Consider the following 288,358-nt stretch of genomic DNA (forward strand, 5'->3'; position numbering starts at 1 on the left):
GTTAACATGTGTCCTGGAACTAAAAGGCAGGAGAACAGGCATGTAAAAAAAAAAAAAAAGAAACAGAAAAACACCAAAACCCAAACATAAAATAAACAAAACCAAAACCAACAACAACAAAACCAACCAACCAACCAAACAAAAAACGCACCAAAAAAAAATCTAAAAAAACCCATACCAAAACAAAAAAATAAAACAGGAGCAAGAGAATGTCTAAATATGAGGGAATTTCAGGGAAGTGGTCTGAGTGGTAACTTCTGCACCAAGAGTGTGAGGTATATGCTGGCCTCACTCCACATCAGAGGCAGATTTGTTTTAAAAATTAAAATTTATCTTTTTAGCCCCCTAATGTTAAGCTCCCATCCATAGTGAAAGAGGATTATTGGCTGTTGGAGGAAAAGGAAGGGAAGATTTACAACAAACCTCTTGGAGCCCAGCAGCTCTCTGCAGAAGGGATTTTAGAGATCTCTGGAAAAATGCTTTCTGTGGGATCTGAACAGCTCACCTGGCTGTAGGATGAGGCCTCATCTGCACCCCTGTGAAGGGGACAGGGTTTGGTAATCTCAGTGCCAGCCCTAAAAAACAACCTCTGCACTAAAAATGCTCAGCTCAACCCTCATTTTCTGAAGTTCAAACTTAAAGCTCCACCATTGACAGAATCAAAGAATTGTTTAGATTGGAGAAGCCCTCTAAGATCACCAATTCCAACCATTAACCCAGCACTGCCAAGTCCACCACTGAACCATGTCCCCAAGTGCCAAACTTACACAATTTCTCAACATTTCCAGGGCTGCTGATTCCATCACTTCCCTGTTCCAATCCTTGACCACCCTTTCAGTAAAGAAGATTTTTCCTAATAATTAATCTGGACCTCTCCTGGCACAACTTGAGGCCATTTCCTCTTGTCTTCCACTCCATTCTTTTAAAAAACACTGGAATGCAGCTAATTAGACAAACTTCAATACTGAGGCTAAAATCTGCTTTAAAAAACACATCTCCACTTAGAGGTTGAGAAGATTTATTAAGTACAAGCAGCTTGGTGATTAGCCAATGTTCTATGATCTAGAAGCAAATTTCAATAAAAAAGATGTAAGACTGCAAGTAAACATGCAAATTAAGGAAGGAGGAATGCACAGCTGATTTTAGTGCTTGCAAAGTGAAGCTGAAAAACAGGAATCTCCCATAATAATATATATCTGTATGCACAGACATCTACTTAATGCACAGCTATCCCATATATTTTAAACTTGAAGTGGTGAATGTAACTCAGAATAGTAAAGGAGATGCTAATTTGACTGTCTAAGAGAGAGAGAAAGGCAAAATAGAGGAGTGTAAAGTACAGGCTTTGTGCTTTCATGGAGAAAAGCAACTCACCTTAGTCTGGTGTCCATCTGCAGCTCAATGAATGTGCACATTTTGCCAACATCTGCAATATATCTGCAGATATATTATGATTTCTCTGTGGTTTTATTGCATCTACAGCAGAAAAAGCCCTGCTATTTCCTAGATTGTTCCTTTCCCTGCTTCATGACTTCTCCCAGGCTTCATCCTCAGGTTTTGTGTGTCAGCAGTTGAAGGAGACAAACCTCATGAATTATGGAGCTTTAGGACAGGTTTTAATTAAACTCAGTGGTCCAACAAAAGTGAAAGGGTGCAGTGTTGTGGTGGGGGAGGTTGATGTGCTCTCCTGTGAGTGGTGTCAGCTCTCACTGTCAAGCCAAGGTCTTTCAAACCTGGCTGAGACACTTCCCTAGAACCCACAAATGTAATAATACTGGGAATTTAATGAGTACACAGCTCATGCAGACCCTCTTGGCAATCCTAAACTCAGAGCACCTGTGGTCCCATGGAAAATGAACAGCACTCACATTTCCCTCTGAAGAAGCAGCAGCACAAATATCACATCCAAAACCCTCCTGTGTTGCAAGGAAAACCCAAAATTACTTTTTCTTCCTGACCTGTGTTACATCATCCCCAAAGGAGATGAATGACCCAAGGAAAATGGTTTGAGTTATTCAAGCTGAGGACAATATCTGCACCCTCTAGGCCACCAGTCTGCAGCTTTCACTGGTGTAGAAATCACATTTTGTGCCCTACAGAAGTTTCTTCTGAGGGTGATGATGGTCCCATGTGGGGCTGAGATGCAGTGAGAGATGCCTCCCATCTCACAGGGCTGTGATGGTGGCCAGCAGCCCTGATAAGGGCGAGCTGATAAAGGAAAGCTGAGAGATCTGCCAAGCCCTCACAGAAAGTCAGCAGTGGAGGCACAGGCTGAGCCCAGATGGGTTTCAGTGATGGTCTGGTGTTACTGCTATATTTCCCCCAAAATACCACAGTCTGGTACTTTTTAGAAGGAAAAAATTCCAACCACGTTTGCATTAGTCTGGCACGGGGTCGACAGCACAGTGGAGGAGAGAAGTGCAGAGAGGAGGCAAATCAAAGGCAATGGGGATCAGCAAACTGCAAAATAAAAACACTAAATCCTGGCCATTTGCATCCTCTGGAGTTAGAGACATTTGGGGTTTGGTTGCATTTGATGGGCAGTGTAGCAATCAGGTGAAAAAAGGTTCAAAAGCTTAAGCAGATGCACCAAAAGTCCTACCAGTCAGTCCATTTTTATTTATTACTCCCCTTGATAGAAAGACAACCCAGGATTTACACCCAAGTTCATCTCTTTGGTAGCTGGGGGGACTGTGGAGCTGTGGGTAACCAGCATGAGGAAAGGTTTTATATCACTCCAAACCACCTGAGATGCCTTATTTCAATTATCAATTTAAAAATAGAGTTGGTTTTTGTTCCCTGATCCACTGATTCCTGCTTGGGTGATGTAAGAATCTCATTGAGGCCCAGGGGCAGCAAGCATTTAATGAGGATTTAGCTAAATGGGTGATTATTTGGCTGTGTCTCTTTTCTTCATGAAAGGCTACACGTTATCCTACACTGGCTGAACTTTTAAAATACGTCACCAGGTTCCAGTCTGCAGGTCAAAATTTTCAAAAATTGTAAAGAACCCACAGTTATAACAGACAAAAGTACTTAAAACATGGTTAGATGTTACTCTACCCAAAGCTAGTACTCAGTCCCAAATCCTGCTGGAGATTTTTTCAAGTTTTGGGGTATTTTTTGTGTTGGGTTGGGGTTTTTTTGTTTTTGTTTGTTTGTTTCTTTTTTTTTGTTTGTTGGTTTTTTGTTTTGGTTTGGTTTTGCTTTGTTTTTTTGGGTTTTTTTTGGTTTGGATTTTATTTTCCCAAAGAAGATATTTTTATTTTGTTAGAAGATCTACAGCATTTCAGGAAGAAAGAGTCAAAGATTTCCTTGGACATTGGACCTCAGTTGTGACCTAAGCCCCCTGTCATGGCCATCCCCAGCCACTTTTCTGCACGTGGCCTCAGTCCCCCACTTATTTGCTTGTGCCACAGCCTGATTCCACCAGAGAGGACTGTAGGCAGCAACAACACCATCTTGATTTCTGTGTGAGATGTGGGATGTGAGATTAATCATACATTCCCCAGTTTCTTCCCACTGGCAGCAGCATGTGCAAGAACAAGTGGGCATTTAGGGCCAAGGGGGATGAGAGTTTGGGGCTGCTGAAATCTAAAAAGGTTTCCTAAAAAGGAATCACTGTGATGACAAGCAGGGAATGTCTGTTTCTCCAGGGAGAGACTGGGGGGGGATTTCTGATGCATGAGAAAGGCAAGTCAATAAATAAGCATTTGCTGAAGAATAAAATAAATTACAGCCTCATCAGGAAAGCATGGATGGCAACATGAAGGAATTGAACACCTGTGTGGTGCTTGTCTGCAGACCAAGGAGAATATATAAAAAATAATAATGTTTCTGAGTGCAGGAGGTCTGGGGTGCTGGGTAGTTGGGTTTTTAAGGGGGTGGTTTTGGTTTTTGAAGCAGCTTTCAGGCAATCTGCCCAGAGAAGCCTGCAATACAGATATCTCAAAGATCTAAGTCCTCTTGTGAAATTGAACTGGGCTTAATGTGTGTTTCTCTGGCAGTCAATAAGATGGGAGGGAGAGACACAGAGAGATTTCATTGCTGGAAAAAACCCCACAGATCTGAAGAGCCAGGAGTGTCATTTGAAGCAACTGAGGGCAAATAGGGACACCACGGATTTCAAGGAGACTTTTTAGGACTTGGGTTAAAGGCTTTTACCCTGCACACACAGGAGCACAGAGAAACATTGCAGGGGGGTGACAGACCCCAAAAACCTACAGAGGAGCAATCCCAGGACCCTGCTGGTCTCAGGGCTCCCAGGAGAGCCTCAACCCCACCTGTCAGGTGACAGAGATGATGGAGACAAGAGGCTCCTTGCAGCATGTTAGGGAGAGCAGTTAGAGGGAAAAGGGAGCATTTTGGCTGGTAGGGGAGGAACAAGCATGGGAAAACAGTGGGATGAAGGGGCTGGTCAGGGAGATAAGAGACCTGGAAGCCAGATGTTGGGATGGACAAAAGTCTGGGCTGGATATGGGAAGATGCAAGACTGCTGAGTTGGCTGCTGGAGGGACAAAGGGCTCCAAGCCAGGGAGACCATGAGGTCTGGGGGTCTGCTGAGAGACCTCTTTGCTTCCTTAGGTGTCAATTCTTTATCTTCTTTTTCTGTCTTGCTCAGGGTGGGGATGGAAAGTGCTCAAGATGGTGTTTCTTGTTGGGACTCAGGTGTTTATGAGTTCTTATCTCTGTCACACTCTCACAAACCCTGAGTTCTGCAGCACTTCACTCTAAAATACTACAAAATGGCCCTATATCTATCTCTACAAGGTCTTTTAAGGATAAACTGTCCATTTAAGAAATGACACCCAAATTATTTTTACTTTTAACCCAATAACCAACCACCCGTGCCTGCAATGGGGACTTTTTATCCAATGACACAAAACCACCCAAACCCATGGAGGAGAAGGAGAAGGAGAAGAACCAGCCTCTGGCTCAAAACCCCCATCTGGCTTTATATCCATTACTGTATTCTAAACCCTTAAACTCTGAGTTTCCCACCCTGTGATATCACACACTCCTATCCCAACTCCACACCCACAATCCCAGTTCTGTCATTCCATTTTGGAAGCTTCTCCAGGGCCTCAGGTCAATGCAGTGTTCTCTTGGGGGTCAGTGCCTGGCAGCACAGAAATCTGAAATTCTCAGCAGCCAGGGCTCCTCCACTTGTGTCTGTGCATGAGGCAACTGGAGAGGAGAGGATCCAAGATCAGCTTCTGGGTGGGCAGGCTCCAAGGCCACTTCCTGAAGGGATCTATATTTATTTATAGCTGTAGGAATCATCTTGCTCTTGAAATTCCATTTCACACACCAGACTGATTGCTCTTTGTAGGAAATAGTAAAGGTAAGAAGGTTTTTAGAAAGATTTCTAGATTTTTTTCCTGCTTTGCTTTTCCACTGTCACATTCTCCAGTTGTCATCACCCAAGGTTGTCCTTTTGGATTAAAATCAACTCTCAGCTCCCTAGAACCATCTCAACAACACTGCCTTGTCTCCAGCTGCTGGTCCCCACCCTGCAGGGACAGTCTACTCAGCAATGTCACACAAGTGATCCAGCTATCACTGGATTATTTCCTGATCCTCCAAAAAATGTTTGCCACTGCTTGCTTGATCCAGAGGAATTTCTAAACAATAATGTGACATAACTCCCCACCACCTGAGGCAAAAATTACTTTTTCTGAACCCTGAAAATGCATCTGCAATTTTTCAGGGTCATTTCGAGATCTGGAGTCAGACATGGCTCAGGAAGGAATTATACAGGCAGATATTTATCTGGCTGTCTCTGCCTAATTTCATTCCTGAAAACTAATGCTCTTTGCTGGGAATGGGTCTTTTAAATGAAGCATTTATTATCACTATGGTTTGCTTTCTTTTCCACTATTTTTTATGAAGCAAATCCATTTATAATTTCACACCACATCACTGAGATTTTCTGTCATATTTTTCAAGTTCTTATCATAAAATAAGCTTAGACTGGTGGGTAAGTCCAAATTCCACACAATGAGGCAGGATCCATTTCTTTATTCCACAAGTGTAGGCAGACTATTTTATCTATTATTTCAGGTTACTGTTTCTGATTAAACACAGGTTTTAAGCTCTTCTTTAAGTGCCTTAAAATTTGTTGTATTTAGCATTGTTAGAGGTCTTTTATATGGGAAATGCTGTCTGGAGACTGGGACAGCAGCCTGAGAGTCAAAAATATTAAATGGGATTTCTGAGGTTATGGGCAGCTTCTGGTAGATTATTTTTTTTCTTCTGATTCCTGCTATGGAAACAGGGAAGGAAACAGAAATTCTTTCCAAGGAGAGCCATGGCTGGTTAGACAGCAATCTAACAGTGGGTCCAAATTTTCCATGAAAACTGGATGATAATTATATTGCAGTGAATTCCCAGAATGACCAGGTAGGAAGAGACCTTCAAGATCATCCAGTCCAACCCAGCCCCAACACCTCAACTCAACCTTGGCACCCAGTGCCACATCCAGCCTTTGTTAAACACACCCAGGGATGGGGACTCCACCATCTCCCTGGGCAGCCAAAAAACTTTTCCCTGCTATCTAACCTGTATTTCCCTTGGTGCAGCTGGAGGCTGTGTGCTCTGGTTGTGTCAGTGCTGCTGGAGACAGAGCCCAGCCCCAGCTGAGCACAGGCACCTTTCAGGAGCTGTGAGAGTGATGGGGGCACCCCTGAGTCTCCTTTTCTCCAGGCTGAACTACCTGGAGAAATCTGTGTTTACAGCCTGCATATTAGTGGAGTGTTTGGAGACCTTTAGAGAAGAAAATGTAAGAGAAGCTCAATAACCTTCAGGGCTGTGAACTGGTCCAGCTCTGAGACCAAGGCTGGTCCACACCTGAGTGCCCAAAGTTTCTGTTGCCTGGGTCAAACACAGCATTGATAAATCCCTGCCTTGGAAATCAGGAGTGTCAGGCACCTGCTGGGAGGAAAAGGAGCCAGCTGGAAATGAAACAGGAAAATCACCATCCTTGAGATACTCAGAACTCAGCTGGGAAATGTTTTGGGCAATCTCCCCTAACTTTGAACCCAACCTGGTTTCAGTGAGAGCTTGCACTGAAGGATCAAAGGTTCACTTTCAATCTAAATTATTATAAATCATTATGAGTCCCTGGTCAATTTATATTCTATATTTTATTACATTTTATGACATTTCTGATCTTTTTATGAAGGCTCATAATAAAATCTGGGGAAGTTTATAACTTTATTAATCCATTAAACTGGAATACACACAATATTGATCTGTGTATGTGATAGCTAACTCCATCCCAGTCTGACCCAACACATTTGGAAATGGGGGACACATTTCCCTTAATTTATTTTATCTTCTCCTCCTCATTTTCTTGTCTTCCTTCACAAAGTACTGTTTTCTGAAGCTATTTAATTCATTGATTTAATGCACAAGGAAGTGTCAGTCACTGAGGAATATCCTGTCACTTCACACAGTTTTTCCCAGGTTTCCCAATGGAAATGTGGATGGATGCTTCAAAATGATCTCTATAACTAGAATTTGGCAAAAATAAAAAGTCCTATATATATATGTATATATGGAAATGTACATAATCACAAACCAAAACTAGCAAAACATTTTATTTAAAAAAATGCTACAACAGGAGGTTTCCACAGTGTTAAAGCACCTTTTCTTCCCTGTATTCTTCTGGGGAAAAAAAAAAAAAAAGAAGAAAATTTTGATAAATCAATCTAGCATCTTGGGATGTTTCAGTTTTTTTCTATTGGTGTATTTTCATAGAACCCTCATTAATTAAAACAATATTTGCTCTGCTGATGGTGCCTTTCTGAGTGTGACAGGCCCAGCTGTCTTCCACAACAAAGAGGGCAGATTAAGTTGTTCCTATGCCACAAACCTTTGTGATCTTGGCACCAGGAGAGAAAGAAGCTGTTCCTGCTCTCAGGGAGATGTAACCTGTAGCTGCTGCTGGAGATCCCCAGCTACAAGCACAGCCTGTGCTGTTAAAATTCTATCAAAATGGGTGAGCAAGCACACACCTCTGCAGGGATGATTGCTTTTCTCTTCCCTCTACAAATATCTGCCTTTGCCTGAAGATAAACACAAAATCACTGAAAATGAGAAGAGGGCCATGGGTCCATGTGAAGTGGTGGTGCTGGAGGAAAACTGCAGGAATTCAAGAGACTCAGATTCAAGCACAGGAGCAGAATAAAATCTCTTACTCACTTAGGAACATTTCCTTACCCCTTCCATGCTTGTTTTGGCTGTCTTGGGTCAGAGCTGCCAGCACATGCTAGCCCTCTGCAAGATGCATGCAGTGCTCTTGAGAAAGGCTCCAGTGCCTCCTTAGAGCCCTTCAGCCCTCCTGGAGGAGGAATAGCAATGAGGGAAGAAATGCCAGACTCCAGGAAGAAAGTCTTGACTGTAATGCCCCTCTTTATCCTCGGGTTTTGTTTGTAATGCTGTGGATTTAAAGGTTTGAGGGGATTTTGTTTAAAGACTACAGAGAGGTATTTAAGGGCTTGGGCCAGGTAATACTTAAGCAAACTTGTAATTGGTGAGCTCTGGGGTGGACTCCACCTTGTGACAGTGGTAGGGATGCTTGTTGTGTGTGCTGGTGATGCTTTTTTGAGGGTTAAAAATGGACCAGGTTTCCTGTCTCATTGTTTTACCTGCTAGAAGAAAATATCCATGAAGCCTCTGAAGCCCAGTGAAGATGCAAAAAAGCAACAGCAGATTTGTACTCTTTGTTCTTTCCTCCTATTCCTTTAATTGATATTAGTGTGTTTTTCAGTCACAAGCAAAGATCTGAGATTTTCTTCCTTCACTGAACTTCAGTGCTGAGTTTATTTTGCAGATGGTCTCATTAGGCAGTAAAACCAAGAGTAAAAAGATTCTGCCTTCCTAATTTTTCCAGTCAGTGCTTCAAATGGGTGCTCAAGTGAGCTCTAACCATCACCATTAAACTGCACATGAGACTGGAGGTGTTCAGCACTCAGAACTCTCCTTTTCTCATGTGGGCAGTGGCAGAAAGGACTTTTGCCCAGAGATCTGTTTGTTCTTAGAGGGGAAATTTTCCACCCAGCAGCATTTGTGTGACACAGACACCAGGAGCTCCCAGCTGACTCTCCTGTCTTCACCAGCATCTGTTCAATGCTCAGCTCCAGAGAACATCTGGCTCCTCTTGGTTATTCCTGGAGCACCTGCTGAGGGCAGGGGCTTCCTCTCCAGCCCTGCATCACACCAGGGTGTTGTGTTATCAGTTTGCCCTGATTTGGGCCATTCAGTGGATCTGAAATACTCTGGTGTGCATCAAAGGTGACTGGCCAGCTGGTTTTAGCAAGGTGTGGGAATCAGAACAGCAGGGAAAGGGACTTGGCAAAGTTCTTCATTGAGAGACTGCCTGGTGCTCCTAGAGGATGAAGCTGAGTGACCTGGGAAAGACTGGTGGAACAACCTACAGAGGAGAAAAATTCCTTTGGGACAGCAACCTTAAGGAACAATAATCATTTTGCTTGCACAGAGAGAGTACTTGGTTTTCTCCCCCAGCTCCCAGGCAGCATTCCTGTCCCTGGAGATGGTTAATCAGGACCAAACATCAATTTCTTGTTCACCCACAGCCACTCCAGACCCTGAGGTGGACAGGGAAGCTGGAGCCACACAGGCTGGTGTTGGCTGCAGGGCTCAGGGGAGTGCAATGTGGATAACTCCAAGGAAACCCTGTCAAAGCCAACAGCTGTCTCTGGTCATCCTTCCCCACCCATGGGTCTTAGGAAATACATGGATTATTCCTAAGCAGGGAAGTTGTCATTCTTGGCTTGGTGGAGTCCACTTTGCACGGAAATGTCTTTGTGGAAGCTTGTGGGAGTGGGCTCTGTTTTCCACTCCTGAGAGTGCTGTTGAAAAATTAATCACTTCTGGGTTGAAAATCTGTTTTTTCAGGAAGGTTTCCATGAGATCATATTGGCATAACAGGGTAAAAAAGAAAAACAAACCAACAAAGAACTGACTCCAGAAAAATCCATTATCGAGTGTCCACATGGCTTTTAATTTTTGGTGGAAATTTCAGTTGGTAATTACTGAGTAACCTGTTATATCAGCAGAGGGCATTTTGTGAATCTAATGGCATCTCACCTCCTTGTTCCTGGCAGGTGTTCCTGTCTTAAAAAGAAATTAAGTGATAAGAAGCAGAGAGGGACATAAATCCTGCAAAGTAGAACAGCAGGGACTCCAGTGAGGTGGATGTGATCAGCACATGAAATCCCATTTTCTTTGGACCCATTAGGCTTTAATAGAGTAAATCTGGAGAGAAGGATGCACAACTGGAGGGAGGCTCCATCAGGAGACTGAAAAATATTGTGGGAGTGAGCCCAGGACTTGCAGACAAAGATGATTTTTTGTTGATGGGATGTAGAGTACACATGGTGCAACTCCAAGGACATTTAAGTCATAGTTGGGATATTCCTGAAAGAACAGAGTAGGATCTGGATACTGAATGACATCAGCTCTCACAATCTGAGGTGACCTTTGGTAAAGGTTACTTAAAATTGCAAGAATAAGGAGAAAAATAGCGCTGACATAGTTTTTTTTAAAGGTCTGGCATTTAAATTAATTAATAGTTTTCTTCTCAAAACTTTAAATAGGGAACTTGACCTGGCCTCTCGCTGAAGGGTTATTCCAGCTCCTGCACAGCAAGTCCAAATCATCCTCCCATTGCACTTTCTTAGATCAACAGAGCTTTGTCCAACTGACTGACAACTTAATAATTTTCAATTGTTTATAAATATCAATTTTAATATTCTGTATTTACGATTTGTTAATAATCCACATTAGATTTTCTGTTGGCACAGGATCACTCCCCTCAGCAGAATCACATCCTCCAGATATCCCTGGTGGAGGAGTGTGGAAGGAACTTGAGATGTTGTGGCTGGCAGCAAAAACGAAATTAGGAGGAAAGCTCTGACACTGAAAATGAGATATGAGAGTCAAATTCTTCCCACTACTGGCAATGGAGACAACAAAGGGCAACAACCACAAGCTGCAGCTTAGGAAGCTCAGGCTGGACATGGAATGTGACATTTCCATCATGTCTTGGTTTGAACAGACAGGTGTCTGCTAAGGAAGGCAGGAGCCTCCCCTGAAATGGAAAATTTAAACACTCTACCTTCAAATTATTCTAATTTTGAAATTAAGGGGCTCTCAGGCAAAGATATGGGAGTAGGAATAACAGCGCTTTAACAGGGAAGAAAAAAAAAAAAAAAAATGCAGTGATACAAAACACCACTGGCAGAATCAGAGCATGCCCTGGCCCCTGTGTGTCAGGGTGGTGGCACAGTCCCATCCCAGGGGGCTCAGGGTGGTGGCACAGTCCCATCCCAGGGGGGCTCAGGGTGGTGGCACAGTCCCATCCCAGGGGGGCTCAGGGTGGTGGCACAGCCCCATCCCAGGGGGGCTCAGGGTGGTGGCACAGTCCCATCCCAGGGGGCTCAGGGTGGTGGCACAGTCCCATCCCAGGGGGGCTCAGCCCTCCTGCAGTGCCAGCTGTGCTTCTGCTGGAGCAGGGATCCTGCACAAGGGGGGAGTTTTCCTCTGGAGCTCCAGGGCTGCTGGAGATGGGCCTGCTCTCCCTCTGGGAATGCAGGGCAGGAGAAAGCTGCTCCTCTGGGAATGCAGTGGGCAAAGGCTGCTGGGCTGTTCCCAGGGCAGATTGGATCCAGGTAGGAATGCTTGGCTCCTCCCCTGGGCGGAGCATCTCCCCATGGGATGGTGGAATTTGATCAGCCCTGCAGGGACACTCAGTGGCCATGGACAGCAGAGATCTCCTGGAGGGAGGATGGGCTGTGGGAGAGATAAAGAAAACTGCCCCATGAACAGGGGATACCTGCCCCAGCTCTGACAGATGGGGATAGAACACACAGCCTTATTTCTAACTTAAGGCACAGAGAATGTGTCAGGTTTCTATCCCTGGCCCAGCATCCAAGACTCAGCACACCTGAATCAATCCAATGTTTGTGGGTTTGCTTGCTCCAAGCAGGGGGTCAGGCTGGAGGCATAGAGAGGCTCCTTCCAGGCAGGGAGGAGAGAATTAAAGTAGGAGAAGTTAATGCCATTTTATAAACCTGTCTTCCACTCAACAATCTTTGCAAAATTCACTGAATCTTTCCTCCCCTTTGTTTATTGCTTAAATTTTAGTTTGCACACTACACGTGGCGAGATATTCCTAGGAAAATGATGTTCAGAAACATCAAGAAATTAGTGGGAAACCTCACAAATGTATTTTCCTGACAGCCTGGAGGTCAGAACAGAATCATTACCTGACTCCTCACTTCCTCCTGTCCAACAAACACCTTTTGTGAAGGACCCCAGCCCTTAGCTCACACAGCACATTTACAGCCCACTGAGCTGTTGCTATAACTGCTTTCTATCTCCAGTACACATTAACAAATCTCCTTAGTCAGGATTTATCAGGAGAGGATGTTGTTATTTTCTGGAGAAAGGCCAAATATGTTTTTCAGTTGGTGTGTGATTTGGGGCAAGGAATAACAGCTGCAAAAGTGTTCTTTTATCTTGCTGGCTGACACTGTACTTTTGTTCCCCACAGCTCAGACAGCCTTGTTGAACAGAATACAGAACACAAGACCTTTCCTCATATTCCCTTCTTATGACTGCCCTGAGGGTTTAAAAATGCCATCAAGTTGTTGAGGCTTAATAGGTTATCAGAGTCATCTGAGATGTCTGTGCATTTGTTCTTATCCCAGGGCAAATGGCAGGGGATACAAATTATTCCAGACTCCCTTCATTGACAGCCACACACCAAAATAAATGAGTCCTCCAGCCCAGGGGCTGTAAGCACACACTGTAACCACCCAGCTAAAATGGGCAAGGCTGTGGATATCCGCAGCTGAGAACATTACCTGGTGCTTCATCTGTCATTGCAGAGAAATGGGAGTTCTTAGGGCACCAGGCACCTGTCAGGTTTGAAAAGTCTATTTAGGGCAAGATGAATAGTGCCCAGCAAGCAGCTCTTCCTGCCCATTATCTCTGCAGAGAAACCAGGCAAAAAGCTCAAATGGCACTGTGGTCATCTGGCCTGATGAATCTCACCCACTGTCACTTTTTAAATCATCTTAATTGAGTGTCTGACATTTAGACTTGCAAACAAAGAGGAGAAAAAGAGGTGTCACACCCTGCCTGTGCTAAGAGTTAATACACCAGCAAGGACTGGGGAGACAATGTCGATGGTTTCCCTGTCAGGTTACTGTTTCAGGTTTGGTTTATAAATACAGCCATGTGGTATAATCAACAGATTTCAGGGCCCTAAGTGGATTCTAAGTGACATTCTGATTGGAAAAAAGTACCTAAGGAACACATAGCACAAATGAAGAACAGGTTAAATGTCAGAACTTGGAACTGTCAGTAAAGGATTGCTATTATGTGGGATATTTGTGAAGTTTTTCAGGAACTGGTGTTGGTCCTGGTGCTGTTGAAGATATCCTGCCACTTTTTGGGTATAGATAAAATGATGTGTGACAGTGAGGACAGATGAAGGCAGGACAGCAGCACCCAGACTTTTCCTTTTGAAAATCATCTTCCTTTCCATGCCCAGGCCTGTGGTCTACACATTAACCACATTCCACATCTGAGTTGAGGACATGGAGAGGATATTTGGCTCATTTCCGTCAGTTTTTCCCAATAGTGGATGCCAGGAATGCAGTCCAAGCTCTTACTAAAGTGGCACAGAATGCAGGCTGATTCCCAGATGGGAACAGCCAATATCTGGTTGAGCAGTGCTGGTTTCTTTTGTAACAAGAGACAATTTTGCATCATGGACAGAAAATATATTTGGGGCCTTCTCCTCCACTATTCCTCTCAAGGAAAGAAGGTGGTCAATTTAGTGTCCCATTAAACTGTTTTGTGGCATTCACATTTTCTGAAAAAATCCCTTCATTTTTCTTCTGGGAAGCTGAGAAGCCTCAGAGAAAAAGGAAAACAATTCTGATCTCATTTGCTTCTCCTGTGTTGTGCTCCTGTGGAATGTGTTTGGAGATTGTTCACCCACAGGTGATTGTTCCATTGCATTCTGCTGGGAGTTGTTTTCACTCTTTGGCCAATCAGGGCCAGGCTGTGTCAGGGCTCTGGAAAGAGTCAGTTTTCATTATTAGCTTTTTAGCCTTCTGTAAGTATCCTTTCTGTATTCTTTAGTGTAGTTTAGTATAGCATTCTTTAATATAATATAGTATAATGAAGTAATAAATTAGCCTTCTGATAAGATGGAGTCAGATGCATCATTCCTGCCTTCATGGGGGCATTCTCTGCAAACACAATACTGATTTTTGGTGATAAGTGTTAATTAAATTTTAGCACCCAAACTATGCTGTCCTCTGAGGAACTCTCTTACCTTGTCCATCCTATTGCCTGGTGTTCACAAACCTTAGAAAATGATGAGATTTAGGTCAGTTTTTCAAAACTTGTCTCTATGCCTGACCTAGTGCCCCCTTGGGAATTTGAAATCTTCCAAAGGATCTTGCTGGTCCTTCTGGCCAAGAGTAGAGAATTCTCCCAATGCCTTTGGGCAGGCAGCTTTTGAAATTCAGTCTACTTGTAGCTGGTTTTGCCAGATGGAGCTGATTTAAATATCCAGTTTGCCATAGTGGCAGTGCTGTGCAGAGGGCAAGAGAAGCTGTGATTAAATCTGGTTTGAAGCACAGAGTGCCTGGCGAGCAGGAGATCCAGCTTGAAGTTTGTGGCAATTTTTCTTTGTGGGATAAATTGCAATTTGATTGATATGAACAGTCTGAATGACTAACCTGGAATATTTTTTATAGTGTTTTCCATGTTCTATAGTCTCTGTCTGTGTCAGATGCCATGTAATGAACCATTTCTTGTTTCTATAACTGTCTGCTGCGAGGAGGTGGTGAGGTAACATAGAGTAGCTGTGAAAAAGGAGGGGCTAATTGGACAGTCCAATGTCAAAGGGAAAAATAAAATCATCTGCTGTGCTTGTGGGAACAAAACAATTTGGGTTAGTGCTCAAGTGTGTTTGCAGAGAGCATATTTCAAATGTGTAAACAGAATTATTCCCTGAGGAAAAGACATGCTAAAAGCTCTGTTCCCTGTGCAAGGAACCAAAATGCAGAGCAGCTCCCCAAGACACCCCAAACTCTGATGCCTGTGCTCAAACCTATGGAAAAAAAATGCTTGTGCAGAAAGTGCAGACTGAGAATCTCTCACAGATGTGGTCTGACAAATATATTCATTCTCTGGACTGTTTGCACAAAGCAAACATGGCAGGAATATCAGGATAAACCAGGGTTTATTTAAAACCAGGAGTAAATATTTGCTGAACATCTCCTGCATTTTCGTAGATAAAAGGATCAAAAATAAAAACCATATGTACTCAATCTGCCCTGCTGTTTAAAGATTCTCCTTATTAATAAGTCTACTTATTTTTAGTATTGCTAAAAATCTGATTTCCATGTTCTCTGTGCACCCTGAATTAAAATGTTCTAACCTTTAGCTTATGCATCATTCCTGCAGGGGAATAAAGGTTTTTCTCAGCATAACAATCTCAACTTTTTCACCATTCCTGAAGCACTTCACAATTTAGGCTTGTCAACTGTTGACACTGAGGCAGCAAAATGCTACTGTTGTGGGTGGGTGTGGAATCTGAGCCAGCTGTCTCCCACATCCACTTTTTAAAGTCAGGAATAGGGAGGAAAACAACCCTTTGAACGCTGCAGCTCAGTGGCACAGGGTCCCCCGGATTTCAGGATGTTCTCTCAGGCCACCACAGGCCATGGATGCACACACAGAAGTTGCAGGAACTCCAACTTCTCCCCCATTAGGTTTTTTTTAGTATTTAGTATTTTTTAGTATTTAGATTTTATTTAGATTTTTTTTTAGTGTGGACTCTGGTGTATTTCTGTTTGGGTGAGTAAAAGCCTTTGGGTTTGTTGGCAGGGATCACCCCACACACACCAGGATGGTGCTGTCCCAGAAACCATCAGCCTCATGAATTGTGGAGTCATTTGGGTGGAAAAGGCCTCTAAGATCACCAAGTCCAACCTTTAACCACGTTCACCACTAAACCATATCTTCATGGGCCACATCCACACCTCTTTTGAACACTCCCAGTGCTGGTGACTCCATCACTTCCCTGGGCAGCCTCTTCCAGTTGGTGACAACCCTTTTTGTGAAGAAATTTTTCCTTAGATCCAACCTAAACCTCTCATGGCACAACTTGAGGCTGGTTCCTCTCATCCTTTCACTGATTATCTGGGAGAAGACATCTCCTGTCAAGGAGTTTTAGAGAACTACAAGGTCTCTCCTGAGCCTCCTTTTCTCCAGGATGAGCCCTCCCAGATCCCTCAGCTGCTCCTTATCAGATTTGTGCTCCTTTGACCACTTTAAAAGCTGTTTTATTTCACTGCCTTCTGTCTGGACTCCATGGTGTCCCAGAAGTTTTGTTAACCTGTCAGAAGTTCAATGAGGAGAGGGTGATGAATTGTCACTTATTACCTCTCAGCTGCAGGAAAGAAGCCATTTCAGGTACATTTACATATCTATTTGCAGGGCTCTGGGTTGTGCTGCAGCTTTGATAATATTTATATACAAGAAATCATATCAGAACCCTTCTTATTTGGTAAATAACACCAGAAAATAAATTAGATTGAGAAATAGCTATGGAGGTGATTGCTCTGAAAGAGACTAATGTGATCCTAAGCAGGTTTGAAAATAAAAATTTCCTGGCAATTTAATTTTTCCCTTCAAAACTATCAGTGTTTTGTGGAAATGAGCACAGCATTTCCACAGGGCTGTAATGTCTGGTCAAGTAAGGGTCTGACTGAAGGAGCAATAGTTCACTGTTCATCCCAGCAGCTTTGGGACTGCAATTCAAATCACTCTCCTGTCAGATTTAGCCAGGGACTTGTACTCACACTCCTGTGTTACCAAGGAATGATGGTGCTGATTTATCCTTTAATCAGTAAACACCATCTAAGAACACTTTAGTAAAATAATTCTTTTTTCTGCCATCAACTCACTGCCCTACAGACTCTCTCTGCTTTAGTTTTCTGCTTATTTTCAGCCACACAGTTTTCATGTTAGCTGAATAACAATAATAAAACAATTATCACAGATAAAAGAACAGTTGTACCACTGCCCAGGAGAGAGGATTGTGTGGGGATGAACAGGCAGCAGAAATAGAGAAATGACAGCTCTTCTCCCAGTCAGTCACAGCTCTTGGAAATGTAAAGACTCAATACCCAGGAAACAACATCCTGGTTTCATAAACACATTCACAACAGGGAAAAAGCTCTCTGGGAGGAGGCAAAATGAGGCTGCCATAGGCACTCACACATGGACTGGCTGCTGTTGTTGGTATTATCACTGCAGGACCCTGCCAGCACCCTGGGGGGAAATTTGTCAGGAGATCTGCTGCAATAATCCTGCACCAGGCTCAGGTTTGATTAGCAGCCACTCTGGCCTGTCCAACGAGGCCAAGAACTGCCAACTCTTTAAAATGTACAACATTCCTGCCTTTCTGAGAGCAGGGAAACCACAGCAGGATGGGAGCTGGGAACTGCGCCTCCTCTGGGACTGCTGTGAGCATTTACCCTCCACAAAAGTGTGTGGGGCAGGACAAGGAGTGGCTACAGCAGAGCAAAATCTCCTGTCTGGGATCAGCTTGGGGTCACTGCTGGTCCAAATTCTTCACCCAGTGCTGGTCAGAAACCATGGGGCCCTCTGGATGCTGCAGTGTCTAGTTTTGAACAGACAGGTGACTGCTAAGGAAGGCAGGAGCCTCCCCTGAAATGGAAAATGTAAACCCCCTCCATCTGAATTATTAGAATTTTGAAATTAAGGGTATCTCAGGCGAAGATATGGGAATAGGAATAACAGTTCTTTACTAGAAAAATTAAAAATACATATGCAATAGTACAAAAAAAAAAAAAAAGTCTGCCAGAGTCAGAGCATGCCCTGCCCCCCTGTGTGTCAGGGTGGTGGCACAGTCCCATCCCAGGGGGGCTCAGGGTGGGGGCACAGTCCCATCCCAGGGGGGCTCAGGGTGGTGGCACAGTCCCATCCCAGGGGGGCTCAGGGTGGTGGCACAGTCCCATCCCAGGGGGGCTCAGGGTGGTGGCACAGTCCCATCCCAGGGGGGCTCAGGGTGGTGGCACAGTCCCATCCCAGGGGGGCTCAGGGTGGTGGCACAGTCCCATCCCAGGGGGGCTCAGGGTGGTGGCACAGTCCCATCCCAGGGGGGCTCAGGGTGGTGGCACAGTCCCATCCCAGGGGGGCTCAGGGTGGTGGCACAGTCCCATCCCAGGGGGGCTCAGCCCTCCTGCAGTGCCAGCTGTGCTTCTGCTGGAGCAGGGATCCTGCACAAGGGGGGAGTTTTCCTCTGCAGCTCCAGGGCTGCTGGAGATGGGCCTGCTCTCCCTCTGGGAATGCAGGGCAGGAGAAAGCTGCTCCTCTGGGAATGCAGTGGGCAAAGGCTGCTGGGCTGTTCCCAGGGCAGATTGGATCCAGGTAGGAATGCTTGGCTCCTCCCCTGGGCGGAGCATCTCCCCATGGGATGGTGGAATTTGATCAGCCCTGCAGGGACACTCAGTGGCCATGGACAGCAGAGATCTCCTGGAGGGAGGATTGGCTGTGGGAGAGATAAAGAAAACTGCCCCATGAACAGGGGATACCTGCCCCACCTCTGACAGAATACAAATAGAATATACACCCCAGCCACATCTTGCAGCCTAAGACATACAGCAAGTGTGGAGGCCACCACAGCCACAGCACTCTGCTGATGGAACCCAGTGCTGTGGGGGATTATCTGCAGGTATAGAACAGGGGATTATCTACAGGTGCCTGAGCAGGGCTATTGTTTTCCCTCTCTGATGCCCAGAGCAGTGTCAATAACTAAGAACGTGTTGGACAACTCATGTTTAATGAATATTGCAAAACAACCCTGACCAAAAAAAAAAAAGAACTGCCCAGAGCAGGAAAATCAGGAACTGCCTGATCTTTTAGGTCCCTTCCAACCTGAAGCATTCTGTGATTCTAGAATTAGTAAGGGCCAAGTAAACCCAGCACCTCCCACAATAAGTGACAGAAAGCATCATACACAAGAACACCACCCTCTCCAGCAGGCTCTGGTGGCTTGGAGCAGAAAACAACTCCTTTTTCCTCAATTAAGCCTGGTTCTTAGGAGCATAAAAGCTCCTTACTCAGAAAAGACTATTTACTGCTAATTGCTCCTTTCAGCTCATAAACATGGCTCTTTGCAATCCAAGGATAACTCATCTGAAGAGTCATTCTCTTCCAAGGGGGACACAGAAACCTGCCACAGCCTCTCAGAGCAGGCAGGTTCCTCCATGTCATACATTACATTCTGGCACAAACTGCTGGGCTGCAGGTCGAAGGCTGGGCGGTACTTTCTGAAGCGTTTTGATTGGAATTTCGGGGAGGTGGAAAGGGGACAAGAGAAATGAGAAATAACCGGGCAATTTACAAAGAGAAAGTGGAGAATAAATCACTCATCTAAGGGTATTTGTTCACTGTTGATGAATGTGTTACAATTCCCTTCATGCTCTCTTTCCCCGTATCGCCCTGATCAAGTTATGCTTGACCTTCTTTGTCTTTTTCAACACGACATTGACTGTTTCTATTTTTATTGATCCACATAATCCCTTCATGGACTTGGTGACATTAATATCCTCAGGGGTCTGTCTGGGTTCCAAGTCACTGAGCTGTTTTGCTTTCCCTTTCCCATCTGTGCAGGGCAATGGCATTGCTCCTGACAATTAATTCAATAATCCACTGGATTGAGGAACGCCTTTCCAAGAATCTTGTGTGAAGTGTCTTGTAAAAACATCAGGCTTGATTAGACTTTCAAACTGAGCATTCTGAGCTGACAGTGAGCTTTGTGGTTTAGCAAGTACAAACAAATATCTTGATTTGATCTGCCTAATTTAGAGCTGAAGGACTGTTATAAAACTATGAAAGAAACTAGAAAGATATCACACATTTTTTAATCCCTAGGACTGGGAAGATTGTTGAGGTTAAAAGATCAGCCTACTGGTACAGGACATAATTTAGTGATAAAGGGACAGATCCAGGGTTGGGATAAGTGTTGGGACATAGAGATTATTCAAACCTGGCACCATTTTCTGACCAGTAGGAAATGGTAAAGAGAAGAACACAGCAGAAACATTTTCTCCTCTCGATTCAAGCCCTTTTGGGTAGTAGTTAAATATTGCCTCAAAAATAGGGTTCAGAGCCCAGAGGATCCCTGGGGGTGGATGTCTGAATCTCACAAGGCAAGGGGAGGCAGCAAAATATTCCCCTTGGCTTGTTTCTAGAATTTACATTAAATATCCAGGAGGGGAAAAACTTCCCCTGACTTCAAGGTCTATTAAGGTTTCCACTTCAAGCTTTGCTCAGTGCTTGTCTTGTAAGGTAATTGGAGCAACATCTGGGGCACAGCTGTGTGCTTGAACCATCCTGACTGTTCTCTGCTTTGCTTCAGCTCCTCAGAGAGCTCATTCCTTGTGGGGGCTCTCTCCTGATGCTCAGCTGAAAACAGCCTGACTTTACTCCTGGTAAAACCAATGCAAAAGGTGTCATTTTTATTTTGACAATTTTATTTTGTGCTACTGTCACCACAGTGGTGAAACATCCTCTGCACAAAATCAGCAGGAAAAGCAATATCTGACTCTGACTCGAGCTGGGGAGGAGCTGAGATGCCTGGACCTGCTGCTGCACACACTGGTTTAGTATCTTCAGCTTCCTTTACTTCGCAGAATTTACCTCGAGCTGCTCCTGGGCAAAGGAGGACAAATTTAGATAGTTTAAAGCTGCCTTTCTAAAAATAACCCGACTAAAGCTCTCACCATGAGGGTCCTGCAGCTGCTGGGATTTCAAGGAAGAATTTGAAAGTTTGGCTCCACCTTCAGGGTCAAAAAGCCTCGTGCTGACACAATGGGAAACGCAGTGGTGAGGAAGGATCCTGTGGCAGGGACAGGCAGGCAGTGTTCCCAAACACACACTGCTATTTTTAAAGGAGAGCTGTCTTATGAAACAGATGACTTAGTGCTGCAGTCTCAAACAGGAAGTGTGAATGTGTGTTCTGCTAGCTGGGCAAGCAGGAAGATTATATTAATCATTATTTTTGAAGTGGAGAGACACTGGGCACAGGACACCAGGCTGGAGAGGGTTGTTAGGATAAAAGAGCAGCATCAAGTCAAGGCATGAATATCCTGGATGAAAAAACCCCAGAAAACAATCCCTAAATCTCCTCAAATTTTCATGGCTATTATATTTCCACTACCAACTCTGAAAACCTGATCAAATAAGCTTTCTGCTTCTCCCTGGCTGGCACACTGCAGGAAACCATCAGTGGCTCATAATTTATTACTGAAATTCTCTGGTAACTCTGTCCTACCCACCCCTGTGGAAGAGGGGCATGAATTCAGACATGAATTTCATGCCACACCACAATTCAGTACTGTCAACTTACACCCTGCACTATGAGTACCCAACTACTTCACACTTCACTTGTTTCTCCAGATTCTGTAACAAAACCACTGGAAAGAAAATTAGTGAAGAAACCCCTCAGAGCCCTCCTTTTTTTTTTTTTTTTTTTTTTTACTCTGATTAGTTATGGAAAGACTTCTGAACACTTGGTGAAAGAAAAACAGAAATTCCCTATAAATACATGGAGAAAGTTGTAAGTAAGCATCTTCTAACCCTGCCATTTGGAAGACTTTTCATGATTTTGAAAAATTTAACACTGGCAAGACCAATTTTAAAAAACCCATGTAATCTTCTGGGTATTTACCAGAAACTGCCCAAGAAACAGTGTTAAAGCACAGGGCTGGTTTAGCTTGCTGTGCCCAACAACAATTATAATAAAAATAGTTCTTGGATAACTTCTCATTAGATCTTAATAATTAGAGTCAAGATTAGCTTAGCCTGATGAATGAGACTTGGCAGTGGAGGGGTTTTTTTTAATTTGGTTTTGGTTTGCTTTTTGGGTTTTTTTTTTTTTTTTGGGTTCTTTCTATTTGGGTTTTTATTTGTTTGTTAAAGTCTTTTACAAAGCCTTTTAAAGGCTCTCCAGCAATGAATACAAAGCCTGATTTATGATGCACAATGGAAGAAGGAAGAAAAACAAAACAATCTACCTTTTTCTTTTCTTTTTTTTTTTTTTTTTTTTGAGTTGTTTCCTTACCTGCTGGGTCCTCAGTAACCCTCGTTGTGATCAGTATTTCAGAGGTGTGACAGTTTCACCTGAGCAAAGTCCTGGTTCCATATGGCATTTTCTACAGCAGCAAGGATGCTTTGTGCTCCCTCACTTTTCCCTTCTTCATATCAGTTCAGGTGCACCCTCATGGAGCTGTTACAACTCAACAAACTCAACAAACCAGATCCCTAAATCAGCTGGGGTGGGAAAAAACAACCAACACAGGTAAACATTTTTTCTGCCTGTTTCTGCCACTTCACATGTCCAAAATATCTCCTAAAAGCTCCTCAGGTGCACTGCTTTCAGGAGGCTGATGTAAATGGATTTTTTGACCATAGACTTGAAATGTTTTGGGATTTAATCTGGAAAATACTACTTGCTGCCATGGTTCAGGCTGATTTGGCAAATATTCTTTGGCCTTATCATCAGCTTGGCATTTAAAGGAAAAAAAAAAAAAACAATCAGAGACCATAATCTCTTCTTCCAGTAAGTGCCAAGAAATTCAAGTTTCATTCATCTCATTACAGACCTAAACAACTGTTTCTTGGAATAAAGGAATTATGGTCCCCTCTCAAACTGACTTCTTGCAATTGCTGCCTGTATAAGGATACCCAAATGTGATCAGCCTGAGTTTGTTCAGGTAATGTCTCCTGGCTGAAGCAAGGGAGGGAGGAAAATACCTGTTAATAGTAGCTATGTGTTTAACTCCTAATTTAACCTACTGATAGACTAATGCTTGGCTTAGAGATCAAAAGTTTAACAGTGAAATTTATAAAAGTACTTCAGAGGGGAAGTTCTAATCAGTCTTTGAATATAGTCTCCTCTCCAAACTGTTCCACAATTTTGTCATCACTGCTACCCAGTAGCACAAGATAGTTTTTATTTCCATCATTTATTACAAGTGGCTCTCTCTCCCCACAGATGAGGTTTTGGCTGGTGGGATTGCTCGCCTCAGGGATTTGGAGCTATGAGATGCTATTTAAGCCAGATCCCAAGTAATGAAAAATTGCTCCCCATTTTGGGGGGAGGTTGGCAGTTTTTGTGATTTTCCTAGCCTGATGCAGTTGCAGGTTGTAGCAGACAGCTCTGAAATGCCCATGGCAGGAAGCAGCTGCTTCCCAAGGCAGAGGGAGCCAGAAGCTGAGGATGATAAACCAGACAGCAGCCCCAGGAGCTCCTGGCCCTGATCCTGCCCTGCAGCACCCCAAAAAGAACCTTTAGCCACAGCTTTCTTCATAGAGAGCAGCAGGCACCACTTCCCAAGGATATTTCCTGGGAATCACAGCGAGGAACCTCAGAAAAAGTGAAGACAATTCTTATCTCTATTCTCTGCTCCTGTTGTTTTTGCACATGTGGAATGTGTTAGGAAGATTGTTTACCTGAAGGGAGTTCTTAATTGGATTCTGGTGATGGTTGTTTATATTAATTGGCCTGTTAGGTCCAAGCTGTGTTGACTGTTGGGGACAGTCACAGGTTTTTCTTTAGTATTCTTTTACTATCTCTTTATTATAGTAGTAATATATCATATCATATCATATCAATAAAGCAATGGTTCAGCATTCTGAATCAATGGAGTCAGATACCAATCATTCCCAGGGGTTGGGGGCACCCTGAATTCAATAGGAGGCCAGCCCAGGGATGGCACTGAGCTTCAGCCAAAAGTCCAAAATCCTCAGGCAAGCTGATGGTGATGAGGCAGGTGCAAGGTTAAGGCAGGAAGCCAAGGCTGGATGAGGTCTGGATAATCCTGTCCCTGCCATGCTGGCCCGTGGTGACAAGGCAGGTCCCAGGTGAAGCTGGGAGGTGTCTGAGTCCAGACCAGTGGTGTCCCTGTCCAAACACAGCTGGCACTGGCAAAAGGCAGATATTCATCCAGCATGACTCAGGCTGAGGCTGGAGGACCAGGACTGGACACAAAAAGCAGGTGGTGTCCACAGGTGGGGTTGGTAAAGGCCCTCAGTGCCCTCAGGACTCTGTTTCTGTCCCTTTTCCTATAAAGGGAACAGATGTTAAAGTTCAGGAACACATAATCACAGAATGATTATATTCAGGAGCTTTTATTGAGAGCTCTGGGTGTCAGGGGTAGACAAACCCAAATCTGACTCCGACATGGGGTTGGGATGAACATGTTTTTATATTCTATCATTATATAACTGACATATTAATTATGAAACTTACTTTGTTTTATTGTATACATTGATTTCATCCAAGCATGGTTTTCTCGTAATCCCCCTCAAACCCCTAACACAGTTTCTCATGATTCTTTAAGCAATAATTCTATCTAATTATATCTAACAATTATATCATTTATCATATACTGATTTCACAGGAGCAGTTTCACATGATCTAGCAAATACAAGTCTAACATTTCCCAGGGCCTACCTTTAACATTTTCCCAGGGCCTACTAAGCCTAACTGTCTTTCTAGCTCCCCAAATTTTGTGATTTTCAAATCTTTTACTATCACAGAGACAAGCTCAGACACTTGCAGCTCATCAGATGCATCTCCCATCAAATCTAACACCCATGTTTTCCTGGATCTGCCTTGGTTCAGAGAAATGAAACTCTGCTTCAAAGAAAAGCTTTCACCCCAGTTAGAAGCAGGGCACTTTTGAAAACTGGAATGCCAGTCATTCATTACTATTTCATTTCCATAGGAGGGATATACACTGCTTTCACAGAAGAGAATAATTGAATTAGACAATCCCTCCTCAGGATCTTTCAAGATCTGTCTGCTCTTGTGTGCAGGGCAGGCAGCAGGTTGAGGTCAGTGAAATCCAACCTGATGCTGCTGAAATGCAGTAACCAAATAGGCAAACTAGAATTTGTATCTCTGAAAAGCATAACAGGCATTATTTAGGAAGGTGGCATGAAGTCTTCATGAATAGTTTGACTCCTACATCTTGGAAAATCCAGATTTTCTTTTTGTGTACTGCATCTTTTCTGATGATTGCCATCTTCTTCTCCTGCTAAACCTCAGGAATCCATGCATTTGTCTCCTTCAGGCTGTGCTATGGTGACTCTCACAGTCACCTGGACAGCAGCTATAAAGAACATGATTATTTGTGTCTCCAGGTCTCTGTCAATTCAGTGTTTCCCAAACAAAGCTATATCAAATTCCAGGACAGATTCCTGTGTGCCACCCATCTCTTTCTGTTGGACAATCTGCTCAAGAAGTTCCAGCAGCTCCATTCCCTGGTTTTCTTACTGAAAGATTCCAGCCCCTCAATCTTGGAGGAGATCTCTTCCATTTTGAATTTCTCCCACACTTTCTCTCACCGCCACAAAACAAAATAACTGAGCCAAAAAAGCAGTGTAGCCTTAAATACACTCTGAATCTGGGCAGGAGAAATGCCAGAGAATCTGTGGAATACTGCTGTTGCTCCTGATCCTATATGGAAAGCAATAACATATTTTTGTGATAGCTGACAGCAGATAGATTATGGATCTGTCTCCTGGGAAATATCTACGTTCTGCCAAGGCTGAGATATTCAGTCTAGTCTCAACTAAGCTAATTCTAGACATTGAAACAATACAGTTGTGTTAGTAGGATGTTCCACTCAGATTAATTAGCCCTTGCAGCTGACCCATCCCTGCTCCCATCGAGAGGGACGTGGCCTGGGACATGATGAGTTTCCATGACAGTCATCCACAGCTTCCCACAGAAAGGAGGGCTCACACCAGGAGACAAGGATGGGTAAAGCAAACCAGTCTCAGATGTAAAATACGCCAAATTACACGAGGATTAAATCTTGTGTTGTTGCTTCATTGCTAAAATCAACCTGATTTTATGCTGGTTATCCCACTGGAGTAGCCCTGGTAGCAGCCCATGTCTGGTAAAGTGAAGGTGTTTGTGTCCATGGAGATTTTTGTGCAGTCACCCAGAATCCCAAGCTCAGCTGGTATTTACATGTCTTTGCATCTTAAAAGCCTTCACATTTTTTTTTCTTCTAAGAATTTGCCCTTGCTAGTGCAATACTTACTCTGATTTTCCTTATTAAATCTAAATATTTCTGTGTTTTCTACATTTTCCTTTCTCTTTCTGAGAGTGCCTAATTATGGTGAAAAATACACTTTTTTTTCTGTACTCCCCAGCTTAACGGTGAAGGAAAATTTGAATCATCTTCCCCTTTTCTTAAATTAGGATATCTTGCCACAGCTACACACTGAGTCCTCAGCACCTCCCACCACACACTTTAACCATTCCACTTCTGATTTGGGAAATACATGTTTTAATTAAAACCTGAGAGGGAAATAGATTTTCTTTTTCCCTTGAAATTCTGAACGGGGGAAGAAAAACAAGATTTTTCAATGGGTACTGGAGAAAAAAAATTCCCCATACAATTAAATCAACAACTGCATTGGATGTTATTTTTTGGGGGGATATTCGAAATGTTTAATTATGATTGCCCCATCCCTGGAAGTGTTCAAGTCCATGCTGGATGTGGCTCTGAGTAACCTGAGATAGTGAAAGGTATCCCTCCCTGTCTTTAAGGTCCCTTTCAACCCAAGCCATCCCAAAATTCCATGATCTATGATTCTATGATTTCTGCTCTCTTTTTCTTTTCATGGGAAATAAAGTAAAAATAAAAGCTAGTTTAAAATGGAAATCACACCCTGCTGCCCCTGAAACACTGTCAGGAGAATATTTCTATGGAAGTGTACTATTCTGATTTTTCAACACAGTGTTTTATCAACTTGACATATTTCCATGATACAATTTTTTTTTGACAGGTTGACATTTCCTCGTGGGAAATTCCATAGGAATGTTTCTGATGGGTTCTTTCAGATGATCTGCAGTTCTAAAAGTGAAGGCACAACTTGTGGGACGCTGAAAAGAGTTATAATAATTCTGGAGGGGAGTTGGGAGCAGACTGATCACTGCATTTTGTGTTCTGCCTTAATGAATGCATAAACAAATTACAGGGCTTAAAGGAGCTGCTGACCTGGTGCCTCTTTATCATGAGAGCACAGATGCTGTACAAAATCCTTAATGTGACACTTAATGCCTTGGCTCTTGATGAGCATTCCCTCATTAATTGCTTAAGTCTCCAGATTTAAGCTCAGACATTGAGAAGGCAGAATTTACTATCAGTGTAAAATACACTGACTGAGAGGCATTTATTCCTTGAAAACAAATGAGCAGGATTGGGACTCAGCTTTTAAGGAGAGCTTCCCCACTGAGGCTGATGAGAATTCCTGCCTTTTTTGCATGCAGTGAGGGCCAGGTCTGGCTCAGTAGTTTGAGTTTCATAGCCATATTCTCACTGGCTATGAAAGCAGAATAATTCCAGCAAAACTGGCTTGCTTCAGCAATAGCACATTATCTCTCTTCTGCTTTAGATGATGTTCACACAAAGGCCTGCATTTTTGTCATTATTTAAAATATTAAAAAAAAACCCTAACTTGTGTGCTTTTATGTCCTCTACAAAATGACTGTTGGTGCTATTGCTTGTACTCACAACCAGTCTTTAGCCATTGAACTTTCAACTCAGATGCATGAACCTGGAAGTCATTATGTCCTCAATTCTGAGACAACCAGAATGATTGATCTTGGACCTTGAACTATCAGAGAAGGACAGGACAGTCTGTTAGCCAGTGGACTAAAAAAGGGCATGACAAATATAAAACCAAGGGGATATTTGCTAGGTTACCCTATTTTCATTTCACAGTTCTATTCTGTGGTTTTAAAATGGACTATATTGCAAACACAGTGGTGTCTGAAAGACTTGGAGCCTGAAGGATTTGGAGAAGGTGGTCAGGGAACAGTTGTGTACTGTTTTCTTGCCTTGAAGAACTAAGAATTGTAAAACAAAACTACCAAGGGTCACTGCCTTGAGCTGTGAAACTGCTGTGCTCACACAGACCTGTCAGGAATCAGTGACATCTGCATTTTGTGTTCATTGCAGACAATTTGGTTTCATAACCATTTATTTCTTCCAGCTGAGCAGCCAGGTACATAATTTCAGATTTCAGGGAGGATGTTTGCCAGGGTGGGTTTGTGCTGCTGAGATGAGCAGAGCAGATCTGCTCAAAGGATGACTCTGAGATACAAACCTTTACTAAACACATCCACCCTGATCGATTTTCCATGGCTGTGTTTCCTCAAGCTCCTGGAAAGTTTATCAGCATGTTTGTCATTGAAGTTTCCACTAACTTAAACCACCACTGCCTGTTGCTACAAGAAATTAATCCAGACCTATTCACCTGACTGCAGACCTATTAATAACATTCTTTGCATGCTTCAGTAATCACAGACAAGCCATACATCTAAAAAGTGCTTTGGAACTACTGTCAAGCTCCTTTTTAAACCTCATTAAGATTGGATTACTTGGTTACATTAATCCTGGTGGCCTTATGCCAGTGGTCCTGACTCACAGTGGTTATTGTAACACATTGGCTGTAAGAGTAGGAAATAGCACATTCAAAGGTGAGACTGAAAGAAAAAGAATCACAGAATAGTTTGGGTTGGAAGTGACTTTTAAAAGGTCATCTGGTAGAACCCCCTGCAATAAGAAGGGGGATCTTCAACCACATCAAGCTGCTCAGTGCCCAGTCAAACCTGACATTGAATAATTCTATGGATGGATCATTTGTGCCACTGTTTTGCCACTCTCATACAATAGTTCTTTCTTATATCTAATATAAATCAACCCTTCTTCAGTTTAAAGCTGTTACCCCTTGCCATGTCACTCCATACCATTGTAAAAACTCCTTCTCCAGCTCTCTTACAGCCTTTTTAGGTAGAAGTACTCTCACATCTATCTGGAGCTGTCTGTCCTCCACGCTGAAAGAAAAGCAAGAATTGGTCCCCACGGCCCTTTTAGTGTCACAGTGCTGTCCACAGGTCAGATGAAGTGAGGAGCCAGCCTCCTGTGCTTTCAGGATGCAATTATTGTGTAGCTGAGGCACACAGAGATGCCTTTAGTTCACCTCCAATAAAGTCAGTACCTGGTGCTCCCACCATGCAGTGGAAGGGAGCTTCCTGCCTGCCATCCAAGCACAAAAATATTGCTTGTGGGTATAAACACCACAGGTTCCATGCTTTGCAAACTGATGCTGAATTTCATGGTAAAAACAGAAGCATTTTGGCTCTTTCCAACTTTATCAGTAGGGAAAGCAAAGAAGAGAGACTTAGCTTAAAACACAACATGTCAGCAGTGGAATGTGTGAGATTTGAATTTCTGGCTCTCATAGCCCTTGACATTAAACCAAGCTGGTCTTCCCTTCATTTTATGTTTTGGGTTTTTGGTTTTTTCTCTGAATCCAAGAATCAAGATACCTGCTACTTTGTTTGTTTCTGATAGGTATAGGTACCTATATAGGTACTGCATGTTCTAGAAAGTCTCATAATGAAACAGACTCATTTTATGGAAGGAGAGAGGTGAGGGGAGGATCAGTGGGTTTCCTGCACAGAGAGACTGACATAGTGTGAAAATGCAGAGTAGTATATCCTAATCTCTGGTAAAATTGATATAATCTACCATTTGCATTTTGAAAATCACCCATCAGAATCACAGAATCATTTAAATGAGAAAAGACCTCTAAGAACATTGAGTCCAACCACTAATCCAGCACTGCCAAGTCATAGGCTTATGAACAAAGGGAGGAGAAATGGGCATTCCTAAATATTCCTCCAAGTTCCCTTTCAGGTGAGGAGAAATTCTGTCAAAAATGAGCCCTTTCCAAAGCCAGCACCAGAGGGGTCGAGGCACTGCTGGGAGGGCTGCTCTCCTGCACTCACCACCACAGGGGCTGATGTCAGGTGTATCTAAATTTGCCTTTTCTTGGCTTTAAGCTTTACTTGTGTATCCTACAGTCTTGTTCTGTAAAGGGTTTCCCCACTGGGCTCACAAGGATAAAGCCTGCTGCCTGCTTTAATCCTGATTGCTGCTTGGAGTAGGAGAACATGATTCCCCTGGACAGAGAGGTCAAGGGATCAGTTGGTTTTTGTTTGTAGAAGTAGTTAGAAGGCAGGTGTGGTTCCATGCCAGAAAAGGGGATGAATTCTCTAAAGCAGGCAGTGTTCTCTGGAGACTCAGCTCTGGGAAAGCCCCTGTGCCATAAATGCCTTTTCCTTTCTTTCAGTACAAGTATTTTTGTCTGTGTTTCCCTCTGTGAGCTCTGTTTGTCTTCTCCCTAGTTTTAATCAGGTAAAATTCACTCTGCTTTCCTTGGCTCTATTTGATTGACACCATCCTGGGGAGAGAGGTGTGTGGAAAGCAAATCCAGGTGTTTGGGGAAGCAGGATATCAAGCCCATCTATGCTACACCTGGCTCCTGGTGTAAATCACACAGGTAGAGCATTACCTGACAAGGACCACAATCTACTGATGATAATCGCACTTCACTTTTTGCCCCTTCAGGATTTCTACAAAGACTTTTCCCAAAGGAAAAATGTAAAATAAATTGCAATGAAATATGAAATCATAGATAAACCTGGATTGGAAGAAACCTCTGGAGAGGTCGACTCTCACTGCTGCTCAAAGCAGGGCTGACTTCCCAGTCAGGCTCAGGGATTTTTCCAATGAGGTACAGAAAATCCCCAAACTTAGTTTTTAAATACATTAGTTCCCTGTGGCACTGTTAAAATTCTTTGAATCTCTTTTCCTTAAATAATGTAGAATACATTGGAGCTCTTCCCAACTTGGATCAGAAGAGATGTGCAAGCCTGGTAAGAGACAATGTTGTTTTCATTCATTACTGCTGGTTCTTTCTGCCTCCATGTAGGGGAATTTCAAGATGTATACCTTTTATGAAATACTGAAAGACATGGAATTCTTGTGGAGCACCTGCACAAATTTTAATTCAAGAAATATGCAAATATCCAAATTTTAATTCAAGCCCCATAAGGGTGATGTGGCTTTGCAGCCCAGCTGGATTTTGTGCTCACACCTATCAGAGATTCCCAGGCTGATGTGCAGGAGCCACTGTTCTCAGGACATGAGGTGTATCTGTACATCTCAGCAGCATCCTGAAAGGCTGGACAGAAAGATCTGTGGGGTCTGTCTGCCCTTCAGCCACTAATACTGACAGCTGCAGCTATTTGGGGAATATTATTCTGTCCATCCTCATGTGCTTTACCCAGCAGTTTTAAAGATTTCAAATGACACTGAATCAAGCCTTTGTTAAGTCTGTCAAATACCTTCTGTACCTGTTCTTGGGGCCAAAAGGAAGTTGAACTATTTTAGACATAAAATTTCAGTCTTAAACAGACTAGAACTTGTTTTGTTGTGGTTTGGTTTTTTTCTGGGATGAAACTCAAGATTCAGTCAAGTACTCCTATCACCTTATCTGGAAAGAGTGTCTGGCTTGCTTTCCACCTAAAAAAAGAACACAAGACAGAAATTACACACCCTGAAGCATTTCAACTGCAGGTGTCTTTGTGTCTCTAGCTTAATATCTCTGCCTCTGTTTTCATTAGAGGGTAAATTGCCTCAGCACTGACAATCTCTTCCTTTCCTTTTCATGCTTCAGGATGTAAAGCAGCATTTATTGACAAACAAGCAATGCCCAGAAAACTCCATTTCTGAGCAAAAGGAAATTCTTTATTACCATATCTCTGATAAATAAACATGAAATGATTCATCCTCTTCCTGCTACCATAACTCACAAAAATGCTGCTTGCAAAGGGTGCTGACACAGCAGCTCAGTACAGACTGGACCAGAAAAAAAGGAGAGTAGATGGATGAAAAGATGGTTTAGAAATGCAAAGTGGTGAGCAACCAGCATAAAAATCTTTTCCTAAAGTGCTGGAAGGAAATTTCTCTAAGTGCTTGGGTAGCTCTAGCTCTGCTAAGATGAATAAGTGGTGGAATTTTAGAGGAGTGTCTTTATATTTTTATGAGATGTTTTCCTGGTTACTCCACAGGCTGAGTCCACCCACTTTGCCACCTTCTCTGCAGTGTCCATGGAAACATTGAGGTAAAGCTAGAAATTAATTTTGTGTGGCCAAACAGCCAAATTGTTTTTATTGGCAGTGGGGGATCTCCTGCTAACTTCATCTAACCCTTCAGGTGAGAGGTTCCAATCCTTACACAGGATTCAGGTAAAATTCAGCCTGGAAAAGGCTGAGCCATCCTAATCTAAGGCAGTGTGAGCAAGGCCATTATTTCTGCCTAAAAGAAATGGTGAGCTAAAGAAATCTGATGCAGAGAGCAGCTCTGAAAAGGGATTTTGACTGATAGTCAGCCCGGCCAGAGGAAATAAGACAAGCAGTCCTGGCTGAGCCACAGCAGGCCCACCAGCATCTGTTTTAATTAGGTACTGCCTGAGTGAAGTATTATTCTGTAAAATTTCAGACCCTTTGAAACTGCTGAGGCTGATTGCTGCAATATTTAGAGGAGTATTAACATGAGTGACTAACAGGTCCTCCAGCTCTCCTGCCTGGAAGAGCTCTCATGTACAACAAGGCAGCACAAACAGTTTTGATTCACACTCTGGGAGCCAGATGTTCATCACAGGGAAGTGCTGCCAAAGGTGGCACTAATTAATTGCTGTGAACAAGACAGGCTTCAGAAATCAAATGCTCTCATGCCTGAAGCTGGTGTCTCTCAGTGAGGATTTAAAGGTGTGGGGCCAGAGCATCAGTCACTGTGAACTCTCCTAATCCTGTGGCAATGAGGAACAGCAAAGTGTATGGCAAGTTGTAACATTTGCAGGGTGATTTCTTCTGCAGCTAAAGATTGGGTGGATCCGTGGGATTCACCTAATTTCAGTTATCTCCAATTCCCATCTGAACTCACTGTTTTCAGCTGCTTTCACAGACCAGGGAAGAAGCAGACCAAAGTGGGATGTGAGTGCTCAGATGGGCCAGAGATACTGAGTTTGGGGTGTTGTGGAGTGAAGCTGGACTGCTCTGACTGTATTGCTCAAATCTCCACTGACTTCAAAGGGGGAATGGAGAAACCCAATCAATGGAAGACACCCTATAAATAATGTCTTTTTTCAGCCTTGTCCTACCTATGATGGTAATTTGTTAAGCCATAAGATGTCTTAAGAACTGACATCTCATTTCTTATGTCCTTGTTAAAAGTTTAGGGTCCCATACTGGACATCTTGTGAACATCTTATGCAGAGACTGAAGTGCTAACAGGAACCTCTGCTTAGTATTCAGTCTGTATGCTTGCATTTATTTCTATTTATCAACATCATTTCCAGACCCACTGTTTACCACGTGGAGCTTTGTGCTGCTGCTGGCTCCAGTGACTGGCAACACTGAGACAGCTGAAGGGCAAGAAGTAAAAAGAAAAAAAAAATCATGATGTGCAAATCCCTTGTTTCTCCTTTCTGCCAGAAGATAAATAAGTTATTTGTTTATTTATCAGTGTCTTGGCAGCAAGATTTTTGCAAGCAGTTGATATACCAATGGAAAATTATAAAAGCAGACTCTATGGTCACATTCAGGATAAGTATTATATCTGTGTCCAACCTGAGAGTCCTAACTCACAGGGATACCTAATTCTCAATTTTTTTAGAATGTGTTGCACTGCCACAGGTTGCCCAGAGGAGCTGCTCCACCTCTGGAAGTGTCCAAGGCCAGGTTGGATGGACTGGATTAGTGGAAGCTGTCCCAGCCCATGGCATGGGGTGGAATGAGATGAGCTTTAAGGTCCCTTCAAACTCAAACCATTCTGGGATTCTGTGATATTTAGTTTTAAGTCTGAAGTAACACAAATGCATTTTCCTCCATGCTTTGAGTAATTTCAGCCACTCAGAATAGAAAAAAACCTGCAATAGAAGAAAAACCAGCAAGCACGATCCAAAATAGAAGGCAGCTATTCCTGGGAAGAGTGATGCTTTTCTTCAGGGATGACACAGCACCATTAGGCTAGAGATAAAGAGAGATAAATTATGTTGACAGCTGAATTCTAGACAAGTGGATGTAGAAAATCCCCATTTCGTGCATTCTTCCACTTGCTAAGCCTGGTTCTTCTCCTGTCTGTACCTCCAGTGTGGATTCACTGAAACTCACATGGCTACAGAGTGTAAAATTGGATTATTATTGCTGTGACTGACAAAGGGGTATTTGTAAAACTGCTTCTGATTCATTCACCTGCCAACTGCTGAGTCAAATTTCCAGTCCAATCCACTAACACTGACAGTGTCAGGCAAGAATGGGGAGAAATATCATGAACTATTTTGTTTGGTTTTCTGGTTTATGATATTTCTTGCCATTCTTGCCCTGTGCTGTGAGCTTCCAGAGAGCCTGCAAACTGGGGGGAAAAAAAGAGAAAAAGAAGTGATTTTCAAACCTTCCACTAGAAAAGGTAAATGAGCAGCATTGCCAGGTGATGGCAAGAAATAAAACAAACATTGCACTGGCAAAAAAAAAAAAGTTTTTCCAAGGAAATTCCTGACAGGCTGAGTGATAAGCCCAGACAAGGAAATCCTAAAGAGACTTGGCAGATCTGGGGACAGAAATTGTTGATAGCTGAGATGCTAAAATAATTGACACCTCAAGGAATTCAGAGCAACCTGTCAAGGGAAGGATCCTCCCAAAATTTTGTCTGGTGAAGCTGCACTTCAACAGGGAAGTTTCTTAAGCAATGATAAAAATTGTCAGAAATGAGAGTGAGCCCCAAGAAACATCTTTATTTGGCAGAAAAGTACTTTTTTTGTTTCATTGGGCTCCATAGATCTCCACTGATTACAATATGGGGTCAGCATTAAAATATTGAGGCACCTACAGTTATTTATCTCAGTTCACAAGAGAAATCCTGAGCATAGCAACATTTAAATTGCAGGATTAGATTGGATGTCTGAGCCTCAAGACAGAATGAAAGCTACTCTAGCATGTAAGGGGACATGGCAAGCTGAAAATTAATAACTTATTGAAGGCCAAAAATCCAGACATAATATTGACCAAGAAAGATCCAAATAGGAAGGGAAATGGAAGAGGAGAAGAATAATACTGCTTTGCAAGGCAGTAAATCTTCCAGTTTTGCTTTATGTTCCCAAAAGTATTGGAATAAATGTTCTTTTTGCTGAGGCCTCAACACTAAGTTATAAATGATTTCAAGCAAAAAGGACTGGGGGTTTGGCCCTTAAGTTGTGTCATTTATTTTCAGACTGCTGATATAAAAAAATCACCCCTTGAAGAGTGAGCACTGTATGAAGACATTGACTGTCAAGGGGGAAAACAAATACAAAATTTGGGAAAGAGTCCTAAAAACTGCATCCTGAAGAAAGAACTTCAGCAGAAAATACATGAGTCAGATTTTAATGTAATCACAGTGGATTAAAGCTGGATGCAGGAACTGTCTCGGTTTTCATTTGATTGTTTAGTGCCAGATCTCCTTCAGTGCAGTAAAATACAGGTGAAAACTAAATGCAAAATGCAGAAGACATTTCTGATAAAAGAGTGAAAGAGAGAGGCTGAATCACACATTTCTCTCTGTTATTTGGAAATTCAAGATTGATTTCCACAGAAGTAACTTGAAATTTATTTGGAAATAATCAAGTTGTACCAAGAATCCACCAAAATGTCGTATCTGCTTAGAGGTGTGCCTCTACTTACTCAGTGTGGCTTGAAATTCTGAACCCAAATTAGGTGATTCCTCTCATGACACATTTCCCCCCTCCCCCATTTTTAAGGTAAAACATCTCTTGATAATACTTTTCACCAGATTTTTAAATTTTATCTCTGAAACTGCTTTGCCAGGGAACTTTGAACAGTGTCCATGTTGCCAGCTGTCCTTTTCAGCCTGGAGCAAAGCACCTGAAAGCCCCAAGTACCCAATCAGCATCCCCAGATGTGGCAGCTTTGCTGTCCCACAGCTGGCTGGGCAAAGGGGAACACCTGGCAGGACCTGCAGCCACCAGAAGAATTCTCCCAGCCCATTTGGGCTCGGTGCTCCCTGAGGTTTGTGGTGCCCTTGGGAAGTGAAGAGCCAATTGCATCTCCTTGGCAATAGGATGTGCCAAACACTGAGCACCAGGAAAAGCCCTGTGCTGTTCCATGAGAATACAGTGGCCACATGAGTTCCACAGTAAAGAAAGCCAGAAAATCTATTTTATGCTGAAGGGGTGATGCTATCAGTTAATTTTCCTTCTTTCTCCCCACTCCCAAGGTTTATACTACACCCCAGAGACTTCACTATTAGGAACCATTTCAGACAATGGAACTTTCTTTAAATATCACCATTTTTTCCTCCATCCTACTTACATCCCTCCTTCCAGTGCCATTGCAAGTACTGACCTACTGAAGAGGAAGAAGCTCTGTGCCTTTGCTTTGTCAGAGTTTTCCTGTTTTCCTGAGCCATGCTTGCTACCAACTCTGACCCACCATTATTTCAGAGAACCATCACATTCATAATTAATAAGAACCCTCCAGCTAACTTTCCTCCCTTGCAGAAATTATCTGGTTTCAAATGTCATCGTGGCATTCACTCATTCTGCAAGAATCAGGGGGATCTCCTCCCATTCCTTCTCCCAGCTTGGCCTTTTCCAGGTCTGGCACATCCAGATCAATTCCCCAGAGCTGAGATGCAGTCAGGAGAGAACAGGGCAGCGCAACACTTCAGAGTATTGTAGCTGTTCTGAGCTGTCACATCTCTGAAAGGGCTCTAACTTTATTCCTTTAGGGGATGAATAAAACATCTGATACATAGTTAAAATTGGATTTACTCACATCCTGCACAAGAGGCCTAAAACCTCTTGTTTCAGGCCTCTTGTGCAGGATGTGAATAAATCCAATTTAAGTGATGTGAGTAAATCCATTCAAGTTCCAAATGGGGACCCAATTTGTTCCCAAGTGGGGACACATAGAAGAGGGCACTGGAACTCACCTGGAGGGATGTACTTGGTATTTTCTGATGTTTCCTTTTAACTGAAAGACATCTCATCCTCCTGAGAGGTCCTCCAGTGTTTCAGAGAGACAAAGCTGGCACCTGATTCAGCCCCCTTTCACCCTTTAAGTACTGATGTCTTGTGTGATGCTTGTGATTATTATTAAAATTGCTTTTCAAGTTATTTCATTTTATTGTAGAAATTCCTCAGGGTTATGGACACAGCAAGGACCTTGCTGTGTTAGATGTGACACCAAGAGCTGGCCATGCCCTTCCTCCAGTGAGGATTATTTCTGTAGAGTTTCACTACTGACAGCAGTGGGGATACTTTAGACTTGAAGTTCTTTCAGGAGCTTTAAAGAGGAATAAAAATCACCACCAACAAGCAAAAGGGGGTTATCCTTGTATGGGCATGACTGCAAGCCATGTCTGAAAGTCATCTGGGCAAGGACTGAGCAACTGGATCCTTGCCATGATCCCATGTGGAGATTCACTCCATCTCTGAGTATTGATCTCAGGGGTCCTGGTGTTCCCTGGAAGAACAAGGTGTACATTTCTCATGCCATATCCACACGTGGCTGTGAGGGCAGGGAGTGATAACTCTGCTAGACACAGGAACTGGGCTCCAACAAGGTCAGGCATCCAAATCTGTAAGATTCCAATTCCCTGATCATCAAATCCACTCCAGAGCAACCAGAGGGCCAGAAGGCCCTTGGGCAAGTCAGCAGGAAGATGAGGGGTGACCGTGCTCTGCCTTTCCTTGCACAGAGGTCTAGCCTGGCAAATATCTGTAGTTATGAGCAGGACAAAAGTCTTTTTTGTTTCAGAAACCATGGCTGTGTGGATATCAGTGTCTGTACGTCTCTGTTTCCACGTTAACCTTGACCAAGCTCCCCCTTAAATCCAGCCAGTAGAATTCATGATCCTACAAGTTTTAGAAAAGGACATGACTGGGAGAAGAGTCCCCAGAATGAAGGAAAAGCTGCAACATGAGCTCTACCCTAAAAAAACATCCAAAGGGGAGTGACCTTATAAGCAACCCAGACAACAAAAACCTTTGGTAGGACTTTGCAACCCAGCTGCAAGGGGAAGAGCCTCGGGCACAAGACTATGGGAATGGCTTGTTTAGTCCTTAGATAGTCACAGTTTTGGGGTTGTTTTGCTTTATTTCAATACAACTTTTAAGATTACGAGGCTCTGGACAGCGCAATAAACACAGATAAATCAAAAGAGAAAGTCATGGGAAACCTTCCAGGTTCCAGGGCACTTGATGTCTGTGCACAGGCAGCTCCAGGCCTCTTTTACCCATTCCCATGAGTTCATGGAATCCTGTCACGTGTGAGTTTCCAGTCCTGGAGGTGGATGTTTAAATGCAATAAAAAATTGGGCTGGATTTATTCCTCCCTTTTGCATTTTCATGAACGAACTCATCTTAATTGGAAGCATGCAACTTTGGAATATGGCTTTGTTTTCTTTTAATAAGGAAAGGAAACAAATGCTGGTGTGCAACAGGCAGAAAAGGGAAAGCTAGGCAAGCTTAAATATTTACATGTATTCAAACTGTGGAATAACCAGAGGAAAAGGGAAAATGCTGCTTTGTGAGAACTTTTGCCAGTCTCTTAGAAGGATTCCAAGTTTTCTAGTGTATATAAGTGCCCAACTCCTTGCTGTGATGTTCATGTTGTCCTAAATGGGATTCCTAGAGGAAATTAGGAATGTAAGTGTTGTTGTAAGTGTTTTAGAGAGGGTCAGAGGCTGTCTTATGCCTTTCTGAGCAAATGACAAAAAGAAAAATAATTCAGCAAGGCCTTAAAAAAAGATGTTCAGGTATCTCTGCATCTGAGTAGGACTTGCTAAGCTTCTGCAAACCCTGAGAATTTGCTGGAACTCTTTCCTCTGTGCCACTATGACCTTTATGCCAAATTGATTTTGATTTAAAAAACCCCAACAAACAACAAGGAGGGTTGTGGAAAGGCACTGTCTTGAGGGAAAAGGAAGAAAAGGCTCCATCTGCCTGAAGGAAACAGCTGGCAAAAGGTGACTACACAGGCAGGCTATGGCACTGCTTCCTGAGGAAATCCAGCTGGGCTGGGAGGGAGCTGCTCCTGTCTGCTCCTGCCCCAAAACTGAGACTGAGAGCTGTGTGCCTCAGGACACAGCTGGGCTTTTGGGGACAGTCCCAGCTGCAGCTGGGGGAAGGTTCTGACTGTGATTCACACACAGCTGGCTGTCCTCTGGGCAGATGGGGTGGAACAGAGGGGAAAATAATCTTATTAGGCTCATGGCTGGCACTGGGAAGCCCAGGGCTTGGCCTGATGCCCACACCTAACAATGCCACAGACACTTCCATTGTGTATGGAGAGCCCAACTGGACATGGAGGGCAGGGAGTGATAACTCTGCCAGACACAGGAACAGGGTCAGGCATCCAAATCTGTAAGACTCCAATTCCCTGATCATCATCATCCACCCCAGAGCAACCAGAGGGCCAGAAGCCCCTTGGGCAAGTCAGCAGGATATGAGGGGTGACCTTGCTCTCCCTTTCCTGGCACAGGGGTCTAGCCTGTCAAATATCTGTAGTTAAGAGCAGGACAAAAGTCTTTTGTTTCAGAACCCAGGTGCACAAGGCTCAGCCAACAGGCAGGTTTGGGTTTGCCTGGATAGAAGAGCATACATGCATAGGGGAGTCCTAAAGGGCTTGGTGCTGGGGAATAAAGGGCTTCTCATGGCAGCTGGGAATAGCAGAGGAGGTGCCCTGCAGCCTTTGGGAAAGGCATGCTGATGAATTTGGTGACCAATAAGCCAGAACCTTTTTGCCCTGGAGTACAGAGGGAGATGGGAGATTTGCTTCTCATTGTCTTTGAGGTGGAGATCCTCATCACATCTGCTAATGTTGCATGGTGGGCTTGAGGGATGTCCTGTTACTCTTGAAGGACAGGCAGGTGGTTCAGAGTGCACAAGGTCAAGGAGGACTTTTCCTTTCCTTCCCAGGCTTGTAGGCTGCCATAGAATCCTAGAAAGACTTGGGTTGGAAGGGACCTTAAAGATCATCCTGTTTCAACCATCCTGCAAAGGGCAGGGATACCTTCCACTGTCCCAGGTTGTTCCAAGCCCCATCCAACCTGGCCTTGGACACTTCCAGGGAAGGGGCAGCCACAGCTTCTCTACCTGTGCCTTTCCTCACAGGGAAGGATTTCTTCCTAGCATCTAATCCAAACTTTTAGCTGAAAAAGCATCCTACTGCTATGTGCTCAAGCAAAGAGTTGCTCTCCCTCTTTTTATAAAACACCTCTGCACACTGTGCATACAATGCAGTTTGTACCTGGGCACTGGGGGAAGCCTGTTGCTCCTGAAAGTTTTCAGGCAGTGGAGTTAACATTTTACCTAATTCCTGGCAGAATGGGGGGTGCTGAAGGGATTAATAATGTTCCTGGGGGGCTGTAGGGGGTGTATCCATTGCACCTAATTTTGGAAAATGATCCCCGCTGCACCCAGAGCCTGGGCAGGGAGAATCCTCTTGCTCCTGGACACTTGGGAGGCAGTGGCATTTCCAGCGTACGGGAGGGCGGAGGAGGATCCCCGTTATTTCTGGAAGCTGGTGTGGAAGGCGTCCCCATCGCTCGGGGAAGAGGGATCTCCATCACCCAGCGCTCGGCGAGGGGGCTCCCCACTGCTGCCGGCAGAGTGCGGCCCCGCTTCCAGCCAGCGCCCCACGGAGGGGGGAGCCCCTGTGGCGCTCGGGGCCGGGGCACAGCACGGTCCCCCCGCCTGCTGGAGCCTGTGAGGGTCGCGCTCCCCCGGGGGCCCCCCGCCGCCTCCATCCCCGAGGAATCCTGGGCGGAGGGCGGGCTCGGCTCCCCCTTCTCCCTCCCTCCCTGCCGGGGGTTTGCTCTGGGACGCGGCGGCAGCGCCGGGCTCGGCTCCGGGACGGCGGGCAGGGGTCAAGGGCAGCAGGCGGGGGGCGATGCCGGCGCCGGGGCAGCGCCGAGGGTCCGGCTGAGCCCCGGGCACCCCCCGAGCCCTCATGGCGGGGCGAGCGCCTCAGCGCAGCCTCCCCGCGGCAGCGGCCGCCGCGCTCCTGCTCCTGCCCGTAAGTGCCGGGGACGGGAACGGGAACGGGGCGGGGGGTGCGGGACCGGGATCGGGACCGGGACCGGGACCGGGAGGGGAGGGGAGGGGAGGGGAGGACGCCGCATGGCCGCGGGGAACGCAGCGGGGCAACCCCGGGCGCTCGGGGCTCCGTGCGGGGACCTTGCTCCGCGCCCTCGCAGGTGCGTCCCCGGCTCTGGGGCACCCCGGGCGGGCACTGCTCCCTGCCAGGTGCTGCCCGGGGATCCGTCCGTCCCCGTGGCCATTTTTGCTCCATCACAGGTGCTCTCAGAGACACCCTCTGCTCGCTCACCTCTGGAGCGAGTCCCTGGGCCCTTTTTAGTGCCCCCTGCCCTGTGACACAGCCACCTTTGCTCGACCTCGCTGGAAGAGGTCCCAGCACAGGGACTCTGCTGGGGTGGCAGCTCCTTGTCCCAGCGGGAAGGGGCTTTCCCGGCCATCTCCTCGTTCCCTGGCGGTGCCCGGTGTCCCCGGCCTCTGTCCCGGTGCCTGTCCTGGCACCATGTGCTCCGGCAGCCATCGGCAGGCAGGGGTGGCGATGGGCAGGGCTCAGCCCACGCACCCCGCCGAGCACTTGCTCCGAGTTTCTCCGGAGTGAAACCCGCAGGAAGCTTTAACGCGTGGTCCTTCTCCATCAGCGGCATCCCCCTGGGAGATGCTGGGATAAGGTGGAGATCAGGTTGGCCTCTGTCGGGCTGGACTTGAAAAGCTTTCCCGGTGCTTTTTGGTGGCTTGTTTGTTTTAAGCGACTGTTTTAAGTGTGGTTAAGCCAGACTTGAAAAGAAAATGTGAGAGGTTAAGCAGCTTTGAACCTGTAAAGGCTGTTCCCACAGCTTTAAAAAAGTGGCACTGACCCTTCTGAACTGCACTGTAATTGGTCTATCTTTAACATTTCCTTAGATAAAGAAAGAAAGAAAGAAAAACTGCTCTGTTTCCCTAAGTTCTGTCTATTTTGTTTTGGTTTGGGTTTTGTTTGTTTGTGGGGTTTTGTTTGTTTATTTTGGGGTTTGTTTGGTTTTTTCTCCCCTCTCCAATTTAGAAAGAAAAAGAAAAGCCAGGTCAACAGCAGGCTTCAGAGACAAGCAACAATTTAATTTCATTTTATTTTTCACAGTAGCTTTCTTAGAAGTGAGAGAATACTTTCTCACCTCCGCCAGTGTTGGTTTTTTTTTATCCCCAAGAGAAGGAAGAGATCAGTGCACTTGGGATCACAGTGGCATGGGTCTACACACTTGCTGTTTTCAACCCAAAATCACTTCTTCCTGATCTTTGTTTCTTAGTCTCTTTTTTTCTCCCAGTGTGTGTTTTCTCTTATTGATTTATCTTGGTCCATAAAAAAACCTCAGTTTGTCTTTAGAGTGTGGGACTTGTTGGTGAGGTTATCAAAAGTACTCAGGTACTGAGTATTTAGCCAGACTAACCCATTTGCAGTGAATCAAGAAATGTTATGTGTTTCCTCTGCGGATACAATCTATGGATTTTCCAGGTTTCCAGTTCTGCTGCAACTTTGCATTTGAATTATTTCTGCAAATTTTGGTAGTTGTGTCGCTGCTTTGAAAACAAAACTGCCTCAAAAGAAAGGGAGAAGGAAAAGTAGATTAAGGATCAAAAAGTGAAGTTTTCATAGAATGTGTTTAGTCCAAGAAATGTGAACTCTGAGTGTATTCTCTGTGTTTTTACAGAGGAGCTTGTTTGGGTGGAACATGCTGGTGTCTGACAGGGGCTCGTGTATACCTGTGTGGGAAATACCATTTTGAATCTTCACCTTCAAAACAGCTGTGGTTGCTCCAACTGTAGCAGAAGGTTTTGCTGCTCCTTTGGGGAGTGTTTTAATCCCTGAATGTTGTCAGTAAATCTGGATCTCTGCTTTCCAGCTGGAGGGAACTTTGCACCAAGAAGCTTAAGAGCAGTGTTTTAAAACTTTGGCTCCAAGCCAAAGCTCCTAAGTTCTTGTTTAACTTGAAAACACTTGAAAGTGGACTTGAAGTCAGTGACTTTATCCACATTTGTGGATTTGAGGAAAATAGCTGCTTGTGAGAGCGGGCCCTTACCCAATTAAGGGAGTTTAAGTTTTCACAGCAGCCGAGCAATTGTGTTTTATGGGAGCTGCAGGTTTGCAACGCCCACGAGATGAGGCAACTTTCTGGTACAGAATTAGATCTGCCACATGAAAATGCTGGTGCAAATGACCTGACAGATTTCACAGGGCTGGTCAGCAAAAGGGTGAAGACTTGAACTGAGATTTATGTTCTCTTAAAGGAGTTCTGGACTTATGATGCACTTGAAAACACATTTAACTGAATGTGGGAAACAAAAAAACCCCATAAAACGAAAGCAAATGAGTCTTATGACATTTTTATATAAAGCCCTTGCTAAGTTCACGTAATTTGGAGAGGGGGAATTATTCATCAAAACCAAAAGCAAAGCTTGCTATCATTTGTTCCCCTGGAGCTGTTAAAAGAGCTGGGGCAGTGTGAGTGTATCAGCCAGTGCTGACAAGTTAAATGGTATTCCTGGTCTGAGGCTGCCAAAATTCAGCCCTATTGTGAATTAATGCAGCATAAACATCTCATCAGGAGAAGCCTTTCCTGGGGCAGTACTTTGTCAGGGTTTAGTTTGTAACCATCCCATGGCAATGACTGGATGTTGGAGGGAGGTGGCTGTGTGCTGGTGTTGGCTGGCTGTAGTTTTGCCGTAAAACATTTCAGTGATGATGTTCATCCCTGCCCTTAGCCAGCAAGAAAGCAGCTTTAGCTTTTGTGCATATAAGGCATCTGCTTACATATTATTATCCTGTCAAGAGCAGAGGAAAAGTCATTATCAAGTCCTCTAAACTCTGTGACCTTCATATTCCAAACCAGAGCGTGGTTGTGGAGGAAGAGAGAGCTGGGATCTCTTTGCAGCCTCTGCATTATCAGGTGCAGAATTTTAATTTCAGCCTCACAGGTTCTAACTCCACTGACACATCAATATCTCCAGGAAAGCTCTCCAGCCTTCAGAAAAAAATGCCAGGGAGTGAGTTATGCTCATGTGATAGAGCTCCTTCAGCATGTAAACCAGGGAGATGGTGCATGGTGGTCCATGGTGCTCCCAGATCACTGCCAGGAATTGTGTGAGATCCCACCAGATTCCTTGGGGCAGCAGTGTGGCCAGGAGCCATTCTAAAAATTGAACAGTCAAAGTGATTGAGGACTTAGAACAGAGCTTTGCACTGCTGGATTTTTTTGGTTTAGATGGAGAGTGCTGTGCTGCCATCGCTCTGGGCTCGCCCCAGGGAGGGGTTTTCCTCTAAGGCCAACTTTTCATTCCTTTGAATTTGGTGATCAGCTCTCTTTGTGTCAGGGATTCCTGTGAGTTCCTGCTGCTGATGTGCTGAACTGAGAGATCCACCCTGAGAAAAACAGGGTAGTGGATGCTACAAACTTATTAAGGATGCGTTTTCCTGTTTTCTTTTTATTTTCATTTTGCCCTATATATTAGTAAACCAAATATTTTAAAAATGTTGTATTAGAACAAACATTTGCACATTTCTAGATTCTTTTAATAGTTCTGCAGATCTTATTTTTTGGGGAGAGGGGGAGGTGAGGAAATGTGGGTGGTAACAACAAGCTGCACATGCTGCTGAATCTGTTCCTTTGTAGTTTATATCACTTTCAGGTTTTGCAGCACTGCAAATGCAAGAAGGAGATTTAGGGAAAAGCTGATTTACTCTAGATTAAAAGTTTATCCAGCAGATGACTTTTTTGCAGGAATTTTCTTTTCCACGCCGTGCCTATAAATTGCAACAGATCGTATCCATGTCCTTATTTCTTGGATTTTACACCACTTTTAATCCCAGATGTAGTCTGCTCTTCCTTAAAGTGCAAACATTAATTATTGGATATAAAGCTGGAGCTGTCCAGCGAGCCCCTCTCACCTCCCTTGCCTCATGTGGATGCTCAATGGCCTGTGTTAAAGCATTGCATAAACATTGTCTTTATCTCCCTATCTTTCTGTTCATGACAACTAAACTCTTTCTGATGCTTTGCTTTTTCAAACTATTTCTTTAATAATGCTTTCTTTTGCTGCTAATAATTCTTTTAATCTTAACAGCTTTGAAGGTAGCTGTATTTGATTTAAGTGTTGGGTAGAGTATTTTAATTTTCTTCTCTGAGAAGTTGTAGAAATTTGGCTGCGGTCCTTGCTACAAGAGAAGACAAATAGAAGGTAGATCAGTCAACAGACAGAGCTCTCCTTCAGGTGACTGTCTGCTTGAATCTCGTCAGTCACATCCAAATACGTGAAAATTTCATTTCCAGTTCGTGGTGCCACCATGGGGGTGTTTGTGGGATGCTCCCTGCAATGCTCTTTGACAAGGAGCACGTTCTGTGGTAAGCCCTGGGCTCATCTGCACTGGCTTTCACAAGCAGATGTTCTGCTGGATCTTCTTAAGGGCTGGTCCATCTGTGGAAGGGAGAGGGAAAAGCATCTCACAGAGGCAAATTCCAGGTCCTGTCCTGACCTCTGACTCCCAAATCCCTCCTTGCTGTGCAGAGGAGGCAACGTTGAGAGCCAGGTGCTGGGAGTGTGCTGCTCCTTCCCAGCCCTGGTGTGGAGCTCAGTGGGTGGAGAACTTGGAATCTTCCTCTCCAAACATCCCTTAAGCCTCACGTGCCTGCACAGAAACTCAGCATGTTTTCACTAAATAAGAAAGAAAATCCATTTGATAATTCAAGAGCTGAAAAGCACTACTTCCACACAGCTGTAAGAAAATGAAGCTAATTAAACAAAGCCAATTAAAGCCCTATAAACTTTTGCATAATGCTGGCTAAGTAACTGTCCACCCTGGGCTGGGTATGTCGGGAAAGTAAATAGTGAGTAATGCAGATGGAGATTAAAATACATTAGCTGTCCTCACTGCAATGCTAAACCCTTGCCCTGGTAATAGTAGCTGAAGTGCCAGAGGGCTGCAGAGGAGCTGCTGCTTCCTGGGGCTGGGGGATAATCCCTGCTGCTGTTCCCCAGGTCCCTGGGAGGCAGGAGAGCTGCTCAGTGCTGTTATCTCTGCACTGCCATGGTTTGGGAAGTGCTGTGCCCTGGCAGGGGTGGCTTTTCCAGCACAAAGGAAGGAGGGAAGGAGGCAAAAAGGAAGGGAAGGAAGTGTGCTGACAGGCCTGAACAGGTTTCCTGTGGGGCTGCCAGCCAGGCTCTGCTCGCTGAGGTATCGATTCCCTTTGAGTGGCAGGAGCAGATCCCAGGCCTGGGCATGGCTTGGGTTTCAGGGGGCTCAGGCCAGCAGAGGCTCCTGAGCCATGCTAGGGCTGTGCTGGGCACTGTGGCCATCCCAGCTCTTCCCTTGCTGCTTGCTTGTTTTGTGAGCAGACATCCTTGCCAGGGACCAGGCTGCTCCTTCTGCTATCTACTGGCTCTTTCAAAGCAGAGAGGAAGCCCAGGGTGTCCCTTGGCTGCTGAGAATGATCTCTCAGAGCTCAGGAAAGTATTTTGACCAGGTGTGCTTCCAGTCAGAGGCACTGAGGATCTTTCCTCATCCTGCCTCAAAACTCACCTGCTGGGACATCAGCTGTTCAGTCTAGCTTGAACTTGACACACCTTCCAAAGTGTAAGAATCCCCTACTTTATCAAAAGAAGTATCTTCATGAGGATTTTGAAGTCTTGTCAGACTTGTGGTATTTCTTTCCTTCAGAAAGAAAAAAAACAAGGATTAAAAGAAAATTTTATCTTTAAATACAGTAATAACTTTAAAATGTCTTTTCATAGTATTTGGAATAATATTTCAATTATAATTATGTGAACACAGTAAAAAAAATCTTAGAAACATGAGTGAGAAAAACCTCTAAGCCTCTGGATTGCTGATTACTGTTCAAGATACAGTCTGTAAACTGTTTACTGCATTGCCCATTGAAAGGTTTGGGGAGTAATTGTTATCTGTGATTCTTTTCACTGTGGGGACTATAAATCATATAGAATCAAGGAATGAAAAAATAATTTGTGCTGGAAGGGATTTCCAGAAGGCAGGGCTAATTCCAAAACCAAATCATTCTCGTCCACAGTTCGGCTGTGAAAATCTGCAAAGATGGAGCTCTCACAACATCTCTGAAATGTCTTTTTACAGCATCTCTTTTCTGCTGCTGTCGTTGTCATGGTGCATAATTTTTTCTTTATGTTCTATGAGATTTTCCCTCACTTCAGTTTGTGAATGATGCCTGTCTTGATGCTGTGCTGTCAGCTCCTGAGAGGAATCTGACTCCTCGGAGAAGAGTCTGTGATTCCCCTTCAGGTAGTGAAAGATAATTCCAGACCTGGAGTTAAATTTCACTGTGATACTTGATTTTCAAATCTAAGAGTGGGCTCCAGCCCAAGAATTAGCAGTTTAAGGAAGGATGGAGAGAAAGTTCACTGCTGATACCCAGTGCCACCTCACTGGCTCATTTTTAAATCCCTGTCAGGAAATCTTGGGTCAGAGGAACATTTTGTGGAGGATACAGAGGTACCACTTTTGGCATTCCATGGGAGGCTGAGCAGATATCTTCAGCTGATAAAATCTTGATCCAGATGGGTTTTTTATCTTTTTCAGATGGCAGAGACATGAAGAACAAAGATTAGGAGCTCAGACTTGTTGAGCTGGGAAAGCCAGTGAGGGGTGGCTTTGGAAAGGTAGTGGCAGTGGTGACAATGGATGGGTGAATGATCCTTGCAGAGGCTCTGCATGAAGATAAAGCTTAGATGAGGGAAGTATTGGCATTCACTTGGGTAAATATGACTTCTAAACTTGAGCTGCTCTGGATTCCCTGAGTGTTTTGTCTCCAGTGCATGATTATCTCACCCTGGAGTCCATGTTTAAAGCACAGGTGATGGATTGGTCCTTGACAGTGGTTCCTTTTTCCTCTGAGCATTGGGGAGCCTGAAGCAAAGGCTGCTAGAATAGGGGGGTGAGGTGAGTCACATTGGAGCTGCTGAGAGGATTCACAAGAATGGGAATTGGGTGGGAAAAAATTACTCACAGACCAAAGGAGAGGGCAGACATGAAGGCAGGAGTGCCCTGAGAGGCTTGCTCCCCTTCCAGGCTCTGAATATGGTACCCACAGGTGTGGGCAATGACCAACAAAACTCTTCAAGGATGTGAAATTGAAAACTCTTTCCATTAAACAGTTTTATTTCAGGAGAGCTGCAGCTTGTGATTCAAATGCAGTTATGCTCATTTTTAACATCTCAGGTTGCTTTGGAAGGGCTTGGAGACCTGGTTGGACAAGTCCAGCCTGTGGGTGGCCTTAACCAGGTTTGGTTTGTATCTCATGATTCAGAAAATGCCTCAGCACCTGCATGGCTTTCAGTGGATGAAGAACCTCCCCTCTAAAAGCTGCTTCAGCTGAGCATGTAGGCAGTGCTCACTGAAGGCACATCTCCAAGTTTTAAAGACAACAGTCAAGTTCAGCAGTGGGTTCAGTGTAGCAGGTGCTCAAGGGTTTTTTTTTAATTTATTTTTGCATAAAGATTGATTTAATTTCATGCCTTAAAACCGAGCATGTGTTCAGTTGCTTTATTGAGCTGGGGTCCTAATTCCCATTCCATGCAGACTTTTGGTCTCTTTTTCCAGACTTCCTGGAAGAGCTGCAGAACACATCTGGCCTCTAACATCGTGGAGCAGTGTCTCCTGGAGCATTCACTGTTCTCTAGCAAGTAGCAATGTTTTATGTGGCCCTTGGATTAACTCAGAGGGAGTCTAAAGAGCTGAAGGATGATTTGAAAATGAGCCTATTTTTCTTGAACTGTGCTCAGAGTCTTTCCCTTTACTGTAACCTTGGCTGGCTCAGGTTTCAGGTTGCAGGCTCCTGTGAAAACTTGTATTTAGACTTTCTATCCCAAATGGAAATTATTTTTCTGGTGAAGCCAAGCCAAACAATTGGACACTGCCAAGTGCTGCTGCACGAGCGATTTTAAGTCACTGTGTTGAGAAAGGCCAAAAACATCTTCATGCAGAGGGCTGACCTTTATAGTTCTCCATAAAACAAAGTATTTCCAACACAATGACCCTCTGACTACTGTTCTTTGATAAGCATCTCCTTCAGATGCATCTTGTGGATGAAGTAACCACATGGCAGCAGATATAAATCCATCCTGGCCACTGTGAGGATGACTTTCCTCTCCTTTCCAGTGCTCATCTCTGGTTTTGTCCTGAAGTAGCAGCTTTCACTCTTCTGATTGTGCCTATTCCTTCAGGTGATTAGAAGTCAGCAAATATTCCATCTCCTCATTCTCTCCCATGTGTTGCCCTCTCTTAGAAGGAAAGAGCTGCTCTGATGAACACTGGCATTTTTTATAAGAGCATTCCAATGAATTTCTGGTGTTTTTTCCCAAAGCATCTGTTTCCCCACACCAGTGATGTAGAACTTGCCAGATGCCCACCTGCCCTGGAAACTGTTCAAACAGAGGATGGATTTTGTCAAGGAAGTTTGATTTTGCTGAGTGGAGCTCTTTCACTAATTGCATTTTCATTGTGAAGTTACATGCCTGTATTTCCCTAAAATGAGCTTCTCTGGACACAAACTAAATTTTTGCTTTTAATTGGGCCACTGTTCTGAGCATGCCCATCCCAGAGGCTGGGGTGAGAATTCAGTTTCATGGTGGAGATGGAGTGAATTTACTTGCTTTTCTTGCCTAATTGAAGGTTTCTGCAGGTTTCCCTTTTCTCTCACACTTTTTTTTTTTCTTTTTTTTTCCCTGAGTTCTGAGGCAAAGCTACTAAGCAGCAGCTTTTCTGTGTGCTGAAGACAGTTTTGCTGCAATTTTGATGTTGAAACGAGGTGGCATTTGCAGCCTCAGATAGTTTAAAAAAACACGTGGGAAAAGCTGGAGTCTTAAGAGCAGTGGAGGTTCCCAGAGTTGGAGGGTAGGAAGAAGCATCCTCCTGACCTGATCCATGCCACTGCCAGTGGTGGTTTCTCAGGAGTGGAAAATGCTTTGGCTTTATAGAGAGCACAGTGAATAGTGCAGGGTGAGACTTTGTGTGGCAAAGAAGACATGAGATGGACCCTTCTCTTGTCAGCTGTGGACTGAGCATATTTTGTGTTGATAGCTCCCACATTTTTCCAAGTTGGAAGGTCACTTCATCTTGCTCAGTAAAAGAAAGAGCACAGATTACTAAATAAGATGATGATGTGCTCGTGTCTTCTGCAGCCATCATCTCTAGGAATGTTTTGACCTCTCCTTTTGTATGCATTGTCTAAAGAAAATTTAGGAAGGATGCATCTGAGTGACTGTCCCTATAGTGCAGAAGACCCATTCAGTGGAGTTCATTCCAATTAAAAGATTTCACATACTGCAGATGAACTGCATCTGGAAAATTCCTGCTTCTCTCCCTGAATTCCAAAGGAATCCCTGTGTGATCAGCTCAACTGCTGCTCTCTGTTTAGAAGTCTAAGCTATTCAATACAAATCCCACTGCTTTTCTGGGAGTGGCTTTCTGCTGAAATGCTCTTGTACTTCCATGGGATGGATTTCTCTGGGACCTCGGGAGTACTAGAAACTACTTTTTTTTTTTTTAAAGAGTTTTTGCTCTGTTGCTTTGAGGCTGGGTCAGATGTCAGCACCTCTCAGCATGCCACCAGCAGATGTTTGACAGGGAGGCCTAACAACTGGCTTTTATTAGAGCACTGCAGTATGGCATCTGGGAATTCTTGTGGGAGGATGGGAAAGGGGAGTGTGTGCCTCTGTCCGTGTGTGGCAGCATCCACTGCCTCCAAACTCACCTGCATCTTGGCAAGGGGTGTTCCACTGTTGTGGGTCATCCTTTTCCTCTTCAGTCCTTCCCTTCAGCTTGCATTCCTGCTGACTTCACCCCCTCTGCTGCTATCTACTGTGAGATATTTAAATTTAGCAGATGCTCCGTTGTGTCTTGTGGTGTTTGTGAGAATCCCCAGACGAGGTAAAAGATGAGAATCTGACTCCATGTTCTCAGAAGGCTGATTTATTATTTTATGATATTATATAATATTAAAAGAAATTCTATACTAAAACTATACTAAACTATAGAGAAAGGATACATCAGAAGGCTTCACAAAAAAGAATAATAAAAACCTGTGACAGATTCCTCAGAGTCCCACACAGCTGGCCATGATTGGCCATTAATTAAAAACAATTCACATGGAACCAACCAATCATTCACCTGTAGGTAAACAATGTCCAAGCCACATTCCAAAGCAGCAAACACAGGAGCAGCAATCAGATAATTCTTGTTTTCATTCCTCTCTGAGCTTCTCAGCTTCCCAGGAGAAAATCCTGGGCAAAGAGGATTTTTCAGAAAATATCTTGGTGACAGTGTCTCTGTGGTAGCCCCATGCTTGTGTTGACATTTTTGGATTGAATCCATAGCTTTGGGGGCTGGTTTATATTCCAAAGCCATTCCTTTATATTCCTGTAGCCATTTCTTCCATGTTTGAGAGGAAAAAACAACCTCTCCCGTGCAGGTGAATTTTACAGCACCGGTGTTCATTTGCTTTTACATTTCTATATTGCTCCTTAGTGGAACTCAGTATTTCAAACCAGGACTCTTTCTTAATTCTTCTTAAAATGAAGTTACAAATCCTCTCTAAGCTGGATGAAATAACCACGAATGCTAGATGGAAACTGTGAGTAGGCTACTCTTGTGTCTCATAGTTGATGTTCTCTGACAGAGATAAAGATCTTTCATGAATTAATGAAATGCAGTGACCATGTCCAAGGGGAAAGGCCCAATAAAATGTCCATTAGAGAGGCAGACAGTGACACCAGAGCAATTCATCCTTTTCCCAAAGTCCTCTCAGATTTAAATGGGAAGTTGACCAAAGGCAGTGTTTTTTTTTTGTTTTTTTTTTTTTTTTTTGTTTTTGTTTTGTTTTTTTTTTTTTTTTTTTTGGTTTTTTTTTTTTTTTTTAAGATTAAGAGCTGGCCTGCTCTTAGTTGGTGTCCCTGCTTTGGAAAGTAAAAGGTTGATTTCCACCTCAATCTTTGGCTCAGCACATTAGTTTTATTTGTTCATAAATGTTCACAATGGCTCAGAGGAATTAAGTTGGACATTTCTGTGCATGATTTAGGTACATTTTCAGGACAAAAAAGAACTGATTTGGCGGGCAGAGGTTATGGAATAGCTGTTTTAAGAGAAATACAGTTTGAGTAAAGTCATGCATTAGTGACCCAAAGCCATTATTTCAGTACTTCAAAATACAATTTCTGTGCAGACGTGGGCCCAATTATTTATCTTTACAATTTTACATTGCTGAAATATTTCTTTCTTTGTTTGTTTTGCTGTTTTTTATTATTGTGAGAGGGGTTTTTCAAGGCTGAGCTAGAACAGAGCTAAAGAATAAAGTGGGATTTATTAAAAGGCCTCAATGGATGCACCTTGGGCAGCACCAGAGCCCAGCCAGGGCTGCACCCAAGATGACCCAAAATGGCCCCAAAATGCACGAGCGCTCCCGGGGTCTCTCCCTGGGATCAGCTCTGCTCCATTGGCACCTTGCAGTTCATTGTCCCAGCCCAGCTTTAGCCCAGGCACTCCCACCCTGCTTGTTTTTCTCTCTCCAGCCCACAGGGTTTGTGCTCCTGGGCTGAGATTTGGCTCATTTGTCCTTGGTGCCCAGCTGGAGCAGGAATTGTTTTGTCTCCCTGCTCTGTGCATAGAGCTCACCATGCCCTGATGTGAAGCTCAGACCCACACACTAAAGCAGCACAGAACCTGAAAAATATAAAAGCTAAAACCTGAGGCATTGTTTGGGTTTGTCTGCTTTAGATACAGTATTTTTAAAATAAAAGTTTCACGCACAGCAAGGCTGTTGACTGTGGTTAGCAGAGAGAAAATGAAACCAAAAGTAACATAATATGTGGAAGGCACTTTTCCCCCCAGCCAGATTAACCTGAGCTGACCTTAAGGCAAATGTGACATTTAACCTTTCCTGTTCCTGCCCAGGCTCTGCTCAGCTTGACCTCTGTCTGTCTTTTCCATCGTCCTGGGGAGGTATTTACAGTACATGGGGATGGCTTGAGTTTCTTCTTTGAAGTGAGGCAGTGCTTTTGGCCTGGGAGGAGGCAGAGGGGTGAGGGATGGAGGGCAAGAAATGCCTCTGCTGTGTCAACTCACGTGCCTGGGTCTGAAATGAGACGTGGCCACTGCAAAGTCTGGGTTTTGGGAGCTGTGTGCCTTGGGAGGTGGAATCTGTACCTGGCTTTATATCCCTGACCTGACTGTGCATGGAGGGTTTGCTATGGGAGGCAGGAGTTTAGAGCCTCCCTGGATGCTGGAATTTGAAATGCAGGGAACTCTCAGAACTTTGGGCCTGTAAGGCAAAGTTTAGCATTAAACACAAGATTTAATCTGAGACTTTGGAAAAGGCTTCCAAATGTAGGTAATAGAAATGAGAATGTAGACTTGTAGTTTAAAGCAGAGATCTGTTAAGTAGGAGTTTAAAGTTGTAGAGTACAGTACTCTGAGTTTATGTGTTATAACATGATTAATTAAAAAAGCTTACACTGTGGTATGACTCTATAAAAAAAAATATTTAAGAATTAGTTCAAAAATATAAATATCTTTGTTAGTAGTGTTGTATTAGTTAATAAATCTTTAAAAGGTCTTGTAACTAGAAGGCGTGGGACTTTTTATGTGGTGAAGATGTGAGCTGAGCTCACCTTTCCTACCTATGTAAAAGACAAGAAAAATAAATCACATTATCTAAAACAACTTACAAGTCCCATCTCTAACTCATTCAAAATTCTTGGCAAATCCTCACACCTGGAGGAGAAACAGCCCCTTCATGGAGTTTGTATGAAAAGAATGAAGTCTGGGAAAGGTTTTCTGTTTGTACTTCAACACTTCCTATTTTATAAAATAACAGCAAAGTGAGAAATAGGTAGAAAAAGGTGCTGTACAAAGAAGAGTTGTTCTTTAGACACCAACATTGCTGATGGATTCTATTGTCATGAGCATTTACCCTTCTTTTTATTAAGTGACAGAGAATTCAGTGACATAAAATGGGTTCCTCAATCACTTAACACGCCTTAGAGCCCTGAAATACAATATCAACCTTCAAGGAGTATGGTTGTTTCCCTGAGTAAAAGCTGCTGAATTGTGTTGGAGTCATTCTGTGTAAACAGAAAAGCAAAGGCATTTTGTGTGTTACCATGGCTTTATATCCCCCTCAGAAAGATTTTGTTTCATAGATTGAAGATGGAATTTTCTGTCATTGATTTGTTACTCCTAAATTTTCCTGCCACGTTTTGTTTTGTGTTTCTTAAAGGACTTTCCAAGAGCTTCTCTTGCTCCAAGCAGGATCCCAACTTGGCTCTGTGTTTTGGTGTGGGCTTCTCTCCTCTGTCTGCACTGGGTGCTTCATTTTGAGTGTGAAGATTAAAATATCCCCATTGATTTTCAACTCTATTTCCTAAAATTTTCTTGGGGTTGTACATTACTGCTCTTTCTCACTTGCCCTCAATAGAAGGCTCAGCCCTGAATGCTGAGGGTCAGAAACTTGTGTGTCTTCCACTGACTAAAAAGAGCCACAGGACACCTTACAGGGATGCCCAGTTATCCTATATATTCCATGGAAACACCTTCTTCAGGCCCTCTGAACTGCCCTTTGCCAATTGCTGTATCTCTTGAATGTGCAGGGATCTTTGGCACCCACATACCAATTAAAAGTTCACTGAAAAAACTCAACACATGATCATTAATGGGATGTGATTCAGCTCTGCTATTTCAGGTGTCTCCTTTTAGGTGAGACAGAGTGGATCCTGAGCTTTGTTAAAGGCATTGAGCTGCTCCCACAAGAAGAGATCCAGATTAGGTGGTTAATTTGCAGTTTCCTGCATTAGTCAGGTGAATTCCATGTGAAGCCCTGGAGCTGAGCAAGTACAACCAAAAACCTTCTATGTCAGGGGGTGACTGTACCTGAGTAAATCATGAATGGGAACTGCTCTGAGACTGCTGGGGACTTGATGTACTCATGAATGAGAAAATCTGTTCTAGGCTGCTGCTTTACCTGCTTGGTTTCTTTCTGTTTATCCAGATAGTTCTCCACTGTGAATCCTCTGTGAACCTGCCCTTGTCTGTGCTGCTGGAAAAGTACTGCGAAGCTTTGTCAGCCCGCACCAATGTCACAGGTATTTATTCCTCCATTTCTTGGTGGCTTCTTGTTACTGGAGGATCCATTTCCAAAGTGTCCTTGCTCCAGGGAACATCTTTTCCTGCTGAGATAAACATACTGTCTCCAGCCTTGGCTTTTCCTTGGTGACAATGTGCAGTGGTGTGACAAGGAAGGAGAACTTGGAATTTTACACACCTGGAGAGTTCTACACACTTGGAGTAGTTCCCTTCAGGGGAACTACTGACAGCTCTTTCTCATAGTTTAATCTGTTGAATTAGCTGTAGTTACTGACTGATGTGATAGTTGAAAATTAGTATATTTGAAGTGTCTTCTCCATTTATCCAGACCAGTTTTTAGAAGCAGGGCAGAGCAGTTGTCTCTTGGCTAAAATATACCAGCACAGAAATGATGCTGTAAGAGATGTGAAGCTGGATCCAACTTTGTTTCAGAAGTGGGAGAAGCACACTCAGAGCCACTCCTCTGCAGCATGACTTGGGGATGTGTGCTGCAAGGAATGGTGCTTCTGGGGGAAAAACTACATTTGTTCCCTTCCTCTTCACTTTCTTTCTCCCCCTGGTGAATATTTGTGGAGGGAGGAGCTTAAAATATAATGTAGGTATTACAATTCAGCCAGTTCTCCATCCCTGGAGAAATAGCAAAGGAAATGAGGTTCAGGGAATTAAAAACCTTTCTATAAAATATGTTGGATCAGTAGTGTTTGATTCTGACCTAATCTATTCCTTAAGGACAATAAGCTGATCTAGATATCAGACTGAAGTGTGAAAGTTGTGGTGCCTTAACTGCCTCTCAATTTGCATATAAATGGGTGTGTTGACCTGTATTATGAACCTGCCCCAAGCTCTGCCCCTTGGTGCCATTGTGTTCCAGGGAGCAGCTCTGCCTCAGGTACCAGGTTTGTTTATACCAGTTTAATGACCATCTATTCCATTCCTTAGCTGGAAACAAAGGGAAGATAAATGAGGTTCTATATTTGAACCTTTCTTTTAGGTGTTCTTTGCCTTTTGAATGTGTTTGTAAATATTATTGTAAAACTTGCCATTTATTCATGAAGTGTTTTTCCTTGTGCAGAGCTTCTGTTTCAGAAAAAAACCACAAATTTTCACGCCAGGCTGTCTTAGAAGTGAGCAAACAATTTATTTTTCAGTTGTTGACAAAATATAATTTTCTGGGCTGTTTATGTGATGCATGAACACACAGCATATTCTCCAGTGGAGTGTGGCTACTGGAACAGAATTTTAATGGGAAAAGGGAAGGGAGAAGCTACAGAAGCTTCTCTTCTCTTCCACTGTCTTTGTGAGGTATCACTGATCAGAGGTAAAGCAATGCTCTGAAATTAATGGAAGTTGATTTTTATAGTCAGTGCAACCTGCAGCTTTTTCAGAACAGACTTTCCCATGATGCTTCAAAATCCTGAGAACCTGTACTGTGCTTTGAGAGTGGGTTTATACCCATAATAAACTCCAAATATAGTAAAATATAATAACCCCCAAATTTGCTCCATGGTCAGCCTCAGGTTCAGGCATGAGGTGAACTTTGGGACAAAAATTCACTTTTTTGCTTAGCATGGACCAATGATCTTTTCTCAGTGTGGAGGCTCAACAACAAGAACATGGTGGTTCCCATGACATGTTGGTTTTGTGCTCCATGAAAACTAGATCTTCCAAACAGTCTGGGCTATTCAGCTATGAGCCTTCTCATTATAAATGGAGATCTGCAATATAATCACCACCTCTTCATGGTCAGTAGAGCTCTATTGATACAGTTAAAGACCAAAGCACCATTTAATCCTAAATTAAAACCTAAAATGGAGCAGAAATTAAATCCTTTTTCTTTATTGGGGTCCAAGCATAATGAGCTTCTGGAATTAAATCTGCTGTAATATTTTAATGTCCAAAATGATGTGAGCTGTGTTGCAGCCCTCATTTTGAACCTGATAATGACAAGGATGTGTCACATGGGAACATTGAGTTCCATTCAGCAGCGTGGATGGAGAGAACCAGACCACAGAGCCTGCAGAGTCTGAGTCTTTTCTCTGGCTCCTGTTCTTTGACATAGTGCAGATATATTCTAGAAGGGAAAAAAAAAAAATCAAGAAAAGAAACCCAAGGAGAGCCATATTGAACAATCTTTATTTAGCTGGGAGAACAGTAAACATTAAGCTTTATAATTCGTTATCTTCCCTGTTTCTTTTCCAGAAGATGCTGTTAATTAGTCCAATATGTTAATTTCCTCCTCTTATAATTACTAATTTCACCCCCAAATATGTTCACACTAAGTATCCCAAACAGATGGCATGAAATGCTTTTGAGAATGTAATGCATGGGTAATTTCACAGAATGGCTGAGAGAATGACATTGTAAATTCATTCTGAAACAATTTAAACCAAGAAATACTTTTTCAGAGTTGGAAAGTAACATAACTCATTTTCTCTTTTGGGCATTTTTTCCTTGAAAAATCCCTAGATGGCACCTTCAGGATTGCTTGGATTCAGTTCCTGAGTGTGATGGTGCTGTCAATGAGTAGTTTAGGTCGTTACAGAATCACCATCAAAGCCATTAGCAGAAGTATGTTTAGCATGAATTTGTAAAAGTGTGAGTTAGCAAAGTTCAGTGTCAAGGTCCACTCTATCACTTTTTACATGGATGAATCACACTGAGGAAAATCAAGTTAGAATTGAGATAAAATGATTTACACAGAGATGAAAAATGCAAAAGGGTAAAAGGAACTCTTCTATTGAGTCATGAGGGTCAGAGTAGACCTCCCTTGCTTGTTAAACTCCTTACAGATCTTAGGTGCAGCTCAGTCCAGTCTTAATCCCAGATCTGGTCAATGTTTATATCTAAAGGATTACACATGTCATTAATTACCATCACCTAAAGCACCAGCAGCAAATGTATCCCAGCAAAAGGTGATCTTAATAGGATGTTGTAAAAACACCAATTCACCACAGATAGAATTTTTACACAGCTTCTGAACCAGCAGCAGTCTGAGGTTTGTTCACAATTTTTAGGTGCATTGTTGGAACCCTGGGTGCTGAGAATTTCAGATTTCTGTGCTACCAGGCACTGACCCCCAAGAGAACACTGCACTGACCTGAGGCCGTGGAGAAGCTTCCAGAATGGAATGACAGAACTGGGATTGTGGGTGTGGAGTTGGGATAGAAGTGTGTGATATCACAGGGTGGGAAACTTAGAGTGTAAGGGTTTAGAATATAGTAATATATGTGAAGCAAGATGGAAGTTTTAAGGCAGTAGCTGGTCCTACTTCTTCACCTTCTTCTCCATGGGTTTGGGTGGTTTTGTGTAATTAGACAGAAAAGTCTTATGTGTTGCAGGACGTGAGTGGTTAGTTATTAGGGTAAAAGTAAAAATAATTTAAGTGTCATTTCTTAATTAGATAGTTTAGCCTTAAAAGAACTCCTTAGGAAAAATAGTTAGCCATTTTCTAACTCCTTAGTGAAATAATACAAAACTCATGCCTTGTAAGACTGTAATATAGATAAGAAATAATCAACATCTAAGTCTAAACACAAAATATCGTCTCAAGAGCGTCAATCCCAACCTTTACAGAGGCAGAAAAGAAAACAAAAACCAACAGTGGATTACAAGATTTTTAGCAGTTCCTAATCACTGGCTAATTTAACATTTGCAGAGGCTGTCAGTAGAATTTATTACAACTACAACAGTCAATCACAGAGCTAAGATGGCAACTTTCTATAGGTATCTAAACTTTGATCCTGGCCACAATCTGGGTAAGTAAGTACTGGAATTTTAAAAATTCCAGTAACAATGGAAGGTAAGGAATGTTCCAAGGCTGTCAGGGAAAGACTGAATATTCCCATTGTCACTCCTGACCCAACATGGTCTCTGCTGGACACACAAAATTCCTTGGTAGGGGGTCAAAGGACACTTCACCATCAAACTCGTTTCACAAAGACCATGGGATTCCTGGGATCATAGAACAATCTAGAAGATATCTGGGTCATGGGGGAGATGCACCACATCAGATGGGAAGTGTCTTTGTGTTTGTGAACCTGAAGAAAAAAAATAGTTATTATTTATAAAAATAGTTATTAGTTAATAATTATTACTTTGCTTTAATATATACGAGGAGTAGGTTGAAATGGCAGAATTTATTTTTTTTAGAAGACTCAGCTTAAGATGTTTCTGCTGTTGTAATTTCCTGGTCTGGTTTGACTTGAACTACAGTGATATCCAGGATGAGCAGGTGGCTATAATTCCCTATATCTGTGTGATACAGGCACTGAGTTACAACTTGAATTTTCGTAGGAACTTAGAGGACAGAGGTCCTCAGTTCACACTGATATTCCATGCATTGTGGAATATTTTTGCATTATTCCCTTCACATCCCTTGCCTTTCCCATCTAACGTGTTTCCACAGGAGACTGCAAGTCTCAGCTTGCATCTGATCCTGCTTAATTTTGATCTGCACAGAAATCTTTTGATCCCCCTATTTGTGTGGGCAAATGTGTCAATGGAACAATCTTTAAGACCTTGTTGTCACAGACATATTTTTTGAAAAATCCTTTTGCTAGGATTTTTTTCTCCTGAGAAGCTGAGAGGCCTCAGAAACTAAATGTTAACAATAATTATCTGCTGCTGTGGAATGCAACAGGTGCATCTTTGATTGGTCTCATGTGGTTGTTTTTAATTAATGGCAAATCACAGTCCAGCTGTCTCAGACTCTCTGGTCAGTCACAAGATTTTATTATCATTCCATCCCATTTTTTTTCTATTCCTTGCCAGCCTTCTGATGAAATCCTTTCTTTTAGCATAGTTTTAATATATCATTTTCTTTTAATATAATATATACCATAAAATAATAAATCAGCCTTCTGAAACATGGAGTCAAGATTCTCATCTCTTCCCTCATCCTGGGACCCCTGAAAACATCACCACACCTTGTCAAAAGAGAATTCATCTGAAAACACGAATTTTGTCCAAAAAAATAATAAATCAGTATGTGGTTGGCCAATGCTACTGTGCCTTATCAGTATACAAAGTATATTCTCTGTTTTTCTTCTCTTTCTTCCCTTTCAGTCAGCTTGAAGGTTGCAGTTTGCATTTATGGTGTTTCAGTGTGTTCAGACAACCCAGTAAAGGAGAGACAGTAAATCAGATGTCATGCATTTCATTTCAAGAATTCCTGGGATGCAGTGAAAGGAAAAATGATTTGTTCCTCCTGGTGACTGGATCCTCTTGAGGTGGGGGCTGGTTCCTTGCCCTCACTCTGGTCACTTTGTAGTGAAAGGCTCTTGTCTCCCAGAAATGGTGGAAACATCCTGATTCTGAGTGGTGCAGGATTCCACCTGTACAAATCCAGGCTTACACCACTCCTGTGTTGTTCCCTGTGTTTTCCAAGTCTCTGGGGAAGCTGTGGTTTAATGAAAGTGTTGGGGGATGTGGGAGGAGTGTATCCAGGATGGATCCACAACTCATCAAAGATGCTCAACAAGTCTCCAGCTAACCTGACATCACTTGGAGCTTGCTGTCATTTTCCCAGTTGCTGGGACAGTGTTTTATTCTAGAGGCTCCTGACAGAACTGGGAATGTATGAATAGTGTTGTTCTTGGCTGGCTTGTTAGTTTTAAATAATCAATTTCAGTCATCCTTGAATCAATGATCCTTTTAGTGGATGAAAGTTTTATGACACACAAGCATATTTGATAATTTACTTTCCATCCCCAACTGTGAAGGTGAGCCCCTCTCTGCTCCAGGGGTTATTTATTTCTGTACATCATACCACTCTGTTTCCTGGAAACAGAAGATTTGGCATCATTACACCCCTAAATATCCCTCTAGAGTAATGGTATGGCAGCAATTCTCACTGCTTCCCTCCTGATTTTCCCAGCAGGCCACATCAATGAGCAGTCCCCTTTAGAGCGAGCCTTGGATGGGCGATTTATTTTCACAGATGCTTTCACTCCCTTGGCGTCAGCCTGCTGGCTGCAGCTCCCCACGCTGCTCCTGCAGCTGCCTGGGGGACAGGGCCACATCCACAGCACCCAGTCACTGCTCCCAGGCTGAAAGATAACCTCAGACTTCAGTGTTTGCACCATCATCACTCCAGCTGGGCACCAGCAACCTTCCCAGGGCTTATAGAGGTGATGATGCTGGTTTACTTTCCCACTGCCCCAAATGACATACCAGGCAGTCTAGCTCTGCTTGCTTGTGCTTCCCAAAATAAAGTTGACAGTGTTGGTGTGGTTGAACAATTTGTATTACTGCCCTTATAATTTAAAAAAGTTGCTTTTTTTTTTTTTTGAGTCTGGTGCCATTCCAAACTGAAGGTATGGAAATCCCGTGTGTGTTAGGAAAGTGTAAACAGTCCAACAAGTTTTGTGGTCCACTAGAAAGGATTACTTAGAGTAATAGAAAAATTTAATGATGCCAAGATTGTGGGTTTGATCCCTGTATGGCCCATTCTCTTAACAGTTGGACTTGATAATCCTTGTGAGTCCCTTCCAAATCAAATTATTCTGTGATTTAGGTTGGAAAAGGCCCTTAGGATCATCCAGTCCAACCATTAATACAACACTGCCAGGTCCACCTCCAAACCATGTCCTTAAGCACCACATCTAATTTCTACATTTGCTGTAGAAACAAAATATTTATGAGGGGTTTGGGGTTTTATTTTTTGGGTAAATGATTTATGGATGAGATAGGTAAACACATCTAAAGGTTCCCACTTTTACCCTAGGTGTCCAGAGGCCGATGAGTTCTTCCAAATCTACACCAACAAATCTCTGAGCTGTGTAAAGGAGCCTGTAAAATCTCAACATGAAACATTTTTCAGTAAGAAGTTGCCCCAGTGTCTTGACCTACTGGAAAAGTGTTTTTGCAGAACCTCAGTAAAGCACCAAAGGAAGTAATCTGCCCTCTGATTTTACATTACACAGGAATGTAAAGACTCCAGGAGCAGACACTGAGTTTTTTTTCATATTTCAGAAGAGTGGCACACCTCAGTCCTGCCTCTGTCACGTCTGTCTGGTGCATTCCCAGCAGCCCCTCTGTAGTGACTGTTACAATGCCCCACTCCATCAAATATACCAAATACTTGAATTTATACAGTTGGTACAATAAACACCATTTGCTGAAAGTGGTTTCTAAATTAGATACCAATTTTTGCACACCTGATAGATGATAATAATACACTGTAGAACCTCTTATTTTGTTGAGTTCCACAGAACAGGTCAAGTGCCTTTTCTGTTCACACAGAATCATCTCAGTGTGTCTGCTCCTAAATGAAAACATTCCCTGTCCTTCAAATCAGCATGTTGCTCTGGGTCTGGGGGCTGATGAGCCTTTCAAGGGTTAAAATAACAACGTGGCCAATCTAAGAGTAAACCCACCAGAGTGGTACTACAGAGGGCACTGTTTTGAAGGATGGGTGGTTCAGAGGATGTCCAACTTCTGCAGAGTTACAGGATCACTCTTATTAGGAAATGGGAGAGATGGGGTGGAATAGGCAATTCTTTGGTTGTTGTTTCTAATTTCAGTTTAGTGACCAAATGTGGGAAATGGATTTATAGAAAATTCTCAAAGCCTCACAGAAGGCTCACACAGTGTGTGCATCTGTAAGCAAACCTTGAGATAAGAAATGCTGGCTTAGAAATGCCATGGAATAGCACAGACATTGTTAAGAGAGAAATTGAACTAGAAACAATTTTCAAAGGGTGGCCTTGCAAATAAGACTGGATACTTCGGAGAAATAGAACTATGGAAGATGCATTGTAGTGGGACCCATGAGGGGTAATTTTAGATGACTGGCTTTAAAGCATTTACAACATGATGTGGCAAAAGCTGATAAGCCAAGAAACACAGTGTATTGTAGTTAGGAAATAGTTAGCTTCTGATGTGATTGTGATGTTCTGGGTCAGAAAAGAGCTTAGTCCAGCACCCATGGACCCATGACTGAGTTGACTCTCCAGGTTAGCAGTGAGCCTCTAGATGTGTTCTTGCTGACACACATTTGTGGTCTCACCTTTCTCTCCCTGCTTTGGACAAAGCCAATGTTTCCATGCTTCTTTTGGAGGGGTGTCCTGACCACACTCAGAGCCAGATTCACCACAAAGCCAGACCTAAATCACAAGGTGAGGCTGAGCTCCATCCATTTCCCTGTGAGGGTAAACTCTGTGTGTATAAAATCATGCCTGCCAGTGCTGCCTTCCTTCAGTACCAACTACTGACAGCCAAAAAAGAGGGTGACCTTCAACCCTCTGTTCTTGGTGTCTTCAAGATGTGCCCAAAGCTGTTTAAGGATCCAGCAGTGACTGCTTTGAGGAAGAGGAAGGAAAAGGATGCTTCATACTTGCAGGAGCTGTTCTGGCTTACCCTGGACTAGAATGTGAACACAGAAAATGCATCAGAGATTCAGCTTGAAGAAATCACCTGCTGTAAAGTTTCAGCTGGCAGCTTCTTGTGTAACTCTGAGTTGCATCACTTGGTTGAACTTTGATGTATAAACTCTGTTATGCAGGGAATTAATTGGCCTTTACCAACCCTGAGATAAGAACATCTTATTGTATAGTCATAGAACCACAGAACAGCAGAATTGTCTGAGACCTTTAAAATCACTGAGTCCAGCCCTTAACCCAGCAGTGCCCAGTCCACCACTAAGCCCTGTCCCCAAGTGCCACAACTACACCTTTTAAATACCTCCAGGCTGGTGACTCAGCCACTTCCCTGGGCAGCCCACTGTCCCATGTACACAAAAATAATAGTTAAGCACTAAAGCTTGTCAAAGTGCAAAGCAACCTGTAAAGCTCCAGCTCTACATTGCTCAGCTTTCTTATTCCATTACCAAATAAGAACTAGAAGGGTTATTTTTTTTCCCCTCCAGGCATTCATCTTACTCGTTAAACTGTCAGAGGGTGGACACTGGCTGTATAAGAAAGAGATAATGGAAAATGTTAACATGGTTTATGTAAGCCACTTGGACTTGAACTGCTCAACACTTCACGCCCTGTGCATCTTTTTTTGTAGCAGATTCATTCTCTTTGTCGTGCTCCTGCTGTGCATAAATGGTCAGACAAAAGGGTTGTTTATGGATGCAGATATTTCAAGTTGCTCATACCAGTAGCTAAGAGGTGACACAAATGAGAAACAGATTGCTGAGGGTATGAAATGCTGGGTGGTCTCAGCTCCACTGATGTAGAACAGGAGTCTGATTTCAAGGCTCCCTGCTCACCCTCTGACTCTCCACCTTGTGCAGATATCCCTGGTACATCAGGCCAAGCATTTAGAAGCTGATCTCTTGCCTACTGTCACTATGAAATACACAGGGAGTTATTACCATGCCAGAGAAACCTGGTCCTGTAGCAGGAAATCCTCTGGGATGATCATGGGAGCTGGGAGAGTGTTCATTTATCTCCTGTCTCTGTGTTGTTCCCTAAATATCCACTGCTGGAGACTGGAAGATGTAGTAGGTAGACCCTCAGGCAGAATCAAAAGGGCTGCCCTGGTATTTTTGAACAAGCCTGGGTTTTGGTTTTTTTTTTATTTATTGAGTTTAAAGGCAGCCTGAGGCCTGCTCAGCTGTAGATGCCTAATTTGCAATATCCAGAGTTACAGGAAATTAATCATTCCCCTAAGCACCTGCTCTTTCTTTCAAAGTATCCCTGAGGTAATTCCACTGCAGGTGGGAGACTGTTACTCACTGCCCCTGTGTAAATAAAGGGGAAAGAGTTAATATCAGAAGTGAGATGCATTTGCAATTTTGCTGTTAATCTGTTCAAGGAGAGTGCTGGTGAGTTCATCCCTGTGGACGTTGGGTGTGAGATCTTCAGATGAATCCTCAGTGTGGAGCCATACCTCAGTGGGCATCAGCTCTTTAAAATTTGTGTGAGCTAAACACAAGATTTCTGACTAAGATGGGGAACTTCTTATCTGAGAAATTCATTGTGATTTATTAAACATACCTCTACCTATATATGCATTAAAATATACACATATAAGTATGTATCAATATCTGGTTATTTTAGAAATCAAAAGTATCATTATGCTGAAACTCTCCTTCCAGTAACCACTGGGTAAACTCAGTCTAGGATTTAGGAGTATGATCAGTATTTTTTACTGTCTTCTCTCCAGAAAAATGTATCTATCCTCTTGTTTGAGTTAATTTTAAACTTTGCGCAGATCTCCATTTTCTTCACGGATAAATAAACTCAATTTACACATTTATTTATGCAGGATGCTCACCATTTTTTTTTTCTCCTGTTACTCCTAGAGGTTTTAAAAGTCTTGATTTTCAGAGGAGGGAAATGCTATTTCAATGCCACTGTTGCCACCTAAAGTGCTTGTCACTTCTGCTTGGGTGAGTGCCCAGTTCACTCAGATGTGGCTGCTGTTCTCTCACATTGTTTTGATGGATTACTGGTCTTCTTTTATTTAATTTCTTATGAAACCTTCTCAGATCCAAATGTAAAATTCTTTTTAGCAGAAAAAAAATACAGGTTTTTTTAGGTTGCTGTAAAATAGCTTGTTGTGCTACAAATCTCTGATATAAGTAATACAGAAATTCACCCAGTAGATCTACTTTTTAAAGAAGGAATTATTTTTTACACAATGACAGTGAAAATTAATGTAGCCATCCATGTTATTAAATTTTTGGCTATTATTTCCCCTACCTGGAGGATAAAATTTTATGACCATTTTCAACAGGGAGACAGAGAGCTCAGGGGCAGCAGTTGAAACAGGCACAGTAAAAATTGTTATGTCTTCTATTTTTCTGTTAAAATCATCAGAATTTTATCAACATCCACAAGACAATGAAATAAACGTGTCTCTTTGATTGGGGAAGACACACAGTAAAGGAAAAATCCATGCAGCATTACATGGTATCTGTAACCTTGTTTTTCTGCAGTCCCATAGTCCACAGATAGAACAAGCAAAGAATACTTGATTTTTGATCTGCATTGCAGATTTCAGAGCACTTTGTCACTCTTTATCTCATTCCAGGAGGCCTGACTGTGGTGTATTATGTGAAGTCCACAATTTTGCAGTTACTTCTTCCTTCCAGTGTTACAATAAACAGAAATACTTTGTTCTGGTTAACTTTGTGTAGATTAAAACTTAAAAAACTCGTAGCAAAAGCAGAATCCGTGAAAGATGAGGGGTGGATATTTTTACCTCTGGTTTATGTATGGTGAAAGATGAAAAATGAAATTATTTGCCAAGAATTCAAAGGCAATCACCAGAGGAATATCAGAACTTGAGGCATTCTCACTCTGCCTGCAGTACTTGGTTGGGTCTGAACCCAGAGCAATTAAAAGCAAGCAGCTGACATTTTTGCATTGCAAAAGTTTTAAATATTCTGTGGTAGCCTGGCAAGCCCACACACAACCTGAGAGCTTTCTAATTGATTGGTACAACTGCTCTTGCTTTTGGCTGAGTCTCTCAAGTGTTGATATCTTCATTTAAACTAACTCAGAGGTGAAGCTCATAGTTACAATCCATGCTACAAGAATGGATTCCGTGTGAATTTTTGTGGCTGTTGGGAAGTTCCAGGGAACAGAAGTAATGACTCTGGAGAAGGGAGTGCTGAGGTGATCACAATGAATAAAAGCTCAAGTAAGGGCAGTGGAGATAACTTGTCCAACACCTCAGCATTAGCTGGAGCTGGGTTTGAAATTCATCTCTGCCCCATGCTCTAACAACCACTCTCCTTCTGTATGAAATGTGCCACTGAACTTATTTTGATGTGGAGAAAATAGGATCTAAATGTTAAGACACTGACAGTGGTTGATGTGTTTTGTGCTGCAGAAACACCTTTATGCCCTACAAAAGGTGGTATTTGAAAGGTTTTATGGAGCATGGGGAAGGTGATCAGCACTTGAAGAACATCTGTCCTCTTTATCTGTGCCATGGATACAGCTGGTTATTGATATAGAAATGTTCATGGGGGATGCTGTGGGTGTGTTTATGGGATAAATATATTTGCTTAATTAATTTATAGGCAAGGCTGTCATGGGAGAGGATAAGGATGCGGGCAAGGCAAAATCCTTACCTGATCATGTCCAGCCTTTGTGTGATCTGAGCAGTAGCTGGAAAGTCTCAAACATGTGATCAAAGCTGACAAGGAAACTGAAGCACACAGTTCAAGTGAGTTAAAGAAAGCTCTTGAGTCACTTTGGTCCTGGCAGACTTACTGAATATTGCAGAATACTCTGGCACAAAGCCTAGGAGGGGTCAGCTGTGGGATTTATCTCAAAGAGAATTTGCCCAAACACCTCAGCACACGCAGTTACAGAGTTTAAGGTGTGACAGAAGAGCTGCTAACCTTGTTACCATCACAGCCTTTGGTCTATCCAGCACTTCTCTTCCTGGAATCTCTCAGGCTGTCCATGAATAAGCAGCAGAAGTGCTGCATTCTGAAGCTCTTTTTTTATTTCTCTTCATGTCAGTGCTGTCTGAGTCAGTGTTTTCCTTCACCTTCTATACCCTGTTCCTGAGACAGTAAAGATTCAGTGCTTATTTGGGAATTTCACTGGCTGGGGAGGGGCTGAGCAGCTGGGGCACAGCTGAGTGTGTGTCTTTCCCCTCTTCAGACTTTTCCTGTACTCTCTTCCCTCTTCCTTCCTGCTCCTTCCCAAATTCCTGAGATGTAAGACATCCAGCTCTCACTCCATCTTCCTCTTTGGACCCTCAGGTCCTACTCTACACCTTGTTGCAGATTTCTGGGTGGGTGTCCCCACCAGTCCTTAATCATCTCACAGAGCCTGTTGGGCTGTTGGGAAGATGGAGGTGTTGGAGATGAGGTGGAGCAGAATCTAGAGCTGGACTTTCCTCTGAAAATCAGAGTACCTGGGACTTTTTAGGGTTTTCTTCTCCTGCTGCCATTTCTGCACAAGCTCAGGGGTTTAAGACTTAATGGAGAAGCAGCTGCCACGGCATATTCCAAGAAAATTTTTCTTTCAGTTCCCCTGATGTACTGAGGGATTCCCAAGGAGAAGATCCAATTACAGCCAGAGTGTTTGCTGTTCATTTCTGGTTAGGAATTTCCAACATGATGACAATGATAATATAAAATTTCCCATAGGTAAAAACAAACTTTAAAACATTTGCTTAAAAACTTAATACTTCTGGTTGCTAGTCATTGCCTAAGTGAGAGTAATCTCAATTTTACCTTTAGGAAACTCCAAATCATGCAGATTTAGGAATGTGTTTCATTTTCAACAATTACTGCTAGAGATTTAAAAAAATCTTGATTTCTGTAAAAAATATTTTCCTTTAACAAGGGAAAAATTTTTACAAGCTTGGAAAATCCATTTATTTAAAAAAAAATCATATTAAATCCATAAAGGAAAAAATATTCTTAAAATCAATTTCTACCCCTTATATCTAATCAGAAAATTATTAGAAAATTATTAGAAAGTTAGAGGCTTGTCAGAGTAAATGCAGAGATTTCCACACTTTAAAATAATGAAGATAAAACTCACTCTCTACTGTGGATGCCTAAAATTAGGAGAGAATAATTCTGCCCCTCATTTTTATCCTCCTATTCTCTGCTTACATTCATTTTAGTGCAATTAAGGTATCATCAACATTTTTCAGCCCTTGGCATGCATTTTTTCTGTGTTTCTTCAATAAACTGAATAGTAAATATCCAAGGAAATTGCTGTTCTGAACAGCAGGGGTTCAATTAGGGAAAGCAGCAAGTTCATTTTGAAGAATGATCCTAGAATTACTGGAATCATTTGTGTGGAAAAGACCTTTACAATCATCAAGCCTGGCTGTAAATCCAGCACTGCCAAGCCCAGCACTCAGCAATGTCCCCAAGTGCCACATCTACACAGTGACTCCACCCTTCCCTGGGCAGCCTGGCTCAATGCTTGCAACCCCTTTGATGAGGAAGTTTTTTTTCCTACTATCCAATTTAAACCTCCCCTGGTGCAGCTGGAGGCCATTTCCTCTTGTCCTATCACTTGCTGTTTGCCATTTAACATTTATTTTCCATTGCTGTGGGCTTCTGCTTCCACAGTTTGTGTGCCACTGAAGCCCAGTTTTGGTGATTCATAATGAAGGAATCCACTTTAATGCTGAAATAACCTCATTTTTTGTCTCATCAGCACACTTTGCTGTAGATGATGTAGTTCAGAAATGTAAAATAAGGGGCTATTCAGGCTTCTGGCTGCTTAGAACTGGAGTGGTTGTTAAAGTGCAGGCAGAATTATTAGAAAACTTTTCAAAAACCTTTTGTCAGTAGTGAGACAGTTTGAGTCAGGTGATAAAGCCAAGGAGGGCTGGTTGTGTTGCTGCAGCTGGGGGAGGAGGACACATCATGTCCAAAGGCAAGGGAACAAGGATAAAAAAGATGCAGAGTCTGTTTCTGGCCTGTTCATGCTTCAACCTCAATATTTTGTCTTCCTGCAGAGGGCCAGGTCACCCAGGTGTCTGCCTGCCTCTGAACCAGCCACTGGTCTTGGCTGATTTACAGTCAGTGTACACAAAGAGGCCTCTCCAGAGGGATGGCTCCTGCTAGGAGCAAATCACAGGATAAAATAAATTGATTCATGAAGGCATTTGTATTCCTTGCTGGAAGGTTACCAGCTCTTGTTGGAAAACTTCATTTTCTATACCTGGTTCTTTGCAAATCCATGTAAACTCTACACTCATAGATTGCCAGCTGCTTTCTATTTTAATAGTTTTTCCTTTGTTTTTACTGTTTCAGCCCATTAATGAAAGCTTTTAGGAGACCAATGAGTTCTCATTTTCTGGGGCACTTCTAATCTCAGAGATGGAAACTCCAAATCTGTCTTGTGGTTATAAATCATACTTTTACTGTTAGGATTCATTTTCTCATTAGGATAGGATCTAGAAGCTTAACCAGATCAGTATGTCTCTTGGGATAAACACTGCAGATCTCAACATAATCAGAATGGAGGAGAATTTTATCCTTTAAACAGTAAGAGTTTATAGTTGCTTGTTTGTCTCCTTTCTTCCCTTTGTGCTTATTCTGGAAAGAATGTGCTTCAATGAGATTTTTCTTCTCTTAACTGCTGCTCTTAAAATTACATCAGTCCCAAACTGATGTACTGTATTAAAAGTACAAGTGTAAATGCTGAGAAATTAAAATTTCTTGGTTATGCAAATGGAAGATACTCAGCAGAAAATCCCCCAAATCAGCACTTTGCAGTAGCTGGGTATTTTTTAAGTGCTTTGCAGGAACCTGGCAATGTTGAGTTCTTGGTCCTGAGCAGTTCAACACCTACTGGGTCCAGAAAATGGGGCAAAATGAGTTGGTTTAGTGCTGTTGCTTAGCTGGTTGTTTGTTACAGCCTCCCCCATGCTTCACCACACACTATGGATTTGTGAAGTCAGCAGGTGCAGTTACAGGATACAGCTCATTATTTCTAATTATTTCTTCACTTTCCTCTTAGTTGGTGCTATTGGTTGGTAAAAACAAATTGTAGAGTCATAGAATGGTTTGGGTTGGAAGGGACCTTAAAGACAATTTACTTCTCCCCCTGCCATGGGCAGAGACACCTTCCACTATCCCAGCTTGCTCCAAGTCCTGTCTAGCCTGGCCTTGGACACTTCCAGGGATCCAGGGGCAGCCACAGCTGCTCTGGGCACCAGGTTCCCACCCTCACAGGGAACATTTTTTTTTTCCCCAATATCCAATCTAAAGCTCCTCTCTGGAGGTGGGAAGCCATTCCCCCTTGTCTTGCTACTCCAGCTCTTCTAAAGAGTCTCTCCCCATCTTTCTTGTTGGCTCCTTCAGGCCAGCAAATGGGCCTTCAAATGCCTGAAGGAGCCTTCACCCCAAAGCTTCTCCTCTCTAGGCTGAACCAACACAATTCTCCCAGCCTTTCCTCCCAGCAGAGCTGCTCTCTCCCTCTGATCACCCAGGTGCTTCCTCTGCTCTCACTCCAACAGCTCCTTGTCCTTCCTGTGCTGGGGAACCCCAAGGTGGACACAGGACATCACGGTTAGGAACAGGATTCCTACATAGCCAAAATGAAATCATCACAGAAAATTGTACAAAAACAAAGCCAAAGCAAAGCCTCAGTGGAAGCATTCAACACTGCACAAAGTGAGGCTGTTTTTGCAGGAAAGATCTTCCAGGCCTGATTTCAGATGGAATTCCTGTCCCTCAGTCTGGACATTTATAGCACAGTCATGTCCCAGGGAGCAGGTCAGCCCAGGTTGTTCTGTTTTTATTGCTAATTGAGAAAGAGACACTTTTAGAAGACAATTTATCTGATCCAATTGAAGTGTCTCCTTTATGGTGACAGAAATCATCCCAGAGAATCCACTGACTGCACAGAGTGGATCCCTCTTGACTTTTAAGGGGACCTGGAGACTTCTCTGCCCCGACAGCTCCTCTGCAGACCATAAACTGAGACAAATGATCCCAGCCACATCAGCTGCAGCTCACAGGAGTGCTGGCATGAGCAGTGCCTATCCATCAGTTTTTTATGGACTGCTTAGTTTATATTTTCTGCAGGTTTTGCCTCCAGCAAAGACTTTTAGGGAACATAATCCATAAAATGCAATATAATTCTGCTGAAGAGGGGTGCTGTGTTCTTCTAAAAACCATAAATTGCTTATTCTTATATAAGAAGTTTCTTATAAGGAGATTTTTTTTTTTTTTAAATCTGAAGAGGGTAAATTGGGCTGTTCTTTTGTCTCCATAAAGCAATCAATTATTTTGAATCCATGGCTTTCTTGGTGTGGGGAACACTCAGCTATTGATTTCTGTGGAGAGTGGGATTTTAATGTTAAACTCACAGGACTGTGTTGGAGAAATGACTTTTGCTTCTAATCATAGAATAGGTTGCAAGGGACTTTAAAGTTCATTTAGTTCCAATGCCATAATAATAGTAATAATAGTAATAGTAATAGTAGTAGTAGTAGTAGTAGCAGTAGTAATAATAATAATAGTAATGCTGCATGTAAATAAATCAAAATATCTAAAAAAATAGAGATGGAGAAAGCTTTAAGAAGTTTAATATACATAATGCAGACAACCACAGTTAAGTCAGACACCTCAGACTTCAGTTCTGGAAAATTTCAAGTGTTGGAACAGGTCTCCAACAGGTCCAACCTGGCCTTAAACACTTATCAACATCTAAAATTTAAAGATCCAACCCATTTATTTCCTTTGGGAAGCTGCAGATTTCAAAAAAAATCTAGGAAACTGATGTAAATTCCTGCTCAAAATCTTACACCTTTGTTCTTCTCTCTACATTTTCTGTCACCTGGCTAGCTAAAAATCCAGTACAATTCAGACTAAATAATTAAGGTGTAATTTAAATGACCCCTAGGATGTTTCAGCCCAACTCTAGCTAATTTTATATTCAAAGACAGAAGCAAAGGCCAAGAAAATCCATTTGTCCATTATAACTGGCATTTTTTTCTATCTGTGTTAGACTGTCTCAAAGGATTTGGGATAAAATGACCACAGCCAGGGCTCTTTATTCAAAGCTATTTCTAATTCATGGAAAATAAAGTATTTTCTGCCATGCCTCATGGGCTGGCTGGCTTGTGTCTCAGTTAGAATTAAAAACATTCAAGCTAACTCAGAGAAGTCGTACCAGGACAATGTTAAAATCCACATCCCTCCCTGGCTGGTGGGGACAAAATTGATTTTGATTCAGAATATACCCAAGAGTTTGGGTGAGCAGTGAGAGATGTAGAGCAAAGTTCATCCCAAATTATTATTCTGGGGTGATCAAAGCTACTTATCTTTTATTCTGGTACTCAATATGGCCTTAAGAAAAGATAGAAAAGATTGCTCTGTTTCCACAAAACAATTTAGATTTAAATAACTCAGTCCTTTTGGTCCAAAAGAAGCAGGGGGAAAAGAAACAATCAGAAATTTCCATTGGGCAGTGGTCTGATGTTTGATGATTGATCCATCAAGAGCAAAATGAACCAGCCTGGGAAATTGGTATTGGGGTGGGAAATAAGTTAGAAATGAGCTGGCAGAAGGCTGAAATCACACTTAGCTGGAAAAGGAATTGAGCTGTGATTTCAGAGTGAAATGATGCAGCGTGGGGAGGAATGGGTGATGAAGGCAAGCACCTTAAACCCATAATCTCTTGTGCAGTTCATAAACTTGGGTGGAAAAGGAAATTTTCTCTTCAGGGAAGTTCATCTCTTACTGTAACAACACTTTCTGCTGCCAAAGGCAGGACAGTAAAATACATCTTTTTCCACATGTGGATCTCTGGATGAAGCAGTGAACTCTCCCTGTTTACACAGCTGCTGATTTTGCATTCAGGTAACTCCAAGCAGGTTTTCTTTTGCAGGGTTTCTGTCCTCAATCAGACGTTTCCTTTGCAGTAATGAAGAATTAGGAGAGCCCTCCAGTGGCTGAGGGAAAGGGATGAGCTCTGGCAGAGAGCCAGACCAGCCTGGAAACCAGGGGCAGAAATATCTGCAGCATATTTCTGAGGTGGGAATGGGATGGCTTATACCCTGTTTACATTAGTCCTTTGATCCAGAGGAATCCCACAGCACCTGAAAAACACTGTGAGTGAAATAATATGTGGGTATTCCTTCATTATTTCTGAAAAAGGGCTATTTGTGTGAAGGGGATAAACTTTAGGGATAAACTGATAGCTTTTATACTTAATAACTTTACGGGAATTGAAAATGAAAATAATTTGGTCCTCACAAAGGTAATTCTTAGTATCCAGAATGCAATAACTGGCAAAAAAAATCTCTTCAAAAGAAAATTATTAATTATTATTACTTCATTTTGTAGTCCCCAAAGGTAAAGCTGTGATGAGCAGGTCCTTGTTGCCCGAAACATTGCTGTAAGTGATGATTCAGATGATCTTATTAACTGGGGAAGGGAAGAAATGCTGAAAAATAATTTTTCCAGGCATCAATCACAGATGTTGACATCTGCTTCTAGTAACTGGCAGTTAGCAACATCATGGATAGGCACTCTGGGGGTGGTGGGACATTTTGGAAGGTTAACAGGGAGATTTGGTGAGTTCAGAAGAGAAGCATCACTTGCTTAGCAATAAGATGTTGTTATCTTGCCTTTGCAATTGAGTGTGAGAGCATGTGAGTGACAAAATGTTTAATCAGAATGTTACATGTTTTCCCCAAACTCATTCTTTAATATTCATTGGGGTGAGACGTGCAGTTTTCCAAATAAAAACCACATTAACACATCCTGGGGAAAGAAACCCAGCTGTGCTTTCAAGCAGATTGGGAGTGCCACACTTCCCAGGATTAATTTGTTGCTGCACCTGTTATTAAAATCTCTATCCCACTATCAGCTACTTGATGACATTTACCCATGTTTTACATCTGTGCTGAAATAAATCTGTTTCAATGTTGGTGCTTATTTCAGTTTTCAGCTGTTTTGCTTTGAATTCTTGTGGATTGATCATGGCTTTTGTAAAAATCCACTATAACCAATGCTGATGGAATCAGTTATAGATTGAGATCTGCATATCCAATGTCTTGATAAGAACAGAAGAAACTTGGGTTTTGAGGCTTTAAACTGTTTTCCAAGGTTTATACTTATTCTGAAAGTTCTCAGCCATAAAATGGGCACAGACAATTTACAGGTGGCTCAAAATGTGTGATTTAAAATAACAGGATTCCAACAGTTTTATACAAGATTGTTACAATTCAAATAAAAACACAGCATTTTAACAAATATGTGTGCATTTCAAAGCAGCATGGAGTCCTAGCTTTCAATTTCTGTCTGACATGTAAGTAAAACTCCAATGCCCATCTCAGATATGTGATGTGTTGGCAGGTGACAGCTCTTTCCAAAGTACAAATATGTCCTGGGGTGAAAAACATCCTACTAGTAGAGTATCTAAGAGTTGTAAATTTGAAGAAGATATTTGTCTCCAAATTAAATGAATCATTTCATTCTCTGAAAGTGTCCATTTCCCTGGAGACCGTTAGAGAACCTGATTTAGTCTAGACACCCAAATTTTAGGTGGCTGGAATTAGGTGAGATGAATCCTTCTGCCTCCATGAACCTCTCAAATACCCTAAATCATGCAAGACCTGAAGTACCTGAGCTGCAGAATCAGAAATCTGGCCCTGGTGGTCAAAACATCAAGGGGTAGTGAGCCAAGCTGGGGAGGAGATCTGGAGAGGGATTTTTTTATCCCAGAAGGTATCCAGAATTATGTGAGGTCAGTGACTCCAGACACAGGCACAAGCTATTGCAACAGAATTAATGTTCTGACATCCTCCCTGTTCTTCTGGGGCTGCAAACGAGTGCAGCAGCAGTTTAAAAATCACAGATCAGGCAATTACTATATTCTTCTTCCTCAGTTATCATGGCCATAGTAATATTATGATAATCCATTTTCATGCCTAATCATTCCAGCTGGGGTCTGGTGTGACTGGATCCTCCTCACTGTCTGGTGAGAATGATGTGTTTGAGAACCTGTCTGAATTCTCAAAGTCAGTATTCTGCTCATGATTCCTGCCCCTGCATTGCCAGGCTTTTTCTCTGGTGTTTGCTGAGTGGTGGCTGCAAGAGAGATGCAAATCTATTACACAGTGTTTGTGTTGTATTGATTTCCTCTGGTAAATAATTCCGTTAAATCTAAGACATGGAATCTCTGATCATAATGCTGCTGGCATTGAGATAGTCCTGTCCTAGCAGGACATTTTTCTTATCATATTTATTCCTGATGTGTTTAATTTCATACAGTTTTGCTTGCTCTCCTATGAAATAATATGCCCAAAGTTATGGGATTACAGCTGCCAAACCCTCCAGGGAGACAAGGTGGGCCAGTGGGGGGAAACTCAGCAAACAATTTGATCTTTGTTCAGGGCATCTGGAATAGGATTAATCTGATTAATAAAGACATTTACATCAATCCAGGCTGGTTCCTCTTACAGACAGCAAAGATCTATTCAGGGTAATGGTTCAAGCTGAGGACAAAATCAATCTCATCAGGTGAATCTCATTGCAAAAGTTCTTATTTTTTTCTGTTGGTTGCACACCTCAGTTTACTGGAATCTCTGGAAATATTTGCACTGGGGACACTGTAAAAGGTGTGCAAAATTTGTTTCCTCTCTGAGATGTGTTGTAAACATAACAGTTCAACCATGGGGATAAAATTGCCAGGAAAACTTTAGTTGCTCTACATGGCTTGTGCTACTCTTTGTGTTTTGAGAGGTTTCTCACATTTATGAATTATTTAAATTAACTCAAGGAATAAAAATCTACTACATAGAGTAAAGCCTCTGTAATGATAGTGAAAGCCTCCCTGTGACATGCTGCTGATGGGATTCTTCCTCTTTATGACAGGCCCAGGTTTTGCCCAGTCTGATATCTCCAGGTGTCCCAGAACACTTGAGATGCCTGAGGACAAAATGTTTGCCCTGTGGCTGCTGTTTCAGAAGGGATGGATCTTCCCAGGGTCCTCAGTTTCTCTGCCAGCCTCATGTGGCTGTTCCAGACATGCTGGAGTACCTCAGATCTTGCAGGGCACACCCTTCTGGGCAGTGGAATCAGAATCTAGATCCTTCTTGACTATAGATGGCAGCTTTGATAACTCATGGAAAGCAGAGGGTCAGAGCAATCTTGAGAGCTGGCAACTCTGCAGTGTTCCAATCTGTTACAAGTCCTCGATTTTCCACTTGGTTTGGGCCCAAAGGAGTACAGAAGCCACTAGCCCAGGGTCCCAAACCAGACTGATGCTGCTCCTCAAAGAAAACCCAAGCAAATATGAGTTGGATGGTTTAAAACTGCAAGTCACGACATTGTAGCTACGATGTATGCTAGGCCATGAAGGCAGGGCCCAGACCCCAAAGGGTTAATTCTCTTACTTCTTCTGTTAAAGCTGCTTAGGAAGCCCTTTTGTTTAGATCATAGCAATTTGGAACAGGCTGGTTTTGTTGGTTTGTCTTGGTTTGAAAAGAAAGGTGTCTGCTACGGAAAGCAGGAGCTTCTCTTGAAATGGAAAGTGTAAACCCCCTCCCTCAAATTATTATAATTTTGAAATTAAGGGGCTCTCAGGCAAAGATATGGGAATAGGAATAACAATTTTTTTAATAGAAAAAATAAACAGTGCAGTAATACAGAACACCACTGCCAGAGTGAGACCATGCCCTGAGCCCCTGTGTGTCAGGGTGGTGGCACAGTCCCATCCCAGGGGGGCTCAGGGTGGTGGCACAGTCCCATCCCAGGGGGGCTCAGGCTGGTGGCACAGTCCCATCCCAGGGGGGCTCAGGCTGGTGGCACAGTCCCATCCCAGGGGGGCTCAGGGTGGTGGCACAGTCCCATCCCAGGGGGGCTCAGCCCTCCTGCAGTGCCAGCTGTGGTTCTGCTGGAGCAGGGATCCTGCACAAGGGGGGAGTTTTCCTCTGCAGCTCCAGGGCTGCTGGAGATGGGCCTGCTCTCCCTCTGGGAATGCAGGGCAGGAGAAAGCTGCTCCTCTGGGAATGCAGTGGGCAAAGGCTGCTGGGCTGCTCCCAGGGCAGATTGGATCCAGGTAGGAATGCTTGGCTCCTCCCCTGGGCGGAGCATCTCCCCATGGGATGGTGGAATTTGATCAGCCCTGCAGGGACACTCAGTGGCCATGGACAGCAGAGATCTCCTGGAGGGAGGATGGGCTGTGGGAGAGATAAAGAAAATTGCCCCATGAGCAGGGGATAACTGCCCCAGCTCTGACAGATGGTGATAGAACACACACCCCCTGCCACATCTTGCATTTGCAGCCTAAGACATGGTGGCATCTGATTTGGGTCATTTTTAGAGCTGGGATACTGAGCAGCATGATCATGTATTATTTGTCTCTCTTTGTGCTTTCTGAGCTACCTGATGTTTCAAAATCAGGCACCGTGCAGTGCCTGTGAGTTTCCAGAGGAAATGAGGGATTGACTTCTGAACATTTTGGTGTCTTTTATTCCTGTACATCCTCCCAGCTTATGATGCATGGGAAGACTACTCAGATCTTCCCAGCGTGCACTGACAGGTAGCACAAAGCACAGTGGGAGGCAAGGAGAGCAAAAGTTTGGCATATCCTGAATTAAGCCACAAGGAATTTTGTGGCTGATGTGTGCTGAGGAGGAGAACAGGACAAGACCCCGGAATCTTTGCATCCTTTGTGGCAGTGGTCCCATTGTACATAATAGAAAGAGTGGGACTAATGACACACATCCTCATGGTCACCATTGGTTCAGATGGAACCTAACCATCTTTATTTTTGCTATCTTTTGTGCTTATGCTGTAAACAGAGCACCAGGCCATTGCCAGGCATAGATAAATATATCAGATGGGTTCCTTTGTGTCTTTGTGTGTCTGTGAAGCGGTGACTCTGAATTTGACCCTGTGTAAATTCAGAGTTATTCTGGAATGCTGCTGTGCTCTTATGCAGTAGATGATGTTCTGTACATTCGTCTAAAGCAGCTCACTTCAAGAAAAATAGCTCTGGCAGTTCATTAGTGTGTCAAGGTTGGTTCTTTTGTGTGTTTTGTGTTCTTGTAATCTCCCTGCAGTGTCTCATCGTTTGTCTCATGTAACATGATTCACTCACACAGGTTTTATAGCTGTAGAGAATGACAAGTGTATTAATGTGCCAAAAGAAATATATTGATATTGTATTGAAATGGCTACAAGCCATTTATTATTTACACTGTTGGATCTTTTTATACCCCCAGTAGATATTTTCTAGCATCAATGAAGCTGCAAAGATTCATCACCACAGACCTGCATTTATTAATTTTATCTTTGCTCAGTGGAGTCATACTTCATTTCTGACAATAAAGAATGTCTCCTCTTTCTAACAACTGAGTCTATCAGCTGAAACAAAGATCTCTGTGTATCTGTGTCTAATCTTCCTCTCCACGTACAACAATTTTCAACTCTGAACTTTCAGTGTAGGTCTCAAGTAGATGCAGAAAGGACCAGATTTTGATTAAAAGTGTAGCTCTCAGTTTGAGAAGGGGTTTTCTTTAGCGGTCTTCTCCTGCAGCAGAGTGGAATTCATTGTGAGGAGCCAGGATGTGGTGTGCAGAGAAGTCAGCCACATGTGACATATCCATGGCAGTTCTGGAGCTGTCTGTGGAGATCTGTAAGCTCTCCTCAATCTCTTGCTGTTTTGATTACCTTGCTCCCTATGGTCTGAATGTGGTCCCACTCTGAAAATTGAATTTACACACCTGGAATGGGAAGATAAATATTCTACCAGCTCATGGCCATTTTGTCACTGCATTTGAGAAGTGCAGTGAGAGCAGTTTTACAGTGCAGCCTGAGAAGGAGGGCCTTGAGTTTTGTGTCCCAGAAGCCACTTTGGTAAATTTGTACCTTCCTCCAAGTCTTGCATTCCTTACCAAGCTGAAAAGTCCCAGTAACTTGAAAGTTTGATGCTGGAAGGTCATTGCAATAACACAGGATTACTGGGGGACACTTTTCAGAGAGGAAAAGGAGATGAGAAAAAATTGATTGTACCATGTGAAACCCTCCAGCCTCATACAGAAGTGACAGCTCCATGAGTGAGTTAACAGAGCAGTTTGTACATGAGATGAAGAGTCTGGATGTGGATGTACATACCTGGGTTGGGGGAAGAGAGCTGAAGAGCCAACACTGGGACTGTGACTTGGTGTGATACTTCCACACTGCTGAGGTAAAATTCCTGACAGCCAAATGGCACTGAGGTGCAGAGGACATTGGTGTCACCAGATGGACAGATGATGTGCATTTCCTACCCTGAGCCTTGTAACAAAGCAGAGCAGAGGGTGACTGCTGTGCCTGGAGAGCAGGAGCTCTTCACATTGACAGACAGAGAGCATGAGTGATGAAACTGTCACTGTGGTGGGAGGCTGAAAACAGTAGCTTTTCTTTCTCTGAAGAAGGGAAATGAGGAGAGAACTTGTGTTCTGGTTTTTCATCTCTTTGGTTTTTTGGGGTTTTTTTCCCCTCCTCTCAATTATCATCCTGGGTCTTGAAATACACCAAGGAGTTTCTTGGTTTGGTGTAGATTGAGTGTCTGAGAAGAAGTCAGGTGGTTCTGGAGCTCCTTCCACCCTCTCCAAACACTTCCAGTGACTGCCTGAGCCTGCACAGAGCTGAGTTTTGATGTTGCTGGATAATCACAGCTCATCCTTGCTACTCAGTGTTAGTGGGGCAAACGAAAAGCTGTGCTCTGGCTAATTCCATTATCTGTGGCTTGGAGTGGGTTGTAGATGAAGAAAGCAGCTGTGTAGCAGTGGTGTGAGGGCTGACATACAGAGCTTTCCATTGCCATTTATGAGCAGAGCTCGTTTCTTTCCCAGAAGAACTGCAGGTGACCTTTTAACAAGTCCTCTTTAAAGGGTCTTACTGAGCTCTGTGTGTGTGTGCAGGTTTATTTGTCTGTCCTGTTCTCTTCCAGAGCCTTGCACATGCACCCAAACCAACCAGTGAATAGCAGCACGCAGGAACGAGCCCACTTGGAAGCTGGCAAAGTTTTTCTGCCTGCCAAGAGCCAAATCCCAGCTTTCTTAGGATGCTGAAGAATTTCTAAGGCAGATTTCTGCTGCCTGGCAAGGTCTGATTTGTGTCACGTGCACCATGGCATCGGCAGAGAAGCAGAAGTGTCAGCAGCTGCAGGATTTCTGTCAATCTTTCATGTAGTTGAATTTGCTTCTTGCATAAAGAAGAACATTTTCACATCAAATGAGTCCAACTGACAGAGTCAGGATTTCACTCGATCCAGTCAGAGAGAAACTTTGGTGAAGTGGTTAATTGTACCCAGGGATAGCTGCAAAAGTAGTTTTTTCATCAACAGGTTACAGTAGAACTGGGATTATTAAAGAATGGTGCTGATTTGTGCACTGAGGAACACTAAATTATTTTCTTCCTTTGGACTTAATCCTCAACATTCATCCCCTCTATATTTATTTTTGCAGTGGGTTTTTTAATTATTATTAAATATATGGAACTCAACAGGATTGTACGATGCATAATGCTTCTAAGATTTTCTAAAATTTGAACTGAAAAGATGAAAATCAGTTTAGACTGAAGATTTTCTAGCTCTTCTCACTTAAATGAAGAAATCATTCTACTGATCCTGAAAAAATATTTAGTTTAATTCAGGGCTATTGTTTCAGGTGTTAGCCACTATAAAGAACAGAATTGAAATGAAATCCAGCTTAGTGTTCAACTCTGTAATATTTGAACCATTTAAAAAATCTTCAAGAGTTTATTCTGGAAAACACAGGGCAGAATTAGGAACATGAAACATTTACCAAATTTAAAAGCAGTTACTTTTTTTTAAACTGTCATTCTTTTTTTTGTAATTTATTGTGTGATGCATTCCTCAAAAAATTCAGGAAACTCCAGTGCCCAAAGCCTCTGAGCAGGATTTTGATTCCAGTGTGCTGAACAAACAGCATGAAAAAATAGAAAGGGCAGACAGTAGGTGAGAAATGAAGGCTTTTGGCCAGGCTTGTGTGATTTTTCTCCTGCAGAGAGGCAGCAGAAGCAGGAAAAAAAAATAATCTTACAACATCCTGGACCAGTGTCCTTCTGACTGCTCAGTCCTGCCTTTGTGAGAGCAGCCACTGGGCTTGGTGGTACCCCTGGGCACATTCAGGAGCTGTCCTGTGAGAAGGTCTCAAAGCCACCCCTGAGGACAAAAAGAAATTTTATGAGCTCAACTGAACTGTCAGGAAGGAGAAGGTGAGGGTTTAGAACACCCTTTATTCCTCACTCTTGGAAGGGTTTTTTCCTTGAAGCAGGAGAAAACTGTTCAAAGCCAGCCAGTGGGTTGGTCATGGTTGTGTTACATGACTGATGCTAAAAAAATTTTCTCACCTGCTTTTTGGGGTTGGAGGTGCATGGGACAAAGAGATCTGTTGGTGTTGAGAAGGGGTAATTTGTTGCAATTGAGATTTCTCCAGAAGGGCTGCACTTTTGGGAACATTCACTTGGGAAGGAGATTGGGGCTCCAGAGAGAGGAGCAGAGAGATGCATTCACTTCCTCAGAATACCACAGTGTCTAGAGAGTTAGTACACTTGTTATTTTCATGGGGTTTTACATATTTCAAATAAAAATACTTATCCCAAAACCACAGTGGCACTCCTCCCCTCTGCCACTGCAGTCTGAAAATGTTAAAAAATCTCCAGATTCCCAGATGGCAAAATAACACCCTGGCTAGTTCTCTTCTCAGTGCATGTTGTTAATTTATTTGTTGTTCTAACCCAGTTTTTTTTTTTTCTTTTTCCTCTGTCTGGATGCCACAATTCTTTTGGTCCTTCAAAAGTGGAGAATAAAGCCCTTCAATCTTAAATATGAATAAAAGGAAAGTCCAGGCCTTTGCAGGGTGGGTGGTAAATATTATAGGAAGTCCTGTACCACTGCTTTGAGCTCAGTGTAAGCACCTTGTCCTATCCAAACCTGTGAACAGACTGGAAATGTTTCATTTTGCTGTCTTTGCCTTTTTTTTCTGCATTCCTCTTTGCCATTTCCATATCTACTGATCTTGGTCTGCTCCCTTACAAGTCAGTTTTTTGTTTGCTTCCCAAAATCCTTCTGAATCTGATCATAAATGATCCTTAGCAACACTTTTTTTTTTTTAAGGATTTCCTCATAGCCTGGTATAGCAAGTCAGAAAGGCTGGTCAGGTCTGAGCTGCTCTCCAGCATGTCCCAGAGTGCAGCCCTTCACCCAGTTCCCACTTTGCTGATTTTTGATTTCCCAAATACTGCCAGCCTTGTGGGCAGCTTCTCCTCCTTCCCCTTCACCAGACCCTTCTCCTCCTGTCCCACACTGACCTCAGTTTGTCAAGCCCTTTGCTCTTCCCTCTCTCCCCACGCCAGGATTTTCTGGTGTTGAGGCTCCTCCTCTTGCTCGTGGTCAGTGTGGGTGCTCATCCTTTCTGAAAACCTTGCCCTCCCCTACCACTGGAAAATGAGAGGGGCATTTCTTTTCTTCCCCTGAATGATCCCTCCTTTGCTTCAGAGCTCTCTGTGCCTTGCCCTGCTCTACTGTCCAGCCCATCCCATCCGTGTGAGGGGCTGAAAGATGTGTTCCCTTGGTGCCTACACCCCCTCTCCCCACTCTGCCTCTGCTGTGGGTCTTTATTCCAGATTTCTTTATTCCAGACCAGGCTGGATGGGGCTTGAAGTGACCTGGTCTTTTGGAAGGTATTGGAATATATGATGACCTTTAACATCTCTTCCAACCCCAGCCTTCTGTGATTCTGTGATTACTCCAGATTCCTTTATCCCAACACCTCTCTTCTGTCAGATCATCTCCTTCATCCCTGCTTTTATTATTTCTCTTCTTTCTCGAGGCCTGCACAGCAGCTCCTGGACTGGGTCCCTCCTTCCCCCCGTCCCAGCATCCCTGCTCATCCTCAGTTCCACCAGCAAAGGCAGGAATTGCTTCGCTCCACACAAAAACCGAGGAGTTCTCCTCCTCTGATGGCTTTTCCTGTTCTCCCTGGCTTTAATTTGCAGCGAGTATTTTTTTTTTTTTTTTTTTTGCAAAAGCTCTCATCCCTGGAGCTAACAATAAAACTGTGCCTCAGTGTGTCAGAGGGAGGGAGGGAGAGGCAGAAAGGAGAGGGAGGGAGGGGGATGCAGCAGCGCAGCGCTCTGGCACAGTGAGGCGGCATCTGCGAGCCCAGGGACACCGAGCAGAGCAGAGCCCCTCACTCCGGGCTCAGCCCGATGCCATTGGCTCCCGAGCCGCTGGATTTAAAGGGAAGAGGAGCTCGGAGGGCTGAGCTGCACAGGCAGGCGCAGGCTCAGCCAAGTTGTCAGCACGCTGCGAGCAGGAGAGGCTCGAACGCACCAGACTGCGGGGTGCCCGCGCCTTGATGCTCCTGTGGCTCCAGAAAGGGGAAAAAAGAAGAGCGGACCAAAAAAAAAGCAGCCAGAAAGGGGTGAAGGAGCCTGATCTAGTCCAGCAGTCCCAGAGGGAATAATGGATGTGACCATCTCTCAGTTCATCTTAGAAGAATTTGATGTGAACTGCAGCCTCCTGGATCGTTTACACGAGACTTTTTTAGAGAGTTCCTCTCTGTCTTTCCTGGGCTTTGATGGTAGGAACTGTTACCTGGTGCAGAGCTCGGGAAAAGCTATAGAAGTGCTGAGATTCGGTTTGTTTTGTGATGCAAAGTGCGTGGCTTTTGTGCTTTCTCAACTGCTTCTTTTTGCCTTTCTGTCCCGTTTTTCTACCCCCAGGTCCGTACTGCAATGCCACCACGGACCAGATCGGGACCTGCTGGCCCAGAACCTCTGCGGGGGAACTCGTGGAGAGACCCTGCCCCGAGTTCTTCAATGGGATCAAGTACAACACCACGAGTAAGTACAAACTCCTTTCTTCTCCCGCAGATCTCGTGTTCAGAAGCCGCCTGGGGACACCCAAAATATATTTTCATTAGAGAAAAAAAAAAAACAATAAAAAAAAAAGTTTGCTTGAGAATCAACACTTCCTCCACATTCCAGCCTGTATATTCAAAATTTTTGCCTGGAATGATGCAGATTTCTCAAAAGCGCAGACTTGTGGACACTCTTTCCTCTTTGCTGGAGTACATTTAGGGAGATCCAGGCAGAAAATATCCTCTGCAGTCTGAGGAGGGTCTGTTGTGCTTTGTGTGTCTGTGCATGTGTAGCTGCCTACAGCTCCGTGTGTTTGTAGCAGTGCTTCACCCACCTGGATAATTAGGCAACCTTTAGCTCATGGAATACTTAGTCCTGCCAGCTAAACTGTATTTTGAAAGGACAGTCAGTCCCTTTTCCTGGCTGGCTGTGTGAGCAGGGTTCAAACCCTGCTGGGAGCTGGATGTATCAGACAGAAAGAAGGCTGAGGGCTGCAATCTGCTTTAGCAACTTCATCAGGGACTGGCTGCTGAGGCTGGAGCTGCATCAGCTCTGCACGGGAGACAGGAGAGGAAATTAGGAGGCAAATAATATTCAAAGCAAGGGAGCATGGGGGCTCCTTAGAAATCTCCTGGATGCTTTATTCTTAGAGGTAAACAATCATGATGACTCACTACAAATTTATAATTCAGGCTGTGGGAAAGAGGCACTCATTTCCTTTTGCTTATCTGTCAATACCCTTTGGACCTTTCATTGAGAGTTTTTAAACATATTAATTCCAAATATGTGCAGCCACTTGTTTGTCACTCACTTTTTCAGTGTGGTTTTGATAGGGATAATTTCATTCCATGTAGGGATCATTTCATTCCGTGTTTCACTCTGAACTTTTGCTTGGATGTTGGTGATCTCATTTGCAGGTAGTGTTAATTTTCTGGGGCCAGCATCCCATAAAAGAGTGACTCTGACATTTTAGATCTTATTTTTAAACTTGTAGAAAGTGAATTTATTGCTTCCCCAGCTGTCGATATCATGGTCAGGTAACTGCCCAGAAGTTTGGTATGTTGGGCTCTGTGAAACAAAGTCCCCTGCCAGGTTTGTTCTCAGGGACAGGCTTTGAGCAGAGTAAAAATTGCCTCAGAGAACTGAAAACCATCCTAAAGCCCTCTAATCTCAGGCTGGGTCTTTGCAATAAAACAGGAGGGAACCTGGAATGGGCTGGGTGGTGCTGGCTTTGATTACAGCAGGTACTGCACTGCTTGGACAAGTCCCAGTTGAAACCAGAAGAAAATTTCTGAGAATTAAGGGCAGTGCAGAACGCAGTGGAAAGAACTTAAAGGTTTTTGCTGTATATGAAAGAAGAGAAAAATGTTGACTACCCCAGTTTGGTTTTTATAAACTCTGTTGATGCTTTCACTAGTTCATCAATGACCTGATTTAAAGTTCTTCCCTGCTCTTCTCCTTCTCAGTGGTGGCTGATGCTTGTATTGCAGTGCTAATAAGTTTTCTTAAATTCTTTGCTCTTAAAACAATGGCATGTTAATTAAATTAAAGACTAATGGAAATATGTTACTGAAATGCTGAAGCATTATTTTCTGAGGAAGTGGATATTTTTCTCCTTCAACATAAAATATGAGTAGCTACCTCCAGTTCATCTTACACACTTCCATATGTGTAGTTCCCCCAAGCTGTAGTACAGAAAACAGAGGGAAGGATTATATCAAAATTTGTTCAAATTTTGGAATCAGTAGCTCCTTGGAAAATAGCAGTTAAGTGATAAAAGCTTGGGAAAGCAGTAGGACAGCAGGTTAAGGTTTGAATACACAGGTGAAATCTCTTTTGGCATTTGAAAAACAAAATTACTGCATGCAGAACACGTCCAGAATTTGGGAAAACCAAATAGTAACACATTCTGACCACTTGCATGATTTCACCAAGTTGGTTTGTGGGCTGCCTCATTTGTGATGAGGCTGATTGTGCTGAAAACCTCAGTTGTGTTCCCCATGCAGATGATAAAATGAGCACAGGCAACTGATTAAAGAATGGGAAATGGATCTTGCAAATCTCAGAGGTGAATAATACAGCTCAAAATGAGGGTCTGATAGCAGAAGGCTTGAATCAACATAAGATTTCTGCCTAGGACATGTAGTTTTGTTCTATTTTGTTTTGCATTTTGATGAGGCAGAAGGAGAAATGATGGTTTGTTATATTATACTGATTTTTTTTTTTTTTTTGAGAGCAAAATCAGACCAATTTAGAAAAATCACCTTGCATTGCTTTTCTTCTACTAAGAGCTTATCCAGCTCTAGGTTGTAACTCAGCATTTATTATACTACCAGGTATCCCATGTTCATGAGCTGCCACCTTTTAGGAACTACAGCTTTTTTTTTGGCATTGATTTTGTATATCTGTGAGTATATTTTGTATATCTGTGAGTATATTTTGGATATCTGTCAGCATATTTCTCATTTGAAAGCCTGTAAGAATTTTGGATCTGTTTCAGTGATTTCTTTTTCAGTTTTAGAAATCAGGCTCTCAAAGATTCCAATTTCCCACCAATTTCCTAAAAGCAGCTCATCAGCTGAGGGAGGGAATGAGCCCAGCAGCATTCCCTGTCAAGGAGAGCTCTTGCATTGTAGACTCTGGCAAATGCAGACTGGGAAGTGCCCAAACTGTGTGAAAAGCTTTTGAAAAACTCCAAGAAGCACAAACCACTGATCCATGGCCAAGTTTTGGTACTCATGGGGCTGTTTCTGCCCCTCACTGTAGCCTCTGTGCATGTAGGGGATGGAGTTCAAGACCAAAACTGACAGGTAGGTTCCTGCACAGATCAGCTCATCAGAGGCTGTGGATGCAGCTCCCCTGCTTTGTGTCCATCCTGTCACCTCTCAGGCTTGCTGCTCACTCTACTCAGATAGGGAATGCTATCAAATGCTATCAAATCCTAAATTCAATGAAAAAGCTTTTTAAAAAACTCCTGAAGAAAAAGAATTTGTGCATAAAAACCTCCCCTCCTGTTTGCCACGCTAGAATAAACTGTTTGTGTAAAATATTTCCATCCCAACTGCAAGAAATTCCCGTGGTGATTCTGTGCCTGGGTCTGTGTTTCTCTGTGTCTCCTGGGAGCTGCTGAGTGACTCAGATAAGTTTGAGCTGTATTCGTAAAACAAAGTCTGTCAGTCTGTGAGGATTTTTTATCCCTGACATTTTGTTATTTTGGTGATGTGTTGGGGGTTTTCTCCTCCCTCTTTATTTGGGAAATAAAGTCATGTTGACAGATCACACTCTGGTTACCCTGCAGTGTGAATATGGGCAAAATTCTCTTTGACCAAGGATCTGAAAATTATGCCATCCACTTACAACTTTACAATTTTTATGTATTATTCTCAAAGAGGAAAAAATTAAAAGAAACAGGGAAAAAAAAAGTCTGTGTTGGTGCAGTGTGTGATTGTGCACTTGTCTCTGCTCAAGTTCTATATTTAGTGGAAAATGACAATATCATTGCTGCCCTCTAGATGTGTTTATGCTTTGACAGTGTGAAGCTTTTAGTCTTGTTTTAGGAAACAGATTAATTCACTTATTAGGATATCCTGAAGCTTGATTAATTCAGCAAATGGCCCATAATGAGTGTGGTTTTGCTGCTTGCTAAAAAGCAGCTGTTCAAGCACAGACTTAGAGCGTGTTACAGGCTAAAGTATGCCTCCATTAACACTTCCCCTACAGATTTCCCTGTGCAAAGGGGAAAAAGCCAGGGTTAAATGTCCATCTGATGGACAAAAAGTGTTGACTTTTGTAGCCTCAACTGAAGTGAATTTGTCTCAAATACCTGGTGTGGCAGGGGGGTGTTATGTGGTGACACCCATCCATCATGGGCTCCTCACTTTGCTCTGGGCTGCAGGCAGGAGCTGCAGGCATTCAGAAGGTTTTTCAGATTAAAACCCACAAAGCTAGGTATTTCCAAGTAGTATCAACAGCTAATTTAAGTATTTAAGCTCTAATACAAGTCAGAGCTCTAACTGACAGAAGGAGTGAAGCCTAGGGAGTTCCTGAGCTCAGCCTAAATGAGCAGCTCAGCTCAGTTCACCTCAGCTCAGCAGCCCCTGCAGAAGTGACAGTGCTGTTACATATGCCATGGGGTATTTTGGTGCTGTTTCAGCCTTGTTGTAGGTTTGTGTTTCATCTCCCAGGCCACACAGGTGTTGCAGATGCTCCGTGACAAATGATCCAATGGCCGTGTTCAGGCAGCTGAATTCATCCCTGGCTGTGTTGTGCTGAAGTGATCCCACACCTGGGGATTGATCAAACTGCTTTTGTGATCCACAGGAACAAAAGGTCTCTGTAGCTCCAGCTCCCTGCCTGCAAATCCCCCTGTCTCTCTCTCTCAGTGTAGGGAAGCTCTTGGACTGAAACAGCCACTTCACAGGAGTGTTTTGGCTATCACACAAAGCATCCTCCTCACCTTCTCCAGGGACTGTGCAGCTGAGAACAGGCACATAACCACTGCTAACCCCCTGGTGGGGACTTGATTCCTCCTTGTCCTGAGGGGGTGTGCACCACCTTTTCCTTGCCCTACAGCCAGCTGAGAAAGCTTTGGAGAGGGTTGGTGACTTAGCAGCTGTTGTTCCCATGGATGGGCATGGGGGAAGGAGCCCCTGGCACAGGGATCACGCCTGTACCTGTTAGCAAGGCTTGCTCCACACTGAGAGGGGAATTCCTGCAGTTCATGGGTGTCTCATCTTGATCACAGAGGAATAATCTTTTGTGTGCTGAGGAAAGGGTGAAGAAGTGAATTAATAGCTCTTCTAGTATCCATTTCTCCTCTTTGGAAAAGGTTTAAAGGGATGAGTCAATTTTTTAAAAATGCTAATTTTCGTAGGTTAAAACCCTGTTCTTTTATGGAGATCTAACCTTTGCTGCTTCTCCTTCTGATTAATTATTGTTCAGAGTTCTGGAAATGTGGCTCCAGCCTGCATATAAAACATGAGCCTTGCTAGAAAATCAAATCTCAGGGTCTTGTTCATATTTTGTGGGCAAGCCCTGTCCTGATAATTACAGAAATGTGCACTTTTCTAAGTGGCTGGCCCAGAGGCTCAATTAACATTTTCATTTATGTTTTATCTCATGTATTTTACTGTGTTGACCACTTCTGTTGATCACATTCACATGACTTACTTGTTCCCCAGAGGTTTTTCTGGCTCGATTTCTAAAGGCTGTGTTTTTGAAAGCAAAGTCCTGCTGTCAATGACAGAGAGCCCTGAAGTTCTGATGGCTTTTCATCATTATTGGAGAGAAATAAAATGCTCATCATGGGCATGCATGTGTGTTTCCACATTCCAAAAAATTACTATGAAACCCTAAAACTACTCTCACCTCATCTGTCTTCTGTAACCTTGTTAGATATCCAGAAGGCTTTTATCCCACTGTTTAATGACAGGGGATTTGGGATTAAAATAAATGTTTTGTAGTGAATTCTAGTTATGGAGACACTAGGAAAAGACTTTTTTTTGGTTAAAAAAGTCTGCAGCCTTGCAGCAGCCATGTATCAGCAATCCTAGGGGGTAAAACACAATATTTTCAGCTAGGAAGTCAAGAGTACATGAAAGTTAAAGGAAGGAGACTGATGAGAAATGCAACAAACTCGACAGTGGAAAAAAAGAAGTCCAGAATTGGAATTCTGGGGGAGGAAATAAAACATCATTTTTAAGCTCGTAAAGGTTCTCTCTGAGGAGATCAAATCTGAAGCTGATTAGATCAGCTTGTCTCCAATAGCTCTGAGTCCAGATTAAGATTTCAACCATTTTTGTTCATTTTCTCTTGCTGTTTTTGCAGAGGAACACAAATACACACATCTTCCACAAATACAGTGGGAGGCTCTGGATTTCAGTCATGCACAGATGGGAGAGGCTTCACTTGCTCCCTCCCAAATTCTTCTTCTTTTTTTCCTTTCCTTTGTGAACCATAATTTGTGGTATGAGATGGCTCTGATTTTGCAGTCTGGAAGAAAAGTGTTGGAAAAAATATTTACGAGGAGGAATGAAAAGAATCCATTTTTCTTGCTCCCACTACTATCATCACATAAAACATGTGATTTCTTCATTGAGCCCAGGACACAAGTTAATTGCTGTAGTAAAATAAGGAGATTGTTAATGTTACTTCAGTCAACATTCAAGGACCTTTTCTCCAGCCAATTAAACGTGGATTTGTACTTTTGTTCTTTGCTAATAACTTGAGATGGCTTTGCTGTGGTCCTGTTGCACCCGATTTGGGTTCTCTTCAGTTTAGGCTTGGTTTTGGGGCAAAATTCACCCAGACTTCACCAAAACTGGAACTGTGGCTGCCATTGTACATCAAAGTCAGTCAGACTGAGCAGTGGCACATCTTGGAGAGGGCTTTAAACCCTGGGCCATCGAAAGGGTCAGCCAACAAAGGGTTGCCCACGTTATTTTGGAGGCTTCTTCATGATTCCTTCTTTCCCTAATGCAGCTGCCCCATCCATCTCTCTGGAGCATGCTGTTGTCTAAGCTGGCAGTGACTTCCAGCTGGCAAACAGATGGACTGAAGTCCATTTCTTTCCACAAGTTTGGAATTAGATGATACTTGCAAAAACGTGTGCTTCTAAAGCACGAGGAGGAAGAGGGAATGGCTCAGGAGCAGATGGAGATGGGAAAGAATTAAATATATCAGAAATCTTTATCTCACCATATCAAAATGAAAGGAAAAGCTGCATGCAGTGTGGACACTCCCTTGTGGATTGGGATTTCTTGTTTTCTGGTGCTTTATCACCCATTTTCCACCCAGACAAACAGTGGGAGGCTGAGGTGGATCCATGAAGGTGGAATGGGGCTGTTCTCGCCAGGAGCTGAACACCTGAGACACTCTGGGGCTCACCTGAGACATTCTGGGGCTCACCTGAGACTCTCTGTGACTCGGGGGGTTGCAGCCTGTGTTTGCTGTCACAAAAGCTGGGGGACAGTGTCACTGGGGCCATGGTCGCCCGCCATTCTGCCTGCCAGCCACAGGGTGTCACTTAGAGTGCAGGTAAAGCCAGTGTCCCCTGCGGGGTGGATGGGTGCAGGGTGACCCTGCTCTGGGACAGAGCTGCTCCCCATCCTGCTGCACAGCTGAAGAGCCTCACTGAGGTGGAGCAGGGACAAGGACACCGTGGGAAGGACGTTCTGGGAGGGATCCTGTGTCTCCTCTTCTGTGGGGTGTTGCCTCGTTCAGCAGGGCTGCTCTGAAAAGCTGTGGGAAGGGCAGTGCTAAGCTTTGTTCCCGGGTGTGTGTTGGGGTGGAGGATGTGGAGCTGGAAACAAAGCTATCAGAGGAGCCTGAGCTGGCAGCAAGAACTGCCCATGGATGATGCAGGGATTGCTGATGGCTGGACACGCTCTTTTCACCATGCACTGCTGCCCTCTGCATCCATCTGATGTCTCAATGCTGGCAGCAGCTGTTGGATGTTCCCTCAGTACCTGGCAGATGCTCCAGGTGCTCCCAGTGAACAGCAATAACTCACAGGTGTGTTACCAGTGGGGCACCACCACCTCAGCTCTCACCTGCCTGCTGCTGTGTTCTGCAGAACACTTAAATCAATAAATTAGGCAGATTCAGGTTCTTTAGGTTTCCCTCTGTGCTCTGCTGTGATATAAAAGTATCTTTGCTGTTCCTATAATGGTGAATCTTTGCCATTTCTGTGGCTTGGAAGAACAGAACTTCAAGCTGCATCCTTGTCCAAATAAAATTCTCAGGCTCTGACAGTCATTCAAGGCTTTGCCCAAGGTTTGCTGTCCTGGGAAAGGGAACCTCCTACTCAGTTTTGGACCCCAACATCCAGACTTGACACCCAGATTAGAACAGCCATTCATAGCAGCTTGAGAAGTTGATGAGAAATAAGGTTTCCCATGGAAATTGAAGGGGAATGGATTTTTAGTAGATATTTTCTTTGGGTTTTTTTTTTTTTTTTCAGTGTGGTTTTCATTCCCCTCAGATGTTATTCTTGGAGTTCATAATTGGTAGCTCTTGGGACAAATTCATAAAATCAATAAAACTAGGATTGCTTTATGCTGACTTCTTTCTCTGCAGTGCTGGGAATAACAGAGGAGCAGACACTGCTCCATATGAGACTTGTGCTGGGAGAAGCAATACTTTGAAACAAATTATAGGAACAGAAACTCAGTACTTTTTTAAAGAAAGAAAATACTCTGAAGTCTCATGAAGAGTTTTCCCTGGGAAAACAGAAGAAGGAAGAACCTTTCCCAGTTTGGTTTTATTGTCCCAAACCCCTGGTGGTTGGAATGCCCTGACCATGCTGTGAGAGAAGAATTAATGGAGAGGAGCTGCATCCTCCTCAGTCAGCCAGGGAGTAAACAGAGCTTTGGAAAATAGAAAATATGGTATGGAAATGAGGGAAAGACAGAAAATAGGAAATTAGTTTGCTAGTGTATCATCACCATTTTAACTAAACGTAGATGTGACTTCCTAGGGATTCTTTTTCTCATTTCTAAGAATTTTTATCTAACTTAGGAATTGCTGAATTAGACCAGTAATCCCTGAAACATCAGCATTTGTGTATTTCAAAGTACATCATGAGCAGTCAGGACTTGCTGCAGGATCTCCAGGCTCCACACTGATTCCTGCTCTGCAGCTGATGCAGAGTTTGGAAGGAGGATTTCAAAGATTGTTTTGGGGCTGATCTTAACACACTTGAACAACTGAAAACTCCCATCTCTCTGTGAAAACCAGTGTGGAAAATGGGAATTTGGGTGCTCTAAATGGATTTCTAGGATTCACAAGGGGGACACACCCTATTCCTTTGCAGGACAGCAGAGCAAAAGGCTGGGGATGATGGGGAAAGAGAGAAGCAGGGCCCTTCAGAGTGATTCCCCAGTGCTGGCCTTCCACAGGGAAAGCTCCTCACAGATTCCTTCCTAGGGGGAATTTTTCCTGTTCCAGGAGCTCTGGGGGGGACAGAGAGACCCCTGACTTGAAAAGCCCTTTTGAGAAGTCCTTTTCATCAAGGGCTTATTTTTCTTTTCAGGATGAGGATGGTGGTGTCTTGGGTGGGACTGCAGGGATTTGGACAGGGCTGCACCCTAACAAGGCCTTTGGAGAGAGACCCCCTTTCATTCTTCATGGGGAGCACTTTGTGTTGAAGAAACACAGGATCCCTGCCAGAGGTTCACATTTTGGTTAATTTTGGCCATCTAATCCAAACTTCTGAATTTCCCACTCTACATAACTATCCTGTATAAACTCACCCACTTGCCCCTATGTTATTAATTACCAAATTAATGTCTGGAAATGCACATTTCCACCAGAGCTGCCTGTGACTCAGGAAGTCTCCTTAGCAGCCCAAAAATCAGAAGGCTTTTGTTGGGTGTGAAAGTGAGGGAACAAATTCCCACTTTCTGCTTTCTCTTTCCAAGCCTGTCTCAGAAGGGACAGGGATAAATCCAAGTGCAGTTGTGGTGGTTCACTGCATCACCCAGTCCCAGGGAGTGGCTGTAGCAGTGGGAATTCTGGGGTTTGCTGCTTCTTACTCCTTTTTGGGGAGAGCTGAAGGATCCCCACTAAGATCTTTTCACACAGTTAAGTCATCCTTGTCCACCTACAAACCCATTCTCAGTCTGGATTTTTTTTTTTTTTGGCCTTAATCTGTTTTTAATCCCTTCATCTCTCCTGCATTCACAGCATGTTTCTTCTGGGGAAAAAAAACTCAGCAACAGTAATAACAGCAGTTTTATTTTCCATGAGCACTTTACTTTATTCCTTCAGTGAATGCTGAGGGGGATAGAAGGATCTCTGAGCTGACCCAGTGAGGTGAGTGTGTCAGAAGAGTACAGACATCAGAGCAGTGTGATTCAGTTTATCCTGGGAACATTTAAAAAGCTCTCCTGAAACTAGAAATGTGCTAATCAGTAGTTGGATTTTTCAGCAAACAGGGGCAAAGTCTTTCCTGGGGATTCCTATTTTACTGATTCTCTGTTAGATCTCAGCTGCAAATCTGTGGCTGAGTTCCTGAGATTACAAGTGACCACAGTCACTGCAATTACAGGGCTTTGAGAGAATCTGGGAGGTTATTTTTTCATCATTTCTTTGAGTGGTCAGATACCTGCCTGTCTCCTGGCTGACTTCAGTGCATTATCCCTCCTGGGCTCTTTATCCAGCCCCATTCTCATTTTCCCAGGCCCTGAGCAGGCACAGGGAGACATGAATGGGGTAGATGTGAATGAGTCACTGGTGCTCTGGGACCAGCTGAAAATCAACTGTGTGTGTGCACTCAGCTCCTGGTGCACCTGAGCTAAAATTCACTTCCTGAAACCTCAGGGAAGGGAATTGATTTCTCAGTGGTAGGTCACTTATGTGTGTGTGAGGCTTTAGGTTCATGAGTAGCTTTGAAAACTTCACTGGGATTTTATTTCATTCCCTTCACGAAATGAAGCATTTCTGTGAATCTTGAGCATGGAGCTGAAGAAGCTCTGGCTTTGCTTGGTGAAAATAAGCCTGGTGTGGCAATAGGGTATTGCAGGTTGGATCAGATGAACTCTGCAGGCAATTCTGTGGTTCTGTGATGTCCCTGTAGATCTCAGATGGATCCTTTAGTGGCCTCTATCACCAACTGTTTGTTTTTCACGGACACCTGTGACTTGGAGATGGTGTTTTTTCTATGAAGAACTTGTGTTACCAGCTGTGCATCAAAGTGAGAGTGATCTCAAGCTCTTGCTTTGATTCCATTTACCTATTGATGCATAATATGTGATTTTCCTGCACCATTAAAATGGTTTAGTTCAGCCTTTGCTTGCTTTTAGGGAATTGAGTGATACTCATGGGGCACTGACCTTTGTCTAGTTGCCATGTTACCTCAGTGAAAATCAGCTGGAAAAGGCAGGGCTAATTGCTTTGATTTAATCCTGAAATGTCAATGACTCAGTGATGGCTCATTCATGGAAGTTATCTGCTCGAGGTGGAAGGACTGGATAAAAATAACTTCCTTGGGATGAACTTTAAGTGCTGGAAGTTTCAAATCATAGCATCAGAGAATGGTTTGAGTTGAAAGGGGCCTTAAAAATGACCTAGATTGGACACCTCTGCCATGAGAAGGGACAAAGGGATGGGGCAAACCTATGGGAAGCATGCAGAAAGCATTTCTGGGGAAGAACTGCAGTGCCTCACTGCCAGCTGTGGCACAGCAGGCAAAAATCTGAGTTGCCATCCCAAAGAACAGCAGGTGAGAGAAGGGAATTGAGGGTTAAATACCAGATGTCAACAGTAAGGTGATACTGTCCCACATCCAAGGCATTACAGACACAATTCCTGACTGCAGGGCCCCCAGAGCCTCTGAGCAAACTAAAATTCAGCAGAAGAAAATGTCAGACCCAAAGAATTTGTCTTGTAAATGAAAAGGGGACATGCAGCTTGATTTTCAGTATGTTTGCCCTAAGTACCTCCTCCCTTCCCTTTTCTCAATAGGAAAGAGATGTCCTTAAATTGGTTTTCTTCATTATTTTTCTTTCTGTCTCTCAGAGGATGTTCCTGTCCCCTGATTTGGTGGGCAGGCACATGACAGGACCACAGCCTCCCAAATAGAAGTGCTCTGGTTCTGGCTGTGTTGCCTTCAGAGTGAATTCCAGGACTTCCCTGGCTCTGGCTGGCAGGGATCCATCTGGGTGGGGTTGTCCTGGAGACCTGCTGCAGCCCAGAGGCAGCATTGTGTCCAGCTCTGGGCCCTCAGCTTGGGAAGGATGTTGAGATGCTTGAGTGCATCTAGAGGAGGCAACGAGGCTGGAGAGGGGCTGGGAACACAAACCCTGTGAGGAATGTTTGAAGGAGCTGGGGCTGTTTAGCCTGGAGAAGAGGAGGCTCAGACCTTTTTGCTCCCTACAACTCCCTGAAGGGAGGCTGTAGACAGGTGGGGTTGGTCTCTTCCACCAGGCAGCACTGACAGAACCAGAGAACACAGTCTCCAGCTACGTCAGGGAAGGTACAGGTTGGATATTAGGAAAAGATTTTTCACCAAAATAATAATAAAGTACTGGAATGCTCTTCCCAGGGAGGTGGTAGAATCACCATGTCTGGATGTGTTTAAAAAAAGCCTGGCCATGGCACTTGGTGCTGTAGTCTGGTTGAGGTGTTGGGGCACAGGTTGGACTCGATCATCTTGGAGGTCTCTTCCAACCTCATTATTCTGTGATTCTGTGGTTTCTGGTTTGTGGCTGTGCCAGTGTGAAGGGAAGGGATGGGGGCAGGTTCCAGCTTGTTTCTGTCAGAACAGGCAGCAAATGGGACTTGTTCATACCCTGCATCTGGTCCCTGCTAAGGCTCCTGTCCTTCAGCCCTGCCCTTTGTAAATTAACTCCAATATTTCAGGCACTCTGAAGCTTTCCAGCTCTGGAAAGACTTCTCTCCTCCTTCTTTTTTTGGTTTAGAGTGCAAGAAGTTCCCTGCTAACATGTCACCTTTATTCCTCAGTGTCATTAATTTCTTTGGGGCTGAGCCAGGAGAGTTTTGAGGAGAGAATCTGTAAATTGCAGTGGTTTTTAAGAGTTTCCATACAAAGACTTTTGGATGTAAAAAGTGCTAAGCAGGCAGCTGGGTTTCAGTGTCTTGCTAGTTTTCTCTCCAGGTCTCTTTTTCAGTAGTAAAATTCTTTTCAATATGGAGATGTAAACTGAATGGAAAACATCCCTTTGTGTGGTCTGGGAAAACCAGAGATGCTTTCATTAATACCTTCAGAACTGCAGAAATATCCATGAGCTTGGATATTTAATTTAATGTACCCAGCAATGTAAGTGCTGGGTACAGTCACCAATGTATTTGTGAGTTTAGCCATAAGATTTCACATCTCTGTAGCATTCACATTCTCTGAAAAAATCCCTTCACCCTGTTTTTTGCTCCTGGGAAGCTGAGAAGCCTCAGAGAAAAGGAAAACAATTCTTATTTCATTTGTTTCTCCTGTGTTGTGCTCATGTGGAATGTGTTTGGAGATTGTTCACCCACAGGTGATTGTTTCATTGCATTCTGCTGGGAGTTGTTTCACTCTTTGGCCAATCAGGGCCAAGCTGTGTCAGGGCTCTGGAAAGAGTCAGGAGTTTTCATTATTATCTTTTTAGCATTCAGTAAGTATCCTTTCTGTATTCTTGAGTATAGTTTAGTATGGCATTCTTCAATATAATATAGTATTATAAAATAATAAATTAGCCTTCTGAGAACATGGAGTCAGATTGATCATTCCTGCCTGCCACGGGGGTCCCAGCAAATACAATGCAGGTCTGTATCTCTGTTTTCTTGCCTTGCTGTCTTGGTGCAGGCCTGCTGGTCTGTAGCACCTGCAGGTTTTCTGTGTGCCAGATGAAGTGCTCAGTTATCACAATCACATTTATGCAGCTATTTGCTGCTCTTCTCTGCAATGCAGAGTTGTTTCCTAGGCTACATTTCCTGGTATAATACATATCCTGTTGTCAGATCCCTTCCAGTGGATTTGGCTTCATTCCTTGATCCAATGAAGATAAATTAGTGAACTGTCCTGCTTTATCAGTGGAGATGGGCTTTGTTTTCCATAAGGTGAGTTTCATTTTTTCCATTACATTTTCTTTTTTTCCTGAAAACACACTTCAAATACATCAGGCAACTTTGTACCATGGATGAAGAGGAATTTCAGACTCTCAGGCAAAATGATGTGAGACAAGGAGAGGAGGAAGCAGCCTTTGATCAGGGTCTGCATTGCCTTTTTCTAAAGTGCTAAAACCTAAATAAAATTCAAAAACCTAAATAAAAATGTATTTATTCCCTGAAGTCGCCCCTTGGATGCAGGGGACACTTTGGGCATGATGAGCAGTGCAGGGTTTGGCAGGGTCAGCAGCCCACAAGTGCAAGAAATGGAGCAATAGTGAAACCAGCAGCTCAATTCTGGGTCCAAAATGTGGGAAGTGGATTTACAGAAAATTCTCAAAGCCTGACAGAAGGCTCACACAGTGTGTGCATCTGTATGCAAACCTTGAGGTAAGAAATGCTGACTTAGAAATGCCATGGAATAGCACAGACATTGTTAAGAGAGAGAAATGGAACCAGAAACAAGCTTCAAAGGATGGCCTTACAAATAAGACTGGATACTTTGGAGAAATAAAACTGTGAAAGATGCATTGCAATAGGACCCATGAGGGGTAATTTTAGATAATTAGCTATAAGGCATTTACAACATGGTGTGGCAAAAAGCTGATAGACCAAAAAATGCTTATAGGGTATTGTAATTAAGAAATAGTTGGGTTCTGATTGTGATAGGGTAAATTCTAACATCTGTATTGACTGAAAATGAAATAAAAGGTTTTAAAACACCTCTTAGTGGCCCCATCTGTGGGTCAGAAAAGGACTTAATCTGACATAAAAAAGTGCAGAATCAGGGTTTGTATTTAATAAGCAATAGAAGGAGAAACAGAGCTACTGTCAGGACAAGGAAGGAAAGAAAACTAAATAGGAAAGTGTGGGGGTCCCTGTTGTGGGTTTCCCTGGGTCTGGGTTGAAGGCACTTGAGACAGTAATTTCATGTTCACACTCAGGTGTTTATTATTTCTTATCAGTAAAACAGTCTCACTGCTGGGAGTTCCTGTAGTGAGATTGTTGGCACAAAACAATCTCTTGTTCCAAGGGCTTTTAAGACTAAACTATCCAATGAAGAGCTGACACCTGGATTATTTTCCCTTTTAACCCAATAACTGATCCCAGAGCCCCCAGTGCAGACTTTTCTGCCCAATTACAAAATGCCACCCAAACCCAAGAAAAAGAAGGAAGAAGAAGCATGAGGAAGAAGCCCAGGGTGACACCCTGTGCCCTCCATCTTGCTTCCACCCACAACATCCTAAAAATCCCAAACCCTCAATTTCTCACCCAGTGACACACCTGCACTGCTCTCTATCATCTATTTCACACTTGTGTGGGTTCCAGTCTATCTTGAAGTCTGGGGAACTTTCTCCATGAGTGAGGGTCAGAGTCAGTGCTGCCCTGGGGGTCAGGGCACCCCAGAGCAGGCACAGAAATATTCCCAGTGCCCTGGGTTTCTGCAGAAAGGAGAGGGCTCAGCTTTTCCTGTGCACTGTGGGGTTTGATGTCAGTGAGTCTGACAGGCTGACTCTGGAGCTGAGCTTTCTGTGTCTGCTCAGCCCAGCTCTCACACACCCACCTGAAGGAGCCACAGCAGCACTTGCAATAAATCAGCATTTTTTGAGTGCCCCAGGCAGTGCTGATCCCAGCTGTGCTCTGGGGCAGGCAGAGGGCTGGGGGCAGGCAGTTTTCCAGGTGCAATCCTTATTCCTGAATGGGTGTCATTAGCTCTCCCCTCTGCCCAACCTTCACAGCTGCTTTCACTTCCAGCAGTCGCTGAGATGAGCTAATTACACAGATTATGCAATTTTGCTGCACATAATACATGTAATTTTGTAATGAAGGAGTGGTGCTATGTAATAACAGTTCACACAAACCTGCCTTTGACACGAGGCTCTGGCAGGAAGCTCAGCAGGAGAAACTTTGCATAAAAAAGTTAAATAAGACCATCAGATCATTGATAGGGAAAAAGATCTCCAGACATTTCTGTGTTCTTTTGGAATTGCTAATATATCCACAGAGATTTATTTTTTAATAAGTAGATTTCAGCTGCAGTAATAGCAGTGTCCTGAATACTCAGATGAATTTCATGAATACAAGCAAATAAATGATTCACAGAAGACTTGATTTCATCTTTTATTTGCATGATCAAGCAAAAGATTATTTTTGCTTGTTGCAACACTGTGGCTTGTTGCTGTGATGGTGTTTGTTGCAGTCTTCTCTTCATAAAATAATAGGATAATTAAGGTTGAAAAAGACCTCTGAGATCATCAAGTCCAAGCATTAAACCAGCACTTCCTGTTTGCTTCTTTCTGTGTGGACAAGATTATTGATTATTGATGGTAAAATTAGCTTCATTTTGCTGGCACTGCTGTGGGGCTTAAGGATCAGATTTATTTTATTTTAATAAGCTCTAAACAAACTCTGAAAAATATTTTCCCCAGGCAACTACTGGGAGGCCAGAGAGGAAAGAGAAGAGCTGTAGTAGGTTAACGTGGCAAAGGTTTGGTAGCAGAGGAATGCAGGAGTAGTTTTTCTGAGAAGAGGTGGTCAGGGGCTGTGCCCGCATTTGACAGAGCCAAATTAATTAGCTAAACTGTTAATTACTCACTAAGCTGTCTTTTTCTCATGCTACAAGTTTTCCATCTTATTTTATCCCCCTATCCTGATAAGGAGAGCAAGAGGTCTGGTGGGTACCTAGCAGTCAGCCAGGGCCATCCCACCCCAGGGGGATATCAAATTCATGCAGGAAAATTCATCCTGACATATTTTTTTCAAAGTTCTTCAAGCTTGGGAATACAGTTAGGAGGGCTGAGTGCTGCAGAGTACAGCTGCTGTCCCAGGGAGAGGCTTCCAGAAGGCAAACTGGGGCATTTGAATAGAATTTTAAATTGGAATATTTATTCAGTCTCATCTCTAACTGTGTTTTACACCAGGTGGAAATGCTTTAAATCCAGCCTGTGGTTTATAGCTAAATGCACTCCCTGGTTTCAGTCTCAGAGCACAGTCAGGATTCAGAGTGCTGACTCAGAGACATTTTTATCTCTCTGTGAAGTCATGAAGAAATTCTCTCTGCCTGTAGCAGATATCCTTTCCCAAAACAGACACACCAGACTAAAGTGATGTTATTTTTACATGAAATTCCAGCTCAGTTGTCTCACTTCAAAGAATATCAAAATTAGTCATTTTTCATTGAAACAAAAGCTCTGATCTGTGGTATCGCCATTCCCTAGAAACATTTTTAAACTTCCCTGAAGTTTCTGATGTCATTTGTCATGACATATCCTGTTTGGCATGATCCTTTAAATCCCACAGTAATGAGAGTTTCTGCCTTAGCTGAGGATCACAGGTTCCAGTCTGGTGCCATCAGCTGATTGTTGAGGAGCTGTACCATGACACCTCCAGGCTCTCCTCTGCTGAATGCTCTCCCTTCAACTTCAGGAACTTCAGTTTCTGCCATTTCAGTAGCATTTGTGAATCAAATTCCCTCTCAGTTATCATAAGGAGGGTTGGCTGTTAAACTGCTGCTCTCTGGCTCCCCAAACCCTCCTACAGATGTGTTCTGTGTAACTCAGTGCTTCAGTTCTGAGGCCAGTCACTTCAACAGATCATAAACAGCACTATTTCAGGGTGGGGAAAAGTGTAAGTGGAAAGAAAGTGGTAAAAAAACCAAGGGAGAAAGTAGATGTAGAGTTTGTAAACTGGCTGTGGTCACTTGTAATCAAGCAGCATTTCCTGCAGTCTGAAGCATCCTGTGAGTGGTTTTCATAAATTATTTCAGTACAAAGGTAACAGAGGCCTTTGGAGTTATTGGCAAATGCATTTTGCTGTAAATCTGTTTAGAGAGATAATGAGCTGTATTGTTCTCTCAGAATGAACTAAATCCTAAATACTTCTCTGAAGTTAAATGTTTCTTCCTGACATATTTGTGATGTGCAGTCATGTAACAGCTAATTACAGTGATTAACTGCATTTCACAGAATATGACCAGAAGAAACTATTACATGAGGTACATTGCATCTCCTTTGTGTTTCAAAAATAACAAGAGCTAATTTTAATTACCTTTGTACTGTCATTAGCATAATCTGCTAGCCTTCTTCTATTGATTAATCCAAAGATAAATTCTTGTGCACAGGAAAGGAAGAGACATTTTCTTCTAAACACTTCATGTGTAATTACTTAAAGAATCTTCCATCTATAGAAAGATTTCGATTCTATTTTAAGAGGAGAAGAGTTTGAGGGTGGTGCATCAAATGATCTCATTTCACATGATATAATTAAGATCAGACAGCTGAGAAGGAAAAAAAAAATCTTGTTAATCATTTAATTTTAAAAGCCATTATTGGGAACTACTCCAACTACTCCAGGATGTTGTAGCTGCGTGACAGTAAAGTCATCTTTTACTCACTAACATTTCATTTGGGAACTGTTATAGGGGAAATCTCTCTTTGTGAGGCACAGCAGGGGAAATGAAAGTTCAGCTGTGAACTCCCTAACCACAGAATCAGAGAATGGTTTGGATTGGAAGGGACCTTAAAGATCATCCAGTGCCACCCCACTCTGCCACGGGCAGGGACACTTCCACTGGACCAGGTTGCTAAGAGCCCCATCCAGCCTGGCCTGAAACACTCCCAGGGATCCAGGGGAATCTCTGGTTTTGTTATGGATAGGATTTACAGAATCATGAATCAGAGAACATCCTGAGCTGCAAGGGACCCACAAAGATCATCATGTCTAACCTCTGGCCCTGCACAGACACCCCAACATCCCCACCCTGTGCATCCCTGGGAGTGTTGTCCAAATCCTCCTGGAGCTCGGGCAGCCTCGGGGCTGTGCCTGTTTCCTGAGGAGCCTGGGCAGTGCCCAGCACCCTCTGGGGAAGAACCTTTGCCTGATCTGCAACCTAAACTCCCCTGACTCAGCTTCAAGCCATTCCCTCAGGGCTTATCACCAGAGAGAAGAGATCCATGTCTGCCTCTCCACTGCCTCTCAGGAGGGAGTTGAAGACCACAGTGAGGTCTCCCCTCAGTCTCCTCCAGCTGAACAAGCCAAGTGCCCTCAGCCTCTCCTCATATGATTTCCCCTCCAGACCCTTCACCATCTTCACTGCCCTACTTTATATGAGTCAGGAGTGTCAAGTCTTAAATTCTTTTTGCCAAGGTCAGGATTAAATGTGTGAGACAGAATTTCTTGTTGGGACTCAGATGTTTATCAGTTCTTATCTCTGTCACAGTCTCACAAACCCTGAGTTCTTCAGCACTTCACTCCTACAAACTAAAAATGGAGCCCCATCTCTCTCTCTCCAAGGCGTTTGAAGGATCAACTGTCCAATTAAGAAATGACACCTCAATTATTTTCACTTTTAACCCAATAACCAACCATCTGTGCGTGCAATGGGGACTTTTTATCCAATTACACAAAACCACCCAAACCCATGGAGAAGGAGGTAAAGAAGAAGGAGCAGCCTCCACCCCAAAACCTCCATCTTGCTTTATATCCATCACTGTATTCTAAACCCTTAAACTCTGAGTTTCCCACCCTGTGATATCACACACTTCTATCCCAACTCCACACTCACAATCCCAGTTTTGTCATTCCATTTTGGAAGCTTCTCCACAGCCTCAGGTCAATGCAGTGTTCTCTTGGGGGTCAGTGCCTGGCAGCACAGAAATCTGAAATTCTCAGCAGCCAGGGTTCCAACAAGAAGCACTTATGTAGAAGCCATCCTTGCTGTGCTTGTTGTGGCCCTCACTGTTTTGAGCTGTGATTTTTGACTGGGGTTTTTTGTTGTGCACTTTGAAGTCTCCTCACTGCCTGGCTTGGATCCTGCACCCAGCCTCCAATTTCTTGTTCTTACACTGCTCTTTCCTAGCCTTGGCTCAGAGGAATTGTGGAAAGGTGCTGTTTTCAATGACAGCACCACCAGGGTCTGGGTCTCTGCCTGAGGCTTCTGCTGCTGGAAGTGAAGCCAGCACTGTGCAAAACCTCCACATGCCACTCCAGCAGAAAGACTCCAATTCCTAAGACTCAGAGTGCTCTTGTGGGTATTAATCCATCACTACACCTGCTAAAACCATGGAGGGATCAAAGTCCAGACTCAGGAAGTGTTACCATCTCTTCAGGCTGTGCCTTTCTGCATGGTCTGTGTGCACCTCAGGTAACCCTGCCACACCAACCCGCCCTGAGAGAATGTACAATTTCATTCAGATTTTATTACTGTAGAATTCTTCTAAGCCTACTGCTAGAAAACTGTAGCACTGAACCTCAAGATCCAAAATAAGGGGGGTTTTGTTCATATGAGGTGGGCTTTATCACACTGAACTTGAACCATCTCTGAATGATGACCCCTCAAAGCCTTCTCAACTCCACTTCTGGTCAGCAGAGAAAGGAGAAGGTACCAAATCACCCTCTGAACATGTCCATCTTTAGCAATAATCCCAGAGGTTTCCACATCTGAACTGTTTCTGTGACTAAAAAAAAGTGAGGAAAGCCTTTTATCTCATCTTGAAGATGGATGGGCTCCTCAGATGGACTTGGAGAGGCACCTCTGCAATGCAAGCAAAAGAGGAAGCTTGCAGAATTATGCAGGTGTATTTTGTGAACTGATAGTTAGAATGTAGCACTATGGACCTTTGTATCATTATTTTTAAAAAGCTTTTCCCCCCTTTACTTTATTCTTCTCCTCCTATCTTGTCTAGAGATAAGATCTCACCCACCTCTGGAATTTCATTCCTTCAGGGGTGGCAAATGCATTCCTGAAGGAAGAGCTGCAGGTATTCCAGAAGGTCTTTGCCATTTGGCTTTGCTCTGGGAATAGGAGGTGACAGAGCAGTTGGACACAGGCTGGGTTTCCCTATTTCACTGTTTTAAAATAAAATTCATAGGGTAAAAAAGGGATCAAACAGAGCTTAATAGAACAGCACTTACTCCATCCCTTGAGGCACTGGTCCAAAATGAGCATTTCCAGTGGAACTGGTAAGTAATTGCTTGTTTTTCTTAGAGAGGAGGCTTGAGGATTTGGATGCACATTTGTGCAGAGGTTTTATGTTGCACTGCAGATTTTTTCATGTTCACATTAAACTGAAAATAGGTCTAAACTTTCAAGCTAGCATATTTTCCAAAAATATTATGTAGCTTTTCTGTACCCCGTTCATGATGTGCACAGGAGGCTTTTCTTGCCATAAAACATAATTCACTGCTCTTCAGATGCAATCAATATTTCACTCTACCTTTTAAAAAAATGAAGTTACCTTTTAATTTGTCTATCAAAGAAAACAGCTCTAGTATCACCATATCACCTTTCCCACGTTTGATATACAAGCCAGTAGCTCATTATTACTTGGCAGAGGAAGTCTAAAGCTGAATTAATTTGAAAAGTGTTAACATTTCAGACACTTTTTCATGCATTTTGGATTCTTTGAAGTCCAAAGCAGTTCATCTGCCCATTCAAGCATCTTTTTATCGTGTTGTTTGTAGGGGGTTTCTTTTTTCTTTTTTTTTTTTTTTTTTTTTTTTGTATTCTACATCACAGTTGTTCGTGGCAAGCTTGGGATTTAAGGTTTTATGGTTTAGTACCAAGGAGAATATCAATTAAGCAGTCCTCCCTTGACTACCCAGTGGTTAAATATTGCTCACTCAATTTGTTCTTGGGGAGCTCGTTTTGTAGTTGAAAAGCAAATGGCACTGAGGATAAATCTGCCTCAGTGTAAGAGATGGAATGCACGAGTTTTCAGTAGTTTTTCTTGTCATAAGAGAAGATCTGAGAAAATCTGTTGCCAAAGTCAGTAAATGTCTAAATGGCAGAGTCTCAGCTAAGTGGAAGTGAATTATGAGCACTAAACATTTCTCTGAGGTGAATGAGCACTTCCAAACATATTTTACCTGATCTAATTGCTCTCTTTGTTGAAGGAGATGGTAAATCTTCTTTAAGAGACCTTTTTTCCCATCTAGTTTCTAAAACTCTTCCTGCATTGTCACTGTAAACAGCCACTCTCAGTGCCCATCTTCCACATCAGCATGACAAGAAACCAGCAGGTATTTAAGGAGCAAGAAAATCCAGCTCTGAATGACAGGAGCTTTCTGCAGCATCCTCCCTGCTAGACCTTCCTGCAGTTACCTATATTAAATTGAATCTGGGGAATGCTGAAGCATCACCAACTCTTTTATCCTCTTTGGAACACCTGGAACATTCCCTGCACCTCCAGATCTTGGCTTATGTCCTTGCTGGATGCAGCATTTCTTCAGGGATGGTGTTGGCATAAGAAGACTGCCCTGCTTCCCTCTTTCATTGTTTAATTTCAGTCCAGGTCATATTTATTGTGCCATTTCCAAACCCCTGGAGGCAGTGTTTATGTCAGGACAATGTCCCAGGAAGGTGGTACATAAATCTGTGGCATGGTTAAACCAGAAAATTTGAGGTTTGGAAACTTCTAGATTTGAAGAGAAGATCATCATATCAGCTTTAGAAAAAAAGGGAAAAAGCAAAGTATAGGGAAAGAATGTTGAGGAAAATATTGAGCTGAGCTGAAACAGTGACAGGTGTCATTTTAGTGCTCTGAGAGGGGTCTAGAATATTTATGGGGTGGGGAGAGAGCTGTTCTGTCCTTTTTTGTACTGTGAGATTTATATGACAAGCTTAAGATTAATGCCCTGCATGTAAAGCTGTGCGAGGTGTGCAGTGTTCAGTGCCAGCATGAGATGATTTATCCTTTCCATCCACATCCTTACCATCATGGAACTGCATGGAGAGTGAATCCCCCTGTTTCCTGCAGTTCCCAGAGCTGTTTGAGTGGTACAGACAGCACTGAGATCACAGACATGTGGGTCTTTAAAAGAAGTGTGTGATGGTGTTGGAGCTGCCACACCGTGCTTGCCAGGCTGCAGGGAACCCAAAACCACAGAGGGTGGTTCAGAGGTGGCCCACTTATCATTCCTGCTTGAAATAATCTCAGGATCTTGAGATTCATCAGGGAGTTTAGCCAAGAAATGAAGCTGGTGAAATGCTTTTCTTAGACTGTCACAGCATGTGCTGACAGCATTTTATGTGCTATAAAATTAGAAGAGATTTTAAAATTCCCTTTCTCTCCCTCCCATGCCATTTCAAACCCCCAAAGAGACAATAATTACCAGGTGACAAGAAAGCACCTTCCCACATAACAGCAGGTTTCCCAAATGAGAGATGCATTCTATTAGTCAGGTTATGGCAGGGGAGCAGCCTCTTCACCTCTTTTCCAGCTGCCTTCTGCAGAAGATTATTCAAAGTCTTCCTGGCCAACAAGTGATCACTCAGCTCCCTGTGCATGGAGGAATCTCTTGTGGAGCATCATTAGTGTTGGGACTGAGAGATGTCTTGGGAAGCTGGGCTGAAGCAGAGAACCCAGGAGCAGTGCAGACAGTCCCATCTCACCCTCAGAGAGCCAGAGGCATATCTCTGATCTGCATTTGCTGGTTGATAAGGTGCTGTGGGCATGAAAACAGCCCTTACAGAACAATATGGTCCTTCACAGTTCCCTCTCAAAATTAATCTTGTACTTCTTCACTTCCTTTTTGATATCACTTGCAAACCAAATTTCCTGGTGTCTGTACAGCACTAGCAAACATTGTATGAAATATTATTTCTCTTGGGTTTCTGATCTCACCTAAAGTTTCAATAAATGCTGTCCTGGAGGGAAGAACTGGCACATGATTCATATTCTTTGCTGTATTTTGGGAAAGTGTAGAAATGCACCAATGGAAGCAGCAATATGAAGTATGGAGAGGGGACCCTGGGGGGATTAAGCAGTTGGTGAACTTTTAAATCCAAGTATCATGATCAGCCAATTGCTTATCTACAAACTCAGCTCTCTCCTGCTGCCATTCTTACCAAATAAAGCATCTCTGGACACTGAGTTCCCCACAGCAGTACTGTGCTGGGTGATTAATTCAAAAAGCTTTCTAGCACCGTTTTCAAGGATGGGAACAGAAAAACAGAGGGAGGCAAAACTGGAGCTGAAAAGCCCAGTGCTCCTTATTGTAATTTCTTTAATGATAGTTTCCTGTTCCTCATTGTGGCTGTGTAAGAAAGATATGAGTAGGTGTTCCTTTTCTCCTGGAAAGAGCTGTTTTTAAACTTTATTCTTCACCCAGTGGGAGAAGGAATTTATGTGGAGGGACAGCCCACAGAAAATGTAACACTATTAGTGTCTGTAAAAGGTTTTTGAGACTTGGAATTATTGTATTTCCCTGTATCTGCAGGGACTTTACTTTCTCATCTCAAACAAACCTAATCTGTGGTGGCCTAAAGATGCTATTTATAACTTCCACATCTGCAATCTCCACAATCAAAATTCAGCCTCGTGATGTTTCTGAATATTTTGCTCATCCTGTAAAACTCTATGGTTAGGGAAAGGGTTTTATTCAGACAACTTAGGTTCACTTCACAGACATCGGGAGAACTTGCCCATTCTCATCCCCATTTTAAACTTACATTATTAGAAGGGGAAATGTGGTTCAGCAAAATGGGCTCATATCTGCCAAGAAACATCTGGAATTTCTTATGTTCCTATATTAGGCTTCGCTATGAAAGCTGGCAGGGGCTGCTTTGGCAAATGGTCACTGGTCTGATGTTTGCAGGGTTTTTTTTGTCTTGCAGACAGTCTGTTTCTTGCCTGCCTTCTCCTGATGAATATTTAGGCTTGAGGAGGACACAGGAGCTTCCTGGCAAGCACAGACAGCACGAGCTGACAGCAGTGAATGTTGTGTTTTTGTCCTGACGTCCCAAGACGTGCAAGTGTGATAGGACCTGTCTGAATCATCCTGTAGGGCTGGGGTTTTTAAAAGGCAAGGATTCTTATAAAATGGTGGATGTATGACCTGGACAGTGGTTTGAAATAGAAAAAAAAAAAAAAACAACCAACCCAAAACCAGCTAGCAAAGAAAATCCCTGTAAGGCCAAGCAACTGTTGGGGTTCCTGGTGTAGGCAAACCCCCAGTGCTGACTCAGGGATAATAATCAGGTTTTGCTGATCCTCCTGGCCTTTTTGCCTAACTCATTCCCTGTGTTCTGTGTGTTACTTTCTCTCACCTCTTATTTTCTCTGTCTCCTGTGTGCTGCTTCCCTTTCACAGCCTCTGCTGCTGGACCAGAGGTTTCATGTGAATTCCTTGTCAAAAGGTATTTGAACCTTACCAGGCAAATACCACATGAATGGGTGCATTTTGGAACCTGCTCTCATCCTTCTTTTTCTCAGCTCCCTTTCTCATTATATTTGCAGACTTCTGAGAGCAGGTCAGGATTATTCCCAGTGAACACTGACTCTCTGCTCCATCACAAGAGCCATTCCTACAGCTGCTGGACTTTGCTTTTGTGACTGCAGCTCATAAATTCCTGAACACATTCCAAGCAGTGAGAGCTCTGTGAGAAGAGAAGAGTGTTGCTTCCCCCATTCCCACTTTGCTAAGGCAAGAACTAAAGTAGAGGGAGACTGCACACACTCCTGCCCTTCAAGGGGTTGTGCAAATTGTCTTCTCCAGCCATCTGTCCTAAACTCCAGCCTCCAGCTCCTTTCCTCTCCCTCCTGTGTTAATCAGATCTTAGTGCTTCTCAGTCCCACAGTGCTTTACTACAGGTAATAAGGTACAGTTACACCTCTCATTATCATTGCCATCTCTCTGTGCATTCAGTAATTACGCCAGGTGACTAATTGAATTTTGAATTTCAGCTAAGAAGCAATTACCATAAAGATGAAACATCATTACCAGCCTGTGCCCTGCCAGCCTTCTAGAAGGGGGTTAGGGAGGGTTTCATGGCTCTGTGCTCTCCTGGTCTGACAAACTCAGAAACAAATGGTGCTGCAGCCCTGGGTGATGCCTTTCCTCCTCCTGGTGCCCTGCAGGAATTCGCTGCCACTGCACAACAAAGGGAGAATTAATGACCTCTTGGACTAACCAGCAGGAAGAACATTTTCTTAGACTACACCTTTCTGGTTTTTAGGGAGCTGTGTAGGTGGAAGTTCCCTCTCCATACAGGTGGAAGTGTTCTGGGCTAGGGAATCTTTCCTAGTAATTTGTGCATGATCCATGCAAACACAAGTTGGATGGTAGCCTCTTCCTTAAAACAATTGCATTACCCAGAGTCAAATGAGGGAAGTCTTTAAAATAAACAGAAAGTGACTGTTCCACATCAAATTACAGATCCATCCAGGCCAGTGTTTTGTTTACCCCAGGCACCTAAAGTTAGGAGAGAAGTTGATTCTACTTGCTGTAGGTGATGAAATCCCTCCTGCTGTCAGTGGAAGAACAACTCTGCTCCATAAAGTAAATGGCCGTGGATCAGCTGCATCTGTCTCAGCTGTGCTGGCTGCAATCTGGGCATCAATTAATTAGCTGAAATTTGGGAATTTAGTACAGTTCAATGGCCTGGATTGAGTAGATACCATGGACATAACAGGTGACCTCAAATAGTGCTGGATGTCTCTGTTGGAGCGTGGACATGGTAACCTTCACTCACACATCAGCATCTGCATCAGGACATCAGAGTTTAAATGTCTTCATCTTGGGCTCATCTGTAGAGAGCAATGTAAGACTAGGACAGTTAGGAACCCATCACAATTAAAAACCAGCTATTTCCTAATTACAATACATTATAAATGTTTCTTAACCTATCAACTTTTACCACATCATATTGAAAATACTCAAAAACCAATCATCTAAAATTACCCCATAACTCCTACAATACATCTTCCATATTTCTATTTCTCAAAAATATCTAATCTTATTTAGAAAACCATCCTTTAAAACTTATTTCTCATTCCATTTCTCTCTCAACAATATCTATCCTATTCCAGAACATTTCTAAGTCAACATTTCTTATCTCAAAGTTTACATGCAAATACATAAACCTTCTGTCACACTTTAAAAATTTTCCATAAATCCATTTCCCACAGACCCTCCTGGGTGTTCTTGTGGTTTCCAGCAATCCAAGTGTCAGTGACTTGCTGAAGTACAAGTGATGGCTGTGCATCTTCTTTTGTGTGACACCTGGCCTTTCAGGAGAGATTAATTTGAGCAACTGGGTGTGGAAATAAGCCCAGCATGAATGCCAGAATTTTATTTTCAACAGGGTTTTGGGGAGTTACACTATTTCTGATTTCTGTTCAGCTAGAAGTGAAGAGGTTTGGGTTGGGAGTTTGGTTTGACTTTTATATTTTGTTGGTCTTTTTTTTCTGCTGTTTTTTTTTTTTTCTTGTACTGAAAACCAGGTGAAGGGAAAAGATGCCAACCTAAGGAATAACCTGTGCTTTGTAATCTCCCTCTTTTATCTTTCTTCTAAAAGATACGTGGAAGTCTGAGCTGGAAACCTTTGGGTTCTGTGTGTGCTCACACCTGGGGTTGTGCTGTTTCAGGGATTTACCTGCAGACTGCAGGAAGCCTTGGGAGGCTGCAGGCAGGATTAACCAAGCATTTGTCAAGTGCTGCTGAGCCTCTGCACTGGGTTTTCTCTCTCTTCTTCTGGGTGTTCCTCAGCTGTTTCTGTAACAGCCCAGCCCTGACATTTCAGAACAAGAGTTTCCTCAATCACAAGCCATGAAATAATTTCTTAAGGAAATTATTGTTATATAGGGATAATAATTATATAATTAAATACTAATTGTTTTGTTTTTCAGTTATTAATAGGAGGGTTATCACAGGAGCTGTAAGCAATTTGGGATGAGGAAGGCAGCTTCCAGGATGATTCCTAAATCATCCTTCTAAGGAGTGATTGTCTTGGGAAAGGGCAAGTTTGGGAATTGCCTGTCAGTGCCCACACCCTAGTCCTGAAACAATTCAAAATGAAGCTGTGAACAAGCAGAGTATTTGCTATAAAAATTGTATTTTATGGAACAGTTTTTGCTAACCCTGAAGGCACGAGGAGTGAAAAATATTGCAAGAAATTTTGTTTCCTGAGGTGAACCATGTAGGGATCAGAAAGTCAACCAGAATGTGTGGGATTTTTTGGGAGAAGTTTTACATCAGCAGGTATTTCACTGAACAAGGTTGAAAAGAGCCACTTCTCTGCCAGTTCTGCACAATTCAGTTTATGGGATGTTTCTAATGCCACTGTTTGCTGCCAGGAGCCCCAGCCTGGGCCAGGGAGGGTCCAAGGCCAGGCTGGACAGGGCTTGGAGCACCCTGGTCTGGTGGAAGGTGTCCCTGCCATGGCAGGGAGTGGAACTGGATCATTTTAAAGTCTTTTCCAACCCAGAATATTCTGTGATCCTCTGTACAAACAGAACTGAGTACCTCAGGTGCCCTCAATCTCTGTAAGCCCAACAGAGGGTGCCTTGGGCTACAAACCCACAGAATGTTTTTCTAAACTCTGAAGGAGCCTGGAGCACTTCTGAATTTCTGAAAGGTTCTGTTCCTGCCTTTGCTTTTGACCTGCTCTGTGACCTGGGTGAGCCACTTGAGCTCTTCAGCTGATGGGAAATCAATGCAGCAAGTGAGCATAATTAGGCTGCTCGAGGTTCTTGCAAACCTTTTTAGGATTTCTTGGCAAAGGAAAACAATAGAAAACCCATCAATATTTCTAATGTGCCTCAAAGCCTGGGGACACATCGAGCTGAGCCAGACAGGGCTGAGTTTAGAAATATTTTCTAGGGGAACATGTCTTGCCTAAATTATGATTTATCTGCCTTCCAAGACTCTCCTATAAGTGCATTATATTTCTGTACAAATTTAAAAAAAAACCCAGCTGTGGCAACCAGAGAAAACCTCTTGGCTTTCAAGCTGATGTTGGCTGATGTACAAAGCAATGAGCATCAGTTGGATAACAGTTCTTGCCTCTCCTTATTTTTGTCAGAATATCCCTCATTCACAAATAAAATATGTGGAGAGAGATTATTTTTAATTTTTTCTTCCAGTCTCCGGGATGTCACAATTATATGCTGCTGTCACTTACAATTTCTAGAAATAGTAAGCAATTGTCCTGATGCTTTGTGAATCCTACCTAGCTCAAGCTTGTCACTGCAACAATCAGAAAAAAATAAAGCACCAAAGAGGAGTGTGGCACATGAATAAATAATTTATAGCCCCATGATTCAGCCCCTATTTTTAGAAGCTTGCTGTTTTTCTGAGACTTTGAAAAGGGGCTGAGAATAGTCTATACATGAAGTGATGTGTGCCTTATGCAACACAGGTTTTTTTCTGTCTCTTTTGATCAGACTCCTGTGAAATCTGGGCAGCCAATCTGAGGAATTTGAATCATGCAGTTCCTGTTGGATTTACTGGGGTTCATGATGGATAAGTACCCAGGAGAAATTTTTTTTTTGCCTAATGCCAAGCAAAATGCCTTATTTTGAACATTATATTAATAAAAATTGTTTGGAGGAGACACTGGGAGAATCTTGTAATGTCCCAGTGATTAGAACCCCCTGAAAAAAAAAGGAATCCTTTAAACTGGGTTTGAATTCCTCATGAAATCCAACATTGGAAGAGACCAGAGTTGAGCTCCACGTTGTGAGCAACTCCTGGGCTACAATATCGGGACTGGGATATTTTGGGTTGTTTTACTCCTGTGTTCTTTGAATGTATCTAAAATTTTTCTTCAGGGGGTAAAACCTGGGTCAAACTTATCTTTACCAAACCTGTATAGTGGTTGTTGCTGCCCCAAAACTGTGCATTTCAAAATCCATTTATTCAGCTCAGAAGATGGCATCCAGCTTTAATCTTGTCACTGAGACAAAGCAGGATTTCTCCACTGTTTCATCTGATTTTACAGACCAGCATATCACAGAAACTATTTTAATTTATATCTAAGGGATGATCTCACATTCTTGGGCTTCTTTCCCATTGGAAAATTTGGCATAAACACTTTCATGCTGGGGGCACCATGGGCTGCTGGGCTGTGCCCTGAAGCCAGAGCAGGAAGGGATTGGTGAGATGTGGACAAGACTGGCTGCAGTCTGATATTCTAAAATTACAAGATTGAACTCCACCTGTGGCAAATATGCAGAACTTACCTAGCCTGAAAAGGATGGCAAATTGCTCAGCTAGGTCAGAGGCAAAACCAGTTCAATAGTTGTCTTAAAAAGTGAGAAAAAAATGTAGATATAGAATGTCAATGAAAAAGAATCACAGTGGGGAGATTTACCAGACTGTCTGTAAAAGTTTTACAAAATAATTACTGAACATTCCTGGGGCTTCCACTTCTTATCTGACTGAAGAAGCCCTGTGGGTAGGGAGGTGGATGATGTGACCCACTGTGCTCTTGCCAGGTGTTCACTGCATGTGTGAGTCTGTGCCACAGTCACCCCTAACCCCACTTCCCAGAACCCTGTGTGTTCAGGGGGTCTCTGGTTTTCTGATGGATGCACCCTTCATTTCAGCTCAGCTGACAGCTGACAAGGATCAGCAAGCTGCCAAAGCAGCCACAGACCCTCAGCTCAGGGATTAACAGCCAGTCTTATTTGTTTATTCATTTTTCTGTTTATTCCCTTCACTCCACTAGCTGATGAACTTGGCTCAAGAGTCCATGGCCACTCTATAGAATCCAGGAGAGGAAAGGCAGAAATACCAGATGAGAGGCAGAAATACCTGATGAGAGGCATAAATACCCAGAGAAAGGCATAAATATCCAGAGAAGTCAGATTTCCATTTTAATGATAACTGGAAATGTAACCCTTCTCAAAAAGTCATCTACATGAAACATGGCAAGACAAGTAAAATCTCTTTCAAAACCAGCTCAGTTCCAATAGTCAGGGACAAGATCCCATGGTGGCAGTGCCTGCAGTGTCTGGAATTGTCTTTCCCTCACTAATGGCTGGAAGTCAGGGAGAATTGGGTATTCCAACTGTATTCCTGCCAAGGCTTTCCTGTTGAGAATGACATCCTCTTACCTTCACCCAGTGCTCCTGTCTCCTGTTTGTGTCGTGCCTTTAATGGACTTTTACTGACTAAACACCAGCCTGCCACCAGGCCAATCCATACATATTGAGTTACCACTACCTGAAAGGCTTTGTGCTCTTCAACAGGGTTAATAAAAAAAGAAAAATACAAAAATACCACTCATCAAACACTTCCCTTTACATACCCCACTCGGAAATGCAACATCATCTGCAGTTAGAAATGAAATTAAGGGCTAGGTTTTACCCCCTAAACTGATGTAGAACATTGTGCCTGAGCTGTGTTTTAAGGCTGTTCCAGAGGATAATTTTATGCAGTTAATCACAGAACCACAGGATGGCTGAGATCCACCTGCAGCCAGTTGCCCATGAGCACATCTTAAAAAGGTTTTAAATATCTTCAAAAAGGGAGACTCCACAACCTCCCTGGGCAGCCTGTTCCAGTGTTCTGTCACCCTTACAGCAAAAATATGTCAGTGGATTCTATGGAGTGGGCAAATCACAGCTGGGATGACAAATATTGGATGTTGCTGCTCCATTTTCTGTTTAGACACACCCTGAGGGCTCTTCAGAAGAGTCTCTGGCAATGTTGTTAATAAAGTGTAATAAATCGGAGTAGAATTCACTTTACATGAGTTTAGATGTGTAAAAAACACATTTCTGTTTGGGATAAAGGTCCTTGAGTTATTGGTGAAAAATTGCTTTCATCCATGCAATTTTCCCCAGAATTAATGTGGTAATGGTGGTGCTGAGTTGCAGGGATGCTTAGGAGAGTTATGGGAAAACTGGAGACAGAGTTTGGATATCTCCCCCCTTTACCAAACACCAGAGTGTGAGGAGTCCTTCAAATGAGTAAATAAAAGTCTGAATTTCTCTCATGTTCTTCCATTCCAGATGAAAATCACTTTCCATTATTATTGATGTATGGGCTCAAATCTGGGTTGATCAGCTTTTTTCTTTTTGTTCTTTTTATTGAAACAACAAGTATGCTGGAGTTCCTTCAAAGTCCTGTTTGCCCTGCAAACAGACAGAGTTGTGATTATCACAGTCTGGTTTTTTTGATAAATGCAATGTTTCTATTTAAAAGTATTTTTATAATTACAATGTTTCTGTTTGGGTTTCTAGTATAAGACTTGATTAATGTGGTAATTACGATTTTTTCTCTGTTTGACTTTTATAATAGGTATTGTGGGTCTGTTAAAATTTTGGTGTAGTCATAAGGTACTAGATCATAATTGTAGAAAGTGTTCTTTAATAGTTATTTGAAGTAGGGAGAGTTTAGGTTGCTCTCTTTTATTGTTTGTTTTAAGTTTTTTATTGTGTCATGTGTCAATGGTATTTTTTTGGGGATTTGTATCTTGTGTGTTATAACAGACAATAAAATACTATAAACCTCGCAACTTAAAAAACTATAATATAAATAAGAAATAATAAACATCTAAATCTAAACACAAAATATCATCTCAAACACTTCAACCCAACCTTAACAGAAACAAAACAAAACAAAACAAAAAAAAACCCAACAATGCAACACTAATTTTCTTCTGTATTCAAGGAACTTTTGCTCTCCACCTTGAATTTCTCACTTGCTCTTAAATGGTTCTACTCCACTAAGAATCAAGTTCAGGCTCTCTATAGTGTGGGTGTGTGTGTATAAATACATAACAGTGAGACATTCCTGTGGGTGTTAGATTGTTTATTTGGATATATTCTGTAAAGAACTATAAAATAATAGACTGAGCTGGACTTTGCCAAGAGCTGGAGTCAGGGAGAATTGGGTATTCCAACTGTATTCCTGCCAAGGCTTTGATGTAGCCATGCTGAGATTTTTTTATCTGCCTTTTCATGGTGTGGAATGAGGTTTTTCAGGGGTGGAGACCCCTTTTACATCACCTCAGAGTCCAGGAGAGCTGGGAATGTTGGTGCTGCTGCTGTCGTGTATTGTCACTGTCATATTTTCTGCAAAAATCCCTTCTCCAGGATTTCTTCTCCTGGGAAGCTGAGAAGCCTCAGAGAAGAATGAAAACAATAATTATCTGATTGCTTCTCCCTGCTTTGCTGCTTTGGAGTGTGGTCTGGAGATTGTTTATCCAACAGGTGGTTGATTGGTTTCATGGAAATTGTTTTGACTTAATGGCCAATCACAGCCAGCTGTGTTGGGACTCAAAGCAGTCACAAGTTTTCATGATCATTCTTTGTTACCTTCTGTCAGTATCCTTTCTCTATTCTTTAGCATAGTTTTAATATAGCATTCTGTAATATATTATAAGTACATAAAATAATAAATTAGCCTTCTAAGAACATGGAGTCAGATTCTCAATTCCTCCTTCGTCCTGGAGACCCCAAAAATACCACAGTGTGTCTGGGCTCTGCCTGCTGTCCTTGGCTTTCCTGGTGGAATGTGACTGTGATCAGCACCCCTGAGTCAGCCCTTGGGGAAAGAGGATGATGCATTTGCAGCCTGGAGGGGTTGAAATCCATTCTGTAGAAGCTGGACACCCTGAGCACTCCGGGATATTCCTTTCTGCCCAGGCAGTTCCCTTTTACCTCCCTGCCTCTCTCCTGCACTGATGATTAAGCAGAAGAAACCAAGAGCCACAAATCCACAACAAAAGGAAATCAACATTTTTAAAGTAGAAGAAGAGACCGTTAACTGAGGCCCAGGAGTGAATATTGAATGATGTGTCAAGAGCTCTGTTCATGAAGGCTGAGTGCTGCCTGTGCCATCCTGACTCATCTACTGCTCATTATTCATTTGCATGAACATTCACTCTCCTTGTCCAGTTATGTAATACAATAACAATATATTATTGTGTAATACAATAACTGTATATTATTATGTTATACAATAATAATGCATTATTATATAATAAACAAGTGCAAGTGCACACAGAGCACAAATAACCCCATGTTGTAACCACCAAATCTCTATTTGGTGTATTCCTTCTTGAGAATAAAGTCAGGAAGGAAGGGAAATTATAAGAGAAAGTATGCTGAGTTCTTCAGTATGTCATTTGTCTAGGAAAATGAGATTTTACACAATTATTTTTCAGCTAAGATAAAAATAGTGCTAATAGCTACATTTCTTTATTATTAGCTCTTATTGCCCTAGAAAGATCATGTAAGTGTTCTTTTCTTCTTGGGTGTTCATTGTTTGTTTCTACAGTGGAGTTCTCCGTCATGATCCTTCCATTTTTTTTCCTTGTTTTTTGTGACAGTCACTAAGAAAAACTGAACTTAATCCAGTGTCTTTCTGCACACAGTGCATGAACAAGAGCTGCTGCCTCCAGGTGCCTCCAGTGAGACTCTTACCTCACCCAATAAATGAGATGTTTCTCCTTTAAAGCACTGGATAAAAGAGCTGCATTTTGTCATTAAAAAAGAGAGAGGGAGGGAAAAAGGGAGAGAGAGAGAAGGAGAGAGAGGAAGGAAGGAGAAGAGAAGAGGAGAGGAGAGGAGAGGAGAGGAGAGGAGAGGAGAGGAGAGGAGAGGAGAGGAGAGGAGAGGAGAGGAGAGGAGAGGAGAGGGGCGGGGAGGGGAGGGGAGGGGAGGGGAGGGGAGGGGAGGGGAGGGAAGGGAAGGGAAGGGAAGGGAAGGGAAGGGAAGGGAAGGGAAGGGAAGGGAAGGGAAGGGAAGGGAAGGGAAGGGAAGGGAAAGGGAAAGGGAAAGGGAAAAGGAAAAGGAAAAGGAAAAGGAAAAGGAAAGGAAAAGGAAAGGAAAGGAAAAGGAAAAGGAAAGGAAAAGGAAAAGGAAAAGGAAAGGAAAAGGAAAGGAAAGGAAAAAGGAAAGACCTTTACTGTGGGGTATGAATTAACAATGACTACTGGAGTTTGGAGTTAGAGGTTCCCAGAAGCCAGATCTGCTTGCTGCTGGTGTTGAGAAATGACTGATACTGGAGGAGATCCTGGACAAGAGAAATTGAGAGTTTGATTTTCCCCCCTCCTGTTCATGCCCTCACCGTGTGGGAGATGTGCTGTGACAGCTCAGAGAGCTGCACTGATGTGGGTTGTGCATCCCCAGTGCCTCTCAGGGTGGAATTGAGTTTGTGCTCTCCACAGCTGAGCTGGAGGGATACAACCAGGGAAAATGAAGAGTCAGAATGAGTAAAACAAGGGTTTGAAGGAATAAAATGAGGGTTTCATATGAGCAGTACCCTGGAAGTGGGACTCAGCATCCAACTAAGCATCAGCTCATTTGGAGAGTCAGGAGTTTGCTACAGAGGCTCAAAGTCAGCAACAATTCTGCACAGGGAGATTCAGCACTGGCCAAAGGAGGGGGCAAATGTAGGGGCTTTTAGGGATGTAAATCAGAAATATCACCTGAACACCACTCAGACTGTTTTGTTTAGTTTGTCCTTATCACTCCTAAAAGAAACAGTGGAAAAGTGCAACTAGACACCAGCAATATGAAATTCAGTGATTTGTGTGGGTACAGTGTCATCTGGAGCATCTGCAGGGACTGTTATTTCTTGACTTCCCTTCTCAGTAAGAAAAAGGACCTTTTCAAAAGTCTTTTTACCTTTTTCAAAAGCACCTTTTCAGAAGTCTCTTGACCTTTTTCAAAGGCTGGTGTCAGCAGCACATTTAGGACCATTTGATTTTCCTGCACTAAATGACTGTGGCAAAGGCCCAAAAAGAAATTGGGTAAAGGGCAGCAACAACATCATGAAGAGTCCATCAGGAAGTTGCCTGTATTGGTCCTTTGGGGATCTTTCTGGATTTCCTGTTTTATTTTAATTCTCTTGTTTCTAAGAAACAGTTCAAAATAAGAATGGAAAAAAACCAAGAACCCCTTGCTTGGGATTGGATGTGCCTTTGAGGAGTGGAGGAAGGTTTGTACAGGAAAACTGCAGTTTTCTCTCAGAATTCCTTGGGATGAAGAGAGTGCTTGCCAGAAATTGAACTCCCCTCTTTTCCCCAGTATTGCCACATGGAGTTCCCAGAGCCCTGCAGGGTGATGTTGAATTTGGACATTAAATTTCTGCTTTGTTAATTCACAATTTTCACTTACAATCTGTGAGAACTGGCACCTAGGGAAAACACCAGGAATGGTTTCACTTGCAGTGTTCTCATACCTTTGCTGTCTTCTCTAAGAAAAAACTATTAATAAATACCTTTAAATACTCATGGTCTGTAGATGTGTTTGTTATTTATTTCTCCTCTTCTGAGTGGGTTGCTCCAGTCATCACAGAGGTGGGATAAGTTGATTTGCCTTGTAAATAATCTGTTCTGTCAGTCATGTCTTGAACCTGTGAAATGTCTAGGCTGTTCTAAGTCCAGCACAGAGTGTTCATCTCTCTTTTATTTTGGTCTGTACCAGGAAATGCCTACAGAGAATGCCTGGGCAATGGGACATGGGCTTCCAAGATAAACTACTCTCAGTGTGAGCCTATTCTGGATGACAAGGTCTGTATTTTTCCCTTCATTCTTCTCAATGACATTTCTCAGCATAAATGAATACAAAACTAAACTTAAGGTTAACGTGCTAATTTGGGACCTCTGAGAGCGATTCCATTTCTGTCTCTGCAACAAAACCTCCCTGTGAATTGAGGCAAATCACTTATCCTCTGTCCATATCCCCTGCTCACATGGTTTTTTAAAAAGGATGCTTTATCTCACTCTGTCCCTGATGATGTGTGTTTATGCAGATTTTTCCTAGCTCTGTTCAGAGCCTACAGCTGCTACAGTAAATGTTAGCAGTAATAACTATAAGACCTAAAGCCTCTTTGGCACTAAAAAATAAGTTCAACCAGCTGATTCTACCCTATATCTGCCCATTCTGAGGTCTCATCAACAGCTGACCTTTACAGATCTCAGTGTCATTTCTCCTTAAGCAAATATGTAAAGGGGCAGCAACAGAAAAAATACATAAAAAGTAGACTCAGGACCCAGCTGTCTTTAAGAAATTGAAGCAGTCTTGCATGATATAAGAGTTATCAGATTTAAATTAGCATATGGGATTAAGTTCCTTCAGAAGGGCTGTGAGGAATTATGCAAAGCCCTTTTCAGATGTCTCAGAGACATCACTGACATTCACCTTCACACAGTTTAAGCCTTCAAGCCCTTCATACTCTTCCTCTTCCTGCTGTGTTGAGTGCTTTGGTGGGACACAACCCCACAAAGGCTTTGTGCTCTCTCTTCCAGCAGTGGCTTTTCCCTCTGGAAACCAGGGTGGAGCCCAGCAGCTCAGACTGGTTTGTTTTGGTGATGCCTTGAGAAGGCTGACCTGGAAAAGAGGCTAGATGGGCCTAAAGAATAAAAGTAAGGATTTAGTAGAAGGTCTCCATGGATGCACTTTGGGCAGCACCAGAGCCCAGCCAGGGCTGCACCCAAGATGACCCAAAATGGCCCCAAAATGCACGAGCGCTCCCGGGGTCTCTCCCTGGGATCAGCTCTGCTCCATTTGCACCTTGCAGTTCATTGTCCCAGCCCAGCTTTAGCCCAGGCACTCCCACCCTGCTTGTTTTTCTCTCTCCAGCCCACGGGGTTTGTGCTCCTGGGCTGAGATTTGGCTCATTTGTCCTTGGTGCCCAGCTGGAGCAGGAATTGTTTTGTCTCCCTGCTCTGTGCACAGAGCTCACCATCCCCTGATATGAAGTTCAGACCCACACACTAAAGCAGCACAGAATCTGAAAATATAAAAGCTGAAACCTGAGGCATCATTGGGATTCATTCAACTCATTGTGTCCTTGTGCCATGCCAGGGACAGAGAGGAGGAAGATGAGATCCCACATTTAGAACTCAGGGGCTCTCGGTGGTGGTGCTGCACCCCAAAGAGCCAGGATGTGCTCTGGCTGTGGTGCAGCATCCATCCTGTAAGATCCAGTGCTTGGTCAGTCTGGGTTTCCTCCAGTGAATCACAAAACAAATAACAACACACCAGCTGCTGAGGAGGAACCTGTTCCTACCCCCTGGCTAATTTAATCTCCCCTCCTTTTCCTAGAGGCTTCTAGGAATTAAGAAAAGTTGTGCCAGTACCTGACTGCCACCCAGAGGGACATTCAAGGTGTTCTAGCACAGTGGAGAGGCTCCCAAGGCAATTTAGGCCACCCTAAGCAGGGACCAGCCCAGTACAGCCCCTCATTCCCATTTAAAATGGAAAGCTAACTTGCTGCTGGGTCATTTTTTTGGATGAATCAGGTCCCTAAGGCATCTCAGTGCATTGTTACAGGAGTGCTGGGGCCAGCACAAGCTGGGGGGCTGGGAGGGACAGACTGACCATGTCTTAAAAGTGAGCAAGAGAGGGGATGTGGAGCAGCCAGTGCTGATTTGGAGAATGGGGAGCAGAGCTGGGCCAAGACTGGATATCTGTGGTGGGGTTTAGGTGCTACAGGAAACCTGAGCTGGGAGCAGTGAGCTGCACCCACTCAGGGAAAGGCTGCTGCATTTCAATAACAATCATTACGTGTTTGCATGTCTCCCAACAGTGGCTGGCTGTGCACAAGCAAATACAGAGGGGTTTTATTTGAAAAGGCTGGAGAAGTGTTGTGGCTAGAGGACAGGATTATTCCCCTTACTCTGTTTTTGCTTTTAAAAATTTTGCAGCTATGGTGATAGCTTAAAACTCCTTAAATAGCATGTTTCTTGAGTAGATGAAAGTGCAGATGTTCCCCCACCCTTGCTTACAGAGGCTTAAAAACTCATTTATTAGATCTTTAAAGATTTGTGACAAGCTTTGCAAATATTAATATTTGTGAATATTTTTGAAATCTCTCATAATGCTCAGTGTTACAGATGAATACTTTGTGATCTCAAAAAAAAAATACAGAAACAAGGAACAATCCCCACAGATATGCTCCATTTTGATTAAAGGTGAGATTCAGGCACACAAGTGGGTCTATTGTTATTTACTGAGTTTAGCAGATGCTAAACATCAGCTGGGGGGTGATGCCCTGTGACTTGTGTTTATTTTTAATCCAAAAAAACCAACACTGCTTTTAAGCTTGACGACTCACAGTCAGAGTGCTAAAGAATCCCATGGTTTTAATTCAGTGATTGATAACAGGGGACAGGAACAGGACTTTTCAACACCAATCCCATGCTTTATGACAGAGTTTTGGTAATGTAGCAATGGAAATTTTAGGGTTTTTTCAGCTGAGGGTCAGTCTTGAGGGGCATCAGCTCAGTAACACCCATTCACTGGGTTATATTAATGCATCATTGCTCTGCTTGTGGCTGAGACTTGTGGCAGCAGCTGCTAAAACTCTGCTCTGGGACTGATTTGCTGCTAGATTCCCACTCTGACTAAACCCTAGTTCCTTAAATGTAGTTGTGTGGTGTAGTTTAAAATGTCCCAGTGTCTCCAGACTGTCCTTTGGAATGCCTGTGTCCTTCGTGTCCAGAGAAGGGAACAGAGCTGGGGAAGGCTCTGGAGCACCAGGAGTGGCTGAGGGAGCTGGGAAAGGGGCTCAGCCTGGAGAAAAAGAGGCTCTGGGGGGACCTTGTGGCTCTGCACAACTCCTGACAGGAGGGGACAGCCAGGGGGATCAGGCTCTGCTCCCAGGGAACAGGGACAGGACCAGAGGGACCAGCCTCAGGTTGTGTCAGGGGAGGTTTAGACTGGGTATTAGTGAAAATTTCTTCTCTGAAAGGATTTTCAGACATTAGAACAGGCTGTCCAGGACAGTGGTGGAGTCACCATCCCTGAAAGTGTTCAGAAAACTTGTGGATGTGGCACCTGGGGACAGGGTTTAGTGGTGACCAGGGTGGTGCTGAGGGAATGGTTCGAGTCAGTGATCTTAGAGGTCTTTTCCAACCTTAAAAATTCTGATTCAGCAGCAGCCATGGAGGTCCCACCAGGACCAGCTGGGAATCACAGGTGTGCCCAGTGCACCTCAGGGGACACAAGGTGTCAGTGTGTGCACACCTACTCCTAACCCATGCCCTGGGTGGGTACCTGAGTGTTGCTGTCCTCCTGTCAGACTGAGTCTCGCCCTCTGAACAAATAGTTGGCTCCTCCTCCAGGCTCAGAAACAAGACAGAGAAATAATTTTGATCCACCTGGCTGCTTGGTGGCACAATGTGTGACAAATGGAAGGATTCTACTCGGCCTACAAGCTCCTGTGTTGAAAGGGCCTTCACTGCATCTGACACAAATCTCTGCTCTTCTTAGAAGAAAAGTGAGCGTCTCAGGCAGCACAAGAGACATCTTAGCCTCCAAAAAGAGCTATAAATCAGGAACTTTGGTGTTGTGGTCTGTGGCAGCTGTATGTGAATTTGCTTCTGCTGATGTTTTGAGGTGGCTTCAAGCTGAGGAGCTGAGTTAGCACCACGCTGGGTTCAGGCTAATGTATCCTGCATAGGAGCACGGTCACTGCAGCCACAGCAGCTCCCAGCTGGCTCAGGACGGGAAAGCAGTGAGCTCAGAGTCATCTGGCATAACCAAGATACTTCCCAGTTGCTTCTGGAAGTCTTTGGAGAGGTGTCCTTAAGCTGTGCTGGTGCTGAGGTCATCCTGGCACCAGGAGGAAATTGGAAGTGACTGACTGGCAGTGGCGTGTGCAGCCTCCCAGGGAGACATGAGCTGGAAACGCTGGCAGGACCTGTCAGTAAGTTCTGTTAGAGGAAGCCAGACCCTTGTCAGATGGTCTGAGAGTGCTGTTATTAGGTGGTTATTGATTCAAATCACTCCCTGAATTGTTTAGGGCAGGTTAAGCAGTCACATTGCAGCTGAAGCAAGGGGGAAAGTGCCCTAGACAGAATGAGTCTGTCATTAGCCTGGAGGGGAGCCCAGCACGCCTTAGATGTGCAAAGCCAGTGCAGGTAAAGACATTGTGCTGTCATTCCTCCATGTAGAAGCTCTGGAGACACCTCCTCCCTGCCTGGTGGAACATGATTGTCATGTCTAATGTCATGGAATGGGATTGCAGTGGTGTGGCCAGGGGGTAAAACCATCTCTGGATCCCCCATCTCTGGATCCCCCATCTCTGGATTCCCCATCCCTGGATTCCTCATCCATGGAAGTGTTCCAGGTCAGGTTGGACCAGGTCAGGGGCTCTAGTAGCTGGCACTCCTGACCATGGCAGAAATCATCATTAAGGTTCCTTCTGACCCAAACCTTTCCAGGATTCTATGATCTCCTTCTCTAGCTCATTTCTAATCTAGCAACCCTCCTCCTAAGCCTGACTAGAATTTAAATCTTTGTTTTAGTGAAGTGAATCTTCCTGAAAGCAGAAGGGTATTGGGTAACAGGAGAAGGTTGTTGACATTTTAAATGCATTGGTGTCCAAGAGGGCGAGCCAGAAAAGAGCTGTGCAAGTGTTTTACATGAGCTGAGCTTTGGGGAGCAAACACACAATTTTCTGGGCACGTGCTTTTCAGCCCTGAAGATGTTGCCTTCCATTCCAGCAGAGATGCAGATTGCATGTAGGCTGGTGGAAAGTGATCTTGCCACCCTGTCAGTTTAGTTTTCCCTAAGCACCAAGGCAGTTCTTGTTTGTGTTTTGTTTGAATTTGCCTTCAGGAAACCTTGTTAGCATCAGAAGCAGAAAATATGAAAGTCGTGCCTGTTTTTCCTTCAGCATCAGTGCATCAAACAGGAGCTTCATAAGTTATTTTTTCAATTAATTTTCTCATGTTTTAAACCACACCTTCTTAAAACTTGAGTGAAGTTCAGATAGTGTTCAGGAGCCAAAGGAGGGTCAGACTTATAGAGCAAGAACCTCGTGCTGGAAAAACACAAGGAGATTTCTTGACCTAAATGAGCAATTCTGAAAACAGTTCTTAGTCAGATGGGTTTGGGTTTTGATAGTGCTGTGAGAAGCAGAGGATTCAGTGATCCTTTTGGATCCCTTGAGATGTTCTGTGATCCTCTGGCACTGTCAATTGAGCAGGAGAGTCAATGAGCCCTGCAGTTTGCCAGGGCATTGTTAAATAAAACAGCATTGCACAGGTAGGCACAGCAGGTCAAGAGATTTTTCTTTCCCTTCAGGTGTCCCCTCGACTGAAGGATAAATAAAACACAGTGTGGAATTTGAATTCTGTAGCTTCATTTTGTTGCTTTTTTTTTTTTCTTTTCACCTCCAGGCAATTCAGAAAATGGGCCCGTGGAGGGGGAAGTTTATTTTAGGGGATTTTATAATAGACTTAAAAATACTGTGCGTGGTTGAGTTGTGTCCAGAAACAGCACATTACTCTGTGAGCTGAAGATGCAGGCAGGTTTCATCACAAAAATGATTCCAAGAGAGCTCCCTGGCTCTCTGGCAAAGTGCTGGAAGATGCTTATCTTCAGAGAACAATGGAATAGATGAGCTACAGCTGCTGGTTGTAGTTTCAGCCAAACATTCATTCACTGATAAATTCCTTTCACTGGAGTAAAATGTTAAGGGAAATTGTTAGGGAAAAACTTTAAAAAAAGAAATTCAACCAATTTTTTTAAAAATTATGCCATTTGTAGGATTTTGCTTTCATATTTTTATCACAAGGGAGGAAATGTGGGTGGTTGGTTTTTAAAAACCTTGTTCTTCTGAAGGAGGGCAACACCCCAATGTGGGGAAAGATCTGCTTAACTTGAAAAGAAATAAATGTCAAAACTAATAATAAATATATTTTTTTCATAGGCATTTAGTCTTCCAGTAGCAAACCTCTTTATTTATCTGAATAGTGTCTTTCTACTTCTTCCTGGCCAGGCAAAGAGAGGAGATGCTTCTCCTTTCTCCAAAGCCAACAGCAGCCCACCAATAAAGATGTTTCTGCAAGGCCAAATTTTGGTCACTAAATCCCTGAATTCACTGATTTAGATGGGAGCACTTCTGTACTTAATTTTTTGTTTACAGGATCAAGAACTTGCCAACAATCTCCCCCACATGCAAGGAAATAGACACTAATAGAGAAAATTTCACCACATATTTGGGTTGCTGCTAAAAACAACAGGATCCCTGGTTTATCAGAACTGAAGGGACACCACTGGGTTCCAGCTTTTAGTCTGCTTTGGTTTGAAGGATAAAGATCACAGCCTGCAAGGAATGTCCCTCAGAGGAAAATCTGCCTGTATGGGAAGAGCTTGTTATTTATTCTTACTGACATTTTTGTGTGAAACCAAGCCATTTGAGTTGGAAAATGGCATAACCTGGCTCATTAAGACCGTGTTGTTTCCTAAGAAAATGATGTTTTATAACTTTTGAAACTCTAAGAAGATGTGTCTTTCGTAGGCTTGTTGCCTAAAATGACAAAGGTTTAAAATAAAGAACTCTGAGGAAATGGAAAAAAAAAATTCAAAAAGGGAAAAGTGGGGACAAAATCTTTTATTTTTTTGCAGATATTTGTAAGAAACTGAAATGACACCAAGCCTGCATGCCTGGACAATATATTTGCCTTACCCAGAGGCATCAGCCCTGGTACTATTATATCATTATAAAGTTGAGAAAAGTAAAAGTAATGACTGTTTTCTGAAGTGCTGAACTGTTCCTGGATGCCAGTGCTTGGAGACTGATGCTGATTTAATGCTGTTATCTCTTTACCTCCAGAGGAAGTATGCGCTCCATTACAAGATTGCTCTCATCATAAACTACCTGGGCCACTGTATTTCAGTAGGGGCCCTCATAGTTGCCTTTATGCTTTTCTTGTGCTTGAGGTGAGTAATGTGTTTGCATGTTTCTAACTCACTTGGGTGATGCTTTCTGGGTTGCTCCAGCCCTCTCCTGACTCTGTCCAGCTCGTGGATGGTCTTGAAAGTGGTCATGGCTTTGATGTTCTTGAGCAGATCTGTGGTTTTGCTGGCTAATGTGCTGGATGAGCTCCTCCTCAGCGTAGGAGCTAAAGCCTCTTTGGGTCAGGGAAAGAACTGAACATGATTTAGTGATGCAGCAGAAAAAAAATCAGTGAGCACAGTGTGTGTTCTTCATTGAGGGACACCAGGATCTCAGTGTGTCAAGTTGCAAGTTTTGAGGGCAAGTTTTGTTTTCTCACCAGGCAGAGCATGGTAATGTCTTGCATTCCCTGACAGCTAAAACCCAGATCTAAACCAAAGGAGACAGAATGAAATCTTTCCATTTTGCTTTGGGTTAATTTTCTTTTTTCTTTCATTAAAGGGCTTAGAAGCTTTCTTAAATAAAAAAGAGGAACATCATTAGTGGAGCTTAATCCCCAGCAGTGCTCATGAAATGCAAATCAAGGGGACTGCAGAGAAACCCTTCCCTGATCTGGTCCAGGGTGCTGAAGGGAGTTTGGCAAATGGAGATGTCAGAGAAAGCAGAGTTAAGGCTGCAGGGAAGAGAAAGGACAGGAGGAAAGGCAAATTGGTGGGAAACAAGTAGATATGGATCAGTCATCACATGTATGCCCACAGCCTGAATCACAGGATTGTATTTTCAGAGGAGTGGCCTGATGGGTTAATTCTGTTTTATTTCTTGGATTTCTTGCCTGGCATTTCTGTATAATTTGTGCTGTGTTGTCCAGGAGAGTTCAACCTGAACTTAAACCCAGCTCCAGTGAGTGCTGTGCAATGATAATCCTTAAGAAAAACCCTGTTCTAAAAGCAGAGGATAAACTGTGGGTGGAGAACATCCTCCCCCTGGCCAGGAGCACAACAGGATGATTGACAGTGACCTCAGTGCAAGAATGACTGTTTTCCTGGAGCAGAGCATCCCCAAAGTCTTAGCTAAGTCTTCTGAGCATTCCTAACAAGGCCTTTTCTAATAACAATAAGAATCTTCTCACACTCCAGCATTTATAAACAGAATAATCTATGCTAATGGAAACAAAAAAAGCACCTTAAAACATTAAATGGGAACTTTTATGATGCATCAGTTCAAACTTCCATTTCAAGCCCTCTACAGTGCATATAAAGCTAATTCCCACAGTGCTTGGAGACCTGAATTAATTTGCACTGAATAAAGAATGCAAATTACTCATTGCAGTAGCTATATTCCCTGCTTTTATGCTCAGTCTTTTATAAATGCTTGAGTAAATAACCCAAAAACAATTAGGTAGGATGATATAAATGTTATCCAGCTTCAAACACGGAGGTGGCTCACCTGAATTCTTCTAAATTGTTCTTCTATTATTTAAACTTTAAGGTTTAAATTTTGCAGTCAGCTTCAACATTAGAAACAACAACTGAGTAGTAGCAATTAAGGATTTCCTATACATGCTGTGAAATAAGATAGTCCATGTCTTCAAATTCACATTGTGTGGTGCAAAACGTGTCCAGTGTGCAGCCAGAGTTAACCAGCATGAGATTCCTCAGGGTCTCTCAATATGCATCCATTTTCCTAAGTTCTAGAGATGTTCCAGGGAAGGCAACCCAAATTCATGTTTCATTACAGGTGGTCCCTTCCCAAATTTTGGGCTATGGACATCATCACATTTATCTCTATAAAGTGCCCCAAGAACAAATCAGTTTTGATAATCAATTTCTGTTATTTGGGGCTTTTTTTAATGCTGTTTTATTTTGGAAGAAGGTATGATGGAATCAGGTGAAAGGAGAGAATTTAGGTAGTTCCTGGCCAAAAAATACAGTCTCACCTAAAGCAGGAATCTGCCAGTTCTTTATTCCTGCCCCACTCCATCCATCTACCTCACACCATGAGTCCCTGCTGAGGGTGAAAATAGAGGAGACCTCCAGAAAGATTCAAGTTTTACATCTGCTCCCAATTTTTGTGCTTCATCCCCAGGACATGCTCAATTTTCCTTTCCTCTGTCAGTGTAGGTGGATCCCAAAGGCAGCTCTGTCTCAAGGGGGAGGCTGGAGCACACCTGCTCTTTGGAACAGAACTGCTGGAAAGCCTTTGGGATCTCTCACTCTGGGGGTTTTAGGAGCAGGTGGAATATTTGACTGGCATGGCAAAACGTGTTGCTGTTTTGTATCCAATAAAGGATTTGTTCAGCTGGTCAGGAGGGTGTTCTGCTTTTGGAAATGAGCTTCACCATCACTGGTGCTGTCCCAGCCCAGTGGGGCTTAGTCCTCAGTTGTGCTGAACTGGGAAGGGGGAAGGAACTGGATCTCAACCCTATTTTTCCAAATTTATCCTATCTCCTTGTACCCAGCTTCATTCTTCCTCAATCACTTAAGCAACTTCATCCTTTGTTCCCAGCCCACCCTACATTTAGCAGAAAAGTCCTGCTGCCCTAAACACTGGGGAATCACAGTGGTTTAAGGGTCAGGAACCTCAGGTGTAGCAGCAGGTGATGAAATCATCTGCCATTCATGTCCATGAGACCCCAGCATGACTGGGAGGGGGAGGAGAGCTCAGCCAGGGCCCCCTTTTCCTGTGAAGACCCATTTTAGCCTTGTTTTCTCCAGTTCTGTCCCATCTGAACCTATGCAATGACAACCAAGCCAGTAAACATTTCATTTAGCACCTAAATAAGCAAAAGTGAAGGAGAGGCCTTGATTGTTGCTGGCACACTGGCTGAATGCCAGTGAGTCACTGTGGCAGCAAGTCAATATCTGTTTCTCAAGGTCTAAATGTTGGTGATCTTAAAATTTTGAGAGTTTTTCTGTCTGTACCCTGCAAAACCAAACAAACTCAGCAACAGAAAGGAATACAGCAAGAAGGAAAAGCAAAGGGTTTGTGCACAAAGTGTGCTGTGGAAGTGGATTTGATCTTCAGTACAGGCCTTGGAGAGATTTGCTCAGGGCACTTCACTTGGCACTGTTGAATGGATCTGCACTGCTGGGATTCTCAGTCTGTTTGTTCTCATTAATAGTCAAGGTTTGCTCCCTCCCTCCTTCCACTGACTCAGCCTCATTGTCCCACAGAATCACAATCTCACACTGCTGAAGCAGAAATTTTCCATAGGAGGAATTCTCTATCAGTAATAACAATCAGGCTGAAGAAAAAGAAAATCAGTTTTAAAAATCCAAAGGATTAAAATACTTATTTTGAATCCCATTTTTCCATTGCTGTTGCTGATAATGCAGAAACCCAAATTGCTTTGTCCTGGATTTTCCTTTGTCACTGTGCTGTTAGAGCATCCTCTGAAGTAGAATAAGATACCTTTGTAAAACTCCTGACTTGTTATTAAACAATGTGCTGGCAGTGGCCAGCAGTGACCTGAGTGGATTCCATCAGAAGAAGTTTTATTTGTGCAGTGGTTATCAGAGAAGTAGGGGAAGAAAGGTATTTGTTCTGGGAGGCATCCACGTCCCTGCTGAGTTTTGAATCCAATAAAGGACAGTGCTGACAGGAAGACAGGCTGGAGATTAAAAATGATATGTCCTTGCTGGATAAAGGCAGCTCTAAAAACAACCAAACCTACAAACATTGTCATAACATCTTCTGTCACTACTGTGGTGGCAGTGAAAGCAAATTGAGGTTTTGAGGGAAATTCTGCTTTCTTGTAGCCCTTAAATTTAGCTCTTTCTATTTTCCAGTAAAGCATCTGATATGTTTTTTTTTCTCACAGGCCTGAAGCAGCATCCCCATTCTTTTATATGATTACACACAGATTTCCTAAATCCCACATATTATTTCTCCCCAAAAGACTGGAACATTTTTTTTCCTCAAACAATGTAATCACTTCTTTTTTTCTTTTTCTCCCCCCAACCATCTCCTGTCTACTTTCCTTTATCCTCTCCTCTTCCAAGCTCCTTTGAACTACCCTGTTGCTCTTCAGTCTGCTGCAGGCTTGGCAGGATTGCTGCTGCAGGCCTCTCTTTGTAAGAAAGGAAGGGTTTGATGAAATAATTTGTAGAAACCTGTCAGGAGAAATGCAGATTATCAATACAGAGCAGGTTTCATAGGGCAAAGTGAAGTGACACCTCTCAGAACCTGCAGGGTATCTCAAGTGGGGAGGAGAGCTGCACAATTAATTCTGGTTTGCATTTAAAAGGATGAGGTTTCTGATGTGATCAGAGCAGAGCAGGCTCCAAATCTTAAGCCACAATCCTTTCTTGCTGTGGAGCAAGAGGAAGGAGCAAGTCCCAGCTCAGGACATGACCTGACAGAGTTCCTGTCAGTGCTCCCTCACCTCCAGCCTTCCCACCCAGCCCTGCTCTGTCTGTTCCATCTGCCACTTCAGCAGCAGAGCCTTCATTCATGATTCAACACGTGGCAATTTTAAACTTCCCCATGAATCCTGGGCTGGGCTGGGTGCAGTGTGGGTTTGAACACAGCTCTGTGCCACCCTGTAACAGTCCACAGTGAAGACCACAGAGAAAGGCAGGTATCACTGCTGAAAATGAAGGGATGGGACTGTTTTCAGGCTAAGAATGATTTATTGCTCAGATAAACATCAGTCTGAGAGGCTGTGAGATTTTAGAGGAGCAGGCAGTCAGCCATAGCTCAAGAGTAGTCACAAGTTTCTTCATTACAAGGTAGTATAGAACTTTCTAACTTAATAAACAGTTGCTATAGGGTTTATTTTGCTTTTCTAACCTATCACTTTTACTCACTTCTGCTGCACTGTGGATACTTTTGTTCAATAGGCTTCTCTCTCACATGCACAAATATGCTTCTACTATAACTTCTAAACTCAGCTTATTCTATACAACTACACTCTCATATTATAAACCTTTCACTGTCTTATTAATACAATTTTTCACTTAAGGCATAATCTTACTTTCAGCTGTAGAAACATAAGTTTATGATTTTTCTGCCTAATGTCTGTGTACTGTATTTTTACATCAATCTAAGCTTCTTCTAAGGTTGCAGATCAAATCTTTCATTGTCTGTGGAAGGTTTTGTTTTTCCAATTCCCACAGGCAGGAAAGAAAATTATGGAGCTCTGTAAAGAAGAACAAACCCAGTGAGGGGGGCATCTTCAAATACAAAACATCTGAAGTGCCTGTACTGCCTGAATCTCTGTGAAGAGTCTCATCTGATGAACTCAGATGAAGGCCAGGAACACTTTTCCTATTGATTAACCCCAGGCCATTGCCTTTGCTTTCCACTGCCTTTAGTCACCTCCTCTTCATCTCACATCTGCAGGACTTGTTCTTTACACTCTTTGTGTAGAGCCTACCCCTCACAAAGTAAAATCCCAGATAGCATGGCCCTCATGAGCTCCTGGAACAATAGCAGTAATTAAAAGTGTGCCCAGAGAGCTCTGGTCTTAAAATGTGAAAGGTTTCACAAGCTGCATCTGAAATTGTGGTATTGTAACCTAGCACAATGAAAGCCACTGAGGAGTGTTGTTGCTGCCTATAAATACATCACCATGGGATAAACACTGGAAACTGAAGAGCTGCTTATGATCAAGGACAGTGTCAGTGCAAGGAAAAATGGGTATAGGTACTCTACAGACAGATTTGTGAGTGGATATGAAAAGATGATTTCCAGACTACAGAGCACAGGGGTCCCAGAGCAGTGTGGTAGAGGAAAAAAAATTTGAGTCAAACTAGAGTAGCAGGAATTTATGAAATGCTTTTGCTCAGTTCCTTTCTTGACCTGAGGTTTGGAGGCCACTTTCTGTCCTGTGCTAGAAGTATGTTACTGCTGGTGCGTTTCTGTTGCTGCCGAGATTTTGGCTGTGAGTTTTTGGAGATGGACATGAACTTGTTTGAATTCTGATTATAGAACTGCTCTAGATCTATGTTGACTGTCAAGCTAAAACTTGTCTGTGTTCTACTTCTGGTGATGATGGAGTGGTTATGGGAACAGTGGAGAAAACATTGCAACTTTTCCAAGATTTCAAAGAAAGGGGGAAAGCAAAGTTGGGTCTTTTCATTTTATATATGAATCATGCCCAGGAGTGCAATTTTATTTTAAAAAAACACATTCTGAGTCATCTCTGGGAAGGAAAATCAGAAAATATGTTTTCAAGATGATGTTTGGAGTTGTGAACTGCAGATGCACCTGCAGCTGTTCAAGTGCTAAGTGGTTCAATTTCAGTTTTCACCCATGGAATTGCACATGTAGGTCCCTCACTAACTCTGCTGTAGTTGTTCAGCACTCAGGAACCTTCTCTTCTGCCTAATCTAAAAGATAATTTACATGCTGGAGGGTGTCCAGAGAAGGGGACGGGGCTGGGGAAGGCTCTGGAGCCCCAGGAGGGGCTGAGGGAGCTGGGAAGGGGCTCAGCCTGGATAAAAGGAGGCTCAGGGGGGACCTTGTGGCTCTGCACAACTCCTGACAGGAGGGGACAGCCAGGGGGGTCAGGCACTGCTCCCAGGGAACAGGGAGAGGAAAAAGGGAAATGGCCTCAAGCTGTGCCTGGGAAGGTTTAGGTTGGATATTAGGGAAAATTTCTTCACTGAAAGAGTGGTCAGGCATTGGAACAGGCTGCCCAGGGCAGTGGTGGAGTCACCATCCCTGTAAATGCTAAAAAAACATGTGGATGTGGCACCTGGCAACAGAGTTTAGGGGTGCTGGGTCAATGGTTGGATTTGATGATCTTGGAGGTTTTTTCCAACCTAAACAATTGCATGGTTCTGTGAATTCTGCTGCTTCACATTGCTCTGTCAGCTAAAACATGAGAGAGGGGAGAGGTGGAGCTTTCTGTCACCCCTGAATGGGCCATGGACACCCCTGGCAGCTCTGGGGTGCCTCTGCCTGTTATGGGAACAGCATCTTTCCCTGGGGATGTGCCCAGGCTGAGCCACTGGACACATTTCCTAGTGCCCAGTGAGCACCATGAGAATGAGGAATTTAGACCAAGCACAGGAATGGTTATCTGGGAGGTTGCCAATCTTTCCTCAACTCCTGGCCAAGTGCTCCAAAATAATTAAATATCTCAGACCATGTCTTGGTGTAAATGAGGCCAAGGAGAGTGTGAACAGCAGCATCAGCAGTTCAGACTTTCCTCCTTGGTTTATCACCACAGTATCTGCAAATGTGGATAATTTAATAAACTTTACTAATTTTGTAATTTTATTAAAAGTTAAAAAAAAACCTCATAACCTTTGAATTCTCTAGCTGGTCATTTAAATTAATTTTGTTTCAAATTTTACTTTTTTTTGTATAATCCCATAAGGGGATTATGAATGAGGACACGCTGTGCACTGTATTTCCCAAACAGCAGCTGTAAGCCAAATCAGCTACTCTGAGCTCTCCCTCTCTGGCTTCTGAAGTCCTGTCTCTGAATTGTCTCACTGCAGTGGTCACTCTCCGTGGAAAACATTCACCTTTCCACATGTGGACTGATAACTACAACCTGTGTCAGAAAACCTGAGCTGCAAGGTGTTTCCTGCTCAAAAAGATACTTTGCAGCCCTGTTTTCTCTTTGTTCATAAATTACTGGAATCTGACCACCATTTAGCAGAGCAAATTAGAGCAGAGTCCTAAATCTTTTTCTCCAGCCACAATCACAAGCTGCACTAAATGAAGTCATCTGTATTTGTATCATTCTTGTGAAAATTGGGAATTTTCTGCAATGGATGTCTTGATGGCCCAGTCAAGGTTGGAGTTCTGTTTGTGGAGTTTGCAGGGGCTGGGTTTCCCTTATTTAAGGGAAATTAAGTTATCCCTTATTTAAGCAATGAGCACGGCCAGTCTGGGGCTGCCCTGCCTGTTGTGTGTTGTGTTGGCTGCATCCTTCCCACCCCTGGAACATCAGGGCTGGAAGCCCTTGTGTCTAAAGCAGGCAGGATGCCCCATGTCCTGTGATTAAAAACTGGCTTGAAGGCAGGAGAGTGAAGCTTTGGAAAAGACAAACACACAGATGCTTCCTCAGCAGGTTTATTTTTAGGGTCTCTGCACATCCTAAATGCTCATGGAAGCTGCTGCTTCTCCTCCCCACCTGAGCATTTCACTCCTGTCCTCCTGATAAAGCTGTCACCTCCTTCCAGGCTTCCATTCTTCCCTTGCTTTTCCTGTGGGAATATTTGCATTCCCCCAGGCCACTGCCACCAAGAAGCTGATTTTCCCTGCCAGCCTCTCCAGCTGCTGTTCCCATCTGGAAGCATTAGCAGTTCCAGAATATGTGCCCTGACTGAGCACACAGGGGAAAGAAACCATGGGGACCTCAGGGGAGGATTCCATGTGGGTGAAAGCAAATAGGCCCTGACAGGCACAGAGCCTGGGAAATAACTTGCTGTGAGGTATTCTTCCCACTCTGTGCCATTTATGGGTTGTGCATGTGCTTTGCCTGCCCTAGACAAGACTAAAGAGGGGAAATAATTTTTTAAGTATTGTCCATGATTCTCCTTCTGGTGTGTTCCAGTCGTGGGATGGGAAGGGCTCCAGCAAAGTGCACTCCTATTTCTCCTATCAGCTGTTTCCAGAGAGACTTTGGGACAGCAGTCTTAATTGAACATCATTATTAATGGAATACTACATGAATTAATAGAAGGTTTCCAAGCTTCCTTAATAAAGTTTTCATTTGCAATTATTTCTATGCAGATGATTCAACTGATTCAGCGAGCTTTCAACCACACTGGCACATTATTATGATTGTTAATGTTAATTGTTTGTCTCATGCTTTGAATCAGAAAATAGTGGCTCTGTGCATCCCAGAGGAAAAATACCACTGTATGGATAGAGTGAGAAAAAACCCAATAAATCAACAGAAAGCTACTGTGAGTTTTACCAGGGCTATTTATAGATGTCCATTTCTGAATCAGGCCACCTTTACAGAAAGGATTGATGTGATTTTCTTTCTGCCTTTCCAGATCTCACAATTTTGCAAGTAAAAGGAATGGGATTTCTATCTCTCTGCTTTCTCTGTCGAATCACACAATTAAGGTCATTTGGTGGAACTAATAAGCAGCACATCCTCTCTCTACCAACAATCAGAAGCTCTTCCTGCCCACCTCTGACCCAGGCTGCAGTCAGCTGCTGGAGAATTTTGCTTTTTTTTCCCTTTGCTGCTGTTTTCCTTCATGGAAGCCCAGCTCTGACACCTGCACACGAGGCATTTCAGGATGTTGGTGGCTGGAAACCGAGTCAGGGAACAACATGGTCTGTTCTTAGATAAAGGGGTTCTTGTGTGCAAGTTCTCACAGTACACCTGGCTCTTGGTTTACTAATTAGGAAAGCCAAGGAGAAGCATGTTGGCTTTCACTTAATTGCTTCTTCATGTCCAGCCTGCTGCAGAGCTGAGCTGAGTGCTCTGTGTGTGTGTGGTGAGAGGGAGGCTCATCCCAGATCCCAGATAATCTCATCTGGTTTGGCCAGCACAGCCAGAGACAGGCTCTGGCACTCTGGATTCACTGGAATACACACACCTTCCTACAGACCACAGAGATTCACTGAGCTTGGAGTAGACCTCTAAGATCATGGCCTCCAACCATTACCCCAGCACTTCCAGGTCCAACACTAAACTCTGTCCCCAAGTGCCACATCTGCATGTTTTTTTTGAACAATTCCCGGGATGGTGACTCCACCACTGCTCTGGGCAGGCTGTTCCAATGCCTGACCACTCTTTCAGCAAGAAATTTTTCCTAATACCCAAACTAAACCTTCCCTGGTGCAACTTGAGGCCATTTCCTCTGGTCCTGTCCCCTGGGAGCAGAGCCTGACCCCCACCCAGCTGCATCCTCCTGTCAGGGAGTTCTAGAGAGTGAGAAGGTCTCCCCTGAGCCCCCTTTTCTGCAGACTAAACACCCCCAGCTCCTCAGCTGCTCCTCATCAAACTTATGCTCCAGATTCTTCCCTGTCTTTGTTTTCCTTCTCTGCACAAGCTCCACTAGAGCTGTCCCCAGATTCCTGCAAATATAAAACAAGGCACTTCATAACTCAGCCTCCCATGAGAGTGTGCTGCACTCCTCTACCCAAAACCTCACATCATCAGCCTTTGAAACAGGTTTGGTGTTGTGTAGACTGACCCATGATGAAAAACCCCAAAATTCTCCTGGTGACACCATGCTCAGAGCCAGGTATTGATGATCTGCTGGTTCTTCCTCTTCCTTCCTTCATCATTCCCTCCAAATGGAAGGATTAGAGTTATCCCTTAACCAGTTGTCTGGGTAATGAAGACATGAAAACACGAGGAGATGAAGACATGAAAACATGCTGGCTCTTCCCTGAAGAGTCCAACCAAAGCTTTGAGCAGTGATTTTTGCTTGAAAAGAATTAGAGTAGGAAGAAAATAATTAACTCCTCCTCAGTGGAAGCCTGTAGCCTCAGTCTGTGGTGTCTTGTGATGTGCCAGCCTTCAGGATCTCTGGGGTGGTGATTTGTGCTGCTGTTCTTGCTCCATTCACCACACATCAAGCCTTGTAAAACAAGTGGAAATGGCATAAGTGATGTTACCTGACATGAAGAGGAATAGGAAACCTTCCATCATTAGATCCTTTGGGCTGTGGAACTCTGAATGTCTCTGTAAGTCACAATTCCTTGCCAGCAGTGCTGAAATTGTGTGTGAAGCAACAGTTCAGCTCCCAGTCCCCATTTCTCTTCTCTCCCATTTGATTCTTTCCCTCTTGAGAAGGAGCTCTCTGCTCTCTGTGCTCTCATTTCCTTCATGTTGCCACTGCCACCACCCCCAGATTGGGATATCCCCCTCCTGAGGTAAGAACAAGCTCCAATTTCTTAGCTTCTGGATTTTGGGGGAATTCATTCATGCCAATCCCAGTGCCTCCAGAAAAGCTCAGTTCACCAACTTATAACACAGCTTAATGTGTTCTAAATTCCACCTCCTGCCAGTTGCAGAGTTATAGGAATTTTTTTTTTTTTTCTGTGCTTCCTGTGAGGGCAGTTATTGCTGCTCCTGGAGCACAGGTTTGGTTACTTTTCCACTGCACAGAGCAAAGCCAATAATTAATGAAGGAGAAAGGAACTGTGGGGCTCATTGTCACAGAAGACTGATAGGAGTGTTTAAGTTTTCAAAATGGGACAGGTCATTTTCAGGAATAGCAGGGGTATTTACATTTAAATTAAGGCTCATAAATTTAAGCTACCTCCTATCTACAAAGAGCCAGGAAAAGACCTATGGAGGATAAATGACTCCTATGAGTATTCTGAGTTTTTATTCCTCAGGTTTTGAGATGAATGAGTATGACAAGGTCAGCTTTGTCCTTTCAGCAAACATGAGCTGTGCTGCAGGTCTCCTGTTGTTCAGCACTTTTGTTGCCCAGTTTGGGAAATGTCCTTCATTCAGTGCCCACCTCAGACTCCAGCCTGGCTGCAGAGGTGAATTCTGTGCTCAGGGTGAGCTCCTGAGCCCAGCAGAAGAGTCTCACCTAAAAAAAGCCTGGAATGAGGGGAGACCCTTTCCTCAGCACCCCTCCAGATGCTTTACACCTCCTAAATTACAATAACTCCACCCACCAGCAGTGCCTGAAAATGAGAGCAGCTTTCTCAGGTGCCTGCCAAGAGACTGTTCCCCTGTTCTATGGACTGCAGCTCTGCTGTGCCCTGCACACTTTATTATCCTGCAGATTCTCCCTCCCCACTGCAAGCCTGACACAGTTATTTCTCAAGCTTTCCCTGCCCTTGGCTGTGAATTGCATTATTGCCACTGATTTCTGTGCTGGTGGTAGTTACGAGAAAGAACAATGGGCTCTGGGCTCTTTGTGAGCAATAAAAAACTTTCAGTGTCCAGCTGGGACTCTTATTAAAAGAAAATAAAAGGGGAAAAAAATTAGGGAAAAGTTAAAACCATTCTGTGCCTGGGGTCACATCACTGCCTGAGTTATTTGAGAAAGTCTGTGACACTTTCAGGCATCTCTCAGGTTATCTTTCATGGCTCTGCTAGCCCCAAAGACAGGAAATTTTTTAGTAGGTAAAAGGAGCTATTTACCATCCAAGCCACACACCCAGTGTCTCCAGAAGGGAATGGGGCAGTGGTGTGAGGTTACTCATACCCAAAACATTGCTTTTACTCAAGGCAGTGGGACAGGAGAGCCAGCTGTCCCTGTTCCATGTCCAAAGGCAAAACTTCAGGCTTCATTTTGGTCAATTCCAGGTGCTGGCCACATTTATATTCTTCATTTTACACCAGGAGCACACCTTCCCTCAGCAAACTGGGCTTTTTGAAAAGGAGTGTTTTGTGATTATCTGTTAAGACTAAGGGATTTCCAACACAGACCAGACCCTCTTGCTCTGGGTCCTGCACAGACATCGCTCAAAGTCTGAAGGATGTGTGGGGAGATAAACTATAAGAAAATAAAGATAGTGTAGAAAGTAGTCTTAGCCCTAAGGAGTTACAGCTGGGCCAATTATCAGAGATTAGGAACAGGCCACAGTTGTAACCAGTGAGAAGAGTGCTATAAAAGAGTGGGGTGGGCCCTTGAGAAGGGAGCTGGAGTCAATTGGCTGCTTTGTGAAGAAGAAGGAGTTGGTGCTCTGAGGAGCTGCCCATGAGAAACACCAAGAAGGTGTGAAACTTCTGTGATAAGGAGACAACAGTATGGAACCCCTGCAGTAAGATGACAGCAAGGATGCAGAATGATGGGCAAAGAATAAAAACCAGTAGGAACCAAGAAGCAGTAAGGAGCACAGAGATTATGTAGGCACTAGGTAAAAACACAGAACCATAGAATTGCTAAGGTTGGAAAAGAATAGATCATGAAGCCCCCTGAGTTTGTCAAAGAAGACAATGTGGTTTTGATGACTGGGGGAAAATCTCTTTTTTATGATCCAAAAATCTACAGCTCTTTATTTGATCCTGTTTGCCTGTGTGTCCAGTCCAATGTCCTGCTGTAAATCTTGTGGCAATAAGATTTCCCTAGCCAGACTGTGATGTTCCAGCTTATGGGATGATTAAACTGAAAAATATCTAAATATATCTATATCTAAATGGATGCCTGGAGCAAGGACTTTTTTTTCCCCCCACTCCTTTATCTTACCCTTGCCAAGGAATACATTCAGGTGGTAAGTGTGCCAGATCTGTTTTGTTGTTAAAGCTTTCAAAAGCAACTCATTTCATCTCGATAACTCACAGTTTGACCTGAATTTCCTTAGTTTTAGTCCCCTGCCTCCTTCTCTCCCTAGAAGCAAGGTTTCAAACTCATCCTTTTATTTGCTAATCCCTGACCTGGAGGCAGTGAATGAAACACGTAGGTGAAGGGGAGTTGCAGGATATTTATGGGCAGGGTGATGCACAGAGGACAGCCCTGAGCTGGATGTCTCAGAGCCAGGTGCTCTCCTGGGGCCAGCTTGGTTGCCTCACTTCTTTGAAAGCCAAACCCTGAACCTCAGCCTTTTGTTAAAAGTGAAATTCTCAGAGTGAGGTGAGTCTGTCATGTCTGAGAGCAGCATTTTGAAGTTTGTAGCTTAAATAAAAGAGAGAGGGTCTGAGCAGCTGGAGATTTGTTCTCCGCATTAACTCATCATGAGTCACTGAGGCTCTCAAACCAAATACCAGTTTCATTCTGGCAGCCTGACTTGTTAAACTCAGGTTTTAACATTGGCTTAGCAGGGTTATACCTCTGAGTTTCTCTCTGTAAGTATCTCATATGTGGGAGGTCTGTTGTTTTGGGGTTTTTTCTGAATTGCTTGGAATCTCTGAGAGATTTGTGAGGCTGAAGGACATCACAGAATTGCTTCTGGCCCTAAGACTGACTCATTTAGTCCTAAGAACAGTACAATGAGTGTTTTATGGCAGGAAAATGGTGTTTGTTGCTAAGAAGAATGACTTGTTTGCCTTGCAAAAGACCTGAGGCAACAAAAAGTTGGTTTCTGCATTGTGCCTCTCTTTTTGTTGTCCCTGGGGTGAGATCAGTCCCTTCCAGCTGAGCAGCTTTGAGCCACTTTCTGTGTTTGTCCCACATTATCTGGCAGCTTCCCTGGCAAGCAGGGAGCCTGATATGGCCACTGTCAAATCAGGAAGTGTTCTGGCTGTTTGAACCCCCGTGGAAGTGATTTTCATAAATGGAGGGGTATTGTATTTGGGGGGTGCCCCCTGGCAGGGAAGGAATGATGAATCTGACTCCATGTTCTCAGAAGGCTAATTTATTATTTTATGATACTGTATTAAAGAATACTAAACTAAATAATACTATGCTAAAGAATACAGATATTTACAGAAGGCTAAAAAAATAATAATGAAACTCATGACTCTCTCCAGAGTCTTGACACAGCTTGGCCCTGATTGGCCAATGAGTCAAACCAATTCACATGAAACCAATTAAACAATCACAATAAAAAATGTCTAAACACATTCCAAAGCAGCAAAATACAGGAGAAGCAAATTAGATAATTATTGTTTTCCTTTTTCTCTGAGGCTTCTCAGCTTCCCAGGAGAAGAATCCTGGGCAAAGGGATTTTTCCTGAAAATATGAATGACACAGAGGGGTTTACTTTGAGCTGAGGAAAGATCATTTTATAGAAGATTCTGTAACTGCAACACTGCAGCATGGCACTTGCCATCCTTTACCAGTTCACAAAGAATCAGGAGAGAAATGTTCTGGTCTTAAATGACTGAACCTGTCATGAGTGACTCTGTCTTGCTTCAGAGGTGCTTTTCTAGCAGTAGCATCATGCCCTGGCTGCCCCCTGGAGCCATTTCCAGCAAGTATATTTCAGGTGTGCCCTCTTTTGTTTTATGGCACTGTGTCCCAGCTTACTGTAGCTCATCTTTTACACTGTGCTCATAATTTACATTGCACCTGAATGGGGGCTGGGGAGGGACTAAAACCAGACACAAATATTTCCTGATGAATGAGGATGTGCAGCTCTGCCTCGTTTAAGGTACAAGTTTTAGCCAGCTAAGCCCAGGATTAAAAAAAACAGGCAGTTCTTCCTCTCCTGTTGAATTAATTCAAACCCACACAGGTGAGCCTGTTCAAGAATTAGGCAAATCTAAACTATTCCAGCTTTGCCACTCCTGCACAAATATCTGTCACTAAATCTCCTCCTGTGAGCAACTCTGCAGCCTCAAGGGAAGCCTGGTTGTTCAGAGGTTTTCCTGTCAATTCAAGTTGTTCTAGAGATGGAGGGAAGGGGAGCAACACTAATAACCAAGGATGAAATAACAGTTTGAATGTTTGATTTTTTTTTTCCAGTAGATCCAAGCAGTTTCATTTGCTTGAATTGATTCAATTGTGTTGTCAAGACAAATTATTGTCTGTGGCTTTGCAAAAACACAAACCTCCTTTTTCACAGAGTAACAGAGGGATTGCAGGGGGATAAACTGTGCAATGAACAGAATTTACCCATTTGTTCTGTGTGGTTCTTGATGTGTGGGTGGATACATTCATTATATATGTTCACTTCAGTGTGTTTCCCTGCTCAGGAGTATCAGATGCCTGAGGAATATTATCCACTGGAACTTGATCACCACGTTCATCCTGAGGAATGTGATGTGGTTTCTGCTTCAAATGATTGATCACAACATCCATGAGAGCAATGAGGTGAGTGCAGGGAGGTGGCAGGGCCCTGCCCTGGAGCTCAGGGTGCTGAGTTTCTTTGTAGGGATATTTCTAGGGACACTTATCCATGTGCTCAGAGAGGTTTCCATGCTTCCCTCATTTCAGTGTCAGCTGGGCACTCATCATCCTTGATTAGCTCTTCAAATGTAAGATTTGACATCTGAACTACAGTCCCATGCTTTGGGAAAACAAATAGAAATCATTAGTGCCCACATAAAGAAGATGTCTGTGCATAAATCTTTATTATTACTCATCCAGACGCTCCTTTGAGAAAATGTAAATTCTGTTAATTCAGTGTTTGCTCTGTCTGTGCTTCTGGCAGTCTCACACTCCAGAAGATGGAGTTTAGGAGCTTTATGGTCAACAGTTTCATGCTGTGTGACTTGCCCTCATGTTAATGCTGCAAATCTTTATTGAGATTTTCAGAGTTATTTAGGAAAAAAATCTTTGGAGACAGGACTCAAATACCTGTTAAAATGTGAGCACAAGGTGACAATGAAAATATAAACCTGCAAATATAAGGATGGATCATCACATGCCCTAGTTTTCATTAACTCATCTTTTCTCTGCAGCCTTTTTGGGAAAGGTGCTTTATACAAGCTTGGTGATAACTTTGTTATGTGATTGTGGGATAAGTCAGTCAAAATAACACCACCAAAATGAATGGGAACATCACTTATTCTAGCTATTGATGTGATCTCTCCGTGCTGATCAGTGGAGATTAAATAACAGATACAGAAGCATCAATGTGGAAATATTCTGCATTAGGTATATAATGCTTGCTACAAAAATCAAGAAGGAATTGGTGAAGTTATCTGGAACCTAATGGTGGGTCCATGTGGTGGTCAAGAATCCTCAGTCAAATAAACCAAAAGGTGTGAACTAACGAGCTCTGCAATTTTATTCAATTCTATTCCATTTTAGTAATCCACAAAGGACTTGCTCAGAATTCATTTCATCCTGGTCTCCTATGAAAGGCATGCAGGGGGAGATCTCACCACCATTATTTGTATTTGTTTGTCCCAGAATCTTCCCAATCCACCAGCCAGTTCCTCTTAGTTCTGACAGAGGAAAAATTGACTTGGATGTAATTCTTTTTGTAAAATTCCTGTAAAGAAAGGGAAAGAAGAAAGGAAAGGAAAAAGGAAATTTATTTTTAATGAACATTTGAAAACAAAATGTGTAAGCTTCTGGGTCGTTTTGGGCTTAAATCCTATTTTAAGGGTGAAGCCAAACTAATTTTCAAATATTAATGAAATAATACAGAAATGAAAGTGTTTAGATATCCAAAAGATTTCTTTTTATTTCCATTCAATACACAGAAGTGATCACAACTTGTAGATGGGCTGTCATTTTGTGACTGTGCTTCTTGCCCAGTAAATTCTTAAACCTCAGAATTTTACTGGGCTTGGTGGTGCATCTGTTGCTCTGTTGGCTGCCTGTAGACCATCAGTATCTCCTGCATATGAAGGCTAAAATAAAATTAACTGAGGGTCAAAGTTGGAAATACTTCACTAGAGTTGATTAAAAGGCTGGAGAATGGTGAGACCAAAATGACCAAAATTAGTGATAGCAGAGAACCCAGGTAATGGGAGTTGGGCTTCAGGGAATGCACTCAGTGTCTGCTTGGGAAGAAAGAAGTTTTCCCAGACTTAGGTGAGCAGCACTGTGGAAATTGCCTTCACTTCCTTGTGATTTATTGCTGGGATGTTCCCATCTGGAGCTAATTGTGCCTCTCACAACTGTGCTCTCACTGCACAGCCATTCTGGGGAGAAAAAAACACATTTTCTCACATTTACAAAACATTCCTGTTGAGGTTGTGGCAAAATTCAGAGGTGACATGATGTAACTTACAGAATGAAGCACCAGTGGCAGGAACAGAGGGGTTAAATTGGCTGATAAAAATATGCCTTTAAAATATTTTTTGCTTTAGATATCAGTTGTGCTCCTTCCCCTCAGTGGAAACAAAGCAAGACCATGACATTGACACAGCTCAGCTGTGGTGACATGACCTGCTCCTCTTGGAGGCTTGTTCTGGAGCCTGAATTTTGCAGACAGGTTTAGATACAGCAGATCCTGCCTGTTATGGTCAAAGCAAGCCTCAGCAGAAGGTCACAGATGGATCTGTGAGTTCCAGTCAGCACCTAAAATATTGTGATTCCAATACACAGGACAAATCTGCATCCCATGAGTGAATTCTACCATAGATTTTTTTTAAGGGAATAACAACATACAGAATCTTTGAAATGTTCTCACCATGATTTTAAAATATTCTTTTCTGTTCCCTTTCCAGCCCTGGTGTCGATGTATTACCACTGTCTACAATTACTTTGTGGTGACCAACTTCTTCTGGATGTTTGTGGAAGGCTGCTACTTACACACTGCTATAGTGATGACCTACTCCACTGACAAGCTGAGGAAATGGGTCTTTCTCTTCATAGGATGGTGTAAGTGACCTTTGTGGTTAAAATGGTGTTCTGTGGTACCTGGCATTAAAGTGATAAAGACAAAGAGAGGCAAGAATAAATATTATCAATCCCCCTGGGGTGAAATCTGGACCAGTCAGTCTGAGCAGACACTTCTAAGTGAGGAGCTGACTTGAAAAAGAGCTGCTGAGGGATTTGTTCCTAGAAAAACAGCCTTTAGCAAAGACTCACCCATCATCTTTGGACTGTCCTTGGGGCTACTCAAAGACTCAGCTGTGCCAAAGCTGCCTTTGGCATGCTGTGGTCAGTTATGGTTCCTGAGGTCACAAAGGGATGTGTAAAAAACTGGGGAGATTCTCCAGCTGAAAACATGGTCAGGGATCTAAGGGACTCGAGCTGTGATGTGAGGCTGGAGGAGCTGAGCTGCTTTAGTCTGGCAAAGAGGAAGATGAGGAGGGATCTCTTTGGTACCAGGAATGAGCTGAAAGATAATTACAAAGATGATGGAGCCAAATTCTGCTTGGTAATAGCAGATGTTATAAAAAGGGACAATATCCATAAACTGCAGACTGGGAGGTTCCAGCTGGATGTTAAGGAAACAGAAAATGTACCAGGAGATGGTGGAACACTGAAACATGTGACCTAAAAGCTGTGAAACCTCTGACCTTGAGATTATTAAAAATTCAGCCAGGCTGAGCCCTGGCTGAGGTGGGTGAGTATTGATGGTTCTGGTCAGGGCAGGAAATTGGAGCAAACACCTTCAGAGATCCTTCCCAACCAACTTCTCCATGTTTTGAACTCTGCCAGGAGATGTTTGGCAGGACAAGCCCCATGCAGGCAGTTTGTTCATTTGCATGAAAATCTAAGGTCAAACAGAACTAGTGAATCTAGCAGTTCTTTTCTGTTGAAGGAAGAAAGGTGGAAAAAAGTCACCAATATTTTCTTTTGTGAAAGCAGAATGACATTTTGTTCAAAAGTGCCTCTCCCTCTCTGCAGAAGTAATTGCATTGCTGCAGAAACAGCCTTTGAAACAAAATATGTCATTCAATCCAAAATCAAATGGGAGGAAGGAGGAGTTCTAGTAGAAAGAAAATGTTTATCTGGGGAGTTGATTCAATTTTTCCCCCAATAGTTTTCAATTCTCTCAGCAAACTGGAAAATCAGCTGCTTACACAGCTCTCACACACCCACAGACTGGTTTGATCCCTGGTGTTTTCACTCCCTACCTCTGTCAGAATCCTCTGGGTCTCTCATTACTAATGTAGGAGTGCTGTGAGCTGAATAAACCTTTCCAGCCACCTTGTGGGTGCATTCTGGCTCTGCTCTGCCTCCTCATACATGTTTTTTACCAGTCTTACTCTCAAATTCTTCACTTAACAAGGAAAAGTAAAATGTTTTCCTTCAGGAGAGAGGACATGGCTCCATTTTCTCTATCCATTCCTCCAAGAAGATGGGAAAATGAGTGCACCAGAGCTTTTGAGTGTGTGTGAACAGGATGAAACAAAACACAATTATCTGAAGGGCACAGGAGCCACCAGGGATGATGGGGCAGGAGATGAGAGCTTCTGAGGTTCAAGATGACCCCTCAGCAACTCAGCCCCATCCCCTCTGTGTCGTGGTTCTCTCTCCATCTCTTCAAAGCTTCCATTGCCCACAGAAGGAGCAGCAAGTGGGAGATGAAAAGAGACAAATTTGTGTCAGAGACAAATGCACCTCTGCTCCTCCATGGGGGTCAGAGTCACTGGGGCTCTGTCCATGCACTCACCTCAGTGATTTCAGTGGTTTCAGAGACATCAGCCTGCACTTCAGAGTGGGGGATGGAGCTGGTGAGGCTGAACTTGTTTGGGTTTTCCTGAGGTGAGAAGTTGAAGGGGGAATGGAGAGGGAAAAATCTCCCCCTTGAATTTTGACATCCCCTTGCCTGAGTGTGAGTCAGGAGGCCACTTCCATGTACTCTTCCTCCCTTCCAGGTGCCTCCTCCAGCAAATCCCCTTCAAACCAGCTGGTTTGGAAGGCCTAACACAACATTAGGGAGTGCAGTGATGTCTGTAAAGTTAAAAGTAGCTGGATCCTTCAGAAAGAGAAAAAAAAACTGAAGAATTCTGATATTGCAATATATCAAGCTATTCTTTCTCACAATCCTGTTTCATAAGGAACAATGAACTCAAATAAAATGTGGAAGGTTTTGAAATTGTGCTTCATCTAAAGATCCCAGTATGTTTACAAGCTTCTTGGAGCCTGGGAAATAAAAACCTGAACACTCACTTCCAAGTACTGTCTTTAGAGATTCTGCTGTATCAGCTGCAGGAAAATGAAAAGGGACCAAAACTGCCTTTAAGTCAGCCAGAATTCTTCTGGGCACTTCTGTGGAGAAATAGGTATTTATGTATGTGTTTGTTGATATTTTTATTAACTTTCCTTCCTGGTACTAAAGTTTTGCTGAGATGATCTTTTTTCATTTTTAAATTAAAGATCTTAGCAGTTGTGATGTCTCAAGCAGACCAAGATAGGACCACTATTGTTTAGAGTCTCCCATTCATTAACTCAGACTCTCCTCACACAGATCTGAATTTATTTTGGTACCATGGACACATCCATCCATCCATGATTAACTCCTAATTTTTTTTTCTCCTGCAGGTATTCCCTGCCCAATCATCATTGCCTGGGCCATTGGCAAGCTGTATTATGAAAATGAGCAGTAAGTGATGTTAATATTTGTGTTTGTGTGGCTCTCTAAACAAATTAGGAAATGAATACACATCCAAACCATATCCCAGGTCACATATTCCTGCTTCCTCTGGCTGTGCATTTCCTTTTTCCTCAGTTTGAGGAGCTGCTCCTTGCTCAGCCATTCCCAATCCCTTCCTGTCCTCCCTGATTTCTTACATGTGGCATTGGAGAGCTCTTGTTCCCCTAGAAAAATGTCCCTAAAGAGCTGCCAGGTCTGATCAGTTCCTCTGTCCCTAAAGACAGGTTCCCAGGGGGATCTCATCCACTGATTCTCCAGACAGCTGGAAGTTCCTCTTCTAAAATGCAGGGTCCTGACTTTGCTCCTTGCCAGAGCTTTTGTCTGTTTGTCCTGAGCACTGGGGGAGTTGTGCTGCTCCCAGGAGGGCACACCCAGCCAGATGGACACAGGTAGCAAACATGGACTTGCCTGCAGCTTCCTGTGGAAACCCAGGGCACTGGGAATATTTCTCTGTCTGCCCTGGGGTACCCTGACCCCCAGGGCAGCACTGACTCTGACCCTCACTCATGGAGAAAGTTTCCCAGACTCCAGGATAGACTGGAACCCACAAAAGTGTGAAATAGATGATAGAGAGCAGTGCAGGTGTGTCACTGGGTGAGAAATTGAGGGTTTGGGGTTTTTAGGATGTTGTGGATGGAAGCAAGATGGAGGGCACAGGGTGTCATCCTGGGTTTCTTCTTCATGCTTCTTCTTCCTCCTTCTCCATGGGTTTGGGTGGCATTTTGTAGTTGGGCAGACAAGTCTGCACTGGGGGCTCTGTGGGATCAGTTATGGGGTTAAAAGGGAAATAATCCAGGTGTCAGCTCTTCATTGGATAGTTTAGTCTTAAAAGCCCTTGGACAAGAGATTGTGGCCATTTTGTGCCTTCTAATGAAAAGCTGCCAAACTCCCAGTAGTGAGACTGTTTTACTGATAAGAAATAATAAACACCTGAGTCCAAACAAATTACTATCTCAAGTGCCTTCCATCCAAACCCAAAGAAACCAAAAACTGGTACCCCCACACTTACAAGACTGTTTGAGACTGCCCAAAATCCAGGTAAAATGGGTATTTCCTCTTTCTCTGTCTGAATATCCATTTAAGTTGTGTGGAGGTTGAGCTGGGGTTCAGGTTAGGTAGCTCATCATAGTTTAAAAGCTTAAAATAGAACGAATGTTAAGAAAATGCTTCAAGCAAATTTCTGATTTTCTGATCTTTGTATTTAATAGCAATCTTTAATATTAGAGATTTTTAATATCTATTAATATTAATTTAATAGAGATCTTTGCATTTAATAGAGAACATTTGCTGCACAGTGAGGCAACTATAATTTGTACTGTGACAAATATCCTGCCTGGGGTTTACCATTTCTGTAGCAAAATGTGGCAACTCTGGGAAAAAAAAAGTGCTGTTAAATCTCAATTTAAAAAATCACCAACAAATCCTTAAGAGCTTTTGCAGTAATTTCATTGATGGGCATTTGTTAAAGGGAAGAACATTAGTGAGATCTAATTAACTAGTGATAAAACCAGTGGTGGGTTTGGTTATATGAAGAACTCTCAGAGAACCCTGAAGAATATTAAGTAGTGCTATTCAGCAGAAATGTGTTTTAGATCTCTGAGTCTTACCACAACTGTCTTCCTGAATTGTCCTCTTCAATTTTTAAGTGCTGTTTATCTTTCCAGAGGTAAAAAAAAAGAATAAAAAGTGGTTAAGTGGCTTTTATTTCACACAGATGTACCAAATAATTGTCAGTGATTTGGTTTCCTATTTTGCTTTCAAATAAATTATTTTATTGCAGGAACAATGGCTTGTGTTGGATTTAAAGTAAGAGTTCAGATGATTGGCAGAACAGTTTGCGATATCTTAGCTAAAAGTCCTACTTGGAACAGTTAAGACTCTAAATATGAAATATTGCTAATCAATTGCAGACATTTATAATGTTTCTAGCAAATAACTGTCTCCTCTCGGCATTACTCACTCAAATTAATTAGAAATATTTAGATTACAGTGTAACAGATCTGCTTTATAACCTTATGAGATGAACACAAACCTAAAAAAGCTGTTGGATTTTTTTTTTTCTCCACCACCTACAAAAGGAGCCTTGGAGCAGCAGCACCCCTGGAGACTCCTGTGTTGCTGAGTCCATCCTTGGCCACAACCTTGTTTCCTCACTGTGGAAATAAATCCACATTAATTCTTCACTCAGCACAACCTTGGTCTAATACTGGACTTCAGATAATAAATTTCAGCATTTTGGTCTTCAAACTAAGCAATATTTAAATTCCAGAGAGCAACAAGAGCAGCCTTTGCCCTGGAACCTCATTTGTGCTCTACCAGCTCAGTTCCAAATTCTTTGCTGACTTTTTCTGCCACATGCCTCAGTCTGCTTCATATTAGTCCCACTGCTAGGGCAGCCTGCTTCCCAAGAACTCTTTGCTTCTCTTAGTTCTCTGAGTTTCAGGCAATAAAAAATAGTTCTCCCAAAATACCCTTCAAAATCTGCTCTCGAATGCAGATCTTGCAAGTTCTGGAGAAATTTGTTTCCTGCCCTTGGCATATCTTGTAATTTTTTTTTTTTTTTTCATGTCTTTCCAACTACATTAAAAAAAAATAAAATTCAAAACCACAGTTTCATTCATTTAAGGCTGCCCTGGGGATTCTTCTTGGATGATAACTTGGCTGGAGGAAGTACCTTATTCCAAGGGTTGCTCTCATGCCTGAATTTTGGAGGATGGGTTGCAAAATTATCAATTCACGCTCAGTGCACCAGGGAATAGCAGGCATCTTTGACATTTCTAAAACATTCAAAGCTCCCTCATTCATTTGGAACTTAAAGGATGTGGGAATTGAGACAAGAAAAGGCAAATAATTGTGAGGTACTGAACTGTTCTGATTCCAGCTGTGTACCTCAGCACTCCTGTCCAGTCAGAGCATCTTGCAATGGGCAAGCAGCTCCTCCTGTTTTAGCAAACACCCCATTTTGGAGAGGGGCTTTGAGGGTGTGGTGTGATCCACAAGGATCCCATCTGAGGCAGAGCTTTCCTGATCCCAGTTCATTTCCCCTGGTCTCGTGAGGTCGTGTCTTACCTCCTCAACCTCTTTGAGGCAACCCATTACATCTTGCTGCTTGTAAAAGTGCAAATGTGGCTCTGTGGTCTCCATGGCTCAGGAATTACCCTTGTTTCCATGGTTCCAGTGGCACTAAATTATCTGTTTCACAAAGAAAGCATGAGGAAGGCACAACTTTTGCTGTATAGATTTGTTATGGGGTATCCATGACAGGGAAGAAAACTCTCAGACCCTTGAACTCCAAAATCTACTTCCTAAGGGATCTGGAGCTCCAATGATCTCAACCTTAAGGAATTGTGAATGCAAAGCTGTCTTAGCTTGATGGAATCCTGGATGCAGACCCTGTGGCTGTATCTGTGAAACTGAATTAGCTGGGCCTGGATTAATTCCTAGGGCTCTACTTCCAAGTAACATGCAGTAATTCACATCCCTATCATTAAATTTTCTTGGCCTCCAAAATCAGGGGAGCTGCAGTTTGTGGACTACTGGGAATGTCCTCTGGCTCCTGCTAGCTCCAGATTTGTTCCCAGGAATAGTTTTGGCCTTGGTTAGTTTTTGGCCTGGACCAAAACTACCCCAAGGAAAAGGGAATGGTGTGAGTTTAGACCTGAGCCCAGTCTCTCATTCATGTACCACCATAAACAGAGCAGATTTATTATTCTCAGGGAAGAGGATGAAGTGAGTGTCAGTGTGGGTCACTGTGAAATCATGGGGTTCTTTTGTTGTGTAACACATCAGGGAGAAAAACACTTGGAATTAGTGGAAGTCAGGCCAGTGCTGGGTCACATGTGACACATCCAGGCTCTCCTCTGCTCTGGGGCCACTCAGCTCACCTGTGAATTCTCTTCACCTGAGTCCATTGCCCAGCCTGTTTTGGGTTGTCCCAGACAATTTGGAAAGGAATGTTGGAGCAGGAATTTGGTGGCTTCAGATGATGGCTCTGCTCTGTCTGCTGGCTTTGGTGGCCATGGAATCATTAGGGCTGGAAAAGGCCACTCACCAACACTGCCAGGTCCTCCACTAAACCCTGTCCCCAAGTGCCACATCTAAATGGGTTTTGAGCACTTCCAGAGTCCCCAGTGATCCCCAGATTCGTTCAAAGCCAATGGGATGACTCCTTATCCAGTCAGTGTTTCATTTAGACAGCATTTCCATGCAACTGGAGACATTGCTTTAATTAACAGTCCTTACTTGGTGAATGTGTCTCTGGGCACTGCAATGCATAACAGGGTTTTTTTCTCTTACACAAAATACTTCTTTAATCCCTTTCTCAGACATTTCCTTCATCCTTCTTCCATCAGGTTCTCATATTTCTTATAAATATTGACATAGGCAATGGCCAAAACCATAGAGAGAACGTGAATGTTCTAATGGAAGGGGAAAGTGGGGCTCAAATCTGTGTCCAACAGCAGGTGATGTGCAGCAGAAAATTCCATTACTTGCTGATTATTTACATATAATCAGTGCAGTGAGCAAAGGAACACCTCTCTATAGTGTCCTTCATATTGCAGTCTAAAAGAAGTGAATTTACCTTTACAAATTGCTTTCTTATTTGTTTTTTTTTTTTTACAGGTGCTGGTTTGGAAAAGAGCCAGGGAAATATATTGACTACATCTACCAAGGGCCCGTGATTCTTGTTCTCCTGGTAAGTGTTTATGTGGGTGGAAGGACACTGCCATCTCCCACTGAGAGAAGATTTGATCTGTCATGTTCCACATCTGCTTTTATGGAAAATAAGACACAAACAAGGCCAAAGATTTTCAGATGTTCTCTGAAGTGGCCACAGCAGATAACACTGCAAGAATTGAAGTGATTTGGTTTTGGCTGTTCCTTTGGGTTTGGGCAGTTCTTTCCTCCTCCCTCTGCAGTGCTGTTTGCCTTTGTACAAAGTTTTGAGAGGTAGAAAGGAAAAATGTTCAAAGCCAGGGGTGCATTACAATATCTGCTCATCCACCTGGGGCTCATGACAACTACAGCAATTCTGTCACACACATTATTTAGAAAAACGTAATAATCATGGTCAGGAACTGCATCTTGCACAATCAGCTCCATTTTCTCCATCACCAGTACTGCTGTGTGTTTGTTTCCAGATTTCCTGTTGTGAAGTTTCCTTCCCTGTGCTACCCACACTTACCAGGCTGTTTATCTGTTTACCCAACACTCCTTCTCTTGTGCCAACCAAAAGTAGGCAGAGGGAGAAGGAAGCTCATTCATAACCCTTTTTGAGCCTTCAGCTGAAGCACAGTGGTGCTTCCCCAGAAAAAAAACCAAACCTGAATGTGGATGGAAAGTATTAGTTAGCTGTTAGTAAGGACAAAGCTGAAAAAAAGGATTCTGCTCTTACGGGCAGATGAACCAACAGTGAATTCCCAGGGCTCAGTGGGTTCCCCCTCTTAGGGAACCAAGGTGTCTTGGTTTGAAAGGACAGGTGACTGCTAAGGAAGGCAGGAGCCTCCCCTGAAATAGAAAATGTAAACCCCCTCCCTCTGAATTATTATAATTTTGAAATTAAAAGGCTCTCGGGCAAAAATATGGGAGCAAGAATAACAGTTCTTTATTAGGAAAACTAAAAATACAAATGCAATAGTGCAAAAAAGAAAATAAACCACTGTCAGAGTCAGACCATGCCCTGCCCCCCTGTGTGTCAGGGTGGTGGCACAGTCCCATCCCAGGGGGGCTCAGGGTGGTGGCACAGTCCCATCCCAGGGGGGCTCAGGCTGGTGGCACAGTCCCATCCCAGGGGGGCTCAGGCTGGTGGCACAGTCCCATCCCAGGGGGGCTCAGGGTGGTGGCACAGTCCCATTCCAGGGGGGCTCAGCCCTCCTGCAGTGCCAGCTGTGCTTCTGCTGGAGCAGGGATCCTGCACAAGGGGGGAGTTTTCCTCTGCAGCTCCAGGGCTGCTGGAGATGGGCCTGCTCTCCCTCTGGGAATGCAGGGCAGGAGAAAGCTGCTCCTCTGGGAATGCAGTGGGCAAAGGCTGCTGGGCTGTTCCCAGGGCAGATTGGATCCAGGTAGGAATGCTTGGCTCCTCCCCTGGGCGGAGCATCTCCCTATGGGATGGTGGAATTTGATCAGCCCTGCAGGGACACTCCCTGGCCATGGACAGATACCATAGAGTCATGAAATGGCTTTTTTCTCCCCAGAACAGTGCTGTAAATATTTAAAGACCCCAGGGAGATCCAGAAGATGGAGGTATGGTTGGGAGCTGCCATTTTCTATAGGGATCATTATATCTGCCTCTAATTTGGAACAGCCTTGAGACCCCTCTAAACTGGGCCAGTGACTGAAGAGCCCAGAGCTGACACTGAACTGAACCTTCCTACCTTGGCCTGCCTGCACTTGAGCCCTAATTAAAACACTAATGAGGTAACAGCAGTAATTGCACTGTGGGGTGGAAAGGAGCTGCTACAATTTAAGGGCAAGCCCTTCCTCCCCTCACTTTAGGGTTATTCCCCTCAGAGAGCACTGCTGGGGGAGCACTGTTTCCCTCTGCAAACAAAATCTAAATCTGAAAGCTCCTGTTACAGCACACTCCTGATTCCCAAAATCTGCTCCCCCACTTTTTTTTATTTTTTATTTGAACTTCCAGTTCATTTTTGGAGTGTTTCTAATTAAAACCCACAACCCCACGGTGTCTTAAAGCCACTTGACATGCTCACTTGTTTGATCCTTATGTGAATAAATTAAAACTGGAGATAATGACTGAAGCATCACTTGCTGTTATTTGAGTCAGTGACCCTTTCAAGGGTGCTGTGACAAGTGCTGGATGAAGAGCACTGAAATTTGACATGTGCCATGGACCCAGTCAGACATCACTGCCCTCAGTGGGATTATGTCTCTGCCTTAGCACAAGTGCTGCCTTCCTCTTCCCTCCAGTGAACAGTGGCCACCACAAGTGGAAAACCCAGGGATTTCAAAAAGAGGACAGCTCTGTGACATCTTCCAGTCACTGCTCACGAGCTGGAGTTGAGCTAAAGAGAAACTGAAGTGGAGCTGCAGCTGTGTTCTGTGAAAGAACAAACAGGGCAGGGCACAGGCCTGATGGGACAAGGGGGAATGGCTTGGAGAAGATGGAGAGGAGATTGAGATGGGATATTAGGAAGAAATTCTCTCCTGTGAGGGTGGGGAGGCCCTGGCACAGGGTGCCCAGAGCAGCTGTGGCTGCCCCTGGATCTCTGGAAGTGCCCAAGGCCAGGCTGGATGGGGCTTGGATCACCCTGGGATGGTGGAAGGTGTCCCTGCCATGGCAGGGGTGGAACTGGATGGGCTTTAAGGTCCTTTCCAACCCAAACCATTCTGTGGCAACTCTCTGAGACAGCTATCCCGGGCCTCTGCTGGAAAAATAAAGGGACACAAATGTTACAAGAAGAAATTAGTGTTATTTCCAAAAGAGGACTAACACTAAAAGCTGGAATTCTAAACACTCCATGAAATTACAGATCCTGTGCACCTGGGGCAGTTAAAATTGCCTTCACCCACCTGAGTGAAGAGCCAAGAGCTCCTTGTCCAGCTCAGGTGAGCTTTGGTTACCCCTTGGACACATCTTGGTGTACTCCAGAAGCATCATTGCACCAACCACTGGAGTGCTGAATATTCTTAGAGGGATAAAACTTGCTTCTAAAGATGCAATTCTGTTGAAATATTATTTTTAAAGATTTTTTTTCCTGTCAACAATTATTTCCACTGGTTTTGATTTCTCATTTTCTCACCTCTGTGCATTGAGCTGTTGCAGCACAGGATGGTGTGACACAAGGAACAGGTCATGCAGGAGCTCTAAGCCTCACTGGGAAATAAAGATTGGCCCCAAAAAGGCCTTTGATCATGGCAGAAGCCCTAAAGTCCATTTCTAGATCACAATATTGTGTTGTGTCTTGGGTACAAAACCTTGAATGAGGCAGTGGAGTTGTTGGATGGATGGATGGATGGATTGATTGATTGATTGATTGATTGATTGATTTTCTACTTGTCTGTGTAGAAGGAGCTCAGAGATTGATTTGAGCTGAAAACAGGGTAACTATTTTAGAGAAAATTGCAGGAAAAAAAGGACACTGAATATAAGTGCTGATTCTGTATATTGGGCAAGAAACCTGTATTTTTATTGACAAAACATCTGAGGGACAAAATTTAGGTAATGATCTTTTTTGTTGTTGTTCTTTCATTCCTGAATGGATTTTGTCTTTTACGTATCCCACCAGAGAATTAATAATTGAGCACACTGGATGCTTTGAAATTTAACTTCTCATAGCACTGGAAAGACACACTCTATTAGATATTTTCTCTTCAGTTGAGCACATTGGGGTTTTTAATTCTTTTCTCACAGTCACATAACCGAGTTTTAATCACCAAAGCTAAAGAAGAGGCAGAGGGTTGGGAAAAAAGCCAGGGAAGTGAATTCCTTAATAAAATCAGTGAATCCTCCTGATTTTATTAAGGAAAACACATTTCTTGTGTTCACTTTGAGATGGAAAACTGCCAAAGAACTGGTGAACCTTGAAAACAGAGCAGGGTCAGAGGAGAAGTCTCAGAGAAGAGGCACCAGAGAACCAGAGGCAGTTATCTGAGCTGTTTTTTCCCCTCAGTGACTTCTGCTGTGAGCTCACCCCAGCTATGAACTGCTCTGCAATATTTCTCAGAGTTAAGACTGTATAAATCTGTAATTTTTCAAGCAGGCAGATCAATTTTTTCCCCCCAAAACCTTTCATTCAACTTTAATAGATTTTTTTTTTTTTCCCACTTGTGCTTGAGAATTTGAAGAGTTTTGCAGCCTCTGGGGTTTTTTGTGTCTGGTTGAAAATAATTCAGTACAGTGAATTCACCAGTTAGCTGCTGCAGTGAGTGGGTGTATGAGGTGGGGGAGGCCCTGGATTCACTTCTGCCTCTGCCTTCAGCATTTATTTAATTTTGAATAAGTTAGATCGCTGCTCAAAGCTCAGTTTCCCCAGCTATAAAGCCACTTTAATGATTATCTATTTTTAAATTATCTATTTAAAAATTATCCTCCCTTGCTTTGAGATTCCTGGATGACAAGTAGAGGAGTTAAGGGTCCTTATTTCAGTGTGAGATTTTGCTCTGCAGAGAAAACCACAGATAGCCAAGAGGTCTCTATGATGTGCTGCTCATTAAAGATGCAGCATTTTTGTGGTTGCAAGCTCAAACCTAACCCCAGTAATCAAGGTGTGACCACACAAATGGATTTTTACATCTGCATCCCCTTGCCTGAGTTTTTCTTTCTCAGTAATTCCAGGTGGGTTTTTTAGTTTCCTTTCTTCTGCTGGGAACTGAGATGAGATTTTCAGGGAGCCAGTGAGTGTAATTCCAACATTTATTTTGTGAATGAAAACTCCCAAAGCTCTTAACTCTCCCTGTAAAGCTGAGATTGTTTTGTGTCCCCCGTGGTGTTACCTTCCCATCAGGTGACTTCTTGTGCCAGGTTATTGCCTGATCACTCAGTCCCTGCACAGCTCTTTGCAATCAGTCTTGATTTTTGCTGCTCTGAGCAGTTTGATGCCACTAAAAATCTGCCAGGCTGTTCTTCAATCCCTTTTACAGATCCCTGAGATTGGTGTGAAACAGCACAGATCTGCTGCTAGCCTCTTTCCACTGAGAAATCAGAATAATATATGTGTATATATACATATATATATATGTATTCCTGCCCTTTTCCCTTGTGTTCTCTTCCCTTCAAGCCTGCAACAGCCAAATTTCTCTGGGAACCTCTGGAGTGTGGAATTTGAATTCCTTTCAGAGGATTGTCCTTTCAGAGTTTGGAATTTGAATTCCTTTCAGAGGATTGTCCACTGGATCTCCCTTGTTGTCTAATTGACTTTTTCAGAGGACTTCACAAACCACATCACTCTTCCTTCACACCTTGTTTCTCTTCTTTACAAAGATTTTTGTCCAGACCAGCTTCAGCTTATGGGAAATATCAGTACCTCATTGTAGCAGCCACTGGCTGATGCTCTGGAAGGCCTTGACAGGAAAAAAAAATCAGAAAATACCTGAGTTAGTTCAGTTTTTCAAAGCCAAGGCTGTGGAAAGACAGGGTGTTTTAAAGTTTGTCACATCAGAGAGTGGAGGTGCTTACGCTTATGAACAAAATCAGCTGATTTATTGACAAAAAGGAATTTTTCATAAGTGAGAGTTATCCTTCCACCATCCCAGGCTGCTCCAAGCCCTGTCCAGCCTGGCCTTGGGCACTTCCAGGGATCCAGGAGCAGCCACAGCTTCTCTGGGCACCCTGTGCCAGGTTCCCATCCTCCCAGGGAACAATTTCCTCCTAATATCCCATCTAAACCAACTCTGTTTTGGTTTGAAGCAGCCCTTCCCCCTTGCCCTGTCACTGCCTTCACTTATTTTGATCTGTCCTGCTCCATTTCACCACATTGCTGAAGTTCTTCTGTTCTTCTAAAGAAATCAGAGTTTTCTCACTCACTATTTTATGTAAAGAAGTATCTCCCCTGTGTATGTAGCTGTATGCATTTCATTTATGGGTTGTTTTGCTGAAAAGCATTCCCTAGTCCTGTGTAAGCATCCTCCTTGCTGATACAATTGCTTCTCTGAATATTTTCTTGGTTTCTACTGACTCTCTTCACACTTCTGTTTTTCCACTTCTGCATTGCTCTGTTCAGAGACTGAGATATTATTATTATTATTATTATTATTATTATTATTATTATTATTATTATTGATATATTTTTTCATTTCCCCTTCTCCTTCCTATCTGAATGGCTTATGTTTTTTCTCCAACACTGATCAAATTAGTTTTCCTATTGGTTTTTTTAAATCTCTTTTTCTGTAAAGATGAGCAGTGCCTCCACTGCTGCAGCTTCACAGTTCATGACCTGTTGACATCCCTGAGTTCTTCTTGCAGGACTTTTAACATAATTTCTGCTGTTTTGCATGCATGTACTAGCTGCACAGAGCACAAAGATAATGTGCTGGTTTGATTACAGTCCATCCAGAATTTATCTCCAATTTTGCCACCATTGCTATTATTGACTTTTTGCTATTCATATTTTGTAGCTGTGGAGTCAATAAGTGCCCAGCAAGGTGTCCAGTACCACAAACACTCTACAAATTTTCTGAAATTTCTACTTCTGTTCATTCTTCTTAATCACATAAGGATTTCTTAATCAAATAAGGATTTCAGGAATCCTTACTCCTGATTGTACATAAAAGTGTTTTCCAGCCCTTTGCCCAAAGGACTCATTGTGGTGCCTGTGACCTTTGAAAAAGAAAGTTTCATGATAAAAAGCTCTATCTGAGGATCAGGTCAGGCCAGCATGGTAGAACAATTAAAACAAAGCATTAATTTACTGGCAGAGTGCTCATCTGAGGTCAGGGTGGCAGCATCCAGAGCTCTCACTCTAAGGACTGCTCTGATCCCAATTTGGGTTACTTAACCCTGAAGTGATTTTACAGCACTGCATAAAAAATATGAAATCTAAATAGAATAATTTTTATGGTTCCTGGGAGTGAGGAGGAACAAACATTCTAGGAAGCAGAGGAGCACAGGCTTTCTGTGAAGCGTGAAATACAAAACCCAGCAGAAAATGAGCACAATAAAAGGCAGTTGTCCATTAAATTCTCAAAAGAAAGAGCAGAGCTTAATGACCTCCCTTTTAAACTCCTGGGCTGGGGAAAACTGCAGAGAAGCCCCCAGAGTCAGCATTGCCTGTTTTGTGCACTTTGGCTATTTCATCTTGATAAGGGAGATAAATTTCCTCTCAAGTGCAATTTGCTTTTTAGGAGAAAAAAATTTTACCACCAAAATCATTTACTGAAAAGTTTCTTTTGCTTCAGAAGAGTTTCTGGGCTCGTGTTTTCAGGTTATGGTAGAACAGTGCCAAAACAGATGGCTCAAATACTTTCTGGATCACTGGCTTGTAACTCCATTTTGGGGGTCTGAATTTTCATCCCAATTTAGAAATGGAAAGACTAAACTTCTGGCAAGAAATGAAAACTTTTTTTTTCCCCATCTGTACTTGGAGAGGGTCTTATTCCAGCAATAATGATATTCTTAGCATGGCATAAATAAAGGAGAAGAAAAAATAAGCCATTTTATTCTATCTTCAAGACTTTGCCTTTGGATTCATTTTATCTACCAGTAAATGTCAAGGTAAAAATCTTTAGTTATGTTTTCCATTAGGAAGCAGAAAACATGGATAAACAGAAATGAATGAAAATAGAAAATGAGCCTAAAGAAAAATAAAAAGGATGCACTGCCTTTCATCATTACCTCTCTTAAATGACCTTTTCCTGGGTCTCCTTTGATGGAACTGATGTGTGGGTTTTGTTAGAGCTGCCAAGCCCTGAGGAATTAATCTGTTGACACAGAGCTTCCATAATAACAAAGAAGTCCTTGACAAATAATTGTGTGCTTTGGTTAATACAGCACTTAGGCTCTTTCCTAGGAAAACTCACTTTGCAGTGGAGTGAGATCCTTCTCCTTGTGAGACACCGTGATCTAGCTGAGGAACAAAGAGCACAGCCTTCATCTGCTCTGCTGTAAATCAGGCTCAGTCTGGTAGCCACTAGCACTGGATGGATTCTCTCCGGCTGAGAAGACAGCTCCATTTTCATCTCCAAGCCTTTAGCTCTTGCAGGCTGTGTGCAGCAGCCTGTTCCCTGCTTGAGCATGTCCCCTCTCCTGAGCAAACTGCCCCCATCATCCCCACGAGCTTGGTCTCAGGCCCAGCAAGAACAAACAGACAATTAAAACCCCATCTGATTATGCACTGAAAATTGATCTTCAGATCCATTCAGAAATAGTTAAAATAGTTTCTTCAGACCTCTCTGAGTGCTGCTAAAAGACCCTACTGAGCCAGTTTATTTTTGAAATAGAGTTCAGAGTGCTTTTGTGAAAAGGCATCAGAGTGAGGTGTTGTTTTTTTGGTTTTTTGAAGAAATTATTAAAAGTGAACACACTGAAATGTTCTTCAAGAAGGAAAAACCAAAAATAAGTATTTTGCTGTGACCACATTTTCATCTTTTCCCTTGGATTTTTTGCTTGCTAAGATCTGCATTGTAGGGATGACCCTATCCAAGTCTTAGAGAACTCTCAGAGAAAACTTAATAGAGACAAAATGTTGGTGCCTCCAAACATTTTTAAGCTCCCATGGACTGCAGTGTCAGAGAACCTCATTGACACAGCCCCATTCACTCTGTTGAAGCTCACCTGAAGATCTGTGGAAGATTTGTGTGGGCAAATGGTTCAAGTCCAAGCCCTATTAGTCCAAAACCACTCATTTAAAATAGGTCAAATGAACCACTGTTGAAAAGTTTCCATTCCTTTGCAGTGAATATAAACAGATCTTGGGATAACCAACTGCTTAATCTGACAAGAAATGATGCCAGCCCAACTCAGTTCTTTATGCTCTTGCTCTCCTAATCCTCACTCTGGGATGGAATTGATTTATAGCCAAGGCCAAGTCACTTGGCTTTTCTCTCTTAGCCACAAAATCCAGAATGGGGAAGAATCAGTTATTCCTTTTCCTGGAGAAACTGTGGGATGAATCCAGCAGCAGGAGCTGTGTGTGGAACAGGGCTGCACCCATGTCCTGTCCTGCTGCAGCAACAGCTGGCCAGAGAAACCTAGGAGAAAATGGAAAACCAAGCCTTGGAGGAGCTTCACACGTTCTAAAGGAGGTTCTAAAGGCAGAAGGAGCTGTGAATTATTTTTCTAAGCTCCCTTTATGCACTGAAAAGGCCTGAGGATTCTCCTGACTCAGTGGTCCCCTGCATCCAAGCCATCACCTCTTGGGCACACACACAAGACCCATTTTTCCAGCACCTTCCCTCCATCTCAGGATGCTCTCCTTCCACCTGTCCCATTCACCAGCCTTTAAAAAAAAATAATTCTCTGGTTTGCAGGTAAAGGCAGACTGGTAAAAGACTACAGCAATGATGGAAGGAGCAGAGTCAAAGTCACTCTGAAGTTCAGACTGAGGTTCCTCAGGAGGAGGATTCAGTTTGAGTGGCCTTTGCTGTTACCTTCTCCTAGAGAATGGACTTAGAAATCATGTCCTGGCAGGGTTGCTTAGGCACCTGGGCAGTTTTTTAAGTCAGCACTGAGGAGTCTGCCTTCCTGGAGCTCCTGGAGAGAGGTGAGGTCTCTGACCAGCTTTGTGTCACATGTGCCAGTGCCACTCACAGACTTCAGGGACTCAGGGGTGCCTCAGGTGCTGCTCTGCTCTGGGTTTGGGCAGCTGAACTGGGAGAATTAAACCAGACTTTGATAGAATGAGAGTGTTTCTGGTGAAAGAACTCCCAGAATTTTCAGCTAGCAATTCTTCTGGACTGATGAGTCACGCCTCTGCAAATGAATTTCACAAAAGGCCAGAGTCCCTCATTTTCTAATGCAGGCTGTGGCAATTTGAATTTCCAGTTCAGATGGCAGGATGCTGTCACATTGAAGCAGGACTCATGAAACTTGAAATGCCTTCCTCAGCCCAGTTCATCACTATAGTGATCAGTCCCACTGATATTTGGAATTTGCTCTTACCTTGGAGTCTGTAATTCAGTCTGGCACTTTTCATTACAATCACAAAACATTTTGGATTGGTGCCTTTTTTGCATCCTTGGTAGAAATAACCCAAGCATGGCTCTGAGCTGATGGAGAACCTCAAGATTCAGCAGCAGAATTGCAGAGAGGGTGGGTGAAGGTCTCCTCCATTCACCTCCTGCTGGGCAGAGTCTGCCTGAACACCTCTCTTTGTGTTACTGAAGGGCAGTCACCAGTGTGAGGAGTTTAAGATCCAACTCAAACCACAGATAAGGAGCTGCTTTTGTCTCTGATAAATAAAGCATGAACCAGTATCAAGCTCTTAATATGACAAAAAACAAATCTGAGAAGAACAAACACACCGGCTGCAGTGCTTTGTTTACTTCTTGTACTCCCCAGGGCCCTGCTCTGCTGAGGAATTAATTTCCAAAAACGCCGTGTTAACTCCTAGAACAGCATTTCTGTATCTCACATAGGGTGTTTACACCATTCCCAGTGCTGCCAGTCTCCCAGAGTCTGCTCAGGTGTTTTATTGCTCCATTTGTTCTGAGCCATGGAGCAGGAGCCACAGGGAATGCTGTGATGGAGGCCAAGATATGTAAACATTGAAATACACCCCATAGCACGGGGGAAAATGAGCATATTTTGAGAACACCTTTCAGTTGGAAGCTCTGCTGAGGTGTTTGTAAATATTCAGATGTCAATCACAGAATTGTTCCATTCAGGGGCTGAAAAATGCCAGGAGCCCCTGGGATTGTGTGTGAGGTAAATATTTTCTCCCAAGCTGTGCTGGGACCTCAGCAGTTGTGTAGTTCTGACAACTTTGGGACAGACCCATTTCTTGTAAGCTGCCCTGCTTTATGCTCTGAAAGCAGCTCCAAACTTGCCCCTGAGAGCCAAATCCTTCCACTGATCACAGCCTAAAAATGAATCTTCTTTTCAGTTTGTTGGGGTTTTTTAATCTCCTGTTTGCACTGTGCAAGAAAGTTGCCCGCAGATGCTGCAACAGTAATTAGAGCAAATACCAAATCTCAGTGGTGAGGCTGCAGCACAAATAACAATTAGCCAGCTCAGCAGATTGAAAAGGGAAGTGGCAAATCCATCAATCCCACCTTTAGTTCCTCATTGCACCCAGAAAAGGAGAAAAGGCAGTAAAAATAAGCTCCTTTTTTGGGTAATAATGAGGTACTCCATTTTCACTGCTGTTTTGGAAGCATTAAGAGCTGCTGGATGTTTGCTGTGCAATCTGGTATTTCTAGTAAACTTCTGAGTCTGTTGCAATCAGTGGTAAAGCCAAAAGGCTGTTTTCAGTCAGACTGAAACTATAAAATGTGCTTTTTAAGGTGAATCACATCCTGTAAGCCATTCTTTTACTGACTGGTTGCATTTTTTTCCCTCTCTCTCCCTTCTTTTCCAGATCAATTTTGTATTTCTATTTAACATAGTTAGGATTTTAATGACAAAGCTGAGAGCTTCAACCACTTCAGAAACAATCCAGTACAGGTAAGCCAGCTTGTGATTTCTGCTGCTAACAAAGCTCTGCCTTGATTGTCCTGTCCTTGTCCCATCTTTGTCTTTCCAGGTGCCACTGTTGGTGGAGCTCATAAATTAGGCCCACAGGATTTATCTGTGCAGGCTCTCCAGAAAAGCCTGCCTGCATTTTTTCTGTTCACTCCATTTCACTTCAGGCCCCAACACACACAGAATCCCCTCCTTTCCATGAAATCTGAGGGATTTGGTCTCATGTGAGGACAGGTTTCTCCATTTCTGTATGTACCCAAGTGTTCATGGAGTAAGTGCTGCAGCCAGCTCTGGGCTCCCCAGCACAGGAAGGACCTGGAGCTGCTGGAGCCAGTCCAGAGGAGGCACAAGGATCATCCCAGGGATGGAGCAGTGAGGAGAGGATGGTTGGGATTGCTCAGCCTGGAAAAGGCTCTGGGGTGACAGAATTTTGGCCTGAAGGGAGCCTGCAAGAGGGTGGAGAGAGACCATTGACAAGGGTCTGGAGTGACAGGACACAGGGAATGGCTTCAAACTGATAGAGAGCAGGTTTGGATGGATGTTGGGAAGAAATTCTCTCCTGTGAGGGTGGGAATCTGGCACAGGCTGCCCAGAGAAGCTGTGGCTGCCCCTGGATCCCTGGAAGTGTCCAAGGCCAGGCTGGACAGGGCTTGGATCACCCTGGGATGGTGGAAGGTGTCCCTGCCATGGCAGGGGGTGGCACTGGATGATCCTTTAACCTTCCAGCCCAAACCATCCTGGGATTCTGTGACTGATGTGTGCATACAGGTATTTAATGCTCCATTTCAAATGTAGGGGAGGGGAATGAGGGCTGATTGTGCCCCTTCCTTTCAGCTGGTGCCAGAATTAGTGTAACCACTCAGTGGCTTGCATCACAGAACTGATCCTCAGCTAATCAATGCCTTCATTTGGGTTTGGCTTCTCAGGGAAATCAGTTCCCATACCCAGCAGAGCCCCACAAGCACTGGGATGGCAGGAAGGAAAAGCCAGGAGGGAAGGTGCCTTGGCCCCTTCAGACTCCAGTGTGGGCTTAGATCAGCCTTAAGAGCCTAAAAGCAAATTCTCAGACACCAGGAGATGCTGAGTGCCCTCCTCTTGTCATCTGCAGTATCTTGGGAGGTATTTGGGGGACTTGGGGACTAACAGGTCCTTGCAGTAGGAAATGGCACAGGTTTTGTGGAGTGAGATCAGTCACTCCAACTCATTTCTGGATGAAATCTCAGCATCTCAAGCTGAGTTGCATCTTGATGTCCTCAAATCAGGCTGCACTTTGGAGGCAGTTTTGCTGCAGTATTGGGCTTTGTTGTTTTGCCTGATTCCTTCCTTTTGCTCCTGTCAGGGTTTTGTTAGTGGAGTTCATGCAGTGGTCTGAAGTTCAGACCCTTCTCTGCACATTTCCTGAGAAATGAAGGGAAAAACACCCCTTTTTCTTGCTCAAACCTCATGCCATAAAACTGAAACTGGCCTGAAAAAGCCCTGATTCACACCCCAGTACATTTTTATCCCTTCTGCAGCTTGCAGGGAGGCATTAGAGACTTCAGAGTGAGTCAATCTACAGCAGCTGCCATTGTTCTTGAACAGATGACAATGATCTTATCCTTGCAGCCTCTCTGAGGGAATTGTCTTTTCCACAGCCTAAATGGAAACCTTTAGAATTCCAGCAAAGCCTTGATGCTCTACAGCAGAGCAGAGCAACCCTTTGCTAGGCAGATATTAAATTGTGTGGCAGTGGTTTTCCTTAAGGCTGTCACTTCATCCTGACACTGGTTTTGTGCTCCCCTGCCTGTCTTTATCTACCTATTATGGTATTAATCAGGGATTTATACAGACTTAGCCAAATTTCAGCCTTTCTGTTCATACAATGACATGCTGCTCTCAGCTGACACCCCAAGATGCTGTTACAGCACCAATAATAAGGATTAGCCCCTAATAATTCTGTTAATCACTCTTTCACCACCTGCTTTGTGATTTGTGGTTCCTAAGACAGCCCTGAGCACTCAAGTTGGGTGTTGCAGAAAGTGCTTACACTGCAGACAACATCAAATGATGGGCACAGAGCAGGTCTCAGCTGAGCCTCACTGATCACATCACCCTGAGGTGTCAGAAATCACTCAGCAAACCTGCAGAGAATCCCAAGGCTTCAAGCCTCACTGGTAGGAGAGAAAAGGAAGAAGAGAGGGATAAAAATAAGGTTCCCATTCACCCCCTGGAGTTCAGAGTGTGGGGGAGCAGCAGATTCAAAGGCTGTCCTGGGACACTTCCCCAGGTGGACAGGACTGCTCAGCCAGGGAGGGTGGCACTCCTTCCATGCTCCTCCTTTCCATGGTTGTTCTTCCCTGTGTTCATGTGGTATTTTCGGGGTCCCTGTCATGGGGAGAAATGATGAATCTGACTCCATGTTCTTAGAAGGCTAATTTATTAATATTTATAATGTTATTAATTTATTAATATTATTGTACTATTATATTATATTAAAGAATGCTATACTAAACTACACTAAAGAATAGAGAAAGGATACTGACAGAAGGCTAAAAAGATAATAATGAAAACTTGTGACTGCTTCCAGAGTCCTGACACAGCCTGGCCCTGATTGGTCATTAACTTAAAACAATTCACATGAATCCAATGAAACAACCACCTGTTGGAGAAACAAGCTCCAAACCACATCCCAAAGCAGCAAAACACAGGAGAAGCAAATGAGATCATATTGTTTTCCTTTTTCTCTGAGGCTTCTCAGCTTCCCAGGAGAAGAATCCTGGGCAAGGGGATTTTTCAGGAAATCTGACAGTGACAGTTCATTTGTTTTCTGTTCCCTGCCCACAGGAAGGCAGTCAAGGCCACGTTGGTTCTCCTGCCCCTGCTTGGCATCACCTACATGCTTTTCTTTGTCAACCCTGGCGAGGATGACATTTCCCAGATTGTTTTCATCTATTTCAATTCCTTCCTTCAGTCTTTTCAGGTAAGAGAGCAGGCTTACAGCTCTATCAGCTGAAAGCTCTATCCTCTATACAGCTCTGTCCTCGCTGCTTTTCAGCCATGAAACTTCAGGCAATGAAGTCTGTGATAGAAATTATAGTTGCAAATTGTTGGGAAGGATGAAAGTTTGACAAGAAAGTCTCACAGATATGTGTGCTTGGCAGAAAGATTTTTGAATGTAGAATCTGAAGAAGGAATAGAGATGGAAGCAAGTTTAGATAAAGAAGAAAAGAATTCCTGAGCCAGTCTTACTGGATAACCAAGGAAGCAAAGGGTGTGTTAGTTAGAAGGGGTTTTTATGGCTTAGAGCAAAGGATAAACCCATCTCAAACAAGAAGATGTTTTTACCAAGCAGAAAGATTCCACAGGCAAACAAATCAACAGAGGTTGCAAGTAGGAAAAAATCTCAGAATTTTCCACTGCAAGAAAACTGAAAAACACCTTCTAGCTTGAACTGTAATGTACTGACTTTAGTGATTGGAGAACAGTAACATGAATATGGTAATTACAGTAGTGATGATAGGCTATAGGTAACAGTTAAGGTATAGATTGGTTCTCCTGTATTAAGGTGCTCAGCAAAGAAAAGTACATAATGCATTGTAACCAAAACCAAAGGGTCTCCAGGCCTGCCTGCAGCTGGAGCTGACAGCTGTGGGCACAGCTCTGTCACCCACGGCCCTGGACTGCTGTGACATCTGGGATGGAATAAACTGCATTTGGAAGAGCTGCCTGGAGTCCCACATCTCCCAGCAAATAGCTCAGCTTAGCTCACACATGAATAAAACATGTACAAGAGTGTCATGTGGGGTGGGAAATCTTCTCAGGTGTGGACTGGAGGGATTCATCTCCCTTAACTCAGCACTGGCTTCACCTCCTCATATAAAATCAATAGAGAGAGAGAAGATGTTTCATTCCACCTGCCTGAGAGAGGATGAGGGGTCCCCCTCCCGAGGTGCCTCTGTCCTCCCAGAGCACACACTGGGCTGAGACTTGGACTCAGTGTTGCTAAACCAAAGGGAAACAGCTCCTGCCTGTTGGACTTGCTGCTCTATTTGGGTTGTAAGAGTCTCCAGACAAGTTTTTGTTTATTTAATCCATTAGTCTCACCTTTAGTTCCTCATTGCACCCAGAAAAGGAGAAAAGGGAGTAAAAAGAAGCTCCTTGTTAAGGCAATAATGATGTGCTGTTCTGTGCAGCCAACAGCCCAACATTTAATTAATATTAAATGAAGTTATTTAATGTGGTGATTTTTTAAGGCATGTTAGGAATTTATTTTAACTATTTTCTCTGATTCAGAAAAAAAAGATATGGTGAGTGTAAGTTTAGAACCAGATGGTTAAAAAGAAAGGAAGACAACAAGACATTAACCAGCTGCTTTCAGAGAAATTCCTAATATTTTGCCTTCAAAGATCATTCATGTTTCAAGGGATGGATCACTGAACAAACTTTTGGTGGGAATTTCACTGGGAGGAAAGGGACAGTGTTTCAGACACACTTGAGCTGTGTTGCCCAGCCTGTTTTGAGCCATCAGCCCCATCTCCTCCCTCCCCTGGATTAACTGGAGCTCTGGCAAGATGGAAAAGGCAGTGGAATGTGAGCAATTGCCCCAGCTCTGTGAATCTGACACAAACCCAAAAGCAACTGAACACCCTGAAGGCTCTTTGGCCACTCCTTTCTGCCCAGGTGTGTCCTGCAGCTTTACCTGCTGAACCAGGGTAGGAATTCATTTGACATTGGTGTTTTTACCTCCTGTGTGCAGGAACAAGTGCTCTGACACCCAGGATATCAATACAAACATGCAGCTGGCAAGCCAAATCTAGGGTTGGGTTACTGTTCTTACTGATTGCATCCCACCAGGAATTACGGCTGAGTATCCAAAATAAAAAAAAATGTCCCCCTTAACCTGACAAGGAAGGAAGCTTAGCCTTTACCTGTAAAGTAATTCCACACTTTTCTTTTCCTAAAATTGACTGTATTTTTTACCTGCTGTTGCTCAGTGTCTCAAAGAAAAGCTGCATTGCTCTTTAGTTCTATGAAGATGTGTGTAAGAAAGAAAGCACAGGGAGTCTCTGGTGACTGCTAAATGGCTCTGGTGGTTAATGGTGATAATAATTACAGCCCTGAAACCGAGATGGACAGAATTCCACACTCAGGAGTTCCAACTTTGCAGTCATTTCAGGGGTTTAGGCACTGCTGTCAGCAGACTGCCCAGAGCCTTTGAGCTCAGGTGAATTTAAGCAATCTGGTGATGCACTTGCCCTCCTGGGACCATCTAAAGCCATTTAACACCCCCTGTGAGTGCCTGGGGTGTCCCCCCCAGAGCTGTCCCATCCTCTGGGGGGGGACTGGGTGCTGTAGAGATGTTTTAGCCCAGCTGCAGGGACAATCCCCTCTCAGTGACAGTGTTCAAATGTTCACCTGATAATTGCCTGCTTTCTCTTCTTTCCAGGGTTTCTTTGTGTCAGTATTTTACTGCTTCTTGAATGGTGAGGTAAGTAATTCACCCCTGGCAGGTGGAATTTGTTTGGGTGCCTGATGACAGAGACCTGAGATGTTTTTACAGGGGGTCCCAGTCCCATCAGTCTCGTGTAGAAGGCTCCTAATGTGCACCTGAATTTCCCAGCCTTTGTCCTCAAAACTTTATCAATTTCAGACTATTACCTGTGAGATCAGGGCAGAGGCAAAGAAGTTTTGTCAGATTATAAATTTTCTGTTCTTCATCTTAAGACTTCTTTGAAGTTTCTCATTAATTAAAAATATGATTTCTGGGCATAGCTAATTACTTCTGAGCTGGACTGTGGTTAAGGATATGCTGCAGGTGACCCATTTTTGTAGTGCCATGCTGAGCTGAGGGAGTTTGTCCATGTGGGTCACTAACTCTGAGTGATCAGTGCCTGTTGCATTCAGAAAAGAGGGTTGAAAACAGATTAAATCAGAATTAATATGAGCTACGCTACTCAAGCAAGAAATGCTTCACTAATATCCCTCAGTGTTTGACTTCCACCCCAAAGTGTGAGAGATTTAAATCTTTCCCCTGCTTATATTGTCAGGGACTCATTTACCTGCATTAAAATGTGTCATCTTTGTCCAGCTGAAATTTTAGTCTCTGCAGAAATCAATTCCATACTTCATTATTCCTGCTGTGTTGGTATAAACTTTGTGCTGCTTCTTAATTTCATTGTGGGCTATGAGAAAGAATGGGTATGGCTTTAAAGCAGCAGTATCTTATTTTAAATATTTTAACTTTACAAATTTATTTTATTTTTATTATATTTCTTTTGTTTTATTTTACATTAGTATCTTTCCCTCTTCCTCATTAGTTCTGAGGTGATGCTAACAAGAAGCAGCTCAGTTTCCAGAGTTAAGCACATCCCACTTTTATATCCTGGCAGCAGATTTCTCTGTTCTCTTTCCAACTTTCCTTCCATAAATTGTCACCATTCCATTTGCCTCTTAAAAAACAGGGAGTTTAAATCTTCCTCCAAAACACAGGTGCCTGTAGAACTGCATTTACCTCAGGCTGTGTCAGGGGAGGTTTGGCTTGGGTATCAGGGAAAGGCACTGCCCAGGCTCCCCAGGGAATGGGAACATTCCCAAGGCTGCCAGAGCTCCAGGAGTGTTTGGACAACACTCCCAGGGATGCACAGAATTCCCAGAATGACCAGGTTGGAAGAGACCTTCAAGATCATCCAGTCCAACCCAGCCCCAACACCTCAACTCAACCCTGGCACCCAGTGCCACATACAGGCTTTGGTAAACACACCCAGGGATGGGGACTCCACCACCTCCCCAGGCAGCCATTCCAGAACTTTATCACTCTTTCTGGAAAAAACTTTTCCCTGTTATCCAACCTGTATTTCCCTTGGTGCACCTCCAGGCTGTGTGCTCTGGTTGTGTCAGTGCTGCTGGAGAAAGAGCCCAGCCCCAGCTGAGCACAGGCACCTTTCAGGAGCTGTGAGAGTGATGAGGGCACCCCTGAGTCTCCTTTTCTCCAGGCTGAGCCCCCCCAGCTCCCTCAGGGCTTCCTCTCAGGGTTTGTGTTCCCAGCCCCTCTCCAGCCTCGCTGCCCCCTCTGGATGTGCTCAGGCTGGGGTTGTTGGGGTGTCTGTGGGGAAGTTGGACTCAATGATTCTTGTGGGTCCCTTCCAACTTGGGATATTCTGTGATCTACTTATCATATTCATCAGGTCTGCACTGTTCAAGCAGAAGGAGAATCTTCCTGCACATACCAGGCTTTTTTAAAGCCTTTTTTCCTTTTTCCCCTGGTGTCCAAGTGACCATCAGGGGCTGGAACACAGGCCATCTGATCTCACAGCCAGTCAGGATTTTCTGTCACCCCACTTCCATTTTGTGGCACTCCGACTTGGAGCTGTTGGCTGTTCTCAGCAGGTTTTCACTCTTCTGGCTGTTCTGGCAATCTTTCAGCTCTTTTTACTGGGAGAAATATCCAAACTTCCCCTTCCCTATAATACCACTCTGGAGCTGTCTGTCCAAAGCCATGAGCCAACATCCCATCTCCTGTAGCTTTGATGAGTTCAGACATAATTGAGCCTGTCAAAGGAGGGTGATTCACCTCATGCCCTTCTAGGCCTTGAGAGCAATCTACTGGGAAATCTGGACTGGTTCCAGACCTGATTTTCCAGCTCTATCCCCCTGGGAGTAGGCATTTCTGAGGGAGTCAGTCCAAGGTTCAGACACCCAGCTTAGGATGTTGATTCATTTCCCTAAACTCAGATATCTGGTGCTGCTGGGGAGGCTGCAGAGGATCTGAGGCATCCCTGTGGCTCTTACCAGCTGATCCAGGATCTGGAGAAGATTCTCATCTATTCTATTTGCAGAGACCCCTGTGGCAGAGAGGAATGATGAATCTGACTCCATGTTCTCGGAAGGCTAATTTATTATTTTATGGTACTATATTATATTAAAGAATACTAAACTAAACTATACTAAAGAATACAGAAAGGATACTTACAAAAGGCTTAAAAAGATAATAATGAAAACTCCTGACTCTCTCCAGAGTCCTGACACAGCTTGGCCTTGATTGGCCAAAGAGTGAAAACAACTCCCAGCAGAATGCAATGGAACAATCACCCGTGGGTAAACAATCTCCAAACACATTCCACAGGAGCAAAACCCAGGAGAATCAAATGAGATCAGAATTGTTTTCCTTTTCTCTGAGGCTTCTCAGCTTCCCAGGAGCAAAATCCTGGGTGAAGGGATTTTTTTCAGAGAATGTGAATGCCACACTCATCTGACTGGGAAGTGGGAAAGCCAGGTGGGATCCAATGGGGCTTCTCAATGGGGCTTCTCTCTTGTCAGTAATTCAAGCCAGCCAATACAACCTTTTTGCTTTTTAAGCTTTTCATCAGCTTGGTTTACAACAGGCACCTCCATCTGCTCACCTGAGCAGCTCCAGCCTGGGCTGGCTCTCCACTGCCTGCCCAGACACCCTGCTGCCATGTGGGCACCCACAGAAACTGAATTTGGGAGGGAAATCTTCCCTGTAGCATTTTTTTGTCATATAATGTGCAACTTCCACTTGACTGACTAAACCATGGCAACTCTCTGACTGCTTCTTTGAGGTGAACCACGAGTCCAAACCTCCCAAATATTAAATATTGTCTATTTCAAAACTGTGAAAAAAATTTGGGCTTGTCTTAATGTACTGTGAGAATGGGTTTTTTTTTTTGGACTATCATAAAGCTTTTACAGGATAAAAATCTCCTGTTCTAGCCTCAGTTGTTTTGCACAGCACTGAGGGAGGCAGCAAACTCAGAGAATTTTCAGAGATTTCTGGGTGTGTAATCACATTGTCCAGAACACAAATTTGCATTTCACAGTAAGCTATTTTAAAAGCTGAGCTGCTCCCAGCCAGGCATCCCTACTAGAAGTGGTGATGAAGGCATTGCCACTCAATCCCCATGAGGTACCAGATTTTGCTAAAAAAGGGGAAAAATAACCTGTGAGGAGCAGCCTTTCAGGAGCCTGAAAGCTTCATGGAAATCACTGAAGCCTTGTTAGTATCTCCTCAGTGAGATGTCTCTTCAGTGTTCCTGTGTCTGTGGTGGATGGGTTGATAACTTGCTGTCTCAGAAGGTTTTAAATACTTCAGGTTTTCCAGTTACAGCAGAGCTGGGTTCTTTAAATGCATGTAAAGGTCTTTATCAGCTTGCTCATCCCCCCCAGTGCCAGGCTTGCTCTGAATGATGACACAAGCAAAAAGCCTGGAAAATCCATCAATTTAGGCTTTAATAATGCTGAGATCTCAGCTCCATCCATCCCATCCTGTGTTTGATACACATCCTGCTGGGTACTTACAAACTGCCAGTAGCTGTCTGTAGTAGAGCTCAAAAATTATGGATACCCCTCAACAAACCCCAAAAGTCCCTTCATAAGATCTTCAATGAGTGCTTCATGTCTGGGAGACTTATCCCTTCACAATTTATGTGTTTCCTTTTGCTATTGGACTAAAAGCTGCTGCATTTAGTGGAAGAGAGAGGAAACACCATTGTGGGTTCCTCAGGTGAGAAAGAATGGCTGTAGGGATGTTCTACTCCCTAGGAAACCACATTAAAAACCCTGATTTGGGTTTTTTCCTGAGGCTCAGTGTGTGATTTCACTGAGTTTTCTCATCAGGAAGTATTTTTGAGGAAGAAGGAGAATAATAGGAACTAAAGGAACAGAGGTGATCTTGTTTTCAGCAGCCACTGAGGGACCCCTGCAAAATTCCTTCCCTGTCAGGGCTGGAATTGGATGCAGCCTTTGCACAGTTGTGCTGGATTTTAATGTTCTCAGAATAAAGAAAGGCTACAATTAACCCCAGTCCCTTATGAGGAGAGGAAATTGTGCAATGAATTTACTGCTTTAAGTGCACACAGAGATTTTGCAGTGAGATTTAGTAAACGTTGGGACTATTTCTCAATCTGATGTGAAAATCACTTGGTTTGGGTGCAGAGAAAGCATTAATAGCAGTTCCTGGAATCTGAGCAAAAGGCAGAAATATTACTTAAGGCTGCATTTTGATAGAGTCACAGAAAAGGGAACCATGTGTCCTGACAAACCTGCATGAACTGAAAAATAAAGAGGAAAACTCTACTGGCTCTGGTACCTTTATGCTGTACCCCTCAGTCCAGTTCCCACAATATCTGAGCAGTGTAGTCTGTGGAGCTTCACAACCTCTGTACAACTAAAGCTGGGTTTAAAAATCAAAATCAGCATCTTAAAAACTCTCAGGATGTGAGAGGCTGCTCCAAAGAAGAGTTTGCCTACAGAGTTGGCAAGGGTTGGACTGGATGATCCTTATGGATCCCTTCCAAGCTGAGATATCTTGGGATTCTGGGATTCTATTCTGTTAAGTTTCTGTCCCTTTGTCAGAGTTCTGTCTGTGAAGTTTGGAAAATGAAACAGCTGAGAGTTTTTCCTCTGTAACTTCTATTGATTTAAAGAAACATACCTCGAGATCTAACCAAAAATGACACCTTGGTAACCCCTGATACCACCATAAAATGTCCAGATTTTCAGTGATTTGGTCTCACAAATGTGGCAGCACTGGAGGGAAAAAGTGAAGCTTTAAAATTCAGTCCATGCAAAGACTTTCAAACAAGATGAGTTTATTTCCTTCATTTTTGAGTGGACATTTGACCTGGGCATGCAGCCACCTTCCCTGCCCTCATTTCCACAGAACACAGTGCTTCACACAGCTCCTGGACTGGCTTTGTTGGCTGTGGTGAGAGAGGCTGTCAGGCCCCTCAGCTGAAGATAAAAAAATCAGTAAATCACAGAACCAGTCTGAGATAATTGAGTCAACCATTCACCACACACTGCCAAGCCCCCACCAGGCCATGTCCCCATCCACAGCTTTTGAACACTTCCAGGGATGGGGACCCCACCACTTTGTCTGCCAGCCCCTTTCAATGCCTGACCACCCTTTCAGTGAAGAAATTCTTCCAGATATCCAATCTAAACCTCCCCTGCTGCAATTTGAGGCCATTTCCTCTTGTCCTGTCACTTCTGACTTGGGAGCAGAGCCCAATCCCCCCCTGACTCCTGTCAGGAGTTGTGCAGAGCCACGAGGTCCCTCCTGATCCCCCTTTTCTCCAGGCTGAGACCCTTTCCCAGCTCCCTCAGCTGCTCCTCATCAGATTTGTGCTCCAGACCCTTCCCCAGCTCTGTTCCCTCCCTCTTTCCAAGCCTTGCAGACAAATTATTGCAGTGAATCCATGGAGGAGAAGCAGTTTAGAATAGAAAGTTGCAGCTTTTTATGATTTATTGCTTCTGAAAAGGTCTGAAGCTGTTTTGAATGAAGTGTGTGTGCCATGGGTGGGCACAAGGGGCCCTTGGCACTTGACTCATTAATTTGTTTAGAGATTTTATGGAAAAAAATTACATTTTTTTGGACAAAGAGAAACACTAGAGGGCAAAATATGCAAATTGCATTTAATCCAAGTAGAAAAGAGCATCTCTGGACTTCCAAGAAAATTGACAATGAGAGGTTTCTGAGAAATTGAGGTGTTAGGAAAATTGGCATAATGAAAAATCTGTATGCATTTATGTTGAATGCCACTTCAGAAGAGTGACTGCAGCTTGTGAACTTCTGTTTCAATGACTGCATAAAAAAAACAAGATGCTCCTCAAAATTTTTTCAGTCAACTCACAGATCACAAGGCTGAATTTAATTTCAGATAACACAGGATTTTAAAAAAAAGGGTTTAGGATGGAGATTTTTGGAGCAAAGATAGATAGACTTTACAACAGCATGTTGTGACAGGGCAAGGGGAAATGGCTTCAAACTGAAAGAGGGCAGGTTTAGATTGGGTATTAGGAGGAAATTCTCTCCTGTGAGGGTGGTAAGACCCTGGCACAGGGTGCCCAGAGCAGCTGTGGCTGCCCCTGGATCCCTGGCAGTGCCCAAGGCCAGGGTGGACAGGGCTTGGATCACCCTGGGACAGTGGAAGGTGTCCCTGCCCATGGCTGGGGTAGGATTGGATGAGGTTTAATGTTCCTTCCAAGCCAGGCCATGCAGTGACTCTGTGAATGGTGTGAAACTGGGCTGGAGGAATGAATTCCCACACAGATCCTGCTGGACCCTTTTGACTGCAGGTCAGATTTTCCTTTCAGTTCTTTAGTGAGCACCTTCTGCTCAGGGGCATGTCACCTTTGAGTCAGGAAAAGGAAGAAAGGTGACACTTGACTCCAAACATTCCCAGAGGCCAAAGGCTCCTTCATTACAATCTCACAATATTTATAACCAGCATCATTCACCCAGAACCTGAGTGGTTCTTAACACCCCTCACATGACTGGTTAATTAAGGAAACACCCTTTGGTGAACATCTTGTGAGAAAACAACTGTCCAAAACACCAGCTCCAAGATTGTTTTAATTCTTTCTCTCAGCCTTCTTAAAACTCCCCAGAACAATTCCTGGGAAAGTTTTTCTGTTTCTGTCTCTGACCAAACTGTCAGTATCCACAGGGGAGGGTGGGCACAGCACTCCCAGCATTTCTCTTCTACTCATCCCAGAGTAAGTTTTGACTTACTCATTTCAGACAAAGTTTTGACTCATCCCAGACAAAGTTTTTTAAAGGAAGAGGGATCCTCCATCCAGTTCCCTTACTGGTGGTGTGTCTACCTTTCAGCCAGACCTTCTTGACAGTGATGGTTTTCTCCTGAGACAAACTAAAGTATTGCAGAGAGAGGCAAAGAGTGCATTTAAAATGTTTCATATTCCAGAGAGGGCTGGCTCCACTCCTGCTACCTCAGCAGTGATGATGGAAACCAGAGGATAACAGAGGAGTAAGAATCCCTGCTCCAGAGATCACTTATCCTTGGTACTGGGAGTTTCATGCAATTTCCAATTGCCACCAGATCCCTCAGAGAGTTCAGTGATTCTTGCAAACCTTTCCAGCCATGCTGGGAGATCCCAGCACAGCCATCCCAGAGCAGGAGCTTGGGAATGGAGCTGACAGTGTTTGAGAACAACCCACATCTACAAAGGGATGGTGCTTGATGAGGGGCTGCTCGGGGAAGAGCAAGCTCCACTCTGAAGCTGAATGAAGGGAGCAAGGCAAAATTAAACAGGGAAGGAAAAAATATAAGAGTAAGGATGTTTAAGCACTGGAACAGAGGCTCAAAGGTGTTTTAAGATCCCTGTCCTTTTTTGTGCTCAAAATGACTTGATAAAACCCTGACATCATTCCAAAACTGGATAAAGCCACTGTGCTGGATGGGCTCTGATCATGGCACAGGACCAGAGGCCTTCTGATGTCCCTTCCTACCTTAATTATTCTATAATTCATGAGTTCTGTGTCCATAATAAGGTGCCTGTCCTTCATTTCTATCCATCTCCTGGATGGATACATAACCAACCAGACCTGAGTCTGAAAACATCCTTTTAGAGCCTGAATTCTTAGCTCAGGACTCAGACTCAGTACTCTCTGACCAATATCTATACTCATCCATGAATTGACATTTAAAATGCACTTAGCTGGCTTGGAGAGAAAACATCATCAGAGAAGAATAGATCAGATGCCACTGTAAATTATTCTCACAACAAGGTGCAAGGCAAAGATAAATATGTTTAATTTTTTTTTTCTGTTGACCCTTTAGCCAAGCATCATCTGTCTCTCAAAATCTGTTAAGCTCAAAGTGGCTTCCTTTGATCTGATCATCCTGGGAGGCTGTTTGTTAGAAGTGCCAGCTCTGAGTCAGCCCTGCAATGGTTACTCACCCCCTGTCCACCAGCCCAGGCAGGCTCCACATTATTCATCCCAAGCCCAAAGAATGTGAATTAAGCATTCCTTAAAATCTGTCAATAAATAAATACCAATATGGAGGTGGGCTAGAGGGCTAAAGTTTAATTCTCTTTGCCCTGAGGGTCCTTCCCCATTCCATTTTCCTCCTCATTACACCACTGCTGATGTGAGGGTGACTCCAGAGCATCCCACATCAAAACCAGAGGGGCTTGGGAGTGGGCTGGGTGCACCCCTGGCCTCCCTCTGCTGTGGGTAGCTCTGGTCCTTTGTGGCCCAGAAGAAAGGAGCAGCATTTGTTTCCACACAGAAATGTGTGGCAAATCTGTGTGACTAGTCAGAATTGTTGCAGCTTCTTGAACTGCTTTTTATGATACCAGAATTGCACTGCTGTGGCCTTGGAAATAAACTTTGACATACCAGGCTGGTAGGTGCTGTGAAAATATCCCCAGATTGTAAAGAATTGCTGCAAAGACCCTGAGGAGAATAATAATAATAATAATAATAATAATAATAATAATAATAATAATAATAATAATAATAATAATAATAATAAGGGATTGCAGACCAATTAAGCAGGATAATTTTTAGGAAGAAAAAACCCCATAACAAAGTTATATAAATAGTGGTGTGATACAGGGTGCCTGTTGAAACAAAACCCAACATTGTGGCCAAGCTTTGTTTTTGTTTCCTTTGAGCCTTGCAGGTTGTTTTGACTACATCCCTTCCTGAGCTCAGGAGGATTAAATCCTGATAATGGCATCTTTATGGGGATGTTCAGTTCAATATTTTGTGTGATGGTAACATGAGCACCCTTGGCCTGAGGGGTTGGGTCTGTGGGAGCCTTGCACAGGTGCAGTTGCTCAGTGATGTGGCTGATTTACAAAACATGGATAAAGACCCTCCTGTCTCTCTGGGAGAGTCAGAACTCCTCACCTGGAGATCCACAGCTCTGTCAGCCCAGGGGTCTCTGTGCTGAGGCCACTCTGTTTCTTTGCTTCAAATCATTCTGTGCTTAATCCTTCCAAGGACCTGGAGAGGTTTGACCAACAGCTGCTTCACAGCATTTGCTATTAAATACAGCATTTGCCATCCCTCCTCCCTGAGGAACACCCTGAACATTTGGAAAACTTTCAAAGTACCATTTAAGGCATCACCTTACTTTTATTTAAGTTCTGTTAAGTAATGGATGGGATTTCCCCCCCTCAAATCTTAAACACCTGATACATGCACAGAACCAGCTGAGCTTCTCACCTTCAGCTTCATTTATGGCAGTGATTCACACAAATGAGACCTATTTAATTGTCTTTTTTTGATCAGGTGTTGCCAATACCTTGGGCCTCACTGAGTCTTTACAGGGAGAGGCCAGGACTTCAAAAATCTCATGAAAATTAATGTCTGGCACAGTGAGACCAATGCCTTGAAATTTAAAGATCCATTTTGCTGGTCTGGACATTGGTTAAAAGTCCCTCTTGTTCATCTGTAGCTTGCAAAAAGATCCAGTCAGTGTTCATCAGCCTTCCATAATCTGCAGAAATAAAGTCCAAAGTTATTCTCCAGTCACCTCCAACTGCAGCACAAGGATCTGGAACAACGCAAAAAAAAGTGCTTAAATGTAGGTGGAAGTTGTAAAATCAGTCTTTTTTAAAGCCCATTGAGATCTAAACCTTACTCATTTAATTAATTGGCCTTCTTATCAGGATTTCTGGGAATAAAGAGTGGCATTTGAGCAGAGCAAGAACTTAATCAGTCACAGACTACTGAACACCATGAATATACAGATGAGATGTGAGGAAGAAATTGTTCCCTGTGAGGATGGGAACCTGGCACAGGGTGCCCAGAGAAGCTGTGGCTGCCCCTGGATCCCTGCAAGTGCCCAAGACCAGGCTGGGCAGGGCTTGGAGCACCCTGGGATGGTGGAAGGTGTCCCTGCCCATGGCAGGGGGTGGAATAAGATGATTTTTAAGGTCCCTTCCAACCCAAACCATTCTGTGATGCTGTGATTATTCTACACACAGAGAGAGTTGATATATATATTTATTTTTTGTTGTTAAAGTTGGGATTCAATGTGTGAGATGGTATTTTTGTTGGATTTAGATGTCTGTTAGTTTTTATTTATATTGTAGTTTTATAGGCAGTGAGTTCTATAACACTTTAATAAAAATTGAGCTGAATCTTTTTTTTTTAATAGGGCTTTTTAAGGATAAATTGTTTAATTAAGAAATTATATTTAAATTGTTTTTATTTTTAACTTCATAATTAATTACTCGTGGTTTGTCATGTGGATTTTTTAATTTAATTATATAATACTACTTAAACTCACAAAGAAGAAGGTGAAGAAGAAGGATTAGTTTCTGTTTTAAAACTTTTTTTTTGTTTTATATATATTATCATATTTTACAACTTTAAACTTTAAATTTTTATTATGTACTTTTATTTAAACTACACACTTACAATTTTAGTTTTATTATATAATTTTGGAAGTTTTCTCTATGGCTTTAGGTTAAATGTAGTGTTCTTTTGGGGGTTAATGTGTGTTAGTACAGGAAGGTTACAATTTTCAGCAATTAGGGTTCTAAGAAGAGAGGACTTGGTGTCCTTCTGGTCCTCACTTGTGAACACTTCCAGGTGAGGGGTGTCACCTGGGGACAGAGGATGGTGACATCCCAACAGCCTTAATTCCAGCTTCCATTGCTCTGGCAGCTCATCTATTCCTATTCTTCTTACTATTATAATAACTATAATATTTTAGTATATTATTATATATAAAAATAAATCATTATATATATAAAAATTAATATATATTAAATATATACTATTTAATACATTTATTATATAGTAAATAATAGAATATCTGTTATATTTAGTATATATATATAAATATATGTTATATATTTTAGTATATTTTAGGATTATTAAATCCAAAAGCCCCAGGTGAATTGGCCCCTTTGTTCTGTGTAAGTGAATCAGAACTTCTTCCTCTCTCCTAATGATACAAGACATTTCTTCCAAAATCTGATTTTCAGTGTTACTCAAGGCTGTTTCCTCAGCTCATTTCTAGTTGAAATGCAGTTTCTTGCAGTTTCTTGCAGTTGATGGCTGCAAGAACTTAGCCAGCAGCCAGTGTCTAGCACAGGTAATAGCAGCACAAAGTTGATGTCTATTTTGTCAACAGAAAACCTTCTCTAAATGTTTTCATCCTTCTCTCCATCTCTTTCATTCTTTTTGCCATTCTGCTGTGGAGGAGGAGGAAGAAAGGTTTTTAAGAGTATTTTTTATTTAATATGATCTAAAAGTTTGACAAGTCCCCTGGTTAGGTGATCCAGTCAGAAGAGAAAAAGTCACCCACTGATTTCCTTTCATCCCATTATCCAAATCCTTTTTCTTGACTGTTCCAAAGCAGTGCCCACACTCTGTAGGCACCAATAATGCTAGCAAACCTGATGTGACCACAGCTCAGAAACTGGGATTATTCACTGTACACAAAGCAGAAATAGCTGAAAAGGGTAATTCTGAAAAAGGACCTATTCGCAAGGAAAAGACAGACCAAGGGTCAACACAGGCACCCAGCTCTGTGCTCAGAGAAGGGGACATTTTGGTCCTCAAGCAACTAGAGCTCGCAGAGGTGAAGCTGATAATTTGTGTTCCCAGGACTCCTTGTGGAGCTCTAGCCACTGATGACAGCCCAGAGCATCCTTGGGATGTTACAGGCCAGTGCTGGCAATTTCAGGTCATAAATGTGCTAATGCTGACTCTGGGACATGGTCCTGACTCTAGAAATGCTTAATAAATAGAGGAGGCTGCTCTTACAGAGATTAACAACCATGTTTGATAGTTGATATTTTGCATTCTCTTTTTCTTTTGCTCTTCCACTGTACTATAGCCTTTTTTTGGTGTCTTTTAGCCACAGCCATTCTTTTTCTTTTCTTAAGTACAAGATATAAATTTGACCTCAACTTTCTCTGCTTGCACTCTGGTCACATACTAATTGCAGTTAATTATTCTGTCATTAAAAAATGCTTTGCCCTCACCCTTGGAAGTGCAGAGCCCATTTCCATGTGCTCAGTCCATTAGGAATGGCTCCAGCTGTACAGGAAGACAGCACTTTGGTTTTTTTTTTATTTTTTATCCTGTCTCAAACCATATCACAAAAGCCAACTGCTTGTTTAGACTCACATCTTTATCTCCAGGTGGCTCTTTTTGACTTGGTTGGCTTGAAGCACAAATGATAAATCTAATCTGGCTTCACTGGCTGAGTAAGTATCTCTTCACACTGGTTCCTCAGGGAAAGAAAGCCCACAACAATAACCAAAACAAACCAAACCCAAAAAAACCCAAACAAAAGAAAAGAAAACCCCAAACACACACACACCAAAAAAAAAAAAAAAAAAACCACTCACAAAATTTTACTGCAGAAGAAAGGAGGAAAATTTTCTCTAAATCTAAGCATTTAATGACATCTGGGGAGAAAGGAGCATTCAAGAAGCAACTTCCCTCTGCATCTCAGGTCTTCAGGGGACAGTTTCCCATGACAGTGGTCTGACACTTCATGTGTTACTTAAACCACTTGTCTGGTTTAAGCGTTCATGTAGGCTGGGTTTGTACCCAGAGGAGCAAGGAGTGTTTAATTCCACGTGTCTGAGTGCCATCCTCAGGGGGATTGTCTCTGTTTCTCCTGTACTGTCTGTACTGGAAGCATAAATAATGGATCCAATAATTGGATGGGGCTTGGAACAACCTGGTCCAGTGGAAACTGTTCCTGTCCATGGCAGGGGGCTGGAAAAAAATGAACTTTGAGGTCTCTTCCAGCCCAAACCCTTCAGTGATTCTGTGATAATTGGCCAAGATTAGGTGTGAGTCTGTCAGGGGAGGTGCCTGGATTTGCCTCTGGGTGTGCTTTATATCCTCCCCCCATCCAGAATGAGGGGCAGGGATCCCTCTGCCACTGCAGGTGGAACCATGGTGGGTTTGCCAATAGTGAATTCCCAAGTAGAACTCCATGGCACAGCTTTCCAGTGTTCCTCCTGTTTTCCCAGGAGGGTTCAGTGAGCCAGGAAGGTCAGTCTGGGGAGAAGGGGATGCTGCAGTTTGTGACTGAGTCCCTCCATCCTGATTCTGCTCTTTCATATAACTGTGTCATTGAACTCATTTTATAACCTGACCAAACCCCATCACGAAACTGGTGGAGAGGTGTTGAAGCTACTTCTCCATAATGAGAGGCTCTTCCAGAAATCCTCTGCACTGTTGTTTAACCACATTGTTCTCATTCTCATCTCCAAATCGTTCATGATGATCATGCTCTTCCTGGCAGTGCTGTCTTTATTTCCCCTTTTACTGGGTGTTTTCTCTTTCTCCAGTTCTATTCCCTCTTATTCTTTGTTTCATTCAGCTTTGTCTCACCCCTACTAAGTGTAAAAAACATTATTATTTATATTGAAACAAACCATTGATTCAAAATCACAAGAAACCAGAGTGGCTTTCTCCTCATCTTACCTTAGAAATCTGCAGCTGCTTGCCTTAAATCACAGAACCACAGCCTCAATTATGTTGGAAAAGACCTCTGAGATCACTGAGTCCAAGCTATGACCTAAAACCACCATGCTAGCCATGGCAGTAGCAGAGATCACAGATAGCTGAGAACACAGCCAAAGAAATCCTCTGCTCTGATTTGCTCAATCTCTGCCTCTAGAAGGGCTCTGATAGAAAAGCCACATTTCCAGGTTGAGGATTCCTCTGAAAAGGCACCAAAGAGGCAATTGCAAAACTGCTTTCCAGGCTGGTACTCATAAACCTGCAGTATTCCACGGACAAAGCTGTGCTGGGAGGGGATGGCTTGCTCATAGTTTCTCACAGGCAGTGCTACTGCCCAGAGCTCTGAAAGCCCACCCAGAAATGGGAAAATTGAAACCAGCCAAGAGAAGGACAGCAGTTTCCCTTTTTCTGTGTCCTCCTGGTGAACTTTTCTATGTTTTAACCAGGGGGCCTTCACCCTGTTCATCTGGGGCACCTAAAACTGACAGGGTGTGGTGTGGGTTGGAAACACCTCCAATCCTGGAGCTCTTCAACTCCTCTGAGCACCCTTAGGAAGGACATTTGAGCTGCTCTGAAGTGGGGCTGGAGACTGTGTGTGTTCCTTGTGTTTTGAGTAGACCTCACAGAGCTCCTGAAAACAGTCCCCAAGCTTTCAAAGAAATGAAGAAAAGCAGTGATTCTTCATCTTTGGGCAATTTTTTTTTCGACTCCACCTCCCCTGCAGTGCCATTGGTGGTGACAGACATGCCCAGGGTGGCTTGGATTGACCTCACCCAGGCCCTGAGAGCTGAGAATCTGTGCCAGCATGGCCTTCACAGGCTCTGAAAGCTCCTCCCAGACCTTGTGCAGTTGCCATGGCAGCTGATGCCTTTGAGGTCTCCTCCACAACAGCATCACTGCTGATAATACCCAAAGTTCCCCTTGTCTGTGGTAAAATGGGGCTTAAAACAATCCTTTACTTTTGGGGGATGCAGTGAAAATAAGTACATTATAAAGACTAAAAAATATCCATGGTTAGATATCAATATTGTCTGAACTTACCTAAATTTATAATCTAGACATCTTAAACAGAGCTTGTTGTCTAGACTTATTTAAAACTAATCAAAGGAAATAGGTATTTTTCTTCTGACCACAAGTATCTGGTCTGTTTTGGACACCTGCTTGAGATGAATCATCCCCCTTGACCACACTGATTGGTTCCCTCTTGGTCAGGAGGAGATCTGTAGGTCAATAGTTGAGGTGTAGTGTCTATATTACATTATTTATAACCCCTCTTTGTAAAAAAAATGTGGTTTTGGTAAAGGAGACCCTGGCTTGATACAGGTTTATGTAGCAGTGCTTCTTCCAAAGTTCACCAGATTCCAGGTTGGCAGCAGAACATCAGCATCCTTTCCAAGTGTCATGAACAGTCCAGGCTCTGGACTCTCCAGGAAGCTGGGCCCAGATTCCTCTCACCTAATTTTGTAGGCTTATTTATCTCCCTGGGTTAGGGGTTTGAATTGGCTTCCTCTCTACAGTAAGCAGATATCAGCAAGAATATCCAGAAATTGGTCCAAATGCTTCAAGCCAGGTTCTGACTCTGAGTCTTCCCTGACAGGGATTTGGAAGGGATTTGGTGTATTTTAGGAGTATTTCAAGCCTTCCCTCCCACTGTGTTTGAGGTTTAGGGTTCCTTTCTCCTGTTTTTCTCTTGCATATATATCTATATATTTGAGCCAGAGTTCCTGGGCTCTCTCTGTGCTCCCTGAAAAAAAAAACAAAACACTGAAATTCAAGGTTCATCTGACCTGTTGGTCAGCACCTGCTTGAGGATGGCCTTCTGCTGATGTGGAGCAACTTCCACTGCCTGCTGGAGGTGCTCACAGGGCTGGCTCAGGTGTGCCAGAGCTTGGCTAGATCCCCTGTGCTTCTTCACATCCAAGGGCAGCAGGGTCCCCTGGGATGGGGCTCTCCAAGAATTCCATCAGGTCTTGGACAGACTTTGGATCTACCACCCATTAGATCCACCCATCCTGAGGGCTCAATTCAGTTGTGAATGTTTAGGCCTGTTGGAAATGCTCTGGGGTGTTTAAGATACCAGATACAAGACATGAGGTGTAAAAAATGTTTTTTCCCTGAGTCAAGTACTCAAGAGAATATCAGTGAATTAGAAGCTCCCCTTCAGGCATCTGAATCAGTCCCTGTGATGCCTTGAGAGGCTGACCTGGAACAGAGGCTAGAGAGTGTTAAAGGAAAAAAGTAGGGATTTATTAAAAGGCCTTTAAAGGATACACCTTGGGCAGCACAAGAGCCTCACCATCCTGGCTCTACCCAGGATGGACTCAAGATGGATGCAAAATGGACGCTGGGTCATGAATTTTCACACTTTTCTAAGTTTTGGTCCATTTCCATATTGGGGTCAATTGTCCAATTACAGCTTCAGGTTATGCAGTCCCACCCTCCCAGATTGCTCTCCTCAATTCACTGTTGTTTGTACCTTTTGGGCCTGAAGCTGCAGGGGTGTCCTTGGTTCTGAGGCTGGAAAAGGATTGTTTTGTGTGACTGAGCTGTGAGGAGAACTTGCTAACACTTCACATGAAGTTCAGAGTTATATACCAGTGCAGTACAGAATCTGGAAAATATGAAAGCTAAAAATTAAGGCATCACTTCCCCCCTTTAAAAGCTTAAGGTGTCACCTGTGACAATTCCAAGCCTTCCCTCCCACTGCTTGAGGTTTAGGGTTCCTTTCTCCTGTTTTTCACTCGCTTGTCCCAGCACTGTCCAGCATCCCTTTACACCTGAAACTGTGCCTTCACGTTGTCCCCTGTGTTCCTCCCCAGGTCCGTTCTGCTGCCAGGAAGAGGTGGCACCGCTGGCAGGACCACCACTCCCTGCGGGTGCGCGTGGCTCGGGCCATGTCCATCCCCACGTCCCCCACGCGCATCAGCTTCCACAGCATCAAACAGACCGCGGCCGTGTGACCGCCCACGGACACCACCCACCACCCACCACCACCACCACCACCCCGTGGCCTTCAGAGCTCTCCTGTCTCCACTCCCACCCCCGAGCCCCTTCCTGCAAACTCGCCTCCTTTGGCCCCACTGATCTCTTTCCAGTGAGGGGCCCATCTTGGTTCGTCTCCCACATCCGCGATGCTGCTTGGAGGCAACAAGGAAAAAGCTTCTTGGAGTTGGTGGTGGTCAAACAGATTCAAAGAAGGAACAGGTTCAACCCTGACTGCATCCTGTGGAAGTTCACAATGCAAAGTCTAGAACAGCACACTTGCAGGAAAAATCAAATTTTTTTTTCACCTTCCTTTCTTTTTTTTTTTGTTTTTATTCCCCCTTTCATATTGCGGTGAGCAAAGTGTTTTGAACACACTGCCCATCTCACCCTATACATTGATTCCCAATGATTTCAACAGTTTTGGTGTATAATAGCCCATCCCTTTCTTGTTTTCTTTGTAAAAAAGTTTCTTCTGTGCAAAACTGTCATTTGAGAACTTGCGGCAGCAAGAAAAAGAGCGTCTGAAATGTGGTGTGAAAAGCCTGAATTTACCTGCCTTCCCCATTTCTCTCTTGGACAGACTGGGAATTGTCAGGGCATCACTGGATGTTCCACACAGGGCACTTTGCCTGGTGAGCACCATGCCCTGTTCTTACACAGATTTTCAAAGGACAGGAGTAGCTCTGAGTAGCTCTACAAAATACTCTCAAAATTCCTCTTAGCCCCACGCTTCCAGCACAGTGTAAGAGGAAAGCCTTTGGAAAGTGGTTTGTTTTCAGCTCAGAGCATTAGGGTGGGGAAGGACACCTCTTCTGGGTTTAAAAAACACAAAAGGGAAGCACTGTAAAGATAATAAGGATGACAAGAGGATGTTTGTGTTCCAAGGATAATGCTACATGCTGCACAAAGGTATCTATTGAGCATTTTGAACTAGAGCAGTTGTATCTACCAGGCTTTTTATGTGATGTTCAAGAAAACTGTATATTTTCAATAATAAACACTACTCTGGGTTGGTTTCAATAAAACCAGGCATCTTTTTCTTTAACTCTGAAAAGGAAGAGGACATCTGTCTTGAGAGTGGTTTTGCAGCTAAAATCAGGGATGGAAATCCTGTTTGATAGTGAGCCAAGAAGAAGAACAACCTCGTGATGAAATCCTGACGTGGGGGCATTTAAAAGCAAGAAGAATTGCCTCCCTTCTCAGCTCATGGTTTTATACTGGATCCCTGTCCCTCTGCACTCTCTCCTCTGGGCTTTGCCACAGCAGTAAGAAAAATGTGGTGTTATACATTCTCCATCACCTGCATCTCAACAGAGCTGGAGTAATTTGCTGTTTCCACTTTTATCAAGCTTACTCTGAATTTTCTTCAGATGTTTTATAGGACTTTTCAGCACGAGCTTGATTTAAACCTCCAGATTTATCTTGCTCTAGTTTTCAGGGGCTGGAAAATCTCTTGGAAAACATTGTTATAAATCCCCTGCTTATGGGGGGAGGGGGGGGGAATGTCTGTCCTATCAGCTCAGTCATATTCAACTTTGAGCTTGCTGGCAATGAGCAGCAGATTTAAATAAACAACATTTTGTAACTTTTCCCTCTCCTAACTCATTTGGATTCATGTGCCTCAAAGAGATAAGAGAGGGAGGAAGGAAACAGAGGGAGGAAGAAGATTTGGGTGCCTGATGAGAGAGGACCTGTTGTATTTTCTGAGACCCCCAATGAAAGGAGGAATGTTGAATCTGACTCCATGTTCTCAGAAGGCTAATTTATTATTTTATGACACTATATTATATTAAAGAATACTAAACTAAACTATACTAAAGACTACAGAAAGGATACTTACAGAAGGCTAAAAAGGTAATAATGAAAACTCCTGACTCTCTCCAGAGTCCTGACACAGCTTGGCCCTGATTGGCCAAAGAGTGAAAACAACTCCCAGCAGAATCCAATGGAACAATCACCTGTGGGTGAACAATCTCCAAACACATTCCACATGGGCACAGCACAGGAGAAGCAAATCAGATAATATTGCTTTCCTTTTTCTCTGAGGCTTCTCAGCTTCCCAGGAGAGAAATCCTGGCAAAGAGATTTTTCCAGAAAATACGACAGTGACAAGGACTGGGTCAGTGCTAGTATTACTCACAGTAGCAATACACAGCCCCTGGCATCTTGTGTTTGAAGGGAGGGACACATCTACAGGTCAGAAACATGTACAGTGAGTATGTCTGTGTTTGCTCTGGCTCTGGGCCGCGCTGGGATGAAAAAGGGATTTGCAGTGCAGCAGATTCTGTCAGAAATTGCAGGTTATTGGTGCTGCCAGGAGTGTAGCAGACATCCAGACATGGAGCAGGTCTGAGTAGAGAAGAAATTTGGCAGCTGAAGCAGTGAACTAATGGTTAAACCTGGGGTCCTTTAGAGTTTTCCTCAGTGAGCCACTGGAATATATCAGTGCCAGGGCACCCACTTTGTGCCAGTGTTCTGGGCTATTGCTGCAATGCTCCTGGTTTCACTTGCAATAATATTCCCTGAACATTTAAGACAATAAATAGGTGAAGACAGTTAAATTTGGTTTGTGTCTTAGTAAGTCGGGTGGCTGATCTCCCACTGTACTTGGTCCCTACCCAAGGAAATTGTGCAGCTTGAAGAAAATAAAAATAACCTTTTAGACTCTGCATGCTCTCACCCCCAGGACTTTGGAAGAAGTTCACAGTACACTCCTGACAGCAGTGGTGCTGCTCCTGTCTCTGCTGCACTGTCTGGTCCCAGAAGTGGACAGCTAACATCTGTCACCAGCAGCATTTGGCACATCCAAGCTGGATGGCAAACTGCACACCTTTCCTGGGAACAATAGCCAAAGTAGCTGCTTATGACATCCCAAGGCATGAGGTGCTCAGAAATTGATTAATTTGAGTTTAGCTCTTTGGAAATCAGCCCAGGAGAAAACACCTGGGAACAAAACAGATAAGCAAGAACTTCCATTTTCTCTGAGTAGCCCTTGATAAAAAGGCTGGAGGTGAGCCACACACCCTCACGCCAAGAAAACAAATAAATATTTCTGAATTTGCACTGAGTGATGTTGATCTTGCCTTTTAACAGTGAATGAATGGTTTGGTGATTATCCAGGATACCTGTGAGCAGAGCTGCTGAGATGTTCCCCAGATGTCTTGGGCACCAAAGGGGAGTTCCTTGGCCAGGTGAGGACTTGCTGAGGAGCAAGTTGGGACTTAGGTCTGAGGAGCAGCAGTGTGGAAAAGCACCCAGGAAGCTCATGGGTGCTGAAATCAACCCAAACCAGGCGTGAGACCTGGCAGCAAAGCTCTGGGATGTTTTGAAGGGAATGATTATTCCCTTCCACTCTGCACTCCTTAGACCACAGCCAGATGCTGTGCCCAGTTTGGTGACCCCAGTACAGGAGATATTAACAAACCAAAGCAAGATCAGCCACAGGGACACCAAGATGCTCAGGTCTGGAGCACTCTCCATGTGCAGAGATGCAAAAGGAGCTGATTCAAAATGAAGAAAGGATTTTGGATGGAGCTAACAACAGCCTGCCAGTACCTGAAGGTTGCTGGCAGAACCAAGCCCTTCACAGTGGTTTGAGGCAGGAGGAACAAGCAAACTGTAACAAAAAAGGGCCAGATAAGATGGAGAAAGAAGAAAGTTTTTCCTCATAAAGACAGTTAAGCAGTGGGAGAGGTTTCCCAGTGAGGGTGGGAGATTCTTTTGAGATTTTTCAAGACCCAAATGGATAAAGCCCTGAGCAACATTCTGAGCCTGCTGTGAGTAGGGGGTTTGGACTGGAGATCTCCTGAGGTGCCTTACAACCTGGATTGTGCCATCCTCCTAGAACTGGTATTGTCAGTCATGCCTCTGAGACAAGAGAAGAATGAACATGATCAAGGTCTGGCTGCTGCCTTTTTTCCCTGTGCACCTCAGAGGCTTTAGACACATGTTCATGTCTCCTCTCTTCAAAAGAAGCTTCTTTCTTTGCTGTCTCCTGGCAGGAATGCAAAGATGAATAAAGTCACACTCTTCAGGGAAAACTTTCCTCTTTACTTTGTGACGCCTTTTAAAGCTGTGTGTCCCTTTTGACAAAATCATCATTTATGGCACAGGTCTGGGATGATTCAGATGTAGCTTTTGGATCAGCAGGAACAGTCTCAGCTCATCAGTGCCAGGAAAATTGTGGTGGATCTGTTGCAGTGACAGCATCTGTGCACGTGTGTGTCTGTGTGTGTGCTCATGCACACGTGTGTCCATGGCCCCCTGTGCATTTGAATAAAATAGATCAAATTTCTCTGGATTTATGGCTGATTCTGCAGGAGGAAAACAAAGCTGCTCATGTTCAGTGAGTCATTATGGAAATGAACAACTATGAGCACTCAAGTGCTTGAAACAAGACTCTCCAAAGCTCTTCCAGGAAAATGTTTGCAGGGCTGAGCACCACAGATCATGTGTGTGCCAACTGGCTGGGGCACAAGTGTAAGCTGACTTTGGAGCTGGGCTAATTGCTTCCCTCTGACACTATTTAAATGTTTTTCCCCCCTCCTCCTTTGCAGTAAATGCCCAGTTCCAGCTTGCAGTGGAGCCAGCTGTGCTGCAGTTCCTGGGATGCAGTGGTGTAGGATTGTGTTGGGGCTCCATCACTGTACATGTACAGGACAGCCAGGGGACTGGGCTGTGGAATCCACAGCTCCAGCTTCCAGCAGAGCATCACACCCCTGGGGATGTGCTCTGCAGTGAGACAAGGTCGTGTTCCCACCCCAAATGGCTCTGAGGTGGAAAATGAGCTTTGAATGCAGAGATGGAGTCACTGAGATGGGGCAGGAGGCTGGGCAGAGAGGAGCTGTGAAGGGACAGGCCATGCTCTGACCACCCTGCTCTCTGGTCAGACTCATGGTTTCAGTGGTATCTACTCCTGCAGACAGCCACCACAAGGCTCATCTCAGTCCATGGGGAGAAAAAAAGCAATTTTGGGATCACAGTCCTCTGAGTACTGGGTATCCCTACACGGAGAGGATATTGTAGGTTCATGAGTGTGAAGGTTTCACATAAATCCTCCAATTTTTCATAGATTAATTCACTTTATTCCTTTTCTCATGGATATCTTCCACAAAGCTGGAGGAAGCATCTCAAGAGAAACTTTTGGAAAAGAGGTAAAATCTGTAAATTTACTGATGGTAAAATACATAGTTAAAACAAAAACCTGGATCACCTGGACAATCCTGTTGGGTTCTACCTTGGTTTCTCAAGTTTCTCCACTTGCTAATTAGTGCAGGAGAAAGCAAATCCTGGTTGGTGCAATTACCACAGAGCAGTGCTAAAGTGTCCTTGTGCTCTGAGGGGCCAAAGCTTTGAAGAAGAACTCCTCCAACTTTAATGAGTTTCCCAGCTGCTAACGAGGCAGGCAGCCTCCAGGAGGGCTGTGTGTGCTCTGCCCTGTCCAAAGGCTGTGAAATGACCCTCCTGACTCATCTCCCCTCTGCACTCCAGGGCTGCAAGGGCTCGTGTCAGAGGCTGAGCCAATTAATTGCACTCTGCTGATTGGCACGTGTCAAAGGAGTGCCTCAGCCTGCCCAGGTGGCAGAGTGACAAATTGCAGGGTGCTGCTGGTGAGGGCACAGGGAGCAGCAGGGGGGGTGTCCTCAGGGTCCAGCAGGGTCCTGTTCATCACTGGCACTGTCCAATGAGCTGGGAATAGTTGTTAACCTGGCCCATCCCAACCCTGGCCAGCCACAGGCAGCCTCAAAGTGCATTTCCACAGTAGAAACCCTGCATGTCCTGCCTGGGATTGGGTGGTTGGCTCACTCTGACCTTTGCTGGTTGCTGACTTTCAGCCCAGCAGTTCAGCCAGAGGCCAATGGATCAGCAGTGGCAGCCCAGGGATGCTACCTCAGCAGGGATCCCCTCCACCTGGGAAACAGGGATTGCTGCTGCCTGGCAGGACAGGAAAGCTGGCTCTGAGGGCAGCAAAGCAGGGCAGCCCAGCTCCTCTGGGGGAGATCTGAGGTTGCCATGGTTCTGTGTGTCCCTGCAAGCCTCCCTGTGCAGCAGCCAGGCAGGGACTGGCTCAGTTCTGTCAATCACAGGCTAATTTGGGATGGAAGGGACCTTTAAAGGTGATCTGGTCCAACCCCCTGCACTGAGCAGGGACATCTTCAGCCAGGTCAGGTTGGTCAGAGCCCTGAGCAGGCACCTGTGCTCAGGTACTTCAGAAAGGTCATCGAGTCTAAGGATCAAAGAATCCTTCTCTCTAACAAAAGGATTGTGTTCAGGAGACAGAAAGAGGCATTTAAAGATGGCTTATTGCAAAATCAGTCTCATGGAAGGGTGAGCCTGTAAGGTTGTTGCATCCAAAACCATCACATCAGAAGCCCTTATAATTCTAGTTCCAATGTCCTTTATAAATTTATTCTCCAACCAGCTGCTTCTACAAAGTTCATTATCATCTTCATAACCAATTAATTGCTACATTTTACACAACTTACTGCAATGTGTCTTTTCCTATCCAATCATAACTCTACAGAAACTGATTGCTGGATCTTCTACTTTTTACCAACTCTACAAGTTCTATTGTTAGACTTTATTGTCTAATAATAGAACTATATAGTTCTAGAGTTCTATAAAAGTATAATAAATAGTTATAATTAATTAATAATTAATTTATAGTTCTATACAAGTATAATTAAATACTATCTTGCTTAACCTATTTATTTTCCTATATGAGGCATATTTCTACTTGGTTAAAACATATTTCTACTTAAACTAGAAATCTTTATTCTCATTTTGTGTTTGTTTCATGATTCTATTCTAAAACTCCAAGCCTTCCCCAAGGTCTTGGGTCAAGCACTGTATCTCTCTCCATCTCTATCTCCATCTCTGAGCTTGTATGTTCAGGGCCTTGGGAGCTCTCTGTGCTTGCATTTCCCACAGGATTGGAAAAGCTTTTGGAGAAAAAACCCAAACACAAATCATGGAATTACAGAATTACCCCAGTGGGGTGCACAGGTTTCTCAGTGCCTGTCCACAGAGCAGCTCACACAGTGTGGGCTCTTCTTGCAATGTGCAACACCAAAATGCATAAAACCCCATGACAAACTGACAGGTTTGCACAGCTCAATCCCCATCTGAATCCTGCTGTACCCATGGATTTCTGTTGAAAATATGTCAGACTCAACTGGCTTTATAAATACCCTCACATGTGCCTGTGTGGTTTTCAGTTTATATGAACTTGTTTGACATATTTCTGACAGATCTGCTGCAAATATCACAGATCCATCAAATCACAGAATGGTGTGGGTTGGACGGGACCTTAGATCATCTCATTCCAACCCCTGCCATGGGCAGGACACCTTCCACCAGAAGGAAAATACTCAGTCCTGGGTTTGGAGGAGAAGAGTGATGATTTCACTGGTCCTGAGCTCCCTCCTGTGCACAAAGGTGCATTGTCTGCACAAAGCAGCTCAACACAAGCATCCACTCTTTGCTTGAAGGTTTTGTTTCAGCTTTGCTGATGAGCATTTTCTCCTTTGAATAAAATTACTCATTTTGCATGTTTTACACACTCACTGAGAAAAATCTGCACCCAGCAATATTCCTCCACATTTGTGCTGTGCTCCAGGCTCACCTTCACCTGTTTACAGCAGCTGCCTCTCTCATCCTCCTGGTTTTACCCTTCTTGGTGTGCACAGCCTTTCAATATGTGCACATATTTGTTTTGCTCAGCACTGACAAGCACTGGGAAGTTGCTTGCAAAGCACAAAAAAAAGAGAAAAAGTTGCATAAAAACATTTTCTCCAAGCTGCCAACATCATAAATCTTCAGGAACCACGCAGTTCCCTCTTCTGCTGGACTCATAAAGGCAGGGATGTAAAAAACCAAACAGCTCCAATCTGCAGCCTCTCCAGCTCTCTGTGCTCCCAGGGATTGGGAGGAAAGCCTTGAGCCTGTGCAGCCCCACAGCTCCTTCCATAAATCAGATTTCTCACAGGTTCTGCAGTGACAGGAGCTCCCAGCCACGAGATGTTTGTGGTTCACGTGGGACAGGCTCCTTGTGAAATGATTGCAGCAGCTCCAGCTGAAATGCTGGAAAATCAAAGCCAATTAAAAACCAAACCCATCAGACTCCTGGTCCCTAGTTCAGCAAGTGAGGGTCACGTTGCTTTTCCCTGTCACTCACACATCAGCATCTTTTTGGGTGGTGTTATTCAGCAGTCCTTCAGAAATGAATCAACAACCTGAACAATCAAACTGTCTCAGCTTTGGTTATTTTGCTGCTCACAGACACTTTTATTGGAACAGCAGTGTGTGTACCACTGCAGTAGGCACATCTGTCCCATCTGTGTCACTGCTGAAATGGGGATATTTGGTTTGCCAGGACCAGATTAACATCTGCACCCAGAATCAGGTGGAAGATTGTCTTAGGTTGAAAGATGTGGCTGGGGTGTGTATTCTATCACCATCTGTCAGAGGTGGGGCAGTTCTCTGCTGTCCATGGGGCAGTTTTCTTTATCTCTCCCACAGCCCATCCTCCCTCCAGGAGATCTCTGCTGTCCATGGCCAGGGAGTGTCCCTGCAGGGCTGATCAAATTCCACCATCCCATGGGGAGATGCTCCGCCCAGGGGAGGAGCCAAGCATTCCTACCTGGATCCAATCTGCCCTGGGAACAGCCCAGCAGCCTTTGCCCAGTGCATTCCCAGAGGAGCAGCTTTCTGCTGCCCTGCATTCCCAGAGGGAGAGCAGGCCCATCTCCAGCAGCCCTGGAGCTGCAGAGGAAAACTCCCCCCTTGTGCAGGATCCCTGCTCCAGCAGAAGCACAGCTGGCACTGCAGGAGGGCTGAGCCCCCCTGGGATGGGACTGTGCCACCACCCTGAGCCCCCCTGGGATGGGACTGTGCCACCACCCTGACACACAGGGGGCCAGGGCATGCTCTCACTCTGGCAGTGGTTTGTTTTCTTTTTTGTGCTATTGTATTTGTATTTTTTTAGTTCTCCTAATAAAGAACTGTTATTGCTATTCCCATCTCTTTGCCTGAGAGCCCCTTAATTTCAAAATTATAATAATTCAGAGGGAGGACATTTACATTTCCCATTTCAAGGGAGGCTCCTTCCTTCCTTAGGACACACCTATCTTTTCAAACCAAGACAAAGACTCACCTCAGACTCTGCAGAGATGATGCCAAATGTGTAGCTGTTGCCACACAGGGAGCATTTGGTGTGTGGGACTCAAATCAGGCTTTCAAAAGGTGGTGGATTCTCAGACATCTTTTGCTTTTTGACAACTCCACAGGATTCCTGGCCCACCTCTGTGCCCAGCAAAGAAGGAATCTCAAATCTGCTGCAGGAGAAGGTCCCAACACCTCAATTCCTGCCCCTCTCCAAGGGCAGGTGAAGCCTCCACCTCTCCATCAGGATTCACCTCACTGAGAAGGACAAGCAGGATGAGGTATCCCCACGTGTGTTTTCTACATCCCCTGTTTTCTGGTAGGATTGAACTGAGAGGGGTAAAAAAAAAAAAAATTAGAGACAGCAAAAGCTGTAAAATAATTGTAACTCACACAAAGTGCCAAGGAAAACATTCCCAAGTCACAGAGCAGTTTTTCACAGCAGAACTGCTGGTCTTGGCTGGAGAGCTGAAGGAAGAAAAGCCCATCCAAAGCAACTCTGAGGCTTTCCTGACTCAGCTTTGGGACTGGGGTGTGCCATAACCCCTGGGGCAGGCACGTGGCTGGTGGGCAGCTGGAAGGAAGCCCCTGCTGTGGAGATGGAGATGTGGGCAGGCAGTGCTGCCATCCCCAGCAGGACTGGGAGAGCTCAGCCCTGAGGCAGCCTGTGGGTGGGGGATGGCTCCTGGCTGCCCAGCCAGGGTCAGCAGCAGAGCCTGCACACAGGGAAAACCTCTCCTGTGAGGGAAGGGTGGGAGAATTGTTCAGCCTGGAGAAGTCCCTGGAGAGACCTCACTGCAGCCTTTCAGCACCTAAAGGGGTTACAGGAACCCCAGAGAGGGACTTTTGATAAGGGCAGGTACGGACAGGAGAGGGAATGGCTTCAGACTGGCAGAGGGCAAGGGTAGATTGGATATTGGGAAGGAATTGTTCTCTGTGAGGGTGGGGAGGCCCTGGCACAGGGTGCCCAGAGAAGCTGCAGCTGCTCCTGGATCCCTGGAAGTGTCCAGGGTACTCCCAGGGCTTGGAGTACCCTGGGATGGTGGAAGGTGTCCCTGCCCGTGACAGAAAAGTGTTTTTAATACTCTTTTTTAATATCCTTTAATAATGCCTTTTACATAAGAGATCCCCTGGCTCACCAGAGAATTTTTACCATTTTTCCACATGTTGCAGAAGAGATCTTGCAGTTTTCCGTGAATTTAATTGCCCCCTTCATGAAAAAGAAGGTAAACAAAACATGGTGCCAAAGATGATTTATCTCCAGTCTTCTGCTGTGGTTTATTAGCTAATTCATACACAGCTTGGATCAAGAGTCATTATGAGCTCGTGTTTTTCCAGCACAAATTCACTGTAAGTAAAGGAAAATTAGCTGCTCACATTAGTGCTCAGCATAAAATTAAAAGGGAATTATTCAAGGTTTGACATGAATTAGTAAATGCACAGGCAGTGGCATTTTAGAGTCAAACACAGGAAAGTTAAAAGCCACTCTTCTGCCTTTTTCACAGATGCAGGTTTTATTTGTAGTGTTTTGGAGAAATCAGTGAGTGTAACTGACTTGTGGTCGTTTCATAATTCTCTAATTTCACATCAACAGTCAGGAGCTTTCAGCAGGTGCCCAAGTCTGAGATGAAAAAGATCTAGGATCCTCACATCCCAGCTTTTTCCAGATGTTTTTCCTTTCTCTACTGATCAGGAATATATGATTAAATCTCTCTATATAATCAACCCATCAACAGGTTTTTCAGACTCTAATAATCTACCCAGAGAAGCTCAAGTCCAGACTGGTCAGGGCTTGGAGCACCCTGGGATAGTGGAAGGTGTCCCTGCCCATGGCAGGGATGGAACTGGATGAGCTTTGAGGTCCTCCCAATCCAAACCATTCCATGATTTGTGACAGTGATGGAAGAGGCATTAATTCAAATAACATTTTCCACATTTGTTTTCTTTGTGCTGTTCCTGGCAAAGGGGGTGTGCAGGTAGCAGTGGTTGATTTTTAAGCAGCCTCAAAGCTCTTCCCTATCCCCGAGGCTGGGAACAGCCTGGGTGAGAATTGTGGAGAGCTGAGTTCACAGAATTCCCAGAATCACTGGGTTGGAAGAGACCTTCAAGATCATCCAGTCCAACCCAGCCCCAACACCTCAACTCAACCCTGGCACCCACTGCCACATCCAGGCTTTGTTAAACACACCCAGGGATGGGGACTCCACCACCTCCCCGGGCAGAACATTCCAGAACTTTATCACTCTTTCTGGGAAAAACTTTTCCCTGCTATCCAACCTGTATTTCCCTGGGTGCAGCTGGAGGCTGTGTGCTCTGGTTGTGTCAGTGCTGCTGGAGACAGAGCCCAGCCCCAGCTGAGCACAGGCACCTTTCAGGAGCTGTGAGAGTGATGGGGGCACCCCTGAGTCTCCTTTTCTCCAGGCTCAGCACCCCCAGCTCCCTCAGGGGTTCCTCTCAGGGTTTGTGTTCCCAGCCCCTCTCCAGCCTCGTGGTCTCCTCTGGATGTGCTCAGTGTCCCAAGGTCCTTCCCAAGCTGAGGGAATGGGGCTGGACACAATCCCCAACCCAAACCATTCCATGATTCTGTGACAGTGATGGAAGAAGCATTAATTGAAATAACATTTTCCACTCTTGTTTTCTCTGTGCTGTTCCTGGCAGAAGGGGTGTGCAGGTAGCCATGGCTGATTTTTAAGCAGCCTCAAAGCTCTTCCCTATCCCTGAGGCTGGGAACAGCCTGGGTGAGAATTGTGGAGATCTGAGTCTTGCAGGAACAGCCAGGGCTTATCAAGCTCCCAGCAATGTTTGCTTTTCCAGAAAACTGTACCCTTATTATGGAAAGTTCTCCTTTGCCAGAAGTTAACCCCTGGATGAGATCTCAGACATTTTCCTCCAGCCCTTATTCTCAGCACATGGGAGAGATCAGAAACTTGGACACTTTGAGATAAAAACTATCAATCTTCTCAAGCAGCTTTTGTTCAGACATTTCCACTATCGGGCACCATTTTGTGGCTGAAGCAGACCAAGCCCAAATCATTCCAGGCTGATGGCAGAATCATTCCTGCTGCCACAAAGGGTGGGTTTCACTCTCAGCCACTTTAGAGGGAGAAAGCAAAACCTAAAATCCTTTCCCTCCCCATGGCTTTAGCAGCTCTCCCTGTCAGGAGTTCACTGGAAATTTGTCATTGCTTCATAGCACAAGTGAACTTCACCAGGACCATCTCAAAGGGAGGGAAAATTGGAAGAAAACGTTTTGCAAAATGTTCATGAATTTCTTGGGAAAAGAAATTTCTTTTTGATGTTAGTCTTCTAAACTTTTATCACATTTATCTTCTAAACCTTTATCACTTTTATCATTTTTAATGAATAATATTCCAGACTTTGGAACCAAGAATGATTTTCAAGATGAAAAAGAAAAAAATAACCATGCAAAAGTGGGCAATGTCAGGAATGTTATAACAAATTAACTTTTGGTATTCATAGCTTTTATCCCTTGAGAGTTTACAAAACAAATGAGTTCCATTAGTCAGCTTTTCTTTCAAGTGTTTGCTACTTTCTAGAGTTTGATCAGAAAATTCAAGGTCTCCTTTTTAATCCATGGTTACTCTGTAATTTAGCCCTGCCATAATTTAAACCTTGGCCAGGAGAATCTGGTTAAGGTTGAAATAAAACCCTAAATAAATTTGAAGCTCAGATCTTGCTGTCTTCATTCAAAAAGTCTTAGTGCCATCCCCCAAGTGCCTCGATTTCCTCTTTCTTTTTGTCCTCTATGGCTAGAATAAACTAAAATCAGTCACTTAAACCCCATTTTGTGTTATTTTTGGACATGGCCTTGCCCTGTAGATGACAAACTCCAACTCAAGGTACAGTGAGGACACATCCTCTGGTGCTGGATGAAAGGATCCATCCCAGCTCATGTGGGATGTCCAGGATGTGGGAAGGAGCCTTTGAACTTCTCACTCAGTAAAAGGAGAGGAACAGGCACCAAGGCCACAACTCACCTGTCCTCTCACAGGTACAGGTGAGATAAACTCCCCTTTTATTTTATAGATGTGCTGAATTCCCTCAGCACAGAAATTATCCCCATTCTGAACCTGCTTAAATCCACCTGGATGCTTTCACTGGGGCTTCACTTTTATTTTGGTCTGATGTGATGATGAATCACATCCATTGTTTTCCATGGAGCTCCTTTTGGATCCAGAGTGGTGTAAGTGGGAGGAGAACTCTGCTAATGATATCATTATCATCCTTTTAGGGGAAATCAGCTCCTGAATCAGACTGTCACTACAAAATTCATTTTGCCAGCTTGAACACTGCAATATGTATTGATGCAGAAATTCTACGTGGGGAAAAGTACATAGAGAAAAAATATATTTTAAAAATCTGTCCTCAGTGGAAAAAATAGGGGTAAAGCATCCACTAACTAAAAAGAGAGAAGAAATCCCTTCTTCTGGAGGGACAGATGATATGAAATGAAATAGATAGAACAGAAATGAAAATACTCAGAATCTTCATTATCTGGAGTTTCTGTTTCATTCACTTTCAGAGGAAGCAGCCAAGGAAAACCTCAGGAGATCCTAAAGGACAGGAGGTGCCTGAGTGCTGCTAAGGGAATGAGACCCTTGGACAGTGCCTGGGACCATTCCCAGTGTGAAACAGGCCTTTCCAGACTGTAACAGGAGCTGGGAGTCCCCACCAGAGGCAAATGTCACTCTCATCATTCCTCTTCACTTCAACAGTTTTACTCCATTATAGCCCCAGGGAGTCCTGCTGCTCTGATTTATATCAGCATTCACCCAAAGCACTCCCTGAACACCCACAGCATTATTTCTAAATATCTCTGGTGTGAACCACGGGGGAATTTGGTTGTGGAATCAGCTCTAATTTAAAGAACACAGAGGACCAGAGTGAGATCTAGCAAAAAATGCTCACTCTGTCCTTTTTTTTGTACTTCCACCCCATGCTCCAGTAAAACAAAGCAATTTGGTGGTTTTCTGGGGCTGCCTCCTCCCTTATCTACATATCCATCTACCCAAGGCAGCACAGAAACACAGAGCACACAGGTCTCCCCTACAGGGATAAGAAAATTCCAGGTAGGGCAGGGCTTGGAGCAGCCTGGGACAGTGGAAGGTGTCCCTGCCCATGGCAGGATGTCCTTCAAGATCTCTTCCAACCAAACCATTCTGGAATTCTAGGATTTTAAATTTTCCTGGTGAGGCCATGGAGGTGGAGGCACCACTGCAGGAATTCCTCTCTGCACAATTCCTTCGCCTGGGACAGAAGAGACAAAACATAACACAAGTGAGCACCACAGAAACTCAAGCACCTCTTATTTTTTAATATTTCTAATTTTTTTTATTTGTAAGAAAGAAGCAGCAGAGTGTGGAGTGAAGCCAAATAAAAGCAGAAAAAGTCAGAACAAAGAGGTGACCTTGTGTTTCATCTCTGATTAATGCAGGTGATTTATTGTGACCAGCACCACTAGAGACTGTACCTTGTGCTTGAGGCACTTTTCTCTCTATAAATAGAGAGTGCTCAAGGCTGTTTGAAAATATATACAAAAAATGAAGAAATAAAACATCCCAAGAGATCATGTTTTGGACAGATTAATCCAAGGGCAGCTTCCACTGGAACTGAGGTCATAGAAGAGAAAGTACACTGAGTTTTAGAGGTGTGTCCTGCCTCATCCCAGGATTCTGAGATTTCTGGTGTCTTGCTGGAGAAAAGCAGTGCCTGTGGAGAGATCTGAGATGATCTCTGTATTGTAGGTGACTTATCCTGAGCTGAATTCCCTCCTGGAATTGGGTCTGAAATTCCCCAGGATACTGGAGACCTCTCCATGGAGCTGGGAGATGGGACAGATAAAACCAGCTGGAATAACCCAGGTGGGGACATAGAATCATCAAACTGGAAAATAATTGAGGTTCCAAAAGCCTGTCAGTGCCAGGTCTCCACTGCCAAACCCTGTCCCTAAACACCTCCAACAGCAGGAGATGCTGTCTGGGCACTGAATCAGGACTTCTGTGTTCTGTGCTAAATGCTCTCAGTCTCCTCCACGGGGCATTTTTCTTTCCCTCTTAGCCCCAGAGAGCCAAACTCTGGCAGGATCTCTGATCTTGGGTGATTTGTCCTTGTCCCCAAGCACCTCACCACCTCTAGCATGGTTCTCCAAGGAGAGGGAGTGGTGCTGGTGTTCTGGACTCAGTGGATTTCAGGGACCTGTTTCTGTCTGGATGAGGCACTCACAGCTTTGGACTGTCACAGTCACTTACTCTAAACAGAAAATAACTGCATTCCCTGGGAATGGAGGGCACTTGGTGTGGGAACACTGAAATACAGAGCCTGAGCAAGGCTGATCTTCTGGAAAGCCACTTCCACCAGAGCAATTCTGCCCATGCAGTGTAAAACCATTGCAGTCTGGGAGTGTCTGCTGCACTGCAACCACTCCACTTCCCAGCCCCTGCTCTGACAGAGAGAAATTGTTTCTGTGTGAGAAGGAGGTAGGGGAGGTGAGGTCCCATTAAGGTGTTCATCATCTGGAGAAAACATGGTGCTTTCTCCAGATAATGGTGTTTTCTCCCAGAGTGATACTTGGGAGAAGACCAGAAAAAAAAAAAAAAAACAGAAGTAACAAAATAAATAAATAAATAAATAAATAAATAAAATTAGAAATATAAATATAATTTTACCAGTAAATATAAATATAACCTAAAATAAAATAGAATAATAATGATAATAATAAAAATAATAATAATAAAAGAAGAAAGAAAGAAAGAAAAAGGAAGGAAGGAAGGAAGGAAGGAAGGAAGGAAGGAAGGAAGGAAGGAAGGAAGGAAGGAAGGAAGGAAGGAAGGAAGGAAGGAAGGAAGGAAGGAAGGAAGGAAGGAAGGAAGGAAGAAAAAAAAAGAAAGAAAGAAAGAAAGAAAGAAAGAAAGAAAGAAAGAAAGAAAGAAAGAAAGAAAGAAAGAAAGAAAGAAAGAAAGAAAGAAAGAAAGAAAGAAAGAAAGAAAGAAAGAAAGAAAGAAAGAAAGAAAGAAAGAAAGAAAGAAAGAAAGAAAGAAAGAAAGAAAGAAAGAAAGAAAGAAAGAAAGAAAGAGAAAGAAAAGAAAGAAGCCTCACTGAGATAATCCAGTCCTGGAGACAAGGCACACCAAGCCATGGGGTGTTGGCCTGGTCAGATCCAGGTTTTGCCTTGCAGGTCAGGTGGGTTGAGGGAAGGAGCACAGGGCTACCATCCATCAGCTGAACCCTGCTGCTGCTGCTGCAGCACCACGGGCAGCCCTGACAGGCAGGGAAAGGCTGGGGCTGCCTGAATCAGCAGCAACAAGGGTTCTTTTTCATGTCCAAGTGCCTTGGTTTGAACAGACAGGTGTTTGCTATGGAAGGAGACACCTGTCTGTTCTGCTCCCTTGAAATGGAAAATGTAAACCCCCCTCCCTCTGAATTATTAGGATTTTGGAATTAAGGGGATCTCAGGCAAAGAGATGGGAATAGGAATAACAGTTCTTTATTAGGAAAAATACAAATGCAATAGTACAAAAGAACTCCTGCCAGAGTGAGAGCATGCCCTGGCCCTCTTGTGTGTCAGGGTGGTGGCACAGTCCCATCCCAGGGGGGCTCAGGGTGGTGGCACAGTCCCATCCCAGGGGGGCTCAGGGTGGTGGCACAGTCCCATCCCAGGGGGGCTCAGGGTGGTGGCACAGTCCCATCCCAGGGGGCTCAGCCCTCCTGCAGTGCCAGCTGTGCTTCTGCTGGAGCAGGGATCCTGCACAAGGGGGGAGTTTTCCTCTGCAGCTCCAGGGCTGCTGGAGATGGGCCTGCTCTCCCTCTGGGAATGCAGGGCAGGAGAAAGCTGCTCCTCTGGGAATGCAGTGGGCAAAGGCTGCTGGGCTGTTCCCAGGGCAGATTGGATCCAGGTAGGAATGCTTGGCTCCTCCCCTGGGCGGAGCATCTCCCCATGGGATGGTGGAATTTGATCAGCCCTGCAGGGACACTCAGTGGCCATGGACAGCAGAGATCTCCTGGAGGGAGGATGGGCTGTGGGAGAGATAAAGAAAACTGCCCATGAACAGGAGATACCTGCCCCACCTCTGACAGAATGCAATAACACACCCCCAGCTACACCTTGCAGCCTGAGACATCAAGCTTGAATGGTGTAACTGGAAAAGCTGCCTCTGTCAAAATTCAGTCATTCTACCACTCTGGACACAAATTTTGTGTCCAGTTTGTCAGTGAAATCCTGCACAAGCATCCACAGCATCCAGCTGCTGGCACTGACCTCGGGTAGAGAAATGTCTTGTGTTTAATTGCCCTGTGTTCCTTCTGTGGTCCATAGAGAGCCAGTTAACAGCATCAGGAGTCCAGAGCATGGCTTATCTCATCTAAAAGAGGAATCTGAAAGAGATTTTTAGGCCTCTGTAAGTGTCTTTTTCTCTCTGATGGTAATAAGTGAGCTGAGGGGAGCTGGTCTGGGTTTAGACAGAGGCCCATTTAATCACAGAATAATTGGAGATGGGGGGGACCTTCAAAGGTCACAGAGTCCAACCCCCTCTCAATGAGCAGGGATGTCTTCAATGAGATCAGGTTACTCCAGCCCATCTAGAATGATGGGGCAGCCACAGACTCCCTGGGCAACTGTGCTAAGGCCTCACTCCCTGACTGTAAAAATCTTCTTTCTGAGATCTACTCAAACCTACCCTCTGTTGTCTTGGTTTTTTAAGTTTTTCTAAGCCTTATGATGTTTACATTCTTGTAATGAACTTTCTCACACACTTTCTGTAAATAACTCATTGTTCTGCATTCTTTTATGGAGGAGGAGAAATTTGATGGACTGTTGGTTTGTCCAGTGTCATTGGAGAGGTGGCACTGTCACCCTCCAATCCACTGTCACTTTTGGAAATCTATAAATGTCGGAGTCAGAAATCAAAAATACTCTTTTTTTACCTTGGAGAGCTGTGTGCTTTTTTACCTTGGAGAGCACGCAGCTCTCCAAGGAAAAAAAGAATATTTTGTCTCGTGTCCTAGAGCAACAACCCCCTTTCAGTTTGAAGCTGTTGTCCTTGTCCTATCACTCCATGCCTTGTCCCAGGTCCTTCTAAATCTCTCCTGGAGCCCCTTCAGGCCTTGGAAAGGGCTTTGAGGTTTCCCTGGAGCCTTCTCCTCTCCAGTGGAACATTCCCAGCTCTCCCAGCCTGGCTCCTGAGGTTGTCAGATGGATCTTGCCTGATCTGTTTTCCCCCAGCCCACACGAGCTGCTCCAAACCCAGCTGAGGATCCAAGGCATTTATTGAGCACAGTTCTGTGGGAAAAGCAGCAGCCACCACCACAGCACTGCCTGCTCAGAAACAGCCCAGCTGTTACACACAGGCAGCCAGAACACCCTGAGTAACAGCAATTTTCTTGTATCAAAATGTTTTGCTGACTGCAGGCTACAGTAAAAGGAGGGAAAATAATCTTGAAGGCTTCTTTTTGCCAGTTACAGGCAATGCCTTAAGTTTTAGCTGTCATGTTTTCCAGAATCTGTGCTGCATTGGTAAATAACTCTGAACTTCATATGAAGTGTTAGCAAGTTCTCCTCACAGCTCAGTCACACAAAACAATCCTTTTCCAGCCCCAGAACCAAGGACACCACTGCAGCTTCAGGCCCAAAAGGTACAAACAACAGTGAATTGAGGAGAGCAATCTGGGAGGATGGGACTGCATAACCTGGAGCTGGAATTGGACAATTGACCCCAATATGGAAATGGACCAAAACTTAGAAAAGTGTGAAAACTCCCGACTCAGAATCCATCTTGGGTCCATCCTGGGTAGAGCCATGGCCAGGGTCTTGTACTGCCCAAGTTGTATCCTTTGAAGGCCTTTTAATAAATCCCTACTTTATTCCTTTAGCTCTGTCTAGCCTCTGTTCCAGGTAGCCTCTCTAAGCATCAAAGATCCTGTTAAATATCTCCATTTCATAAGAGCTTTGATGCAGCTGAGAAACTGCTCCTGAAAACACATTTTCCCTGGAGCATCAACACACTGTGATCTAAAGAAAGAGGGCAAGAGTTCTCAGCAAAAATCCCAGCCTCTTCAGGTCTGACAGTGTGTGCAATTTTAAATCCATTATCCACCAATCTACTGGCTGTGTTTCTTCCACCACTTCTTCCAACAAAAAGTATTATATCAGAGGCTGGTAGCTGTCATAATGCTTTGATCCATCTTCACATTGCCATTCTGGATTTTATATGACACTGTTAGCTGAGTCAAAGCAGGAGACATTTCTCTAATTTCAGCATTTAACAGCCTTTCTGTCTGCTAGCCATCCTCAGCCATGGGAACAGGGGAATGTCTGTCTTGGATCTGTGTTCTGTGACATTGTTCACAGGGGTCCCAGGATGAGGGAAGAGACGAGAAAGTTGACTCCATGTTCAGAAGGCTGATTTATTATTTTATGATAGATATTCTATTAAAACTATACTAAAATAATAGAAGAAAGGATTTCATCAGAAGGCTTAGCTAAGAATAGAAAAGGAATGAATAACAAAGGTTTGTCTCTGACTGAGACAGTCTGGACACGTGGACTGTGACTGGCCATTAATTAGAAACAACCAGATGAGACCAATCCCAGATCCACCTGGTGCATTCCACAGCAGCAAGAATCATTTTTTGCAGTTTGTTCCTGAGGCCTCTCAGCTTCTCAGGAAGAAAAAAATCCTAAGGAAAGGATTTTTCATAAAACATGTTGATGACAGTGTTCCTGTGCTCTGAGATAGGCACTGGCCTAATCTTTGTGATTCAGGCAGAAAAGAAAACCCACAACACAAGCCCACCCCACCCTCTGAGACTGCTCCCTGACTCATTTTTTATAAAGTAGGAGAGAAACAGCTTTGACAAGACAATCCTATTCACTGCAGGGGAAGGAGATGAGGGAGACAGAGCCTGAAATAACCCAAGTGCCCCCAACACCCAGTTCAGGGACATCTGCAGAGCAGTGGCACCATTGCACCTCCCAACAGTGATGGAAGTCTGCATTTTCCATGGCATTTTCCCTGTGGGGGAGGAATCAGGAGCCCAGAATTAGCTTTGTGCAAGCTTTGGTTCAAGATAACTCACGTGCACACCCACAGTTTGCAGGGCAAGCCCTTGGCAATCCCAGCAGAAACATTTGGGATTCAACAAGTGGCTCTTGACTGGAGCATTCCAAAATTAGCAAACTCACTCCCCACCCACAGGGGCCATCCCTGCCCAAGCTGTGAGTGCTTTTTTGGAGAAAAGTAGTATTTGTGTAGCTCGTGTAGCTCCAGCACAGCGTGGAAAATGCTGCTTGTTCAAGCACCTTGTTCTGATGTATAAAAATAGACAGGGTATGTGTTATCCTTCCGTGTGAATGGGAACAGGGTAGGAAACAGGGACCATGAAAGGAAATTATGGAGGAGTTGTGCTGTGCTTTAGTCCTTTGACCAGCCTGGGCTGGAACACCAGCTGAAGCCACAGCAGGAACGTGGACTTCTCCTGGAAATTTCAAGGGGAAAATGGGTCAAGGTTGTGATTTCCTGGAAATCTCAAGGGAAAAATGGGTCAAGGTTGTGATTTCCTGGAAATCTCAAAGGAAGGATCTTCAGAGATGTCCAGGAGTCAATCCAATGAAAGCAGATAGAAATCATTGGATGAGGCAGTCACCCACTGAGGCTAAAAATTGGGTTTGTCTTGATGTTCAGCTATGAAAAGACAGCAGGAATTTCAGAGGAAAAGGTTTACTGGCTCCTCTGGTTTATGCAGCAGACACATTTAGCTGTCTAGAGTGAGTGCTAAACCTACAGAATGGAAAATAAATTAGGTTCTAAAAAGAATCAAGGTAAAAAGACCCAAATAAATGTATTGAACTGCTGAGCACCAAGTGAAAATGCCAAATGCTTAACACAAATTACAGATGTGTACAGAAAGCAGCCATTCCTCTGTCCCTTCAGAAATGCCTCAGTGAGAGCAGGCCATTCCCTGTAAGCATCCTTTTCTCAAGCTGGACATGTCACATTCCTGACACCATCCAGGAGCTTTGCACTGTGAAAACCCCAGGGCAAAGCAGGACAATCATGGAGTCCCTGGTCAGCCTGGTCTCACCTCACAGTGCTGCAGAATTCTCTTCTCCTGATCCTGTCTTACATCTGCCAGGAGACAGCAGCTGCTCAAAGAATCCAGGAAATGCAATCTGAGAAAAGACCCATCCTACCCAGGTTGGTTTTATGCCATGAAAGCTTTGAGAAGCTTTCTATTCCCACTGAGAAGCTCTCTAGTTCCCATTCCAGCTCTGAGTCTGAAATCCTTGTTGGATTTGCAGAATCTGTGCTCAAGGGCCATGGGATGCATTGGACTGGGGGGGACTGGAGTCTTCTGTTCTCTCCCCATTTTCTTGCAGACATTGAAGCCAAAGTTCTGCAAGTTCAAGCAGGGATTGGCCTCCCTGTTCCCAACCCTCATCTCCCCTTTTAGCCTCTCTAAAAAGACACCTGTAAGTCCTCCTTAAGGATAATCTTTGTTGGCATCTTCTCCAAACACATTGAAAACTCATGAGGAGACCCCAGATCCCCAAGAAAGCACCAAAGACAAAATTCCACAGCTCTGGGTGTAAGAGCCACAATGAGGGATGCAGGACTCCAGGCAGCTCTTCCAAATGCAGTTTATTACATCCCAGATGTCACAGCAGTCCAGGGCCATGGGTGACAGAGCTGTGCCCACAGCTGTCAGCTCCAGCTGCAGGCAGGCCTGGAGAGCCTTTGGTTTTGGTTACAAAAACATTATATACATAATATAAGCATTATATACTCTTATTTGCTGAGCATCTTCATACAGTAGAACCAATCTTTACCTTAACTGTTACCTATAGCCTATCATCACTACTGTAATTACCACATTCATGTTACTGTTCCCCAATCACTAAAGTCAGTACATTACAGTTCAAGCTAGAAGGTGTTTTTCAGTTTTCTTGCAGCGGAAAATTCTGAGACCTTTTTCCTACTTGTAACTTTGCTGACTTGTTTGTCTGTGGAATCTTCTTGCTTGGTAAAAACATCTTCTTGTTTCAGCTGGGTTTATCTTTTTCTTTAAGCCACACAAACCCCTTCTAACTCACACACCCTTTGCCTCCTTGGTTATCCAGTAAGACTGGCTCAGCAATTCTTTCCTTCTATATCAAACCTTGCTTCCATCTCTATTCCTCCTTCAGATTCTACATTTAAAATTCTTTCTTCCAAGCACACATAGCTGTGAGACTTTCTTGTCAAATTTTCATCCTTCCCAACATCTGGGGACAGTTTTCCTCTCTGCAGACCAGAGAGCTCCGTGAGCCACCCGCTGCTCTCCTGAGGGGTTGGTGTTACCCACAAAGCAGCTCTGGGAAATTTCCTGTGTGGGCTGGAAACTGCCACTGCTGGTTCTGGGGAGGGTCAATCTGTCTGTCCCCCCCTCAAAGTGCTACCCTGATGTACACCCAGCATGGCTGTGATGTCCCTGCTCCTGCAGCCCTGAGCCCTGACATCTCCTCTGCCTTTGCAAGCCCTCTCACAACCCGAGCTCCCCTGCAGGTCATGCTGGCTGCAGCTTTTCCCCTTTCTGGAGAGCTGTTTCCTTCTCCACATCCTCTCAGGCCTGCTGAGGAGCTCTCCTAGGAGTCTGCAGTGTCAAAACCCCCTCGTAAATCAGTTCTCTGCAGCTTTCCCAAGAAGGAGCGCTCCGGCGCCGCCGCGTCCCTCGGAGCCATTTCCCACCATTCCCTTTCAGAGCTTCCAAGCTGCTCCCTGCATTCTCAGCCCCCAAAAATTCCTCCAGTGTTTTTCTCACTGCGTTTCTGAGCGCACAAGTAGGTGTTTGCAAACAAGCCCAGCCAAACACGAAGCCCCACACTCCCCCATCCTGACTCAACTCAGGCATCGAGGGGAGTTGGACAAGCTGTGCAATGCATTATCTCATCCCTGCTGCAGCTTTCACCCACGCCCTGGCCAATCAGGAGCCAGTTAGCCCACTAAAAATGTCAAACCAGCTCAGAAAAGGATGCTCAAAAAATACCTCATTGCTTTACAGAACCTTTTGCTGTTCATAACTCTTTTCTGCAAGGTTGTTTTGGTTTGGGGTTTTTTTATTATTGTTTCAGAAAATTGGCAGCTCACCCCGTGCTGTGACACTGAACAATCAGCTGGGTACTCAGCAGCAATGAAGGAACACTCCTAAAGTTCCATCCCAGCCTTCAGGGCTGTTGGTAGCACAGTGACTCCTCACACTGACACAGCTGAAATCCACTAATAAACTCCTGCTGAGATATTGCTTTCTCACCCATCCAGCAGCAGAGCTGCTGAGAAACTCCCTGCCAAAATAAATGCCACTGAGAACTCCACCTGTCCTTCCCTGGACTTTCCAGCACAGAGTGCCTTGAACAACAACAACAACAAAAGTGGTATCAGGAGAGGAAGAGAATCTGACATAAAGCCCATCTCTGACCTTATGATTGCCATGAGTCTTCTATGATACACAGGAAAGCCAAGTGACACTGGAGAAGACAAGGAGGGAAGGGGGACCATATGTCTCACCTCCGTGGCTGTCAGCACATTTCTGACTTGTTAGAAAACCTGGTCCTCAGCCAATTGCTCTGTTGTCACTTTTCTGAGCAAGGCGTAGAGGGCACATCCTTGCACTCCACAGCAGCAAAATGCCCTCAAGAAGTGCAGTCAAAAGAGTGATGTGGTTTGGGGTTGCTTTGATAGGAGTAACCCACTGAAAACCCCAAACCCTGCAGTCTGGAGGTGTTGCTCTCAAACAGAATTCTCAGAAATCTCAGCAGTGTCTTTGTACCCATCCCTCTGGGCTCTAAATACATCTCAGATTTTAGCACAATAGGATGCCTCACTCAGAATATGTGTCCCCCTGTATTTTCACTCTGGAAAAATGTGCCCATGTTTGAGACAGGGTGCTCAATTGTGGCTGGTCAGTCACCCAGTCTCTTCCAAATGCCAGGTGTCCCAGGTGTCCCAGGGAGAAGCAAAACCCACTCACCTCTAGATGGTGAAAGGCATCCCCAGAATGCCCTGTCTGGTGCCTGGGGGTAATTCCAACCACCCAGCTGTGCCAGAGGGACTCCTAAAGCTTTCCATGAGACAACCCCACCCCAGAACCCTCAGGGAAAGGCAGAATTTGGTGCACCTGCCATGGTAGAATGCCTCCATACCCCAATCATTGGGGACAGCAGCTTTCCTTTCCCTCACTGGAGCTCCACAGCTTGGTGCCAAGTATCTGCTCCACCACCTCCCTGCCCCTGCCCTTCATGCACAGTGTCCATCCTTCTGAGCAGCCTCTACCTTCCCATCTGAATTGCTGAAAATCCTGGAGTCTCTAGAACCCCCAGGGATTTCCCCTTTACCAGACCACAAATAAGTCCCATCCTGGAACCCTTTCCATCTTGCTCACCACATCAGTTGATAAACCCCATCAAACTCCTCCCTCTTTCACCTCCTTCTGCTTTTCCTCCCCCTCTATTCACCAAATTATACAAACCTGCTCCAGCCACAGGTTCACAGCTGGTTCATGGGATCTGAGCCCAAATCCTGAGCAAAATCCAAGAGGCAAAGCCAAACATCTGGTTTTTTATCCTTATGGCAGATCCAGGAGCCACAGCTGCTCTTTAGCCAGGGAGAATATCAAGGAATAAATCTCTGGCCAAAACAGCTTTTAAACCTTAGCTGAGCTAAGGTGTCACATTGCCTGGGCTGTGAGCTGTGGCTTTACCCTGTTAGGACAGGTGAAGAGCTTCCCCCAAAGCCCAAACTGGCATTCAGACACTGTGAGGGGTCCCTGGCCTAGGCTGACCCTCTGTTAGCACAGCCAGTCCTTCCTAGGAAAACTCTGACTCAAATCAGCAGTGGGAAATACAGAAGGGCTGTCATGAATAAGGTTCATAGGCCAAAAAAGAGCTGGAAGTAGAAATAACTTGGATCCAATTAACTGGTGGGTCTATAGAAAGTAAACAAACTGTTGGGTGCACAGGATGTTTCCTCCAGGAGCAAATTTGCCTCCAAGCTGCTACTCAGCCTTCAAAGCTCAACGTGATTTTGAGCAATCACACAGATTGTAACCAGTTGCTAAATCTGGCAGAAAAACAAGACTTCCTTGCTGTCCCAAGTGCATATGGAATTCAGAATGCTTGCCAGGGAAGGGAGGATGGATGTCTGGGAGTGTGATGTGTTTGAGTGACGGGGAGAAAGCAAAATGTTTTGTGTTTATTTTTGTCTGGGGTCAGTGTTGACTCAGAAGGAAGGCAACAGAAACTTGGGCAAACAAACAAAAAATAACCAGGTTTTCTGATGGCTGGAGCTGCTCTTGCCTGCAGGTGCTGAGGGAAGCTGGTGTGGTCACTGGTCCCATGAGTCATTTAGAGGTGTGAGGACACAAAGCCCTTTCCCTTCTGTCTGCAAACCAGCCTGGGGCTGGGAAACTCACAGGGAGAGTTCATTGAAACCTGGATTAAATACTCCAGCCTCAGGCTGAAGATATTTTTAGACTGAAGTTTGTTTTGCTGTAGAATCTCCCACAAGCTCTTCCTAGCTTGATCCTTCCATCAGCTTGGAAAGCACCAAAGGAGAAAAGACAAAGCCAAAGCTCCCTCCAGGTTCCTAAGGCCATGTCCGTGCAGCTCTGCACAAGGCTGAACAGCTTAGACATACCCAGGACACGGGTGAAAGAGCAAAGAAATCCACAACTGGGCAGCTCATCCCAACCTACCCATCACAGAATCACAAAGCACCAGGTTGGAGGACACCTCAAGGATCATCTGGTCCAATATTTCTTGGGAAAAGCACAATCCAGACAAGACAGCACTCTGTCCAAAAGGATCACAAAAGTGTCCAGTGCTGGGAATCCACCACTTCCCTGGGAGATATTATTCCAGTGGCTGATAGCTCCCATTGAGAAAGAATTCCCTCTTGTGTCCAACTGGAATCTCTTCAGGAGTAACTTGTACCCATCACCCCTCATCTTCTCCATGTTGCTCCCTATAAAAATGAATCTCCATCTCTGCAGTCACTCTTTTAATACTTTGAAACACCAAGAAGAGCTTGATCCATTACTGAGATCCATGGAAATGGACACAGTCCTGTGTTCCAAAATATCCGTGTCCCTGAGCTCCAGACCCAGAAAGTCAGAATTATGAAGGAAAACCAGTCAGCCTGGGAAATGCTGAGCCCATCTTGCCCCTGGGACCTGAGCCTCAGACCTAGAGGGTTCCTGTCTTTTCTCCCCTGGAGACACAAAGTTTTCAGGTGTTCTGCCACCTTCCAGGCTGCAACAGATTTCCCTTGCCAGAGAAAAAGAAATCCATGTTCACCTGCTTGTACAGGTCCTGGAGGCATCTCTGTGTCCCTGGGTAAAATTTAATCCCTCATGTAAAATGTAATCCCCATTCTCAATTAATCACTTCATCTGCAATTAGGCTAAAGCAGGCATATCAGATGTATGGGTCAGACCTCCCAGTTCCACTTCCATCTACCAGGCTTCACCCTAATCAGACACAGAGAGTGATGAGGGCTGGTCTCCAGGGAAGGTCACTCATTTCTGTGGGGTAATTAGTGATCCCTGCAGTAAAAATGCTGTTGTGCTTCCCCTCACAAGCTCAGTGCTTCAGGTGACTGTACTCCAGTCAAGCAAACAAAACCTGGTCTGTTCATTAGTTCACAGGATGGATTTTCAGAGCTGTGACTGTGCATGAGGCTTTCCTGTCTCACATTTACATTGTGCTGATCTCTGGTGGGAAAACGTGAGAGCAGCACACATGGCACCAGGGCACAGGGCTGCAGAGGGCTCCACGTGGTGCCATGGATTGATTTATTTATTCCTCTTGCACCTTCCAAGGCTCCTTGTGCTCTGCTAAGGAAGCATCATGCAGGAATGAGGAGAGCCCAGAGGCAGGAAGACTGCAAGACAGGAGCTGATAAATTGCCAGTGGGTAAATGAGGTGAAATGGGAAAATTATGAACACACAGTGCTTGACTACATAAAACTTCTGCAGGAATAAAAAATTGTGCTGCAGTAGCAATGTCATCACTGTTTCTCAGACCATCACACCATCAGGGCTTTGGAGCTGGGATCCAAAGGATCCAAAGGCTGGATCTTTTGGGAAAATTGCTGATAGACTCCTAGCAGAACTTATCTTTGTACATTTCCAGAGCTGCTTTAGAGAACTGGAGGGAATGTCACCTGGTTAGGAGAAAGATTTCTAGGGACACTTCCAGGCTCCTCTGGAAAAGCATCTGCCCAGTATCCATGTCTCTGTGTTGGGAGGACAGGCTCAAAAGCAGAACAGAGCAGGTGAGGGATGCACCTGGCACAAATTGTCCCCTCTTGGGAGCAGAGAGATCAGGGGACTTGAGCCCAAATTCTGGCTGCAAAGGGCAGGGGGCTCAGAGGAGAAGACAGCAGAGTGTGCATCTGCAGAGTGTCTCATCCCAGAAGAGGGATATAATGAGGTGTTCTTCATTCCTGGTGGTTTTATGCATGGGTTGGTGACAATTTGTCTCTCCAGCACTTATTTACCACATATAGTCTGTTACATACATTCAAACATACAAAAGGATTTATATTTTATGGGGGTGTTTTTATACTAAATCACAGAATCACAGAATGATGAGGTTGGAAGAGACCTCTAAGATCATCGAGTCCAACCCATACTCTAACACCTCAACTAGACTATAGCACCAAGTGCCATGTCCAGGTTTTTTTTTTTTTTTCCACACTCAGAAAACCTAAATATCAGCCCAGCCCAAATAAACCCTAATCCCAGGACCCACTGGCACTGGCAGAGGTGAAAAGCACCTTGCTTGCTTGCTTGGCAATTGCAGTTTCCAATTGTCTGCTGAGTCTTCTACATCTCTGAGTCATCTTATAGAATATTAATGGCACACAAATTACTCTTTGCAATGGTCTCCACAGGCTGTCCGAGCCAAAACCAAGAGTGAATCCAACACTGAGAAAGAATTCCCTCTTGTGTCACTATTTAGGATGAAACTGCCTGGTTTGGAAGGGGAGACAGGATGTCCCAGCTCTGGTGCTGCTCTCCTGCTGTTGCAATTAAATTTATGTGAACAGGCAATTTAAAAAATTAACCAACTGGAGCAGATTGCCAAGAGCATGGCAGTGCAGGTGGAAATGTCTCAATGGCAATATCCCCTGCAAAACTGGCCAACCACATCTGGGGAAATCCCAACGAGCTCACAACTCGTGAGAGTTTTGCTGAGAAGCAGCTGGGAACATATCAGAGGAATGAAATCTGGGGTGAAGAATCATGGAAAGCTCCAAGTTACAATTCCCCATGAGTCAGGTCAGCTTGCCCTTTCCCACACAATTCCAAGACACCATTTGGAGGTCAGCAGGAGGCGGGACATGTCCATCCACATCATGCCTGTGAACAAGCTGCTCCAATATGATTTTCATCCCTTTATTTCAGAGACATGGAAGATCTGGGTCTCAGGAAAGAGTTAAATTAGAAGCTTGTTGCTTTTTTCCAACATATCTGTATCTTTTAAACACAAAGGATAATACCTGCATTCATGTTGCACAATAGATGTTTGCTGCTAGTTAGGATTTAGCACAATAAGACTTCTTTGTTTGGGAAGGAAAAAATTATTCTCTGCTTTAGGAAAAAGAAAGGGAGAAAAAAATCATATTGCTTCCATTTAGGCTTCTATTATAATGAAAAAATCCCTCATTTTAAATACAATAATTTCATTCAGCTCATTTTAACTATAATGAATTGACACTAACAAGTGAAGAACGTAGCTCTTTTTTCATCCCTTTCTTCCTGTGCTTTTATATTTTTGTCAAGGTCAGAGCAATTAAGCTTTACTCTTTCCACATGATCAGCTGGTCAGAAGCCCCGGAGAGGAACAGGCTGACCAGGCAGAATGTGATTCCAAAGGCAGGATGCTGAGGAGAGGGAGAAGAAACACCCAGGTGCCATTTCTTCAGATGAAATATTATGCTGGGAGGCATTCCCCCCTTGCTCACTGCAGAAATGTGTGTGAAACTTGGTGAATTTTATGTTTATTGCTTACTTTTAATGACAAAGATTGTGATCAGCCCAGCAATGTCCTCCAGCACACTGGAGCATTTATGGTGCCTTCTCTGGGACACCCAAGTTGAAGATTGTGACAGGCAGAATAAAGTGACAGGGTGGCTCATGACCAACATGGATTTCTTTCACCTGAGTGCAGTGGTCATGTCCATGGTTCACCTTCCCAGCCTATGGAAACCTTGGGGTGATCTCTCTAACCTTATATTTGGGTGTTAAATGAGACAATTTGGAATATCCTGCCTGGCAGCTGATCCAGGAGGTCACAGCAGACTTCATTAGAAATCTCCAGCAGTTCTCATTAAGCTGACTGAATCAAGCCCTTGTACTCCAGGGATGGGCACTTGCACACCTAATTAATGAATAAACTGAGTTTGGACTTTGAAATGTCTTTGCCTCCCCCACAGGTTGTCCTGTCACCTCCAAAGGCAGCCACCTCCACTCACCACCTGAGCCAGACACCTCCAGGCCCATTTGAGGTCATCAGAGAGAAACTGGCTCTTCTAGATCACAAATTACCTACCCTGGCTTTGGATGAGTGAGATCTTACGAATTTCTAATCCAGAAAATATGAGAGATTGTCTCCAGCTGCATGAAAACAATGTTTTGTCTTCTCCTTCCCAGTTATCATCAATGATTTAGACAAAGCCTTCCAAGATTTCTGTTCCCAATGGGAGGGTTCATGAGTAGAACTCTTTATTTTATCCAGGAGTCAGTATTGTCTATTTTATCTATTTTAGATATCCTCTATTTTATCCAGGAGTCAGTATCCCTTGGCTCAGGAGACCTGTAGGTCACAAGACAGGATTTCCACCCCATTCTGTTTCTACACAGAATAGGTGGCTCAGAGGTGACCAGAGAAAAGCCAGCACCAGGTCAGGGTTGTGGGGAAAGGGATTTAATAAAATTGTTTAGAAAGCACTCTGAGCTCTCCACCATAAAATGGAGGTATGAGGGAAGCAGAACATTTCAGCCAGGGGCTAAAGCTTCCCTTCTTCCCATGATGGCCTTCAGCATTGTATTGGTGAGCTCTTCTCTTCTCTTCTCTTTCTCTTTCTCTTCTCTTTCTCTTCTCTTCTCTTCTCTTCTCTTCTCTTCTCTTCTCTTCTCTTCTCTTCTCTTCTCTTCTCTTTCTCTTCTCTTTCTCTTCTCTTTCTCTTCTCTTTCTCTTCTCTTTCTCTTCTCTTTCTCTTCTCTTTCTCTTCTCTTTCTCTTCTCTTCCTCTTCTCTTCCTCTTCTCTTCTCTTCTCTTCTCTTCCTCTTCTCTTCCTCTTCTCTTTCTCTTCCTCTTCTCTTCCCTTCTCATGTGAGCTGTCCTTCCTGGAAGGAGAGCAATTGTTTCCCACTCAGATCTGCCTCCCTTCCTGTGGCACATGTCATAAACTACAAATAATGAAAATACACTACAAAGGCACAGAAGTCTAACACATCATCTCAGCACACAGACTCCTCAAAGGATAACACAGGAACCTTCCCCAAGTAATTCCACCCCCTCTCCTCATCTCCCTCACTTCTTAATATCTCCATTTTTCATCAAAACATCCCATTTGCCTAAAACCACAGATCTCTCATCTGGGTAAATCCTATAGCAGTGGATCTCATTTGTATGTAAAAAAATATATCAAAAGAGGCACCAGTGTTTTTAAAGAAGCTTACTGTGTTTTCATCCTAACAATTTCCCCCTCCTACTGTCAGGGAGCTGTTTCTGTCACTCGTTTCAAGCAAGAATAAGAAGCAGTGATAAAAGGAAGAAAGCTTGTGAAGTGGCACCCTGCCAAAACAGCAAAACTTGTATTTTCCCCTTCCTCCAAATCCACATCAAGCCCAATGGTTTCTCACAAAGAGGCATCTACCAACTGAGAGGGTTGCAGGGACATAAATAATGATACCAGGGGAGCAAAGGAATAGAGGCCATGGACAAGGAAACCTCAGGGACAAGGGTGAGAAGGAAAAGGGCTCCTCAAAACCAGATGTGCTGGTCTGGGAGCCACTGCACACCAGGAGCCACAGGCAAAGTGTGTTTGCAGCACTGTCCTTTTTCCTCTCAATTGAGTTCTTCATTTCTGCCAAAATAACTCCTCAGTGATCTGTGGTATTTTCAGGGACCCCTGTTGAGGGGAGGAATGGTGAATCTGACTCCATGTTCTTAGAAGGCTAATTTATTATTTTATGATCTATATTATATTAAAGAATGCTTAACTAAACTGTACTAAAGAATACAGAAAAGATACTTACAGAAGGCTAAAAGATAATAATGAAAACTTCTGACTCCTTCCAGAGTCCTGACACAGCCTGAGTGTGATTGGTCATTGAGTTAAAACAATTCACATGAAACCAATCAAACAATCACCTGTTGGATAAACAATCTCCAACCACATCCCAAAGCAGCAAAACACAGGAGAAGCAAATGAGATAATATTGTTTTCCTTTTCTCTAAAGCTTCTCAGCTTCCCAGGAGAGGAATCCTGAGCAAGGGGATTTTTCAGAGAATATGACAGTGGTCCATCTCTTGAAACGTGAATGATCTCTGAAGGGAAAATATTAGAATTTTCTCTGAAAGCAGCTGGCTAAAGTTTTATGGTCTTCCTATGGGAGTGTCAGTCTCAACTTTCCCTTTAGGCAATTATACTCATCATGTCTTTTTTTTCTGAATCAGAGAAAATAGAAATACATCCCTATCATCCCTAAAAATATCACCACATTAAATAACAGCCTCTAATATTAATTATAAATTGGGCTGTTGGCTGCAGGGAACAGCACATAAACTTTTGGCTGGTGATTCTTACAGCCTGCATCCAACTGCAAACATCCCTAAAATACAATCTTTCAGCTTTCTAATTCACTCACTTTTTCAACTCTTTTCTTCTTCAGCTCCTTCTGTGTGTCTGGGAGCTGGAATGATTGACCCTCTCTGCAAACATCACTGCCAAGGCAGACACAACCTGCTGAAGTTGTCAATTGGCTCCTGTTGTGTTCTCTGTCTGGGGATTTCACAGGCAAAAGCTGCCAAAATGAGCAGTTTTCTGTCTTATCACAGCACCACAAGGGTTTTGCAAGAGGAAAAGTGGGCTTTCCACGCTTTCCCTTTTTTTATGTGGGATAACTATCTCATGTTTGGGGAGTTCAGCTCATCCTGTGGAAATTTTTGGACTTTGGCAGTGGTAAAAATCAAGTAAATTGTGATTTCCTGATGATAATTATTTACAAAGGCATCAGTTAAAATTACAGATTGTTAAATTTGAGCATCATTTTAAGGCATTTAAAAGGGTCTATTCTGAAGCAAGATTTTGTCAAGCCCTTGCTGACATGGATGGCTGAAAAAAAGGATAAAAAACTGATTTTGTGGGTTTGATTTTTGCAGAGAGGAGCCGAATCTGTTGTCATTCTCCCGTTCATTCCACTGCCATGGGCGATGGCAAGGCAGAGGGCTTGACTGATTTCTAGAATGAATGTACAGCTTGATGAAGAGCTGACTGATTCGAGGCACTTCTCAGCTAATGACCATCAATTAATGCTAATTTCCAAAGAGCAGCAGAGAAAAGAATGGATTCCCGCTGGCTACACCGAGCTGTCTGCAGAGATCAAATGACTTCCCTCTCTGCATGGCTGCATAAAGCAAGGAGTGAAAAGTGTCAGAGAATAATTGGGTTGGACTCGATGATCCTGAAGGTCTGTTCCAACCTGGTCATTCTGTGAATTCTGTGAATTCCAGGCTGAAGGATCTGGAGCATCCTGACTGTGTTTACACTGTGCAAGTCTGCTTTGGATTTTAGGACCCAACATTCCAGTCTGTCCACACTGCTGAAAAATACATCTTGGTGGTGCCTTCTTCCCTGCCTCCCGTAGCACAGAGCTGACTATGGTTGTAATAGGACAGGAAATGAATGACATGGAGGCTGAAACTTCTAAGATAAATAGAAGGAAGTTTATTTCTTGACTTCGATATATATAGAATTTTCAAAGTGATTCTGGATTGGAGGATGAAATTCCTGCTTTTCTAATGACACTGGTTAAAATAACAGTCTATCAAATTTTTCTTCTTCCAGAAAGGAATGCAAAAACAATTATCATAAAAGTGCATGAGAACTCTATTACAAAAATGTAAACATCAGAAGGCTCAGAAGAACTTAGAAGAACAGCGTGACAGACTATGGCACTGGCATCTCCTGGGCTGGTGGACTTCAGATTTTCTCTTGAACAATGCTCTGACTTTTCTCAGTGAGTCTCAGACTCCCATCAGACACTGCAAACACCTTCCCACCATCCAGAGGACAGCTCTGGCACAGAAGAACAGCTCTCAGCTAGACAAAGGAACAGGGATTCAGCTGTTTCAGGGCTCCTCTTCACCCCCTCCTTAACACAGACAAAACCTCAACTAGGGCTAGGGCAGGACCCTTCAGAGAAAGGGACACAACTCTGTCACTACTTGGCACCAGCCATGCAGAACTGGCACTGCTGGGATGCTCCAAGAGTGGTTCCAGAGGCTCCCAACAGACCCTAAACCTGGATACTGGCAGGAGATTCCAATCTCCAACCTGCAATCCCCAGTGCTAGGGCACAGATGGATGCTGCAGAAGTTGCTCTGCCCAGCTGGAGTTACTCTGGGCAAAGCTTCCCATGGACTGGCCTTGCCTCTCACACTGCCTGGGCTTTAGGAAGGGAAGAGAGGAGGAAATGAGGGCTTGGCAGGTGGATGGGAATGGGAAATAGTGGGATCACCACCCCTGGAAATGCTCATAAGGTGTAGCAAGGTGGCACTGTCTTAGGTTGGAACTGGGGCTGTGTATTCGATTGCCATCTGTTAAAGGGGGGGCAGCTCTCTGCTGTTCATTTCTTTATCTCTCCCACAGCCCAATCCTCCCTCCAGGAGATCTCTGCTGTCCATGGCCAGGGAGTGTCCCTGCAGGGCTGATCAAATTCCACCATCCCATGGGGAGATGCTCCGCCCAGGGGAGGAGCCAAGCATTCCTACCTGGATCCAATCTGCCCTGGGAACAGCCCAGCAGCCTTTGCCCACTGCATTCCCAGAGGAGCAGCTTTCTCCTGCCCTGCATTCCCAGAGGGAGAGCAGGCCCATCTCCAGCAGCCCTGGAGCTGCAGAGGAAAACTCCCCCCTTGTGCAGGATCCCTGCTCCAGCAGAAGCACAGCTGGCACTGCAGGAGGGCTGAGCCCCCCTGGGATGGGACTGTGCCACCACCCTGAGCCCCCCTGGGATGGGACTGTGCCACCACCCTGAGCCCCCCTGGGATGGGACTGTGCCACCACCCTGACACACAGAGGGCAGGGCATGCTCTGACTCTGGCAGTGCTGTTCTCTATTACTGCATTGTTTATTTCTGTTTGTTCATTTTATTCCCCAATAAAGAGCTGTTATTCCTATTCCCATATCTTTGCCTGAGAACTCCTTAATTTCAAAATCCTAATAATTCAGAGGGAGGGGGGTTTAGATTTTCCATGTTAGGGGAGGTTCCTGCCTTCCTTAGCAGACTCTTGTCCTTTCAAGCCAAGACAGGCACTTGGGGACTTGGTTTAGTGGTGAACTTGGCAATGCTAGGTTAATGGACTCGATCTTATAGAACTTTTCCAACTTCAGTAATTCTGTGATTCTCTGTTTTCCCTAAAAATCTTCCCTTCTCAGCAGAAATGTTGTCACCAGCGCTGAGAAATATTCTTGGAGATTTGTGGGGGAGCCTCTGGAGGGATTGTTCCTCATGGGTTCAGTTGTGTTGAGCATGTCAGCTGCCATCATCACCTCTCTGGGGTGTGGATCATGAACCCACCAAGTTTCACAAGCAGCCTTTTCCCCCACAAACTGCCTGGCATATGCTGCTCGAAATGAGAAGGAAACTGGGTAGGGATCTTTCTGGGAGAACCTTAGGTGTGTGAAGGAGGCCAGATGGAGTGCAATAACCCAGAAGAGCTGAGATGTCACATGTTTGGGAGCTTCTTAATTTTTTTAGTGCCTTGGAAATGAATTTTGCACTGCCCTTTGCTACAAAAGTCCCCTTGTTGATCACACATCCCCCAGAGAAAAGAATGGGGAAAAGCCTCACATTTCTTGATCATCACCAAGTACAGATGACCTGAACAGCTCCTCTGGAAAGATTAGCACAGCACTGTCCTTCCTGCATTTCCAGCCATCATTTTCAAATCACCATTTTCAAATATTCAAATTCCCATCATTTTCCTCCCTGTCAGTTTACAAACACATGCATCCCCATGGGACACCACTTTTGCTTTGTTAGCAGGTGAATGAAGGGATTCCAAGACAAGGCAGAAGAAGAGTTGGCAATATTCTCCTTCCACATTCCTGTAATCACTGTGGGTCAAATTAAAAACAGGAGGAAAACAAGAAACATGCAAATATGATTAACTGGGACCTGCAAAGTTAGGAGCAGAGACATGAGGGGCTTCTGTGCAAAATTTCCCAAGCAGAAAATCTGGGAGAGCTGGAAGGAGGAATATTCACTCAAAATTAAATACCTGGACAGTAAATACCTGTCAAATTCAGTCAAACTTTGACATTGCTTTGAATATATTGGCTTTATTTTACTGGAGCCTTGATTTTTCTCACTGTCTGGACACTCAGTTCCTCTGTGCAGAGAGACTAAACACTTCTGAAATTCTTCACTTCTGATATTCCTGAAAACCTCAGTTATTCTGTTTCACTCACTGCTGCACTGCTTGAAATCACATTATTACAGAGAATCTCAAGTTTCTAAAGGGTTTTTTTTTTCCCAAAAGATAAATTCAGAGCAAACTTTTTTTTTCCTTATCCTTAAATCCTTTTTAACAGATTTCATTATTTTAGAAAGTTTTAACTCAAGTGTTTCAACTTTGGCATGTTCAGCCAGCATCTCTAAGGAGCAGCTGACATGAGCTCCAATCTCACTGATTTCACAGGTCCTGTTATCTTTGCTCTGGAGAAAAAAAAATTCTCCATCTACTGATAAAAATATACTGAGAATTCTAAATCCTGACAAGTATCTTTATTTCTGACTGATGTTCTTCCTCAAAAAAGAGGTCAAAGCCTGCAAGTTATTGGAAGAAACAGCTTTCCAGCACAAATGTCCTCCCTTGGGTGATGAAAATGCTCTTTTCTGCCCTTACCTTGGCGAGCAGTGGGCTCCTGAGTGAAAATATCCATCTGTGAGGACATTTGGATCACACAGAATTGGCCTGGTTTTGTCAAGTGCAAGTTCACCTGCTCTAATGTGGAAGAGTATTCCAATTAGATGCTGAAATGTAGGTTTTTATTGCCTTTGCAGAGCCTTGATACCCACAGAGGCAAGAGAGACATGAGACAGAGCCTTTAGAGACTTGTGCTCCCAGGAGCAAAAGCTGGAAGATGCTGGGACAGAGCATCTCAGAAGTCAGGAAATATTTATGTTTAATCCACTAAGCCAAATCCACATTGTCTTTCTGAACCAACCTCTCAGATATCAAGGAGACTCTCTGCAGACCAAGCAGAGGATTTACCCCCCTCCTTTAGGTGGTCTGGGTGTCCAGTCTAAGGCAGATGTCCAGAGAAATAGGATTCCCTAGAGGACAACTTCATCCCTTTTTTTTGGGGTGGGCTAAATCCAATCATTTATTGACAACAGAGGGACTGCAATGAGCAGAACTGCCTCAAATGTCTGAAGTCAGCTCAGATGAGATGAATCCCAACGTGCTGCTCAGCACGGGTGGGGTTTTGGGATCTGCTCCACAGCAGGATGCAGCAGGGCTGGGAGGGTTTGGGATCTGCTCCACTGCAAGATGCATCAGAGCTGGGAGGGGTTTGGGATCTGCTCCACTGAAGGGGCAGCAGGGCTGAGAGGATTTTGGGATCTGCTCCAGAGCAGGATGCAGCAGGGCTGGGAGGGTTTGGGATCTGCTCCACTGCAAGGGGCAGCAGAGCTGGGAGGGTTTGGGATCTGCTCCACTGCAAGGGGCAGCAGGGCTGGGAGGGGTTTGGGATCTGCTCCACTGCAAGATGCAGCAAGGCTGGGAGGGTTTGGGATCTGCTCCACAGCAGGATGCAGCAGGGCTGGGAGGATTTTGGCATCTGCTCCACTGCAAGATGCAGCAGAGCTGGGAGGATTTTGGGATCTGCTCCACTGCAAGGGGCAGCAGGGCTGGGAGGGTTTGGGATCTGCTCCACTGCAAGGGGCAGCAGGGCTGGGAGGGTTTGGGATCTGCTCCACTGCAAGGGGCAGCAGGGCTGGGAGGATTTTGGGATCTGCTCCACTGCAAGATGCAGCAGAGCTGGGAGGATTTTGGGATCTGCTCCACTGCAAGATGCAGCAGAGCTGGGAGGATTTTGGGATCTGCTCCACTGCAAGATGCAGCAGGGCTGGGAGGATTTTGGGATCTGCTCCACAGCAGGATGCAGCAGAGCTGGGAGGGTTTGGGATCTGCTCCACTGCAAGATGCAGCAGGCTTGGGAAGTTTTGGGATCTGCTCCACTGCAAGATGCAGCAGGGCTGGGAGGGGTTTGGGATCTGCTCCACTGCAAGATGCAGCAGGGCTGGGAGGATTTTGGGATCTGCTCCACTGCAAGGGGCAGCAGGGCTGGGAGGGGTTTGGGATCTGCTCCACTGCAAGATGCAGCAGAGCTGGGAGGATTTTGGGATCTGCTCCACTGCAAGATGCAGCAGAGCTGGGAGGGGTTTGGGATCTGCTCCACTGCAAGATGCAGCAGGCTTGGAAAGTTTTGGGATCTGCTCCACAGCAGGATGCAGCAGAGCTGGGAGGGGTTTGGGATCTGCTCCACTGCAAGGGGCAGCAGGGCTGGGAGGGGTTTGGGATCTGCTCCACTGCAAGATGCATCAGAGCTGGGAGGGGTTTGGGATCTGCTCCACGGCAGGATGCAGCAGGGCTGGGAGGATTTTGGGATCTGCAAGATGCAGCAGAGCTGGGAGGAGGAGCCAAGGCAGCAGGCAGGAGAAATATGGGGCCAAAACTTGTAAATCATCTCCAAGCACACGGCTGGGATTGTGCCACCTCTGTGGATTGCTGTTGGATAAGCAGCCCCATTTGTTTCAGACACACCACATTTCCACTTTGCAGAGCTGAAACAGGCTCTACTAAATAGACACAATCCAGCAGCCCTCTCAAAGGGAAACGTCGGGAGCTCATTACCCAGCATTAGAAGGACTGTGGCATAAATTCTGCTTCCTTCTGGAATGAAGACTGGGATTTATTGACTGAGAAGACTGGAGCTTCTTCTTCCCTGGAGGCTTCCAAGCAGGTGGTAGACATCCCTGGATAATTTGAGCACTTCATTTCATAGAAGGATTTGAAGTTTGGCTCGTTTGGATAAAGCTTTCTTGATGCAGGCAGAAGAAATGCAGTGGCACAGCTTTCTAAGCAGGATTGTGCCAAAATAACACAAAAGAGAGGGATGCTCCCAGCCAGGATGAGTCACTGATTTCTGTTTAGCTTTTCAGAAAGAGCTGGTCACTAACAATAATAAAAAACTCATTTAAAATCATTCTAAGAGGGAATTAAAGCACTGTAGCCTAGATGTCCTGTCCTCCCTTCTGGGATTCACGTTCTCTGAACCTGAGAGAAGCAGTGAGAGAAGCAGAGAAGAGAATGATCAAACCCATTCTAATCTCATTTGCTGCTCCTGTGTTAGTGCACAAGTGGAATGCATTATGGAAGATTGTTTACCTGAGGGGATTTGGTAATTGGATTCTGATGTGAGGGGTTTTTTTTCTTGACCAATCTCTACAAGCTGTGTCCTGATGGTCAGTCAAGAGACAGTCATGAGATTTGTTCACTTGAGTTCTTGTTCAGTTTCAGTTTAGATGTAGTGTAATGTAGTGCAATATAATATAAAATAATATAGTATAATAAAGTAATTAATTAGCCTCCTGAACCAATGGAGTCAGGTGCATCATTATTCCCTTCATTGAGGGGTTGCCTGCAAATCTGATACTCCCTTATTGACCATCTAGGAAAGTGGATGGAAGCTTGGGGTTTATTCCCAGCAGTGTGTTAGTGCTTTATAACATGGGGTAAAAGTGCTCTGGGCCTTCTTTTGCCCACTGGTGAAACTGGAGATCCTGGCACTGACCCTCCCTTCCCAATGCCCTGCCAGGGAGCAGCAGGAGCGAGGTGTCCCTGCAAGGGCTTCCAGGAGCACCCAAAGCTGCCTGAGGGCTGAAGGGATTTGCAGTGCAGCTGCTTTGGCACTGCCCAGGAGTGGCTGAGGAGAGGCAAACTGCACTGGGATGTTTTCCCAGGCTGCAGTGTTCCACAGGGCTGGGGTGCCCGGGGGCTGCTCTGAGTGCAGCAGCTCTGGCTGGTATGACAGCAGGATCTCACTGTCCTGTGCCTGTGATGCCTTGAGAAGGCTGACCTAGAACAGAGACTAGATGGAGCTAAAGAATAAAGTAGAATAAAAGAATAACAAATAAATAAAATTTATTAGAAGGCCTCCATGGATGCACCTTGGGCAGCACCAGAGCCCAGCCAGGGCTGCACCCAAGATGACCCAAAATGGCCCCAAAATGCACGAGCACTCCTGGGGTCTCTCCCTGGGATCAGCTCTGCTCCATCTGCACCTTGCAGTTCATTGTCCCAGCCCAGCTTTAGCCCAGGCACTCCCACCCTGCTTGTTTTTCTCTCTCCAGCCCACGGGGTTTGTGCTCCTGGGCTGAGATTTGGCTCATTTGTCCTTGGTGCCCAGCTGGAGCAGGAATTGTTTTGTCTCCCTGCTCTGTGCACAGAGCTCACCATGCCCTGATAAGAAACAGTAAAGCAGCACACTAAAGCAGCACAGAATCTGAAAAATATAAAAGCTAAAACCTTCAAAATATGAAAGCTAAAAGCATCACCAGCAGATCAGATAGAGCTGCCCAGGATGGCACAAGCACGAGCAGGTTCCACTTGTGCTGTGCTGACTCCAGGCCATGGAACCATAAAATCACAGAATGATTTGGGAGGACAGGGCCCTAAAGATTATCTCCTTCCAACCCTCTGCCATGGGCAGGGACACCCTCCACTAGACCAGGCAGCTCCAGGTCCCATCCAGCCTGGCCTGGAACATTCCCAGGGCCAGGCAGGGAGGGAAGCTCCTGCCTCTCTGGGTCTGGAGCTGAGCAGGTTCCTGCCAGGAGGATTCTCCATGCCCTGGGTCAGGACCCAGCACAGAGCAGGGCAGACACTGGTGCTAACCTGAAACACAGCACAGACACCCCCCAAAACAGAGCAGACAAACTCTGACCTGAGCAAATCTGGGGGACTGGAAGAGCAGGCTCAGAAGAGAGAGCCTGGTTCCAGTCCAGCAAGAGCCCATATTCACTGACTCCAACAGCAGAACAACAAAGCCCTGGCACTGCAGAGGTTTCTTTTATGGTGCTTTTCCCATTAATAAGCAACATCTGCTCCTTTCAACAGGAGAGCCATCCCCTGGTTTGCTCCCAGCACTGGGCTCCCCAGGGACGGGCTGTGTTTACTCAACAAGGGATGGGTAGAGAGGGGACTGACAGGTTCCCAGAGCACGGGAGCAGCTCTGGGTGACAACAATGGGGCTTTTGGCTCCCAGCAAAGGCATTGTGCCTGCTGGAGAGTCCTCCTGTTTCCACTTCTGGAGCACAAACCACCAACTCAGCCCACACAGCAGGAGAGGAGTGCTTGGGGTCACTTTAAATGACTAATTGTCACACAATTAGCATTTGTATCAGGGAGTTGCAGTTCTTTCTGGAGTCCACAACACAATGGATTTTTTTTAAGCTGGGAAAGCTCTTGGAGTGTAAAAGCAAATTTTTTTTGGACTAAAAATTGCAGAAATTGGAGGTTTTCAAAAGTCAGCTGGACATGGTCTTGGGCTGTAGGTGGCCTTGCTTGAGAGGAGGTTGGGCCAGGTGACCTCCAGAGGTCCCTTCCAGCCTCAGCCAGTCTGTGATTCTCTGTGAAATCCCTTTGAATACAGGAAAAATCCATCTGCTGGGCTTCATGCAGTTTTCCTAAAGAGCAATTTGATGTCACCACGGAGAGCCCAGGGCTCACACCCACAGTAAATCTGTGTATGGCCTAAGGAAGAAAGGAGAGAAGAGGTGGGCAAAGAAGCATTGCTCTGAATTTCTGCTCTAACCCAGAGCAATGCCAGATTCCCAGGGAAGCCAGACAGAGCCTGGTGCCAGTGCTGTCCTTCCTCAGGTGCTCCATAAGGCTTCTCTTCAATGAAGGGGAAGCAATACCCCTGGAACTTGCCCTGAATTTTGTGAAATATCCCGATTTTCTGAGTGTAATGCTGATACTGACTGTGCCCTTACAATGAAATCTTGGAATCACTGAGGTTGGAAAAGACCTCTGAGATCGTGGAGTCCAGCCAGCACTGCCAAGTCCACCACCAAACCCTGTCCCCAGGTGCCACATCCACATGTTTTTTCAACACTTCCAGGAACAGTGATTCCAACAGGCAGTGGTTCCAATGCCTGGCCACATTGTTAAATATCTGATCTGAACCTCCCTGTGCATGACTCAAGGACATTTCCTCTTGTCCCACCTGGTGTTACCTGGGAGAAGAGACTGACCCCCACCTGGCTTCACCTCCCTGTCCCCCCTGATCCCCCTTTTCTCCAGGCTGAGCCCCTTTCCCAGCTCCCTCAGCTGCTCCTGGTGCTCCAGAGCCTTCCCCAGCTCTGTTCCCTTCTGAGGACACTCTCTAGCCCCTCAATGTGTTTCTTGTTGTGAGGGTCCCAAAACTGACCCCAGGATTTGAGGTGGGTTTAATGTGAGGCCTCACACTGCAGATTAGCACTAACCCCCCTTTTATTTCTCTTGCTGTTTACTGGAGGATAACAAGTCTCTCACCCCACTCTGATGGTTTCAAACCAGCTGATTCCAGGAGTTTTGAATTGTACAGCAAATGAAATCACCCCTTCAAACAACAAAGCTGCTTGGGCTGTTCTCACATCTATTCTGCTGTCTTGGTTTGAAAGGACAGGTGTCTGCTGAGGAAGGCAGCAGCCTCCCTTGAAATGGAAAATGTAAATCCCTCCCTCTGAATTATTAGAATTCTGAAATTAAGGGGCTCTCAGGCAAAGATATGGGAATAGGAATAACAGTTATTTATTAGGAAAACTGAAAAAATACAAATGCAATAGTACAAAACAAAAAAAAAAAAAAAAGAAAAGAAAAAAAACTAAAAAAAAAAAAATCCCACTGCCAGAGTCAGAGCATGCCCTGCCCCCTGTGGCTCAGGGTGGTGGCACAGTCCCATCCCAGGGGGGCTCAGGGTGGTGGCACAGTCCCATCCCAGGGGGGCTCAGGCTGGTGGCACAGTCCCATCCCAGGGGGGCTCAGGCTGGTGGCACAGTCCCATCCCAGGGGGCTCAGGCTGGTGGCACAGTCCCATCCCAGGGGGGCTCAGGGTGGTGGCACAGTCCCATCCCAGGGGGCTCAGGCTGGTGGCACAGTCCCATCCCAGGGGGGCTCAGCCCTCCTGCAGTGCCAGCTGTGGTTCTGCTGGAGCAGGGATCCTGCACAAGGGGGGAGTTTTCCTCTGCAGCTCCAGGGCTGCTGGAGATGGGCCTGCTCTCCCTCTGGGAATGCAGGGCAGGAGAAAGCTGCTCCTCTGGGAATGCAGGGGGCAAAGGCTGCTGGGCTGTTCCCAGGGCAGATTGGATCCAGGTAGGAATGCTTGGCTCCTCCCCTGGGCAGAGCATCTCCCCATGGGATGGTGGAATTTGATCAGCCCTGCAGGGACACTCAGTGGCCATGGACAGCAGAGATCTCCTGGAGGGAGGATGGGCTGTGGGAGAGATAAAGAAAACTGCCCCATGAACAGAGAGAACTGCCCCAGCTCTGACAGATGGGAAATAGAGTACACACTCAACCCAGGACATCTGCTCTTGCTAAGGATTGGTGTTGAGGGAAGGAGTTTGTTAATTTTGCAGGCAAGTGCTTGCTTGAGGTTTTGCTTCAAATAAAAAAGAAAATGCTCCAAAGAAAATGGGAGAGCACAAGAGATGAGTGAAGGTGTTTCTTATGCCTTGAGGAGCTCCAGCTGCTTGACAGAACATCACAGCCCACCCTGGCTGAGTGGAAAACAGGGAAATGGGGCTTTTTCCATTCCCAGCCCTCTTCTCTCTCCTTTAAAGCCTCCTCTCCTCTGAAGTATTGTTTAAAACACAAGAACCAGGATACCACTTATTTTCTCCCCCTCCAAAGGAAGTCTAAGGTAGCAAGACAACAAATCTTTAAGTGTCAAAAATCTCTTCTCTCCTGAGCAGGCACCCAGCAAATCCCTGGGGCTGCTGCAAGCTCACACTGCCAGCTCTGAGCTCTGGGAATGTGGGCACTATCTTTATTTATTAAATATTTAAATATTTATCAACAGCTTTAGGAGCCCTCCCTGCTGGGTTTCTCACAGAACCAGGAGCAATGTGAAGCTTTGGAGATGCACAAGGACCAGAAATGCTCTGGGTGTCTCAGGGTTCTGGCTGAATGACCAGGAGCATGAGAGTATCCAGCCCTAAATATCCTGGAGCTGAAGGGCTCATAGAATTTTTTTTCCCCCAATCATTTGGTTTCCATGTCCTCCTGGAAGGATTTCAACCCCATGTTTTCACCTGCAAGTTTGTGGTTTTTTGGCTTTTTGGTGGGAATCCAAAGGGTTTTCTGGCTGTGATGGCTAAAACTCAGCCTAAACATAAGATCAGCTGGGCTTTGAAGGACAAAGATGGCTCTCCATATGATTTAAAAGAAATAAATCTGTAAACTACACTCTAGGCCTTTGAGGAAGTCATTAAAGCCGATGAAAAATCTTGCTTGTTTTATTTTCTCCACCATCTTTTTGGTCCTCTGTAGATAGATAAAACCACTTTGAAAATTGAAGTGGTCTACCCTCTAAAATGAATTTATTATCCTTATTCAGTCTTGCAGACTTTACACATAGAAATCCTGACAATCCTTTCTCAAGTGGAGGAGAGAGAATGAGCCTTGAGGAGGGTGACAGAGGGGATCAGGGAGATTAAACCAAACAGAAGCTGAAAGAAGGAGCAATAACTGCCCTGCACCAGAGAAAACTTGTCCTTTCAGCACAGGCTGAGCATTTTAGTTTGGGGTTACTCTTTTCCTTGGCCCAAAGAATGAGTGGTGTTTCTCTCCCAGCGTGTAGTTTTACTACATGGAGGCTGTACCTAAGAAGTAAAGCAAGGAGGAAGGAAATGCTCTCTACACTAGAAACCAAAGCAGGAGAAAGATCAGCAGAACAGGCAAGTGAAGGCTCTCAGTCAGGAGTGAGAATGGGATGCAGGATTATCATATCTGGGTAATTATGATTGGATTTATTGCTAATGCAGCACCTGAGTATTGCCAGTGCAGTATCTAAATAACTACTCCATCATCTACACAGTTTAGATTATAGATCTAAAGAATACTTTATTTTAAATATATTACAGCAGATTAAAGTTGGGTTGTGGTCCCTCCTGTTGAGTCACAACCTTTTGTGACATTTCCATACTGTCTAAACTTCTCAGGGAAGTCTAAACTGCTTAGTCTCAGATTTGCTCAAAAATCTGTGTCTAAAAGGTTATAATATAAGCAGGTTTGGTCAGAAACACACAAGGTTTAAACTCTCTGATCTCACAGGACTCACAGTTACAAAGCAACAAGGCACCTATGGAGCTGCTTCAGGATTTTATCTCTGTATTTGTTCAGATTTGAGTGCCTTTTATCACCCATCCAGCAGTGAGTGTCCCTTGCCTTGGAGCAGCAGGGATGCCAGGGTGGGATACACCCAGCAGCAGCCTGGACACACCAGTTTGCCCAGCTGGCCCAGTGTCCAGCAGCATTTTATCCCCTTTTTTAACAAAATCAACTACAAACACCTCAGCTCCCCCATCCCTAGAATGCACCATTTAAAGGAGCATCCAGGCAGCTCCTTCTGCATCACCCTCGTGGTGTTCATAGAATCATGGAAGAGGTTGGGACCTTAAAAATCATCCCATCCCACCCCTGCCATGGGCAGGGACACCTCCCACTGTCCCAGGCTGCTCCAAGATGGCCTGGAACACTTCCAGGGATCCAGGGGCAGCCACAGCTTCTCTGGGAACCTCTGCCAGGGCCTCAGCACCTTCACAGGGAAGAATTTCATCCTAATATCCAATCTAACCCTGCTGTATTTCAGTTTAAAGTCAGAGTGTTCTTATCTTAGGATGAACCACATTTCCCATCAGAGAGGGTGGAGAGGGAGATGAGGGCTGTGGGTGGGATGTACACAGAGACTCAGCTCTCTTGCAGGGCTGTCACTCAGGGCAGCCCTGGGGATTTGGTCACACATTGATCAGCAGCTCTGCCACAGCTCTTCACAGCTCCCAGGGCTGTGTCCCCCACCCATGACATCTGAGGGGACACAACCCCTCCCTGGGCTCCTGGACAGCAAATTCACACATGTCTCTTGCCTTTAGCCTCCAGTGTCAGATCCCAGAGAGGAGAGGGGCTGGGAAGAGGCAGGAGAAGAGGGGAGGCAGCAGCATGTCGGGGTTTGGTCCTGACAGCAGGATTTGCATGGCAATTTCTGCACATCCCTGCCTGAGCCAGAGCCCAGCCTGCAGAACCAGCTCAGGGGGGCAGAGGTGTGATCCAGCCCAAGGCAGATGTCTCAATTAGAGCAGATGATTCACACCCTTGAAATTCCTCCACTGAACAGAAGCTGCTCTCACTACCAGAGAGCCTGGCTGGGCTGCAAGGATTTTTGGAAGCAATGGAAACTGAGGCACCAGCACAGCACAGGGTCATGCCCAGACTCCATTTAGTTCTCTGAACTTGGAAAACACCTGCCAGTCCTAGGGATACACGTTTGGCTGCCTTTCAGTGGGGTGGGGGGGCTGAAAGGCACCAGGTGCCAGGCAGGACTCCCTGCTTGAGTAGCCACAAGTTCATTGAAGATGGTTTTGAGCAGGGAGGACCTGTGGGGTTTGCTGTGAGGAAAGGAAGAGCACTGGATTGTGTTGGGAAGGCCCTGGGAAGGCTGCTCTGCTCACAGCAAGGCTGTACTGTCTGCTCAGCCTTGTGCTGTTGTATTTGTTGGGAAATGCCCAGTGAGGGCAGGAATGATGAATCTGACTCCATGTTCTCAGAAGGCCAATTTATTATTTTATAATACTGTATTATATTAAAGAATACTAAACTATACTATACTAAAGAATACAGAAAGAATACTTACAGAAGGCTAAAAAGATAATAATGAAAACTCCTGACTCTTTCCAGAGTCCTGATACAGCTTGGTCCTGATTGGCCAAAGAGTGAAAACAACTCACAGCAGAATGCAATGGAACAATCACCTGTGGGTAAACAATCTCCAAACACATTCCACATGAGCAAAACATAGGAGAAGCAAATGAGATAAGAATTGTTTTCCTTTTCTCTGAGGCTTCTCAGCTTCCCAGGAGCAAAACCCTGGGTGAAGGGATTTTTCAGAGAATGTGAATGCCACAGTGCATGTCATTTAGACACTGACAGCTGCAGGTTTTTATGTTGTCTCATAATGGGGTAGCTGCTTTGGGATAGAAAGTTGCAACCACAGCAAAGAGAGCAGGACCAGGGGATGAAGGTGACTGGTGCAGGGATAAGGATCCAGGTTCTTGCAGCATCCCAGTTCCCTGCTCACCGCTTCAAACTCTTGGGGATGTTTGATCAGTCCCACAGTGGTGCCAGCACATGGGGCAGGGTGAATAGGGCACAGAGGGTGTAAGAGCCACAATGAGGGATGCAGGACTCCAGGCAGCTCTTCCAAATGCAGTTTATTCCATCCCAGATGTCACAGCAGTCCAGGGCCGTGGGTGACAGAGCCTGTGCCCACAGCTGTCAGCTCCAGCTGCAGGCAGGCCTGGAGACCCTTTGGTTTTGGTTACAATGCATTATGTACTTTTCTTTGCTGAGCACCTTAATACAGGAGAACCAATCTATACCTTAACTGTTACCTATAGCCTATCATCACTACTGTAATTACCATATTCATGTTACTGTTCCCCAACCACTAAAGTCAGTACATTACAGTTTAAGCTAGAAGGTGTTTTTCAGTTTTCTTGCAGAGGAAAATTCTGAGACCTTTTCTCTACTTGCAACCTCTGCTGACTTGTTTGCCTGTGGAATCTTTCTGCTTGGTAAAAACATCTTCTTTGAGGTGGGTTTATCCTCTGCTCTAAGCCATACAAACGCCTTCTAACTCACACACCCTTTGCCTCCTTGGTTATCCACTAAAACTGGCTCAGCAATTCTTCTATATCAAACCTTGCTTTCATTTCTATTCAAAAATCTTTCTGCCAAGCACACATATCAGTGAGACTTTCATGTCAAACTTTCATCCTTCCCAAGAGGAGGGGTTTCTGATTGGGGGGCATCACAGCCACAATCCTTCCTTCTCCCTCCTGACAGAGCAGGACAGAGTGACCAGGAGCTCTCCCCAAGAAAACAAAACCAACTTCAGGTTCAAGAAGCCCATTGACTGTAGGAAGCAGATAAGTCACTGTGATCTGGCCAGGCTTGAAATCAACACTGGGGCCATTTGTGCTTACACCAGTTTTTAATTTTGAGCTCTTATCAGATTAATATGATGGATATGGAAGCAGCCACAGACACTGCAGTTGTTTTCTTAGTGGCAGGAGGGGAAACTGTGGGCTGGGGCTGCACAATGAAGCTCTAAGAGATGCAGGCCAAAAAAAGAAAATATTTCCTTGCTAATCAGATGCTCAAAAGCGATTAAAGAAAAGCAGGGGGTTGGAATAGCATAGAAAATGAGTTGTAATTTTCAACACTTTATTCTCTTGTATCTCATTTGCCTTGCTGTGAGAGCTGTTTCCTAAATTAACACAAACAATCCCTAGTGCAACAAGGCAGCGAGGGGCTCCCTCAGCCTCAGCTGGCACCTCTCATATTTGCACATCTCAGGAGCAATCACAGGCTCACCTGAGCAAATAACTGGGCTCCCTGCTGCCTCATCTGCCCACACCCAATTGTCCATCCCTCCTGCACTGTGTGTACCCAGCACAACATCCCACCTCTTGCTCTGAAGCCTCCTGACAGGATTAATTGTGGCATCTTTAATGAAACCTGTGGCAATATTTCCTTCTAAATAGGAAAAAAGCGAAGATTTTGTTTACCCATCCTCCTTCATTTTGCCAAATTTCATTTTTATTCCACTGTATAATTAGTCAGGCAGTGGTGCATATGACAGCTTGGCTTAAATTTAGTTCTCACTTCCCCTGTGTAGCCTTGTCAGACCCAGCTGGCAGGTCAAACACGGGGCTGGGGCTGTCTGAAAAAGCAACACAGAAATCTCCAGCCTGGATCAGATCTTTTCTCCACCAATTTCAGCTTCTTGTCACCAATGGCAACCAGCTCCAGGCCCTCCAGAGGGTGAGAGGTGCACAGAGGCTGGAGGAGAGGGATGCACCAACACCCAACCTGCCCAAAGGTGTTCCTGAGCTAGGGGGTCCTCTGCCATCAGGGGATGAAAGGACACACTCCCACAGCCCTCCTCAGCCTGGTGGGGCATTCACATTCTCTGAAAAAATCCCTTCACCCAGGATTTTGCTCCTGGGAAGCTGAGAAGCCTCAGAGAAAAGGAAAACAATTCTTGTCTCATTTGCTTCTCCTGTGTTGTGCTCTGTGGAATGTGTTTGGAGATTGTTTACCCACAGGTGATTGTTCCATTGCATTCTGCTGTGAGTTGTTTTCACTCTTTGGCCAATCAGGGCCAAGCTGTGTCAGGGCTCTGGAGAGAGTCAGGAGTTTTCATTGTTATCTTTTTAGCCTTCAGTATCTTTTCTGTATTCTCTAGTTAGTATAGTGTAGTATTCTTTAATGTAAATCAGTATTGTAAAGTAACAAATCAGCCTTCAGAGAACATGGAGTCAGAATCATCCTTCCTGCCTTAGTCAGGGCAATCCCTGCAAATACAATACCCTGGGTCCTGCTGATCCTTGTCCCATCTGAGTGCCCATGGGACTGTCCGAGCCACTCAGAGCTTGGTGGCTGCTCAAGGGTTCAGAACTGTGGAAATTTCAGGGAGTAAAATGGGAGAGATCATCTTCTGCAAAGTGCAGAACTCCAGGCCTGTAAGGCAGAATGTGAGATCATTTCAGTCCTGTGCAGGTCTCTGCACCAGGGAAGTGCAGCACAGAACTTGCAAGTGCACAGGGCTGTGAGACTGACTTTTCATCCTTTCTCCATGTAGTGTTTCTCTCCTAGTTTCATTCCTTTCACCTTCCCAAACACCAAACACCTGCAGGCTGGTATAGGCACCACTGCAATCACTTACTTCTACTCCTTGACCCCTTCCCAGCTCTGTGCAGATCTGCTCTTACAGGTTATTCACCCCACAGAAGGGGAAGCTGGACCTGTGACTTGCCTTTTGCTGACCTGAGATGAGGAATGATCTCCCAAAGGAGGACAGGGCTTGGACATGCCATGCCAGCACCTCTGTGTTTCCTGGAATGACTGTTCATATCCAGACATCAAATCATGATGCTGTGGAGAGAGGATTTGGCAGGTGAAAATCTTGGAGGATTAAGGTGGTTTATGAGGAAAGGAGCTTGGGGGTGAGTTCCTGGTCTGGTAAGACACTGGGAAATAATTCTCATTTAAATAAGAGCAAACAAAGGCAAGTTTATAATGTATTTGGGAAACAGAGAGAGAAACAGAGAGGATGTGAGCAAAACACATTCACACATTTATTTATGCAAGAGACTTTATTAGACCTAAAGTGAAGCATTGCCTTAACAAACAAACAAACAAACAAACAACACAAAAAAACACAAGATACCTACAACCCCCACAATATAACAGCAAATTGTCCCAAGTGTGAGGTTTTCTAAGTGGGAAAACCAGGCAGGGCTTTCACTGGCATCTAGTGGTGCATTGCAGAGGCAGCTGATGGCACAGCTTCACTTCCAAAGTGGATTTCCCTGAGACAGTGGAGACACTTCAGGCTGGGGCATCCCCACTTCCAAACTGGATTTAAAGAGGTGGGTTTGGACACAGCCTAACTCTGTCAAACTGTCACAGTTTCCTGTGTGAAACACTTTGTGCATGAACACAAAACACTTGGAGTCTGTGTTTCACCACAGGAACAAAACCTTGGCATCATACCAAGGAATATTTCATCTCTCTTTCCTTGGATTTTGGGGCTTTGCACGAGTCTGAGGGGGCATCAGGCAGATCTGGTCTGTTTGGAGGAGAGGCTGAGCTGGGGCTGGGGAAATGCAGGTGTCAGTGGAGAGGAGCAGGAGCTCTGAGGGTGCAGCTCCTTTGCCCTACAGGAGCGTCCACTTTGGAATAAGGTAAATTGTGTCCCAGTGGACAAATGGACACAGCTGGGATGGCACAATCCTGGCCCCTTCCTCCAGAACCTTCTGGAAGGCAAAGAGGTCACACAGACAGTCTCCACCCCTCCAGCTGCTTACCCTATTCCTGCAGCATCCATGCCAGCACTCTTTGATGTGTGTCCTGGTGGTTTTTGCATCCCCACAGACTGTCCTTCCCCACTGTGGCTGTTGCACCCACCTGGCAGCCATTGAGAACCTGCCATGAGGGACATGGTTAGGGTGAGGCTGTGAGGAGTGCAGGAAATCCTCCAGCAAGAAGGAAAACCTGAGGAGGCACCAGCGGATCTCCAGAGGAGCAGAGGAGCTCTTCCCTTGTGGGGCTTCACCTGGGACCAGCTGGCCACCCCCAGAGCATCCACAGAGGGGAGAGACCTTCCCCCTGGGGGTCTGCCTGGCTGCCCAACCGAGGACTCACACCAGGGCGAGATCTCCCAGGATGTCTCCAGGATCTCCCCCAGTGCCCAAACACACACCCCTGGCAAGGGGAGCACATTGGCCTGCACCAAGCATGAGAAGAGCTTTGTGAAGAAGTCTCAGGTTTGTTGTTGCTGGAACGGCTCCCGAGGCATTAAAAGTCTTTTTTCCCAACCGTGTGCTTGAAAAAGAGGTTGAGATTCCTCAGCTCTGCTTTTCAAGGCTGTTTATTTTCTCTTATCTATTCCATTCTGTCTCTGCCCTGCTGAGGTCTGTCCAGCAGGTCAGGTTGTGGCACAGTCCCTGCCCTTGGGGTGGTGTTGGCTTTTTATACTGAGAACTATGTGTACTTTATTTACAATAATTTTCCAATACCTATCACCTATGTTAGACAGTCTGTCTCTACTCTAAACCAATCCAGAAGTGTCACCATCACAGCAGAAGATGGAGGACAAGAAGAAGAAGAAGAAGGAGGACAGTACACTCCCAGATTCCTCCATCTTGCCTCCTCCCCCATTCTAAATCCCCAAAATTCTACTTTTTCTACTGTGACAAATTCACTATCATTCTACTCAAACCTTTATGGCTTGTAACTCCTCACACAAAGTTGGTGATTGTTTCCATGGGCTAAAATCCCAGGCACAGGTGCCTTTGACTCTGTGCCAAGGTCTCTGAGCCCCCTGCCAGGGTCTCGAGCCATCCAGGGCAGCCAGAGGAATGTCCTGGGTTCTGACAAAGAAGGGCTCCCTCACAGCCCACAGGGAGGTGCATGGGCAGGAGAATCCCTTCAAGTGTCCCAGCTGAGCAGGGGCTTTGGGCAGAGTGCCACGCTGCTGGCTCACCAGAAGATGCACCTCTGTAAAGCCTCCTCAATAAATAAGTATTTAAAGAAAAGAAGGGAAACTGAGCCTCTTTTCTGGTTCCTGGGGTGGTTTTATCACAAGCATCACTGACAGAGCCCCACTGTGTTCTCCCCACACTGCAACAGGTGAGCAGTGCCAGAGCCAGGTGTGCACCTGTGGCAGCCAAATGGGTTTAACTGGGGATTATCACAGAATCACAGAATGGTTTGGGTTGGAAAGGACCTTGAAGATCATCCAGTTCCAACTCCCTACCATGGGACATAAGGATTGAACAAAGCAAAATCTCAGTAGCAAAACAGCCTTCATCCTTTTCTTTCTAAATCCATTAAAAGGGCTCCCAGATAATAACAAAATGCTTAAAATCCAAATCATTGCCCCATTTTGCACCTCACAGGTGTGACAGAAACCCATCTTTGTAAGCATTCCCTGAGCAGGCTCTGTCACCAAGGATGCCCACAAGGCCTGGTTTTCCAGTGAATTGAACAGTAAAACTGAAACAATGGAGTTAAATCTAAGTAAAAGTCATGTTAATGAAGAGACATCCAAGCTCTGATGACTTCAAAAAAGAAATCTGGTTTTGCACTGTAGTAAGGCTTATCCTGAGACAAGCCAGGCACATTTTTTCCACGGAATATCTGGAGGAATTTGGCTGAGGATCACCTCACTGACAATCTGTGGGTTTGACTTTAGCATCAGTTGTGTCTCCAGCCTTCAGCACGGCCTGTCTGGAGGGAGATGGAGCTGGGCACAGGCTGAGGTGGGCAGTGCTGGAGCAGGAGAGCTCCTCTCGTGCTCGGTGGGACACAACTGGTGCTCGGCGTGTCCTGCTGTGGTGGGAACCAGAGGGTCCTTGGCTCCAGAGCAAACATCTGCTCCAGAAGTGCCTTGGGATGTTTACTTGTCCTTTGAGAACAGGATAGTTCCCATGAGAACTGCTTGGAGAATCCCAGGCTGTGGAGGATCTGATGGCCCCAGAGATGGGGAGTGAGGGGAGGAAAGAGAGCAGCAGGGTGAAAGCTGGGTGAGCAGCAGGGCTCTGAGTATCCCACACTTCCAAGGGAGCTTCACCTGCTCAGATTTGACTCTCAGCCTCCATGGGGAATGAGTATTTGCCCACCACCACCCCCCTGGCTGCCTCCCATCCCATCCAGAGCCAAGGGGAAGCCGCCAGGTAGCACCATGTGGGGCCAGGTGGGGCTCAAGGTGTGCTTGGAGCCACCTCTTCCATCTCCTGATCCAAATCCCTCCTTCAGAGGGATTTCTTGTGCTGGAACAAAGCCAAGGGGAGAGATCTCCATCAGAGCTCCAAAGCTTCTGGCCTGTCATCCCCTGCAAATCTTCTGAGTGAGGCCATAGAAAAATCTGTGACCTCAGCCAGCTTTAAGGTCCCTTCCAACACAAACCATTCCACGATTCTGGGATGTCATCCCCAGGAAATGTACCTGGTGCAGCAGCACAAGGTCACAGATGTCAGGGGAACTGTTCCCTCCTCCTCTGCCTGAGGCCTCCTTTCTCCTGCCTTCTCCTTCAACAAACCAGCTGTTTCAATGTGTCACCCCACATCCTTAACCAAAATCCAACAGAACCAACCCAAACAGAATGTGGAAGCATCCTCTGTGACAGGGCATGATCCAGAGGGAAAAATGGAAAACTGGAGCTGTGTTTCCCAGGATTTCACATATAATGGCATTTCCTTCCCCTGAGGATAGTAAATCCCTGTAAAAGACAGGTGTAGCTTTTCAGCCTGATTTTGGAAAGGGAGAAACAAAGGGAAACATTGGATCTCGGCAAAATCCCAAAAGCAGAATATGTCAGAGACACACCCTCATCCTCCTGTTCCCCCATCCCATGCTTTGAAGCAGTTGTGGACTCATTTAATCTGAATAATGACAGGACAGGACAACTCGAACAGGACAGTCAAACCAATTTCTCCTGACAATCAGGAGAAATTGGTTTGACTTCTGAGTGACACATGTGAAATCAGAAAACACAAACTGCCCAAAATAGGCAGTGCCCAACACAGAATGAACTCCTTTTTTACAGTACTATTTTTTAAAAATTAATAATGAATGAATCAATAATATTTTCTTAAAAACTCCTTATTCTGAGAATGTGTCCCCAACATTTTGACCTGTGCTGCCAGAGGAAGGTGCTGCTGATAAATAACCAGGCTGAGTGGCTGTGTCTGGAGCTCAGCCAGGCCAAGGACACTTCTCCAGCCCTGAGGACCCAGCTGCCCTGCACCCATACAGATGAACCCCATTTGGGGTGGCATCATCCAGCTCTGCCATGGGACTCATCCCTGCCTCCAGCCCTGGCTCAGGCTAAAAGTTTCAGCTTGAGAGTTGAGAAAATTGTGCTGTGCACAGGAATATAATTTTTTTTCAGTGTTTTCAGTGTTTTTTATTTTTTTTTTAAGTGTCCCTTCAGCCTGAATCAGCACATGTCCAGCAGCCACCCAATGCTCCAGGAGCTGAGCCAGGCTGGCAGGAGCATGGATTTATTGTGGCTTCCTGAGGGCATCAGCACTGCTGGTTGTAGCACAGCCTAATCCAGGCAGGCTGCTCCAGACCTGGGGGTTCACAGGGAGGGAACCATTTTCCTGGACTCTGCCTCACCCTGTCAGGCAGAGGATACTGACCTGGCTCTGCCACTGTCACACCAAATGTCCTTTTTCAGTCCTCCTCACTACATTTCCCTTTTGTGAAGAGTTTTGAGCTCCACAGACAAAAAGGTCGTGGAAGAGGAGAGCAGGAGGGCTCATGGAGTGATTCCTGGGGGTGTCTGTGCAGGGCCAGGAGCTGGGCTCGATGGTCCTTGGGGGTCCCCTCCAACCCAGAATATCCCATGAATTCTGTGATTCTCTCCTCACCCAGCTCTGAGGAGCTCACAGAACAGAGAGCATCCACATGGACAACACAGAGGTGCCTGCTGGGTTTTTAAAATGCAAAGCAGCTCAGTTTAGCTGCCTAAAAACAGCAATTAAAAAAGACAACTATAGTAAATAAAAAGCCATTTCCAGCCTGCTGGAGCACAGGCACTGCATCTCCCTAAAACAACACCCAACTTTTTTTTTTTTTTTGACAGATTCCATATGCTGCATCCCCCCACTTTATTCTTTCCCAGTAGGTCTGTTTGGTTTTGAAGATTCCCTTCAGCATTTCTGTCCTTTTAACTGGCCTTTTTCCCCTGCATTTGTTTCACTGGTGGTAAATGCATCAGTCCTAAGCAGGCAGAGTGATAACAGACCGTGATAACAGGAGCACACACCAAACTGCCACGTGAAAAGCTGGGAATGAATCCATTCACTGGGAAAGAGGCCGTGGTGGAGGACTGCTGCTTCCTGAAAGCTTTTGTAGCCTTTTTTCATTTTGTTTTGTTTTGTGCAAGATGTTCTTGCTCCAGTAATCTTTGCACAGCTCTGGCCTATTTCTGCAGGCTGCAGACACAGCAAGGCTGGCTCAGCCCTGGCCCCCCAGTCCCCCCCTCCTCACCCCTGGCTTGGGGATTTTCTCTCAGGAATGAAATGAAAGCGGGGAATTAATTACCCAGCACCCCTTTTCTCACTTGTTGGGAAAGATGAAAGTTTGACAAGAAAGTTTTACAGATATGTATGCTTGGCAGAAAGATTTTTAAATGTAGAGTTTGATGAAGAATAGAGATGGAAGCAAGTTTTGATACAGGAGAAAAGAATTGTTGAGTTTGTTTTACTAGATAACTAAAGAGGTAAAGAGTTTGTTAGTTAGAAGGGGGTTTTATGACTTACAGCAAAAGATAAACTCACTTCAAACAAGAAGATGTTTTTACCAAGCAGAAAGAGCACAGGCAAACAAGTCAGCAAATGTTGCATGTAGGAAAAAAGTCTCAGAATTTTCCACTGCAAGAAAACTGAAAAACACCTTCTAGCTCAAACTGCAATGTACTGACTTTAGTGATTGGGGAACAGTAACATGAATATGGTAATTACAGTAGTGATGATAGGCTATAGGTAAAAGCTAAGGAATAGATTGGTTCTCCTGTATTAAGGTGCCCAGCAAAGAAAAGTACATAATGCACTGTAACCAAAACCAAAGGGTCTCCAGGCCTGCCTGCAGCTGGAGCTGACAGCTGTGGGCACAGCTCTGTCACCACCCTGGACTGCTGTGACATCTGGGATGGAATAAACTGCATTTGGAAGAGCTGCCTGGAGTCCTGCATCCCTCATTGTGGCTCTTACACTCACTGATTTCTTTTGCCCATGTTATGTATTGCTAATTATCCCTCTGCACACAAACAAACTGGAGCTGGGACAGTGGAGAGGCAGCCACAGACATCACAAAATCGTGGCAAAACTCCTGCTCTGATGAGGTGACAGCTTTTCCAGCCAGGGGATTGTGAGTGATGAGTACCAGACCGTGTTCCTGGAGCAGGGATACAAGGAGAAAAGGCTTTGCCTCAGCATCTTCCAAATGAGACCCTGGAGGACAATTGGAGAGTGAGCAGGGCCTGGCTGGACACAGCTTTGGAAGAGAGCAGCAGCTCTGTGTTCATGGGGTGGGCCTGGGGCTTTCTAGAAAAGTCTGACAGCTGTGGGGTGAATGGAGATAAATTCTCATACCAAAGCCTCTCACCTGCAAATCTTCCCAGTGTGAGTGAGGAAATTAAGAAAGTTTGGAATTGATGTGTTTTTCCCTGCCTCAGTGGTTGTAGGTCCACAGGGTGAGATTTTTGGGGGTGTCTTGTGCAGGGATAGGAGTTGGACTCAGTGATTTTGTGAATTTTGTGATTCTGTGATTCCATACTTTATCTCACCTGAACTCCTGCTGTAAACACCTGAGCTGGCCCCCCTTATTCAAAACCAAAGGAAAGAAACAAAGAGATGGGAAAAGTGATTTTCCTGCTCCATTTACATTATGACTCTGGGGTCAGGCTCCAGGACTCTTTCTGGCTGTGTCTCCACGAGCAGCAGAGGAGAGCCAGGCTTGGACTGAGACATCCCCATCAGTCCATGGTGCTTTTAGCCTACAGAATGATTTTATAAATTATTTGATTTCTAATTTATAAAATTATTTGGGAAGAAAGGACAGGAATTTTTAGTTGTCAGACAGAATTAGTGCACAGGGTCAGCACTGCAGATGCCTGTGATGTAAAACCCCCCTGTGGCAGAGCTGGCTGTGCTGGTGGAGCTCTGCCTGCAGGATCTCTCAGGGAGGTTGCTGCTGCAGGCAGGAGGGTGGAGAGGCTGCTATAACCCCCAGAATTTCCCAGTTATATCTTTTATGACTTTTTTTCCATTCATGGTAGGCAGAAGGTAGCTGGGCAGGACATGGAGTAACAAGCAGGAGTGAAATATTAATGTATGATCCAATGTTGTCTGCTGTTCACAGAACAAAATAAATTTAATTTTGTACTTTTCCTTCATTTTAAGATCACATCCCAGCATGCTTTATCTGCGTAGGATCCTTCAGCTATGAGACTCACTCTTCCCCCTGGATTTTTTTGTGATTTGTTACCTGCTCTGATTTGCAGGTAATTTGCTGAAAAATAATTAATTAATTGATTAATTAATTAATTAAACTAATCAATAAATATAAATATATTATATAAATATATATTAAAATATATACATATGTATTAATCTATAACTAAATAACTAAATATATTAATGCATAAATATATAACTATATATAAATATATAAAATATGTATAAATATATAAATAAATATGTAAATAAATAAATATAATATATATTAAATTATATAAATGAATATAATACAAATATATAAATAGATATATACAAATAAAATCTGTACTAGAGAAAGATGTGCATCAGTGCTGTCAGATTCAAGTAATCCTGAGTGTGGGGGGAAGTGAGAGCTCGGGATGGAAGCATCCACTTGGGACCTTCATCCTGATCTTGATTCAGCTGAGGGGAGGATGGTGTGAGGCTGAGGTTTTCCTGCAGGAATCACTGAGAAGGAGCTCAGCTTTCCAAGCCTCTCTTTAAAGATCTTGAAAAGCACACTCAGGGTCCTCACTCATGTTGGTGTAAATCAATCTGGAAAAATCTGTCACAAACAGAGGTACCTGGGATGCTCTTTTGGAGACATCTCTGAGCCAGACATCACCTGGTGACCCAGTGGGATGTTTCAAGGCCAGCTTGGATGGGTTTTGGGACAGCCTGGTCTAGTGGGAGGTGTCCCTGGACATGGCAGGGGGTTGGAACTGGATGAGATTTCAGGTTCCTTCCAACCCAAACCCTTCCATGACTCTGTGATTGTTCCTTGACTGTTTTCTGTCACTGTCATATTTTCTGAAAAATCCCTTCACCAGGATTTTTTTCTGCTGGGAAGCTGAGAAGCTTCAGAGAAAAATGAAAACAATAATTATCTGATACCTTCTCCTGTGTTTTGCTGCTTTGGAATGTGGTTGGAGATTGTTTATCCAACATGTGAATTGTTTTTACTGGATGACCAATCGTGGTCCAGCTGTGTCAGGACTCTGGAAGCAGTCACAAGTTTTCATTATCATTCTTTGTAACCTTCTGTGTGTATCCTTTCTCTGTTCTCTAGTGTAGTTTTAGTATAGCATTCTTTAATATAAGTACATAAAACAATAAATTAGCCTTCTAAGAACATGGAGTCAGATTCTCAATTCCTCCTTCGCCCTGGGGAACCCAAAAATTCCACAGTTTTCCAAGCAACTCTTCACTGAGCAGGTGAATTTCTGGATTCTCCAGCCTCCATCAATCCCCACTTCCATTTGCTGGTCGAGGGAGCAGCTCTGCCCCTTCTCCCCCACAGAGGACATTTGTTATTCAGAACAAAAAATATTACATTGCTGTGTTTATTTAATCAAGTCAAAATTCATAGGCAGCATCTGTGCAGAAGATAAAATGTTCTGGGACAGTTTAGTCCTTTTCTTATCTGAGTGATTAGGGTTATGTAAAGTCTTTTCTCTCAAACACAGAGATGAAGTTTCATAAGCAATGGACCAAAATAGTGCCAAGTATCCAACCACCTCCCCTTGATCACAGAGGATTAGTACAATTAATCTGTGGGCATTAGTGACCAGCAGGGTTTTGCTTGGAGGATATAATATATATTTATTATTTCATATCTGATTTCCCCCAAGAGCAGAAAATTCACCTGTGGGTTTTGCTCTTCATGGTTATATTTTTTTTGCAAATGGCTCTATGGGATTTGGAAAATTATTGAGGGGCTGAGAGGAAAATAAAGCTCAGGGATATTGATGAGATGGGAGGTGATTGCCCCCTTTGCTTCACTCTCATGTGGAGCTGTCCCCTGCTTTGGGGTCCCCAGCATGAGAAGGACTTGGATCTGCTGGAGCGAGTCCAGAGGAGGCCATAAAGATGCTCCAAGGGATGGAGCCCCTCTGCTCTGGAGCCAGGCTGGGGGAGCTGGAAGTGCTCACCTGGAGGAGAGAAGGCTCCAAGAGCCTGAAGGATCTCCAGGAGGGCTGGAGAGGGATTGGGAACAAGGACATGCAGTGATCAGACAAGGGCCAGAGTGGCCAACGGCCACCAGAAAGTGCAAAACAGAGCAATGACAGCCCAAACACAAAGTGATCTTTCCTCCCTCCTTCCTTTCAAAGCTGTCACCTATTAATTTTATAATTTATTTACCACCCCCGGTATTAGAAGAGAAAATGAACTTCTCTATTTTACTCCTCCTCTTCAAACACTTCCTAAAAGTGGAGGTGATCCTAAACTGTCTGAATCCACAGCTGATCCAAGGGATGGAATGGGAGACAGTGGGGGGCTGAAGTGTGTCCAGGGAAGGGAACAGAACTGGAGAAGGGACTGGAGCACCAGGAGAGGCTGAGAGAGCTGGAAAAGGGGCTCAGCCTGGAGAAAAGGAGGCTCAGGGGGTCCTTCAGGCTCTGCACAGCTGACAGGAGGGGGTCAATATCTTGTCCCAGTTAACAAGAGATAGGATAAAAGGAAACAGCCTCCAGCTGAGACAGACAAGGTTTAGATTGGATATTAGAAACAATTTTCTCCACCAGAAGTTTAGTGGTGGGCTTGGCAGTGCCAGGTAAACAGTTGGACCTGATCATCTCAGTGTTTTTTCCAACCTAAAGGATCCTATAGTAACTTAGAAAAAAAAAAAAAAAAACAGTGAGGTTTGCCAGCACTTTTCCTTTTTCTGAGCTTTATGAGATGAATGGGCAGTGTTCTCCTGTCCCAAAGCAGGGAGATGGCTGCAGATTACAGAGGTGTTACATGATCAGACTGGATGGGAACATGGAAATGAGGGTGGCAGAGCCTTGTGGACTTAGACTGGGGCTCAACAGCCCCTGCTTATAAATACTAAACTCTGCCTGTGTGGCACAGAGGGTGAATTGCAGGTCACAGCAAAGATAGGAATCAAAAAGGTTTAAGCTGAGCTTCCAAAGTTCATCTGTTGGAGCCATCTTTGTTAGGACAAGCCTGTCACCTTCAGCAGTTGTTATTTTTTATCGGGATGATTTTTGCAACACACCAGTGAGGTAAGGTTCAGGTTTTTACCTTCAGACTCCTTCCCACAGCATCCCATGCCAGCAGCAGAGCAAAACCAGAGGTTTCATGACACCTGTTTGCAAAACCTACTTGAGACTGAGCCAAATTGTGTCCTGGGCTCTGCCAACCACAGAGGCTGCAACTCTACCAAGTCTACTACAACCATGCACTCTTGGGGTGGTTGGATGGGGCTTGGAGCACCCTGGTCTAGTGGAAAGTGTCCCTGCCCACGGCAGGGGGTTGGAACAAGATGGATTTAATCTCCCTTCCAACTTGAACCATTCCATGATTCATTCCAGGCACAGTTCTATGCACTCCCCTGGGGATGAACTACCACGAGCTACATTTCTCAGCCTCTCACAGCTTTGTTGTCCCACCTGCATTAAAATCCATGCTGCAACACCATTTTCAGCCATTGAATTAATAAAGAGCATTAGAGCCAGGCAGTGCTGGAGGTTCAGAGCTGCAGAACAACGGAAACACCCAGGAGAGTTAAAAATAAGCAATTTCAGTGCCTAAACAGCATCTTTCCACTCACTATTTTCTGCCTGACAGCTCCCTCTCCTGGGAAGCAGTGCTGTGCTGGCTGAAGGTGCTCCCTGCTCAGCTCCCATCGCTGCTGAGCAGCAGCAGCACAAGGGCAGAGCCTCCCAGGGTGAGTTCAGGCAGAGTGGCATCAGGCAGATCCTCCTGAGCCATTTCCTGCAGCTGCCTTTGGAGGAGGTTGGAGATTCCTGCATGACCGAGTGCTGGTCAGCCACAGCACCCAGGTATGGGGTACCCACAAGGGGATGGGAGCAGCTCCCAGCACTGGCAAACTGCTGCCTGGGGCTGCTGGAGTTAAATCTGCACTGTCCTGCCAAGGGCTGCCCTCAGTTTCTGTCCTCAGATATGTCCCAGCCCTTTCATTTGTTTGAAACACAGGTGAGCCATCAACTTTTTGAGAATCATGTGAGTTTTAGAACACTTTTGTTCAGCTGGGTACATCTCCCAGGCTGTGAAATAAAAAGGGGGTGAGCAGCTCAGGGATGCTGGGCAGGGCTGGGGAACCACCCTCAGCATCCATCCATCCATCCAGCAGGGGTTCAGGTCCCACCTCCTCCAAAATCCTCATCCTTTGCCCCCTGCAACAGCAGGAGCACCTCACTTGTGCCTGGCATTGGTCTGGTCCCCACTTGAACAAATTACACATTGTGTAGCTGACTCAAGAAATTGTTTTATATTTCAAATAACAAGGTTTTTACCTACAAACCACACCCAGGGTGACCTGCATCCTGGGCTTAATCTCCCCTTTGAAGGCCAGGCAGTGAAGTTATGACAATTTGCTGTCTAATTAGTTCCCTGGCAATAGTATCCCACTCCCTGTGAGTTTTCCAGTCACTGCAAAGTTTTCTGTGTTTTTCCATGAAGGATATAGCCCTGCTGCATCTGCTGGGATGTTTAACTATCTTTATCAACCATGGACAGCAGGAGGGGCTGAGAGATGGATGGTGAGGAGTTGTCCTGACTCTTCAGCCACTGCTGAAAAGGTGGACAGAGGGAGTGTCTGGCAGTGAGCAGGTCTGACACCTCCTTGGAGCAGAAAGGTCCTTCAAGGCAGCTCAAAACTGACATCATTTCAGGGACTCCTCAAAAGCAGGGACACTCCAAAGCACTGATGGCTTTGGAAAGCCCTTCCTGCCCTTCTCCAATGCCCCTGGTTCATCTTCTTCTGGAGAAGCTTAGCTAAAACTGAAAGAAATCACTCAGAAACATTCCCTAATTGCTGTTTGCCTGCCAGGCTGAAGAAGGCATCAGCTGCCAGGGCAGAGAAAGCTTCCAGTCACATGGATCCCATTGATGGTTTCAAGCACCCTCTCCTGCATCCTTTTTTTACAGCCTTTCCTTGCTGAGTGTCAGAGCTGCTGATGCCAGGGGCTAACACAGCTAATGCTTCCCAAAGAGGATCAGTGCACCTACAGCTGACACAGCCAAATCCTGGTTTGGGATGCAGAAAGGTCGGGATCAGTCCTGATTCAGTTCCCACAGGCTGCCAGGTGGGGCAGGCAGGTAAATTACAGAGGGGAAAGTGTCCTGGGCTGCATCAAGGCAGGGCAAGGAGGGGGACCCTTCCTCTCTGCTCTGCCCTTGTGAGACCCCACCTACAGTGCTGTGCCAGCTCTGGGGCTCCCAGCATGGGAAGGACCTGGAGCAGCTGGAGTGAGTCCAGAGAAGGCCACAAAGATGCTCTGGGGGCTGGAGCCCCTTTATAATGGAGAAAAACTGAAAGAGCTGGAGGTGTTCACCTGGAGAAAAGGCTCTGGGGACACCTGAGAGTCCCTTCCAGTGCCTAAAGAGGCTCCAGGAGAGCTGGAGAGGGACTTGGGACAAGAGCCTGTGTGACAGGACAAGGGGGAATGGCTGAGAGTGCAGGTGTAGATGAGGTGTTAGGAGGAGATTCTCTCCTGTGAGTGTGGGGAGGCCCTGACACAGGGTGCCCAGAGCAGCTGTGGCTGCCCCTGGATCCCTGGAAGTGTCCAAGACCAGGCTGGATGGGGCCTGGAGCACCGTGGGGTAGTGAGAGGTGCCCTACCAATGGCAGGGGTTAGAACTGGATGATCTTTAAGATCCCTTCACACCCCAACTATCCCAGGATTTGTGTTTTCTGACTTCTCTTTAAATGAGTGTTTAAACCCAAGCAAAAACTTGGAGAATACTTCCCAACCTTCTAAAGGGAAGGTTTCTAGCCCAGGGATTTCCCAGTGGGATGACAGCCTGCAAGACAAGGTGTGAGTCCTCTCCTACCTGGCCCAGGCCAGGAGGGTTTAGGGCTCCCCAAAACCAAGGTCTTCCAACAGCACAGGGCTTTGAACTCCTCCAGTGCCCAGGGAGGTGAAAGGGTGCCTGGATCTTCTCCCACCTGCTCAGGGCAGTCTCTGGTTTCAGCCCTTGCTGCCAGAAGACACTGAATGAAAAAACAACCCTGCCAGCTCTTTGCTGCTCGCTCCCTCAGCCAAGGAAACCAACCGTGTCCAGCAGGAGCAAGAACTGGAACAGGATTTTCCACCCCTGCTGTGTTCTCCTCTGTGCATGTGCTCCCAGTTCTGCAGAAATACAGGTATTCAACACCTGCAGCCAAAACCAGAGCACTGAACCCATCTCTTGAGGTGGCTGCTTGAACCACAGTGGAGAAAAGAGGACTGGCACTAGGATCACCCCTTCACAAACACAGCCCATGCACCTGGGACCATCTTCCCGCAGAGCCCAGGGTGATCCAAACCCAGAGGGAATCCTGTGCATGAACCTGTAACACCCACAGCCCTGAGCAGGAGGGCAAAAATGAGAGAAAAAAGGGGCATTTCTAAAGAAAGCACAAGGCTGCAGGAACAGAGAGGCAGGCATATACAATGGTGGTTTTATTTGTAACACCTTCAGCTCAGGCTGCAATTATTTCAGTTTTTAAAGTTAAATCTGATCAGCAATTGAGGAAAAGAAAAAAATACCCAAATAGTCCCTGTGTGCACAAATAATGCAGCTTTGAATAATACATGGTAAGTTTATTTCATATTAACATGAACAGTAAAAAGTGGACATTTTGATAGAATTTTACTTCAGGTCCTTTTCTTTATTCCTCTATTGTGTCCTTTTTGCCAGTCTCTTGTCCCTCAAATTGTGGATATTTTGCCTCAACATCAGCCCAGGTGAGATAACCGTTGGCCAGGTCTCGGATGATGCCAGGAAGTTCAGAGATCTGCAGGAAAAGCCACAAAGACATAAGAAACACAACATCACCAAAATCAAGCTGGATATTGGGCAATTTTTACATCAGCAATAGAACAGGTACAAAGTATCTCCTGGAAGATCATTTTTGGGGAGAAAACCATTAATTAGGACACCTTAGATCAATCTGTTATCTGTTATTAGGAAGAAAATGGTCAACCAAAGCAAGGTAATGTTGTGCTACAGTTTGGGAAGGGAAAAAAAAAAAACCCAAAAGTTTTTTTTACATGCATCCAAAAGATGCTGTAAGCCACGATTCAGCTAGGCCCTACCTACTGTAAGACCAGCACCAAAGAAGCTGCAAGTTGCCTTTTCCTTGCTCCTCATAGCACACTGTCATGGTGCAAAGGATTAGCCAGAAAGGTGAAAATTTGCAGAAATTGAAACATAACAAAGTCTCATCTCTGCTGGTTGGCAGTGGGAGGTCACCCAGGTGACAGAAAGACAGAAGGGGGCCCTGAGGAACTGGCACTGCCTTTTACAGTGAGCCAAACCCCAGCCAGCTCAGCAGCCCCAGGCACTGCAGGTGCTTCTGTGGAGCTGCAACTCAGCCTCACAGGTGAGCACCATCTCCTCCTGTGCCTGGGGTGAAGGCCAGGAAGAAAAGAAATATCAGGGAGAAAAGAAAAACCTGAAAACCTCCCTAGACTGCAGATCCACAGCTCTGAGCAGAGCCAGAGCCCACCACAGGGAGGTTTTTGCTATTTCAGTCTGCACTGCAGCCACACTGGCAGAGTGTGCTTAGGGCACACACAGCTTTGGGGCAGTGGTTCATCAACTCCTGTGGTGCTGCACAGGCAACACCAGCTGCAAGGCAAACCGCAGTGTTCTGCCTCTTGGTGCCTCTGGATTACAGAGAGCCCAGCCTTTGAAAGCCAGACACAGCCCAGTCAATGCTTTAACTCAGCAGCCTTCTCTTAGAAAGAGCCACTGTGAAGAGCAGTGTGGTCAGCACAAGGCATGGCTTCCAGGTAAGATCAACACCTCTGCATGCAAGAACAAAAAAGCTTCTGCTCACTTTATCAGCTGGGCCAGCACCTTCTGTCTGACCCATATCTGTTCCTGGGGATTTCTCACAAAAGCTTAATTGCTACAGAGCTGGAGGCAGCTCCCACAAGGATTAGTGACGGATCAGAATCAGCAGGGGATGTTGTCCCCAAAGTCAAAAGGAGCATCCTTGGCTTTGCCAGCCCCTGAGCCTGGTGAGATCACACCTGGAGTGCTGTGCCCAGCTCTGGCCCCTCAGTTTGGGAAGGACCTTGGGACACTGAGCACATCCAGAGGGGGCAAGAGGGGCTGGGAACACAAACCTTGTGAGGAACCACTGAGGGAGCTGGGGGTGCTGAGCCTGGAGAAAAGGAGACTCAGGGGTGCCCCCATCACTCTCACAGCTCCTGGAAGGTGCCTGTGCTCAGCTGGGGCTGGGCTTTTTCTCCAGCAGCACTGACACAACCAGAGCACACAGTCTCAAGCTGCACCAAGGGAAATACAGGCTGGATAGCAGGGAAAAGTTTTTCACAGAAAGAGTGATAAAGTTCTGGAATGGCTGCCCGGGGCGGTGGTGGAGTCCCCATCCCTGGGTGTGTTTGACAAAGCCTGGATGTGGCACTGGGTGCCAGGGTTTGGTTGAGCTGTTGGGGCTGGGTTGGACTGGCTGATCTTGAAGGTCTCTTCCAACCTGGTCATTCTGTGAGCTGTGGGAACTCCGGGAGCTGTGTGAGGTCTGTGAATTGTGTGAGCTGTGTGAGTTTGTGAGCTCTGTGAGCTGTGTGAGCTGTGTGAGCTCCGTGAGCTGTGTGAGCTCCGTGAGCTCCGTGAGCTCTGTGAGCTCCGTGAGCTGTGTGAGCTCTGTGAGCTCCGTGAGCTCCGTGAGCTGTGTGAGTTTGTGAGCTCCGTGAGCTCCGTGAGCTCTGTGAGCTCCGTGAGCTCCGTGAGCTGTGTGAGTTTGTGAGCTCCGTGAGCTCCGTGAGCTGCGTGCTGCGCTCACCTCGGCGCGGATCTGGCGCATGGAGTCGCGGTCGCGCAGCGTGGCCGTGTGTGGGGTGCGGTTGACGGTGTCGAAGTCGATGGTGATGCCGAAGGCCACGCCGATCTCGTCCGTGCGGGCGTAGCGCCGGCCGATGGACCCTGCTGCGTCATCCACCTTGTGGGAGATCCCGGCCCTGGTCAGTGCTTCGGCTGCAGGGAACAGAGCAGGGGTTGTTACAGGACCCCAGCACAGGCTCGCCGTACCCTGATGGTTAAGTTTTAGCTTTTGTGTTTTCTATCCTGTACTGCCTTAGGGTGTGACTCTGAACTTCATATGAAGTGTTAGCAAGTTCTCCTCACAGCTCAGTCACACAAAACAATCCTTTTCCAGCCTCAGAACCAAAGACACCACTGCAGCTTCAGGCCCAAAAGGTACAAACAACAGTGAATTGAGGAGAGCAATCTGGGAGGGTGGGACTGCATAACCTGAAGCTGTAATTGGACAATTGACCCCAATATGGAAATGGACCAAAACTTAGAAAAGTGTGAAAACTCATGACCCAGCGTCCATTTTGCATCCATCTTGAGTCCATCCTGGGTAGAGCCAGGATGGTGAGGCTCTTGTGCTGCCCAAGGTGTATCCTTTAAAGGCCTTTTAATAAATCCCTACTTTATTCCTTTAACACTCTCTAGCCTCTGTTCCAGGTCAGCCTCTCTAGGCATCACCCCATGAGGCACCGCCTGTCCCAGGTGCAAGTAGCATCTCAGAGCCCCAATTTTACTCCAACAGAACATCCAGTGTTCCATTCTTTGTAGGACCACAGTGTCGAACCCAGCCTGCTCTCCCAGCTCTCCACATTGCACTACAACTCTCACTCCAAGAGCAAAGTCAAATTTTTCCTCTTGTCATCAGTGCCATGACTCTGCTTTAACACAGCAGCCTCAGTGTGCAGGGCACATCCAGAGCAGGGAGACCAAGTCCCAGGCAGAACTGGTGCTGACAGCAAAAGGCACTGTCTGACATGCAATCCCTGTTCCTACCCTCTTCTGGTCAGTTTTATGGCCCCTATCTTTGCCCATGATGCCCACTACCAGTGGGCAGTTTGACAGAATTGGTTGCAGGTTCAGCAGCTCTGGGACAGACTCAATAAATTAGGTGGCCAATAAAAGCAAAGCAAACTTTAATGACGAAACAAAAACCCCCACTGCTCCAGCTTCTCCTAAGCAATGGGAAAGATTTATTTTTGACACAAAAGGAAAAAAAGCAATGTCTTTTACACTCCAAACCAACACAGGGATGGTCATGGTGGTGGGTTTTTTGAGTATAGCTGAAGAGTTTGATGGATACCCAAAGCTTGTGGATACTCAGCTGGTTCAGGTCAACAACTCTCCCTGTGCACTCTGGAGAGCCACATGATCCCAAAGCTATTTTGAGAGCCCTCTCTTCCCAGTGCACAGCCCCATCAGCCCCAAAGTGCTTAGCACACTTACATAATTCCTTGACAAAAGGTATGAATTCCTGATTCTGGCTCAGAGGAAGAACGGAGCACTTGAACGGTGCTACAACAGCTGGGAAGCTGAAGTACTGTGGAAAAAAGGAAAAGCACAAGTCAATAAATACAAGTTTAATGGTCAGATCAGACTCTTAGGAGGTGAGAAGAAGCTCTGACTGAGGCTGGAGGCAGGGTGAGTGTTCCAAGGCCTACTCTAGGACATCAGCAGTGACATCTCACACCACTGGAGCAGGACTGGTTTTCTTCAGCCTCCATGCCCCCTTATCTCCTGACAGCTAAATGTCACCTCCCACCTGAACAGGTCTATCAGAGCCCTCCTAAAGAAATGTAACCTCATCTGAATTACAGAAAAATTAAGGGTGGAGGTGTCTTTCCAGGAGATTTAGTCTTAGGCACAGTCTAAACTAAACTGTTTGAGACTACACACACATGAAGCATATGCAGCAAAAAGGTTTTTAGAACCCTTCACAGACACCCTCAGAAAACAAAAATGTGCCAGAAGTGAGGGAAGAATAACAAGATCTTTCCTGGCAATGAGCAAGGTGTAAAAGGGACAGAAGTAATGCATGTGAGATGTACCACAATATAAAGCAGCCCAGGCTACATGGCAAGTAAATAGGTACTAGAAGGAGGGTAAATCCAATATTTTATACTTCAGGAGCAGTTTGGGATTCAAAGTCAGCTGTGTCCTAACTCTGGGTTCCTGAACCTTGTTCCCCCAGTCATAAATGTACCACATCCTGTGACACCCAGAGACACAAAGAAGCACTTTTTTAATGTTGTATTTCTTTTTTATGAACACAGTCCAGGAGCCATGAACAACGAGCAGGAAGCAGCACCAAGTTTCCAGCCAGCTTCTCATGTGCCACCAGCAATGGCACAGAGCACCACACCTGGGCACTGGCTGGAGGAAGCTCTGTCTGTAACACACACTTCCCTCTGGACCCCACTACAAAAAAGCTTCAGCTCAAGGTTTTAGGGGTGTCCAGAACCAGAGAAGGCTGAATTTCACAGGGGACTGAGCAAACAGTTAGTGCACTGTCCATCCTACTGCACAAAAGTATGATTCCAGGAAAAGCAGCAGCAAGAAAGGAAATTAAACACTGAAGATATGCCGTTCTCTGAGCAATGCAACACTGTCAAGTGTGGATGCAGAAGGAGGAATTTCTCACCTCCTTGCTAGGAATCCAGCAAGAGCCTCATGCACACATGAGCAGAATGCTCTCACGTAAAAATGAAAAGTACTCTGGTGTCACCGTGATATTTTATGAAAAATCCCTTCGCCAGGATTTCTTCTCCTGGCAAGATGAGAAGCCCCAGCTTCTCCATGTTTTGCTGCTTTGGAATGTGATTTGGAGAACTGTTTACCCAGCATGTAAATTGTTTTTAATTAATGGCCAATCACAGCCAGCTGTCTCGGATTCTCTGAGTCTGTCATGGGTTTTCATTATCACTCTTTTCTAGCCTTTCTGTATCCTTTCTCTATAGTTTAGTATAGTTTTAGTATATGATATCATATCATATCATATCTCAATCATATCAGCCTTCTGAGAACTTGGAGTCAAATTCTCATGTCTCAACTCATCCTGGAGACCTTCACAACACCACAACACCGGCAAAACCAGCAATGCCACACCCCAGCTGGGCCTTCCCATCTCTGCTGGGCATTGTGCAGTGCTCCTGCAGCCCTTTCCCTGGATGTCAGGGGAGGGCAGGTGCCTGCAGCTGGCCCAGCACTCACCGTTCTCTGCTCGTCTCCTTCCCGGATGCGGAATGTGTGCTCGAACACTGTGTACATGATCCTTCCAATGCCAAACGAGGGCTCAATGACATTTGGGATGATTTCTTCCACTGGAACACAAAATAACATACATCACCATTAAAAATGTGTTTAGACAAGAAAAAGATGTGGTTGCTGATGCTGTCCTTTTGCTCACATGTAGATGAGTACATGGAACAAAAGATCAAACATTTCTGCTCTAAATGCAAATACCTGAAATAGAGATTTGGACTTAGCTCATGTACAAGACATATTTAGGCTATAGAAAACAACTCAGGGCCCTTTCTCTGTCTTCTCTGAGGAACTAAATCCATGCATTTTGGAAAAAGTTTCCTTCTAGCCCCCTTTCCTGTATCAGGACTTACCTCTGTGGAGATGCAGTCACTGACTTATCAAAAGCCTTCTTACTCTTAAATTTAAAGGAAATGACATTTGGCATTTTTCCTATGCTGTGTTACAATATTAACAGGACAATGCTACCAATAAAGTTCATACTCAAAGTGAATCCTGATGATGATCAAACAACAAAGAATCAAATTTACCATGTAATGTTTTCTGAAATCTCTTCACAGTAACCATGTCCTTTGTTAATAGAAAAGTTTTCCCTTCAGTTTCAACAGTGAATTCTCTGCAAAGGAAAAAGAAGTCATTTAAAAGCTACAGCAATAAACAAACAAGTTTTATTTCCTTAATTGCATCACTTGGTTGACTCTGAGAGTGGAATGACAGAAGCCAGGGAAAACCCCAGAGATGAAAGAAACACGTAGCACACTCATTAAAAGAAATTTGCATTAATAATAAAATTACTACATGTACATTAAAAGCAACCATTTCCATAATCACAGTGAACTTTGCTGTGGTTAACAGCCTGAAGCAAAGTCAATTGGGAAATTTTTAGGATGAAGCCTATACACCAAAGAGAAAAAGGGAGGCACACAAAGCAGGCACTGGGCTATCAATAAATCCAGGGATATTGCTTGTAACTCATCTACTGAACCATTTCAGGGAGATTCTGGATGGACTAAGTTTCTTCTCCAATAATTTCTCTGCCCATTTTGAGTGCTACTGTTTTTTCCTACACTCTCACATTCATAGAGATGTGAAAGAAATACATTTTAGCTCAGGGGAAGAAAGAAAGATGTGTTACCATTCTGTAATGTATTCATTTATCCTACACCTTGTACCATTTCAAGCAGGAAATTAAGTTTATTTTTTTTGTTACTGCACCATTAGCTTTCCCCTAACACAGACAGCTGTTGACCTGCTTCAGCCAAATCTGACAACTGTAAAGACTTCTCATATTTTCAGTAGTTAGGAAGGCAGGTCAAAGAAAATCATACAAATTCCTGCCACAGTAAATTAAAGGCTGTAACAGCTCCTAAAGCAGCTCACTAAACACTGGAGGATAGTCAGGCAAGTTTTGCTTCTCATTTAACTATTGTGTTCCATCAGTCACAGAATTATTTTATTAAAGTTTTAAGTCAGTCCTGGTCCACTCTCAAACCAGAGTGGGGAAGCTGGTAAACTATTCCCATTTCACTGAACTCCTCTTCTGGGATGATCCTACTAAAGTCAGCAGCTCATTCCCACACAGACAAACAAATATTTATGTGCATACACCCAGAGATGTGTTGATGGGTGACCAGCAATGCCTGGTGAGAGCACTCAAACATCTCAGATGACCCACACAGCCAGCTCTCACAAGGAAACTGGTTTCAAGTGGCTCAAATAAATGCAGCAGCCCTTTGGGGCCCACATCAGGGTGTCAGAGGAAGGTACCACACACACAGAGCTCACCCTTTTTCGTTGAGCAGCTGCTCCATCTCGCTGATGTAGCACTCATCACACATGGAAAGGTATTCCATCACCACCTTGGCATCCTTCTTGTAAGCTTTGCCAATGGCTCCCTTATTTGCCTCAAACTGAACAATGTTGACTGTTCTGTGCAAGGCAGTTAAGGAGCTTGTGAGGACAGGAAGCATGGCCTGGTTCCTTCATTATGTCTAAGTTAATTGCTATACAACACAAAGACATCTCCTCCACTGCTGGACGAAGGAACTTCCCTCCAAGAGAGGAAAGGAGTAACAAATGCTCAATTCTTTCCAGGTCACTTCCCAAAGTCATGCTGGCCTGTGGTTGTAGGTTTCCCTGTTAAATATACACATGTAACTTGAAACAGAGCTGTGCAGATCTCCAAGACATCTCCCTGTCCAATCCCTTTCCACTTGAGGAGAAGCTGGTTTATTCTGAAAGGATATAGGTTCTTTGAGATGCTTCTCAGCTATGAGAGGAACTTTGGTGGCACGGGCATGGCAGGAAAGGTCATAGCAGGAACGATCAGCACAGCCAACGATCTCAATCCAACCCTGAAAAAACAAAACTGGAAGCTTTCACCAACACACTTTTTTGTCCACTTAACCATCAAATATGTTTATTCACCCTTAAGCCCTCCCTGCTCCCATGGCTGTTTTTTCTACGTAATTAGCTCTGTTACAATAAGCAGCCCTCCCTCACCAATTGCTCCCTCATTTGAGTGATTCCATTTGTTTCCAGAGGAAACAATCAGTCATCTGCCCAGTGCCTGTGTTCAGGGCCAGCTTTTCCACATGGCTTGGCAGAGCACAGCCCTGTGCCAACAGCTCAGGCTGGGGCCAGAGCACACAGCCCTATCACTCACATGCCACAGGCACACAAGGCAGCACGTCCCCATGGGACACACAGCTGGGAATCAACCACACTGGAATGGCCAAAAGCCTGGCTTAGGAGCTGCTACAACACAGATCACATGAAAGGGAAGCTCTTAATTCAGTATTTCAGCATGTATGGCAAGGAGGAATCTCAGAACATTGGTCACACTGGATTGGTGAAGCAGCAAATCCAACCTCCCTCTGGATTTCCTAACAGACAATCCCATGCAAGACAAGGCTCAGCAGCTGCTTCCCACTCACTGTCACATCAGTGTGGGATGTACAGGCAGCCAGATGCTGTGTGGTTTTCCAAGCTGGAGTGATACAGCAGGGTGTCAGGAAAAGTGTGTCAACAGAAAAAATCCCTGAGCTTGACAATTGTGGTGTTTCAGGGTATTCTAGAAGATTTTTAAAGAAATTTGGCTATTAGGGTGTTACAGCTACTTCTCCAAAAACACAGAATACAGGTTTATGTGGTTGTTCAACCTGGAGAAGAGAAGGCTCTTCCAGTGCCTAAAGGGGCTCCAGGAACTGGAGAGGGACTTTGGACAAGGACAGGGAGTGACAGCACAAGGAGGAATGGCTCTAAACTGAAAGATGGCAGGTTTAGATTAGACATTAATAAGAAATTTTTCCCTGGGAGGGTGGTGAGGCCCTGGCACAGGGTGCCCAGAGAAGCTGTGGCTGCCCCTGGATCCCTGGAAGTGTTCAAGGCCAGGCTGGATGGGACTTGGAGCAACCTGAGATAGTGGAAGGTGTCCCTACCCATGGGAGGTGGGTTGGATCTTTAAATCCCTTAATCCACACCATTGTGTGTGTTACATTTATAGAATGGATTTTAAGCTACTCAGACCCCTTCCCTTCTTACAACTGAGTGCTCCAAACATTTTTAATCAGACCTAAGTAACAAACCAAAGCATGGCTCAATCTCCCAAGGTGCTGTGCTCACTCCTGGGTTAGGCTGTTGGACACTCTGCTCTGTGAGCATTGTCCTGATGATCAGGACAAGGCTTGCAAAGTTGAATAATCTTATTTACATGGTGTAGCCCACACCATGTCCAGTTTTGGGCTGGCAGGAATGATAGGCTGTGAAGTTGTGGAGGTCAGCTATGGACATTCAGAGGAAGCCATTCCTTCAGGTCTTTTCTATATGAAGACAAATCACTCGTCTAAGCTGCAGGAGGTTTGGTTTTCTCATAATCTTCAGTTTGGTAGAATTTTACTGGCTGCTATTCCTCTAACATGCTGTAATAAAACATCACTAGTGATGAGTCTAAATCCAGCCAACAATACATGAGGGAAAAAAAGGCACTCAACAAGGCTTGAATGAAAAAGCTCTTAATGACTCAGCAGGAAGATGATAACAAATCCTTGAGGAATTTTTCTTCCAGTACCAGCTGTCTGAACTGGCAGGAGTGAACTCATTTCTCACAGCATGGAAGAGGGAAAGGAAGAGCAAGCATTCAAGCAGGAAGCAATCTGCCCTGGAATAACACCTCCAGCAAAACAAATCCTTCCCCACTGCTGTTAGAGAGGTTACAGTCTTCGGAAAGCACCAGGACTCATCTCCCTTTAACTCCAGATGAAATTTGACCAATGAAGTGTCCCCAGGCTACAGCAAAGGAGCCTGGACCTACCAAAGCAGCATGAATAGTCCAGAAACTTTGTGCAGGGAGCTGAGCTGCTCCTTGGTCCTAGATTCAGAATATTTCAACTGCACTATGTGTGCTCAGACCAGCGTGGAGCCAGACACATCTGACCCACAGCTCTAACTTAAAAAAGCCAGAAATAAACCAGATCTGACAGGGGTTCCCCTTGCTGTTTGCACTTTTCCCGCTTACATAGGAGGTTTTGGACTCTGCATCCCAGCAGTCACAGGCATAATGAGCCATCTCATTCTCCATGTGCTGTCGGAAGCGCAGCTTCTCCGGGGATACGCCGACCTTGGTGAGGAAGAGGTAGATTCTGCCGATGAAGTAACCGAGGACAGAGTTATTGATCACACCCTGCAGGGAGAAAAAGCAAGAAGAAAACACCCATGTGAATTCCTAAGGAAGCAAAGTCATGATTTGTTGAACTTCTGTAGGCAACCTGACATGTTACAGATAGAACTTGTGGTTGAGTTCTGTCTCTCCTGAAGCTGTTCCATCTCTTCAAATTCACCTTGTGGCACTGGCAGCATCTCCATCTGATCAAACAGTGAGTTACTGTCACTCCAGGACTGATCACCCACTGGCTTTGAGGATCACCTACTTGTAAATACCCCACTGTATGCAGCAGCGCAGTCACTGGCATTACAACAGCTGCACCCTGCAGTTCACAGCTGCAATACAACAGAGGGGTGGTGTTCTTTTTATTTTTTGGGGATTTTTTGCTTTGTTTATGTTTTTTTAAGGCAGTGTTTTGGTGTTTTTTCAGGGTTTTTTTACATGTGGGGGTTGGAGGAAATGGGGTGGAGGAGGTTGGTAAATCAACTCATTCATAATTAGATTAATCAGGCAGTGATTCACCTAATTAGCAAGCCACGTACTCAGGGGGATCAGCAGCTGAATATGAGATTCCCAAATACTGTTTGTATTAATATTCCTTACTGCCCCTCTTCACTAGCTAAGTGTGAAGTTTAGCTTCCAGCCCCTATCCCAGCACCACCTGCACTCTTCTGGTAGCAAGAGCCAGGCCTAGATCTCAGTCTCACTGATTCACTCAAGAGAAACTACTCATAAATCTGGGAGCAAACCCCAGCTGGCACCAACACAACACAAACTTTGTGTAGGCCCAGTGACCCATGCCTTCAGTCCTGGATTCAGAATATTCCAACTGCACTACAGGAGTTCAGACCAACACAGGACTGGACAGACCCATCAGTCAGAGCCCTAATTTTATAAAGCCAGTTTGTAACTTAGCCCTGAGAGGAACACTGCAGGGAGCAAGCTGGGTGTGGCTGCAGGAGGAGGGTTACCTGCTGGACAGCGTCTCCCAGGCGCATGACGTGCGCAGACTGCCCGCTGACCTGGGCCTTGGCCGAGTACAGGAGGATGTTGAGATCTGCCACGTTCTGAAACTTGGGGTGGTTTTTCTCACTGGGGTCCACAAAGTGCTCAATTTCTGCCATGGTGAATTCCCTAGTGAAAACAAACACACACACATTAAATATTTTATGCATTAGATCCTAATAAACCATTGTGCTTCAGCCTCTCACAGCAAGCCAGTAATTTAAAATCCTACGCAGACCCAGACAAGAGAATGGGCAGACTGGAACACAAACCAGTCTCATCATTGGATTTTGTTTCATCTTCCAACTCCTAACAAAACTTTCTACAGATTCATCTAGAGCTCTCCAGGCCGTGGTTAACCCCACTGTGAATCAGAGCAGAGAACACCACCTTTGGAAGTACTTCCAGAAGTTCTCTAGAGTTTTTCCAGACTGCTGTGATGCCCATATTAGAAGCAGTTGTTCCTCACAGGGTCTGCTGATTAAATCAGTAGCTTTAACTCATGTCATAGGTGCCAAAAATAACCAGGTGAGGTGGTAATTTCCTGAAGATAATGATACTGCTGCATGCAGCAATGGCATGAATTCTGTTTCAAGAACTTGTCTTTAATATATCTTTACTCAGAGATTGATTCTGAGCCTTCTTGCTTGAAATCACTTTCCACTGAATTAGCTCGTTATCAACAACCTTTAAAAAAGCTCCAGGTAATCATTAACTGTAAATCACAGCCATCAGGGTGTAATTTGCTGTGATTGCATAATAACAGTCTCCAATAAATGTGCCACAAGCATATCATTTATATTTGACTGAAGATGATTTCAATGAGAGAAGTTCTCATTTCCAGATGAGCTAAACAGAACAGGAGGACTGAGGAAATTCCTGAGTTCCCTCTGTGCTAAGGATGCCACGGCCTCTCAGTGACATTTATGGCACCACAAAATAATCAATTACCAAGTTTATAACATGTACTGCCAGTGCATGGGAGCCCTTGTTCCAAATTATATGGAAGAGACTTCCAATTAGGATAGATCAGTTTAAATACAGAGATTATCCCGAGTGAAAGGCAATAATCACTTTTATCCAGAGACAGAACTGCAAGTAATTCCCAATAACCCTCAACTTTCCAGCTTGATTGATCTTGCAACACAAACACTGGTCCTAAGTCAGGTTATCTCCCAACTTCCTCTTTGCAGCAAGCTGTAGAACTGCAGAATCTGCAGGACTGAGACAAGGAAATATTGCTGCAAGGTCAAGCACATTTTGATTTCAGTTGCTAAGCAAATTGCACAAACATAATTAAATAAGCAAAGCCCTGTAGAGAACACAGCTCCCTTGGACACGATTCTTTTAGACTATGATGGAAGCCAAATTCTGTCAGTGAAACTGAGTCTATCTCTAATACAACAACGATTTCAGAGATTCTGCTTCCCACAAGCCAGTCTTAGAATTCTGTACTTAAAACCTAAACTGTGAATTCATCTGTAGAGCCTGAGGCTCAGAGGCACAAAAACAAGATTGCTGTGGGAGAAAGCACTGAAGTGAAATAATGCTGCACAAACCCTGGACCCAAAGGAAGATGCTCCCTGCTCCCAGGTGCCCTCCTGCTGAAAGAGGAAGTTGGCAGTACCTCACTCTGATAAGGCCGGAGCGGGGTGAGATTTCATTCCTGAAGGAATTTCCAATCTGGGCAGCAGCAAAAGGCAATTTGCCTTGGTTAAACTCCAGCAGACGTTTGAAGTTGAGGAATATTCCCTGTGCAGTTTCTGGCCTCAGATAGCTGAAAAGAGATGGGGGAGAGGAAAAATCAGGAAGATTTAAGGGTGGGGAAAGTCACAGTTGTTACAAAACTCACAGGTGAAAGTTTTTCTCTTGAGACTTTTAATTCCAGACAAAAAAAAAAACCCAATTAAGCAAAAGACTGAGGGGGAAAAACTTCACCTCCTTCCTCAAACAGGTATCCTGAAGTAGGTTTTCTGCAGCCATGAAGTCACTGACAATTGGAGACCAGCATTAACTTTATGAAAACTACTCCAACCAGCAAGGGCACAGCTGGGATCTGTATTTTGGGTGCTTTAAGTATTTTCATGATTCTCCAACAGCCTCTTGTTTCTCCTGCCTTTCCCCAAGACTCCAAGGAATCCTAACCTGCGACAGGAGGCTGGGACTGAGAGGCAGGAGAAGGCTATTCCAGAGATTTCATTTCTCATCCAAATCATCTCTAAAGCAAGGAGAATGTGAGCAGAACAAAATTAGCACCTACCCAGGCATATTTCCTCCAGGCCCAATGGAGGTCTTGAACATCAGATTAAAAGAAACAGGAGGGGACAGGTCATTCCCAGTGACAGGGGACTTCACATTGTAGTTCACAAAGAGATCTGCAAGCTCTTGCTGGCCATAATTGTCCAACTAAAACCAAAACACAAGAGAATTATTTAATTACTAGACAAGATAACAGGAATGAATGTCCTCTTTATCTTTTACTGAGCGTGATCTACAGCTCTGAATCACCTGCCCAAAATATTCCCTTCTAACCTAAATTTTCAAGCAAGCTGAAGTTTGAACCAGTGATAGAAGAATACACTTTGCACATTTGCAAACCCATTTTAGTAATAGGTCTGGGATTTAGTCATACCACAGGAGGTCTGAGCTTAAGAGTGGGTGTAAAGCACAAGAAAAGTCATTGGGACTGCACCACCACCCACCAGAACAGACTCTTTCGAACAGATTCAGCTAAAACATGAGGAGCTCTGTGTTGGGGGCAAAAATAATACAGCAATGAGACAGAAGAAAGCTAAAATTTCTGCAGAGCTTTGTCTGCATTCACTTCTTTTTCTTCTGCTGCTTGAAACACAATATTCAAGCTATGCATTAGATGCCCTTTCAGATCTGTTTTGCATTTCTAGTTATCATGATTTTTCATATATCAGGAAAACAAATCCAAACACAGGATATAAAAATACTTTATTAATAGAGAGATTTCCCTAAAGGATGGTAGAAGTTCAGTGTTGTAGTGTGGAAAACCTAATGACAGCTGCTCAGTGATGCAAAACACTGACAAAAAAAGTTTCTCTTTCTGGAAGGAAACATTCATTCAATGCATGGCTTTGGAAGCATTTACCCTAAAAGTCATGAGAACAAAATTAAAAACAAAGAAAAACAAAAAAATAAAGGCAAATGTTTGTACAGTTGTTCAGGAATGTCAGACTGAACACCAACTATTCTCATAGTAAACACAGGAAAAATCTTTGTGGGGTGCCAGAGACAGAGGAACTAATCTCCAGTGCTTCAAAGCACTGAGACAATTTCAGAACAAAGCAAATCAGTGCTGAGCTGACTCAAAAAAACCCTGACAAAACTTGTGATCCATCTCTGTTCCTTTGTATGACAATCCCACAGAAGGGACTGACAAATGTAAAAGCCTTTTGCCAGGGAATCAAGTGAAACAGAGCCGACCAACTCCAAGACTGAGCTTCAGCCCTACCAACCCAACACTCAAGAGATTCATTAATATAACAGCAGCAACTCCCCAAAACAGCGAGGGAGATGAGATTCACCAGCAAGCTCAAACTATTTATTAACAAGTCAATTGTCTGTATTTGAGGGGATCTCTGGGGTAAAGGCTTCTGAGCATCTTCAGGAACAGAAAAGGGCCACTGCCTCTGGACTCTATCACACACCCCTGTCCCTGAAGCAGCCACCTCCCTGTGCAGCACCCACCTGTGTTAGAACATTTTCCATTTCTGCCTTTTTCTCTGCTGTGCACTTCTTGTCAGACATCAGTTTCTGCAGGTGAGCTGTAAGAAAAGTTGAGATTAGATTGCAACTCCATCACTGACCCCAGTATGAAACAACTCAGGAGGATCCCCCAGCATGAGTTAAGTGATGTCCACAACTTGTCCTGACAGTGTTCACCAGGGTAATTCCAGTCATGTCCTCAGGGCAATGGTGACCCACAGTTCACTGTACTGGAGAGCCACAGGGAAAACAACACATTCTTATCCAGTTCCTTTCCAATTTTATGTCTCCAAACCCAAGCAGTCCTTTGTAGTCCTTTTCTTGCTTTATACTATACAGACTAGAAATTAAATCTAGTCTGATCCTAAGCAGCAAGGCTGATTTTACTCTCAGAGGCAGGTACAGAGCTGGTACAGAGGAGCTGGACTGCATTCCACGTTACAGCACAACATCCTCCCTGACACACAAAGGCACGCAGTGATGCCAAGACTTCCCACTCTTGTTTGAAAAAAGCAATTTGACTTTTTAGTCAGTAACAGCTCAGTTTGGCAGTAACAGCAGGTGACTGTTCACAGGGAGGGGCTGCACAACACAGGAACACACTTGTTTGATGAGGCTGCTCAGCAAAGGAGGCAGGGGTTGGATGGGCTTCTTTTGAGGATTTTTTTTTTGACAAATGAAGTTCTTAATGAATATCATGAAAACTACTTTAATGCCAATATAGATTGTTCTGCATACTTGACTTTAAAGAAAAAGGCTCAAAAGCCAGAGAGCACCACTCACTGAAGCAGAGTGGAACAATCTTTCCATTCACAGTGGAGTTGTACCTGAGAAAGTTTTCAAACAGGCTTCTTATTCCTGAGATTCCTTCCTGTGACTTTCTTGGTTTGTTTTTCCAAACAAATTTTACTAACCAGGAAGAAGTGTGAGGACTTTGCAAATCAAAGAAATGCCAAAGTCTATTTCTAAGGTACACATGAAAGTCATTCACTGCCATGTAATTGACCTCTCACAGGTAAAACATACTCTGACCCCTCACAGCATCAATAAATTGTTTTTCAGTACTTAAAAAAAGCAACTGAAATTCAAGAAAACTAAGACCAGAATGCACTGGAGTACAAGAATCTTGTTATATGGGAATCCTTGGCTTAGACAACACAGTAATCTTTCATAGCCTGATGACACTGGGTTTTATAAAAAGGGACACAACTGTGTTTTCACCAGAGATCCTGAACCTCACTTAAGACACTAGCAGAACATATGGGATTTTTGGTATGGTATGATTAATTACTGCAATCACAAGTATGCAAGACTGGCCACGGCAGCAGGCTTTTCTTGAGAAAGATTCTCTTTTCCAGTGCTTGTACCACTGCAAGAAATCCCCAGGCCCACCCAGCTTGGAACAAAATCAAACCTTTTAAGAGATGATCAGCACGAAAACACTCCCCATTTTTCACATCTTTCACCATGAAGTCAGCAAACTTGTCCACATGGCCAGAAGTCCTAGAAGAGATGACACAAAACAAGGAATGTGACAGGTGCCACCAGACAGCCCCAGGTCTGTGTGACCCCAGTGGACAGACCTTTATCAAAGTGAAATCCTTCAAAAATTGCAGGCTCACTCCTGCTTCAGATTAGAGTCATGTTAAGCAGCATCACACCTCAGAAAATATGATCTGTGGAAAGTATCAATAATCTAAATATTAAAATGTGTCACAAAGATGACACTTAATGCCTTCAGGAACTACATCATGATCAAAACTAGACAGAGCTGCAGTACTGAGGAGTAACCAGTAATTCAGGTGAAGATATTCCCAGTATTTTATATCTCATCTGCATGAAAGTTTCTGCCCTTTTCCTTGTCTTCTTAATCTTTTAGAAAAAGGAATAATGACAATTTCTTACCTAATGGGACTGCTAGGAAGCTTTGAACTCCCAAATATGAATGCCACTGCTTTCCCTGATTTACAACAGCAGCTTATCACACTGACCTGTGCACTGGAACCTAATTATGGTATGAAACTGGGTGACCCAGACTCAAGATCCCTGTGGATAATTTTACAGAACTCTGTAAAAAGCACCTGTGACCAGAAATTACATGATGCAGGTAGGAAAAAAAACCAACAAAAAAAGACCCATATTTACTTTAGAACTGGCTCAGGTGTGAGCATGGTGCAGTCAATCTCCAGGATTTGCTCTTCCTGAATAAAGTGATGTCTCCATGCTTGGATGATGTTGTTCTTCAAAGCACACCCAACAGGCCCAAAGTCATACAGACCACTGACTCCTGCAAAGAGGAAAAGGTAAGAGAGAAGTGTGAGATTATACAAAGCTGCACTGTTTGGAGGAGATGTCTTCCCTTCTCAGCATTTCCATCAGCTGGTTTCATTTTATGAGCATGGAGCACAGTTCAGCTGCAAAACACTGAGGCATCAGATAGTGACAGAAACTAAAACTGATAAACTCCTGCAACCAACAACTCTAAAAACCACATCCCCTCCACCAATGGATTCTGTTTTGTGGAAAGTTTTGTGGGAGCAGTCTGTGTGAAAGAGGAATCTGAATACAGAAAAAGTGATCATGCATGAGCTGAAGCAGTGTTACTGTCAGTAATAAATAACACATATCTGCAAATCACCAATGTAACTGCAAATATTAAAAAAAAAAAAAAAAACAATAAAACAACTCAGAGTGTTTAATTTAGTATCTAAGCTGAAAGAGCAGTAACCACAGAGGCACTGTGCTGCCTCCTGAGATGCCCATATCAGCCATCTGAAGAGGTTTACAGGCACATTTATTCTGTGCCATAAAATTCATTGGCAAAGTTCACTGAGGGAACAGGCTCCAAAGTTCACAGTGGGTTTGAGTATTTTTGGTCTCCTTTTGGGCCATTCACTTAAAAGCTGGACTCCATGATCCTTGTGGGTCCCTTCCAGCTCAGAATATTCTGTGATTAATTTGCCAAGAGAAGCTCAGGAAGAGATGAATGATTATAAATAAGTTGATGATCTCCTTAAGCCCCAAACACCCTATCCTCAGCAAAGAAGCCATCTTCTACCAATCCTCAGGACATGCATCCTCAAGTCCACTCACTTCCATTCAGAGAGCACAAAACGAAAATTGAGCCCCATCCCAACCCAAACACTTCAGGAAGGGGGAATTTTTGAAAGGTTTACAGACTCAAGCAGGAAAGTTTAAAGCAAACTTTATTTAAAAATCTTGTATGCCACATTAATATAGCATTGCTAGAGTGCAGCCTTTCAACCAGCTAGCAAGACCAGAAAATTAGTCTAAAGGGATTAAAATGTACATTTCTTCAAACCCATACCTCCATAAATAGAAAAGGCTTGGTCATAGAAAAACCTCCTTTTGAGAGTGTCTTCCATCTTAACTCTGTCCACGATGTCATCTTTGGGCTGTAAGGCCAGTTCCTGTAAGTCAGGCAAAACAAAACCAGTTAATAGCTCCTGATTCTGGAAGGAGGAGAAATCCTCTTCACTCACCACTGTGAGTCAAAAGCCTGCAAAGACCACTTTGAAGAAAAGGTATCCTGTCAACATCCTCATTTTCCAAAGAGGAAATCTTCCCACTGAGATTCAAGTGCTCAATTATGAACATCTTTGTCTGAATGCAGCATCATTTCAGACACTTGAGGTGGACTCACAACCTAACTTTCCCTGAGTGAGTTATCCTCAGCTTTCTTCACAATCACTGCAAAAAAATGCCAATTTCCAGTTCTGACCTTCTTCCCTCTCCTGACTATGAAAAGACCTTTAAGTGACCATCTCAGACTGCACACACCCAACTCTTGGCATACATAAACCTTTCAGTAAGGTGTTCCTCACATGAAAGAATTTTGTCTATGAAGATTACAAGCACCAGCATCCTCATGTTCTGCCAAATGGATGATTTTAGGTATTTGTGCATGGAAAATCTATTTGTAAAATTTTTTTCAGCACTCAGAAAACATGAGTGCCTTAATGCCCCGACAAGATACTGTGACAATGTTTAAGAGCAGACCCACTACTTTATCTGAAAATCTGTGATTTTTGCAATCTAATCCATTAGTGAGGTCAACAGACTTCAAAGATTTCCCTCAAGGCAGCTGTTTTGATCATTAAGGCAGAGTTAAGCCCAGAAGTGCAATAAATTCAGATCCCCTTAAGTGTCTCAGACTATCACTTGGAAAAGCCTTTGAGTAACAAAAAGTATTGTGTGTCCATGTATTTAAAATTTCCCCTTTTCTATCCTCTATAATGACGAATAAATGTGGTCTAATTTTAAAAGCACTGTACTCTGTGTACTCAGCTGCTCCACCCTGCTCAAAGCTTCAAATTCAGAGCTGCTCTGACATCTTCAAGTAGGAACCACAGGCCTTGAAAACCACCACTGCTGCCTTCCCCCAAAGGTGGAAGGGACTGTGAACCTTGCTGGGAACAGCATCAGGAGAGACACTCCCCGTACTGGAGTGCTGCACTCCCAATGGCAGATGCTGCATTTGCAAGGTCAGCCTTGCACTGACAGCCCACACAAATTGTGTAAGTGCTAAGAAACCTCCCCACTGCATCCTACAGGCACCCTTCAACACAGAGGTGGGGCTCACAGGGACACCAGGACCCCTCACCTGCCTGGTGACATTCCCCCAAGCTTCTGAGGGTTGGTACACAAAACTGGGAAAACATTTACATAGTATTTCCTGCAGGATGACCTAGTTATCAATGCAGGTTTCATGCAATGGTTTCAAAGCCCAGTCCCTATGCTGAATACTCAGTAATGACATTTTCTTGGGTTCAGTGTATGTAAACAGGCAGCCACAAGGCCAGACCTGGCAGAGAGCAGCACCTGTTCATCCCATGTGACCCTGTAGGACAAACAGGGTCAATGGGTTTCAGTTCAGGTGAACTCACATTCTCACAGTCAGGCAGCTGGAAGAAGTGGTCTATTTACTCATTAATTCATTTATTTTTAAGAGTATCACCCAGGCACAACTACAATCATGTTTACATGAGATAGAAATAACAGGGGTGAATCTGCACAAGTGACTGTTTTTGAGCTTCAGGAGTTTCTTTTTGTTGTTTCAGTGTGGGAAGGGGAGGTGAGCTCACAGGATAAGAAATGTATTTTACTTCTTTATGGATCTAAAGACAACAAACTTCAAGTTTCATCATTTAATTTCCACTAAGACGTCAGAGATTGGCTGCATTGAAAACAGGGGATACAATTTCACCTCCAAGGTTGAGAATAACTACAGGTTATTTGAAACATCTACAAAAACTTTGTTACTGTAGCAAAATGGGTGGTTTCTAAAGAAACACATTCTAAGACAGGGAATTTCAATGCACAAAGAATCTGAAAATTCAGCACAGTGAACAGCATGTGCTCTCACTCTGCACACAAAAAATCTATATTCCAAACAAAGATTAGTGAATATACACTCAATTTCAGCTTTGATTACTGGGCAACCTGCACTCATATGTATTTGTTCCCACACTGATTTAATGCTAACAGAAATTAGTGTAACAGGTGAAGAATGATGACACTAGCTGGAAACCTGTAAAAACTATTTCAGAAGTGACTCAGTCTAGGACTGAATCTAGGACTGAATGTGGACTGTTTAGACCAAACCTCCAAAAAAGAATGAAGAAGAGATTTCAAGGCTTTTTAGACAAAACTGTGGAGCTCAGAATTTAATTTCCGGACTCACCTTTGCTTCTAGAACCCTCTTCCGAGCTTTGAGCTCTGCTACAGCTCTGTCTATGTCCACCTGGGGAGCTTTCTCTTCCTTCAGCTTCCTCACCAGCTCTCCCTGGGGGAAAAAGAACATTATAGACTCATTATTTGCCACAGATGAGATCTCTCTCTGTTCCAGCTCCTCTGGCAATCCAAAAGGAGATTTCTGTCCAGCCTGCACACAGGTGCCCAGAGGTTGCAAGTGAGAAACACACTTTTAAGAGTTAGCAGACTCTTTTAGTCTAAATACTTTTAAAAGTTAGGAGAGTAGACTTCATTAGGGAAATCCAACCACCCCACACAACTGTTAAATCACAGACCTGCTATTCAATCTCCATGTGGAATTATATTCCTCTATGTAGATCACAAATTCCTGGTTTCTCGCTTTGAGGATGCACTAAGTGGATTCTCAGATGGTGAACACAGGCTTTGTGCTCTCCATCTCCTTCCTTCCACCCCCTCCCTTTTCTTCAAAGCCTATGACCATTTCAGACTTCTTTTCCTCTGTTCTACCTATCAAAACTGGCCAGTAAGGACACAAATTTTCAGAAGAAAGTCTCACAGAAGACAGATATTTGCAGCCCAATGTCTAAGCAAAGAAAACGTTGCATTTTGAGTGAAAATTGTCATTATTTTTAAAACCTGCTCTTTAACAACAAAGTCAACAACAAAATAAAAATACCCTTTAAAAAAAATCCCCAAAGCCTAAATATTTCAGCAAATATTCAGGCTTACAGTCAAGACCTCCTGTAAGCCCACTGCAGCAAAACCCTCCAGTGGGCTTACAGGAGGTCTTGACCTGACTCAAACCACCACCACCTTGTTACAATTCCACAGAGGTCTCTCTGCCCTGTGGGGATAATTCTCCCCTTTCAGCCCAGGGAAATCTCAATCCCTACACACCCAAAAGGGCTCTTTTATGAACATGATCCTCAGCTGTCAAGCCCAGCTTGCTCCTGGAGATAAATGAACTAAAAGTCTTCCTTTGACTCCACTCTTCTTCACCAAAACCAAGATCTAGCTTGAATTACTGAGAAGGACAAAAGTGCTGGAGGAAAAAGCACAGAGATATCAAAGCTGCCCCAAGTGGGATGTTCTAAAAATGGGATACTCCAAGTTCAGCATTCTTGCACCTTGCATATCTTGAGGAAAAAAAAAGAAAAAAACCCACAATCCACAGATCCACAGAGATTACAACATTTTCACAATACCAACTTTTCTTCCTAAATTCTGAACTTTCCTGGCAAAAACATTACAGGTAACTGAGAAAGCAAAGAGAAGAGAATAAACAGATTGCTATTCTGTAATCAGATTAGAAAAGATAAAAGGGCTCCAGAGACTGAGGGGTTCAAAAGTGCATTTTATTAATAAAAGGATGTCTCCAAGGACTGCATTAAAACACACACAATGAGAAGAAGGAAAAATAAGAATCCTGTCAGGATTAACCCCATCAGCTACCCGAACAGAACAAATCTGCTGTTTCCTTCCTGTTAACTACTTAAACAAAAACGTGAAAGTTTCACTCTGGGGCTGAGGACTGCAACTGCCATTCCAGGGTAACGTGGCAGAGGGAGGGATCTGATCTGGTGTTTTTCTCTTTTAAAGAAGTGAGTCCAAATTGCCTTTGTTGAGCCGGGGGGGTCGGCAGCAGCATCAAGGCAGCAGCAAAGCAGCTCCTGCTGACTCAACAGAGCCCTCACCCTGCTCACTGTTGAGCATCCAAAAGCAGCACACAGCAACTCTTTGTCTTGACCTATAAGTAAGAGTGCTCAGACATACGCAAGGAGAAGGAAAAAAAAAAAACCCAAACAAACACAACTGAAGCAAATAATTATGCCTGCTGACAGGACTCAATCTAATTAAAGCTCCGATCTCCAGCCCTGCCCAAGAGGAGGAGTGCACAGCAGCACTCGATGTGGCAAATTTTGCTGCAGCTTTGTCCCACAGACCAGCAAAGCAGGGAGGGATCCACCCCTGGATCACGGCGGCTTATTGCATCAGGCACTGCTGCAGGAAGATAGGCTGCTCCCTCTCCATAGGCTGAGTCCCTTAGGTTTAATTAAACCACTTCTGGAGCTGCCAGACACAGACTCCTGCATCCAGAGGCATCAACCACCCCGATCTTTGTTATCCCCTCTTTCTCCTCCTGTGCAAATATCTCCGGGAATTACTACAGCCAGTTGTACAGCACAATATGTGTGGCCCCAGCTGGACTATTGTTTATTTTTCCCTTGGTGCCCCACACCCCAGTTTCAACCCCTAAAAAGAAGGGGTGCCTTGGTATTCACAGGCAAATGACAGCACCCAGGATTTTAAACTAAATAAATTGGCTGGTTCTAGAGATCATTGCTTTATTTACACGCAGCTCTCTTGCCAAGGCATTATGCTGTACAGTGATTCATAATAAAAACTCACTGAAGTGCTGGCATAATTAGAGGGCCATAAATCCACTCATTTAATGGGGAAACACACGCACAAATCTGCAAATACAAGGGACACACGCATAGCTCTGTATGCAGCTCAGGAGAATAATATGGATTCAGCCACCTAAAGGAGGCACATCGGGGACACACAGGCACAGGTCTGGCAGGTGGTGAAGAGAGGAGAAGGAATTCCATAAGGTCCATCACCGTACACAGCCAGAGTGCCATGGTTTATTTAGGAAACGAAAAGACAACTAAACCCTTCTCAGGTAAGAAGAATGACAAAGGTAAAAGGAGGGAGGTGGGAAAACAACGCGATGCAGCCCCAGCTAAAAGGACACATCACCCACCTAGATTAATCAGAATGATGAAATGGAAAATATGCAAAGGAATTACCATCCCTTACTGCATCAGGCAAATATGTAATTCCAAATGAACGTCATTTACCTCCGTGACCCGGCACAAACTCAGCTCTAAGGGGACATCACGGCGTGACCCCGAAGGGACGAGGGGGCTGTTTTACACGGGAGACACGAGGAGGGGCCTAAGGCAGGGCACAGCGAGGGCCAGCCCGGGCACAGCCAGCCCGGGAGGGGACACCCAGGTAGGCTGAGGCACAGACCCAGCCCTGCCAGGCAGCTCCGGCACCGCGGCGAGGGCACAGAACCATGAGGGGAAACCCACACGCGGTACCCTCCCTGTGCCCGAGGGAGCACCCCGCACCCGCGGAGCAGCGCTGGGCAGGGACCCCGGGGACACCCATGGGGACACCTACAGGGACACCCTTGGGATACCTATAGGGACAGCCATGGGGCCCCTCCAGGCCGCGCAGTGCCCGGAGCCGGAGCCGCCGCAGCGCCCCGGGGGGATGCGCCAAGACCCCTCCGTAGGACGGGCAACCCCTGGGGGGGCCGGGGGCACCTCCCACAGCCCGCCCGACCCCCGGGCGACACCCCCGAGCCCCTCCGGCGGGGCGCGGGCCGGGCCGCGTTACCTGCTGCCGCACCGCGTTCCGGAGCGGCGCCAGCAGCGCCTCGGCCTGCGGGCCGTCCATGGCGGGGGGGGCGGCGGCGGAGCGGAGCGGGCGGGCGAGGCGGCGCAGCAGGGCGGGCAGGACGCTACGGGGAAGCGGCATGAGGAGGAGGAGGAGGAGAAGGAGGGGGAGCGGGCGGAGCAGCGCCCGCCCCCCGTATGATGAAATCGCGGCCCGGGGTAAAGCGCGGCGCGGGTGGAGCGCGGCACTTTCCGTACTGGGGCAGCGCCCGCAGATTCGGCACGGGGCGGGCGGGGGGGGGGGGGGGGGCGCGCGCGGCCGGCAGGGGGCGCGCGCACGCCGCGCCGCCAGTGCGCGCTCCCGCGCCCCCCTCCCCCCCCCCGCCGTGCGGGGAGCGGCGCGCCCCCGCGCGGCGGGAGCGGGGAAAGGCGGGACCTGGCACCGCCCTGAGGGACACGGGACACCCCACAAAGTGCGGCTGTCCCCGGGGCGGGGGGACACTCCTGGGTAGCCCCTCCGGCCCGCACAAAAGTTTGTGTATGGTGAGAAGTGCTACACCCTCCCGATTGGTCTGCGCTGCTCCCCCAGGTGACACATGTCACCCCAGAAGTGTGGCTGTCCTTGGGGTTTGGGGCACCCCATCGTCCCTGAACGTCCCCACGGCCCCACAACAGGGCTCATGCTGGGTCCCCCTGCAGTGCAGTGTGTGTGAATCAGGGTGGTTCCTGTCCCCACACAGTGACATGTCACCCCCAGAAGTGTGGCTGTCCTTGGGGTTGGGGACCCCCCACTGTCCCTGAACATCCCCACGGCCCCACACCAGGACTCTGCACCAACCACCCTCACCCCTCAGTGTCCCCTTGTCCCAGAGCCACATCCCGGCCGTGGGGCAGGGACTCAGGGGACAAAGCGGGATCGCGGGGGGCTGAGGGCGCTGTGATGTTGTTTTTCCGATCAGCTGCAGTACTTGAGCTCCAAAGGCTTTGTAGCTTTTGGGCTCGGCGCTGTTTTGCTTTGCGCTGATCCACGGCCGTGCCCGCCTGCCCGGGGCTCTGTAGGGTGGGTTTAGGGCTGCGGGCAGGAGGCCAAGCCCTGCTCTCCTCAGGCTGGGGGGTCTTCCCTGGGAGCCAGGCCAAGCAAGCCCACGGCAGGAGCCATGAGGAATATGGTGCCACAGCAGAACTTCCCATCCTCAGGAGTTAAACCCTCTGTGGAAGAGAATCCAAACACTGGTTACATAAAACAAAATTTAAAAAAAAATATATAGTTATTTCCCACACATGCTTTCCCCACTGCCCTCCTCCTCCTCACCCTCTCCCCTTCTCCCCCTCCCACTCTCGGAGCCGGGAGCATCGGCACTGATGCAATGTTGGCGTAATTGGAGTATTCAGGCTGCTATTTTGTACCTGTCTGTTTATTTGAGAGACAGCCTCAACCTCCTAATGAACGCGTCTGAATATTTATCTGCTGCTCCTGAATGGTGCATTTGTGTTTCAAATGCTTAACTGTTATTTTTATTTAGCTGCAAATTGCTGTTTTTATTTCTCTGGCGTACCTGCTTGGAAATTGCTCTAGCATGAGGTTAATGCCAAGCTGTTTTCTATTTCTGAATTCTTTTTTAATTAATCCTGTACTGATTAAAGTGTAAGGACTGGCTCTGCAGTCCCCTTCTAGCTTGTCATGGAGCTAAGGTGTGAAGATTGTGGAATCAGCTTCTCAGGGAACTGGCTCACGTGGAGGAATGAGGAATCCCAGACAGCTGGGACAGTAGAGAAAACATGGGCAGAACCCTGGGAGATGGGAAACCCCAGAGACCAGGGGCAGCTCTGTTCTCCTATGCTACACTTGAAGGTACCTGTACCAAGTAGCAACATTTCTCAAAAATCTCTTTTTCTCCTCCTCCTAGAAGGTTTCCTCCCCTCTTCAGTGGCAGAGGCTTGGTCCCCAGGGCAGCACAATGCAGGATGGAGATGGGCCAGACTGGTGCCTTGAGCCTTTTCCCCTGGATAAAATCCTGCCTTGCACAGGGTGCTGACCTCTCCTTGGAAAAAGAAAAACCAAAAACATGCCTGGGACCAGTTCCCAGCACAGCTGGTAAGGGGCACCCTCAACACAAGGGCCAAAAAGACCTCCTTCCTGCCCATTCCCAACTAACTGTGGGTGCAGCACTTCACAAAAAGGACTTCAAGAAGCATCTGGCTGAGAGTACCTATGGAGCAAGACCTGTCCTGGTGAATAAATCCTTTGTGATGTATTTGACTGCCCAGGCTCTGGGCTAGCAGAAGGTTTGGGCTGTACAGTCAACTTGAACTTCTAAATTTGTGTCGGGGGGCTTTTTTAGCTATAGGAACAAAGCAATAAAAGAAGAAAAAACAAGGAAGGAAAAGGAGGGTGAACATATTTTTGGAGAAAGGTTAGAGGCAGGTGAGTGGGGAGAACACAAGGAAACCCCAAATGTCCCTTTTGTGATGACACTGCTGAAGATGGAGAGTGTTGATTTGGAGTCCTTGGATCCAAGGCACACTGCTGGATCCCTGTTAGGCCGTGCAGGATGGCAGGAAAATCAGGCAGGGTTTTGCACCCAGCCATAGCTGCCACGAGAGACCATGAGCAAGCTGGACCCTCAAAACTGGGTCACATCTGGGGTGGGTTGGACCTTACCTCCAAGCTGATTTCAGTGGGAAGGGCTTTGTGCATCCTCTGCCAATGGAGGGGCTGTGGGCACAGACCCACAGTGTCCTTGTGCCATCTTCCCCATGCTTCCTGGGGTGCTCCCAGGCTGCTCTGACCTACTCCATCAGAGGGGATCTGTGTGTCTGGTGCTGGTTTGCCAGGAGGACCCATTGCTGGCATCATCTTTGACTCCTGGGGACACCATCACCACTGGCTGACATCTCACAACTGCCCAGGGCCCAGCTTTCCCTCTCCTTTTAAGTCAGATCCCAGCTCTGTGCCGCTTTGCACCTGGCAAGCATCCTGCTGGGGGCTGTTGGAATATGTCCATGTTAGTTTTCTGCTCTCTCCCCTCAAAAGGACCCCAAGGGGCAGGATGGGATTTAGGAAGTGCATTACTCCATCCCCTTCTGGGGTGGCCTTTGAAAAGCCATCTCCATTTCTTTCCCTGGGTATGAAATGGGACACTGTCACCCCCAGAGAAAAGGGGAGCTCCCAGCACAACAGGGGAGATTTACTGATGATGGAATTTGCAGGAAGATACAAAGGAAGGGGGGTGTTCAGGTCCCCCTTTCAGCTTGCAAACTTCTGGGTGCAGAAACAGAGAGGTGTCAGCATCCCTGAATGATCTGGGGGTGTTAAAAACATACGAGAAGGAGGAGGAGAAACGTGTCTGTGTCCCCCCCCCCGCTGCTCTCCATGGGGACCAGCAGCAGTGGGGGAGCAACGAGACCACAAATGGGAGGCAGGAGGGAGCCTGCAGTGAGTGTGAAGGGATGGAGGGGAGGGCAGAGCCCTGCTCCTGTCACGGGTTTCTTTTAATAGAGGGAAAGGAGGAGAAGCCCTTCGCAGAGGCGTAAGAAGGGGAAAGGTGCAGGAAGGGGAGGGGGAGAGAGCCACATGCAGGAGTCCATGGCTGCTGGGATCGCCGCGGCTCCTCCGTTCGCAAACACATTCACGCTCCGCCGCATTTCCGTCTCGGCGCGTTTTCCAGGCAGATGCTTCAGCCCCGCTGGCAGAATCCCCTCGGAACCCCAAACCCGAAATCGATTCCCCCTCACCCGCAGAGGGATGGCGGAGGCTGTCGGAGGGGTCTGGGCTGTGTTCGGGGGCTCCCTCGGCCGGGGCAGGGAGGGGACCGGGTCCCGGTGCCACTAGATGGCAGGCGGCCCCGCTCCGAGCCCGCTCCGCTGCCGCCGCATCCCGGCCCCGGCGCGGGGCCCCCCGGCTCCCCGGCATCCCCGCTGCGCTCTGCGAGCAGCGCCCGGGACAGGCTTTCCGTGCCGGCATCCCTTGGAAAACCGAGGGGCACCCCAGCCAAAGGTTCTTTCGCAATGCGAGGCGACGGCGGGGACAGTCCTCAGAGGCTCCGACGCCTTCCCGAGAAAAAATCCTGCCTTTCCCTTCTCTCCCGCCTGCACTTTTGGTTTCCTCCTGTTTTTCTTTCCTTTTTTATTTTCCCCTATCCTTCTCCAAAGGGCTGCCTGCTTTTCCCTAGCTCATTTCAAGTGTCAGGGTTGCAAAATCAGACAGATGCATCTTCACAACAGGCTGAGCTGCAGCAATGTGCACACAAGGTCTAAGCTGATTTCTCAGCACTGGGGGATTTTTAAGCTGGCAGTAAACTAGGCAGGGCCTGAGGCAGTCTAATAAATAGCTTCACCTGGCTTTCCTCTATAGGACTGCATTTTTTCAGCCTTTGAAACACCGTGGCTGCATCCAGCCTGGTCCTAAGGTACAGCCCCCAGCTCCTGCCTTCCCCCAAGGAGAAATGGTGAGAGAAATACCTGGCCCTCATCCAAACCCATGCCACAGAGCATGCAGATAACCGTAGGATAAATCTCCAGGCCCTGTTATCATCTCTGGGGGTCAAACTGGCTGCAACAACCACCTCTGCTCCTTTTAAGTGTGTCCCTCCTCCTACAAGCTATTCTAAGGGTGATGCCGCCCTGTCCCTGGGCTACCTGCAGGGAAGGATGTTCTGAGGCTCCATCTGCCAGTGGAGTTTCCATGTGCTTTACTGTCATCACCCCTGTGCTGGATACAAGGAATTGGAATATTTGGCGTGTGTGTGTGGGAGACACTCTGGATGTTACTGAAACTCACCCCCTCCTGGGACAGGGCTTTTTTTAGACTGAAATAGGAAGCACAAACCTCACCCTGAGCTTCCTCTTGGGTTTGGTTCTTCCTAGAGGTTTGTCCTTACTGGAAATTTCTTTTCTGCACCTCTGGCCCGGATCCAGCCAAATGCTTAAGCTCAGGCTTAGATTCAAACCTGCATTGCCACAATGTCTTCTTGGCTGGATTGGATTCTCTTGGTCCTCCTCACCTTGGGAAAGCTCGTGCCTCTCCGTGCTCCTGCTATGAGATGATGGCAGTGGGAAGCAGGAGTATCAGCTTGCTTTGCTTGTGCACCAGTGACAAAACTAACCCTGTATGTGTGCAGGAAGAGAGTTATCAGATCTGTGAGGGCATGGGAATGCTGCACATGAAGATTTGGGGTCCCCAAGCATGAGCATCTGCAGCCCTGATGTCTACAGCTCAGCCCATCCTCATCCTCTCTGCGCTTCTCGCCAGGGAAAGGTCAAGTAATGCTTAAACTGCCAGTAGTGCCATTGGATATTTGATACTGGCTGAAATGGCCAAGCAAAATCACAACTGCTGTCACCAACAGGGACTCAAAAATTGGCTTCCATATCAATGACAAGCCACAACACCTATTCTCCATGGACTGGGACCACCAAAATGTCTGGTCCATTTGGTCACACCCTCCCAACAGCTTGGACCCTGATGATCTCCCAGGTCTGGCTGTGTAAGAGCTCTGATGGAAATTCATTATGATTTCTCGACCCTTCCCCTGCCATGAATTGAAATTCCTCAAACCCTAATGCAAGGAATTGAAGCGCATATTGATTAAGGGCCTTTTATGGATGTCTTGCAGAGCATATTAAAAATTATTTAAAACTTGCATTCCAGTATTAATGACTCTTGTCTCCAGCACTTTCCAGCAATTCACTCTTGGCTTTTAATTGAAAATCTTTAGTTAAGACAAATTCTTACAGCCAGGGAAGATGAAGTGCTCCTCCAGGTATGTGCCATGGAGGGGCTTTCAACCTCAAGGTTCCCAAGCGGCAGTGAAATTCTAGAGAGGAGTCTTCGTCCTTCAAGTGGGTGGGTGTGGGTTGTTCTCAGAGGAGCCAGGTCTTTGGGCTTCCTCTCTAGGTGCTGCAGAACAGGTCTTTCACTGCTCCATCGCTCAAAACAATGACATGGCAAAGATTAATAACCTCCTTCAAAAGGGCAGTCACTGCATCCATGTGCAGAAAAATGTGGCACCTCAGGGCTGGTGGTGCTCTCACATCCCACCTCCAACAGCACCCATGAATATCCACAAGCCAAACGAATTTGAGCCAATTACTGCTGTCACCAGGTCAAACACCTCATGCCTCCTTAGTCATGTTTTCTTCTGCCTCTGCAGCTGATCCCAGGGGGCTTCTTCCCAGCCATGAAGCTCGGGTGTGAAAGGGCACCTTAGCTTGAAAACACTCTCAGAGAGGATGTGGCATTCACATTCTCTGAGCAGAGAGAGACACCATTTTCTCTTCCTTAATTTTTTCCTGGAGAAGCACAGAGAGAAGAAGAGAAAACAATTCTTATCTCTACTTGCTGTTCCTGTTGTTTTTGCACATGTGGAATGTGTTAGGAAGATTGTTTACCTGAAGGGATTTGTCAGTTGGATTCTGCTGAGGATTGTTTTGTTTCCTTGGCCAATTGGGTCAAAGCTGTGTCCTGGCTGTCTGGAGACAGTCACAGGTTTTTCTTTAGTATCTTTTGTATAGTATCCTTTTAGTATTCTTTAGTATAGTATCTCTTTAATATAGTATAGTATAATGTAATATAATACAGTTTAATAAAGCAATTGTTCAGCATTCTGAATCATGGAGTCAGATGCCAATCATTCCCTGCATCGGGGGCACCCTGAATTCAACAGAGCAGCAAGAGATGTCACCTGGGACTGTCAGCCCTTGGTGGAGACAGCACTTAATTTAATGTTTTGGTGGCTGACAAAGGAGCCAGGAGTCTGCATTGTGGTCTGGTGTAGGAAACCAAGATCTTGCATGTTATGGAGCCTTGTGTTATCAGTGTTATCTTCCTGCTCCATGCCTGGAGCCCTCAGCATGACAGGGAAAGGGGCTTTGTCTTTGCATTCCCTTTGCCTCCAAGGAGAAACAAGCCCTCCATAAATGCATCTCTGAATGTGCCTCCTCTGAAAGGAAATCAATATTTTCCATCCAGTCTCTGGTGGGACAGGATGTTGAACAGCAATCAGTGCCTTCACTCCCCTGCATGAGCCTGGAGCCAGGGGAACTCCAAGACCACAGGGGTTTCCAGGTCACATCAGCACAGGATAGGAGAGTCCTCCCGTGCATCAGAGGGGCCCTCTGACCATGACAGCAAGAAATCAGAACTGGCCGTAACCTGCTGTGACTCTGGTTTAAAAAAACCTTCCTCCATCCTCTTATTGCATGCTAAATGATTGTTTGATTTTTTTTACGACTGCATGTAAAACATGAACCAGCTGGGACCCTAAGTGCTTCTCTCCACCATGAGTGGCTTTCCTGTAAGCCTCATCAAAGCCACCCGTCACCAGACACTACCCCAGGGATTGAGCTGTCCATTCAGCCCATCACATGTGCAGTACAGCTGCTCTTCTTATGCATGGGGGAGTTGGAACTGGATGATCTTTATGGTCCCTCCCAACCCAAACCACCCTGTGACTCTGTGATTTACATCCTGAGTGGAGTCACAACCACCAGTGCCATTCAGGTGGTGAATAACCATTACCTTGAGGAAGGAAATAAAAAGGAAATATTTTGCCAGATGCTGCAATTTTTTTCTTAAATATTCATTCTGTTCCTTCCCTGGTTTTAGTTTTTTGATGCTGTCCTTGTCCCATCTTCTCTTGAAGAGAAGAAATAAGCAGAGTTTTACTTTAACATGCAAAGAAGGTCCATGCCTCCTTTCCTCCTAAGTGGTAAAAGTGCTGCTCCATAACTGACTGTGCCATTGTGGTGTTTTACAAGGTAATGGAGTCCACTCATGTTTCCAAGGATTTTTTATTGTTCTTGTTGCTGATTTTTCCTGGTGAGTCACACAATTATTGGCTTGATTCTCTGGGTCAAGTGCTTGGCTGGAAACCATGAGGTTCATCAGACTGCAAGCAAACCAAGTTATTCCCCCTGTGATGTCCAGGAGTTAAAAACCATGAGCTAAACCTTCAAAACCTGAGCTGAGGCATCCTCCAGGCCCAATATCCACATATTGGCCTAATTTTTTTCAGACTTTTAACCAACAGTAAGAGTTTTAAACTCCAAGTGTAGGCAGCAGTGCATCACCTATGCCTTGACTATCATAAGGAGTGTTTGGTGCTGTAGCTGGGTGTATGAAGAGGACCTTGCCAAAGACCACCCAGACTTTCCAAATTGTGGTGTTTTGTGCACATGGAGAGAACTGAACACAGTCGTCATGAAAGAGTCCATCACATAACCAACACATCCTTCTCCCCATTCTCCAGTGCTCACAGAAGGCATTACCAAAGGACTTCCAGCAGGCAGTGAGTTATGGTTAAAATTTTGGTTATTCTAATTTTCCCCAGGGTGGCTGTGTGCTCAGGCTGTGTCCTCCCCTTGCTGTTGTACCACAGCACTGTACATCATCTTCCAAAACCATGATGAAGTGACTTTGGTTTTGCTTTGAGACATGGCTTTTGTTGTTCAAGGAGAAAGCAAGATCCTAGCCTCTTCCCATACCCCTTTCATTTTTTGGTTGTTTGGTTTTTTTGTTTTGGTTTTTGGTTTTTTAATTTGATTGGAAGGCTGGAGTTGCTTTTCTACACACAAAATGAGGGTGATGGTGGAAAGCTTTGCAGAGATGGTACATTTTATGTCCAACGCTCCCAGATCTCAAAAACCCAGGCCAGGATGCTTCTTTCCTTATCCCTCAAGTACTCAGCAGCAGGAGTTTCTAGCTGGGATGGAAATAACCTCCAGGTGAAGAACCACTTGGAGGATGCCACAGCTAGAGCTGAAGAAAACCCACACAACACCATGTGATGTTTTCACCCTGGGGATTCTGAAGGTTTTTTTCAAAGTCTGATGTGTTTCCTGAGTGGAGACACAGATGCATTGCTGTAATATTAACCTTCTTCAAAACCGAGACTTACACGCAAAAGGATTTCACCTTTCCAATGACCCCTGTGAAAATACTCAACCCAGACACTCCTCACCACTTAGGGCAGCTCAGAAGACAGAAGTGAAGTGTTGTAACTTGAACTCATCTCTAATTATCTGGAATTTGTTCACACTAAATCAAACAAAGTGAAAAGTCCTACAAGCATAGTCTATAATTCATGACTCTGTTGATTTCTCTCCTAGGCTACAGTGACATCAGTAAATAACAAAAGACTTTATCCTGTCAAAAAAATCAAGGGGGAGATTTCTGAGGAACTGGGCAAATGCTCTCCAAGGGACATGAAAACTGCAGCAGCCTGCCATCACCCTGTGAGAAAAATAGAGTGAAAGCACATGAGATTTAACTCATTAAAAATGTGGGTTTAATGCAGATTTGTGTTTTTATATTGTAGCATCTGGAGTTTCCAACAAGTGTGACCACATCCTCCTTGGATTCAGCCAGCCTTTAAGAGTGAACCACAAAGGAAGAACAGAAATTACTTATTTAGGGACAAAGAAAGGCTTTTGTTTTCTGTTATTTTACACAATGCCATTCTGACAGAACTCTGCTTATTTTGGGACCTGTGTTATGGAAGCAGATCCTCCTTGTCCCAGTCTTCCATCTTTTGGACATATTTCATTCCCCTGCCGTTAAGAAAAGGTAATAGTATTTCCCTAACATAATAATATTGTGGTTTCATACTTCTACAGCATCTGAATATCGTAGCAGAACAAGGAGACTAGACCTCACCTGCTTTTTTTTCTCTTTAAGCTAGTGACAGACCATATCAGAGCATCCTTGATTTTCCATCTCTCAGCCTCCAGCAGCACCTGTCAGCAGCCCATCTGTTGGAGAGAAAACCCATTTGGCTCTGCTGTGTAGTTATTTCAGGAGAGGGACGACAAATGCTTGCATCATTCAGGAGCCTGAGTCCTGGGGGAAGCCATCAGGTTTTGATTCTTAACACACACCAAACCTGAGCATTACCTGGTGGCACAAAGCTGGTGGGATAGGGATGTGTTCCCATGCTCCCAAGGCTGTGTTTTTTCCCACTTGCCGCATTCCAAGTTCAGCAGTGCCCTGTAAGGACAGTGGCTCTCAGAAGTGGCCTTTCCCCTCGAGGCAGGGGTGGAGATGAACACCAAGTCTTTGTGCTGGGCCAGACGGTCAAGTGGAAGCATCACCAGCAGGATCAGCAGCTTTTTTCCTAGAGGAGGATGAATCAAAGCCAGTGAGCTCCTGGCTGCTGCCCTGGTGTCCAGTCCAGGAAAAGAGAGAGAGTTGGTGGTGGCTGGGCTGGGCCATGAATGTGGGAAGATCTCTGAAGGAGGGAGAGCCTTGAAAGCAGGAAAGTGAAGCTCAGAGGGATGTGCTGAACTCATTCTAGACTGGGTGGGGCAGAAAACCAAAACATGAATCAGCTCCCGAGCACTGGAAAGAGGCTGGTCTTGGCCATTTGGACTTGGCTGCCACTGACTTCCCATGGCCAGTCTGTCCAGCACAAGCTGGACAGGATGTGTCTGGCAAAGCGCCTGCTGAAGGGGATGAAATCACCATGCTGAGGCTGCCTGAAACTTCCTTCACTCCCTTCTGGAGCAGGAGCACCACTGATCATTTTTTAGGTGTCTTCCCATCTCCCAGCTACCTACCCTCCTGGGAAGGGTAGGGCAGCTGAAGTGTGTGCTGGGTTTGTAAAGGAAGATGGACCATTGTACTGATTGTTGCTTTTTCCCTGAAGGATATAAGAGCATAAAGGGCTGGAGCAATGAACCACAGCTCAGGAGAACCAAAACCACCATGGACTTCTGTGGCTCTCTCCCTGTTCTGTAGGAGCCAAGAAGGATGAATCAGGAAGCAGGACAACTTGCTTGATCATGGGATGGGGAGACACCAGATGGAGATGGACCAGTGGAGAGGTGGCCTGGAGGGACAGAGAGCTGAATCCATGAAAACCAGGAAGCTCTGCCTGGCTCCCAGTAGGAACCTGGAGAATATCAAGGAACAAGATCTTCCTGCAAGTCCTGTCCTATTTCTCCACAGGGGTTGACCTGGGCCCTTTGCTCAGACCTACTAGCTCTGCCCCATTTTTCTTTGTGTAGGTGAGTTGAGTTGCTCAGGAGTCCAGTATGTGGGATGTTCTTGCAGTGAGTTTCACAGGAAGGAGCACAAGCCAGGGCAGTCCTGCCCTGATTATGAGCAGAGAGCTTTGTAATGGATGTGGGTCACAAAGAGTGGGGAAATATGGCCATAGGTCAGGAAAGGTTGGGTGAGTATCCAGCAGAAAAGGGCAAACTCAACACAGTTTGCATGGAGTGCCACAGTTATTTTGAGATTTGGAGCACAGAGAGCAGAAGGATGGGTAAAGAACTTGGGGAAGATGAGCCTGGGCCAGCTGCAGGGCATCCCAGGCAGGGAGGTCAGAAGAGCAGCAAAGGGATCTTATGGCAGGTAATCTTTCAAACAGTGCAAAATCTTTGGAAACAATACAACAGTCACTTTATATCAGGTTAAGTATCTGGTTCTTTAGCCCTGGTGTTTACATATGGCCCCGAAACTCAAATCTGCACTGTCTGATGCTGATGGCTTTAGGTGTCTTGAAGATTTCATATATTTTCTGCAGTATAATTGGTCTAAAACATGTTTTCCTGGTTTTTCTAGTGCCAGCGCCAGTCAGAGCTCCATGTTTTGTAACCTGCTTGTTTACACTGCTTCAAGCAAATCAGAGTCAAGCCTCTGGATGTTGTGGTGCCTTTCACATTCTTCCTTCAGTCTTTTTTTTCTGCCTTTTCCACCCCATCCCAGACAGGGGAAGCACTGTTCTTTCCGTGCTCCTTGGTTCTGTGTTCGAAGCAGTCACAGAAAAAGTGACAATTAGGAAAGAAAGAACCTTCAGTATCTGCTTTGGCAGGCACAACATATCCCACTGCTGAGCTGCAGCAAGGCAAAGCAGCTGCTTGCTTGGGTCAGATGGAGATTTTGCTGCCTTGTACTGTGGGATCTCCCCAGAGAGCCTGATGCTCTGCCACGCTGCAGAGGCAGTGAGATCCCAACATCAAAGTCAAGCAGTGCACTTTTATACCACTCCTGCAAGGAGCAAGGAGTTGGACTTGTTGATCCTTGTTTTCACTTTTAGGGTGATGAGAGCCTGCCACAGGTTGCCCAGAGAAGTTGTGGCTGCTCCATCCCTGGAAGTGCCCAAGGCCAGGCTGGATGGAGCTTGGAGCATCCTGGGATAGTGGAAGGTGTCCCTGCCCATGGCAGGGGGTTGATACACTAAGATCTTTGAGGTCCTTCCAACCCAAACCATTCTAGGGTCCTTCTGAGACCCTTCCAACCTGAGATGTTGTATGATTTCAGGATGCTCAACTGCAATTCAGAAAATAATAGTGATTAGAAGCAAATAATAAGGTTAGATAAGTTAATATTTGGGAGATCAAGTAACCTGGGGCAGAGGAACAGACATCAGCTTCGTCCTTCCCACATTATTGTGCTCTACCAAAATGATTTAAAGGTTGCTAAGCAATGTCAGTGTTTTTCCCCCAAATTGAAGGAGCATAGCAGCAGCAAATGAGTTCACTGCAGCAGAACTGAACTTATATAAAAAATATATATATATATATATATATGATCATTGTTACTGAAGATTTTTGTTTCTTAAAGCATTCCAGGCAGCTGAAAAATCTAATCCTTATTTTGTGTCATTTGAAGTCTTCTGGATCAGCCAAGGTGGACCTGCAACCCCTTCTCCAGGTCTTACGTGGCCCTGGTTCAGTGTCCAAGGCTGTTGCTAAATGCTGCCTGAGCCCCATTTTCCTTCCTTTTTCAATCCAGGGAAAATGAACTGAAACCACCACCCCAGATGATAAAAAAGAAAATCTTATCAAAGCACAACTTTGTGAAGGGCAAGGCAGACAAAGAGAGTGGGAAGAAAAAGAAGATAATGTCCTAAATCATTAAACAAACCTCATTTTCCCACACCATCACTTCTCCCTCCTTATTTTTATGAGGCAGCAACCAGCCCCTTGCTGTCAACACATCAGCTCTGTGTTTGGTGGGTGAACAGGGAGGGTTCTGGGTCTGAAGGTCCCTCTGGAGCGCTCTGCTAGTCCTTTCTGTCCCTGCTGGTCACCTCTCTCATTTCATCCAGACACTCTCTGGTGACTCCACAGCACCACAGGAGAGAGGACCTAAAATCACATTTTCATTTTTATGCCACGAAAGGGAGAATTTCCCAAACAGACTTTTGGGACTGTAGTAGAGTGACCAAAGAAGTCTGGGAGTGACACAACAAAACAGCAGATGCCAGAGGATAAGAGATGAGGACTTGAAATTGTCCTGTTACATCCCACAGGGCCCCACAGGGACACAAAAAGGACACTGAGGTGCTCAGCCTAAAACTCCCAGTAGGACAGAAGCCACCAGCACTTACTGGAGGTTTCTCCTGCCTCCCCCAGGTGAGGACCAGGCAGCACTGGAGACATGGAATGATGTGGAGCTGGTGCTGCCAGCTCCCTGCAGCTCATCCAGGCAGTTCACCCCTCCAGATTTCCTAGTATTTGTTCTCCTGTTCTGGGAAGAGTCGAGAGCTGCAAGAGGCCCAGCTCACAGGGATGTTTAGAGAAAGGAAAGATCATTGTGTGAAAGACTTTGGTATTTCAGGGTTTGTTTTCCTTCTGACACAGAACAAAACACCACCATGTCAAAACCCTCTGCAGGGCAAAACAAAACAACAACAAAACAACAACAACAACAATAACAAAACCAACCACCAAAAAAAACCAAACCAAACAAACCAAAAATTATCACACAGCGGCATCTGGGACATGATCTGTGGAAGTGTTTCTCTTCATTTTTGGGCTTTTCTATCTCAAGATCTACTGTTGTAGCTATTTCAGGAATTTTTTTTAAAAAAAGGGGGAAAAGAAAGAAATACAAGAA

At 44.5% G+C, this 288,358-nt stretch overlaps 2 protein-coding genes across 3 annotated transcripts; one reads left to right on the forward strand and one right to left on the reverse strand.

Annotated features, from left to right (window-relative positions):
- Nucleotides 1–40,972: 40,972 nt before the first annotated feature.
- On the forward strand, nt 40,973–188,177 carry CRHR2 (corticotropin releasing hormone receptor 2). 2 transcript variants are annotated; one of them, XM_059838718.1, is made up of 13 exons: nt 40,973–41,095; nt 55,149–55,242; nt 84,384–84,503; nt 120,286–120,371; nt 127,430–127,536; nt 142,962–143,079; nt 145,392–145,545; nt 148,162–148,222; nt 152,897–152,969; nt 164,245–164,330; nt 167,172–167,307; nt 169,774–169,815; nt 186,423–188,177. In XM_059838718.1, exons 1-13 carry the CDS (start codon nt 41,030–41,032, stop codon nt 186,561–186,563), a joined length of 1,284 nt encoding a protein of 427 aa, XP_059694701.1. In that variant the 5' UTR covers nt 40,973–41,029; the 3' UTR covers nt 186,564–188,177. The 2 variants fall into 2 exon arrangements, with proteins under 2 accessions (XP_059694701.1, XP_059694711.1); XM_059838728.1 differs by lacking the exons at nt 40,973–41,095; nt 55,149–55,242 and adding an exon at nt 83,785–84,241.
- A 62,271-nt stretch (nt 188,178–250,448) lies between these two features.
- Nucleotides 250,449–274,674, reverse strand: GARS1 (glycyl-tRNA synthetase 1). The gene is made up of 17 exons (XM_059838740.1): nt 274,517–274,674; nt 271,074–271,175; nt 268,698–268,800; nt 267,515–267,656; nt 266,784–266,872; nt 265,352–265,428; nt 263,895–264,040; nt 263,262–263,411; nt 261,601–261,763; nt 260,483–260,647; nt 258,208–258,320; nt 257,752–257,892; nt 256,497–256,582; nt 255,916–256,025; nt 254,152–254,245; nt 252,680–252,870; nt 250,449–250,663 (listed from the first exon to the last, which is right to left on the reverse strand). The coding sequence occupies exons 1-17, from the start codon at nt 274,655–274,657 to the stop codon at nt 250,538–250,540; spliced, it is 2,139 nt and encodes a 712-aa protein (XP_059694723.1). The 5' UTR covers nt 274,658–274,674; the 3' UTR covers nt 250,449–250,537.
- Between the last annotated feature and the right edge of the window lie 13,684 nt (nt 274,675–288,358).

Source organism: Haemorhous mexicanus, chromosome 1 (genome assembly GCF_027477595.1).
Source record: "Haemorhous mexicanus isolate bHaeMex1 chromosome 1, bHaeMex1.pri, whole genome shotgun sequence".
In the NCBI taxonomy this organism is placed as follows: Eukaryota; Metazoa; Chordata; class Aves; order Passeriformes; family Fringillidae; genus Haemorhous; species Haemorhous mexicanus.

Excerpts from the sequence above, each read along its gene's own strand:
- CRHR2 (XM_059838718.1), top strand. The coding sequence starts at position 41,030 with ATGGCGGGGCGAGCGCCTCAGCGCAGCCTCCCCGCGGCAGCGGCCGCC. Across the intron at positions 55,243-84,383 it reads AGCCCGCACCAATGTCACAG|GTCCGTACTGCAATGCCACC; the intron begins GTATTTATTCCT and ends TTCTACCCCCAG. Across the intron at positions 167,308-169,773 it reads CCTTCCTTCAGTCTTTTCAG|GGTTTCTTTGTGTCAGTATT; the intron begins GTAAGAGAGCAG and ends TCTTCTTTCCAG.
- GARS1 (XM_059838740.1), bottom strand. The coding sequence starts at position 274,657 with ATGCCGCTTCCCCGTAGCGTCCTGCCCGCCCTGCTGCGCCGCCTCGCC. Across the intron at positions 266,873-267,514 it reads ACACCTGAGCCAGTTCTAAA|GACTTCTGGCCATGTGGACA; the intron begins GTAAATATGGGT and ends CATCTCTTCTAG. Across the intron at positions 257,893-258,207 it reads CATCTCAAAGAACCTATATC|AGTCAACATTGTTCAGTTTG; the intron begins CTTTCAGAATAA and ends CTTGCACAGAAC.